Source organism: Nyctereutes procyonoides, unplaced genomic scaffold (assembly GCF_905146905.1).
Source record: "Nyctereutes procyonoides isolate TBG_1078 unplaced genomic scaffold, NYPRO_anot_genome, whole genome shotgun sequence".
NCBI classification, from domain to species: domain Eukaryota; kingdom Metazoa; phylum Chordata; class Mammalia; order Carnivora; family Canidae; genus Nyctereutes; species Nyctereutes procyonoides.
This window is the reverse complement of record NW_026575125.1, coordinates 13,149,262-13,437,619: the sequence shown is the minus strand read 5'-3', so window position 1 is coordinate 13,437,619 and position 288,358 is coordinate 13,149,262. Positions and strand designations below refer to the sequence as shown.

The 288,358-nt window shown below is 40.7% G+C and overlaps 1 protein-coding gene across 3 annotated transcripts; it reads right to left on the bottom strand.

Annotated features, from left to right (window-relative positions):
* Positions 1-45,776: 45,776 nt before the first annotated feature.
* On the bottom strand, positions 45,777-271,308 carry REPS2 (RALBP1 associated Eps domain containing 2). Of its 3 annotated transcripts, none has more exons than XM_055339075.1 (19): positions 208,953-209,057; positions 208,629-208,752; positions 192,617-192,765; positions 189,593-189,719; positions 181,765-181,862; positions 160,049-160,187; positions 153,268-153,331; positions 150,513-150,655; positions 144,230-144,324; positions 137,805-137,874; positions 136,288-136,362; positions 131,852-131,897; positions 128,584-128,720; positions 103,989-104,050; positions 102,100-102,192; positions 79,802-79,885; positions 78,557-78,702; positions 70,206-70,311; positions 45,777-51,817 (listed from the first exon to the last, which is right to left on the bottom strand). In XM_055339075.1, exons 3-19 carry the CDS (start codon positions 192,743-192,745, stop codon positions 51,749-51,751), a joined length of 1,683 nt encoding a protein of 560 aa, XP_055195050.1. In that variant the 5' UTR covers positions 192,746-192,765; positions 208,629-208,752; positions 208,953-209,057; the 3' UTR covers positions 45,777-51,748. The 3 variants fall into 3 exon arrangements, with proteins under 3 accessions (XP_055195050.1, XP_055195051.1, XP_055195048.1); XM_055339076.1 differs by having other exon boundaries at positions 137,805-137,871; XM_055339073.1 differs by lacking the exons at positions 102,100-102,192; positions 208,953-209,057 and adding an exon at positions 271,046-271,308.
* Positions 271,309-288,358: the final 17,050 nt, after the last annotated feature.

The following is a 288,358-nucleotide window of genomic DNA, read 5'->3' as shown; positions in this document are numbered from 1 at the left end:
TTCCTCCTTCATTCGGGAGGACCAGGCCTGTAGAACTATGACCAGTCAGTCCCTGACTGCAGAAACATTCACGACCAAGCTCTTGGGTAACTTCTCCCTCATTCCTGATATCCTTTCAGAGTCATATGAGCTATCGGTAGGACACTACTTGATTCCAGGATGCTCTCGACTCATTTCCCAAATTCATAGGCCTGGTGGCACAGGGAAAATGGTCCCCACCAAAGATGTTGTATCCGTTTGCTAGCGCTGTGAAGAAGACTGTTCTGGGCCTCTTCTCCTAGCTCCCTGTGGTTTGCCAGCCATCTCTGGTATTCCTTGGCCTATAGACACATCACCCTGATCTCTGCCTTCACGTTCGCATGAGACTCTCCATGTGTGTCTGCATGTCTCTGCCAAGATGTCCCCCTTTTGGAAGGACACAGTCATATCAGATTTGTGCCCACCCTGATGACATCATCTGTGGAGAACCTATTTCCAAATCAGATGAAATTCACAGGCACCGACGGTTAAGACTTCAAAACCTTTTGGGGAGACACAATTCAACCCATAACAGATGTCTACATACTGATCCCTGGAACCTGTGAATATCTTACCTTCTGTGGCAAAGGGGACTTTGCATATGTGGTTAAGGTTACTCAAAGGACTTTGAGAGGGAGAGATTATCCTGGATTATCCAAGTGAGCCCAACATAATCACGAGTCCTTAAAAGCAGAAAAGCTTCTCACACCAGAAAGAGGGGGGATCTGTGAGGATGAGAGCTGCAGCACTGAGGAGGGTGTCAGGGGGCTGCAAGCCAAGGAATGTGGTGCTCTCTGGAAGCTTAAAGGGGCAAGGAAATGGATTCTTTCCTAGAGCTTTCAGAAAAGAGTATAGCCCTGCCAACACCTTGATTTTAGCCCAGGGAGACCCGTGTCAGACTTCTACCCTACAAGACGCTAAGATACTAAGTTTGTACTGTCTAAGCCATTGAGTTTGTGGCAATTTTTCAAGCAGCAATAGAAAATGAACACAGCTGAGATTAAGCCTACTCAGATCTTAGGTCATGTTCCCTAGAAGCAGAGCCTGAGACAGAGATTTTGTGCAAGTGATTTCTTGGGGTGAGTGGGGGAGGGTAGGGGAGAAAAGCTAAGCAAAGATGTGGTCTTTACTGGAGACTAGCTTCCACTCGATCCCATGGGGGGCTCTGAAGCACAAACAGCACCACAACATTAATCAGATTTCTGCAAGGCTCTTCTTATATCCTCATGCTAGTCAGTGACTGATCAAGGCCTGCAGGGGTGGGAGGAAGGTGTAAGTGCGTAGGGGAGGAGCAGAGCTTGCAGGGGCAAGAACAGCTATGAGTTATCGGCCAGCACTCACAGTGGCTGGGAAATGGGGGGGTCCCACATATAACCTGGGGCAGAGCCGTCTAAATCTAATCTTATGGCATTTGGTAGCCTCGTGCACATTCAACAAGGCCAACATTTGTTCACAGTTTCAGGGTGCATTTTCCCTGTGCTTTCTCAAGGGCATGACTTTGCCACAGTCAGCCCAGGGCATCTATTTGCTGAGAGATGGTAGGGGGCAGCGAGGGGGGGAGGAGATTGAGATTTTGCTGCAGAGGGGGTGGAGACAAAAAGATCCTGCAGCAGGCAAGGGCCTTGCAAGCCAAGAGCTTGTCTTCAGGAAGTATTTCCAGAATCCTTTGTCTCTTCTGGTACCCAGTCAGGACACGGAAGACTCCACTCCCAGGTTGTAGCTGTAGTGAAAGAGAGGGGACCTCTGTCTACCATGAAGGCGTAGCTGGAGTCAAGAAAAAGGAAACACGACACAGAGGATTAAAAGAAGCCCATCCCTGTTATAGCCTAAGAACTTGTGGGGAGTAGGAGAGAGTGAGGTGAGGAAGCAGGCACAGGGTGTGTCCTGAGCATCCCTTTCTGGAATGTGCAGTAGCCACACTGAGAGACTAGAGGGCCTCGGACAAATCTGAAACAGTCACCTTAGAGCCAGCTGCATGGCACAGTGGGATCAGGTGCAGTGGGATCAAGCACCAGAACCCCTGATCTTCCCAGGCTGCCTTTGGTCCCAAAAGGGTGTAGTACCTAGGTTAAGAGCTAGAGGTCCCACCACAAGACCACGGGAGCAGGACAATGTCGCCCTGCCCGTGGGCCACACAGAGACCTCAACGGGTACCCAGCGGTCTGCAGTCAGCAGGAGCCTAGGGTGGGGAGGGCCTGGTCATCCTGGGAGGCCATAGGCCTTGGTCACACCAAGAGAATGGTCCGATCCCAAGCTGCACCAGCAAAAAAGACACCAGCTGAGCATCCAGAAGAGGCTACAGAGCCTAAGTCCCTTTCCTCATGGAGTAGGGAAAGTGCTGTCTCACCAAATGAGAGTTTGAACATCTCCTGATAGACCCACTTACATGATCACAGCTGACACTGAATTTCATCCCTCCAAGGAGCAGGTGGGGCCTCGGGAGACTCATTAAAGATCTATGGAGGGATCCCTGGGTGGCGCAGCGGTTTAGCGCCTGCCTTTGGCCCAGGGCGCGATCCTGGAGACCCGGGATCGAGTCCCACGTCGGGCTCCCGGTGCATGGAGCCTGCTTCTCCCTCTGCCTGTGTCTCTGCCTCTCTCTCTCTCTCTGTGTATGACTATCATAAATAAATAAAAATTAAAAAAAATAAAATAAATTTATAAAAAAAAAAAGATCTATGGAAATCGGTTTTTTGGCCCACTCACGTGCAGGGGGTTCATTCTGCCCCGTGTACAATTAAGGGCCTTGGCCAAAGGACCGGCCAAGTGCCTTCAACGTTAGAAGGCTGCGAGCTCAGGCCCGAGCCAGCAGCAGGCCGCGGGCCTGGGAACCACATGAGACAGCGGGGGTGGGGGGGGCGCTCCCGGTCGCCTCCACTCCCCTCCCAGCCCCCCGCACCCTGAGCAGCTTGGGCAGGGGGCAGGGGGCAGGGAGCAGATGGGCCTCTTCTGGCGGTGCTCGGGGAAGCCTGCTGGGTCACCAGCCCGGCCTCCTCCATCCTCCCGGGGCCTCTGCAGTCGCAGTCCCAGCTTAGGCCCTTGACCTCCCGCCCCCCTGGGCCTCTTGGGTCCTCCCACCTGGCTCACTCGTTCCGGAGACATTCACTAAGCACCCAGCCTCTGCCCCGACACCGAGTTCAACAGTAGGGGGTGGACAAATGTTAGAAACGTGCCCTGCCCTCAATGGGCCAGCCTACCGATGAGGACAGACACATGGACAAGTCATCGTAAAATAATGCAGCCTGGGGGGCCTGGGGGGCTCAGTGGTTGAGCACTTTGGCTCAGGGCGTGATCCCCGGGTCCTGGGATCAAGTCCCACATCGGGCTCCCCGCAGGGAGCCTGCTTCTCCCTCTGCCTCCGTCTCTGCCTCTCTCATGAATAGATAAATAAAATCTTTTCTAAAAATTAAAAAAATAAAACTCACTCTGAGTTTCTAATGGCCTGGCTCGACATGCCAAGCCACCATTGTCCTCTGCATTCACTTTGTGTGGTAGCGACCATGGCCCCGTACAGAGAGGAGATGTGGAAGGCCCACACCTTCAGCACAGCGTCCCTGGGCCATCCCTGGGATCCGTGGGGTCCAGACTCACTTTGAGCTTTTGGCTTTGAGACAGGGCTGCTGCAAAATGGAAAAGAAGCCTCCAACTGGGCACCAAGTGGGGTACCTTCAGTAATCCACCCAGACCCTCTGAGAGCCATCCCCATCATGGCACGTGAGGCCTGGTGGGCCTTCCTGCCCAACCACTAGCACCCGCATCTCGGTGGACCACCCTAGCCCACTGTATTGTTGAGCGTGGACAATGAGCTGCCCGGGGACGGCACACTGGGGACATGGTGGGTCCAGGGTATCCATGAACCCCACCCCTGGTGCAGACACAAACTCCAGAGCACCCCTGCGATGTTGAGTCAGTCATCTCTGTGGGGCCTGCTGGCTGCCTCCGCCGTGCTTTGTCTCCTTCCCTCCCGGGCCTGCTCCCCGCTCCCATCCTGGTCTTGAATACAGCACTGTCCCAAGAAGCCTCGGGCCAGAGTTTGCTTCCAGGGAATGCAGCCTCAGGACTGGGAGAGTCTGTGCTCCCCCCTGGCTTGATTTAGGTCAGGAGCAGGGCAGGGGTGAGCCTCGGGATCTTTGTTTACCACCTGGTGACAAGCACCCGGGCCACTCTAGCTCCTTCTCCACCCTACAAGCCACAGCGTGACAGGGCCTGTCTCACCTCAGCAACCACCCTGTTTCTCTGCGATCTGGGCGAGGCATCGTGAGCTCCCCAAACCTTCTGGACCAAGGCCTTCTCTACTAAAATGCTGAGAGGTCTCCTACAAGCCACTGAAAGTAGCTTCCTATAGAAACTTTGCTTGGGTTAGTCCTGGTGCCTCGAAAAGTGTCATGAAAAAGGCACCTGGGTCTGAGTCCTAACGGCTCATCCTGAGGTCACAATGAGGAAGGACTCTCACCTGGAGAGAGGAGGGGACAAAAGAATTCTCACTCGACATAGTCATGACTGAGCTTTTCCTCACCAGCTTGTTCTAAAGGAAATTCTGTTGTAACCGTCCTTGACCACAGAAGATCATGAATATACTAAGGGAACATTTTTAGGCTTAATGTAATGCCTCTAAATCATGTATCTTGGCAGCACCGATCCTGCTGCCTCAGGATGTCAGAATTGGCAGGTGTGAAAAATCCCCACCGTCCATCACTGTAGAACTCATCTTCTCCCTGGGGTCTGAAGCTAGCAGAGCTGAGGAAAAAGAAAACACATTGAGGAGGAGACACTGCAGGAAAAACAGCCGGGGTTTTCAGTCAGAGACGGTGACGTTCATCATCATGAGCCAAATGAAGAGTTAAGCCAAAGGTCACCAACCACCCATCACTGGCTCCCTCCTCTGAACAGCTGGCAGAAGGCAGGCCAGAGAGGTTTTGAGAGGTACAAGTGCCACTTGGGTGTGAGGTGGCCTTGTGAAGACCTTCAGCAAGGACATGGCCAGGTGTACCCTTGGCCCTCCTGCCCTGAGCTACGTCCTCTGGGCAGAAATTTGGTGGAAGGTGCTTGTCAATCAGGGGACAGCTGACATGGAGGACGAGGTGAGATTCTGGAGGGGCCACGGGTAGGGCCCAGAGGGAGAGGCTTCGGGAACAAAGAGACTTCAGGGCCCTCTACAGCTGTGGTCAGGGGGCGCCTGAGTGGCTCAGTGGTTGAGTGTCTGCCTTAGGGTCAGGTCATGATCCCGGGGTCCTGGGATGGAGCCCTGCATCACACTCCCCATGGGGAGCCTGTTTCTCCCTCTGCCCGTGTCTCTGCCTCTCTCTGTGTGTTTCTCTCATGAACAAGTAAATAAAAAATATTTCTGTGGCCAGGGTTGCTATATATTCACTAAAACCCACTTGTTGTCTTCAGCAGCACATGGCTTGATACATTTCTCAGCCTTCCTTGCGTTAGGCATTGACATGGGACTGAGTTCTGGCTCATGGAATGTGCACAGGAACGCGGTGTGCTGTCCTCACTTGGGGCCACAGAACTGCCTTCCTGCATTTGCCTTCCAGGGCCCAAGGATAGAGGAGGGGGGAGACAGGGAGGGAAGGAGGGAGGGGGGATAGAGAGAGAGAGAGAGAGACTGAGTCCCTAGGGGAGAGCAGAGCCACAGGTGGAAATCACCTGGGTGCCTATGGGATTGCGCGCAGCTAAACCCCCATCGCCACACAGTCAGATGGACTGTGTGGGCAAGAGGTAAATGTGTAGTAAGTCCCTGAGACTCAGGGGTTTGCCTGTTATAGCAGCTAATTCTACCTAAATTAATTCAGCAAGGAAGCAGAAGCATGACAGCAGCAACCTTCAATGTTTCACGACTGAGCCAAGAAGGGGCATAGCTGACAATAATCCTAATGAGAGACAAACCAACAAAAAAACAGTTGTCTAAAAAAAATAAAAAAATAAACCGGTTGCCTGGATCAAAAGTTTCCTTCCTCAGTTTGACAAGCAGTGGACAAAGAGCAAGTGCTGTGCAGCCTGACAGGCCTGGAAGCGAATTCTGGCCTTCTCCCTGCCAAGTTGTGGGACCTCGCAACGATGCATCTTGTCTAAGGCTCGACTGCCTCCTCACCTTTAAAATAGAGACAGCCACGTCTAATTCCTGTGCTTGTTACAACGCTCAGGTCCAACGAGATTGCGTATCTGGTGTCCACTCAGTGCCTGATGCATAGTAGACCCACGTTAAATATGAGCTTTCCATTTGCTTCCTTGTCTCTCGCCAGAAACTTCTCCGCACTACCATTTTTTGCCCCGTCATCACTGGGTAGTGTCTGACCGCAGGGAAACAGCAGACCCCTGTACATCCCACGATATATGAGGTGGGGGAGAAGGACAGGGCTCTGTGCGGCCTGCTCTGTCACGCTGGGCCAACCTGACCAAGGCTTTCATTCCACTGATCGATCACGTTCATTTTGAGCTGCATTCGGCTGCTCAGAAAAATTCGTCCCCAGCCCTCACAGTGAGCTGGAGGGCTGGCCTGGCCCCAAAGCTGGCTCAGCAGATCTGCTACCCGGCTCCAGCGGTGGGCAGCCAGGCGTCTGGTCCCCCGGCCCCGGTCATGCAGCTGTGACTGGCGGGCAGCGGGGAGCTGGAGCTCTGATGGGAGGACTCGCTTTGGCTTCTAGAAAAATAGCAACAGCAGCAGCAGGCTCCAGTGGAAAGCAGCCCTGCCAGCACGGCTGATGCCGACACCCCACTGCCCAGGGACCCACACCGGAGGGTAAAACAGCAGGTAATTGATGGCTTCCCAGGCTCACTTAGCAGACTGAGTCAACTCTAGAGTTTAAGACACAGGTTTGATTCCAGCCGGACCCTAGTGGGCCATTTCCTGACAGCTTGGGGCAGAGAGCAAGAACTGAATGTTGCTTCCTCAGCTGTACACAGAAAGGATCCCTTGCAAGTGTGGGCAGCTCTAGCCAGGGGGCTCGGAAGCTGGCCGCACACCGGAATCAGCTGGCAGCTGAAAAACTTCCAATGCCCAGGCTGTGACCCAGACCAATGCTGTCAGAGTGGCCGGGGCCGGGACCCAGGCACTGGAGGTCTGAAAGCTTCCCCAGGTGATTCCACCTGCAGCTAAGGGCAGGAATCCCTTGGGCTATAGCTTCCAACTACTCACCATGGTATCAGCTCCCTTGATGTAGGGCTTCTCTACAGAGAAGGCAATAAACCCAAACAGAAAAAATAATTCATTTAAAGTCCTACACTTGACAGGTGAAGGAGCTAGGATGTGGCCCCAGCCTCCTGGTGTTTAATTCAGTAGTCTTTCTCCTTAACCCCCCTGGCCTCATCTTCCTCTTCTGTAAAATGAGCATCCCATTAGCCTACCTCCCAGGGTGTTGTAAGGATGAAACAACTCGATCTTACCATTTCATTTCTTTTGCTTAATATCTACATGTGGCCTTCCAGTGTGCCCAGGGCTCGTCAAGCACTTTACCAATATTAACTCAGCTTAGTTCACTAAAATAGCCTCCTGTACCCTCCTACGCCACTGGGGGGAATTACTCTGGGGAATGATTTAGCAACACGAGCAATTGCCTTTAGAATGTGTGAACTTTTTGCCCCAGCAAAATCTTAAAAGTCATGAAAGGAAATAATTAAGGGTATATGAAAAAATTTAACCACAAGGGTGATCACTGCAGTTTTTATAATGACAAAAAAATGGAAACACTAATTTTCAAATATAAGGGATTCATTAAATAAATTATAGCACAGCAAAAAGCTGAACTAGCATGGCTCAGTTTTAAATGGTGTGTGGCACACCCTTCTGTGTTCTCCGACTCTGATTCTGGGGGAACTATTTTACAATTCTGCAGGCTATATAAATGATAGCAATGTAAAGTTTCTTTTGCTTAGAGACATCCAAATTCTATCCTGTCCTGTCCTGTCCTGGAGAAGTCCTCCCCCACAGTGGAAGAGGCTCGTTTTGCCTTCATTTGCACATTCATTTCAATATCCTTTATCTATAAACATGTCCATTCTTTGGATTTTCTTTTTTTTAAAAAAAAAGATTATTTATTTTAGAGAAGGAGAGGAAGAGAAAGAATCCCAAGCAGGCTCCATGCCTAGCTTGAGCCCAGCATGGGGCTCGATCTCACAACCCTGAGATCATGACCTGAGCCAAAATCAAGAGTCGGATGTTCAACCAACTGAGCCACCCAGGCACCACTTTGGATTTCCTTTTGCACTGGTTATACCATCTGCCTGGTTCCCTCATATTTTTAATGAGTGAAATAAAATCTTTAACAAGCGTAAAATGAAATGAAATAAATAAACGGTATGTGGCGAACAGGGCGGTCCCATGTTCACACCTGGCATCATCCCTTCCCCTTGAATGTGGGTGGAACCTGCAACTTGCTTCTAATGAACAGAATATGGCAAAGGTGATGAGACATCACTCCTGTGGTTACATTATGATGTAGACACAAATAGATATAGACAGACAGATACAGACATAGATACAATACTTATCTTGCTAGCACACCCTAGAGAGACTCTCTGACTGGCTTTGAATAAATACTGTGAACTGCCTCTGGAGAGAGCCACATGGCAAGGATTGCCGGTGGCCTCCAGGACCTAAGGGCAGCCTCTAGCCAACCACCAGGAAAAGACTGAGCCCTCAGACATGCCGCCTCAGGAGAATGAATTCCACCAACAACCTCAATGAGCTCAAATGTGGACTCTTCCCTAGTCGACCCTCCAGCTGAGAAAGCAGCCTGGCCGACATCATGTTTGTAGCCTCATGAGACCCTGAGCAGAGGCTCAAGCTAAGCCAGACCTGGACTCTTGACTGATGGAAGCTGCAAGATAATAACTGGTGTTGTTTTAAACTACTGGATATGTGGCAATTTGTTACAGTGAAATAGAAACTAATAGAGGTGTCATGAAGAATATTATTTTACGTGAAAGATATCTACAAAATACTATTCAATTACAAGCTCAGATTATAAAGCAATATGATCCAACTCTGTCTCTCACACACACAGACATAATGCACAGAATCTAGAAAGCCAGTAATATAGTAGAACTTGGAATGACTTGTATTTCTTCCTTTTGAATCTCCGTACCTTCTAAAATTAGTTGCATTTTTCAAAAAAAATTTTAAAGATTTTATTTATTCATTCATGAGAGAGAGAGAGAGAGGCAGAGACACAGGCAGAGGGAGAAGCAGGCTCCATGCAGGGAGCCCGACGTGGGACTCGATCCCAGGACTCCAGGATCACGCCCTGGGCCGAAGGCGGGCGCTAAAACACTGGGCCACCCAGGGATCCCCAATTAGTTGCATTTTAATATAATATTAGAAAACATTGAAAATAAAACTACTGAATAAAATACTCAAGTGTTAGCAGCCTGGGTGGCTCAGTGGTTTAGTGCCGCCTTCAGCCCAGGGCATGATCCTGGAGACCCGGGATCGAGTCCCACATCGGGCTCCCTGCATGTAGCCTGCTTCTCCCTCTGCCTGTGTCTCTGCCTTTCTCTCTGTGTCTCTCATGAATAAATAAATAAAATCTTTAAAAAATATATATTCAAGTGTTAACAGTGGTTCTGTCAGGGTGGTGAAATTATCATTGAATTTTATACTCCAAAATTCAAAAAGTTATTTTAATGTTTCCACTTTGAAGAGCTAACACCTACTGGTGTAATTAAACAGAGTAGATAACTCCCAATTATTTTTTTTTAATTACTGAAGAAAAATCCCACCATCATTGCTCTCAGATGTAATTAGGAAGGAAAAACCCATCCATGTGGGGTCTGTCTGCCACACATAGAGATCCAGGGCAACACAGAGTTAATAGCACAAACTCAAGTGCCATATGACCTGGATTCCAATGGTATTTTCTGGGCAAATTATTGAGTCTCATCTATAAAATGGGAGAATAATAAATATCTACCTTGTAAGGTAAGGATATCATGAGGATTCAGTCAGATGGTGTATATAATTTATTTTTAAATGACCCTGCTGTATAATAGGTGCTCAATAAATGTTATTATCAACCAACTTCCTGTTGCAGGAGTAGCCAATATTTCAGTCCTGATGTTATGCTTAGGTTCATTAAAACAAGTACAAAAGAAAAACATAAGAATTATAATTATGGCATATTAATTCAGATATTTAAAAGAATATCACATGCCTTGAAAGACCTAACATGGATGCTATGGGATGTTGAAGATACACTTTGCTCACTTCAATGCTAGAAAGAGGTTCTTTGGTATAATTAGCACTATGTGTCTGCTGGGGTGACATGGGGTGGTTGGAATGGGCTCTTTAAGAATTTAAGTCAAGGGCAGCCCCGGTGGTGCAGCGGTTTAGCACCGCCTGCAGCCCAGGGCATGATCCTGGAGACCCTGGATCAAGTCCCATGTCAGGCTCTCTGCATGGAGCCTGCTTCTCCCTCTGTCTGTGTCTCTGCCTCTCTCTCTCTGTTTCTCTCATGAATAAATAAATAAAATCTTTTAAAAAAAAGAATTAAAGTCAAGCTGGTTTGAGGTTTATTGCATGCTATAATAAACTGGTTCGTTATGGTATGAGGTGAGCCAGGTCTAGGTCAAAACTCTCTCAATATTCCAGGGGCCTCTGGGTACTGGGTGGGAGGTGGAAGCACTCCAAGGCCACCATGAAGCACAGCTGAAGAGTTACAGCTGCCCTTGGGATAGTGTAAAAATCTGTGCTTGGTTGAGGGAGGCCAGGCCAAGGAGACTTGACAAACAGGCTGGAGCAGGAGAAGGGCCAACATCAGGGGACCTGTAGGCTGGGTATCTGGTGACGTGGCCACAGGCAATAGGCAAGTGGCCAGCCAGACAGGCAGATGGAGTCAAGGATGTTCTACAAACTTTTCATAGCCTGGCCTTGGGAGTCTAGCAGAGAGTGGTTGGCAGAGGGTAGGCCAAGCCACTGATGGCACAAGGGAGCCAACCTACTGGTAACAGTGCCACAGCTATAAGATGCTAAGGATGGCTTGCTGTCCCAAGGAGCAATTCTAAGGGATGAGTCTTTCTTAGAAGCATGTGGCTCCAGACACTTCCAGAGACAGACATGGAATTGATCCCATGATGAACAGCGTAAAAATGAAATCCATCTCAATCTTCCCCAAGAAAACTCCAAAAGGAAATTCCTGTTTCCTTGGGAGGACCTGTCTCCACACTCACAAAGACCAAGTAGCGAAATAATCATATCCATTTTAAAAGTTTAGATTAGGAGCTCAGCAGTGCATGGCGAGGAAGGAGAAGGGATAGTGCCTCTTTGGTGAGTCAGGCTTTACTATGATCACAATTTTGATCATGATTATAATTATGATTATGAACCTTTAAAAGAACCTTCAAATGTGTTTATTTTAAAATAACTGGCCTTTTAAGATTCCAATCCTAAAATGTCAAAACCAGTTTCCTAATTCACAACTAAACAGGTTGAGAGCAATTTAGACATAAATATTTTCCTGCACATGTGGAACTGTCAATGATTTAACTAGTTTCCTCTCCTGGAAGGAAAAGATGTCTAACTTGAAAGGACAATCTACTTTGGTGCTTTCCTTTTTGCTCTCATGGCCACGGCCATATCCAAGTCATTGTCTTCTTAGGCACAGAACGCCTGGAGGGGCCTTTTTTACCCTACAATTGTCTGCTAAAGCCAGCATACCCAAATCGCTGCTTTGAGGTGTACAATACCCCACTCAAAAGCCTATGATGGTGTCCACATTAGTCAGGGTGAGTAATGTTGGATGCTGTAACAAATAACCTAAAAATTTCAATGACTTAATATGATAAATATTTCTTTCTTGCTCATCGAAATCCACTCTGCTGAATGGTTCTTCTCTAAGGTGAGACTCAGGAATCTAGTTTGTATCAATCTTGAGGTTCTATCATCCAGTATGTTCAAAGCTGACCTGGTACCATCCAGCTGCTATGTGGGGCAGAGGGAGAACATGGAGGATCCTATATTTACTACTTAGTCCGTGTCAGCCTGGAGGTTACATACACTCCTACCACTCACATCCCATCGGAGAGAATGAATCATGTGCAAGGAGAGCTGGGAAAACATAGTCTCTGGCTGGGCAGCCAGATCCCAGCAATAGCTCTATACTACAGAATGGGAAACCCCATATTTGGTGGTCAGCCAATCATCTATTCCAACAGAATCTCCTCACTCACTGAATTACTTCCAAACTTGTTAGGACGGTATTGCAAATCTACTCTAACTTAGCTCCAATTCAAATGATGAAGGCCATCTTTTAACCAACCAGGATAACCCAGTTTTCCCCCAGACATACCAGTTAGCTTTGGGTGCATAGCAGACCGTTCCAAAACTTAGTGACTTAAAACCACAATCATTTATTTAGCTCATAATTCTTCAGATTGGCAATTTGGGTTGAGCTCCACTGAGAGATTCTTCTGGTTCAGCTCTGCTCCCTCATGATCAGCTGCCAGATTGGCTAGGGGCTTTGGGTCTAGAGGGTGCCTCAGCTGGGACAGCTTGCCTTTGTTTCATGTAGTCTCTCATCCTCCAGTAGGCTACTCTTGGCTTGTAAACCTAGCAGCGGCAGGCTTCTCAGAATGAGAACAGAATTGTGTAGGGCCCCTTGAGGCCCAAGCTCAGAACTCTCTCACTTCTGTGGTATTTTAATAGACAAAGCCAGTCACAAGTCCAGTTCAGATCCAAGGGGTGTAGAATAGATTCCACCTCTAGATAGGAGGAGGCCCAACACTACCACACCAGATATATACTATGCTCTCCACGCCTTCTTCAGTGTGTCATCTACCCAAAACCTCTCCCTCCTCCTTGTTTTTGTCTGTGGACAACTCCAGTTCAAATGCCTCCTATTCCACAATGGCTTCTGCCTTAGTTTAGATTCTCCCCAAAACAGAGTCTGAGACAAGGACTTAGATGAAGCTATTGAGTGAAAAAGTAAAAAGAGTAAAGCAGGATAGCAGAAAAGCCAAAATCAGGGTGCTTTTCCTGAGATCACTGCTGGTGGCAATGAGAGGTTGATTCCTCATGGATCCCTAGGAAGCTATGGGATACCGCTCAGAAATGTCCCTTATGCAAAGAAGTGGGGCCTAGAGCCTTTCTCCACCAGCTCCCATTTTTTATTGGTTGAGGGTTACCCCAAAGGACAGTCTGTTCCCCCACAGTCTTGGGCTGCTCTCGCATGTGGACCAAGCCAGCCCCCCCAGCATCAGAGGAAAGCACTGAGGCAGAAAGACCCAAGTGCAGGCTTGAAGTGGGATGCTGTCAGCATGACCCGGAGCTCCCCTGGTACTATCCTCTATAGCTGGGTCTGAAATCAGTGACCAGAGAATGTTTTTTGAGGTACCAAAAATGTTAGCTATCATTTCCCTGATGTCTTGTTAGAGAGGGATTCTCCTTCCTCAGGGATCCTGTGCTCTGAAGTTTCCATTATTCCTATGGCACCTATTACATCGTGTTCTTAATCGGAGACATTCATATGTATATAAGCTCCCCTGCTGGATTTCAAGCTAGTAGAGGACAGTGGCCACATCGCATAGAACTTTGTAGACCACTAAATTGGTCCCTAGTGCGAAGCATTTTCACCTTTGTTGGCTGAATAGGCAAAGAAACTCCTACACCCCTGATACTGTAATCTTTCAAACAGTCCAGCAAGTAACTGCAGGTATCCATAATGTGCAGCACTGGAGGGGTTGTGAGAAACAAAGAAAAACAAGTAGAAGTTCGCAATCCCCAATCTCAACAATCTTAATATCTTGTCGGGCATATAAACCACATATGCACACCATAAAGTCTAATAGAGAACAAACTGAAGGTCACTAGAAGGGAGGTGGGTGGAGGGAGGGGTGAGATAGGTGATGGGGATGAAGGAGGGCACTTTTCTTGATGAGCATCAGGTGATGTATGGGAGTGTGCAATCACTATATTGGTACACCTGCAACTAAGAGAACAATGTCTGTTAACTACTGGAATTTAAATAAAAACTTTTTAAAAAAGTAAACAACTCTAAGGCAATGCCATGGAGTAATCTGGGGGGACAGTGGTTATGCCGGGAAGACCAAAGGAGATGTTGGGTTAGTCTGGCTGCCATAATGGAGACCTAGCTTAAGAAGGAGATAATGCAGTAAGAAGGAGGTGCCATTCTTCACCAAATGGATTAGTATTCTTACAATATCTTTCTATCCATAAATATGATACGTGTGCATTATAGAAGAGTTAGAAGATGCCAAAAAGAACAAAGAATGGAGTTCATAATCCTACCACCCAAATGTAACCACTGAAAACACTTCGGCATACAGTTCCTTCTTTCCTCCTTCATACACATTTATTTTACATGGTTGAACTCATGCCGGATATTGAATCCTAGTTTATATAGCATGAGAACTAGAAGTGACAGAGAAAATTGAGTCCAACTTCTTCATTATATAAATGAGAAATGGAAAACCCAAAGAAATCAAGGGATATATGGAGCCCCCAGAGCTGAGATCAGAATAGAGGTCTTCTGATCCCAATCCAGCACTCTTTCTAGCATATGATGCTGCCTCTATTTACCTCTTCTTCCTTCCCATGTGGGAATGAAGTATGAATACGGACAAGAAACATACGTTTGTGGCTTAAGGTTTCCCAAATCAGTATGTGCACTTATAATTGCATGCCTACCTATGCACATACTGTTGTGGAAAGAGGTATTGGTGACCGACAGAGCCACTCTGAGAGCTGGAGATAACACACATGGGCGAGTACCCACGCATGCAGCAAGCACTCCATAGGTGTGACTGGGGTGTTTGTGTGACTGGGGTGTTTGTGTGGCTGGGGCGCAGCAGAAATCTCCGCTCTGTTTTTGCCACGTGTCCTCAAGTACAAGCTCACAATGTTCTGCTGCCCATGCGGAAATAGAAAATAAACTTCTCAGCCAGGAAGATGGTTCTGGCAGGTTTCCTCTGTGTCTGGGTGGATTCGTTTTTCTATAAACTTTATGGTCCTCTGCAAAGAATGACTACAAGGGCTGCAGATGTTGCAGGCTCCTGTGAGCAGATGTTCATGACTGTAAAATCTCAGGGAAATTATACCTCAGCCCTTTTAAGTCAATGAGCTAAAACCCAACATAACATTCTGGGCTCATTTATTATTCCCCCCTCCCTCCTTACAGCAGGCTGTGGATTAGTAGCAACAAAACAAATACATTTCCTGGGCAGTAGCCTATGGTCACTGGAGTCACAGATAAGCCCAAATCTCTCTGTGTCTTGGGCACGATGATTATCTTTCTTCTGGGCTTAACTGGCAACACAAACCCTCTGGTATCAGAGGACAAATATATTCAGGGATTTTGTGGGTTGCAAAGAAAGCAACACCTCCCCCACACCACCACCACCACCACCACCACCCCCATCTCTGGGGCAACTTCCAACCCCTCCATCGCCGCTTTCACTCATGTCAGGGGTGAGAAATCGGAGCATGGAAAGAGAGCTTTGAGATGATTTAACTTCTGGAACCCAGTGAAGTCTTACAAAAAATTATGCGTGATAATCAGCAAGGATTAAAGGAATTCTTTATAAATAGAGCATTAGGGGATCCCTGGGTGGCTCCGCGGTTTAGCGCCTGCCTTTGGCCCAGGCCGCGATCCTGGAGTCCCGGGATCGAATCCCACGTCAGACTCCCGGCATGGAGCCTGCTTCTCCCTCCTCCTGTGTCTCTGCCTCTCTCTCTCTCTCTCTCTCTCTCTCTCTCTCTCTATCATAAATAAATAAATAAATCTTTAAAAATAAATAAATAAATAAAGCATTAGAAGAAGTCACAGCTTGCTTTCTGTCTTTCTTGTAGTAAATACAAGAACATCTCTTTTGTTCACATATACCTCAGGATCTAAACACCCTTTTGTGGAGAGGGATCAGGTTCCTTCTGTGAAGCTATGCATTATTTCTGTTCAAGAATAAGGACAGGGGGGAATCCCTGGGTGGCGCAGTGGTTTAGTGCCTGCCTTTGGCCCAGGGCGCAATCCTGGAGACCCGGGATCGAGTCCCACGTCGGGCTACCGGTGCATGGAGCCTGCTTCTCCCTCTGCCTGTGTCTCTGCCTCTCTCTCTCTGTGTGTGTGTGACTATCATAAATAAATAAAAAAATTAAAAAAAAGAATAAGGACAGGGCATAACATTCTCACCACCACGAACAAGCAAGTACACAGACTGTTCTTTTCTTCCTCTCCACCAACCTCTCCTCCCTTACCACCCCTTCCTCTCAACCGTGGAAGTCAATGAGTGATGAACAGCAATCTCCCAAGCATGATGTTTCAACATTAGGCCAGAGCATTGCAAGAAGCAGACTCCAGGCAATTTCAAAAGCAGAACCTGTTCAAAAACACACTCTGCTCCTCCTTCAGACAACTAAACGGGGTACAGACTGGTTGACAATTGGAATCCCCCAGATGGGAATATGGAGAAAGTGATAGCCCTTGAAACAGAATTCTGGGGGCAGGAATCACATGAAAATATTGCACTTACTTTAAATGCCCAAGGGGAGAACGAGATTCCCAGGTGCTGAGAACAATTTTTAACTAGCCAACAAATAGGCACTTCATTGCTGAGCCCATCCCAAGCAGTACAGCCAGGGTCTGATCTGGTTCGGCTGGTGGCAGTAGGCAAAAGTCCAAGTTCCCTTAGTTTATCCAAACTGGTTTGTCCATTTCTTGCTTTAATGTGCAGAGTTTGTTTTTGAAAGTCATTGCCAGCTGCTTCTCTCACGGTCTGACTCACCAAATCTGTATCTGGTGGAGTAAACCAGGGCTGTTGAGTCAGTTTGGTGGTCAGAAGCTATAGAAGTCCCCATCTGATCATTTCTATTTCATCTATGCAAATGATGACAAGTTTATTTCCTATCAATTGAGTGCAAGTGGTGTGTGAGTAAATTGGAGGGGGGGCGTTTGTGTTGGTAGAGAGCAGTGCTCAGGAAAATGTAGGAAGAAGAAGGGGGAAGGGAAGATGGGAGAAACAGAGCTAAGGGAATAGAGAATGATCACGTAACCTCAGCTAACTTGGACAATCTAACTCTGTGCCATTGTCTGATTTGTTTCCTGTGAGCCTGGTATACATTGCTTGAGTCTGAGAGCTAGGCTGATCCAGAGGTAGGGTTTTGTCAGATGAGGGCAAATAAAGGCTAAGGAAGGCCATGGAGTTAAGGATGCTTTTCAAGAATATGAAGAGCACCTGGAGGGAAGATGAGAGACACTATCCAGAGCTCTCCCGAGGCAAGATATAGCAGCTGTTCTCACTGACCAGCATGGAAAGCCTTGTAAGTCATGGGGCATCAGGTGGAGTAATCAGAAGTGTTTCGCCTCAATCACAGTAAATAACGAGCCCTAAACTAAACGCTGCCCTGATCCTACCTAGTAAGTCTCAGAAGCAAGACCCCCCCAAATCACCCTGCTTCTAAGTAATTTAACCACATCCAGAAAAAGAGAAAACTATTTAGAGGAGTGCAAGAATATCCAACACGCAACAAGGTAAACTTCACAGTGTCTGGAATCCAATAAAAAAAATACCAAGAAAGCAAAGAAGCCGGAAAATCAATCAATTGAAACTAATGTAGAATGACAGAAATGATTGGATTAGTAGGCAAAGTCATTAAAACTGTTATTATAACTATTCCATATGTTCTAGAAGCTAAAGGAAAGAGCACAAGTTAACTAGAGACAGAAATGGTAAAAATATGGTAGATTATAGCTCTTTAAAGCAGGTGTGAAGGTTGAAAGCAAAACACGGAATACCATGGATGGGGTTCTCAATATATGTTGATGTAAGACAACTATAGCATGAAGAGGGGAAGGTAAAGAGATCTATATGGCAGTAAGTTTTCTACATTTTCATTGAAGTAGGAAAATATTGATTCTAAACAGACTGTGAAAAGAGAAGTATGCATTTTGCAATCCCTAAAGCAACTACTAAAAGATAATCAGCTGGTTAAAACGCATCACTTCTGTGGCTCAAAAGGGAATCCTACCTTTATTGCCATAAAAAAGAGTTAATAAATCATCAGATAAACCACCACCTCCACAGTTACTGCTCTAGGACAGGGGGGTCAAGAAACTATGGCCCATGGGCCAAATTTTTGTTAATGAAGTTTTATTGGGAAACAGCTAAGTTCATTCATTTACATATTGTATATGTCTGTTTTCATGCTACTGTGGAAGAGCTGAGTACTTGCGACACAGACTGCATGGCCCACAAAGCCAAAAATATGTACTATCTGGCTTTTTACAGCAAATTTGTTGACTCCTGCTCAAGTACATTACAGCTTCAGCCCAGGCCATATCAACGAAAATGAAAGCCCTATGATCTGCCTCTCAACACGCATTGTTAGAGCCTCATACAGGGACCACTGTAACTGCTGCTAGAGAAACAAAACTCTGCATGCGCTATGAGAAGCATGGCATCCACCTCATTTCTAATTTGCAAATCTCTCAGGAAGATATCCTCAGGGCAAAACCTGGGACACATATGGAATTCAAGCAGTAAGAGAAAATAGCAAATGAATTTAGCTTTCCAGCCCCCAGCATGCAGTAAGGCATGCTACAGAGGGCTGGAATGGAACTCAGTGGGCCAATTTGTACTATCTGCCAAACCATCCACCTTAACGGTCATTCCAAATAAGAAATCCATGGCCAAGCCAACAGGATGGAGACCAGGCAAAGATTTAAGGAGGAGAATAGAAGGCACTTTACTTTTATTATTTAATTTTTGAGATACAATTCACATATCATAAAATTCACCAAAGTGTATGATGTAGTGGTTTTTAGTATGTTCCAAAAGTTGTAACACCATCACTATTATCTAATTTCAGAACATTCACCACCCCAAAGAGAGCCCATACCCATTAGTTGTCACTCCCTATTTATCCCTCCTCCCAGCCCCTGGTGACAGCTGATCTGTTTTCTGTCTTCATAGATTTGTCTATTAAGTCCCTTTCATATAGATAGACTCATGTGGCATTTTGTGCTTGACTTCTTTTACTTAGCACAATGTTGAAAGAGTCATCCATGTTGTAACATGTGTCAATACTACATTCCTTTTTTTGGATATGTGTAGATATACCATATTTTGTTTTTCCATTCATCAGCTGATGGCTATATGAGATGGCTATTCATCACTTCTTGGCTATTATAAATAATGCTGCTATGAATATTTATGAACAAGTTTTTGTGCGGACATATATTTTCAATTCTCTTAGGTAAATGGGTAGTAGTAGAATCACTAGGTCACATAGTTACTCAATGTTTAACTTTTTCAGGAACCGCCAAATTGTTTTCCAAAGCAGCTACACCATTTTACAATCTTAACGGTATTGTAGAAGAGTTCCAATTTCTCCACATCATTGCCAAACTTATTTTCTGTTTCTTTAAATATTTTCATTCTAATGTATATGAGACAGTATCTTATGGTTTTTACTTGCATTTCCCTAATGACAATGGCGTCAGGTATTTTTTCATGCGCTTGTTGACCATTTGCATATCTTCTTTAGAGAAAATTCTATTCGAAGACTTCACCAATTTGAAAAATTGGGTTGATTTTTATTATTGAGTTATAAGGCTCTTTACATATTCTGGATACCAGTCAATTAACAAATATGTGATTTGTTAATATTTTGTCTAATTCTGTGAGTGGCCTTTTCATTTTCTTTTTTTAAAAAAATATTTTATTTACTTATTTACTTGAGAAAGAGAGAGAGTACAAGCAGGGGCAACAGTAGTGACAGAGGGTGAGGGAGAAGCAGGCTCTCCCTGCTCGACAGGGAGCCCAATGCAGGGCTCAATCCCAGGACCTCAGAATTATGACCTGAGCTGAAGGCAGACATTTAACCAACTGAGCCACCCAAGCACCCCTGTCTTTTCATTTTCTTGATAGTGTCCTTGAAAGCATCAACATTTTTAGTTCGAAGTCCAATTTATCTATTTTTTTCTTTCACCATTTGTATTTTTGCTGCCATAGTTAAGTAACTATTGCCTAGTTCAAGGATATAAAGATTTATGTGTATACTTTCTTCTAAGGGTTTTATAGTTTTAGCTTTGCATTTAGATCTTTGGTCCATTTTTTAAAAGATTTATTTACTTGAGAGAGACAGAGAATGGGGGTGGCAGGGAAGGGGAAAGGAGAGGGAGAGGGAGTCTTAAGCAGATGCCACACTGAGCATGGAGCCTGACATGGGACTCCAACTCATGACCCTGAGATTATGACCTGAGCTGAACCAAGAGTCAGGTGCTTAACCAACTATGCCACCCAGGCACCCCAGTCTTTGATCCATTTTTTTTTAAAGATTTTATTTATTTATTCATGAGAGACACAGAAGCAGAGACATAGGCAGAGAGAGAAGCAGGGTCCACGCAGGGAGCCCAATGTGGGACTTGATCCCGGGACTCCAGGATCATGCACTGGGCCAAAGGCAGACTCTCAACCACTGAATCATCCAGGCATCCCTCTTTGATCCATTTTTATGTTAATTTTTGCATATGATGTGAGGTAGTAGTCCAATCTCATTCTTTTGTATATGGATATCCAGTTGTTCCAGCACCATTTACTGGAAAGACTATATTCATGTCTTATTGAATTGTCTTGTATCCTCATAGAAAATCAATGGGCCATAAATGTAAGTAAGGCTTTGTTTTTGGAATCTCAGCTCTAGTCTATTGATCTATAGGTCTATTCTCATGCCTGTACCACATTGTCTTGATTACTATTGCTTTGTGGTGAGTTCGAAATTAGAAAATGTAAGTCTTCCAATTTTGTTTTTCTTTTTCAACATTGTTTTAGTTCTTCTAGTTTTTTGAGTCTCCATTTAAATTTTAGGAAAAGCTTATCCATTTATGCAAAAAAAAAAAAAGCAGGATTTTGATAGGGATTGCACCGAATCTGTAGATCAATGTGGGGAGCACTGTCAATGTAACAGTATTAAGTCTTTCAATCCATGGACATGAGGTACCTTTCCATTTATTTAGGTCTTCTTTAATTTCTTTCAATGATTGATGTCTTATAGTTTTCAGGGTATGTCTTGCACATCTCTTGTTCAATTTATTCCTAATCCTATTATGCTTTATGTTTCTTTTGTAAGTGGAATTCTTCTTTAATTTCATTTTCAGAGTCTTCATTGCTAATGTATAGAAATACAATTGATTTTTTAAAAAGATTTTATTTATTTGAGAGAGAGAGAGGGAGAGAGCACGCATGAGTTGGGGGTGGGGAAGCAGAGAGAAAGGGAGAAGCAGACTCCCCACTGAGCAGGGAGCCTGACTTGAGTCTCGATCGCAGGACTTTGAGATCATGACCTGAGCCAAATGCAGACACCTAGCTGACTAAGCCACCCAAATGCCCCTACAATTGATTTTTTTAAAGATTTTATTTATTTATTTGACAGAGAGAGAGAGAGAGAGAATGCACAAGCAGGTGGAACCACAGGCAGATTCAGAGGGAGAGGGAGAAGCAGGCTCTGAGCAGAGAGCCTGATGTGGGGTTCAACCCACAGACCCTGGGATCATGACCTGAGCCAAAGGCAGAAGCTTAACTGACTGAACCATCCAGGCACCTCTACAATTGATTTTTAAATATTGATCTTGTATCCTGCTACCTTGCTGAACCCGCTGGTTAGCATTTTCTCTCCCTCCCCCACTAATTTTCTAATTAGTTTTCTCTCCCTCCCCCACTCCTCTGTGTGTATGTGTTTGTGTATTCTTTAGGATTTTCTATATACAAGATCATGTCATCTGCAAATAGGGATCGTTTTTATTTCTTCCTTTCTAATCTGAATACATTTTATTTACTTGCCTGACTGCCCTGGCTAGAACATCCAGTTAAATGTTTAATAGAATTACCAAGAAGGGGACATCCTTGTCTTGTTCCTGTTCTTGGGGAGAAAGCTTTCAGGCCTAAGTATGATGTTAGCTGTGGGTTTTTCATAGATGCCCTTTATGAAATTAAGGAAGTTCCCTTCTATTCCTAGCTTGTTGAGTGTCTTCATCATGAAAAGAGGCTGGATTTTGTCAAATGCTCTTTGTTTATTGAGGGACAAAAATCATGGGATTTTTGTCTTTTATTAATATGATGTATTACATTGATTTCCACACATTGAAACAATGCTGCATACATTAAATAAACATCACTTGGTCATAGTGTATAATCCTGTTAATATGTGGATTTGGTTTGTCAGTGTTTGGGTGAGGATTTATGTATCTATAATCATAATGGATATTGGTCTATAGTTTTCTTTTGCCGTAACATCTTTGTCTGATTTTGGTATCAGGGTAATGCTGGCCACATGGAATGAGTTGAGAAATATTCCCTCCTCTCTATTTTTTGGAAGAGTTTCTAAAGCTTGGTGTTAATTCTTCCTTAAACATTTGGTAGAATTCACCAGTGAAGTCATCTGGTCCTGAGATTTACCCTGTGAAAAGTTTTTTGATTACTGATTCAATCAATATCTTTTCTTACATTCAGTTTTTCTGTTCTGCTTGAGTCAGTTTCAATACTTGTGTCTTTCTAGGAATTTGTCCTTATCATTTAGGTTAACCAATTTGTTGACATAAAACTGTTCATATTATTCCCTTTTAATCACTGCAATTTCTGTAAGGTCAGTAGGAATGTCCCCATTCATTACTCACTTCATTAAAATGAGCCTTCTCCTTTTTCTTGCTCAATCTATTTATAGGTTGGTCAATTTTGTTGCTTTTTTCAGAGACCCAGCTATTGGTTTCACTGGTACTTTTCAGTTGTTTTTCTATTTCATTAATTTCCACTCTAATCATTTCATTTCCTTCCTTCTGCTTGCTTTGGGTTTAGTTCCCTCTTCTTTTTCTGGATTCTTAAGGTGGAATGTTCTTGATTTGAGATTTTTTCCTTCTTTTAATGCAGGCATTTACACCTGTAAGTTTCTTTGTAAGCCTGTTTGAGTTGCATTCTGTAAGTTTTGTCTATTTCTCCCTGCAATTCTGTCAGCTTTTGCTTCATGTATTTTGGGACTCTTTTGTTAGGTGCACACATGTTTATAATTGTCCTCTCTTACTGATTAATTGACTCTTTTATCATTATAAAGCATCCTTCTTTGTCTCTAGTAACAATTTTTTTCTTAAAGTCTATTTTATCTGACATTAGCATAGCCACTCTATCTCTTTTAGTTACATTTGCATGATATCTCTGTATCCTTTTGCTTTCAAGAGACTTGTATCTTTGAATCTAGGATGTCTCTTGTAGACAGCACATTATGGATCATTTAAAAAATATCCATTATGCCAATCTCTGCCTTTTGTCTGTTTAACCCACTTATATTTAATAATATAGGGTCTGCACCTACCATTTTGCTATTTGTTTTCTATATGAATTGTCTCTTTTATTCCTATATTCCTCCATTACTGCCTTTTGTGTTTACTGTAACATTTTAATTATTTTGATTTCTTATATTTTTTGAGTTATTTTCTTAGTGATTGCCCTGAGGATTATAATTAAAATGTTAACTTATAACAATCTAGCTTGGATTAATACCAACTGAACTTCAATAGTCTATAAAAAAACTTTGCTCCTATATAGTCCCCTGGATTGCTGTAAACTTTTGGCTGATTTCCAGAGTCTTGAAAAAAAATTATTTTGACCATTTTCGCTAGTATTCTTGTAGCTTTTATGGAAGAGAGTATTTGTGGAGGTCCTTGCTCCAACATCCCCAGTGACATTATTCCCAGGCAGTTCACTTCTAAAGGGTGCCTATAATCTTAGGAAGAAGTGACATGGAGTAGCAAAAGGTCTAAAAGTAAAGATGGCTGTTGTTGCTTTTCAGTAGTATATAGCTGTGGAGGATTACATTCTTGTTTCCAACTATCTACCCCCTCTCTCTCCATGCCCTCTGTCTGCCGTGTGACTTTGCAGTGGTTCCACCTGGAGGTGGACTATATTTCTCTGATCCACTGATGATGTTGTTTTGCTGTATAGCTTTCTTTGGCCAAGTGAGATGTGGACAAAAGTGAGGGTGCCAGTTCTGAGCTTAGATCATAAAGCAGTTGATGTTTCCACTCATCCTTTTTGTGCTGCTGCCATCACCATGAGAAGAACATGTGCAGCTAGTCAGCTGGTTTAAGAAAGAAAAGAGAACAGGAAGCCAACCTGGACTCAAGCTAGAGCTTGGGGCCAAGTTCAGCCAAGCTTGGTCTATAACATCCAAATGTCAGCCAACCCACAGGTGTGTGAGCAAGAACAAATGATTTAAGCCAATGATTTCCATTGGCTCGAGTTTCAAGCTGGCTTATTATTCAGCCCTGTTGTGGCAACAGCTGGCTGATACATGTTGTTTTGATCATACCCTGGTAAGACTTGGACCTCAAATATATCTACCAGTTATTTATGCCACTACCACTTTCCTTCTCTCTCTCTTATCAACTGGAAGAGTTTGCTCTACATTCTCTGGGCTAAGGAGCCATTTTACATTTTTGTCAGTTATGAAATGAATATCTGGTATGAAAGGCAACAACTACATTAGATCAAGTATACCCAAGGCAGCCTCTATCTCTCAAGGAAGCAGCCAGCAAATCACACCTCAGAGAGCAGAAACTCAAGGTCAAATAACCAGGTCTTTTTTTCAAAAGAGAAATGATCAATTCTTCCCACTCTGAGGGGAACAGTTTGCAGTATGGAAAGCACTAATGGAAACTCCAGTTTTCATTCCAAGGATTTTTCTTCCAGAAAACTGGTTATTTTCTTCAGAGCAGTTTGAGATCACACGCTCTGACTAGATCACATCATTTATGGAGGAAGAACATCTCCACCTCAGTATCTTTCTGGTGAAAGTTTAATGGCCTATAGGCTCTTGGTCCTGAAAAAGGATAGAGTGTGAGGAAGATATATGAGGAAATGGGTGTAAAGGTATTTGGTAACCTTTACAGGTGTTCTTAAAAAGTGGTTGGAAAGCTTCTGTCAGCTACTATATACCTTGCTCAGTTAAATCTTTAGTCTTTATTTTTTTTATTTAAAAGATTTTATTTATTTATTCATGACAGACACACAGAGAGTCAGAAACCACTGAGCCACCGGGCTGCCCAATCTTTAGTCTTTATTTATTTTATTTTTTTCTTTTTTTATATAAATTAATTTTTATTGGTGTTCAATTTACCAACATACAGAATAACACCCAGTGCTCATCCCGTCAAGTGTCCCCCTCAGTGCCCGTCACCCATTCACCCCCACCCCCCGCCCTCCTCCCCCTCCACCACCCCTAGTTCATTTCCCAGAGTTAGAAGTTTTTATGTTTTGTCTCCCTTTCTGATATTTCTCACACATTTCTTCTCCCTTCCCTTATATTCCCTTTCACTATTATTCATATTCCCCAAATGAATGAGAACATACACTGTTTGTCCTTCTCCGGTTACTGTGGCCAAGTTCAAAAAGGGTGTTGCCTGAGTTCTCCTCTGGGATTTTGATGGAATCTTGTCTCACATTTAGATCTTTCATCTATTTTGAGTTTATCTTTGTGTATGGTGCAAGAGAGTGGTCCAGTTTCATTCTTCTGCATGTGGATGTCCAATTTTCCCAGCACCATTTATTGAAGAGACTGTCTTTCTTCCAGTGGATCGTCTTTCCTCCTTTATCGTATATTAGTTGACCATAAAGTTCAGGGTCCACTTCTGGGTTCTCTATTCTGTTCCATTGATCTATGTGTCTGTTTTTGTGCCAGTACCACACTGTCTTGATGGACACAGCTTTGTAGTACAACCTGAAATCTGGCATTGTGATGCCCCCAGATATGGTTTTCTTTTTTAAAATTCCCCTGGCTGTTCGGGGTCTTTTCTGATTCCACACAAATCTTAAAATAACTTGTTCTAAGTCTCTGAAGAAAGTCCATGGTATTTTGATAGGGATTGCATTATACGTGTAAATTGCCCTGGGTAAAATTGACATTTTCATAATATTAATTCTGCCAATCCATGAGCATGGAATATTTTTCCATCTCTTTGTGTCTTCCTTAATTTCTTTCAGAAGTGTTCTATAGTTTTTAGGATATATTTTGAGAACCATTTGAATGGTAAATGGTTCTCCAACCTTTTATTTTCAGGTTGTAGGTGTCTTTCTGTCTAAAATGAGTCTCTTGTAGACAGCAAATAGATGGATCCTGTTTTTTTATCCAGTCTGAAACCCTGCGCCTTTTGATGGGGTCATTAAGCCCATTCACGTTCAGAGTTACTATTGACAGATATGAGTTTAGTGTCATCATGATATCTATTTAGTCCTTGTTTTTGTGGATTGTTCCACTGAACTTCTTCTTAAAGGGGAATTTTAAGAGTCCCCCTTAAAATTTCTTGCAGAGCTGGTTTGGAGGTCACATATTCTTTCAGTTCCTGCCTGTCTTGGAAGCTCTTTATCTCCCCTTCCATTTTGAATGAGAGCCTTGCTGGATAAAGTATTCTTGGTTGCATGTTCTTCTCATTTAGGACCCTGAATATATCCTGCCAGCCCTTTCTGGCCTGCCACGTCTCTGTGGAGAGGTCTGCTGTTACCCTAATATTCCTCCCCATGAAAGTCAGGGACTTCTTGTCTCTTGCTGCTTTAAGGATCTTCTCTTTATCTTTGGAATTTGCAAGCTTCACTATTAGATGTCGAGGTGTTGAACGGTTTTTATTGATTTTAGGGGGGATCTCTCTATTTCCTGGATCTGAATGCCTGTTTCCTTTCCCAGATTGGGAAAGTTTTCAGCTAGGATTTGTTCAAATACATATTCTGGCCCTCTGTCCCTTTCGGCGCCCTCGGGAACCCCAATTAAACGTAGGTTTTTCTTCCTTAGAGTGTCATTTATTTCCCTTAATCTGACTTCATGGTTCTTTAATTGTTTATCTCTTTTTTCCTCAGTTTCCCTCTTTGCCATTAACTTGTCTTCTATGTCACTCACTCGTTCTTCCACCTCGTTAACCCTCGTCGTTAGGACTTCTAGTTTGGATTGCATCTCATTCAATTGATTTTTAATTTCTGCCTGATTGGATCTAAATTCTGCAGTCATGAAGTCTCGTGAGGCCTTAATGCTTTTTTCTAGAGCCACCAGTAGCTGTATAATGGTGCTTCTGAATTGGCTTTCTGACATTGAAGTGTAATCCGGATTTTGTAACTCTGTGGGAGAGAGGGCTGTTTCTGATTCTTTCTTTTGAGGTGAGGTTTTCCTTCTAGTCATTTTGCTCAGTGCAGAGTGGCCAAAAACAAGTTGTATTGGAACACGGGGGAGTATCACTGGTCCGTCTAGCTGGTCTTCTGGGGGAGGGGCCTGTTGCGCTGATTTTCAGGTGTTAGCACTTGGGGGAGCTGCTCTGCCCCTGCCTGCTGCAGGGCTCAGCGGGGGTTGTTTACCCCGTCGGGCCCCAGGAGGAACAGTCGCAGTTGCTATGGCAACTCTGGAAGCCTGGATTCAGCCTCCGCAGGAACTACGGGGCTCGGGGCTCTCGGCTCTCCGTCCGCAGGGCCTGGAGGCTCCGGGGCGGGGCCGCTGATCTGCTCAGCTCGGGGCAGGAGCGTCCTTGCTGTCCTGGGCCCTCCCGGCCTCTGCCTGTCCCGGGGGAGGCCGGATCCTGGGCTGTGTCCCGGCGCCCTGTGCTCCGGGGCCTGCGCTGGTGGATTCGCGCTCCCGCCCCGCAGCTCCCTCCCTGGAGCCGCTCCCGAGCCCCTCCGAGCTGCTCCGGTCGGTCCCTCCGTGCGCGCTGCAGCCCTTAGGGAGCTCGGAGCACTCTCCTGCGCTCGCAGGTGTCTGTTAGTGTCCCCGGGAGCCCGAGGGCATCCCCGCCCTCCTGGGTCCTGCTCCAACTCCCTGCGAGCCCCTTTCCGCCCGCCCGGAAGGTTGGTGCAGCTCCTGCTCCTCCGGGACGGGGCTCTCCTGTCCTGGGGACACTCGCCCCGGCCTCAGCCCGGCTCCTCGCGGGGCCCCTCCCCCTCGGAGGCCTTTTGTTTCTTTATGTCTTTTTCCCCGTCTTCCTACCTGGATAGAAGCGCGGACTCTTCTCACTGTAGCATTCCAGCTGGTCTCTCTTTACATCTCAGGCCGAATTTGTAGATTTTCAGGATGGTTTGAAGGTTATCTAGGTAATTTGGTGGGGACAGGTGATTTGGGGACCCTGCTCTTCCGCCATCTTGCCCCTCCTCCAATCTTTAGTCTTTAAAAGGTAAACTCTAGCTTACTGATAATGTTAATCATGGATGATGATCATTTCTTGATCATTAGAATAACATTAAAGAATGAAGTAAGTAGGGCAGCCCAGGTGGCTCAGCGGTTTAGCACCACCTTTAGCCCAGGGCGTGATCCTGGAGACCCTGGATCGAGTCTCATGTCAAGCTCCCTGCATGGAGTCTGCTTCTCCCTCTGCTTGTGTCTGTGCCTCTCTCTCTCTCCGTGTCTCTCTGAATAAATAAATAAATAAAATCTTTAAAAAAAAAAGAATGAAGTAAGTATAAAAGACTTGGTTAATTCTATTTTGGCTATAGGAAAGAATGTGTTCTATAAGTTGGTAAGTGAATGTACATGTATGAAAGTTTAAGCCTAGCAGTTCAATGATGTTTCTGCCCTCAATCTTAAGACATGTTTTATTTATGTAACCCCCTTCAAGTGGAGCTCATGTATATCAAGGAGGTGTTAGGTTTATAATGAAAGAGAAACACATTTCCTTGAGAATCAGAGTGAACCAAGTACAACTGTTTGCTTAGGGACTGGCAATCTATACCAGATTTACAATTTTCATGAGCCTATGACAGCCACTGTTGTTTGCCTATCCCAACTCTCATTGTAGTCTTCTTTTTAGTAATACGACCCCAATTTTATTTAATATAACCATGGTCTTGCTTAAAGATTAGATTTCCCCAGCCTCTTTTGCAATTAGATATAGCCAAGTGACTAAGTACTGGCCAATGAAATGTAAAAGAATATGTGTATGGCTTATAGGAAATCTCTTTAAAAGAATGGCAATTCCCTTAATTACCTTTTTCTTATTCCTACTGCCTGAATATGGATGTAATGACTGGAGATCCATATTGAACCATAAAGTGACCTAAAAAAAAAGGAAGCCACATGCTAAGGATTATAAAACGGCATGATATTCACCAGGCTTCCTGTGACAACATAAAGCTGCCATACTAGCCCTGGCCTATTACCTCCTGGCCTATTACCTTCTTTTACCTGAGAGAAAAATAAAATTTATTTCCTTAAAGCCAGGTTTATTGTATAATATATAGTAAAATTCACTCTTTTTAGGTGTACAGTTCAATGAGTTTTGACAAATTTATACATTCATGTTACCACCACCATATTCAAGATGTAAGCCATTTCCATTGGCTCGTGTTTCTTTGCATTTAATCCCTCCCCCCACCTTCAGCCACTAGAGATCACTGATTTCTGTCCAAATAGTTTACCTTATCCAGAATGTCACATAATTGGAACCATACAGTATGTAGCCTCTTGTATTTGGCTTTTTTCACTTAGCATAATGCTTCTTAGATTCATCCATGCCATTGCATATATCAGTAGTTCATGCCTTTTTGTGGCTCCGGTACAACAATTTATTTATTCATTCACCACCTGATGGGTATTTGGATTGTCTCCAGTGTTGGTCATTATAAATATGGCTACTAGAACTATTTGTGTACAAATCCTTGTATGGATGTGGCTCATTTCTCCTGAGTGATACTGATGGGTGGTATGATAAGTTTATGCTTAATATTATAAGAATCTGCTAAGCCCATTTTTAACCAGCAGCAATGTATAAGAGTTCCAAATGCTTTACATCCTTGTCAGCATTAGTGTCAGAAATTTTCATTTTACCCATTCTAATAGCTGTGCAGTAATATCTCATTGCGTTTTAATTTGCATTTCTCTAATGACTAATAACATTGAGCATCTTTTCCTGTGTTTACATGTCATCTGTATCTCTTTTGTGAAGTGTATGTTCAAATCTTTTGCCCATATTTTTAGTTGTCTTCTTAGTATTGAGCTGTATTTAAGATATAAGTCCTTTATGAGACATGTGCTTTGTAAAGATTTTCTCCTAAAGTACAATTCGTCACTTCCTCAACATTTCCTATTTCTTAAAAAAACAGAAGTGTTTAATTTTGATGAAGTTCAGTTTAGGGAATTTTTCTTTTATGGTTTGTGCATTTTTGTGTCCTATTTAAGGATACATTGCCTACCCCAAAGATTTTCTCTTTTAGAATTTTTATAGTTTTAATGCTTATATTTGGATTTATGATAGGTTTCAAATTTATTTTTATATATGGTGCAAGGTAAAAGTTGAAGTTCACTTTTTTTTGGCAGATGGTTATCCAGTTGTTCTAGCACCATTTATTGAAAGACTATCCTCCTTCCATGTGGAATTACTTTGGCACCACTGTTAAAAATTAATTGACCATATATACAAGGGACTATTTCTGGACTCTATAGTTTGTTCTGCCGATCTATATATCTATCTTTATGCCAATGCCATGCTGTCTTGGTTACTGTATTTTACAGTAAGTCTTTTATTTATTTATTTTTAAAAGATTTTATTTATTTATGAGAGAGTGAGAGAGAGAGAGAGAGAGAGAGAGAGAGAGAGAGAGAGAGAGAGAAAAGCAGGCTCTGTGCAGGGAGCCCAATGTGGGATTTGATCCCAGGACTCCAGGATCACCCTGGGCCGAAGGCAGGCGCTAAACCGCTGAGCCATCCAGGGATCCCCTACAGTAAGTCTTTTTTAAAAAATATTTTATTTATTCAGGATAGACAGAGAGAGAGAGAGAGGCAGAGACATGCGCAGAGGGAGAAGCAGGCTCTTTGAGGGGAGCCTAATGTGGGACCCAATCACGAGACTCCAGGACCACGCCCTGAGCCAAAGATAGATGCCCAACCACTGAGCCACCCAGGCGTCCCTACAGTAAGTCTTCTAATCAGATAGTGAGAGTCCCAACTTTGACATTTTGTTTTCAAAACTGTCTTGGCTACTTTAATTTCCTTAATTTTCCATGTAGATTTTAGAGTTAGCCTATCAGTTTCTACAAATAAGAATTAGAGGATTTTGACCGGGATTGCTTTGAATCTATAGATAATTTAAGAAGCATTGACAATCTAACAATTTTGAGCCTCCGATCCATGAGCATGGCATATCAAGAGAAAAATAAAATTCAATCTAATTTAAGACACTGTTACTTAGAGTTTGTTTTTACAGTCAGCCAAGCCTAATGCTAATCAATACAGAGGCATTCACAACTTGTCATGATTGTATCAGATGCTCAACTAAAAGAAATAGAGGTCCTTAAAAAAGAAAAAAAGATGTCAAAAAGACGAGTCAACCTGAAAGAGCTTCAAATTGCCAAAAATGAAACAATTTGAACAACGAAATAAATACTGATTGTACTGAATTGTGACCCAAAGAATAAAATAAATATTCATGAGTTCATATTGATATAAATACATTATTGAATAATGGGGAAGAAGAAACAAATACTCTTTATATTAGAATTTCAACTAACAGAGGATCCCTGGGTGGCTCAGTGGTTTAGCACCTGCCTTTGGCCCAGGGCATGATCCTGGAATCCCGGGATCAAGTCCCGCATCAGACTCCCTGCATGGAGCCTGCCTCTCCCTATGCCTGTGTCTCTGCCACTCTCTCTCTGTGTCTCTCATGAATAAATAAATAAAATCTTAAAAAAAAGAATTTCAATGTACATAGAATGAAAAAAGCAGAAAATCACCCTTAGAACACTACAACAATAACTGCTGCAGGTAAGTCATTTACACCTTATGTATGTGCAGTTTGTTGTATGTCAATTTTACTTTAATAATATTGGAAAATTAATCTCACCGTATTTTATTTTCCAATGAAAAGTTAACATTTCGGTGCTTCATTCAAGTACAGGAGGTGAACTTTCTGTGGGCAGAGCTGTTCTAATACCTATAGCTCAGGTATCAGGATATACCCGAGGAAAGAAGGGCAAGTTCGATTGCTAATCTGTCCTGAAGTTTACTTTGCCTGCCCATCTGTCAGGCCACAAGTGCCAGGGAATTCACGCCCCCAGAGGAATTGCCCTTAAACAGTGACTTCTGGGAATTGATTGGTGTATAAATATCCCAGCTCTCTCACCTCCTGGCTATAGTAACTCTGAACGCATGTTCTACACGGTTTCCCAGAGGTCCACAACAAGACTGTGCTCTCCTACTGCCTACAGAGCTAACTGATTTGATAATGTATCCTGTCTTCCCATGCCTGCCTCACTTCCCCACTTCTCTACAGGCATTTCCTTTACTTGCAAATAAACTACTTGCTCTTGAATCCTTGTCTCAGGGCTGGCTTCTGGGGGAACCCAAACTAAGACAAATATGTAGTGGGCATCTTTAGTGAATACATGAGCATCTGTAGGAAAAATTGCTAAAAAACATATTCCCCTTGAATAGAAAGACTACCAAGAATTTCAGGAACCTAAAGCTTTATTTTTCAGCCTGTGAATACTTGAGAATAAAACGATCTATAAAACCAGTGCAATTAAAAAAAAGCAATACTCTCTCCCTCTGCCCCTCCTCCTCAATAAATAAATAAATAAATAAATAAAAATATAATTTATATTAAAAAATAGAAGTGTCTGGGTAGCTCAGTCAGTTAAGCTTCTGACTCTTGATTTCAGCTTAGGTCATGATCTCAGGGTTGTGAGATCAAGCCCTGCATTGGGCTCTGGGCTGGGCATGGAACCTGCTTAGGATTCTTTCTCTCCCCCTCTGCCCCTCCCTCCCATCTCTCTCTCTTTAAGAACAAACAAACAAGGAAATAAACCAAAAAAGCAATAATATATGCAACTAGCTTAGTGTTGATTTGCTTCTCCTCATTTCTTTTTTTTTAAAGATTTATTTATTTATTCAGAGAGAGAGAGAGAGAGGCAGAGACACGGGCAGAGGAAGAAGCAGGCTCCATGCAGAAAGCCCGACATGGGACTCGATCCCATGTCTCCAGGATCACACCCTGGGCTGCAGGCGGCGCTAAACCACTGTGCACCAGGGCTGCCCTTCTCCTCATTTCTGATGGATAACTTTAATCTTGACCATCACCCAGTTTATTCTCAGTCTAACAGTATATATTTGTCTATTTGTCAAATGTTCAGCAACTCTTCATCACTGGGGTTCTTGTTTTTCCTATGTTTGTTTTCATAAGATGTCTGAGAAGAGGAGGGCAAGCTCATTACACAAAGCTTCAGCTTTACAAAGCAATTACTTATCCTAATGAGAGGGGGTGCTGAGCTCAAGGCTTGAATACAATGGATTAACAATGCATAATTTGCATCATGTATGAACATGGCAATTAAAAGCCATGAGAAATCTAGATATTGGAAATGAAATGGTTCTGGAAATAGCCGCAGCTGACATAGTTACCTGTCACCTTTGAGGAGTGTTGGTAATTGTGATAGATTGCAAAAATTGCCCCAATTCTTTACTTTTCCATGTACCTACACCCCCTCTGCCATGTAACTTTGCAGTGTTCTTCTGTGCAAGGGGGTTCAGTTATGTGGCTTCCTTTTGGACAATGAGATTTGGAATATGACACAGCAGAGGTTTGCAAAGAGTTTCCATGATTGAACTGTCTCACTCTTGCCTTCTCTCATCACCATAAGAATATGCTCAAGATGGTGTGCTGGGGGACAAGAGATATAGAGCAGACCCAAGTCACCTCACTCATTTTAGCCAAGATCGTCTTGGACCAGCTGATAGCTAATTGCCAGAAATGCAAGTAAACCCGGGCAAGACCAGATATACTCCCCAGTTGAGTCATCACCAACCCAGAGAAACATTAAATTTATACATTATATTTTGAGCCACTGAGTTTTGCAGTGGCTTATTACATAGAAATCTGATGGAGATAAATAATACAGCAAGGTTGGAGATGGAGGAGTGTAACCTTCCTCAGGGCAATAGGGCCCAAAACTCACATAAAAATGTATAAATTCAGCAAGTCACCTGAATACTCATAAATATCTAGGTAAGTGATGGATTCTAAAACACCCATATCAGAGACTGCAAACTGGTGACCCACCATCCATATCTGGAGATGTGTTCTTACGGAATGGCGAAAGCAGAACTCCTTGTCTTCTTTTCACTCAGAAGTAAATGAATCCTATATATCAGAGACCTTACCTCTCTTGGCTTAAATTTCTTTCTCTACTACCAATTGGATGTAGAATCTAAAGATAAACCCTGGGGTCAATAAAACATGACTCTGTATCAGATAGGGATCAGTCAGAGAAACAGAACCATGAGGAATGATGTAGAGTAAGAATTTGTCATAGCAATTTAAGCAATTATGGGAACTGGCAAAATGGTCTCAGTTTGGTTGTTTCTTCTGTGTCTGGTGAAGAGCCTGCAGTCCAGTGGGCACTAGGGAAGCAGGTGGAACCAGTGAAGAGCAAGCTGGAACTTGCTCTGGTCTCTCCCCATCTCCAAGCCTCCAACCCTTGCTGTCTTAGGTGACCTGTAAGAGAAGTTGGTGCTCTTGCCACGAAGCCACACTGATACCTGGCCTAGGATTTGGAGAAGCTGAAGGAAAAGATCCTACAATAATTAAACCTGCAAGCCTGGCTGCTGCTGCAGAAACAAGGTGCGCCAGCAGAACCATGACACTGCCTCACCTACACTGACCTCCCGAGGGCAACCATGGCCACTGCTTCACTTCCACCTTCCAAATATCCTGCAGATTTGTCCTGGGCTAACTCTAACTAGAAACGTACAGGGAGGGGAACTCCAGGAACTGACAGGCTGGTACATGACAAAGCCACAACCGCTTGGTACTTATTTGAACAAGTTAAAATTTAAATGGAAATCAAAAAGTCAGTTATTATCCTAAGTTTTAAATTCTAGATTGTGTCCCTGGGTGGCTCAGCGGTTTAGCGCCTGCCTTCAGCCGAGGGCATGAACCTGGAGTCCTGGGATCGAGTCCCACATCAGGCTCCCTGCATGGAGCCTGCTTCTCCCTCTGCCTATGTCTCTGCCTCTCTGTGTCTCTCATGAATAAATAAATAAAATCTTTTTAAAAAAATAAATTAATTTCTGGATGAAAACTAGAGAGAGAAGAGCCATGCAGTTCATGCTGTGTGTCCCAGGAAGCTTCTGACTCTAAGTGAGTCAGACAGGTTTAAATGTAGAGAGATTTCTTGCCTTATACAGTAAGTTCAAAGGCAGTATGGTTCCAAAACAGGCTAATTAATGGCTTCATGACTCCATCTAAGATCCACATTCTTTCCATCTTTTTGCTCACCCTCTATAGCATGTTGGGTTTGTTCTCAGGTTTGTCTCTTCCTGGTCACAAGGTGGCTGAAGCAGTTCCGATCATCAAATCATCACATGCTAACATCCAAAAGTGTCTATTTTTTTTAAGATTTTATTTATTTATTCATGAGAGATACACACAGAGAGAGGGGCAGAGACACAGGCAGAGGGAGAAGCAGGCTCCATGCAGGGAGCCCGACGTGGGACTCCATCCCAGGTCTCCAGGATCAGGCCCTGGGCTGAAGGCGGCGCTAAACCGCTGAACCACCTGGGCTGCCCAAAAGTGTCTATTTTTTATGTGTGAAGAAACTTTTCCCATTAGTCTCCTAAGCAGAACTTTCTTTACATCCCACTGGCCCGAATTGGTCAGATGTCTACCCTAAACCAATCAATGGCAAAGGAAGTAGGATTACAAAAATTTCTCTTCCTAGGCTATGATTATGTCCACACAACTCTTTCTCTGATTTAATTATCTGCTTATGGGATATGTGCCAAAGTACAATTATGAAGTCAAAAGGCATAATAATACTTTATTTTTTTAAATGTAAAGCTAAAGCAACCCTGTTACTGACGTCAGTTTTTCCTCACTGAGTTCACCAGAGTGAATATACTGAGCAAACAGTGTCTGGATAGTTTAGCCTCTTGTGAATCACATGACCACCCATTATCTAAATCAAATTGAATTTCTATTAGCAAAGAATAATAGGAGAGATGAGTGGGCAGTGGCTTTGTGTCTATTCATTCACTCAGCATTTATTTTATACCTGTAACCACATTAAGAGCACCAGTTATGAAAGCTCCACAAGTAACATGTAGGAAAAGAGAATTTCTCCATGGCCCAGAGAAGTAAAGTATAACCATCTTGTGAGTTCTAGAAGGAAACTTAAAAATAGACATATAAGGGGTACCTGGGTAGCTCGGTTAAGTGTCTGTCTTTGACTCAGGTCATGATCCCAGTGTCTTGGGATTGGGCTCCCTGCTCAGTGCAGAATCTGCTTCCCCCTCTCCCTCTGCCCCTGCTCTCTTTCTCTCTCTAATCAATCAATCAATCAATCTTTAAAAAATAGGCACATGAAATGGCCAACAAGCACATAAAAAGCTGCTCTACATAATTACCCATTAGGGAAATGCAAATCAAAACCACAATGAGACACCACTTCACTCCACTAGGACTTTCTAAAAACAGGGAAAGAAGTGCTGGTGAGGATGTATAGAAACTGAAATCCTCATACACTGCTGGTGGGAATCTAAAATGATAGGCTGCTATAGAAAACTGTGTGGCAGGTCCTCAAAATGCTAAACAGAATAATCGTGACCCAGCAATTCTACTTCTAGTATCCACTCCCCCCTCATACAAACATTTGCCTACATGGAGACTTGCACATGAATATTCACATCAGCACTATTGGTAACAGTAAAAAACTGGAAAGCCAAGTGTCCATGAATGAATAAATGTATAAACAAATTATGGCCTATCCCTACAAGAGAATAGCATTCAGCTATAAAAAGGAATGAAATACTGATACAAGCTACCATGTAGATGAATCTTGAAAACATTATGCTGAAAGAAACCAGACATATATTGTATAATTCCATTTACATGAAATGTCCAGAATAGGCAAATCCATAGACACAGAGGGAAGATTACTGGTTGCCTGGAACTAGGGGAGAGGGAATAGGAAATTCTTGCTCAATTAAACCCCAGTTAATGTATGGAGTTTCCTTTTGGGGGGATGAAGATATTCTGTAACTAGATTGAAGTGGTGATTATACAATATTACAAATGCACTGCCATGGAGCCGTTCCCTTTAAAATGGTTAATATCATGATATGTAAATTCTATTTCATTTTTTAAAAATCTTGTAAAGAAAGACACAAGAGAAAACAGCTTTTCCTACTTTATTAGGAATAAAGTTAGAACTGCCAAAGCCACCCTGTGCTCAAAAAGAGACAAGTCTGAGAAATAAAAATCTTCCAAAGATGGCAGAGCAAAAAGATGGAAGGAACCCAGGTTTGGATGGGTTGTCAAGCTGTTTAAGTGATCTGTCACAAAACCACTTTTCCTTAAGACTTTTTATTTTGTGAGATAATTAATTCCCCTATTAAGAAGTCTTAGGAATGGGACATTTGCCAAATGCTTTTTTCTTTTATTTATATTTGCTGTCTAGAAGCTGGCAGGCTTCTGAAAATTTCCCTTAATGATTCTAGATATTCCCATAATTCTTTTCAGACACCACAGCTTTTGAAAACACTCCTCTTACCTGTAGAAACCAGACATGCACCATTCCTGCTGTTATAAAAGCCAAGTGCTGTGAACCTAACCACTTACAGAACCTAACCATTCCAGACTTCCCAGAAACAGAAATTGGAACAGGACAGAACACAGGTACATTCTCTCCAGATATTATGTGCAATCCATGGACACTTAATGAAATTCCATAGTCAGAAGGAGCCTGACCTTCAACAGAATGGATTCCTTTTTAGTCTCAGTCTCACCTCAATTAATTTTAGTATTTCTGTATATGCTAATGGGGCCTCTTACTCCCATTGATGCGTACATACACACACACACACTTCACAGAACATTCCTGCAGAAATATTTTTACTTTAAAAATTACTCAGAAATGGGGGCACTTGAGTGGCTCAGTCAGCTGGGCAACCAGCTCTTAATTTCAGCTCTGATCGTGATCTGGGCATCATGAGATCGAGCCCTGCATCAGGCTCTGCGCTTAGTACAGTGTCTGCTTGTCCCTCTCCCTCTGCTCCTTGCCTTGCCCATGCACACTAATAGGTGAATAAATAGAGTCTTTAAAAAATTACTCAGCAATCACAATGCCACAGATCCTTCAATGTAGTTCTATCTCGCCCTACCCCAGCCCATGTCCCAAGAAAACTGCCTTAGGTGGAAGCAAGAGAAGGTAGGAAGGCAGCTTGCTTCCCTGCACTGGAGCCATGAAGGAGGTGGAAATTGTCAGGGATACTTGAGCTGTGGTTGTGGGGGGTCCCATGTTGCCAGCCATATCATTCAGCAGGAGCCAAAGCAGGGTTTCTTTTGTATTATTTAAGATACTTCACATGAAGAACTCAAATGATATCTGTTGATTTAAACTTTGTGTCAGGTATAACTTATCCCAGCTATGACTCACATGATGCTACAGAGCTACAGAATGCTTCCACATACATCATGATATTTAATTGGAGCCACAGTTCCTCAAAATGGGTCTTCTCATCTCTATTTTACGATAGAAAGTCAAGAAGTTAGGAGCCATGAACTTCACATAGACACAGCCAGAACGTGGCAGCCCAGCCCCTAGCCCAGGCCTTCTGACCCCAGGTCTCATGGTCTTTTTTTTCTCTGTATTCTGGGGCCCAGCTGCCAGTACATGGCCCTCATGGTCCTCCTTGGAAGGACTTAGGAGTCTCTGGGGACTCACCCTATAGCCCCCCCCCCCACTTTGCTAACCTTACTGCTACAGCACCTACCTGGAACTGAGCTAAGAAAACCTGCTTTCATGACCAGACTCATGACCTGGGGAGTAAATCATAACCCTGTACAACTGATGTAGATAAGAGCAGAATTTCCTTTTAAAACTTGCTAGAAACACCCCCTCATACCTGTATGATTTTTTTTTCATTTTTCAAAAGTTTTTCATAAAAAATACATAAATGCTCACAGAGGGAAGAAAGAGCCTTATATCTTTTAGTCTTTCCCCCATCCCTACTTAATCTATCCCCAGGAAATTCCTGGTAGACACCATAATGTTGGGAGTCTAATAAGAACTTTGTGTTAGTTTCTTATTGCTACCATAACAAATAACTACAAAGTCAGTGGTTTGAAACAACATAACTTTATCATCTTACACTTCTGAAGGTCAAGAAGTCTGGGTACAGCATGGTTCCATGGAGTCCTCTGCTTAGAGTTTCTCTAAAATAAAATCAAGGTATTGGCAGAGCTGTATTCCTCTCCAGAGGCTCTGGGGATGAATCTGCTTCCATACACAGTCAAGTTGTGGGCACAATTCAGTTCTGTTGGATGAAAGCACTGAAGTCCTTGTTTCCTTGTTGGTTGTCATCTAGAAGGCTCTCTGCTCTTTACGGCCAGTTGCATTCCTCTTCACATTGCCCCATCCACCTGCAAGTCCTTCCCATGCCTTACAGCTCTGCCTTCCTCTTCTGCTTTTAAGGACTTATGTGATTGCAATAGGCCTATTAGATAATCCAGAATAATCTTCCTGTTTTAAAGTCAGCCAATTAGCAACTGTAATCACATCTCCAAATACCCTTTGCATGTAACACAACATGACCACAGGAATAACAGCAGAATACCAGAGGGTGAAAATGGAGGGAGCGCCAAATTCTGCTTATGACAATCCACCCTCTGGTGACCCCATCATCCCCACCCATTGCACATGGCCTCCACGTTCAGTTTTCTACCAAGTTTCTTTACGGTATTTAAGCTTTCTCTATGGTGATTAGGATTTCTCTAGAAGGGTCTTTAATCTTTCTGAGCCCTGATCAATAGTATTTAATACTCACATTTCTACTAAGAGTCTACTTATGACAATCTAGGCTTCTATCATGCTGCTACACTCTCGATAAGTTACTTCACTTCTCAGGATTAAAAATTTCTTCACTTATTGGGGCACCGGGGTGGCTCAGGGTGTGATCCTGGAGTCACGGGATCAAGTCCCACATCGGGCTCCCTGCATGGAGCCTGCCTCTCCCTCTGCCTCTGTCTCTCATGAATAAATAAATAAAATCTTTAAAAAAAATTTTCGGGCAGCCTGGGTGTCTCAGCGGTTTAGTGCCGCCTTCAGCCCAGGGCGTGATCCTGGAGACCCGGGATCAAGTCCCACGTCAGGCTCCCTGCATGGAGCCTGCTTCTCCCTCTGCCTCGTGTCTCTGCCCCTCTCTCTCCTGGTGTGTGTGTCTCTCATGAATAAATAAAATCTTAAAAAAAAAACCTTAACTTTTTTTTTAAAAATTTTCTTCACTTGCATGAACAATACTAGTTTCAAATTTTAGAGAATACTCCATAGAATGATCTTAATCATCTAAGTGGCTTTGGATTTCAGCCATTACCCGGCTCCACAAGAAGAATGTCATCAAAATTGGGGCGTCTGGGTGGCTCAGTTAAGTGTCTGCCTTGATTTTGGCTCAGATTGTGATCTCAGGGTCATGAGATTGAGCCCCATGTTGGGCTCTGTGATGGGCATGGACCCTGCTTGAGATTCTCTCTCTCCCTCTCCTTCTGCCCCTCCCCTCTCTAAAAAAAAAAGAAGAATATCATCAAACCATCTGTGGTCCCTTTTTCACCAGCTCAAGAAAAGGGGAGGGGGGTGTGGTCAAGTTGTTTGCCTGTCTTGAAATCAGGTGTGGGCTGGTGGTCTCTGGGATGATCTCTGAGATGATCCTGAGACAAAGGCACTCATCTTCTATTTCCCAATGCTGGACACAATGCCAAGGCCTGACAAAATGTTAAAAGTTTAAGTTTGTCTGTGTCTCTATGTCTTCTACCTCATGGTAGCTTAAAGCTGACTCCTGGAAATGCTGAGAAATTCTAGTCAGAGAGCAGAGTGAAAAGAGGAGCAGCTATGGTCTTCAGAGAGCAGGCTGAAGGCACAGTGGGAGCCAATTTAAAGAAACGTGATTAAATTATGTTTTAAGCTATTTTAATTACTGTGTCTATCAAAGAGAGGAAAGTAGTATTTAAAACCTAAAATCACTATAACCAGCCATGCTGCCATCTAAGAGAAAAATCTCCATTATTAAGTAATAAATGTCTACACTGTTTCTTCCCCTTACAGAAGCTGGCAAGAAAAGAACAAGAAAAATATAGAAATGGTAAAGCTTCTATCATTCTTCTATGCTGTGAAAGGTGAGGTTGCAAACTGGCAATGCGTAGGCCCAAGCTGGCTCACAGACATGTTTTGTTTGGCCTGCATAATGTTAGCCTGCACAGTGGTTTTTCCCCCTCAGTGTTTTAAATTGAAAATAGTTGCCAACATATTTAAAAAAAAAAGGCAAGAACCCTTTGACAGATGTATTGCAAGTAAGTTCTACTGTGCCACCGCCTGCCAAAATCCTCTTGGTTGTGAATTTTGATAAACAGAAGTTTAATTTTAATGAAATCCAATTTATCAATCTTTTCCTTTATGGTTAGTTCTTTGTATGCCCTGTTTTTAAAAGGCCCTTTATGAAATTCATGAAGATATTACCCTGTGCTTCATTCTAGAAGCCTTATTGTTTTACCTTTCACATTTGGATCTATGGCCCATACTGAATTAATTTTTATACATGGTAGGGATCCAGGTTCACTTTTTTCCACATTGATTTCTAATTGTTCCATCTTTTCCCCCCACTGAACTGTGGTAACATCTTTATTGTAAATCAAGGGATTACATATGTGTGAATGTGTTTCTGGAATCTCTACTCTGTACTATTGATCTGTTCATCTAATACCTGCAACAGTATCATGCTCTTAATTACGGCGGCTTTATAACCAGTGTTGAAATCCAATAACGTAAGTCCTCTGACTTACCTAAGTCTGTTCTTCTTCAAGATTATCTTGACTATTCACTGTGATGAACACTTAAAAATTGGTACACGTACATTATATCTCAATTAAAAAGTAAATAACACAAAACAGCCCTTCTAGGGGGTAAAGGAGAGGAGATATTGAGCTTCTCTCAAGGTTTCAGAAATTGAGCAACACAGGAGCCCGTAGGGCAATAATCCACATCTGCCCACTTGGCCAGGGTATGCAAGCTCCAATTTGTCACAATCCCCATCTATTGTTCCCTACCACTGTGACGGATGGGCTGGTACCACTTCTCATCTTGCTCCCAACTCACTTCACTAATTTACACTGCTGCTCGGACCCTGGAGGTATTTAAATTAATGGACTAACTTAGCAGAACCAGTTGCTGTAGCTGTGATCATGTGAAAGGGTGTCCATGGCAATGACAGGGAGAAGGCTACCTAGCTCTGAATAACTGAGGGAAGTGAAGGAAGCCTGGAGGGCTCCTCTAGAGCAGGTTTCATACACGGTCACTATTAACATTTGGGGTCGGATCACTCTCTGGGGGGAGTTACGCTATGCACTGTAGGATGTTCAGCAGCACCCTGTCTTCTACCCACCAGATGCCTTCCCAAGTTGTGACCACCAAAAATGTTTCTGGATATTGCCAAATAGTCCCCTGGGGGGCAAAGGCAGGACTGCACATGGTTGGGATGAAGTGGCCCAGACCTAGAGTAGAAACAGGGAGGGGAGAAACGAGATCTGTAGTGGGGGGTCTGGGTATTGAAACAGAAATACTGGCAGGACCACCACAGTTCCCACCTGTCACCTTCCCTCTGCCAGCAGAAGCAGAAAGACACATCTACAAAGAGGGACGGGAATACGCTGCGCAGCTCAGAGCCGTGAATGGGTCAGCCACAGCACACACCACAAGGGGGCATCTCTCACACAGAACACGATGTGAACGACGTCCCCTGGAGTTGGGAGAAGGGGGGCCCTGGATATAAACTATGTTCTAGAAATTCTGCCTCTTTCCCACTCCACCCCATCTCCCATACACAGACACGCAAATGCCTCATGTAAATGATGTTCTGCAGGGAAATAGATGGTCCATCTATCAAACTAATTCCTAGGAAACGTATCAGAGCCAGAAGGGACGAGGATAAAAACATCAGTTTATCTACCATTACCTCTGTCTCTCACAACCTCCAGAGAGGCGGAGATGCAGTCCCTCACCACACATGGGTTGAGGTTCAAGCCAATTTCATTTGCATTTCAAAGGTCCTACATCACAATTCTCTGTATCTGTATTTAATTTTCTTTGCTTTCCTTTATTTCATTCTCCAAGCATTATCTTCCTTCCTCTTGGCTTTTCTTCAACCTTGTAGCTTTGAGTAAGTCTAATCCAGGGGTGGAGGCCTGCACTCTGTGCCACAGTGATGTACCTAATGCAGGAGTGCTCCACCTCAGGTCCAAGAAACTGGGGGGCATTCTCAGTAAAAAGTTAAAAAAAAAACAATAACAAAACTGACTACAAGTCAGTCTTTTATTTTCACCATGTGCCAGTGGTTCTAAAATTGTTTAGACACTGGCCAATGATAAAATGCAACCCCCCCCCCATATTCTGTTGGCCTACATTCAAAACAATTACTGTGGTTACTATTGTTTTAAATATTTATCTATTTATACATATATATTTACTCTGATTGAAACCCAAATGCAATGAAGAGAAAATCACTTAGACCTGCCAACACCAATGTCTGCACTTCCAAAATACCTATTGGAAAAACAATATGGCAGTACTCTTTGAAGTTGGGAGTTTGCCATAAAGATGCTATACTTGGGAGTATTCCTCCCCAGGCTCAGGGATTTTCGGAATTATTAAATAAATTCATGGAACTTGTGTTCCAAACAAATTGGCATTTCAGCTTTATTTCTAAACTCTTCATTTCTGCACTTTGTTAAGCCTTCTTGCCAAAAAAAGAAGGAAGGAAAGAAGAAAGGAAGAAAAGAGGAAAAGAAAAGAAAAAGAGAAGAAAGAAAAAGGAATAAAAGAGTCCCGGATCTTTTGGTCATCTCAGTGCCCATTATCTCCCCCAAAATGACCGAACTGATTATGGAAAAAGTTTCACGTCATCTGACAGAGCTCCTGCCTAGCAGGGTTTAGTCCCTTGTGTTCTGGGCTTTGGTCCTGTGTCCAAACACATGCCAGAAGATATGTAACAAATCAAACTAACAGGTTTGGTTCATGTCAGAAACACTAGTTTACAGTCTTCCAGTGAAGCATTTCCTTTCTAGGGGGTAGAAAAAAAATTAAGAGAACACAAATCACTCCTTGAATATTAGTGAAGTGACTTCATGCATTTGTGCTTAAATCTTGAAAGAGGCTGTAATTTCAGGATGTTTTATGGCTTCTCATGACATGCCTTCCCACCCAGCCCCCATGCCCGACGCCTGCCACTTCCTCCCCTCCACACTCCACTGGCTTCTCCATCCAAAGGACTATCTTTTGCAGTTACCAGAATACACTATGTTCTTATACTGCCTTGCCTTAACACATGCAGCTTCCTCTGCCTAGAACACCCTTTTTCTTAGTGAGTGCCTATCCCTCTTTTAAGACTATTCTGTGAAGTCCTTCTGGATCCCCCACAGTCTGAATTAGATGTCCCTCCCCCACATGGTATGTCTCAGAGCAAACTGGCCTTGTGCCGTCTGGTGGACAATGTGCTCACTGCAACTTTTTCCTCCTGAACTGACAGCCAGACCACATTTCACATCTCCATTGCAATTAACTGTTGCCATCTGAGTTCTGGGAAATTAAGTATGCATGGAAGGGTTGTGTAGCACTTCTGCTAAGAGAAACTTCCTATAGTATCATTTTTTTCTCCACATACAGGCTAAAAGGACAAAACTCTCTAGCCTTACAGGAAAATGAAAGCACACATGAAAAGAGTATGGGTTCCTGCCTATCCACAAAGAAAATGGGGCAACTAAGAACATGCAGTCTGCACTATAAGGTGAGAAATACACTTTCACTGGATCAAGCCACTCTACTCTTGGGAGTTCTCTGTTACAGTAGTCAGCCTACCCTGATACATCTTAGTAAGTGTCCCCCATTGCACTACAATTTCTGTGTAGGAATCTGTGAGCTCCTTGAAGGAAGGGCTTCTGTATTGTAGACCTCACCTCCAGTCCCAACATAGTGCTTGATATACAGCAAGAGCACAGCCAGTATCAGGAGAGGGAACAAACTCATGACTGGGTCCCATAGCACAGGAGAAAGTCTGCCCTGGGAACATTCTGATCCTTTGCTGTGACTGAAATCCAGATGAGTTCATTTGCCTTTCTGCACCATAGTTTCTTTGGCTTTAAAATGTAGTTAGCAAAAAATAAAAATAAAAATAAAATAAAATGTAGTTAGCAAGAACAGTAGTTCAGTTTTCATGGGCATCACATCAGTATCACATGGAGGGCTGGTTATCACAAAGGCTGCTGGGCCCACTCCCAGAGTCCCTGATTCAAGTGCTCTCCAATGACAGGTTCCCCAATGATGTTGATACTGCTGGTTTGGAGACCACATTTTGGGAACCACTTGCCTAGATGATCTCAAATTTCTTTTATCTCTAAAGTGGGGGACACAGTGATCCTTACTGGTGTTTGTGAAAGGTCAGGGCCAGGTGATTTCCAGGGTGCAAGCTTATGCGCCAGATCACAGATGATTTTTTTCAGAGTTCATTTGGTATTCAGAAGTACTAGACGATGGGGGATCCCTGGGTGGCTTAGCAGTTTAGTGCCTGCCTTCATCCCAGGGCCTGATCCTGGAGACCCAGGATTGAGTCCCACGTCGGGCTCCCTTGAGGGAGCCTGCTTCTCCCTCTGCCTGTGTCTCTGCCTCTCTTTCTTTCTCTCTCTCTCTCTCATGAATAAATAAATAAAATCTTTATAAAAATAAAAGAAGTACTAGACGAGAAATATCACATGTCTAGCCCACCATATGCATTTATTATACAGAATAAAACCCCCATGTGACATAAGACTGGTTAGACTCCTCAAAATATTCAAATTTTTAAAGTGAGAGCCTGCAACTGGGGTGACAGGTTACTTGGCTGGGCTCTCAAGCCCGCTCTTCCTGGTCTCTCCCCTTTCATCCCTACTCCAACTAAGGATATGATGGTGGGTACAGTTTTCAACAAAAAGAATACTGACACAATGAAGCAAATTACCTGGACCCACATCAGGCCAAGTTTTCAATTCAGTGGATCTTTAAAATGCACTGAATTAGGCATGATATCCCATGACCAACCAGGGTTTACTGTGTATAGGTGTTTAAGGGCCTAGCTCAGATCACCAGGAGGTAAAAATAATTAAATCTCAGACTTTGATTTAATTAATTGGGAAGATCTCCAAATCTTTTCTACAGTTCTTCCATTAAATGAAAAAGACTAAAAATGCAGGCCACAACATATCGACACCAAGACTCCATAAAAGCCACACTTAGTTATCATACATTTATTTTTAACATAGCACCCCAGTTTCACATCATGTACATTTTCCAAAGTTGGAGATTTTTAACCTACTATGTTCTTCACAGACTTTCCAACAAGTGTGAAAAAGAGGCAGTAAGGTTAGAGTCTACAAGTCACAATCCAAATATAGGTTACCCTATATTTATTTATGTTTAAGATCAATATACATAATGTTCCCAAGGCCTAGCAAGTGAATAAGACTCTGGCTAAGTAAAATATTAATAGAACTTGTTCGCACATTATCATGAAAAGACAAAAGGCATTAAATATATACTTTGCGGTTACTTATTTTACTATTCAATGTACTTGTAGTGAAAAAATATACACTTTTACCCTCAAGGTTAAAATAGACCATCAGCTCATTATCCCTCCTGGCCCACTGTAACAAAGACTAAAATGGCTCTTCCCGCCTCTGGCTTTCTTGAACATCATACTTGCACTGAAGACAAAAGGAGTGGTAGTGCTAAAGAAAGGGGTACACCCAGTTCCCAAGATGGGTACAGCCAAAGTCCTCATACAAATTGCCTTAAAACAAAACAAAAACAACAAAACTAGCTGATCCAATCTCCATATAATGGGGTTCTTGTGTCAACTGCACCATTCTGAGGGCAGAACTCCATAAAGGACCTTTACGATCCAGTCCTGTTGTCCAAAAGACTACTTTAATAGGACGGAACTAGTCCCTGAATCTCCCTAGTGTAGCCCTCTTAAAAGTCCCATGTCCTCTGGTCTCCAGAGCCTTAAGCCCATTTTCTCCAACTTCCTACACCCATGAACTTAGCTTAGAGCAAGAACACACACAAAAAAATAAACATTTTCCAATTGTTAAGAACAGAGCAGGCTTCTATAACTAGAACAAGCCCTCTCAGTTGAAACCCTGCAATGCCTTTTAGAAAAGCTTCCTTTGTGATCATGTAGGTTAGCAAATGTAGACAATAACTACCTGAGCCTAAAAGCAACTGTGTATCTGGGATCTCTTGCTCACATCAACAGACTGGCTGTTTCAGAGGCACTTGTAAGGTAAACTCTGAATGCCTATTTTTGAGGAGGGGAGCAGCTCTTAGTTTGTGCTACTTTTCAAGTCTGGTCCTCCATGTCTGTTCTTATGGTTGCTCTTGGGAGGGTCACAGAACTAGGCGCATTTCTCATTGCAAACAAGCAAAGTGGGGTGGCTCACAGAGTAAGACTCACATGCAAATTGCCATCAATGACTGACCTGTTGGCATTGGTGGGCAGTAGCCTTTTGCTTGTGCCAAAAGAGGAGATGCCACCTCAGACTTCCAAAAACCCAAATCCCCACTTCTACTAGGAACTTGAACCACACTGAGTCATGATGGAAAAAAGGAATGTAACAAAACACCTATCACTAACGTGTAAATTCAAGAGAGCTTTGAAATCAGTTTTAAAAGAGTACACTTGCAACAGAATAAGCCAGTTGGAAAGAGAAACCAAAGTTGCCATGAAAACAAATAGTGTTCTATTTAACTAGAGGAGAAAAAGACCTACCTTTTTCTAACTGATATTACATTTTGTTCATAATGTTCAAACCACAACCTATAAGTCCTACTTGTCAATAATATGGGAAGATCTGGCTGCTGTAATATTTGGAATTCATATATATATATATACATGAATATATGTATGTGCGTGTGTATATATATATATATATATATATACACACACACACACACACACACACACTTTCAAAATTACATTCCTTTGGCAATGTCTAGTCATGAGGTCTGATTGTAGTTTGTGTTGAACAAATGTTTTTAGCTGTAAGGTGTTATACTATAACTGAGATCTTTCCAACTACTGCTTAGAAGAAGGCATTTGCAAATGCCTGTCTTAATTGCAAGAGAAACATCCATTCCAGATGATTTTGTTATTGATCTTCTGAGTACACATCTATTATTACCACGGTTGTGAGATTATTTAAGAAATAGACAAATTATCATTTATAAAGATACTATAGAATCAAGTCACATATGAAGAAAAGAATGCTTTATGATAGTTCAGACACTGGTAGGAAATCAAAGGAAAACTCATGTTTTTGATTACTCCCCCTAAAATATGCTGAAATCGAACATTTGCAACCCACATAACTAAAGATATATTGAAGAAAACTATAACTTACTACATATTGAGTTCATTTCCATCGCAGTAGTCTATTTTAAAAACAAACTCCCATAAGGAATACAGGAATGGAATCCATTCAAAGCAACAGCTGTCAAAAGTTCTGCCAAGAAACTCAGAGTAATTTATTGCATCATGAAAGGTGAGGTGTTCAGAAGAACAAATAGTTCAATCTTATTCTTCCCTTCAGATTTAATTTTTGCTTCAATCCAAGAGAAATATCTAGATCTAAAACTCACTGAAACATGTTTTCATACTCGAAGACTTACTAAGTAAATAAAATTCAACAACATAGAAGAAAACCTTCTCATCTATTTTTAGTATTGCTAGAGGCTAGAGGACTTGACTTAGAATCCATAAGATCAGCTGGCATCTCAACTCTGCCACTACTTATCTTTCTATAGATCCTTAGGCTAGAAGATGTAGTTTCTGATGGCCTTAGTTCCCCCACAAGCAAACTGCAGGAGACAGGTACAAGTCCTCTCAGCTGTGACATCCTACTCTCCAAGGAGAGTAAAATGGGCATAGCTTCCAGTTGAGATGTCTCCCTTCCCCATCAGGCCCAAAGCACTTCTCTAATATTTATAAAGCAGTTAGATCTTCCCAACTAAAGCAAGTGCAATTATCTGCCTTGATTACACCACGGACCTTCTTTCTAGATATCTACCTTTTGGTTTTGCTTCATGTCTGCTGGACAGGGAGGTGCAAGAGCAGTACACTGCATACAAGAGACACTGAGGTGCCCCATAAATCTGCTATCAATTCCTACTGAGCTTTCATCCTTGGGACTACAGGACCCCTCTGGAGGAAACCACTTAACAACAAGCTTATTAAAGCCCCATGGATGGGGGCAACCTCGACCTTCTGTCTGTTGAATTCTGCCCAATAAGCAGTCTAATTTTGGAGTAGTTTTATAGAAGAGGTATAATGGTGATTTCAATAACCCAGCCTTCCTAGAAATCACATTAAAGGCTCATAGAAATATTAATAGGAGCTATAATCTTAAAAGTGCACATTCTGGGAAAAGAGAGACATAGAAGAAGAACACTAGTCAGGTAATAATAATAGTGTGTATTTGGTTTTTTTAATCCACTTCTAAGCAATTAATACACTTAATGGTCACCATTAAGTGCAGTCACAAAAGCTGGATACAGAAACTGATGTGTGCTTTAATGCAATGCTCATCTTAAAATAGTAGTGAGACTACACAATTCATGAAACTTTAACTGTCCAGTGTGTGTTTGTTCCTTTAGTGAAAACCAAGCCAACTAAACAAAACCCCAACCTCCAATTTGTCTTACTCTGGCTGGCACTGACTTGATGAGGGAAAAATATATCAATATTTTTAAACATATAATAAAAACTAAAATTTCTTAGTTTCATATGCCTCCTCACTGGACATGCAGTGCTATCTCGGGTGACTGTGTATGTACTGGAAGATGAGGAGATGGAGCACACAAGCCGGTCTTTCCCGGGTAGAATGCAACAAAAACTAAGCATGCTGTGGAATGTCTGCAACAAGGACACTGTTGATAAAATCTGTGGTAGCCCCCAGATCTCAGAACATGGGAGAAGAGGTTACCTCAAAAATCTGCACCACCTATTCATAATCTTAGGAAGGGTTTAAAATGACTCCAAAACCCTCCCAGAGTGACAGAAAAGGCAACCTAATGGAAGGAAAGGGGAAATAGAGAAACAGTTCAAGTTCTAAGATTCTCAAAATCAAATCAATTCAAAATCCTTTAATATGTACAGAATAGAATCAACAATTTGTTTTTCTTTGGGAAAATATCATCTGCTTGAGTCTTTCCCTTCTGCCATTAAGCTATTGATAAAGCTGGCAAATAAGATAAGGAAGCACTAAATAAATACCTACTTATTCTAAAAGCTGTCAACTCTACTGAAACCAAAGGCTTAGTCCCACACCGCAAACCAATCCTAAATCACTTCAAAAAGGACCCCAGGCACACCCCACCCCTCTACTCTAAGAATGGCTAAATTATCAAAATGCACAAGAGATAGCATTTCTTGTAATCAGTCTCTCAAAGTCATGTTAAAGCAGGTGTGCCCTGATCCCTGTGAAAATCAGTCAATTCCCACTTTCAACCTGACCTTCACAGGAGGAGCGGGTGATCAAAATTTCTATAGGATACTGGCTTCTGCAATTTGAGCGCGGGGTTTTACATCACATACACTGGAGTCAGTGGGCTCTGGACTGTATATAAACCAATCACTTCCCAAGGGTACATTTCACAGGGAACAAACAGTTGTATATCCAGAGTGAAGATCAGTTATCTTGCATTATTCCTTCATACTCAATACAATCACAATCCAGGTTAAAATAACAAAGACAAAAATAACTACCAGAGTTGTTGGATTGCTGGTAACAACCATTCCCCTTCTGCAGGGTGAATACCTGGGCTCAAGTAACAAATATTTATCAGTCCAAAGAGTCTCTTCAGCTTTTCACATCTGATGTATAGCTTCCAAATACATGCACTTATAGATATGTTATCCCATGCAGGATAAAAGTAGAGATCTGGCAACTATTTATTTAATTTGATCAGGTGAGGTGGTTAAAGCAGATTGTTCTTGCCAAAAAATTTACATGAAAGGACTGAGTTCTGTGAGCTGATGGCCTAGCTGGGCCAAGTTAAATAGATCATTGACAAAACTTCCACTTTATAGAGGTGCAAAGACCCAATAAATCTCTGCCATTCAACAGAAAACAATAGTTATGTATTATTTATAGCTAGATATAATGTCAAAATGGCACTAGAGAAGCAATTTTTGGCATATGGTGGCAGAGGGCACAGCGCCAGTCTAAATCTGATGCTCTTATTTTAGTTTTTGCTTTTATTATCATCATGCCAAAGACTATCCAGTTGGAATCCCAATTATTCAGGAAACCAACCTACTGTATTTGATATACATACAAAAATAAAACAAGCATCCTGAAAGTACTAGGTTATAAGGTTTTATACAAATCATAAATTCCTTAAATAAATAATGCTCTAATTTGTTTTTATTTGCTAGAAGATTGGTTTTTGGTAAGGAGCAACATCTAACAACTTGAGGAAGTACTTAAGAATGGGAGATAAATTCCACTGATAATTATAATTTCAAGTGTGATAATCAGTTGCACTTTTTCCACCAGAATAAAATGTACAGGAGAAAAGGAAATATGGATTATATTCTGCTGCTCGCAGCTTTTCACACAGTCTTGGACATCTATGACAAGTAGTTGGGTTGAAACATTCAAAGGAAAGATCTTGGCAGAAAGAGTCACCCACTGTTACTTGAGTCTTACAACACAGTGACTGGACGAAGTTGTTCCAATTGGTTTTCCAACGCAATCCGTTCTTGATGAACCTCCTGATTTGTACAAAACAGAGAGAAGAAAACAAAAAAGCAAAGGGGTCATTTCTTGGGTTCATCCTCACTTCATCAAATATTAAAAAGAAACTTATAAGCGGACCTACAAACACTGAAGTGCCACATGACTCTAGGACAAGCAGGCTAGAGAGCATCGTATTTACAGCTGGTGACTAGATAGAGGCGGCTTCACAATCTGTCATCTTGCAGCTCCTTTCTGAAGATGAAGATATGAAACTGACACCACCCTGCCTCACTCTCATTGGCAGTTTTAACAGGATCAGTGGCTGGCAGAAGTCGATGCTAAAAATCAAAAGACAGACTGGGAGAAAGCAGAAAAGCAAAAGCAAACTGCTAATGCTGAAAGGTGAGCCAGGAGGACTCAATTTCTAGCTGCAATCTCTCATTTCTAGTCCAGCACCACACCCTGGAAGGTCTGGGGGATGAGCAAATGCGCTGGCCACCCCCCGTCAAAATCTCATCTTGGCTCCTGCACAAAATACAGCTTAAGGTGTGACTGCATGGCTAAAGGCAGGGAGAAATAAAAAGAGGATCAGCCATCTGCTATTTGGCAATTCAAACTTTCATCCCTAAAACAGAATTACTGGCAGGAGGAGAGGGGGACACATAAAGACACTCGTAAGGAGAGTCAGTCAAGATGGGAAAGAACTCTGTATGAAGGCTCAATTCTGAGATGCCCCAGAAGAATCAACATGCTAACAGTCCAAACAGAACTCAAGGAGCATTTGTTCACCCTCTCCTCCTACCCGGCCACCCAAGAGTCTTTGACTATCTGTCTACTACAGGCCAGATTCTGCTCTAGGTGTGATGGCACCAGCAAAGAACAAGACGGATCAGACCAATGCCTTCATATGCTTTATACTCAAATGGCTAGAGAAAGACAATAAAGAACAAGATACTTTCAAAAGGAAAGAAATAAGATGAGGTAATAGAGGAATCTGGAAGACAGGTGGAGCAGGTGGTCAGGGAAGTCTTCTCAGAGGTGATGCTATCTGAGCAGAGACTCAAATGAACTAAGGGGTGAGCCATAGGAAGACATGGGGGAAGGATATTCAGGGAGACAAAATGGCAACTACCAAGGCTCCAAGGGAGGGAATAAGCTTGGTGTGTTTGATAACAAAAAGGCCTATGTGACCAGAGAGGAAATCAGAAAGACACTAGTAGGAGCTGAAGTCTAAGTGTTAGGCACAGACCTTATGGACAGAGTTAGGAGTGTGAACACCATTCACAGTACAGGGGTATAGCACCATGGGTTTTGGATCAGGGAATGTATGTGGCTTAACTTAGAATTCAAAATGTTCACTCTGGCTACTGTATAGACAGTGGATTGTAAAGCAGAGCAAAAGTGCAGGCAGGGAGGGTTGCAAGGTGACTTCATGGACCCAAGTGAGAAATGAAAATGGCTCTGATCAGGGTAGCAGCCATAAAGATGGAGAGAACTAGATTATTTCTGGATATATTTTTTACCTAGAACTGACAGGACTTGCTGATAAAGCTGATATAGAAAAGAAGGAAGATTTGGGATCAAGCAAGTGGGTGGTTAGTAAGCAGTACTGAGAACAAGATTAGATGAGAAGTAGGCATTTCTTTTTTTTTTTTTTTGAGAAGTAGGCATTTCAAAGGAAAGGTTGGAGGGGCAGCCCGGGTGGCTCAGCGGTTTAGTGCCGCCTTCCACCCAGAGCATGATCCTGGAGACCCAGGATCGAGTCCCGCATCGGGCTCCCTGCATGGGGCCTGCTTCTCCCTCTGCCTATGTCTTTGCCTCTCTCTGTCTCGAATGAATGAATGAATGAATGAATCAATCAATCAATCAATCAAAGGAAAGGTTGGGAATGAAGCATCTGAGGTATGTATTATATATATTAAGAGAAAATGTTGAGTAAGCAGTTGTAATTCTATGTCCAAAGATCAAGAGGTAAGAGAAATAGGGTTTTAGACATAAGTTTAGGATCACTAGGTTACGGGTGATCTTCAAAGCCTTGAGACTGTATATTATCTAGCAAAAGGATACAAACAGAGATTGCAGGTAAAAGATGGAACTGAACATACACAGCATACTCATTCTCTGCTAGAATTCCACTAAAACGATAAACAAGTTTTTTAAGTCACAGACACACAAGAACAAGAAAGACAAAAGGGAAGGAATGTTACCAATAACATTTATAAGCAGGAAGGTAAACTGATGAATGGTAAATGACTTAGCAGATGAAGAAAAATAAATGTGGGCATTCTACCAGTTGTTGCGTTGCTGCATGGTGGGGGTCCATCTATAAAGTGACCCAAATACCCCTTTATTCAAGGGTCCTGCATCTGTGAACTGACTTAGTATGGGAATTGATTGAGAGGCTGCGACTGAAGCTCTATTTTAATGATTCTTCAGACTTCTTTTCACTCAAGCCTGAACATGTTCACTCATATCGATCAAGTGTAGAAAACTGAAACATAAGCTAAGCATAGGGACAAAACAAGAACCAACCTTATTTTACATAGAAGAGTCCCCGAAAGACTCAAACTGGCAGCGCGAGATACCTACATAACTGAAAGTGGAGGAGGAGAGGAGGATGGCTAGAATGAGTGTTGGTAAAAGTCTGTTTCAGAAGGAATTAGCTCCCCAGCTCCTTCCTGCTACCAGAGCAGAACTCTGAAGATTTATTCCTTGAAAAGGTAAAACATAGGGCCTCTTGGTTAGCATACAGAGACACAGTTGAGGACAGACATTGAACTGGAACTAAGGAGATGAAATGAGTATCCTGGATATTGATACCCACAGCCCTCTCTCTCCCCTGAACTAGGTCCTTCCCTTCATGTAGGACTCGCCAAACACACAAATCTCCTCTGGAAATTCCAATCAGATTAAAAAGAAAGCACCAATGGTACTGCCTTGGGAGGTTCCCCAACTATACAGCCCAACCAGAATGTTGAAGACTGAAACTCAAAGTTGACAAGCCCTACAACATGCTATGTACTTTCAGTGAGCATTTTCATCCTCCTCCCTAATATAAGCAAAGGACCATCAGATATTGAAGGAAAGCATCTAATAAATACATAACAGTAAAACAGAAAAGTATTTAGGAAGAAGAAAAATACTACTATTCATAGAAGATACTACAACAACAAAATGAGACTAGGATACCTTTAAAAAGAAACAAAAATGAACTCTTGGTTATTAAACAACAGTTTGACAATTTTAAATTAAGTAACTCTCCAGAAGTGGACAAAAAGACAAAAATAAGGAAGAGGAGGACAAAACAGAAGAGAACATATGAAAAAATTAGAGAACCAACAAGCTAAGAGTTCCAATGTCTGAAAACTATCAGCAAGTGAGAACAGAGAAAATGGGCAGGAGAGTGGGGGGAAGAAACATGGAGAAAATACAACAATAACAAAAATAAAGAAAACCCTCAGAACTAAAGAATATGGGTTTCCAAGTTCAAAGAGCTTACCGAGAAGGGAGAACAAGTATATGAAAAGGACCTACACCAAAGCAAAGTCAGAGGGGAGAAAAACAACAAATAGAACACAAAACAAAAGCAACATTTAGGGCAGCCCCAGTGGCCCAGCAGGTTAGCGCTGCCTTCAGCCTGGAGTGTGATCCTGGAGACCCGAGATCGAGTCCCATGTCAGGCTCCCGCTTCTCCCTCTGCCTGTGTCTCTGCCTCTCTCTGTGTGTGTGTCTGTCATGAATAAATAAATAAAATCTTAAAAAAACAAGATTTTTTTAAAAACAAGATTTGTAAAATAAAATGAAGTTTGACATTTTAAAAAATTATCTTATTTTTATTATATAGTAAAAGTGACTTTTTTCTTTTAATGTACAATTCTATAAATTTCAACACATGTACATATTTATGTAACTGCCACCACAAAGAGGATACATTACAGTTCCAACAACCAAAATGTCCCTGGTACTACTCAGTGATTTACAAACTTTCACCTTCGTACACAACCCCTGGCAACTACCAGACTGTTTCCCAGCACTATGGTTTTATCTTTTCAAGAATGCCAGATAAAAGGTATCAAACGGTATATAACATTTTCACCCTCACTCAGCATAATATCTCTGAGTTTCATCCAAGGTGTTGTGTGTATCAATACTTCTACTGTTGAGGACTATTCATTGTGTGAATGTACCACATGTGACATATTCATCCTTTGAAGTACATCTGGGCTGTTTCTAGGTCTTGGCCATCACATAAAACTGTTATGAACATTCATGTTCAGATTTTTAAGGGAACACAAGCTTTCATTTCCCTGATGGATATCCAGGAGTCGGACTGCTGGGTCACATGATCAGTGTATATATAACTTCCTAAGAAACTGCCAAATGCTTTTTCAGAGTGGGGTAGCATTTTTCATTCCTAGCAGTGCATGAAAGTCCCAGTTACCAGCACTTGGTGGTGTCATTATTTTCTGTCTTGGCAATTCTAATATGTGTGTAGTGGTATACAATCAGTTTTAATTTGCATTTCTCTATGGCTAATGATGCTGAATATCTTCTCACACGTTTATTTGTCATCCTTTTATCCTCTTTGGTGAAATATCTGTTCAAGTCCTTTGCCCATTTTTAAGTTGATTTTTTGGCGTTTGGAGAGTTCTTGAGTTTGGAGAGTTCTTTATATAGTCTGGATACAAGCCCTTGTCAAATATGCAGGTTGCAAATATTTTCTTCCAGTCTGTAGCTTGTCTCTTAATTCTCCTGACAGTATTTTAGGCAGAGCAAAGGTTTTTAATTTTGATGAAGTACAATTTTATTTTTCTATTCTAGAATATGCTTTTGGCATCATTTCTAACACTAGGTCATAGAGATTTTTTTCCTGTGTTTTCTTCCAAAAGTTTTATACCTTTATGTTTTATGCTTGCATCTATGACCCATTTCAAGTTAATCTTTGTATAAGGACTGAGGTTTCAATTGAGATCCATTTTTTTTCCATATATGGAGGACCCATTGTTAGAAAATAATTGTTGAAAAGACTATCCCCTTTCTCAATGAATTGATGTTGCACCTTTGTCAAAGATGGAATGACTATATTCATGTAGTCTACTTTACAACCCTCTATCCTGCTCCCATCGATCTATGAAACAGTCCCTCCCCCAAGGCCACACTTTCTTGATTACTGAAGCCTGATACCAAAGTGATTCCTACAACTTTGTTCTTTTCCAAATTTGTTTTTGCTATTTAAGTTCTTTGGCCCTTAAATAAAAATTATCAGACTAGCTGATCTATACCTACAAAACATCTTGCTAGAACTGTGATTGGCATTGTAGTGAATCTATAGATCACTTTGGAGAAAAATGACATCACTATTATGTTAGGTCTTCCAATCCACAAAAAGCAGATGTTTCCATTTATTTAGGTCTTGGATTTCTTTTAGCAGCACTTTATAGTTTTCAGTATTCACAACTTATGTTTTAATGAATTTATACCTAAGTATTTCTTTTGAAGGAGGGTGACAAGATATTGTGAATGGCAGGCACTGTTTTTCATATTTCTGTTATCAATTGTTCACTGCTTACATTTAGGAATATGATTGGGTTTTGTGTGTTGATCCTGTATTCTGCAACCTTCACAAACTCAATTAGACAATGAATATTTAAAAACCAATTCAATCTGCATTAGTGTCACAATAATTAGGAATAAATTTAACAAAACACATGTAATACGTGTACACTCAGAACTGCTAAGAGAAATTTCACAAGATACAAATAATTAGAAAGATGTACTCTACGAACAGATTGGCAGACTCAAGACTGTTTAGATTTTGATCCTCCTTAAACTGATCTATATACTCAAACAAATCAAATCATAATCCAAGCAGGCTATTTTGTAGCAAATGACACATTGATTCTAAAAATTATGTGAGGGATGCCTGGGTGGCTCAGTGGTTGAGCGCCTGCCTTTGGCCCAGGGCGTGATCCTGGGTGCAGGGATCAAGTCCCACATCAGGCTCCCTGCATGGAGCCTGCTTCTGCCTCTGCCTGTGTCTCTGCCTCTCTGTGTCTTTCATGAATATATAAATAAAATCTTTCAAAATAAAATTTATATGAAACAGGCTGATCCTTTTTTTAAAAGATTTTTTTAATTTATTTATTCATAAGAGACACAGAGGGAGAGAGAGGCAGACACAGGCAGAGGGAGAAGCAGGCTCTACGCAAGGAGCCTGATGTGGGACTCGATCCCGGGACTCCAGGATTACTCCTTGGGCTGAGGGTAGGTGCTAAACCGTTGAGCTACCCAGGGATCCCCTTATTCCTAATCTTGAAGGAAACACTGATGCTTCAGTTTTTCACCATTGAATATGATGTTAGCTATGGGTTTTTCTAGATGGCCTTCATTATGTTGAGGTGTATTACCTATCTCTCTCAAAAAAAAGAATAAGAACCCAAAAATAAAACTACATTTATATGGCCATTAGACTTTTGACAAGGGGACCAAAGTAATTTAAGGAGGAAAAAAATAAAAAAAAATAAAAAAATAAAAAAAAGGAGGAAAAAAATTATTTTCCACAAATGATGTTAGATTAGATATTGATATAGGGAAAAAATAAACCTTCACTCTAATCTCAAAACATACAAAAAACTTAATTTGAGGTGGATCATAGACATTGGCGTAGCCACTATGGAAAACACTATGAAAGTTCATCAAAAAATGACAAAACTACCAGGAGTGACATCAGTATCACGGCTGTATAAGACATCCCTTGTCCATGTTCCCCTGCCAACAACAATACCAAAAAAAAAAAAAAAACTGGCTTTCATTCATGGGCAAAGTACCTTTGTGGGAACTCTGGGATCCAGCATCATACATATGCCAAAAGATCCAAGAGGAGTCTCACTCAGCCATGCACTGGGTAATAGGCAAACAGACCTCGGACCGAGATCTGGACCCTGCACTGGCCTGTGAACCAGCTCTAGCTCTCTTAGCCACCATCTGGGAGTCTATGGAAAACACTGTTTTAGACAATCCCCTATAGATTACAGAGCCTTTGTGGAAGTCTAAATTTCCAGCAGAGAAGTTCTAGCACAATGCTGGAGGGAAAAAAAGTCTTTGGGATGCACTAGGGAAGATAAGAGGGAACTGTTAGATTTTACTTACATCACACTTTTCTACAAGGTAGCACACCTTAGGGCAAAGAGAGATTCTCTTGGCCCATCATGTCTCCCATGGGGGAAATAAGAGTATGTGAGTACACATCCCGCTTCCCCAGCTGTGTGGGACACTGCCAAAGAGGCTCAGTTTTCTCTTGCCCCATACAGAGTATTGAATTACAAACTGCATGACCGAGAGATAGAAGGTAACTGGGAGTACAGAGGACAAGACCCTCAAAAGGTATTAAAGGAAACACAGATCCTACTAAATGTGTTGCAAGACTCATCAAGAAGCCCACCCATGAACTTCTGGGGATTCTCCAACTGCCCACAGGGTACTTCCCAGCACACCTCTCACCTAACTCACACACACACACACACACACACACACACACACACACACACCCCTCTCCTATGGCCAGATACCTGTTCATATGCCCTAGGCAGCAAACTTTGGCAGGTGGCTAGTGAGCACATGCAGAAAGGTTGTGCAGGCCCAAATCTGTGGGTCATGGAGAGACCACAAAATTGAGCTTTAGCGCCACCTTTGGGAAAACAAAAGACAGGCTTCTAGCACTTGGCCTGGTGTTTTGCAGGATCAGGAGGTGGCATATAGCTAAATAATTCTGCCACAAGAGGGAGCAAGAAATGTCAAGCAGGTACATTCATAAAAGGTCTGAGAAAGCCTCAGAATCCCTAGCAGGACTGATGAAATGTACTTGTCTCCTGAAGGTAGTTAATAAAGATTGGAGGTAGTGACTGCTACTTCAAATATGAAGATAGCAAAGCAAAATTTCAAGGAACATAAAAAATTAAGGAAGTCTGACACCACTAAAATATTGTAGTAATGTCCAATAACCAATCCCAAAGACATGGAAATCTTTGATTTACCTATTAAAGAATTTATTTTTTTCCTATTAAAGAATTTAAAATAGCTGTTTGAAGAAAACTCACTGAGGTACAAAAGAACACAAAAAGACAGTATCAGGAAAACCACATTACACAAACAAAATCAGAAGTCTAACAAAGAGACAGAGATCACGAAGAAGAACCAAATAGAAATTCTGGAGCTGAAGAATGAATGAAATGAAAATTACAATAGAAAGCAAAATCATCAAAATGGATCAAACAAAGAAAGAATCTAGGAGACAGAAGTCAGAACTTTAAAATTATATAGTCAGAAGAGAACAAAAAAAGAATCAAAAAGAGTGAAGAAGGGCTACATCATTTATAGGGTACCATCAAAAGAAATAATTTGTGATTTGTTGGACCTCTAGAAGTTGAAAAGAGACATGGGCAGAAAGCTTATTTAAATAAATAATGGCTGAGAACTTCCCCGAACTGGGGAGAGATATGGGTCCAAGTTCATAAAGCTCACTAAATTCAATTTAAAGAGATTCTCTTCAAGATTCATTAAAATAAAACTCAAAAATCAAAGAGAGACCATCTGAAAAGCAGCAAAAGAAGTCTGTAACTTACAAGTGAACCACCAAAAGACTCAGCAGATTTCTCAGCAAGCACCTTACAGACAGGTCAGGAAAGAGTGGGATAATACATTCAAAGTACTCAAAGAAAAAAACTGCAAACCAAGAATACTCTATTTGGCAAAGTAATCCTTCAGAAATGAAGGAGGGGCATACCAGGTGGCTCAGCCGTTTAGCGCCACCTTCAGTCCAGGGTGTGATCCTGGAGTTCCAGGATCGAGTCCCATGTCAGGCTTCCTGCGTGGAGCCTGTTTCTCCCTCTGCCTGTGTCTCTGTCTCTCATGAATAAATAAATAAAATCTTTAAAAAAGGAAATGAAGAAGGATTAAACACTTTCCCTGAAAAACAAAAGCTGAGTGAGTTCATCAACATTAGACCAACCTTGCCAAGAAAGGCAAAAAGGAGTTCTTCAAGCTGAAATGAAAGGATAGTAATCAGCAACATGAAAACAAAAAAATATAACATACTGGTAAATCTAAGTATATAGTAAGATTCAGAATACTCTAATACTGTAATATGATGGAGTGTTAACCACTTAACTCTATTAAAAGGTAAAAGGAAAAGAGAATTAAAAATACCTATAGCTATTCACAAATAATCAATGTGATACATCACGCATTAACAATTGGAAGGATAGAAATTGTATGATTATCTTAAGAGATGCAAAAAAGACGTCCAACAAAGTACAACATCCATTCATGATAAAGACTCTCAACAAAGTGGGTTTAAAGGTAATACACCTCAACATAATGAAGGCCATCTAGAAAAACCCATAGCTAACATCATATTCAATGGTGAAAAACTGAAAGCATCAGTGTTTCCTTCAAGATCAGGAATAAGGGGATCCCTGGGTAGCTCAGCGATTTAGCACCTGCCTTCAGCCCAGGGGGTAATCCTGGAGTCCTGGGATCGAGTCCCACATCAGGCTCCTTGCGTGGAGCCTGCTTCTCCCTCTGCCTATGTCTCTGCCTCTCTCTCTCTCTCTCTCTCTCTGTCTCTCATGAATAAATAAATTTAAAAAATCTTTAAAAAAACGGATCAGGAATAAGATGAGGATGTCTACTCTACTCTCACCACTTTTATTCAACATAGTACAAGAAACCCTAGCTGCAGCAATCAGACAAGAAAAAGAAATAAAAGGCATCTAAACTTGTAAAAATGGGGCAGCCTGGGTGGCTCAGCGGTTTAGCGCTGCCTTCAGCCCAAGGTGTGGTCCTGGAGACCCGAGATCAAGTCCCACATCAGGCTCCCTGCATGGAATGGAGCCTGTGTCTCCATCTGCCTCTGTGTGTGTATGTGTCTCTCTCATGAATAAATAAATATTTATTATTTATTCTTTTTAAAAATTAAAAATAAATAAATAAATAAACTCGTAAAAATGAAGTAGAATTGCCACTATTTGCAGATGAGGATATTACACATAGAAGACCCTAAAGACAGCACCAAAAAAATATTAGAATAAATGAATTCAGTGAAGTAACAGAATATAAAATTAATATATAGAAGTCTCCTGCATTTCTAAATACTAATAATGAAGTAGCAGAAAGAAAAATTAAGAAAACAATCTCATTGATATTTGCATCAGAAAGAATAAAATACCTAAGAATGAAATTAACCAAGGAGGTGGAAGACCTATAGACTGAAAACTATAAGACTGATAAAAGAAATTAAAGATGACAAAAACAAATGGAAAGATATTCCATGGTCATGGATTGGGGGGAACAAATATTGTTAAAATGTCCATACTACTCAAAGCAATCTACAGATTTGATGCAATCCCTATCAAAATACCAACAGCATTTTTCACAGAACTAAAAACAAATAATCCTAAATTTTGCATGGAACAAAAGCCCTCGAATAGCCAAAGCAAACTTGAGAAAGAAGAACAAAGCTGGAGGTATCACAACCCCAGATTTCAAGATATACTACAAAACTACAGTAACCAAAACAGTATGGTACTGGCACAAAAACAGACACAGATCAACAGAACAGAAGAGAGAACCCAGAAATAAACCCACACTTATAGGCTCAATTAATTTATGACAAAGGAGGCAAGAATATCCAATGGGAAAAAGACAGTCTCTTCAATAAATAGTGTTGGGGAAACTGGACAGCTATATGCAAAAGAATGAAATTGGACCACTTTCTTACACTATACACAAAAATAAATTCAAAGTGAATTACAACTAAATGTGAGACCTGAAACCATAAAACTCCTAAAAGAAAACACAGGCAGTGATCTCTTGGATATCAACCTTAGCAACATTTATGGATAATGTTGCCTGTCTCCTCAGGCAAAGGAAACAAAAACAAAAATAGACCAATAGAACTATACCAAAACAAAAAGCTTTTGCACAGCAAAGAAAACTATCAACAAAAAGGCAACTGAACAAGATACTTGCAAGTGATTTATCTAATGAAGAATTAATATTCAAAATATATAAAGAACTTATACAACTCAACACCAAAACAAAACAAAACCCAATCCAATTTAAAAAAATGGGTAGAGGACCTAAACACACATTTTTCCACAGAAGACATTCAAATGACAACCAGACGCATAAAAAAGATGTTCAATATCACTAGTTACTGAAGAAAGGCAAGTCAAAATCACAATGTGATATCATCTTACAACCTGTCAAAATGGCTAGAATAAGAAAGATAAGAAATAACAAGTGTTGGTGAGGATATGAAGAAAAAGGAACTCTCATTCACTGTTAGTGGGAATGTAAATTGGTGCAGCCACTGAGGAAAACAGTATGATGGTTCCTCAAAAAATGTAAAAAAAAAAAAATGGGGCGCCTGGGTGGCTCAGTTGGTTGAGCATTTATCTGCCTTCAACTCAGGTAATGATCCCAGGGTCCTGGGATCAAGCTCCACATTGGGATTCCTGCTCAGTGGGGAGCCTGCTCCTCCCTCTTCTTGCTCCCACTGCTTATATACTCTCTGTCAAATAAATAAATAACATTCTTTAAAAATGTGAAAAATAGAACTACCATACAATCCAGTAATTCCAATATTCAGTATTTATCCAGAGAAAATAAAAAACATTAATTTGAAAAGATATATGCACCCCTATGTTTACTGCAGCATTATTTACAATAGCCAAGATAGAGAAGCAACCCAAGTGTCCATCAATAGACAAATGGATTTTTAAAATGTGATACACATGCCCCCCCCACACACACACACTGAATTATTACTCAGCCATAGAAAAAGAATGACATTCTGCCATTTGCAACAACATGGATGGATCTAGAGGGTACAATGCTAAGTGAAATACATCAGACAGAGAATGATAGATACCATATGATTCCACTTATACATGGAATCTAAAAAATAAAACAAATGAAGAACAAAAAAAAATAGACTCTTAAATACATAGAACAAACTAGTGGATGCCAGAGAGGAGGTGAGTGGAAGGATGGGTAAAATAGGTGAAACAGATCAAGAAGTATGAAATTCCACTTATAAAATAAGTCATGGAGATGAAAAGTACAGCATAGGGAATATAGTCAATAATATTATAATAACACTGTTTGGTGACTACGCTTGTGGTAGTGAATGCTGAGTAATATACAAAATTGTAGAAGCACTATGTAATACACCTGAAACCAATGTAGTATTGTACGTCAACTATACTTCAATAATAAAAAAAAATAAAAAGCAAATCAGTATCATATGGGGAATCAGAGTGCCAAAGTGCTGTATACTTGGTATTACTACTCCTCTGCTCTCTGCTCTGTAGCTAAAGGACCATGGGCCAGTCACAACAAATTTCAAGGGCCTTGCTATGCCCATCTGTCAGAGGGTTTCCTGGCTCCCTTAAAGCTCTGAAATTTTATGATTTAGAATCGTAAAAATCACTAACATAAAACATTAATAGGCACAACACTAGAGCGACTAGCATCCAATTAATACCTTGAGGAAATAAAGTGAGATAGTAACTTTTAACAGGAATTAATATAATTAAGGCAATAAATATTATTTTAACAAAAAATGCTACAGCTACAATAATTTGCTAATGGATATACAATATAAAAAGAGGTAAACTGTGACAGCAAAAACAAAAATGGGGGGGGACTAAAAGGTTAGAGTTTTTATATGCAATCAAAGTTAAGTTGTTATTAGCATAAAACAGACTGTTATAGCTATGTTTTATACGAGCCTCACAGTAACCGCAAAGCAAAAACTTACAGTAAATTCACAAAAGAAAGGGAAGACAATCAGAGCATACTACTGAGCAAGGGTCCAAACCTCCAGAAAATCATCAATGCACAAAGGAAAGCAATAAGTGAGGGAGAAAGAAACAAAGGAACTACAAAATAGTGAGAAAACAAATTAAGATGGCATTAGTAAGTCCTTACCTATCAATAATTACTTTAAATGTAAATGAATTAAGTTCTCCAACCAAAAGGCATAAAGTAGCTAAAAACAAGACCCAACTACAGGTTGTCTACAAGAGGCTCACTTCAGCTTTACAGTCACACACAAGGCTCAAAATGAAGGGATGAAAAAAGTAATTCATGCAAATGAAAACCAAGAGAGCAGGAGAGCTATATTTAAATCAGAAAAAAATAGACTTTCAGCCAAAAACTGTAACAAGAGACAAATAAGGTCATTATATAATGTTAAAATGGTTAATTCATCAAGAAAATATAATAGTTGTAAATATGTATGTACCTAACATCAGAGCAGCTACATATATATTAATAACAGATATGAAGGGAGAAATCAATGCATATATCATCTAGACAGAAAATCAGTAAGGCAATGTTGAACCTAAGCTATACTTTGGACCAAATGGACCTAAGAGACATCAAGAACATTCCAACCAGGGCTGCAGAATACATATTCTCAAGTGCACATAGAACACTCTCCAGGATATATATCACAATAGGTCACAAAACAAATCCTAGAAAACTTAAAAAGACTGACATTATACCAAGTATCTTCTCTGACCACAGTGCTAATGAAAGTAGAACTCAACTAATAGGAAGAAAGCTGAAAAATTCACAAATATATAGAAACTAACACACTCCTGAATAACCAACAAGTCAAAGAAGGAATCAAAAACTATCTTGAAACAAATGAAAATGGAAACACAACATACCAAAACAAATGACCAACAGGCAGGTAAAAAGATGCCCAACATCAGTAATCACCAAGGACATATAATCAAAACCATAATGAGAGGTATCTGGCTGGCTCATTTGATAGAGCAGATAACTCTTGATCTCAGGGTTGTGAGTTCAAGCCCCACATTGGGTGGAAGGTTACTTAAAAAATAAAAAAACTGCAATGAGGTATCACCTCACACCTGTTAGAATGGCTATTATCAAAAAAGTAAGAAATAAGTGTTGCCAAAAATGTGGAGATAAGGGAATCCTTGTATACTGCTAGTAGGAATGTAAGTTGGTGCAGCCACCATGGAAAACAGTATGGAGGCTTCTCAATATTTAAAAAAAAACAAAACTATCATATGATCTAGCAATCCCACTTCTGGGTATTCAAAGAAAATAAAAATCAGAGTCTCAAAGGAATATCTGTACTCTCATGTTCACTGCAGCATTATTTACAATAGCCAAGATATGAAAACATTAGTATCTGTCTACAGATGAATGGATAAGGATGTAGTACATACATAGAACGGAGTACTATTCGGCCATAAGAAAGAAGAAATTCTATCATTTGTGACATGGATGGACCTTGCAGGCACTATGCCAAGGGAAATAAGTCAGACAGAGAAACGCAAATACTGCATGATACCACCTGTGTGTGGAATGTAAAAAAAGCCAAATTCATAGAAACAGAAAGTAGAACGGCAGTTGCCAGGGGCTGGGGGGAAACAGAGAGATGTTAACCAAGGGTCCAAACCTCCAGTTCTAAGATGAGTAATTTCTAGGGATCTAATGTACAACATGATGCCTATAGTAAACAATACGTATTACATAATTGAAAGTTGCCAAGACAGTCAATCTTAAATGTTCTAACCACATAAAAGAATTGGTAGTTTTGTGAGGTGATAAAGGTATTAATTAACAATACTATGACAATCTTATTGCAATATGTAAATGTATCAAATGTGTTGTATACCTATACATACTGTTATATGTCAATTATATCTCAATAAAGCTGAAAAAAATAGAACTACCTAATACAACCCAGCTTCTGGGTATATATATCCAAAGGAATTAAAATCAGTATCTCAAAGAGATTTCTGTACTTTCATGTTCACTGCAGCATTATTCACAATATCCAAGACATGGAAGGAACCTTTAATGCCTACCAATGGACAAATGGATAAAGAAAATGTATATACATACCGTGGAATATTATTCAGCCTTAATTTTTTTAAGAAAAAATAAAGAAATTCAGCCATTTGCAACAACATAGATAAAACTTGGAGGATATTATGCTAAGGGAAATAAGCCAGACACAGAAAGACAAATACTAAGTGATACCACTCATGAGGAATCTACAAGAGTGAAACTCATAGAAGGAGAGTATAGAATGGTAGTTGTTCAGGGCTGGGGGAAATGGGGAAGTACTATTCAAAGGGTACAAAGTTTTAGTTATCCAGAATGAGTAAGGCCTAGAGATCTACTATACAGCATAGTGCCTACAATTAATTATAGTGTGGTGTATAATTAACAATTTGTTAAGTGGGTAGATCTTAAGTGTTCTTGTCACATATACAAAATAATAATGATGATAATAAATAAAGAGGGGGAAGGAAACTTGTAGAGGTGATGAATAGTTTTATGGAATAAATTGTGGTGATGGGTCCATGGATATATAATTACCTCCAAACTGTAATATATCACATTGCATATATTAAATATGCATAGTTTTTTGTGTATCAGTCACACCTCAATAAAGTGGTTTTAAAAAGCATCTTTAGACCTAAATGCAAAAGCTAAAATAATAAAGCCTTTAAGAGAAAACGGTAGGAGACTATCTTCATAACTTAGATGTAGGCAGTTTCTTTATATAGGAAGAAAATAAGAACCATAGAGGGGAAAAATGATAAATCAGACTTTATAAAAATTAAAAATGTTCATGAAAAGATACAGTTAAGAAAATGAAAGAATGAAAGAAAACATTTATAAAATAGGTATCTGACAAAGGCCTAGTAACCAAGATAATATAAAAAGCATCTAACTTAAAATGCCACAAAAAAAGACTAAAAACGATGTTTAAAATGGCCAAATATTTTGAACAGACACTTCATAAAATATATGGAAGGTAAAGAATTGCAATAAAAAATGCTCAGCAAAATTAAGCATCAAGGAGATACAAAATAAAAACTAAATCACCACAGGATCAACTAAAATTAAAAGACCGCCACCAAATGTCAGCAAAGATGTGGAACAACAGGAATTCTCGTGCTCTGGTGGGAGGAGCACAAAATGCCTACAACCGCTTTGGGAAAAGCACTAGCAGTTTCTAATAAAACTAATCACATACATTTGCCACTAACCCAAATCTTAGGTATTTCCCCAAGAGAAATGAGAACATATCTCCACACAAAGACTTATTCAAGAATGTGGCTTTCTTCAAAATAGCCAAAAACTGACAACAGCTGAGGTGTCCATTAAAAGAACTGATAAAAAAAAAAAAGAAGAACTGATAAAATTGTGGCATAATCACTCAATGGAATACTATCTAGCAGTAAAAAGGAATGGATTACTGACACATGCAGTATCAATGAATGTCAAACATGTAACACTAAGCTTTACACAAAAGTACATATTAGAGAACACCATTTACATAAAGTTACAGAATAAACAACACTATGGCATAACAAAGTAAGAACAGTAGTTGCCTCTGTGTGCGTGGGGCAGGAATTGACAAGGAAGGAGCATGAGGGAGCCTCCTAGGGTGATGGTAATGTTCTATGTCACGATAGGGCTTTGGCTTCCATAAGTATATGCATTTGTAAAAACTCAGCAAATGGCACATTTAAGATTTGTGCATTCATTGTATATAAAACTTATATCATCAGAAAAACCTGTAAAAATATTCAACTCTCGTTAATGATCTGCATGTTGTAATGTTTAGGGGATGCATATAAATGTCTGCAATTTACTTAAAAATGTTAAAAGAGGTAGCTATAAAAGTATTTACCATAGGATTCTTTCACCTTTCTTGTATACTTGAAAATGTTGGTAATAAAATATTAGGACAAAATAAAATATCAGGGAGTAATAAAAGAAAAATCAAAGAAGGAAGAAATAGCAGAGAATGCTAAAGAAGAAGCACCAGGGAGGGAGGGAAGGAGGGAGAAGGAACATGAAAATAGTATAATAGCCCAAAAGCCAGTGAGAAAGGCAACTTCAGAGGAGGCAACGGTCAATTGTATAGAATTCTTCTGAAAATTCAAATAAATTGAAAGAGGCCCTTTGGATTTGGTTATAGGAGGGATGTGAATGGAGGAGAGTGATGCCACACTGAAGTGGAGAGAAAAAAAGCTATTGGTGAGGATGGAGAGTAAATGAAAAGCAACTGCTAGGACACCTAGCTGGGAAGGAGAGCAGAGACAGGGGGCTGCAGCTGAACAAGGATGGGAGGTCATAACTCTGGAAAACGAACTAGGGGTGGTGGAAGGGGAGGAGGGCGGGGGGTGGGGGTGAATGGGTGACGGGCACTGAGGGGGGCACTTGACGGGATGAGCACTGGGTGTTATTCTGTATGTTGGCAAATTGAACACCAATAAAAAATAAATTTATTATTAAAAAAAAAAAGGATGGGAGGTCAAGGTAATGGACAATACTGGAGCATGTTTATGTGTTTAGGAGTGATGCAGTAGACAATCAGGGGATGCAGTGGGTAGAACTGTATCCCCCAAAATGATATGCTTAAGCCCTAACCCCCAGTACCTGTAAATGTTACCTCATACAGAAATAGGATCTTTGGAGATGTAATTAAAATGAGGTTCTGCTAAATTAGGGCAGGCCTTAATTCAATAACTGGTGTCCCCATAAGAAGAGGACATAATAAGAAGAGGAATTTGGATACAGACAGAGATCCAGAGAAAACATCATGTGACAGTGAGACAGATACTGGAACGATACGTCTGGAAGCCAAGGAATGCCCAGGATTGCCAGCAACTACCAGAAGCTGGGAAGAAAGACGGAAGGATTCTCCCCAAAAGCCTTCAGAGAGAGGGGATGGCTCTGCTGACACTCTGATTTCAGACTTCTAGCCTCCAGAGTCGTGAGAAGTGATTTCTGTTACTTCAAGCCACCAAGATTGTGGCTTGTTAATGGACTGTTTGTTTTTTTGTTGTTGTTGTTGTTAATGGACTGTTAATGGCAGTCCTCGAAAACTAATCCGAGGGAGATTAACAGTGAAGAGAAAAAGGCAGGGGTGATGTTCTTGAGAAGGTGATAGGGAACCATTTGTCCACAGGAGAGGTTGGGCCTTTGATTGTGTCAGGGCTACCCTCTTCCATCTAAATAAGTATAGCATCATTCAGGGAGGATCTACACAATCGAGAGTTTAATTCAGAAGCTTATGACAATGAAGAATGCTTCTGACAGCCTTTGTAAGAGGTTCTCTGTCCTACTAACTAATACACAATGTGTAGCCTGCATAGTCAAGTTACTAGTCTTCCTGTAAACATATAAGAACCAACCCATGAAACCTAAGTGCAGCAATTCTGTCTTCCAAAAGACCTTTGAGAACAAAGATGCAAGTCTTACCAACTGGAATGGAACCAGGTGCTCCGCCAATGGTCAAAACAAAAGCACCAGATGAAAAGCCTAGTAATCCGATTTCAGGAAGCTCCTTACCTTGAGCTGCTGCTGGAGTTCACTGTTCAGCCGGGCCAGCACTGCATTTGCCTCTTTATTTTTGCGGATAGCAGTTTGAATAGCCTTCTTCTGTTTGGAAGACTGTCTAAAAAAAGTACAAACAGTTCAGGGAAACAGAACTCAGAGGTCCAGATCCTTGTGGGTCAGAACACTCTAATTCATGAGAAGTGCTCAACTAACAAGGGGCTAATGTCACAAGGCTCCAAAAATAAAATCATCGATTCGCAGGCAGGCAAGCAGGCACACACCAAACAAAACAAATTTGTCAGGATGAATTATTTACACCTGAAGTAATTCCCATTTTATAACTTGAAGAAAAGCTGTGAATTGGACCTTTTCAAACTTTGCATTCCATTTATTCCAAGACATTTTAATAAGCATTTCTTCCTGACAAACGATGTTAACTAGAATGCCCTTTTTGTGAGAGCATTAATGGCATTTAAAAGACCTGCAGGTGGCCTCTGTGGACAAGTCTGAAGGAAATGAATAGAAGAACATTCTCTTTAAGAAAAATCCTACATTAACTTAGCCAGCCTATATAACTCTCCTTCATCTCTTTTTTTTTTCATCTCTTTATTATTAGGTATGAATGCTTGAGTCTGTGTATGTGTGTGAGTATGCTCACGCAAGTGCATATACCAGCATACATCTGTGGCACTTGAGAAAATGTTTTAATACCACTATTCCTAAATTAAGTCAGTATTAAATTCACAGAACAGGTATAACTAGAGTGACCATATGTTTCACTTTGCCCATTACATCCTCTGCTTATACTGCTTGTCTGGCCCTAATTATCTTAGAACCCTCTTTTTCCCTCGAAGCTGTCTACAGTTGGGATAATAAATCAACATGATTGTATAACCTACAACCTTATATCCCACAGCAAAAAATACCAAATTCTCAGAGCGAAAGGCCAATTTAAGTTCCCCTTGGAAAACAGACATATTTACAATCTGTGAGAGGTAGTTTCTACGCCAGAGCAACTTAACCAGAATGCATAGTGACCATTGTGGAGATCTGATTAATATTCACTGAGTATATACACTATGCTACCCACTCTGCTAATCTGCAGAAGGCATACTCCCTTCTCCAACAAATTGAAAAATTAATTTTTTCATCCATAAATAGGCAAGAAAGAGGCTTTAAAATATACTTTTAGAAAGATAAGGATTGGATTTCCAGTTTCAGGACAATGTGAAGTAGACATACTTCTCTCTACCCCACCAAATACAGCTAAAGTCCTAGATATAATATATAAAACAAACATAAGATTACTCCAAAAAGTGAAGAAGCAAATTAGTCAAGGAACTCAGTACCCAGGGAAACACACAACAGTGAATTCCCCAAGTTTTCTTTCTTGCTTCATATATCCCAGACTACATAGTGGAGAAATCAGCAATCCATAAATGCCAATAAAGGCAGACAGTAAAAAGTCTTTCCCCATCCAAATCCTGCTCTCTCCAACCAAATAACTTGGAAATGGGCAGCCTAGCAAGACCTAAATTATACACAACACCTCTCCTGGAGATACATGGAATTTCTTTAACAAAATATTAGCAAATAGAATTTAGCAGTGTATTAAAAACTATACATACACCATGACCAAGAGAGCTTTATTCCAGAGATGCAAGGCTGATTCAATATTCAAAAGTCAATAAATATAATCCACCAACCTAACAGGTGAAAGAATAAAATCACATGACTGTATCAACTGATAAAGAAAAATCACCTGATAAAACTCAATACCCATTCATGATAAAAACTTTCAGAAAACTATGAATAGAGGTCAACTGGTTCAAGCTGATGAAGAATGTCTACAAAAAAAACTACAGCTGACATCATACATACATACATAATAAAAACTAAATGCTTTCCCCCTGAGATGAGGAACAAAGCAAGGATTTCTACTTTCATTACTATTTTCAATACGGTACTAGAAGTCCTAGCCACCACAATAATGCAAGAAAAGGAAATTAAAGGCACACAAATTAGAAAGAATGAAATTGTCCCTATCTGCAGATGACATAATAACCCATATAGAAAGTTCCAAGGAATCTATAAAAAAATTCTCAGAACTAATAAATGACTTCAACTAGAATAGAAGTGAGTGTGGAGGAGAGAAGATTAATGTACAAAAATCAATAGAATGGGGGTGCCTGAATGGCTCAATCAGTTAAATGTCTGACTCTTGATTTCGGCTCAGGTCATGATCTCCGAGTTGTGGCATTGAGCCCCACGTTGGGCTCCACACTCAGCGTAGAGTCTGCTTGTCCCTCTCCCTCTGCTCTGCTCTTCTCTTTCTCTCTCTCTCCCAATTCTCAAAAAAACAATAGATAATTTTTAAATCAATAAAAGTTTGATATACTAACATTGAATACTTAGGGAAAAATTAAAATACAATATTTACAAAGCTTCAAACCAAAATTCTTAGATATATCAAAACAACTACAAGACTTACATGCTGAAAACTATACAACACTAATGAAAAAATAGGATCAAAATAAATAGAGAAATATTCATCATGTTCATGGATTGGATGACTCAACATAATAAAAAAAAAAGTCCATTCTCCTCAGATAACACAATTCCTTTTTTTCTAATTTTTTAAAGATTTATTTATTTATTTATTTAAGAAAGCATGAGCAGGGTCAGGGGTGAGGGGGAAGTAGACATTTAACCAACTGAGCCACCCAGGTACCCCAAAGGTTTAACAAAATTTGTATCGAAATCTCAGCAAGATTTTTTTTGTAGATCAAGACAAAATTATTCCAAAATTTATGTGGAAAGAAGAATTAGAATATTTAAATAATTTTGTTTTTTATAAAGATTTTATTTATTTATTCATGAGAGACACACAGAGAGAGGCAGAGACACAGGCAAAGGGAGAAAAGAAACAGGCTCCATGCAGGAGCCCGATGCAGGACTCGATCCCAGGACTCCAGGATCACGCCCTGAGCCGAAGGCAGATGCTCAACCACTGAGCTACCCAGGCATCACCATGTTCACCTCTCTTTTGACACCGAAATGGATGCTGGCCCATGCTGAGCTGACCAGATTCTCCCTCCGAATGATTTGAGTTATGGCTAATAATTCAGTTCAGCCTGGGCGCAGCACAGTAATCCCTACAGTTGAAGGTGCTTGAGAAGTCTTCATAGACAAAAATGTCAAAAACATCCTAAGAAAACTGAGAGGCATCAGAATGAGCCCCAGAAGGTTTGCAATCCTTTCTTCCAATCCACTCCTGCCCCTGATTTCCCCGAGTCACCTCTATATCCTTATAATACAGAGTATAGTTTTGGGGCACCTGGGTGGCTCTGCCTTCAGCCCAGGTCATGTTCCCAGAGTCCTGGCTCCCTGCTCAGTGGGGAGTCTGCTTGCTTCTCCCTTTCCCTCTGCCCCTCCCCCTGTTGTATTCTCCTGCTCTGTCAAATAAATACATACAATCTTAAAAAAATAATAAAGAGTATGGTTTTGCTACCTCAAGTTGCCTTTTATCATTTGCTACCAAAGGAGCCTTAAATAACACAAAGATAGGATCAAGCCCAGAATACCTCTGAAGGGGTCACCAAAGCATTTAACCCATGCTCTTAAGCCTCACCCTCTTAAGAGTTGCTTCTGGAGTCTGTCTCTTCAGGTTCTCCTAATATTTGTACTCACTGTTTCAGGCTGTACTCTAACCAGCCTGGCTTCCAGGGAGGAAACTGAAGGAGTAACACTTATGTAGACATTTGTTTTGTCTGGCTCTGTTGTGTGTCACGCTATCTATCAATTTAGAACAGCAGCACCATGAGGCACTGTCCACTCAAGGTTGTGTGGCAGACTGTCCTCCAAAACCTATTCTTGTGCCTTCTTGTTTACAGTAGCCTAGCATTCTCAGTTTGAGTGAGGTACATGGCCCTCTAACTAGAAATTCCATTTCCCTGTCTTTCTTGCAGGTAGGTAAGGCCATATGACTTAAGTTTGGGCCAAAGCAATCAGAGATGCCACTTCTGAGTCATCCCCTTAAAAATAGCCTGTTTTCTCTCCATTTGTTCCATCCCCACTCCGGGGTCTAGAATGTGAACATGTTAGTGAGCCATCTTCAACCATAAAGATAAAGGCAACCCCCACAGGGATCCAGAATAAGAATACAGGAAACTACCCGGGTTCATGCACAGAGCTAATCTACGCTTTGGAACCCTCACCAACTTAGACTTCTACACAAGAAAGAAGTGAATTTCTATGTTTATCTGAGTGACTGTTAATTGGGTTTCATTCAAGCAGCTGAACCAATATTTGAAAGAATGTAAACTGGGGTCTCTAGATAAGAAAAATCTTCTTAGCCTTTAACCTGAGCCCCAATTTCTCCCACGGAATTATGAGTACAGCGTCTAAAAAATGAACTTATATAACCTTTTCTCTACTTGGAAATAGTAGGTTTTTATTAGGAATGTCACTCATTGACCCTACAGACAATCTGGTACCATTAAGCATGCAGCAGGAAGGAAAACAGAATCCAAGCACACTAAGAACATCATGCAGGCAAGCAGACACTGTCACACTGGCTGCTGGGCATGCTCTGGGGTGGTCCAGGACACTTCCAGAGTTTACAGAAAAGAGCAAAAACCATGGAAGCTGGCACAGCTTCAGTCATAGTACTGTTATACAACACCCTCTCTCTCCAAACTGTTCAAACCATTCTATTTTCCCAAGGTCCATCTATACAAGATGTACAAGACATGAGGGAAAAAAAACAAGTAAGTCACATTATTTCTTTTAAAAAACCACTTTTGGGACACCTAGGCGGCTCAGTGGTTGAGTGTCTGCTTTTGGCTCAGGGTGTGATCCCAGGATCCAGAATCGAGTCCCCTATCAGCCTCCTCCCAGGGAGCCTGTTTCTCCCTCTGCCTATGTCTCTGCCTCTCTCTCTGGATCTCTCATGAATAAATAAATAAAATCTTTTTTAAAAAACCACTTTTGTCCTCACAAGCAGCTCAGTAATTATGACACAATCCAAGAGTTGTTTATTAGTTATAATCTGGACTCAGCAGCTCACTTAGAAAAGATTATTTTATTTTTCCTTTGCCCTAAATGGAATAGACAATGATGATATATGAAGAAGAATTTGTTTCTTACAATAGGTCAGTTTTGATGTTCATTTCCCGAAAACCTGATGACCATTTTCCAACTAGTTTTTTTTTTAGCCTTTCTTAACCAGTGTTATATTAGTTAAGAAAATTACTTGTCACACTTTTGTCAATTTCCCCCAAAACAATACAGTAAATACCACTCTAGATGCATAGGAGAGAGGTTAAGTTCCTACAGACAATGGATGTCTAAGGGCATCAGAGTTTCATTCTTTCCCAGAACCCTGGTTGAGAAAGAACTATACAGACTAACCATCATGTGTCTGGCTGTCTCTCTCTCCAGGGCTTAAGAAAATGATAAATTCTAAGTTGTTCCTTATCACTCCAAAATAAACTAGTCTGGGAATGATAACAAGCTGTATGAAATTCCCTAACCCAAAGCTTACATCCCTGCCATTTACAGCACTACTTGTGTTCCTGGTGATCACTAGCGTCTCTCAGACACCACGTGGTCACCTAACTAGTGAGAGAATATCACAATGAGGGACAGTCACTAAACTGGCAAATAAAAGAAAATATCTCCTTCAATAAACGATGTGGGGACAACTGGATATCTATATGCAAAAGAATGAAGTGGGGTCCTTTCTTTACCCTATACACAAACATGAACTCAAAATTAACCACATGTTTCGATGTAAGAGCTAAAATTATAAAACCTATAGACGCAAACACAGGAAAAAATCTTCATGAACTTGAGTTAGGCAGTGGTTTCCAAGCCATGACACTAAAGACACAAGTAACAAAAGAAAACAAAATAAACTGGACTTCATCAATATTAAAGCTTTAGAGCTGCAAATGACACCATCAAGAAAGTGAAATGACCATCTACAGAATGGGAGAAAACACTTGCAAATCATTTATCTGGCAAGGGATGTGTAATCAGAACAGGTCAAGAATTCCTAACTCAACATAAAAAGATAAATAATCCAAGCAGAAAAGGGCAAAGGATCAAGTAAACATTTCTCCAAAGATAAACAAATGGCCAATAAGCACATGAAAAGATGCTCAACATCATTAGCCATTAGGGAAATGTAAATCAAAAAGACAATGAGATACTCCTTCATACCCACTAGGATGGCTGTAATAATTTTAAAAAATAAATAAATAGCAGCAAGTGTTGACCAAAAATACCAGGAGGAACCAGAACTCTCATATGTTCCTGGTAGGACTGTAAAATGCTGCACCTACCATGGAAAACAGTTTGGTAAGTCCTCAAAATATTAAATATAGAGTGACCATATGACCTAGCAATTCCACTGCTAGGTACATACTCAAGACAAATGAAAATGTAAGCCCACACTAAAACGTGTACACACATAGTATGCCAGCATTATTCTTTACAGCTTTAAAGTGAAAACAACTGAAATGTCCATCAAGTAATGAATGAATAAATGTGGTATATCCATACAATGGGACATTATTTAACAATAAAAAAGAATCAAGTACTGACTCAGGCTACAGCATGGATAAACCTTGAACACATTATGCTAACTAAAAAATAAAAAAAAAAAAAGCCAGCCACAGAAGACCGTGTGCTGCATGATTACATTCACATGAAATGGCCACAACAGGTGAATCTAGAGAGACACAGAGTAGATGACTAGCTGCCTGGGACATGGGACAGGAATGGAAAGTGATTGCTAACCCACAGAATTTCGTTTGGGGGCAATGAAAATGTTCTAAAATTAGTTTGTGACAACAGTTGCACAACTTTGTGGAAATACTAAAAACCACTGAATTGCACATGTAAAAGGTGAATTATATTGCTATGTGAATTACATCTGAAGAAAGCTAAAAGGGCACCTGGGTGGCTCAGTGGTTGAGCATCTACCTTCAGCACAGGTCATGATCCCGGGGTTCTGGGATCAAATCTTGTATTGGGCTCCCCAATCTTGTATTGCCTCTCCCCTCTGCCTATGTCTCTGCCTCTTTCTATGTCGCTCATGAATAAATAAATAAAATCTACAAAAAAATGAAAGCTATTTTAAAAACACACACACAGATAAAGGAAAGGAACAGAAAAAGACCTCTGCATGAGCTCTGCCAGCTGCCCTCCATCCAGCACGGAGGGTGCTGTAGCCATCCCTGACTAACAGTGATGTGAAGCAGAGACCACCATGGAAAGCCAAGATGGCACACAGAAGCAAGTTTAGCCATCCTTGTCCCTGACATGGATTCATCCCCTAGGCTTGACAGTGGCTGAAAGACAGTCAAAGCTCTCAGTGGCCATTAAGGACAAAATATATTTCCTTTATGCATTGATACTGCTAGGGAACTATTTGGAAAAACTGACACAAAAAACATTATCTGAAGAGTGTTGTATGGATTCATGATGGAGTTTTGGCTTCAGAGGCAAGTCACGCCCACAGAATCCATTGCTTCTTTCTCTATAACAGTATAAGCAGGAGAAAACCACAGCAGCCCCTGGGATCTACAAGGCCACTAGAGCAGTGTCAGGGCATATGTTGAGCATTTATGTTAGTGACCAGGCAAGTTCATTTATGAAGTTATGCACAGCAGCAGGTTTCTGCTCTCAACACTGCTTAATTTCACTACAGAAAAACTGAGGCAAGGGATAGGTTTTCTTAAAACAAAACCCTCTGTAGAAAACTGGTTTGTCAGGAACATTGTTCTCTCAGTTCCTAGCCTTGTCCACGGGTGCCCCCCTCACATAGCTGTTACAGCCAGTCACATAGCTATTTTGGAGGCTCCACATGTGACCATATGTGCTGAGATGATCGACAATAAAAATTTTCGTGGGGAATAAAAAGAAATCACAAGCCACATGTACTTAAAATTGGGTCTGAGGGTCACAAAGCTAGCCATTTGCCCTGGGGGAGCACCAGAAGGCAAAGAGGAAAAAGGGCCATTTGTATCACGGTCTTCTTCCTAGGAAAACACGCACCAGCACAAGGAAGCAGGGCAGGAAGAGGAGGAGGAGGAGAAAGGAAGAGAGGGAAATCAAAGCAAACTGCAACAGCACATCTTTGTACTTGCTTGGCCCTTGGCTCAGGTTAGGTTCTAGAGCATAGGTCTCTTCCTGGGTGCCCGGGAAGAGTACCACCACAGAGACAAGAAGGCAAAACTACAACCATAAAATCACACCGTTCTATGGCCATGAGTATAAATGCTAACAGATTTCCAGGTACACACATACAAAAACTGGAAAGCTGGTGTTTGAGTCCCGTGATCTGCCGTACATACTTTTGGACTGCTGCGTGGGGCTTCCCGCTCGCTGCCGACACTGGCCCACCAACAGTGCTAGGAGGCTCTTGGCTTTCTGTAGCTGAGTTTTCAGGTCGGAACTTCCTTCGGATGGGCTTTGATGGAGGCTGAGAATGTGGTATGTCCTGCAGATTAAATACAAAACAATAAAACCCCGAGGTTCACAACAGAAATGCTCCCTTCATCATGCCAATGTCCTCATGTTCCTTCTATGCCCATCCTCAGGTCACGTGTGTGCTCTGTTCAAAGTCCACACCTGAGGATGTAAGATTGAGTCATGACTTCACAAGGGGGGTGGGGGAGGATGACACAGGAGGGACACGGGCATCAGATTCCAGGAGCCTTTCTTTTTTTGTTGTTCTTTCCATGCTTGCAGCATATTATTGCTTTTTGCACCTGAAAGGACACAGGTATCAGATTCCAATGGGAACTCCCTTCCTTTTTTAAATGCTATGTGCATTTCACACCATAAGGCTTTTTCTGACTGGAGACAAAGCTCACTCTTGCCTCACTTTGGGGCCTGTGGGAACATGTTGTAAGCTTTGAAGTTTGTGATAGTCTCAGTCACCTCCTCATTCTTCCACTCCCAATTCATACATGAAGTCAAGCTTAAGGGCCACAATGTCTTCTGGAAGGAGACAGCCAGCTGGCTTCCTAGGAGTCCCCTCCTCACCTGTGCTCCCAGGCCCAGGGCCCATGCTCTGATCAGAGGAGGGCCTTAGAAAAACAGGGTGCAGCCAGAAGAGGGTAAGAAGGTAAACAGAGAGCAAAAGTGAGTGGTGCCTTCTGAGTAAGTAATCTGGGACTCAGTGACACCAGTGAGCTAAGGTGAAGATGCTGGGATGCAAGAGGGGACCATGGCACACAGACAAAGGAAGGCAGACTTCCCGGCCCCCACCAGAGGTGCTCCTAGACACTCAGCAACCTGCAGGGTTGTGACAAAGGCCCTCCCCACCACACCTCCTGAACTTGCCAAAAGCAAAGCCACCATATTTAGCTCGAAGGCTGAAGACGGAAGTGCAAACGGTCAGTGACATCAAGGTCAGGCCCAAGAATCATCAGCACCCTAATCTTCACAAAGAGCCCAAATTATAGGAAAGCTGGATCATTACCATTCAGGTCAGGACACAGACACCAAAGCAAAACAGATTTGCAAATAGAGACAAGAAGCCCAGGGGAGGGGCTCACAGTGCCATCACAGGGGCACCTTCCTGCAGGCCTTACCTTCTTCGTTGGACTACTCTCAGCAACCTGGGAGGGAGCTCTGTTCAGCTGGGGGTGTATTTCAGCCTCAGACACTTGTTCAGACTGTAGCAAAATATCATACAGAAGATAAAAATGCAAAAACATAACCACCTAAATATATAATGAAGAACACTTAGAAAATGTCACTAAGTGTAAGTGATTTAGACCAACATGCAGCCAACTGTGGTCAAGTCTGTAGACCCCTGAGAAAACCTTCCGTAGACCCTGCCATTCCCTCCCATGCCCCCTTCCAGTACTGCTCAATATTAGGAAAAGGAGTCACAGTAATGTCCATAACTAGATACAGGTGTTACTAAAAACTAATGTTTTACAAGCTCAAACTAAAAAAATAAGGCTTATCAAAAAAAAAAGGCTGGGAAATTTGTTAAAATTTTAACCCAAGCACTAACAAAAATAGTAACCATAATAATAAAAAAATTGAAATTTTCAAAAATATTAAATTCCTAAGAAAAACACTCTAAGAGACATGACTCTTTACCTTAAAAAACACAGGAGTGGGGGAGTATAATGGAAGGAGTAAACAGAAGGTTGAGGCTACCAAGTAGTATGGAATCGATGGACAAATGCACAAAGAATGGTGAGGACTGCCTCCAAAGCCCTTTGAGACTGAGAAGATGCCAAAGAGTGAAGCAGAAGAGTACAGGGAGACTAGATGCCATGTGCTGTTTCCGGTCTCCAAGAGGCTTGCTACACTCAGCTGCTATTAGCCAATAATACAAAGTGTTAACATGCTGAGAAAAAATACTCCATATGAACTAATGTGACTTCTTCATTATAGTGACATCAGTCCTCTACCCACAGATTAATATGCATTTCAGAAACACACACTGCAGCACAACAATCATCCTTAGCATGTCCATCCTGTTCCTAACCCGGCCTTTTCTAACTCCTTCCAGAGCCTGGCTTCTTTCTTCTTCCACCTCTTCTGTAACAGACAAGGGCATTAAATGTTCCCCTATTTATCGGATTCTTGCTGCCTCTTCTAGTTTTTTTCCCAGGCCTCTGCCCAGCACAGCACCCCTGACTATCTTTTTAAAACTCCTGTCCCTGGCATCTGATGAAGCACAATCTCCTACTGGTAATTATTATCTCTCTTTCCTGTTTTGACCCCTCTTATCCCTCAGATGTAGGATTTCTCAAGATTCTGTCTTTGGTTCTCCCACCCTATTCCTCCCATCACCATTCATTCTTTTCCACAGCAAGCCCATCTGCTCCTACATTTGCACTGCCCTAGCTAGAAACCTCAGTTCCCTATCACCAGTCTACCTCTTCCAAAGCCATTTTGCAAGCACTCCATATGCCTTATTTCTCATTCCAAGTTTTGCTTATAGCCTTCTCCTTTCCATTAAGGATAACTGTATTGCTACTGTTGTCGATAGTTATCTGAAACACCAAACACAGTGTCACACATTTCTCCAGGTTCTGCATAGATGAAAGCATTTCATCATCAGAGCCCTAGGAAGGAATTATTACCCTCATCTAATTGGTGAAGAAACTGAGGATCAAGAAGTTGAAGAACTCACCCAAGATCACACAAACAGCAGAGTCTGAACCCAGGCCTCAGGTTCCAATGTGGGGCTTGTGACCACTATGCTATATAGCCTCAGGTACTCTTGGGACCGAGTGGTACTCATTCAAGAAATATTTATTGACCAGCTACTGCAGGCAGGCCCTGTGCTAGATCTGTTATTCAAGATAAATGATACTTAGACCTTTCTTATAAGAAGCTTGAAGCCTAGCAGAAAAGGCAGAGAAATGATGGGACAAGCATGCTTCAGTGGAATTCAGACTTTGGTGAGGAAGTATTGAGGGCCCAGGCTGGGTGGGTGAGCAAAGACTTGAATGAAGGTGATATCACAGCTAAGACCTGAGTGATAAGTAGGGTGCAGCCCAGTGCACAGGGATAGTGAGAAAGGAAGCTCCAGTACCCAGAACACCAATTTAGGATACCATGACAGTAAGAGATCTGTCACCAAGACAGGAACCATGAGAGAAGCAAATGTAAGGGGAGCTCACTTTCAGGCACACTGAGTTTGAAACACTCAGGAAACACCTGTGCAAAGCTATCCAGGAGCCATTCCTTATTAGGAGTATGAGGAATGTAAGTAAGACTTTACCCACCTTCCCTCAGGGTTCTGACAAATAATGTCATACTTTAAGATCTGCAGGCCCAGGGGCACCTGGGTGGCTCAGGCGGTTAAGTGCCCACTCTTGATTTCGGCTCAGCTCATGACCTCAGGGTCCTAAGATCAAGCCCCACAACTGGCTCTTCACTAGGTGTGGAGTCTGCCTGGGATTCTCTCCCTCTGCTCTTACACTCAGTCACTCTTTCATACTCTCTTTCTATAAAGAAAAGAAAAGGGATCCCTGGGTGGCGCAGCGGTTTGGCGCCTGCCTTTGGCCCAGGGCTCAATCCTGGGGACCCGGGATCGAATCCCACGTCGGGCTCCCGGTGCATGGAGCCTGCTTCTCCCTCTGCCTATGTCTCTGCTTCTCTCTCTCTCTCTGTGTGTGTGTGTGACTATCATAAATAAAAAAAAAAAGAAAAGAAAAGAAAAGAAAAAAAGATCCACAGGTCCAATGTCAGCTTTATTAACAGCCCAATAACTTCCTGAATGCAGGATTTCCCCTGACCTGTGTGGAAGAACACAACTTGGACTTGATGCCCCTTCCTACCTTCCATCCCCAAATCTATTGCTTGGAACACAAATGTTCTGGCCTCAAGTCTATGCATGCAGCTCTCTGCAGGACCACAGGTATGCATTGACATATCCTGCCAGCTAGTCACAGAGAAAAGGAGTGACTGATTAGTCTCCCCGCCTTTCACCTGCTCAACAATCTCCTCCATCATCAGGCAGAGAGAAGCATTTGCCCTAATGCTTCCTTTCCTGGGGAAATGAGCAGTCTCCCTCTTGTGGAAAATACGGGGGAAATAATAAATCAGACTCTCCAACAAAAATAAGGATTCTAAGCACAGCAAAAGTAGTAGACTATCATTATCATTGCCTCTGCTTTCTTCCCTTAAACATCTCTAAAAATCCAAACAACACTGGAGTGGGAGTTGATAAGGATGAAAAAGCAAGTTGTGAAAAGGGTCTGACAATTTTTTTCCACTTATATGTTTACCTTCCTGAAACTGTATCCAAAGGCCTTGCTTTTCTAGCTCCACCACCGAAAATAAACAGCTCCTCAGTGCTATGTCAGGTGGAATCTAACCACCAACCTCCTTGGGAGGAACATCAAGACCTCCCCTCCCCACCCCATGACTGATTCTAAATGACTCCATCTATTGAACATTCAGAGGAGTGGAATCTTGTGAGGGGCCTGAAGCATGGGAATCACGAAGGTCCTAGAAAGGTAGAGCTTCACTGGAGCCAGACATTATCCCAGGAAAAGAGATGAGCAAAGAAAATGAGCTTTGTGGTAAAAACAAAACTAAACAAAAAACTAAAGATGAGATTTAGAGGTACAAAAGCCCCTCTTTGCAAGAAACTATTTCACTTTACTTCAGGAAAATAGTGTAAGGCTTAGCAGCTGGAAAGCCAAAAAAGCCTGGGAGATTTCTTTGCTATTTCTACAGACTTTTCTAAGGTAACTAACAACTTGGAGAGAACGATAACCCATGAAACAGGGGGGCCTCAGCAGCTCCCTTTTTCCTCCATATATTAAAATACGAAACAACTCTATCAAGATGGACGATATGCCCTTGCCTGGATTAGAAGCAACCCATAGTGGGCAAAGGCAATCCACTTAAAACATTGAAAATGAAAACAAGACAAAAAATGATGGTCACTTAAATCAGTCTGGTGGAAGTGGGGAATAGGCATATTTGAGAGCTATGTAAGCTTGACACTAGCTACATCCTTGGTGATTGATGGTATGTGATAAGTGAAAGGAAAGAACAATGACACATGGAAGCCAGATTTTGATCTTCAACAATGGATAAATGGTTGAGAGGAAAGAGTTTAAAGCAAGAGGAAAAGAAATATGGCAGCATAAAAGTTGAATAAAATTAAGCAGATTCATCACAAGCAGTACTAGAACAACCCACCTCTATCTTCTTATAGCAGTATCTCTCAAATATGAGTTCCAGGGAATATCAGTTCTATGAATTGCCTAGCCAAGGGTAGGAAAACTTTCTCTGTAAAGAGCCAGATAAATATTTTCAGTTTTACAGGCCATTTGGTCTGTGTGTCTCCAATGCAAACGTGCTACACTGCTACTGAGTGCTAAAGCTGCCAAAGAAGACAACACAATGGAACATCGGGGTGGCTCAGCTGGTTAAGCATCTGCCTTTGGCTCAGGTCATGATCCCAGGGTCCTGGGATGGAGCCCTGCATTGGGCTTCCTACTCCATAGGGAGCCTGCTTCTCCTTCTCCCTCTGCCTGCCGCTCCCCCTGCTTGTTCATTGTCTGTCTCTCTCTCAAATAAAAATCTTAAAAAAAAAGACAACACAATAATGGGTGTGACTGTGTTCCAATAAACTTTATCTACAAAAACACGATGATGGGACAGATTTGGCCTGTGGGCCATAGTTTGTCACACCTGGCCTAGAGAAAACAGATAAGCTTAGGGAACATGGCATAGCCTATATCCCTTCTAGAAATTCACAGAACACATAGCATATCACACACACTCTGAAATCCTGTGAAGTAAAGGAAGCCATTGCTTTCACTTAACCCAGCAGTTCCCAAAATGATTTGGCTTCAACTTCTTATTTTCATGTAACTCCTATTAATATCTAGCAGAACTATGTTCTGTGGAACACACTTTGGGAAACAATGACCTACCGACTGGGTTTAGAGGAACAAAGGAAAAATATTCCATTTGACTCAAATGCCAAATGCCACATTCCACACCTAATCCTTTGAGAGGAGCATTCTACAGATTGTTTGGCAGATCCAGCTCAGGGGAGCCTCTGCTAGACCCCCTTCCCCAAGCATGTGGAGGCAGGGTAAGGATGGGGTTGCTGCCTGGCAAGAAAGGCCTCCCTTTGTTTCTCATTCCCTCCCTCCTTCCTTGCAACAGCAGCTGTCGCTGCTGCCAACTACTTCTCTACATGAATTTATTTACTGGGCTTCCTTTAAAATCTCCTGGACATGAACACAATAAATTCATTCATTATAATAGTTAAAGTAGATGAACAACACAATACTGATAAATTATGGATTTTTTTAAAGTAGCTTAAAACAACATGCCCCAGATTCCAGTGCCACCCAGGCAGGCTAGCTCTGCAAAGGTCCCATAGCTCCCATCTCAGTCCATGTGCTCATTATTAAACCTCCTACCTGGGGCACTGCAAAAACTGCAGTGGGTCTTTTTCTAGCCTTCAGTTATTTTCCCAGTCTGATCCACCCTGCACACACTAAGGAAATAATTTTGTAAAAGCACCTTCTCTCATCAAAACACTTTCCTCAAAGTCCTTCAATTGGTCCCTAAGGCCTATGGCATAGCACCACAGGCCTTAGGGACACTCAGCCAGTTAAAGATCTTCTATCATCTGGCTCCAATTTGCCTCTGCATCATAACTGCATTAGTTTCCCCATATGGATCCCGCTCCAGGCACGTAAGTATTACCTGAATCTTCAAACAGACCAGAAATTCCTTCCCAACTCAATTCTGTTTGTTCTAGACCTTCTAAGCCCAGTGGTTCCCAAATATAGCTGCACAGGAGAATTATCCAGGGAATTTTTATAAATTACAGACTTTTAGATACTACCCCAGACCTCCCTAATTAGAATCTCCTAGGGGTGGAGAACTAGAAACTTCTATTTTAACAAGCTCCCTGGGTAATTTTTATGTAGCCAGTCCAGACCAACTGTGGACCATAGTTGGCCTGAACTCATTTAAGAGATGAAAAAACCAAGTCTCCAAGGTCCTGCTCTGAAAAAGGCCACAGGTGCTGCACCAAAAACTAACTAGGCTTCTTAACTGTTTTCTTGTCCATTTACCATGGAGGAATAGGGGTGTCTGCCATAGGGTTTCATAAAATAAATTAATATTTGAAGCTGGGCAAAATCTTCAGCAGTAAGACTTTTGTTTAAAAGTCAAATTTGCAGGGTGCCTGGCTGGCTCAGTTGGTGGAACATCCAACTCTTGATCTTAGGGTTTTAAGTTTGAGCCCCACCTTGGGTGTAGAGTTACTTTAAAAAAATAAAATCTTAAAAAATAAAACCTTAAAAGCAAGGAAGTAAGTGTCAAATTTGCAACAAAAAAAAGCAGAGGGGAGGGGAAATTAGAGAAAGGTGACCAAGAGGTACAAACTTCCAGTTATAAGATAAATTAGTAGAAATGTAATGCACAGCATGGTGACCATAGCTAACACTGCTGTACAATATATAAGAAAGTTATTAAGAGAGTAAAACCCCAAGAGTTCTCATGACAAGAAGGACACTTTTTCTTTTCTTTTCTTTTCTTTTTATTGGTGAGGGGGAGAGGGAGAGAGAGAATCCCAAGCAGTCTCCATGCCTAGCCCAGAGCCTGATGTGGGGCTCGATCTCACAACCCTGAGATCATGACCTGAGCTGAAATCAAGAGTCAGATGCTCAATGGACTGAGCCACCCAGGGGCCCCTTCTTTTCATTTTATCTATATGAGAATATGGATGTTAGCTGAACCTATTGTGGTAATCTTTCACAATATATATAAATCAAACCATCGTGCTGTACGTCTGAAATTTACACAGAGATGTATATTATCTTTCAATAAATTGGGAAAAAAAGGTCAAATATCTTTTTAAAAATTAAGTAGTTTAGGAGTGCCTGGGTGGCTCAGTCGGTTAAGCATCCAACTTACCCCTTTTCCTCTCTTTCTGCCTCTGCCCCTCTCCTCGCTCATGCACACTCCCTCTCCCTCTCAAATAAATAAATAAACCTTTTTTTTTTCAAAAAGTAAGTAGTCTAATTGCAGAACTAATTGCTAAAGGTATGGATAATTGATTAATTTATTTTATAAACTCTGTAATACTCATGCTGACAGATTAGAAAAAGGAACTCAAGTTTCATTTATTACCCAAGAATTCAGGCAGATGCCAACACTGGGAAACACAAAGGCAGCAGTTAAACTGTAGGCAGATGGGCAGACAATCATGCTTTGGCCTCTAGGGAATCTCCAGCATCCCACTGATATTCTAAAGGTCATTTGGTGCCAACCTTTCACCTGACCTCCATCTCTACTAGGTAAGGGCACATTAGAAAAAGCCATGTGGTCACATCCAGCCATAGAAGATGCAGAACCAATGGCCAGCAGCACACTGGCCACAGCAAAGCCCATCATGGCATGCCACAATCAGTTTCAGAGAGAAGTTCCAAAAAAGCTGAATTTCTCTGCAAGAACGATGACCAAAATCCATGACCCAAGTCACCTCTGAGAGACAGAAATGGAGCTGATGTGTAAGCACTTGGAGGGCTCAATGTGTTTTGCTTCACTGTCCTTTCCCATGCCTAAGCTGAATGGAAGCACACAGAAAGTACCCAAATCCATGTGGGGAATGAGCTAGTAAGAATCCAACAGTGTTTTGTGTTTTACTGGACAAGTCAAGAATTCATCCTACAGTAACTGGAGCCCCAGAGCACATCAGTTACAGTGCAGAGGCTCTGGAATCAGTCCAGGATTTGTGCTTGCTTGGTATATAACCAGAGCATGTGCTTAACCTCTCTGAGCCACAGTTTCTTCATCTGCACAAGGGGATAATTCACCTAACTCCTAGCATTTGTAAAAATTAAGCAAAACAGCTGTCTAGAGTGCTAAGCACAGTAACATAGTAGCCACTCAATAATGGCAGCTACCATAATAATTAAGCGTAAATATACAAAAAAAAAAGAGTAAATATACAGAGGCACCTGGGTGGCTCAGTGTCCGACTCTTGGTTTCGGCTCAGGTCATAATCTCAGGATCATAAGATCGAGCCCCAAGTTGGGGTCCACATTCTATGGGGAGTCTGCTTGAGATTCTCTTTCCCTCTCCCTCTGCCCCTCCCCCTGCTAATGCTCTGTCTCTAAAATAAATAAACAAATTTTTAAAGAAAAGCGAGTAAATATACAATTGGTTTCCCAGGCATAGATTCTGCAACTGCAAAGAGTAGCCAATTCAACATAAAGGACTCTTCCTCTCTTGCCAAAAGATGAAAACCTAGACTGCGAAAGTGCTGACTCCAATTTAGATTATACACAGATCCTATAAAGCAGGATATCCAAGGTCCAAATTTGTGCCACTGGACATTGCTATCAATATTGGAGGGAAGAAGCTTTTAAAGATAAAAGCTCTTTCAGATTTTAGGGCTGTTTCAGCACAGGTGTCTCAGGCAGCTTATACTAAACATCTCTGGTGGTCCCCTACAGCTGGCCAATCCAACATTAGCAACACCCAGGGGAACGCTGACAGAGGAGCTCAGGGACAACTGCAATAGAAGTGGATAATCAGTGACTATAATGGGCAACTAGTCCCTGGACACAGCAGTCAAATAGCATAATCTCTTGGGGATTTCTGGAATCCACTGGATTATGGACAATAATCCATGAAACAGATTTACTGTGACAAAGAACCATGAGTGCTTTATTTTGGTCTAAAAGACAAATATTTTGGCAATGATGACTGGGATTTTGTTCTTCTATTTCCAATTTCTCCTAATAGAACAGAACTCTGAGTCAAGTCTGAGCCCCACCTTCTATTTAACACATACCTAAAGCCATACGATAATGCTCTCTGCAGAGTCAACAACATAGACTTCATAGGTAAGGGGATCTGTAACAGGATTCTCTTGAGATTCATATTCCCCACTGAATAAAGGTAGAAAAAAAGATGCCATGTGTATGTTTCTTACCATACCAAATAGATGCTTACTAAACAGGCAGCCACCACCATCACAATTCAAAGATATCTGGATATGAGGCCTTTAGAAATCCCTTTTGCTGGTCCCCCAACCCTGACATATATAGGCCTGGCAACAAGAGCAAAAGTATATAAAAATTTCTAAGTGCCTCAAAGCCCTAGCTCTAGCCTAACTTGATATTTTACCACACTTAAAATTTTGAATTCCATTCCCAGTTCTGTTGCTCTGTATTAATGTAGTATTTGAAAAACATCTTTTCTAACTAGTGAAAGCTGATAATTAGACTGTGATTAATGTCCCCTTTTGGGTTGACACAGCCTTTCCTGCGAGCAATGTCCATCAGAAGAAGGTGGCTTTTAAAACTTTCAATTAGAAATAGCTGGCTAGAGAGGAAACTATAAAAATTAGTTAAGAGTTAAGAGCCAGTCACAAAATAAATCCAGTACTGATGAGGATGTAAGAAGTGGAACAGGAACATTGTTGATGGAGTATAAATCAGTACAAACACTTCATAAAACTGTTTGGCAGTACCTATAGGTACCTATAGGATAGGCTGGACATATGCCTATCCTATGACCCAGCAATTCTACTATAGGCAGAAACCTAAGAGAAATGAAAGTATCCACCTACTCAAAAACTTGTACATGAATACGCACAGCAGCATGATCCATAATTGCCAAAATCTGAAAACTAACCAAATGTCCACCAACAGTGGACAACAGTGATATTTTTGCATATACAATGGAATACTATACAGCAATGACCTATAATTATACACAAGAATATGGATGAATCACACAACATTGTGTAAGCAAGAGAAGCCAGACACAAGAGTATCTACTGTGTGGTTCCACTTACGTAAGGCAGATAACAGGTAAAACTGATCTATGCTGTTACAAGTCAGAAGATTGGTAACCCTAAGGGACACTAACTGGAAAACAGCCTAAGATGGGCTTTCTGGGGTGCTGGTAATATTTTGTTTCTTGACTTAAGTGCTGATTATACACATGTGTTCAGCTTCTGAAAATTCATTCAGTTGCATACTCAATGCACACTATTCAATATGTATGTTCTACTTCGATAAAAAGTTAAAAAATAAATCCAGTGGAGCCAATTTCCTGTAATGTCCTTAAAGTGCCACCTAGTGGCACAAGTTAAATGTAAACAAGAGGGAAGTTTTCATTTCTAGCGACTTCAAAAATATGGTCCCATTTCTAGCAGCACTTTCTGGGACTGGGCTGAAACAGTGCCCTAGACTAAAAACGAACAAACAAACAAAACACTCCTGTGTGGCACACAGAGTTCCTGACACAAGGGTCCAGCAGCAAGTGAAGCTGTCTACTACCCAACACACTAGCAGCAACGAGCTGAGGACACACATCACCTCCCAGCCACACCTGCCATCAGCCACGGTGTGAGATTTACAACACAGACATCAGGAAAGGCTACAGAGTGGGGCTGTTCCTTTTTCCAGAGGGAACATTTACCAACACACCAGGAAGTGATACCTACAGAACTTGCTGAACAGAAGAGAGTATTCAGGAGGAGTTGGGAACAAAGAAATCCTTTATCCTGTTTCTCCTGGACAGGCTTCTTTCCCTCTTTCTCACCTTAAAGGCAAGGCCTTAGTCTGGTTTCCTCTATTATGCCTGAGAAACAAAGTTAAGAAGGCCTGCCCACAGCAACTCTTTGAAGATACTGGTTGAATCAAGAGTATTTGCTCAAGGCTTTATTAGTAAACTGTAACACAGAGAGCATCTTGGTTAGATAAAGGTCCTCAAGGCAAAGCTGCAAACTAAATACAGGCATCATAATTCTTGAGTTAGGAGATGGTAGGTTAAAAGGCCTTATTAGGAGGTCTATCTGTCTTTCCATCAATTCTCCTCCTTCATGTTTCCATTATTTACAGGAAAAGGTGATGATCTGGATTTGGAGCTAAAGACTGTAGTTTGCTGACCCATGACATAGGCAGAGGGCCAGCCAATGAAAGGTCACAAAAGCAGGAAAGAATACCATTCTACTACAAGTGGTTTAGTAAGCCAGTCCAGCACTCATTCTGGGCTTAGGACCGGCCACTAATTTTTGGTTATCCTAAGTCTGCTCCTTCATATTTGCCAATTAGAACCAGCTTCTGTTTTGCTGGGCCTGGAGCGGTAATAATTATAATAGCTACTTGCCACTGAGGCCTGACTATATGCCAGACACCATTCTAAGTGTTTTACGGATACTAACCCATTTAATCATTTTAACAACCCTATGAAAGTAGACACTATCATCATCCCCACTTTATACATGATGAACCTGAGAGACAGACTAAATAACTTGCCCAAAGATACACAGCCAGCAAGAGGCAGAGATAAAATTTGAACCCCGAGCCCATGTTCTTAACTATTCTGTCAAGGTGCCTCCCTGGGTCCGACTCCTAGCTGTCCTCCATTGTCCTTTCCCATTAACACCACAGCACATTTGGACACCCTTCCATCCTGCCCCACTTCCATACTTGCTCCTTCCCTGACACACAGGAGTACTTATTGGTTTTTATCACCATATGATGAGGGGGACAGAGAAGAGAAATAAATATTCCATTGTTTAGGAATCTAGAAAACAACCATAACTGACCTCCAGGGGAAAGACTGGGGTAGCTTGCTAGTTATGGGAAATACGGCATCCAGCTACTGCCTATAATCCTTGACAATACAACATGAGAAAATGAACTTAAATGAGATACATATACACACTAGGAGAAACTATAAAATGGATGGCATTAGGCAGGAGCATAGGGCAATCTCTGTGCCGTCACAGTTCTTGGCAAAGTATGGGCCTGTTGTAAGCATATTCCATCAGTGGGATGACCTTACAGCATCTTCCAGAGAAATGATGCTAGCAAAGTCAGCTTTACATGATAATACCATGAGCACAATACAGTAAGGGGGGCATCCAAGAAAGAAGACAAGTTACTAGTGGTGGGGTAAAGCTAATTCATTAAGAGGTTTCACAATATAAAGTGTATCCGTGATAAAGATAATTGTCAACAAATGAGTTAACAATTCAATTGTCAACTCAGTTGTTAAGAGATGGGTTAAGGGGCACCTTGCTGGCTCAGTCAGAAGAGTGTGCAACTCTTAATATCAGGGTTGTGATTTCGAGCTCCATGCTGTGTGTCAAAATTACCAAAAGAAAATAATTCTGAGACATGGTTGGATAGCACAGCATAATAGGAGTAACTGGCACTCTAAGGCAAGATAACCAGGACTGGAATCGTCATATTAATTCTTACTTGCTGTGGGTGACCTTGAGGAAATTCCTGAAGTTCTCTGTGCCTTGGTTTACTCATCTGTAAAATGAGAATAGCAACAGAACCTATCGTGCATGGTTGTTATGAAGATTAAGCACATATTTGTCAAGCACTTAAAAGAGCATCTAGCATATAAGCACTATATATAATTATTTATTATGCAAAAGTTCTGCCTTTTTGTTTCCTTTTAAAAAGCAGAATAGGGCTAACAACACTTGGCCTTTTGCCACACCAAATATCGTCCACTGACCAAAGTGTGAAAGCTATTCTGGCCAAGATAAATATTAAGTCAAGTCTGCACTGAGAAAAGCACTTTTGCATTTTGCCTAATGTATGGAAATACTTCATATTTAGAAAATTATTGGTGGGCACAGAAACTGGAAATTCTTGTGACCTTTTGCTTAGCAAGTCTTTGGGCTATGCAATGAGTGATTCCTCTGTCTCCTTCTCCCTCTCTCTCAATGTTTGTTATCATTACATTTCTAGCACCTCCTCAGAAATCTTTCCCAGCTCTCCTCTTTACAAGAGCTTAGCTAGCTCTGTCACTCACTAGGTGAGAGGCTCCAAGGAACTCACTTTCTGAAACTTAACTTCCTCTGCTGTAAAATAATGTGCAAGGACAGATATGAGAGAGCATAAGCACAAAAAGTGTTAAAATTTAAAAAGACTTAGACATACTCAGAAGCCAGCTCAACACCCCTATAGGGCCAAATCACAAAGTAGCTAGCCAGGCTGAGGGTTCAGAAGCAGGCAGAGGCAGCTGAGAGCTCATACAGAGCAGAGTAACAGGTATTTCAATGCCCCAGAGGAGGCAGAGGGCCTCCTCCATGCTCATTTCCTGAAGCCACAGGCTAAGGTGGTGCTTTACTACCTGTGAAGCTGCAAAATCAGGATGAAGCCTGGGAAGGTACTTGGGACTGCCTCCCTAAGAAAGGGAACAGAAGCAGATAGAGCACACAGCCTGCACCCCCCTGCAGAGAGGGACACCTCGGTGGCTCAGTGGTGGAGCATCCGCCTTCGACTCAGGGCATGATCCTGGAGTCTGGGATCCAGTCCCACGTCGGGCTCCCTGCATGGAGCCTGCTTCTCCCTCTGCCTATGTCTCTGTCTCTGTGTGTGTGTGTATGTGTGTCTCTCGTGAATAAATAAATAAAATCTTTTTTAAAAAACCTGCAGAGATATGACTAAGATTGTTTCAAATTAGGGTGCCTGGGTGGCTCAGTTGGTTGAGCATCTGCCTTGAGCTCAGGGTCCGGGGATCAAGTCCTGTGTGCAGCTCCCTGCTCAGCAGGAAATCTGCTTCTCTTCTTCCCTCTGCCTGCTGCTTCCTCTGCTCATGTGCTGTCAAATGCAGAAAATCTTACGAAAAAAGGAACCAAAAAGAGAATTCTTAACAACAAGAAACACCAGAAGAAAAGGAGGGAATACATTCACAATGCTGAAGGAAAATAACGTTCAACCTGCAATTCTGTACAATGCAAAATTACCATTTCAGAGAAAGGACAGTAAGAGTTCACTATCCAGAGAACATGGACGTAAAAAACTAGTAGATGGGGAAAAAAAAGAAAGAAAAAAACTACTACGTGATAGATTTCAGTAAACAGTATATTTGAACCTCCCAATTCCTGGAGTTATCCTAACTACATGATTATGTATATGATGACAGGTCTTATAAATTCTGAGAGCATGGTGCCTAAAAGTAGCTTCCCAAGTGTCAGTTTATTCTGATGAAGCTTTAAGTGAGTTTTTAAAATTCTAACTGTCCTATCAGAGAGCACTTTTTCCCTTTTTCATAAACATTAATTGAAAGAGAAACTCTTTAAGAGAAAAACTACATAATTTTCCCACCAAAAAGAGCTATCTAAACTACTACCAATTACTTAGCAGTTTACCTCCAAATGCTTGACAGTAGAGACTTGACATTTTGAACTGAAATGTCCAGAGACCTTCACGGACACTGCAATTTACATACATACCACTCATATAGTCTCCCCAAAATAGAGACTGTACTTATATAAACAAGGTACAAGATGAGATAGGTAAGTTATAAATGAATTATTTAAGTGACCCCTTTAGACCTCTGAAAAGAAGTCCATGGAAATTCATTAGGGAGTTAAAACCTCAAAAGCCTACAAGGGAACACTAGCCAGTAACGCTGAGAAAGGAATTCAAAATCTGATCATGGAAAAGGGGCCAATCACTGTGTTCCAGAGACCTTGCAGATCACCCAAGGAGGCAGAACACCTTACTGTCAAAGGTTTACTAAGCACTTTTATGTGGTACAATCAGGAAACATTTCTGTACCCAGCTGTTATCTCCCTTTTCCACTATTTTCCATTTAATCACTTTAAGAGATGTCTAATACCCTATTAGGCAGATAAACAATACCCTTAACCAGAGTAATACCAACACCCTTAACCTTCTTGGACATTTGTCTGTATTGGTGTTTTTTAAAAGATCTTATGTATTTATTCATGAGAGACACAAGGAGAGAGGCAGAGACACAAGCAGAGGGAGAAGCAGGTTCCATGTGGGGCAGCCGATGTGGGACTCGATCCCAGGACCCCAGGATCATGACTGGAGCTGAAGGCAGATGCCCAACCACTGAGCCACCCAGGTGCCCCTGTATTGTTTTTTATTTTTATTAATAATACTAAAATAAATGTCATCATAAAACTTTTCAACAGTTTTTGGGATAAATTCTAATAGTATTTGTTGAGAGCTGGCAAAGCTATGCATGCTCTTTTAAACAGCAGGGGTTTATCCTTAATCCACCCTCCACTACTACAATCCCAGTATTTCCACGTAACTGGGAGGCTCAGTCAGTTGAGTATCTACCTTCGGCTCAGGTCATGATCTCAGGGTTCTGGGATCAAGTTCTGTGTTGGATTCCCTACACAGTGGGGTATCTGTTTCTCCCTCTACTTCGGCCCCTCCCCACCTCCTCATGCTCGCTCACTCTCTTTGTCTCAAATAAATAAATAAAATCTTAAAAATGCCAGTATTTCCTCACTATATCTCTGTCTTCTCTCTATTTATCACTATGGCAGTTTCTTCTGCCTTTTTAATTTCTCATCCAATGCCAACTGTTTGAGTACAGCTTTCAAATTCCTTTAATAAATCCTTATGAGAGGACTTGTAGAACTCTCAAGATTCAATCAACAGAAGCTGGTCTAAACCACAGTTGTGTCTTCATGTTACACCAACTAAGAGCTATGACGAGCAATTTGAGTCACCTATGAACCAATCCTACAACTAGGGAACATACAGTAAAATGCACTGCCAAAATTAGTATGGGAAAAAAAAAGATCTTACACAATCAGAATCATTCTACTGGAATAATCAACCTTGATAAATTCAAAACAAGATTATCTGCAGTGAGAGATAAATTTATCAGAATCTGATTTTGATTTAAAATAAAGCCTTTTAACTAGAGGACGCAAAAATCAATTTTTAGTTTCAATGATTTTGCTATTGTTTTCCTACTCTCCTTGTCATTTATCTCCACTCTACCTCATTTCCTTCCTTCTGCAACATTTGGGTTTAGCTTGCTCTTCTTTTTCTCAATTCTTATGGTGTAAAGTTAGCTTATTGATTTTGGATCCCTTTTTCTTTTTAATATAAGTGCTTATAGTTTAAATTCCACCAGAGTACTGTTATTCCGACATCTCATAGGTTTTGATATGTTTTCCCTTTCAGTCATCTCAAGGTATTTTCTAGGTATTTCACTTATAATTTCTTCTTTGACCCACTGGTTTTTTAAGAGTATGCTGCCTAATTTCCACATTTTAGTGAGTCTTCTGATACTTCTGTTACTGATTTCTAGTTTCATTTCACTGTGGTCACTTTGTATGATTTCAGTATTTTCAAATTTATTGAGACTTGTTTTGTAGCCTAACATCTGGTCTATCCTGGGGAATGTTCCATGTGCACTAGAGAAGAACCTGTCTTGGGCTGTTGTTGGGTGGAGTGTTCTATAGATGTCGCTCAGGTCTAGGGGATTTATACCGCTGTTCACGTCCTCTATTTCCTTACCAGTTTTCTGTCGAGTTGCTCTATCCATTACTAAAAGTGAGATTTTGTAGAACTGCTACTCCCTTCAATTCTATTGGTTTCTGCTTCATACATTTTGGGGCTCTGTTGTTTGGTGTGCATATTTCTATAAAAATTTTTTTTACCATCTTAATGGAGTGAACCTTGAGTTAATATATAATGTCCTTCTATGTCTTCTAACAATCTTTGTCTTTAAGTCTATTTAGTCTGATGTGACTATAGCCACCCAGGCTCTCTTTTGGTTATTATTTGCATGAGGTATGTTTTTCCACTCTTTTATTTTCAACCTGTTTTTATCATTGGATCAAAAGTGAGACTCTTATAAACAGTATATAGTTGGAATTATTTTTTAAATCCATCTGTTTCTACCTTTTAATTGGAGACATGTATCCATTTAAAGTAACTAAAAATAAGGAAAGATTTACCCCTGCCATTTGCTGCTTGTTTTCTATGTCTTGTACCTATTTGGTTCCTCAGTCCACCCATCACTTCTCTTTTTATGATTAACTGATTGTTTTTCTAGTATACTGTTTTTGTTACCTTCTCATTTTTGTATTTTTTATATTTTTTAGTTTTTTTCCTTAATAGTTACCCTAAGGATTGGTTAACATCTTAACTTTACAACAATCAAATTTGAATTAATACCAACTTAGTGTCAATAGTATACAAAGACTCTCCTCCTTTATAGCCCTGCTGCCCCTTATATTATCATTGTCACAAATTATATCTTTATATGTATGTGCCCATCAACATAGATTCGTAATTATTATTTTAAGCATTTTTCTTTTAAAACCTATAGAAAATAGAAGAGTTACAAATCAACCCTACTGGCTTTGAGATTTACCAATGTAGCTGCCTTCACCATTCTTCATTTCTTGTTATGGCTTCGAACTACTGTCTAGCGTTCTTTCATTTCAGTCTGGAGGACTCCCTTTAGCATTCATTACTGGGCAGGTCTACTAGTGACAAACTCCTTGAGTGTCTGCTTATTGGGAAATGTCTGTCTCCAGTGACACTATCTGTGGGGGTATAAAGTACCTTCCAAGGCCACCTGTTGCCATCAGATCAGGGTTAGGAGACCCCCTTGGTCTCTGCTAAAACCGTGTTTGCCAGCTAGGAAAGTATTACCCTACGTTGTCTGCTGCCACCAAGTGAGGGACAAGAGGCTAACTCCCAGATTGGTCTTTGATGACCCCAGAGGGAGGCACATCCATGATGTTTAGCTGGTGTAGGGCATGTGTTGTCAAAAAGGTTTCTATCTAGTTTGTCTACCCTTTTCGCAGTCCTTTGGCCAGAGAGGAGACTTTTCTCAAGGTTTTTTTATTTTTTTGAGAGGGGGCGTCTACATTTGTTGGTAGGTCCAGGTTGCAAGCTTCTCCAGTATGCAGTCCAGGATATATGGGAGTTGGTTTTTTGTAGGTTTTTTATTGTTGTTTTTTTTTTTTTTCCTTACAATTCAGGGAACTCATTGCCATGCCATTACTCAAGTCCTAAGGCCCTAGCCAGGCCACTTTCCTGTTTACATCTTTCAAAGTCCTCTTTCTGTTTATTATGTCCAGGGCTCTTAAGTTGTACTCAGCAGTGGGGGGAAGCAGGGAGAAATTAATCTAAGTCATCTTGTCCTCAATTGTGTTTTATGATGCTTCAACTATATTTGCAACAAAATTTTTCTTGGACAGAGGACTATAACACAGATTCAGAGACCTTAAGCACTAGAAGGATCTATCTACTCTAATCTTTACATTTTATAAAACAGGCAGTAGGTCTTGTGAGACTAATCTGCTTACTTCCCACAAAGTTACAGAGTAGTAGAGCTAAGCAAGACCACGGAAACATTTATATAGCGTTCTACAGCTTTTAGTATGTTTTTTCCTCATCACAGATGAAGATAAATCCTGGGCCTAGACTTTCTTAATTACAGAAATACTCATTTACATACTGTGATTTTCAGCTCATCTACAGTGTGCACTGTAATACAGAACAGGGTAGCACACTGGAAGAAAGGGAAGGTGCCATCTTAGGTGACAGGTTTGTAAATTCTCTTTAGAATAATTACAAAGTTTCTAATAAATGAATACATAGAAAAAATACTTCTTGACATGTACTAAAATTACACATTGACAAGTGAAAATTAGGATGCTGTATATATCTTTGAAAGCTCATTAATATGCTTTATATAAAGCCAACATGCTCTTAAGGTGATTCAATGACTAGTGTACATTACATGAGATCATCTACATATATTATAGCAAAAGATCTCATATTTGATGTATGCCCACTGAATTTTAATTTGATAGAGAGAAAAGCCATGAAATGCTAGAAGCGGTAACATTTCTATATTGTTTATACTTAAAGAATGTTTCCTGCTGTTTTCTTATTAGATATTTAAAGTTCCCAATGAGATAGTACTCCATTTTACTCTGTTAAAAATGGATTTAGCAATGTTGTACTATATGTTGGTTAATAAATTTAAATAAAAAATAAAAATGGATTTAGTATATGCTTAATAGAGATTCAGTATGCATGTTAAGCGTTAATCAAATTTACATGTTAAAAATCTATTAAATAACTCTGTGAGAAACTTACATGATCACCAGTAATGCCCCTCACCCCCCCAAAAGACTGAGAAAAAAAGAACAAGTGTGGGTGAGCTCTAAAACTATTTCTTACAGGAGAATTTACTATTTTGTATCACCAACTCTACATTAACTCACAGAAAGAATACTTGAAATGACAGGATACTAATTTATAAGGACATTTTCTAGAAAAGCATAGTGTCAAATATTTCAGAAATAGTTCAGGGCCTACAAACTGCCATTTGAGTTTAAGTGAGCCCGTCTTTCCTTCCAAATAAAAGAGGGTAGGATCTTATCTAAAAAGTTGTGTCTAAGAAATTTGGCTTTGAAAGGGAACAGCATGCCCAGCATATTCCTACTGGGTTCAGTATTGTCTTAGAGACCTGATTCTAGCCAGATGACAAAGTTAGATGAAGGACTTGCTGCATGGACTATGGTTTCCTCTCATGGCCATCCAGGTGCATGGCTAGTCCTTCACAGTAGCACACACAGGACCTGAGGTGCACAGTGGCTAGTCCGTCCAGCAAGACCATTCCATCAAGCCCTCTAACTCTACTGGAGTCAGCCATCTCAAGAAGGCAGAAACTCCCAAGGCCATTCATCAGGATCTGGGTTCTTGTCACCACAGGGTATGGGTACATCCCCTAACCTGACCTTATGCCTCCCACCCTCCCCAACTCAAGAATGCCTTCCACTGTGCCCTTTAAGAACTGGGCATACCATCAACAAATTCCCTACATTCTCAAGTTGGTCTTTGAACATTCCTTCTCTTGCCTTAATTCAGTGTTTCTCAATCCTGGCTATACTTTAGAATCATGTGGGGAGCTTCTTAAAACTCCCAATGCCTGGGCCACCCACCACACCAAAATCTCTTGGGGTAGGACCCAGACCTCAGTAGGTTCAAAGCTCTCCCCCAGATGATTCCAGTGTGTACGAGTACCACTGGGCTAACTGATGCCCTGTGCTATCCCCTCAAGGGCTGTTCCCCCAACAGAACTCTCTTGTCAGGGTACCTTTCCTCTCCCAAAGCTCTGGCATTACTGGGACTCAAGTGGGCAGGTCACTGGCTCTTCACTGCCATGTTCAAACACTAAATCTCTCTCCCCTAAAATCTAGCTTTCTAAATTTCAGGCAGTTCCTTAAACACATGGGGATCTCTTGCATGCCTGAACCATGAATTTGCTTTTTCTTTACAGTAATGCTCTGAACTCCTTGGCCATGTGAAAAGAAAAGTTTTCTTGTTTAAAGCTCACTTCATGGATCACCTTAGCCCTTCCATGAAGCCCTCTTGGTCTAAAGCTTAAAAGTATTGATCAAATGTTTCCTCCACAGTGTTTTCATCCTACAGTGCTATTTTAGTACTCCTGCACTGCCAGTGAGAAGCACTTGCTGTTATGAGGTAAGAAATTAGCTTAAAATCCTGAGTACATTAGTCTACAGGGAGCCCCAATACATCAAATGTGGTGTTAATATAAAACTGAAAAGATTATCCTTTGTACCAAAAAACCTCTTTTCTTTTATAAAAATTATTTCCAGAAGAAATGTGGCATGAGATCAATACTATTAAAGAGATTTAATTATTGGAGTACCAAATAGGCCCTTAGCAAAGAACTGGCCCACAGGACAAGCACCTGTAGATGGCATTTTACTCAGTTTATATGCAGACAGTGAGCTACTAAGTTAAACTCTCATGTTAACACTGCTCTATATGAAACAGTTAACTCTGCTTTTTAGTCATTTATGTTATGAATCAGTCTTTTCAAAAAAATTTATAAATAAATGTGTCACCTCTTTTGATCTGAGCCAAAATACCATGCCCTTGGTCTCTAGCCTGTCCCCAGGAAAATATGGAACACAAACCATTTGATTCTTTATATATTCAGTTGGTCTCTCTTGATCTTACCTATAGTATGAAAAATAAAAAGATCTGTTTCTTTGAATTTATTCCTTTTCCTAACTCTAGGGCCCCATCTGTATAATTTCCTCCAGATGTCCATATCATACTGAGGCTTAGTGTAAGTAGGGGCCAGCTAAACTGCATTTTATGCTGAAAACCTATACCTCATCTCTCTCACTTGATATAAGTAGAGATATACTTTTAGTGTATGTAGAAACAATCTATATATACCTTTGTGCACACATCTACAAATGTACAAATGCTTTTCTCTTACATACTTACAATCTCAAAGGACATCACTGACTGGCCACATAGTTTTTTAAACAGTTGTTCCTTTTTAGGGAACAGAATGTTTTCTTGTTTATTATAATCTAGCATTACCCACTTATCAGGTCAAATAATATGAAAATTTTAAATCCAGGAGTGCCTGAGAGGCTCAGTCAGTTAAGGATCTGCCTTCAGCTCAGGTTGTGATCCCCGGGTCCTAGAATCAAGCCCCGGGTCGGGCTCCTTGCTCAGTGGGGAGTCTGCTTCTCTGTCTGCCCCATTCCTTGCTTGTTTTCTCTATCTCTCTCTCTCAAATAAATAAAATCTTTATTTAAAAGTTTTAAATCCAAAATCTCTTTATATTAATCTCTTGTCAGAGCTATTAATAAATTTAAGATTTAAATTATACCAAGTTTCCTTGTTTCTCTCCCCTCAGTACTACAGTTTAAGTCTCGTAAAAAAAGTCTCTGAGGTTTTTTTTTTCTAAGTCAGTTCAATTGTCCATATATAACAAGGAATACTCAAAAAAATTTTTTTAACAGAGCAAAGGAGGAATTCAAAATGCTTTGGTTTGCTGTAATAAAGCTTGCTGTGAAGTAGTAAAAATGACCTCATGAGAGAATAAGCCAGAAAGAAAAATAAAGCAAATAAGAAAACAAAACAAACTGAAAACATGACAACTAGAAATCCGAAGCTAACATGTGGTAAACTTTCTTTTTTTGGTTTCAACTCTTCTAAGAAAAACTACTGGCCTCAGATATGATAATTTAACTTTAATCACATAATATAGAGAAGAGGTGACAGATGAAAGTAGTTTGGAAATGTTCTTACCAATATCTTAAGGCTGGTGTAGAATAATGTTTCCTACTCACCAAGCCCTTAGAGTATTGGTTAAGTATTGTATAAATAAAGAGGTGAATGGTCACGCACACGACAGAATTGCGAGCTTTACCAAAATTGACCAGGTTTCTTTACTGTAGGACTTCAAATCCTTTAGTGAGCCCATATGCACTGTGACTCTCCACAAGCGGGCACTGAGGCAGGAGCCTGCAAACATGTCTTAACCACAGAGCCCTATTAACATCTCCCAGAAGACTGCTTTATCATAAGCAGTTTGGGAAAGACTAGAATATACAGGTGCCCCCATCCAAGTGCTTAGGTGAGACTCTCCCAGGACCATTAGGTATTTGACACTGCACAAGGACTAAATACAGTCACGTGTTCAGTACCCAGGATTTCCTTGGTTGAATGTGTGTGTCCCACTCACAGTGGAAGAAAAGGGGAGAATAGGGGGAGGGAAGTGGTGAAGGGATTTTCTGCCTGCATTTCTTACACACCTGTTTCTGCAGTCTGAAATCTCCATAGTTAGGCAGCTGAGTTGGAGGCTTGGGATGAGCACTGCGCTCACTGTTTACATTGTGATGGGAAATCTGGTAGACAAAGAAGCAGTCTCATTCATTAACAGTGACTTGAGAATTCCCAGCCCCCCATCAGATCCTTGGTCACTAAGCCCCCAAGCAGGCAGGAAGCCCATCTCAAGCAGGTCAGATGAGGACTGCTAATAGCAGCAACACATTTCACAAGCAGGAAGTAATCACTGTTATTTGCGCAGTAGAAGATAAGGAGGTTGATCACAAAAGTTCTTTCAGACAGGTCTTCCACGCATTCATACAAGTGGCTCCCGAGCCCCAGTTTAAAACCAGTAGCTGGTAGATAAGTGCCTCCAGAATGCCCACATTTTGTTGTGACAAAGCCCAGGTTTCCTGTTGGTACCAATCAGGAGTTTGGTCTCATCTAGGTCCTCCACAGTGGGAATGTGGTGAAAGCCTCATCCTGCCAGAGCAACAGATCACTATCTTACTGTATGCATAGACACTTCAGCTCCATTGATGGGCAGGGCAGGGGCCTTTAGGAGATGGACCTCGGTTTGGGAGCTGGCTCTACCTATTTAATAGCTATGTAACCTTGGCTGACTTGCTTAACCCCTGTATGCTTCAACTTCCTCATCTGTAAAACAATACTCCTTCATAGAATTTTCGTGAAAATTAAATAATGCATTGAAAGCACTTATCACAATATCTGTCTACTGCAGATGCTCAAGAAACAGAGCTAATAATTTCAATGAACAGAAATTATAACCAGGGAAAAGCTTAGGACAGAACTAAAGCTTGCCATTAGACATACAGCGGGGACTCAATACTTGTTGACTAATCAACATCTCTTAAAGCCAATCCTAGAGTATTAGAAAGGGGGTTCTCACCCATTTATGTGTCAGGAAGAACAGGGGTTTTTTTATTACCCTTCAAACTGAGGAAGGAAAGCAGTACTCATTGTATTTGCACCTCAAGGTTGAGTGGATGCTAAAAATGATCTAATTCTCTAAAAGAAGGACAAGCAAATGTTAAAAGTGGTTTCAATGACTCAGCAAGTCCTAAGATGTGCCACATGGAAAGGTATATTCTAAACCATCTAGAGTAATAAGGTAGAAACTGAGATTGTTTAGAGAGAAATTTTCCAACATTTTCTGCTTAAAGTTAGAAGGCCTTTAAAGTCTCTTTAACAGCAATTAATGAAAAGAAAGATCTGTAGCACCCTTTACCACACTCTGCAGATTTGCTGCTTGCTTCTCATTTCTAACTCTACAAGGAGTGTTGATGAATAAGGCCATAGTAGCACATATAAATGAGGCAGAATTAATTCACAAGTGAAACAGATTTTGGTGACACCCTCTCCCAACTCCTGCTGTTTCAGCTTATTGTTCCAAAGGAAAATATCATCCTACAGAAAGCAATATAGGCTCCAAACACAGCACTAACACCATGGTGATGACCATTAATTATGGAGAATTAATACAACTCCTAAAATACTGATGAAAATATACACACCTAAATTATACATAAAAACAAATCATGCCCCCCGCAACTGGAGAAATGCCCATTCTTCTACTCCTTTCTCTATCTGAAAACAATATGCAACCCTCTAGGGCCAAAGGTGAACTACTATGCATTTGTTTGGTTGCTTATTGAGGAAACTTTCCCTTTTCCACGTGAGGTTGGGGGACTGGCTGGATAAGAAATGAAACCACACTCTGCTTTGTCCAGATGTCATCGTGGAAATGTGACCAGCCAGTTAGTTCTGTAGCTATCAACCCTTGCAAAGGAAGTACAGTGGTAGGAAAACTTCCCTTCTATCAAACAGTGCACAGAAATCAACTTCTGTGTCCTACCTGTGACGGACAAGGTCTTGGAGGGAGTGCAGGTGGTGGAGGTAACAATCCTGACTTAGTAGCTGAAAAGAAAAACACATACTGTTAAGAATTACCAAAAACAAAATAAAATACCCTTCCACTTTTTAACTACGAATAGCAATTGCAGTTAACATGTTTAAGTTATTAAAATCCATCTGAATGCTTAATTTAAAAAAGGAGTATATGCTATTTCTAATCTCTCTTTCATTTTCATCCTACCTAGCCCAAATCCAATTATTTATATAGGCTGTTTTGATTAAGATAGTATAAAACAATAAAGAAAAGACACCCTTTGATCAAAGGACTAGAACCCAGCATGGGAAAGGCAGTCAATCCCTCATTATTCTGATGTTAATTATTTAGTTTCAAATAATCTAGGCCTTTTGGTTTCTCTAATATTTTTCCCTATCTCTTGGCCATTACACTATTCATTAGCTCAGCAAGTAGGCTACAGAAATGAAGGGAGCCAGAGTCCCCATGAGGCAGCTCTGCTGCTCTGTAAGCTAGTGGGTCTGACAGCAGCAGGGGAGGCTCAAAGAGATAGGACTAAATGATGTTGAGGGACCCTTCAAAGATCTCAATTTCCTTTTCTCTCCCTGATCCTTATTAGCAGCAATAATAAAATCTGTTTCTACAATAATGGCCCCATTTAAAGGATGTTTTGAACAAAAATTTGTCTAATTTTTTTTAATTTTGTGAGATACAGAGAAAATGTGAGTTAAGCCAAGAACGTCTGAATTTTAACTAAATAAAAATAAACATCTGCTAGTGAATTACAAATCTCATAATTATGCACAAGAAATAAGCTTATTATCACACATTGGCAAGTTAAACCATATTCTTTACAAACTCCTTTAAAAAGCACACTGTGCTCTATATAACCATACCTAGTTTATTGGCAAATATAATATGTGTGCTAATATTTGAACAATTTTCTGTGACTTAAAAATAAATCATAGCAATGTGCCAAGAACATGAAAGTTTTTGCAAATCACTTTTGATCTGACCTAGCTAGATCATACGAGCCAGAAGATGGAGTTTGGGGCTTTCCACAAAGGTAACTTAAGAGTAATTTCATAGAGATTTGCATTCTGAGCCAGTGCAAGATCTGGTACAACCATGTGGGCCCATCAGTGGTTTCTCTCAATCTGTCTTTCATTAAAATTTATGAAACACATCAGTGGGTCAAAACTCCAGCGGTGGTGAGACCTTGAACAGCCTTTGGTAACAAAGCATGTAGCAGCAAAAAAACAAAAGCCTCAGGAATTATCCATTTTAGGGCACCTCCCTACCTTACTTAAAGGTCCTCAGGATTAAGCCTTTAAATGACCCGTTTCTTTAAAAAAACTTCTTTTTAAACCTACACATGCTTTTAAAGGAAAGGCCTTGCACCGGAACAAAGTGCATGTTAAAATAACTCTATTAACAGAAGAGGACTAAGAATTGATAAGCATTTAATTAAACTTCTGCTTCCAGCAAGAGGGAATAACAGAGACCAGATTTACCCTCCCATTTGAAACAGCCAAAAACAAACACATGTTTTTTATATGAAACAACAGTTTTAAGATACTGGAGCAAAATGTATAAAACAACAGTTTTCAAGACACTAGGAAATCTGGCAACAAAAGACAGTGATCCCTGAAAGACAGAAAACCAACCAGGGGAGTTGTAGGTTTCGCTGCCTCTACTTAGTGTACTCAGATTCAGGACCTACATCCAGATGCATGTCTGATTCATTTCATTTTTACTATTTTTTTAATTAAAAAAAACAAATGCCTTATTTTTGTAAAATAAGAGATGAGGGTGTTTCTGAATATACTTTTAAATAAAATCATATCACCTACAAATACTAACAGCAATTTGGTTTCCTCTTTTCAACCTTTATGTATTTTTTGTTTTTTATTTTACTTACCTGGCTAGAATACCTACTATAAAGTTGACTTACAATAGTCATATGTGCATTCTTATCTTCTCTTGATCTCAAAGGTAAGGCTTTCACTATTCCAACATTAAGTATGGTATTTGCTGTAGGTTTGTGTAGAAACCTTTTAATGGATCATGAAAATTCCCACCATCATTTTAAGTTTTTTTTTATAATTTGTTTAATTTTAACCAAAACTGCATGTCCACCCACTAAGAGGATAGTATGATTTTTCCCCTTATAATTAGTTAATATGATAAGTTACACTATAAATGTTTAAATATTAGAACACCCTTGATGACCTAGGATAATCCCAACTTGGTCAGGTTTTTATATCTGTTAGGTTTAGTTGGCTAATATACTGTCTAGGATTTTTGCCAATTATAAGTGAGACTGATAAGTGGGTTTCCTTTCTCATGTGGTTACTGGTTATGCTTCATTCAGCTGGAGAGTATTCCCAATCTATACTCTGGAACAGGCTGAGATTGTTGAATGTCAGGTAAAACTTGACAGCAGAAGCATCTGGGCCTAGAGTTTTGTTTGAAACAAGAATTTTTTTTGATGAGTATATAATTTATTCTGGACCATAAAAGATCCTTCTATTCCAGTAATGAACAGAACTGGCCTATCACTGTTAGGGCACTGTTATCACGGATAATTTTATTGCTAAAAAACAATGCATTTGGTATGTCACTTCTTCCTGTTTCCACAGAAAATACACCTTGATCCCATTGTATAGTTCACCTGTGCCCTTGAAACAAGATTTTTAATGATTTCACATTTTAATTGTTACAGAATTATTTAGAATTTCCAATTCTTAATCAGTTTTGATAAATGATATTTTTCTAGACATTCATTGTCTAAATGTTCATATTTATTGCCAGAAAGGCATTCCTATAACCTCCTCTACTCATCTTAATTTCTGTGCACATAACTTTTGTTTTCCTAATACTGTATCATCGCTCTAGTTTCCTTCATTGAGCTCACCTGACATTTGTCCATTTTATTACTCTTCAAAAACCCAACTTTCCTGAGCCTCTGTATTGTCTGCTTGCTTTCTGTTTCATTGATGTTTGTTCATCTGCTTGCATTTTCTTTCTTTGGGCTTATCCTATTGTTCTTTTTCTAGCTTGAATTATTTGCTTAGCTGATTAATTTCCAGTGTTTCTTCTTTTATAATGTAAGTGTTTAGTGTTACAAATGTTCTCCCAACTGTCACAGGTTTTGATATGTTCTCATTCGGTTTTAAAATTTTCCTAATTTCCATTACAATTTCTTTTATGATATTAGCTTCTGTCTGAAGTTTATCCTTTAGAATTTCCTTCATGGATAATCTGTTATTAGCAAGTTTATTCAGTTTCTGTGACTGAAAAGTCTTTACCCTCATTCTTGAAAGATTATTTCACTGGGTAGAGATTCTAGACGGACAGCTATATTCTCATAGCACATTAAAACTAACATTCTGCTGTCTTCTGGCTTCCAGTACCGCTGTCAAGGAGTCAGGTGGCTACAGAATCGTTGTTTTGGTAATTTCTCTTCTCTCTGGTTGCTTTTTAAATATCTTTGTGGTGCTCTGCAGTACCAAACTTGACACCAAGTCAGCCTATTTCTTCACCCTCTTTTTCTTTCATAACCTGCTGAGGGTCACTGGACTTTCTGAACCATGTGGTATCCTGTTCACTCTGGGAAATTCTGATTCTGCCATTTTCTCTTATCTCTCCTTTTGGAGTTCTTTGTCTCAACTGTGCTATGGTTGGGATAATTTTCTTTTTTAAAAAAAAGATAAAAGATTTTATTTAGTTATTCATGAGACACAGGCAGAAGGAGAAGCAGGCTCCATGCAGGGAGCCCGACGTGGAACTCGATCCTGGGACTTCAGGATCACGCCCTGAACCGAAGGCAGATGCTCAACCGCTGAGCCACCCAGGCATCCCTGTTTTTGATAATTTTCTAAGATCTACCATTCCATCAATCAATTCCCTCTTCAACTGTCCTGTTAACCCAGGCTTAAATTTATTTCAATGACTAAGTGTTTCATTTCTAGTTCTATTTGATCTTTTTCCAAATGGTTTTTTCATTTTTATAATTTTGTGGCTATATACCCATTTTCTCCATTTCCTTTTCTTTCAATTTATTAAACGTATTTATATAACAGTCTGTGTCTGATAATCCCACAATCTGAGGGCTTTGTATTTACTACTCTTTTGTTGCTCCTGCTAGCTCCCTCTCACTGTGTTCCATTTCCTAGAGTGCTTGGCAACCTTTGACTATGAATGCATATCCCTTGGAACTTTACCTGTAGGAATACTCTGGGCCCTGTGTGAAAAGTGGGTTCCTCCTCTACTATATCTGCCAGAAACCAAAAGGTACTTATCAACCTGGGATCACTTGAAATTAAAAGCTTGGCTTGATACTGTATAGGATTCCTAGTGTCTGCTGTCCTCAAATTTCATTAAATGTCCTACAGTAAGACTTTTGAGCCTAGATGGTAGCTTGAATATTTGCAACTAATCTCACTCCTACCTCATTGACAAATAGTGAAAAAAATGTTTCAATTTTCTTGTTTAAATTTTGAACTGGGAAAAAAGATGAGTGGCTGATAGCTAAATGAGCAATAGAGAAAGCAGACAGTAACCAAGGTATACCACAGAAGCCCCAGTTCTCAAGAACTGATGAAATCAAACTCCTCTAGAAGTAGGAAGTAGGAGTAAAATGAAGAAAGCAAGAAGTAAAGAAAATTAACTAATAGTGAATCCTGTTACCTATCCTTTAGAATGGCATAACTTGACATTGAAGGTCAGGTTCCAGCTACACCTCAAGCAGTTTTTGGCTTCAGGATCCCTGCTCCTGTGGTCCCCTCTGTGTACAGTGTCCATGCCCTACCCCTACTTCACCTGCAGAACTCAGAATATAGTAAGTATTCAACAAGTATCTGTTTGAACTAACATAAGAAAGAACTACAGAACCACGATCCATTCCCATATTAAAAGAAAAAAAAAGACTAATTGAAGCCCTTTAGGAGCAGTTAGATCCTGAGATTTTTCTCCCACATTCTGTACATTTTCACCATGTTTCCCACTCCAGCAAAAGGCTAAAAGTATCCTTCTTCTCCAGGGAGGACACTAGGTCCAGATGAAGGTATGGGGCCATACGGAAAACAGGAGGAGCTAGTAAATATATACATTCTGGATGTTGAGACTTGCAGTCCTCTCCCTCTCTGCTCCCAGACTTTTGTATCCAGAGATTAAAAGAAGTAGTCCAGGGAATTGGACCGGCCAAGAATGAAGAACTAGATACCAATATCAAGATATCTCCAACAAGATAATAAAATCAGATCACTCATGAAACCCAAGATGCCAAGTCCTATCCATTTATCTATATATTTCAATCAGTTTTTTACCCCCCTTTTTAAATAGAAACAGATGATAAAGTATTACCAGATATCTGCAGAAAAATTTCTAAGAGCAATAAAAAAAGGTTAATCTCAAAGAGACAGATTAGATCTATAATAGATCATTTTTAACATATATTATTATCATCATAATGACTGTTCAGTTTATTCCAGAAATATTTAAACATCTACTATGTATCAGGCATTGTTTGAGGTGCTAGGAAAATAGCAGTGAAAAAAAAAACAGGAAAAAAAGCTCTACCCTCATGAAGCTTTATTTTACTAAGACAGCTAATGGGGTGGGAGTAAGGAATAAAATTTCTCAAAGGAGAAAAGACTTTCTCAGGGAAGTCCTCAGCAAGAGATAAGAGATATTACTTGCAAAGATGAAATACTGAAATGCTACTGAAAAACAGAACAAATAATTAAAAAGAGCACCAAGAAATTAAAAACATGATAGCAGAAAGGGAAAGCTTAATACAAAGGTTCAAAGATAATCTAAGGAGATTTTTTTAATATTTATTTATTTATCTAAGACAGCACAGCACACTTGCAAGCACAGAGGGGAGGGGCAGAGGGAGAAGAAGAGAGAGTCCCAAGCAGACTCAGCACTGAGTGTGGAGCCCAACACAGGGCTTAATCCCATGATCCTGAGATCATGACCTGAGCCAAAACCAAGAGTGGAACACTTAACTGACTGTGCCACCCAGGCACCCCAATCTAAGGGGATCTTAAAGAAAGTAGAATAATATCCTAATAATCCAATATCCAAATAAAAGTTCCACAAAAAGAGAGAAAATATCAGGAAAAAAAATCACACACTCCAAGAAAACTACCAAGAAATAAAGAATAGGACTTTCTAAATTAAGAGAGCCCACTGAGTATCCAAGACAATGGAAGAAAACAGATCCATGGCAAGGCACATGAATACGAAATTTCAAAATACTGGAGTTAAAAGATTCTACAAGTTTCCAGCAGGGGGTGGAAGAGGAGGGCAAGGCCACATCCAAAGGATCAAAGTCCAAATGGTTTTAGACTTTTAATATACTACTGAAAGCTAGAATTCATTGGATCAGTTTAATGAAAATCCTAAAGAAAATTGATTTCCGGGGAACCTGGGTGGCTCAGTGGTTGAGTGCCTGCCTTTGGCTCATCAAGTTGTGATCACCGGGGTCCTGGGATCAAGTCCCACATCAGGCTCCCTGTCCTGGAGCCTGCTTCTCCCTCTGCCTGTCTCTGCCTCTGTGTGTGTGTCTCGAATGAATGAAGAAAGAAAGAAAGAAAGAAAGAAAGAAAGAAAGAAAGAAAGAAAGAAAGAAAGAAAGAAAGAAACTTTAAAAAAGAAAGAAAAGAAAACTGATTCCCAACTGATGGTTTAACACCCAGATGAGCAGCCTGCATGATGGTTCAATTAAAGGTATTATTAGACATTCAGAGGCTCATATTGAGCTCTACACACTCTTTCCAAAAAAGCTACTCAAGGGTGTGTTCTACCAAAGCAAGAGAGTAAACCAAGAAAGAGCAAGGCATGGGATGGATACAGGATAAAGGAACTCCAATATGAGAGAAAGAAGAGAATCCTTGGATGACAGAGAAGGGAGATGCTATGATGAATACTATGTACCCGCAAAGAAGACTATCACTCTACATTTCTTCAAACAGATAAAACTAATACCTGAGTCAGAATTTTATAAGAGGACCTTTAGAAAATTGAGGAAGTCTACAGTTGCTTCAGGGGCAAGTACACTGAAAAGAAACAAGTTGATTATGTACTCCAAGGCCAACAAAAACCTGCATAAGTAAGAAAAGTAAATAATATACTATATGGCTTACATGGCCATAAGAATAATATAAACACTAAATACTGACCTAACCAAAATTCTACTTTAATTGTACTGAGAGGGTGAAAGAGAAAAAAAGGTGCTAGAAGGGAAAGACAGTAGATGATAACTAAAACTGAAAAGTCAACAAGAGGCTATTACAAATATGCTATTTTGAAATATGAATGCCAAAAGGATATAAACAATTCTCTAACAGAGTGTATTCTCTCAAGTCTTCAGGTACATCAATGGCCTTGGAGATACTTCCCAAACTTCAGTTTGTTCCCTCAGTTCAGCATGGAGCCCTGGGCCTTCCCCTCCGCCATATCAGGGCATCAGCTGTGATTATTCATTCTGCCAGCTTTTTCCCTCTCTTTCCAGAAGTCATGTCCACTGACCCTCAGTCAAGAAAAGGTAAAACTAAGAGTATGCATTCATTTCGCTTCACACCAGATTTGGAGTTTCAGGAAGAAATTTCAAGACTTGTCTACTCACACACACGGCTTTTAGAAGGAGGCAGGCAGAGTCTAGCCTTGGGTTTTCCCTTAGCGTGGTAACTTAGAGTGGTAACTTAGAGTGGTAACTTAGAGTGGTAACTCTTTGGAAAAAAAAAATGGTATTAGCTCATGCATCTATCCTTATTTGGCTCCTGTTGAAAAATCTCTTCTATGTGTTTATGACTCCATGTTCATTTCCTTTAACAGTAGATGATATTAATCTAGCTTCATTCTACAAGCTTATGTCTGATTCATCTTTTTATCTCCCATTGCACCTAAACACACTGCCTTGTGTGTAGTATATTCACATAGTGGGTGAATAACTAGAACTGAATTTAGTAAATATCTCCTCTTATAGTAGTTACAGTCCATTCATGATCTTAGATTCAAATATTTTATCCAGAATGCTCTAATCAGTTTTATAAAGAGAAAGTATATCTTCATGCAAAGTGAAATTGAAAAAAATACTTTGACTGAATAATCTAGCGCACACATGCAAAAGATGACAACATACCTGTTAACAGTAATACCTGCTTTCCTGGAAGGGAAGGAAAGAAGAGGGGAGAAGGACACTTTTGATGTATACATTAATAGCTACCATACTTGTGAAGCAATTGCAGGTTTATTCCTGAAGTCTCAAATAATGTGGAATACCAGGTATGAGCAAGGTTTTGTCAAATCAAAAATGTTTATACGTGTAATGAGGGAAAAAAATAATAGATACCCAAATCCTGAAAACTAGATTTAAAGGTTCATGAAAGAAATTGCCATTTAATCCTAAACTCGGGAAACACAGTAACAATTACTAGTGTTTATTAAATTTATTGAAAGATGTGCATTTTCTAGCACTGATCTGCTGAATGTCAGGTCTTCGTATCTTCACCCAACATTCTAACCTCCAATTTTTTATCCTTTTATTTTATTATGTTTAGGAATTTCCAGTCAAAATTTTATCCATATATATTACTGTCTATTTACTAATTTCCTTCAGATTTTTACAGAGCCCCAAATCAATAATTTAATGAAAACATGTTCCAAATAAATAAGTGAAAATAAAGCAGCAGATGTGGCAGCTGAAAGCTGCAAAGAACAGAAAGCCGATTCTTCAGGGGAGTGAAACTTAGAATAACTTCAGCTGTGAAAAGGCCTCCCATCCCCCCCAAACTAGGAATATTTTATGAAGAAAATAAAGCATTCAAACGCCAAAGAGGGGAAAAAAACACTTAAAGGATGGAAAATGTTGAAAGAAGCCTGCCAGTGGGACCTGCACTTTTAAGTATCAATCAAGTAGAGAGTCAGCCATATGCAAAGCTTCAAGGATTTCATCAGTGAAGACCATTCTTCTTCTTGGCAAGTTCATTAAAACGGCTATTTCTTTATAATAGAAAAATGTACTTTCTTTCCTTACTAATCACAAAAGCATTTGTGAGCCTATGTCTATCTCCTAATCACCCAGTTACACACAGTGATGGGTTCATATGTTATCTGCACCTATGAATCTGATAAAATGTTTGCCAGGAGTACTTTTCCAACAGGGGCTGCTTCAATTCCCTGAGAATGCCCCATTTCCCTCCAAACATACAAGGTCGTTCAATTCTCTGTTAAACACAACAATTAGTTTTCACCAGTTAAAAGAAAGGAACTTACACATGACCTGGAATTGTTCGCCAGGGAAAATATTAATGACTGAGTTTGGAAAAGTAATGAGATCAAATTCAATTCTTCTACTTTGCAGATGAGAAAATTAAGGCTTAGAGAAGTAAAATGACATCACCAAGGCCACTATGATGCAGCAATCAGTATCACGTTTTGAACCTACAGTATAGGTAGTGGTAAAGAGCAGAAAAGGACACTGAGATGGGGATAAACAGCTGGATAGGTGTTACTGTATGTCCAGGAAATAAGCATGTCAGAAGGCTGAAAGTAAGAAAAGTATTGCAACTTCCAGGAACTACAATGATGCTTCTGAATAGGCTACATGCCACATACTCTGAAGAATAAGATGCTAGGCACTACCTTAAAATGTGCCACTGTAGCAAATATTTAGTCTAAGTCATGTGATTACCTCTTCACAAGACTACATATAACTCCCTTGCTTTAAAAAATATTCAATGTAGTACTGCCATCAGGATATATAGATCAACAAACAGAATAGCGAGTCCAGAAACAAACCCTTCAATTTACACTCAAGTGATTTTCAACAAAGGTGCCAAGGCCACTCAATAGGGAAAAGAGAGTATTTTTTTCAACAAGTAGCACTAAAACAATTGCATGTCCACATACAAAGAAATGAATTTAGGCCCTTAGCTCACACTACATACAAAAATTAAATCAAAATGGATTACAGATACAAATAGAAGAGTTAACACTAATATTTTTAGAAGTGAAAAGAAAAGCTTCAAGACATTTGATTAGGCAAAGATTCCTTAGATAGGACACCAAAAGCACAATCTAAACAGGAAAGAATTGATAAACTATACTGCATCAAAATGCAAAACTCTTTTTTTTAATTTTTTTAAAAATTTTTATTTATTTATGATAGTCACAGAGAGAGAGAGAGGCAGAGACACAGGCAGAGGGAGAAGCAGGCTCCATGCACCGGAAGCCCGATGTGGGATTCGATCCCGGGTCTCCAGGACCATGCCCTGGGCCAAAGGCAGGCGCCAAACCACTGCGCCACCCAGGGATCCCAAAACTCTTTTGCTTCACAATATACCATCAAGAAAATGGAAAGACAAGTCACAGAATGCAAAAAAAAATATTTGCAAATTACACATCTGATAAAGGACTTGTATCCAGAATAAACGAAGAACTCTGGAATATGTAACTCAACAATAAGAAGACAAACACCTCCCCTCCCCCCAAAAAAGAAAACAAACACCCAATTTAAAATTGGGCAAATGATTTCTGTAGACATTTCACCAAAAAAAGATATAGGAATCATTCATAAGCACATGAAAAGATGCTCAACATCATCAGCCATCAGGGAAACAAAACCACAATGAAATACCACTTCACACCCAGTGGGATAGCTATAATTTAAAAAAAATAGTAAGCGTTGGTGAAAATGGAAAGAAACAGCAACCCTTGCACATTCTTGGTGGAAATGTAAAATAGTATGGACACTTTAGAAAACAGTTCGGCAGTTTCTTAAATTTACCATATACCCAGTAATGCCACTCCTTGGTCCTGTGCCAAGAGAAATGAAAACATACGTCCCACAAAGACTCACATGCAAGTGTTCATAGTAACATTATTTCTAACAGGCAAAAAGTATAAAAAATTCAGATGTTCATCAAACTGAAAAATGGAGAGGCAAAATGTGGTATGTCCATACAAGGGAACACTATTCCACAATAAAAAAAAATGAAATACCGATATATGCTACAACTTAGATGAACCTTGAAAACATCATACAAGTATAGAAAGCCAGACACAAAAGACCTCATATTGTATGATTTCATTTATATGAAATGTCCAGAAAAGGCAAATCTATAGAAACAGGAGGTAGATTACTGGCTGTCTGGGGCTGGGCATGGAGATTGACCGTAAACAGGCATGAGGCATACTATTGGAGTGCTGAAAAGGTTCTGAAACTAGATTATAGTGACAGCATAATTTGATAAATTTACTGAAAACCACTGAGTTGTACACTTAAAATAGATGAACTTTATGGTCTGGAAATTATACCTCAATATTTTTTTTCAAGCTAAGGGTAGAGGATAAAGTATAATTAATCATATGGGAGAGAGAACATAGATGAAACAAATTAGGCCATAAAGAGTTAGTTGATTATTGTTGAGGCCAGGGATTCAGTATCCTAATCCTTTTCTTATTTAACATAACAATTTGATAATAACAATTTTTGATCATCAAAAAAAGAAATAAATTCCTACGATCTCCAAGTACTTATGAAGGCAAAACCTTCTTTCCTGTCTCACTAAAAAAAACTACAGAGAAATTGGCCCAACATTGAAAATAACCTAAAAGAAAGCAGAGGAAAATAATATTAGTTTCTTGCATATTGGGCACCATATCTATTTTTTAATATATCTTTTTTAAAAAGATTTTATTTATTTGAGAAAGAGAGAATAAGCAGGGAGGAGTGGCAGAAGGAGAGGGAGAAGCAGACTCCACGCTCAGCAGGAAGTCCAACACAGGGCTCAATCCCAGGACCCAAGGATCATGACCTGAGCCGAAGGCAAATCCTTAACTGACTGAACCACCCAGGTGCCCCTTTAATATAACTTTTAACTTTACATGTATTATTACCTATAGAAGAATAGTGGGATCCCTGGGTGGCTCAGCGGTTGAGCGCCTACCTTCAGCCCAGGGCGTGATCCTGGAGACTCGGGATCGAGTCCCACATCGGGCTCCCTGCATGGAGCCTGCTTCTCCCTCTGCCTGTGTCTCTGTCTACCTCTCTCTCTCTCTCTCTCTCTCTCTCTCTCTCTCTCTCTCTCTCTCTGACTATCATAAATAAATAAAAATTTAAAAAAAAAAAAAGAACACAGTTTGCGAACTCTGTCCCTTTTAGTCTCCATTCTTTTTGATCAGTAAACAAACTTCAGGCTTCCGGTTTCTACTTATTCCTGAAATACACACCTCTCTGAGCATTCCAGGCCATGGTGATTGTCCCTTACTGAATTCATGTGTTCTCATGGCTTTGGGTCTAGCTGTTAAGACAAAGAAATTTGGTGTTTACATAAAAGACCTGAAAAGTTTTAAGTAGGAAGGTGACATCATAGTTGAACTTAAGAAAATTAATCCTGCTGCTCTATGAAGGAAAGAATGAAACAAGCAAACCAAACTGGAGATTACTATAGTAGTCCCCAAGGCAACCGGTAATAAGTAAACCAAGGCAGATATCAAAGAAAAATCAACAGAATTGGCTCCAAAAATTATATCCATCCCTCAAAGGTTAGCTCAACAGCCTGTACCACCACGCCAATATATATCTACCTACAGATCAGCCTAGTTAGAAACCACCCAGCCTTATTATCTTTCTCACATGTAACTTTAATACTGATAGGCAGAATGTGGGGCCATATCCATATTCCTCTTAGAATTCTCCACAGTACCTAGTACACAGTAGTATTCAATAAATATTGATTAAACAATAAGGTATTTCTGCTTGTCACCATTACTGAAGTCTATTTCAGTTTTCACATAACTTTCTAAACTCAAATGCATATACTGAGAATTTTATTTGTTGTTGTTTTTTAGAGAGCATGTGTGCATGCCTGGAGTGGTGGGGGGAGAGGGAGAGACAGAATCTTAAGTAGGCTCCACGCCTAGCACAGAACCCAACACAGGGCTCAATCTCACCTGAGCTGAAATCAGGAGTCAGAAGCATAACCAACTGAGCCACCCAGGCACCCCAAGAATTGTATTGTTTTATGACATTCTTTAGCTCACATGTTTTTTAACAGTCATATGCAAAATGGCTAACAATAGGTAAATGGTTAAATAAACTAAGGCCCAAATTAATAAACGTTAAAAAAATAAAAGTATCACCATTTTGCAACTACCAACGAAATCATGGATCTACGCAGTAATTTGCTGGAAACAACTCATATCATGATTGTAAGAACCAAGTGCATACATCTGTTCCAACCCCACATTTAGTGACACATCAGTAAGAATTAAGTTGGCTGTGGTAGGGATGTTTATACCATAAAAATTGGCAAATAGCCAGTTAAACATTTACCAACACCCACTGGATATAGGCAATGAGGATCAATACCTGATAAAATGATTACCTGAAAGGCTGTTGGGATCTCTATCATAATGCATGAATCAGGCTAATACTTCATGAACCCACTGATAAATCAAAAAACAGAGGCATTAGACATCGGACTTCCTAATGCGATGCAGTAGAAAATACACGGCATCACTAGGAACTACCTTCCCAAAATAGAATGTGAAAAATCAAGCCTACATCTACCTACCAGTTTGTAAGAAATACAAAAGATGGAAGGACAACCAGCCAAATACAGAATGTGCAATGTCTATAAGGGTGGATGATTTTTATATGAATGAGTGAATATCAACCAGCAGGGAGGAAGAAGAGATTGAAGGACTCTATCAATTAAAAGAGATTTAGCAGATGTCAAAACAAACACAATGTGCACTGTAGCCCTTGTTTGGATCCTAATTTGAGCAAGTCACTACAAAAAGACATACTTCAGACAATTCAGAAAATCTGAACACCAGCGAGACACTAAGTATTAAGGGATTATTGTTAATTTTGTTACATGATAAAGGTTTCGTTAAGTTTTTTTTAAAGGCCTTACCTATTAGAGATACATATAAAATATGTATGAAATTATACAATATCTGGTATTTGATCTGGGGATGGGGATTTTCTACTTTTACATAAATTTGAAGTATTCCATAATACAGTTTTTAACAAAATAGCCAGTATATAGAATGCATATAAAAGAATGACAAAATTATCAGTACTGACATGGATATATTACCAAAAAATAAAAAATTGTGAAAAAGCACAGGGAAAATATGTACAGTATGATGCCAATTATTTTAAAGACAAAAAAACCCATGAAATTGATGTTATAAATGGACTAGAAAATGTCAAAGGGATACCTTTCTTGGAGAGGATCCTGGGTTTGGTGGAAATGAAGTTAAGGACAGATCTGTAATGTTAGAATTTTACACAGAAGAAACTATTTGTCTATTACTCAAATAAGGTGTTTTTTTTTATTTGGGAGAGCAAGAGAGAGAGAGAGAGAGAGCATGAATTGGGGCAGGGAGAGAGGCAGAGGGAGGATAAAAGAAACTCAAATAGACTCCAAGCTAAGCATGGAGCCCAATGCTGGGCTCTGTCTCATGACCCTGAGATACTGACCTGAACCAAAACCAAGAGTCCGACGCTTAACCAACTGTGCTACCTAGGTGCCCCTATTCAACTTAGTTTTTTTTTTAATTTTTATTTATTTATGATAGTCATAGAGAAGGAAAGAGAGAGAGGGAGAGACACAGGCGGAGGGAGAAGCAGACTCCATGCACCAGGAGCCCGATGTGGGATTCGATCCCGGGTCTCCAGGATCGCGCCCTGGGCCAAAGGCAGGCGCCAAACCACTGCGCCACCCAGGGATCCCCAAATTAGTTTTATAAGCATTTTTTAAAAAGGTTATACCAACATTTCCCACTGCATCCTCCCAAGATTCTAGTCCTGTTCTTTCCCACAGTCCCTTGTTCAAGCACTTAGCCAGCCCAGGGAAAGCTATAAAGCCAGAGAGCAGACAGAAAAGAGAATGCACTCTGCCTAACAGCAAGACTAGCTACACTCTCACCTTGGCAAGCCTTTGTAAACCTTCTACTGGCACAAATCACAGCACTATGCTAGCAGAGAAACTTTCAAATAACTATTGGAAAAGAAAAAATCCTATAAAGAAAGAAAGGAACAGGAAATGCCAAAAAGAAGCCAAGGACAGACAGCACACTGTAACCACACCTTCCAGAGATGGAGACTAGCATCTGCTAGTGGCCTAGATGAACACACTGAGTATCTGGCCCAGACAAGCTTGGAAACACCAGCACTGTATTTTTACCTCTGAAACTTTCATCTAGCCTAACAGCTCAACTATACTTCTCCATGTTTAAATGATCTTCTAGATTTCAAATCTCATGACCAGGTGACACTATATTGCAGGCAACATCTTTTATCCATCAACTCTTGAGAAGCTCAAAAGGAAATCTTAATGCTCTGTCACTACAAATTCTGAATGTGTTACTTCTCATTATAGACCTCTACCACAAATAAGATCAGGCCTGAAAGCAAGGATTCAGATCTAGAAAGCCAATGAATTCCTTGGCCCTTCAAAGATAAATGGCTGCTGTGGCAACCAACTGCCCAGGTGTGGAGAGGAGTCTCAGTCCTCAGCTGGCTGGTGAAGGAGGATGAGGGCTGTAACCAACAGGAATAATAATAGCACTGTGCCTTCTGCCCCTCTTAAGAATTCAATATCCAGGGGCACCTGAGTGACTCAGTCGGTTAAGGTTCCAACTCTTGAGCTCAGCTCAGGTCTTGATTTTAGGGTTGTGAGTTCAAGCCCCTCATTACGCTCTATGTTAGATGTGGAGCCAACTTAAGAAAAAAAATTCAACATCCAATACAGGCAGCTGAACAGAGATATGACTACCAAAAATCTGGCCAAATGCATAAGTCGGGAGACACAAGTGGGGTAGAGAGAAGTATTTGCCCCTTCTTAAGGCAGTGGAGGAATGTAGGCCCTAGCAATGGGCTACATGTACTTAAAACCCAGCACCACCATCTATTAGCTCCACAACCTTAGCCAAATTAACTTCTGCACCTCAGTTTCTGTATCTCAAAGTGGGGATTCAACAGCACCTACCTCATTAGGGTTACCGTAAGTAAAAAGATAATGCATAGAAAGTGCTTTAAATGTGTCCTCTGTAAAAAGTAAGCCTCAAATTCAAATAAGCCATCATCACCACTGTATCTAGTGCTAGGCATTAATAAAGAACCTAAAAACAACTCTAACAAATAGGGAAACTTGGCTTGGGACTGGCATACTGATAGGTAAAGAATATACTACTTGATAAAGAAACTAGATGAACTGGTTTCACATATAAGAGGAAAAGTACAGCTGGATGCAAGCAGTCAGGAATGGTTCTTTAAATGTTTTCCAAACACTAAAAGGGATTCCCTCCATGATTTGTGGTAGCTGTATGATTAGTTAAGCAGTTAAAAGTCCAATAATGAGTATGCTGCCAAACTCATTATCTAAGTTAAAGATAAGAAGTGTCCACACATGGGACAGCCCGGGTGGCTCGGCGGTTTAGCACCGCCTTCAGCCCAGGGCCTGATCCTGGGGACCTGGGATGGAGTCCCGCATCGGGCTCCCTGCATGGAGCCTGCTTCTCCTTCTGCTTGTGTCTCTGCCTGCCCCACCCCTCTCTCTCCCTCTCTCTCATGAATAAATAAATAAAATCTTAAAAAAAAAAAGAAGTGTCCACACAGTGACGCCTGGATGGCTTAGCGGTTGAGCATCTGCCTTCAACTCAGGGTGTGATCCCAGGACCTGGAATTGAGTCCAACATCGGGCTCCCTGCATGGAGCCTACTTCTGTTCCCTCTGCCTATGTCTCTGCCTCTCTCTGTGTGTGTCTTTCATGAATAAATAAATAAATCTTTTAAAAAAAAGAAGTGAAAAAAAAGAAGTGTCCACACAACTGACAAATTCAACAAGGTTACAAGATAGATCAATACATAAAAACCAATTGTATTTCTAAACGCCAGCAATGAAGACTGCAAAAATGAAATTAAGAAAATAATTCCCTTTAGACTAACATCAAAAAAAACAAAACACTTAAGAATAAATTTTTACAAATGTAAAACTTATATGTGAAAACTATAAAATAGGGATCCCTGGGTGGCGCAGCGGTTTAGCGCCTGCCTTTGGCCCAGGGCACAATCCTAGAGACCCAGGATCAAATCCCACATCGGGCTCCCGGTGCATGGAGCCTGCTTCTCCCTCTGCCTATGTCTCTGCCTCTCTCTCTCTCTCTCTCTGTGTGACTATCATAAATAAATAAAAATTTAAAAAAAGAAAGAAAACTATAAAATATTGTTGAAAGAAACTAAAGACTTAAATGGAAATACATCCTATGTTCATGGATTGGAAGACTTAATATTGTTAAGATGGAAAACATGTTGTACACCATAAATATGCACAATTTTTATTTGTCCATTAGCGTTATCATTAAGTTTGGGAAAAAATACTGTTGAATAGTAATACTAACCAAACTGATCTACACAGTCCATGTAATCCCTACCAAACTCCCAGCTGCCTTTTTTTTTTTTAAATAGAAATTGACAACCTGATCCTAAATTTCATTTGGAAATGCAAGGGATCCAGAATACCAAAACAATCTTGAAAAAGAAGAGAGGCACCTGGGTGGCTCGGTTGGTTAAATATCTGATGCTTGATTTCAGCTCAGGTCATGATCTCAGGGTCTTGAGATCAAGCCTGCACTGGGCTCCATGCTCAGCAGGGAGTCTGCTTGAGATTCTCTCGCTCTGTCTCCCCCTGCCCCTCCTCACCCCATGCACTTGCTGCTCACTTCTACTCATGCTCTCTATCTCAAATAAATAAATAAATAAATAAATAAATAAATAAATAAATAAATAAATAAATAAGTCTTTTTTAAAAAGAAAGAAAAGAAGAAGAAAATGAAAGTGGGCAGACTCACATCCCAACTGCAAAATGTATTATAATTCTGCAGCAATCACGACAGTATGGTACTAGCACAAGGATAGATATATTAGGGCAGCCCGGATGGCTCAGCGGTTTAGCACTGCCTTCAGCCCGGGGTGTGATACTGGAGACCCGGGATCGAGTCCCATGTCGGGCTCCCTGCATGGAGCCTGCTTCTCCCTCTGCCTGTGTCTCTGCCTCTTTCTCTCTGTGTCTCTCTCATGAATGAATAAATAAAATCTTTTTTTTTAAAAAAGGATAGATATATTAATGAATGGAATAGAATTAAGAATCCAGAAACAATCCTTTATGTTTATGGTCAGTCGATTTTTAACAAGTGGATACGTGGGCCAGGAAAATAAAAGGTAAGTAATACTTTTCTCAACAAATGGTACTGGGACAACTAGATAGCCACATGCAAAAAACAAATTTTTTTGAACCCCTACTCTCACATCACATACAAAAAACTCAACTCAAAATGGATCACAGACCTAAATATAAGAGTTAAAAACATAAAAATCTTAGAAGAAAAGAGGAGTATGTGTTTATGACCTTGAGTTAGGCAATAAATTCTTAGATATGACACCAAAAGCACAAATGATAAAAAAAATAGATAAACTGGGCTTCATCAAAATTAAAAGCTTCTGCACTTCAAAGGATACCATTAAAAAGGTTGAAAGGACAACCCACAAAATGAGAGAAAATATTTTTAAATCATGGATCTGAAAAGGGGCTTGCATCCAAAATATATAAAGAACCCTTACAACTCAACAGGAAGAGACAAATATAATGCAATTTAAAAATGGGTAAAGGGCAGCCCGGGTGGTTCAGTGGTTTGGCACCTGTCTTCGGTCCAGGGCATGACCCTGGAGACCCGGGATTGAATCCCACGTTGGGCTCCCTGCATGGAGTCTGCTTCTCCCTCTGCCTGTGTCTCTGCCCCTCCCCCCTCCCCCCCCTCACTCTTGGTCTCTCATGAATAAAAAAAAATTTCTTTTTTTTTTTAATTTTTATTTATTTATTTATGATAGTCACAGAGAGAAAGAGGCAGAGACACAGGCAGAGGGAGAAGCAGGCTCCATGCATCGGGAGCCTGATGTGGGATTCAATCCCGGGTCTCCAGGTTCGCGCCCTGCGCCAAAGGCAGGCGCCAAACCACTGCGCCACCCAGGGATCCCTTTTAAAAATTTCTTTTTTTTTTTAAATTTTTATTTATTTATTTATGATAGTCTGGTCTCTCATGAATAAATAAATAAAATCTTAAAAAAAAAACAGGTAAAGATTGTGAACAGATATTTCTCCAAAAATGACATAAAATGGGCAATAAGCATATGAAAAGATGTTTAACACCATTTGTCATTAGAAAATGCAAATCAAGGGGCACCTGGCTGGCTCAGTCAGGAGAGCATCCAACTCTTGATCTTGGGGTTGTGGGTTTGAGTCCCACATTGGGTATTGAGATTATTTTAAAATAACAATAATTTTTAAAAAGAAAATGCAAATCAAAACCATGATAAGATACCATTTCATACCTACTAGGATGACTAAAATAAAAAGGACAGGCAATAAGTATTTCAAGAGTGAAAAAGTACAGTCCTCACATACTGCTAGTGAGATGAGGTAAATTGGTACAGCCACTTTGGTAGTTCCTCAAGATGTCCAACTTAGAGTTGCCATAAGACCCAGAAATTCCACTCCCATGTATATCCATGAACTGAGAAATGGATAAAATGTGTCATATTCCTACAATGTAATATTATTCATCCATAGAAAGAATGAAGTACTCCTACATGCTACAACATGGATATACCTTGCAAATATCATAATAAGGGAAAGAAGCCAGTTACAAAAGACCATATATTGTATGATGCCATTAATATGGAATGTCCTGAACAGGCAAATTCATAGAAACAGACAGTGGGCTAGAGGTTGCCAACAGCTGGGGGGAGTGGAAACGGTAATGAAGAAGGACTACTAATGAATATGAGGTTTCTTTTTGGGTGAGGAAAATGTTCTAAAATTGGATAATGCTAGTGGCTGCACAACAGTATGAATATAGTACAAGCCACTGAACTATATATTTTTAAAGGGCGAATTTTACAGTGTGCAGATTTTACCTCAATAAAGCTTTAATTTTAAAAAAAAAAACTGTCCAGACTGCCAAAATGAACCCTTAACCAGCTGTGTACTGCAGACCCAAAAGTTTGGGGGTGGAACAGGAATCCCATAATCCTACTAGATTTTAAAAGGGAATAAGCACTCATACAAATGATACAGTAAGAAAATCTATAAAGCTGAGGCCATTTATGTGAGCAAATTCATCCTTTAGAGAACTTGAAGGTTTTATTTGATAAGAGATGTTGTGTCTCTTATTCCCAAAGGGTTTACATATTTCTCAAGTTGCAGAAAGAAATACCAATTTGTAGAAAAACCCAGACAGACTCTTCTCAGCTGGCCAACTAAATAATACAACCCCCTTCCAAGTTGAGACAGAGCCTTATCACACTTTGCCCATCTGTACATCTCACAATGGAGGCTATGGGAAGTCCTTCAAAAACTATTCCTCAATGTTGGAAGGGCACTTTAGAGGAATCTGAAGAACATGTCAGAGCCCTATAGAATGTTCTAGAATGCTTCTGTCCTTTTAGCTACATTCTAAGAAGTGGCAGTAGACTGGCCACAAAGATACCCTGGACATAGTATGGTAGGCAAGCTTGAAACAGGTAAACTCAGTCAGAAAGGGCATTTCTGGTACTCTCAGGTACCACTGTAGTTGCTGCAGCTATAGAGCAAAAAGAAAAATTTTAATATCTGTACATGAGGCAAAATTAAAAAGATACAAGTGGGTATTCAATGAAAAGTAAGTTTCTCTCTCACTCCTGTCCCCAGTCATCTTATTCTCTTCCCCAGAGGCAACCACAGTTGCCTACATATTCTGCATCATGACTCTTTCACTTAATTTATCACAGATGGCTCTCCACTTAATACACATCCCTTGGGGGATCCCTGGGTGGCGCAGCGGTTTGGCGCCTGCCTTTGGCCCAGGGCGCAATCCTGGAGACCCGGGATCGAATCCCACGTCGGGCTCCCAGTGCATGGAGCCTGCTTCTCCCTCTGCCTGTGTCTCTGCCTCTCTCTCTCTCCCTCTGTGACTATCATAAATAAATAAAAATTAAAAAAAAATACACATCCCTTATTCTTTTTAACTGCTTCATAAGTTTCCATAATACAGATGTACTATAATTTCGTAACCCTGGAATTAATTATTATTTACAGTACATCTAAAGCAGAAATAAAACATTAGCTATCCAAGGGTAGATACTACCCATGGATGTGTTTTTGTTCAGCCACCACCATGGTTTTAACACGTTTATCTGAATATATTTGGCCATATGGGATGTGGTGGAAAGAACTGTCTACCAACATCCACTCCTCTTTTATAGGAGGGATGTCAATGAGAAATAGCTACCCTGACAGGAACTACATTTCCTAGCTGCCTAGCAGCTAGCTAGATCCATGCAACTAAGTTTCCTCAGCTAGAATTGAGCGGAAGTGATGAAGGTTTCTGGTCTTCAACTTTAAAAAGATGGCTGTTTTCTCCACACAAGCACTGACCCTTCTGCCAGGTGGATGCTCAACGCCTGGAACAGGGCTATTTATGGTAGAGGCGGCAATGAAGGGGTAGACCACCACCGTGGCAACCTGCAGCTGCAAGCCTTAGGTATGGTTCTGGAAGGGGCAGGTCACTGCTAAGAGTGGAAGGAGGGGAGTTCCCACCCACACAGTAGAACAAGAAACCCCTGTTATGAGAAAATTTGCTTTATGAAAACAACTGTTTCAATGAGGAAAAGGAAGTCAAGATCCAAAAAGCACTGTCTTCAAAGTGCGATTTTTCTTACAGGAATTTCAGTAATAAAATATATTCTCTAAAACAAAATAATAATAAAATAAAATATGTGTTATGGCTCTAAATACAGAGCTATAAAATCTAAACAGCACTGAACAAGTTCCAAGTCTGACTGCATCTAGATTTTGTATACTTGCATCATCACTGATTCAGTCTTTCTTGCACATTTCTGTTTTCTATCAAACACAGCAGCTGTTTGGGCCTGGACAGGATGGCTCCATGACCTGGATCAGCTATTACAAAAGGTGATCTCCGTTTTACACACAACAATCATGTCATACCAGCTTATCCCTATGAAAACATACATTTTAGATGTCATACCAGCACCCACCCATCTAGAGCCCTAGGATAACCTAGACTCCTGGAAATTTAGGTTCATACTGTTTTTACAGATATCAAAGATAAAGTCAATTGTCCCATCCTGCTCAAGTGGCTTGTTCATTTTTATAGATACACATTCTAAATCTAAATGTAATTCTCCTCCATATCATGTAACTGATCTTCCTAAATTTGAAGGCATTAATGTCACCCTCTTCTAAGCTCTTTTTAAGTCCAAATTCTTCACCAAGTCTGTGGGAAGGATTCTCTGTAGGCTCTCCTCCCCTTGGTCACTACAGTCTTCTATTTCCTTCTCCTCCCTTCATAAAGGTTTATTTTTTTATTTTATTTATTTATGATAGTCACAAAGAGAGAGAGAGAGAGAGAAAGAGAGAGAGAGAGAGAGAGAGAGAGAGAGAGAGAGAGAGAGAGACAGGCAGGCAGAAGGAGAAGCAGGCTCCATGCACTGGGAGCCTGATGTGGGATTCGATCCTGGGTCTCCAGGATCGCGCCCTGGGCCAAAGGCAGGCGCCAAACCGCTGCGCCACCCAGGGATCCCTCTCCTCCCTTTATAGAAACATCATCACTCCTATATAACAACCACCTCATTGTTTTCTTCACTTTCTTCTTTCATTCTTGCTTCTTTGCATCTTGTCTCTATCCTATTTCTTCTCCACACAATCAGTCCACCATAGGCCACTCTGACTCAGCTCAACAACCTAGCCTCACTTACTTTGTTTTTTACAATCCTTTGCTTCTAATAGAGCAAGCAAGTGGGGCTCAGTTCCTCTGTGAGGCCACCAAGCAACTGTAGGGAACAGGTCACAGTCCTGCCCCACTGGATATCAAGAGGGTCAGGGGACTTTGTCCTCACTCTGCTTTCCTCAGTGATTTCTGTGCAAATGAGTGCCTATGGGCCAAACATGTTGCTATTAGGATTATGTTTATTATCTTACCAAAACCCTACAGCTCCGTGGACTGTTGCCCCTATTTTAGAGATTAAAAATCTGAAATGCAGAAAGATTAAGCCACTTGCTGAAAATCAAAACAGTTAATAAGCAGCTAAGCTGGACTCCAAATCCAATCTTGTCTTTTCCACCATATGATGCAATGTCGTAAAAGCCACAGCACATCCATTCCCCAGCACAGCTGGCACTCCTTGTGGGCTTGCACAGCCAGAAAGATGCTTGCACGTTTCCAGCCTCTCCTTGCAAGGAAAATGTATTAAGATAGCTGCCCAGATTGTTTTAATCTTCTTGCATGCACAGAAAAATCTTCTGGGTCATAATCCGCCAGCCATGTGAAATTTTTATAGCATCATCATCTGTGGCTATTCCCACCTCAAATACCAGTTACTATGAAATTATGCCAGAATTTGGATCAAAGTATGGGAGAAAATGCAAGGCAAATTTTTATCTGATGAACTCATGGCAGAGAATCAAATTTCATAGAGAGTTCCAGACTCTAGTATATTAAAAAACAATCTGCAACTTTACTGTGAGGAGAGTACTTTATTAGAACAACTAAAACATGCTGAGCTCTGCTGGGACACAGAGGTCATGCTAATGTGTGAGCCAAGGAGAGTCTTTTCTTGCTTTAGTAGAAAAGATAATAATCTGCAAATCACTAGCATCTGAGGCTGGCTTGATTTAAAATGCACACAAATATAGAAAAAGTTCCAGGAAATCACTGTATTTATAGCTTGCCTACATTAGTCAGTGGAAAGGCCCTTGCTGCTCCCAAAATAACACTTGGGAAGGCGCTGCATCCTAGCACCTTCACTAAGCAAAGGCATGCATAGTTCTCATCTGCTGTTCTGTAGGTTCCCTAGGAGGACATCTCCCACTTCCCAGGGAGCCAGGGAAGCAGACAGGACCCTCCAACCTCTACCACCCCTCCAACCCAGCTGTATAGCAGCTGGCTCAAGGAAGCCCCACCCCCAGAAGCCCCTCAGGAGGCCACCTGGAGGAGCCCTTGCCCAGTTCCCTCCACCAACCACCTAACCATCAGTCAGATTTAGAAAGCGGGGCCCCCTTGGCATTAAACCCTCCAATACACAGGATCTTCACAAAGATAAGATACAGAAGATTCTGGCCAGGTGTCAATCGCCAAGATCTTTCATACATAAGTATCTCAGGAAATAACAGACAGCAAATTACCACAATGCAGAAAACAAGACCCCAGCCATGCACTCAGTGGGATGTCTGGGGTTAAAGGATTTTCATCTTCTTGGTACAGAATTTCATAATTCTTGGCCCATATGAGTGTGGGCAAGGCTCCAGACACATGGGATATTTATTTGCCTAGAAGTGCTTCCCCCCCACCCCCAGAATACCATAGCAACTCAAAGACCTTCCTGGGATGGGAAATGGCCAGATCTGTTCATTCTGTGGACTCACAAAGGCCTCTGTGGCAGACATACATCCAGTGACTCCCAACAGGAAAGGGAAAGACTGGGGTGCAGAGGGGCACTTCACCTGGCACACTGGGCTGGAAGACTTTATTCAGATCCAAGGAGGAGGCTCTGGAATGGGTTTTTTGTGGTCGCGGTGGTGGGGTGGGAGGGTCCTCGCCCCTTTTCATGGCCTCTTCTATGGAGGTGCTAGAGTAAGATCTGCAGCAAAATAAGGGAAGGTCAGAAGGGAGATAGCAAAGCTTTAGTCTCTGAAGCAGGACTGAAATGAAAATGCCCAAAAAACTCAAAATCACTATAAAGGACTGACAAGTGCCCATCTCAAAGCAATCAAGAGTTCGACTGTCCCTTGAGTGCCATTATCTGTCCAAACCCAAACCATGAACCAGAACCTTTTTTAACCTCTTTGTTCATATTATATCTTAGACCTAAATTTACCCAAAGGAAAAGCTTTCCGTAAATTCAAAACAGTTTTTATTGGTACTGTCGATGAAAATCACATGTAAACCTTCAGCTTAGGCATTTCCATATTGTAACAGAAGGGGTTGGTGGTCTTAACGGGCTGCAGCACTTTTCTCCTGTTTACATGTGACCTTGATGACAGGCATGTGTGGAAGCGGGGCAGATAACCCGAGAGTAAGCATCAGATGCTCAAGGGAATATGCCACAAATAAAATTTAGGAAAGGGAAACATGTCAATCAGATGGAGGGTCTAGGCTGTTTTACCATGAGAAATACCAGTATGGGGAAATTTTCAAAGCAAAAGCTTCCTCTTAACTTTCTCCCTCAATCTGTAACAAGGCAGTAACTAACTAGACAACTTCTGAAATTATAACTCCAATAATTACATTCAAAGAAACAGGAGATAAATAACCTGCCAAAGGTCACACAGCTAGGTAGTTACACCGGTTCAATTCAAACTACAATCTATTTCTAAATCCCATTTTAAAAATATTCTGATACTGTCTATGAGCCAGGAAAGAAATCTTTTGGAAGTAGCGGCTACACTATTTATTACAGATTTAATTATTTTCTAAATTAATTCAACTCAATACATTTATCTATTGCTTAGAAACAGGTTTGTGGAGGAGTTCTCAATATGATTTTCTAAGAAGTGGATGTGTACATCCATTCTATTCAGCTTCTCGTCTAAGTTGTCAAAGAACAAAATGACCTTTGAGTCAGAGATATGTTCTAGGGACAAATTAACCTCAGAAAACTATTATTAATATTTAGCTATAAAAGTGCCATTTATGAAATCTGAATCTATTGATAATTATGACACAACCTCAGTTCTTGGTAAAGCTCATTTTGACATAACAAGTTTGCACTTTCCTGAATCATTCCCTCCTCAAGGTTCCTTTGTGGTAGTTGAAGAGTTGTTTGTCATGCAAGGTTGCAATCTTTCATAAAACCACCACAATGGCATGTAACATGCTCTGGAGTGGTCCCCGTAAAATAACTGGCAAGACAGGCAAGGCAAAGGCATATAGAACTGGCAGGAAGAATGCTCTAATACTTCAATCAGAGTAAAAGGAAACCAATAGAAAAGGACAACAAAGTTTTCAAATGGGAACTCTTGATTTAAAAAGGAAATCAGAGACTCTAGCTAGAAATTAAAAAAGAAAAAACTTCTCTGCCAGAAAGAGCTTTAGTGACATTCTTCAGTCAAGAAAGAAAATATGATGTGTGTTTGTGTGTATATCAAAACACATACATAGAGTAAGGCACACCATCCGACACTACATATCTCATTCCATTCTACTTCCATATATATATAACCTGTGTACCAGTATTTTCATATGGAAAGTTAACTGAATATTAAATAAGTAAAAGTATGACTACAACCAATTTAAATACAAACATGCAGGAATCAACAAAATAATGAATATAAGTGGTGTTAGAATGGTGATCTTCCCTCTTTCCCTCAGAGTTCTACAGAGTTTTATTATTCTAAAAAGGAAGATAAAAATAATTTGATCCTCTCGGTCTCAGTGAAGACCCAGTTGGGAGCAATGAAAATAAAAACATCTAAATTCTATCAAGAGACCAATCCCTAAAAGAATAATATATACAAGTTGGCCAGAGATATTAATAACAGAACATGTGACTATGAAATTTTGTACTTTCATTTGCTTTGAGAAACAGAGGAAGTCAAGAAAAGAAAACTGTGAGGTTTAATCCACAGTTAACATAGCACACATAAACAGATTTCTGTAATTCAAAAGTTTTTTATGAGGACAGATAAATATTACTATTCCTACATTCTAAAGCCAATACTGTAAGCCAGTACAGTAAAAGATCTGTTGATCCTTTAAAAAAAAAAAGATGAGGAAATGTGTTAGCCACAGAAACAGTAACCAAAAGAATTACTGTATCTATTGTTCCAAAAAAATATTTAGATATCTGTATCTTCTCTAAATAAGGAAACAAAACCCTCAATTTAGAAAATCCAGACATAAAAGATAAACAAACTAAGGGGTAACTCTTAGATTTACAAAAAGATGAGGTTTCCTTAAACATCAATACTTCAAGCATATGAAATAAGATCAGATTTAAATTCACTTCTTCAGGAATGTGTCTAAGTAGCCAAAGGAAAAAAAAAGTTACCAAGAGTCAAAGCAAAACTTGGAAAACACATATGTACTGTCCTGTCTTACACTGCTGTCTACCACTGAAGAGTGATCCCAATACCATTACCCCTCTCTGGTGTTCTCTTAATGTTTCTGTATTTCTCCTTGATCCTCCATTCTGATGTCTGATGTCAACTGCAGCTCTGTCTTACTTGCACTCCCTCTTCTACTAGCTTCTACCGATCTAAAAACTGTGAAGCCAAAAAGAGGCTCTAAGGATAAAAGAGACCATAAGCACTGCTTACCTAAAGCCTAAAGCCTCATTAAAATCACTGTGAGCATTTTCTTTTCCTACTCTAGGCTTTATCCCTCAGGCATCTTACTTTTTGGGGTCCACCTTGTCATGATGGTAAATTTCAGTGTAACCTTTTAACCACATTTCCTTCTCTCCAAAGCTACTGCCCTCTATTCCTTATCATCCTGCAACAAGTGGGCCATATCCACACAAACCAGTTCTTGTCAGGCGGCCAGCCAAGCAGCAGCCACCATCTTCCAGCACTAATAAACACAGAAACTAAGAGTCTCCCAGCAGCACTGCATGCTCCAAACAGGCCCTTCATGACATGTGAACTCACATCTATTCTAAGCTTCAAATCTGAAGGAAAAGGAAATTGTGGGTTGGACTTCGGGTGTAGGATTTTATTTCTAGTCAGGGACAGGATACAAAGGGCATTAAAACAGAAATTAAACAAACACTACCTGGATCTTGGTCTTGCTTTGAGACTGTTGGAATCCTTAGAAGTGGCTGAAACAAAGATTAGTTGTTGTTTACTTGGCTTTCATTTCTGCAGTTGAACACGTTTATAAGCAATACTTGGGCTAGTACAGAACAAATACATCAACAGGTAAATGTGAGGTACAGGTGTCCCTGTGGAGAACTTAACCGTCTCCACGTTTTCATTATTTTGTAATTTTATTTCTAAAGCTAAAGGCACAATTCAAAGGACCGAGAAATCAACATTTTTTTCCTCTTGTCAGAGCACTAAGAAGCTATTCTCAAATCTATGTTGATGAATAAAGAAATTCCAGTCTAAAAAGACAACCCTCTCACGGGGTTATCTACTTAAATAATAGTGGGTTCAGACGTATGGTTTTCTTAGTCTATCATGATAGCCTAGTAATTGATTTTGAACCAGCTTCCCCTAAAGGCTAAAAAGAAATCTATCAGGTCATACATTTTAAGATTTTTCTTAAAGTACACACTACCAGAGCAGCATTACCACAGGTCCCACAAGTTAAGTGGAAATGAGCTACACAGATTTTCCTATAAGAAAATATTCGTGTGTCCTCTGTCTCTGTGACCAAATCATACGGAGGATATTACGGAGTGAAATCATCAAAATATTTCATCAATCATATGACTTTTCCTTATTGAATTTAAATTATAAACTAACTTGCTCAGTATCAACACCCATGGAGCCTACTTTCCCATCACAAGTTGTTGGGAGTAATTAGAAACATTTACAAAAACATTAATCCTTTTTTATGTTTTCAATACCCTTTGGAAGACAACTTTAGAAACCATTAGTTATGCTAAGGTTTTGCAAACACTGCAAATTTTTCAACAAAAAATGTCATAAAAATCCATAGAAAAAGTGCTACTAACTAGGAACAAAGAGAATATAGTTTGTATATTGTTTCCACAAATTCTTCCAGAGAGAAAACGTCTCAATGAATTATCCCATCCTTTTTTACATTGCTCTAAAGATAAAAACCCTCCTTGGGATGAAGCAGCCTGAATTGACGATGGCCATTAAAATCCATGGGTTAGATAAGCAGGAGAGAAAGGGGAGCTAAAAATGCTAACAAGGCACAAAGCAAATTAGCAATATATATTCCCTTAGATATAGTCAGTTGTAGAAAAGATACATTTCTCCCCAAAATAAGCATTTTAGCTTGCTGTAGTGAGAACACGGGCATCTTTTGACTTCAATCCATCAAAATGCTGCCAGAGCCCTGAAAAGCATGGGAGGCCTGAGGAGTTTGAGCCCTGTTCTGTCCATTATCATGCACCTACACCTGCATGTGCATATAGTTTCCCCTACCCCACCTCCCACAAACACAAACCCCAGGCAGTCAGAGAAAGCAGCTAAAGGGGAGCCAGTCCTGCAGTCAAGCAGGCAGCCGTGAGGCTAAGTGGACAGTGTGACCAGACTCACCACAAAGCTGGGGGCTGCCCCCTGGGCAGGCTGCCCACAGCTGTCTCAGAATTCCTCTTCTCTCTCAGACCACACTGCTTTCCAGAAATATATGGGTCGGGAAAGCCTCAGTCACATTAAAATAAAGTCTGGTTCCCCAAACCAGATCATGGGGGTGACCGTTAATTCTTTTGTCAACTACCATTATCTTTGTCTTTTTGTTGGGTTGAGAATGGGTGTGGAAGGAGGGGTGAACCCTGCCAGTGAGAGATAGACAGACAGATGGGGTGTGGGGTATGGATAAGCAGTGAAGACCTGGACAGGAATCCTGAGGTCTATGTGTCCCTCCTGGCCACAACCCTAGCTATTATGTTTCTGAGCCTTAGTTTCCTAGTCTACAGAATGAAGATAATAAAAATGTGGCCCTTTTCTCAAAGGAGAGAGAAGGTAAAGGTACTTTGAAAACTAAATGTATTTTAGAATTGCAAAATATTATGGTTGTAGAATGCTCCTAATTCTTCAAGCTTAGACAGCAAAGGAAGTGCAAGTGGGAGCAGGTAACTTAAGACCATGGGGTGACAGCTGGCAGTGGGGCAGCTGCTAGAGTCACCAATGGTGTTTGAAGACTACAGTGTGAGGGCAAAGAGGTCTCAGCATGACCTACAGACATCAAGAAAAAGATTACCATTGTGCAGTGTGCCCTGTTGAATTAGGCTGAAATATGACGTTAGCTAAGGAATGTATTAGACTCAACTAATATATCCACTTTCAGCAATTAAAAGGGTAAAAGCATATTTAAAAATATGTGACAAGGAAATCCCTCCATTCCCTGATAATGGTCCCACCACAATATCATCCTCTTCACCATTACTATTATCATTATTATCATCCATTGTGGAAGAGCAGGACAGGGGGATACTTCTCCTGCCACCTGAGAAAATATATCCGAGGCAGATCTTGGTAAGTCCCCACAGGTTTCAGATCACAAAAAGCTAGAGAACACTATTCCAATTAAGTCTTCCATCAGCCTCCAAGTCCCTGAAAGTCAGACTCAGCATTTGGGACATGTGAATAACTGCAAAAATGGCCAGGGCATGATGTATTGGAATCCAGGCAGAAGCCAGCGGGTAGATCGCAGCTTTTCATTTAGCTGGGAAGAGGGAAGAAGAATGACAACTTCCTAGAACACCCCAGGCATGTCATCTTTGCAGCAAACTGAAATAGGATAAAAAAGCAAGCCTAAAGTTTAATTCTCAAAAAGGCAGCAATTCAACTGAGGTGAAATGTCTGTATGGCATGGACAGACATTCAGAATTAAAAACCACCACCTTGAAACTATAGTGTCTCACACTAGAAATCCAAACATGCCCCCAGGAAAGAGGTTATTAAATATGTTTTCAGATGAGGGATTCCCTCATATCCACTCCAGAAAGGTGCTGCAATGGTAAAAATGAATCAGAAACCACATAGCGTGTTCCCAGGCAGAATGTGAAACAAATTCAGATGTACTTCATGCACTGTGGCACACGCTGATAGCATTTGTCTGGTGACACCATGCCCTATTCAATGAAGGGATCTTAAAAATGACGTCTAAAGTTCATGCTCCAGAGAACACATAATGTTCATGGAAAAAACAGGAAGTTATTAACCTCAAAGGCTGTTGGAAAAGCACCAATCTAACTCTCCAAATTCAATCTTTTATTAATACTGTTAACATGAAGTTTACAAAAACTGAGGCGCATCCACTTTAGCTCCAGAAATTAGAGATGGAAAGAACCTACCGTGGGCATTTGTCCTGAATCGGGGTAAGAGGGTAAGCCTAAAGTCCAATTCTCTAACAAGCCAGCAATCCATTTGCCTTTACATAAACTGAGCATTTCTCCCTATGATGAAGGAACCCAAATCATTTTCAAAAGCCCAAACCAGGCTTGAGAATTCTTATCACTTTTGGAGTCATGGTTGATCTACAATCTCAATTTTCTATTTCTTAACATCATTTCCTAGAGGCAGAGGTTCCCAAAATAGGCTACACATCAGAATCGCCTGGGGGGCTGCCGAAAAACACAGATTCTTAAACCTCATCACTGAACTCAATCATATATTCTCATTCATATTCATGCTCTCTCTTCCCCCACCCCTCTCTTTTAAACCTTGAAAGAACTTAGTGTTTGGGAAATACTGTACTATAGTAGCATAAGCCTCAATGTTACATTGATTCCTTTGTTCCAACTTTAAACAAATAAGCCAGGGATGATAGCTAGTTAACAAAAACAAACATGATTTACTTAATTAAATATTATGAGAGATAACAATGAGAGAATGCAGCAACTTCTTTCACAAACTTATACCTGGAGCTCCAAATAGTAACACCCTCCCTAGCCAGTTTGTTTTTAACTAGGTTCAGCCTGGTTCGGTGATGGTTCCCATTCAAGTGAGCTGAGGACACAGGTCTGGTCATCTCCACAGGTCACAGACATAGTTCCAACTCTCCAAAATATGGGCAAACACAACTTTTTTTTCTCCTTGGAATCCACTCCATGTATAAGCACACTTACTTGCCTTCTTGGTGGTGGTGAAGTTTAATGAAAATATCTGAGATTTTTGCTTTGGAAATGGAAAAGTTCAACTGTGGGCCTCCAGTTGATCTACCCCATCAGCTCCTTACTCTACACAGAAACTACAATGGCTTACTGAAATCTCAACTCCGAACCTTCCCAATTTTATAGTAAAAGTAACAGTGAGACTCTAACTTCAAACTGAGTGATCCTATCAGTGAAACCTAAACTCAGAACTTAAAAAAAAAAAAAACACCCTCTTCTCATACCTGAAAAGAGGGAAGGAGTAAAAAGCAACCAAAAGGTTTTCTTAGAATAAAACACAAGGCAAATATTTAGAGAGAAATCTACATTACTACTAATTTTCTACTCATAGAAACTACTGGGTTTTTTAAACTAATAAATAATTACATAAAAATATAGTATAATGGTTTTCTCCTACCTGGATCCTCGGACATATCCTTTGGTAAGGCTTCATCTGCAGTACTTTTCAAAGCTAGACGTGTTTTGTTTTGTTCTTAAAGAACACAAGAAAGAACGGAGAAAAGAAAAAAACTGTAAATTTTATGTCTGAGGCACAGTATATTAAAACAAAGAATCCCTAGTCATCACTTATGGAAATGGTGTTATGAACCATTTGCAGGTTGCTATAGCACTCTGTAAAACAATAAAGATCCCCTTAAAGTATGGAAACAGGTTCTCATCCCACAAAGAACAAAGCAGTATTTCCAACTTTCAACAGAGAGCACCTTTAGTGGCTACAAGGAGTATTATGAGAAAGTATCAGAAATTTCCCCATTTCATTCCTGGCACCCAGACCAATGACATCAGAATCTCTCTAGGAGTGAGAAGGAGCCTTCAGTATTTTTAGACCTCATCCAGTTATTCCAATGTGCAGTCAAGGCTAAGACCCACTAGTAAAGACACTGATCAGAGCATGCACTGCTGCAAAAAAAAAATGACTAGTTCGGCCTACCTCTCTTGAGCAAATATTTAAATAGAGAGCAAGCAATTATTATTTCCTAATAGGAAACTTATTTTTCATGTTTAACTTCCATACAAAGCTACAACGATGGCAGGTCTCGACAATAACCCCTACAATAGTTTCACTGATTTTTAGTCCCTTCAGATAAGCCTGTCATTCACAGGTAGTAAATCAGTATCGAATAATAGAAAGATACTGGCTGGAGACTTAGAAAATGTTTGTTCTTATCTCCACTCTTTTTATTATTAAACTAATGATTCATACTGCCTGTACTTCGGTTTACTCATCTCTGTATTTTAGGTGATAAAACACACTAGCCTCCATTGAGTTTTGTGAAAACTGAGTAAGACAATGAATGAGGAAGGACCTGGTAGATTATGAAGCATTATACGGAGTAGTGCTGTGGGGAGGGGTTAGATGTCCTCCTGTTCTTCTAGATATTCCCAGGCCAACTCATCTCTGTGCTTCACGGTAGCTCTGACATGGAAAACTGTGCTATACTGCTTCTCACCCGCCAGGTAAGACAGACAAATGGTTGCTGGCTCCATGACACAAAGTCAGAAGATAAATCCCAGGGACAGAAGATAACTTCCTCAAGGATTAGACCTGTGCACAAATACACATTTATACTGATGTTCTGGGCTCACATCTGCCAACCCAAGATGTTAAGCTCTCAATTCTTCCAGCTTCCAGTCATTTTCTAATTAGTGCAACCCAATTTCAATGTAAAGTATAGTTTGAGGGTCAGCAGTGAGTAAGGGGCCAATGAGTTGGGGGGCTTTGGAAGCTCCCGTTACCACTTAAGAAACTACAGTTTTCTGAAAACAATTTGAACTACTTAAACCATCCAAATGTGTTCACATGGGGACTACTGTCCTCATATGCTCCAGAAGCCAGCCATTCATTCCAAGAGAAGTAGATGAAGAAACACAGGTAGAATGTTCCTAAAGGAAGAAAACTCATTCTTTTCATACCTTGTTTGTCATCACTAGTCACATCTTGGGTTGGGACAGGAAAGTCAGCTGTGTCTTTAATAGATAGCTTCTTGGGGGAAAAAAGTAAATAAATTATACAGGTTGAAATGGAAATTAAGTTGCACATACATATGAAAATGCTTTAAAAGCAGCATAGCTTGCCAATATTTCTGTCTTCAGTAAACCCTGACATTTAATACTACTTTATTTTTTTAGACTCCCAGTGAGGTATAAGTTAATTTGTGTTGAAAATGTACAAGGCAGCCCGGGTGGCCCAGCGGTTTAGTGCCGCCTTCAGCCCAGGGCGTGATCCTGGAGACCTGGGATCAGGTCCCACGTCGGGCTCCCTGCATGGAGCCTGCTTCTCCCTCTGCCTGTGTTTCTGCCGATCTCTCTCTCTCTCTCTCTCTCTCTCTCTCTCTCTCTCTCTCTCTCTGTGTGTGTGTGTGTGTTTGTGTCTCTCATGAATAAATACATAAAATCTAAAAAAAAAAGAAAATGTACATGTTGGGCACCTGGCTAGCTCACTCGATAGAGTATGTGACTCTTGATCTCAGGATCCTGAATTTGAGTCTCACATTGGGTATAGAGATTACTTTAAAAATTTTTAAATTAAAAAAAAGAAAATTTACACATGCAGAGAAAAAAATGACAATTCAGATTTAGATATATGTATAAGACTGCACATTAAATATGAATCCAGTGTGGGATTCAGCTGGAGAATTGTGTGACATTTGCCCATTCTGTCAAAAACAAACCTGCACTTTATGTACTTTTTCACAAGCAGAGAGAGGTTCTGACAAGTGGCCCCTAATGTATGTATTTGCCAAAATGTGTTATGCAGAGAGTGTTCAACCCTGATTCAAACAGCCTCCTTGTCAAGGAATAAGAAAAATGAACAGAACAAAATTTTCTCCTAACTCAATCAGGGGAAAGTCTTCACTAATACTAATAAGAAAGAATACCCAAATTAATCACGTATTGATCTGTTTAAAATCTGCTTATTATAAATTTCTTTTAAAGTTTCAATTAGGGCAGCCCGAGTGGCTCAGCAGTTTAGCGCCGCCTTCCACCTGGGGTGTGATCCTGGCGACGTGGGACTCGAGTCCCATGTCAGACTCCCTACATGGAGCCTGCTTCTCCCTCTGCCTGTATCTCTGCCTCTCTCTCTGTTTCTCATGAATAAATAAATAAAATCTTTTTTTAAAGTTTCAATTAATATGCATTCTAAGACCTTTGATAAAAGAATAATATGTATTAATAATTACTATATATATAAACAAATTCTAGAAAGATACATAAACATTAAAGGGAGACTGGGTAGATGGGGAAAAGGATGGGAGGAGGACCTGTCACTATATGCCCTTTGACATTTTTTAAATTTTAAACATACTCAGAAAATTAAATAAACCTTAAAGGAAGTGGGTTAAATCCTGGAGCTATTTGGTGCTACAGAAGGTTTAACTGGTTTGCCTCTCAGAATCTGAACAATCCTACTGAGATAAGCAATACTTCTGTTTTTCAACTGTTTTGAAGAATGGAGTTCAGTACTGCTTGGTGGTAACCTGATCTAGGATTTAACAATCCTCAAGCAGGTCATTCTTGGCATTACCATGAAGCTTCCAGATATAATTTCCCAAAGTCTACTATCTCCAATAGAACACAGAATGTATCTTAACAGTGCCTTTCTTTCATTTGCTTCTCCCAGTCAATTATAAACTAGATCCCTAATAGAAGAAAATTATTTAGGAGTATAAAATATAGATTAAAAAGTCATTCCCCCCCCCAAAAAAAAACACCTTTGAAAGAAATTTTTAAACCAAAATAGATGGAAAGGCATCCCATGCTCATGGGTAAGAAGATTCAATATTGTTAAGATGGAGTACTCCCCAAATTCATCTACAGATTCAGTGCAATCCTTCTTTGCTTTTTTGCAGAATTTGAACAGCTTGTCCTAAAATTCATAAAGAAATGCAAGGAAGCCAGAATAATGAAAAGATTCTTTAAAAAGAAAAAAAACAAAAGACCAAAGTTGAAGGACTCAAACTTCCTTTCAAAATTTACCACAAAGTTATATTCATTAAGACAGGGTGGTACTAGCATTATGACAGACATCTAGATCAATGGAATACAATTGAGAATCTATAAATAAACCCTTAAATTTACAGTCAACTGATTTTCAACAAGGGTGTAAAACAATTCAATGGGGGAAAATTGTCTTTTCAATAAATGATTCTGAGATAACTGGATATCCATATACAAAAGAATGAAGGTTGGGGCACCTGGGTGGCACAGTCTGTTAAGCGCCCAACTCTTGGTTTTGGCTTATGATCTCAAGGTTGTGAGATTGAGCTCTACATTGGGCTCCATGCTCAGTGCAGAATCTGCTTAAGATTCTCCTTCTCCCTCTGACCCTCCTCCCCTGTTCTCTCTCTTTTTCTCTCTTCTCTCTCTAAAGTAAATAGATAAATCTTTGAAATAAAAAAAAGAATGAAGGTGGACCTCTTCTTCACGGCATACAGAATAATTCACTCAAACTGGATCACAGACCTAAATGTAAGACCTAAAACTATACAATTCTTAGAAGACCACATAGGAGTAAATCTTCATGATCTTCTGTTAGGCAATGGTTTCTCAGATATGACAACAAAAGGACAAGAAACAAAAGAAAGAAATAGACAAACTGGACCTCATTAAAGTAAGAAAACATTCGTGTTCCAGAGGACACTATCAAGAAAGGAAAAAGAAAAACCAAAGAAAAAAAATACTTACAAATTATGTATCTAATAAGGGACTTATATTCAGAATAGGTAAACAACACTTATAACTCAATAATAACCCAATGTATAAATGGACAAATGATTTGAATAGACATTTCACCAAAGAAGATACACAAATAGCAAATAATCACAAGAAAAGGTGCTCAACATCAGTAGTCACTAGGAAATTTAAATCAAAACCACAATAAGATACCAACCACTTAACTCCCACTAGGATGGCTGAAATAAAAAACACAGACAATAACACGTGTTAACAAGGATGTGGAATGATTGGACCCCTCCTACATTGCTGGTAGAGAAATGTAAGATGCTTCAGGTGCTTGGAAAAACAGTTTGGTAGTACCTCAAAAAGTTACACACAAATTACAATATGATGCACAATTCCACTCCTAGGTAAACAGCCAAAAGAACTTAAACATTAAATCCACACAAAACTTGATACATGAATGTTCATAGCAGCATTTTTCCCTCACAACCCCAAAGTGGGAACAAGCCTAATGTCCATCCACTAAAGAACATACAAACAAAATGTGGCAGATCCACACAACAGAACCCTACTCGGCAATAAAAAGGAAAGAAGCACTGACATATGCTATAACAATGAACTTAATGAAAGAAGGCTATCACCAAAAAAAAAAAAAAACCCACCATATATTGTGTGGTTCTATATTTAATGTTCACAATAGGCAAATTCAGAAACAGAAAATAGATTACTGATCACCAGAGGTTGGAGGGGAGAGGGTACAGTCAGTGACTGCTAATGAGCACAGGCTTTCCCTTTTCTGGGGTGATGAAAAAAGTTCTAAAATAAGACTATATTGGGCAGCCCAGGTGGCTCAGCAGTTTAGCACCGCCTTCAGCCCAGGACCTGATCCTGGAGACCCTGCATGGAGCCTGCTTCTCCCTCTGCCTGTGTCTCTGCCTCTCTCTCTCTCTCTCTCTCTCTCTCTCTCTCTCTGTCTCTCATGAATGAATGAATGAATGAATGAATGACTAAATAAATAAATAATAAAATAAATTAAGACTATATTGATGGTTGCACAGCTCTCTTAATATACTAAAAACCACTGGATTATAAACTTTAGAGGAGTATAATATGTGAATTACATTTTAGCAAAGCTAATTTACAAAAGAAAGACATCCAGTAATGTAAGAAGCACTGCTAAAGAGGACTTTACCTGAAATTATAATCTTTAATTCTTGAAGGAAACAAATACACGGTTACTGCTCTACTGTCTAGAGATCTGATCTGTACTGCTGAAAAAAAGTTCTCATGACCTAAATCAGCTTCATTCAGAGCACAAACACCTATATGGAATCATCCCTCACAGGACTAGTACCAAGATCTACTTAAATCCTATGCAAGCATTCATGAGAGATTAAAAGATTGGTAGAAAGAACAATGAATAAAATAGAAAAAAATGAAATATTTAATCATCAGCTACTAAAATTTGACCTATACTTCTTGAATGGCCAAAGCATCAATTAGCCTCATTACTTTGTCCTTGAATTCTGTATATTATTACATGATTATGTAAAAGTACCCACCCTAGAATATAACAATTTTGTTGGGAATGAGGAGTTGTTATTGTTTTGCTTTCTTGTTTGGACAGGGCAAAAGCAAAGACTTTAAACCACCACCCACCACCACCCCCCAAAGAGCCAATTTAAAGTATACAAAAGTATATAACATAAAACTAGCTGCACATCACGTCCATAAAGGTGAATATTCATAATGTCATCAAGGACATCAGAGTGTGCGTGCGTTTTTAAAAGTATCTCCATTTACAACTATATATTTGCTCCTTTTCTTTTATTTTTTTTTATTTTTATTTATTTATGATAGTCACAGAGAGAGAGAGAGGCAGAGACACAGGCAGAGGGAGAAGCAGGCTCCATGCACCGGGAGCCCGACGTGGGATTCGATCCTGGGTCTCCAGGATCGCGCCCTGGGCCAAAGGCAGGCACCAAACCGCTGCGCCACCCAGGGATCCCGCTCCTTTTCTTTTAGACAGATGATAGATGACTACATGGGAGAAAGCAGCACAAGCCAGTAACTAATGTCTGTAAAACACAGCATTATTTGTTTCTGTTGGAAGGGCAAAGACCACCTGATACCGTGGCAAGTTGAAATGTAACATTTATCTAGAAAGAATAGGAATTTATGACATTTTTTTAATCACCTAACAACCTCATAACATTATACAAGTAGGGGGACCCATAGCAAACAAAGAAACAAACAAAAACAGGGCAACTGCATAAGTCTCCAGACACTGCCAGCAACCCCAGAGTATAAAGAGGACTATGAAAAGTGGCTGATTATTTTATCTGCTTCTCCATCATACTCATATTTCAAAAAAATTAAACACCTAAAACTCCTCAAATGCACATCTATCACTCCTCCTGATGTTACTGTATACTTATTTCCCATGAGTAGAAATCTATTGAGGAAAATAACAGAAGCTATGACTCAAAGAAAGAGTAGCACAGAGGTGAAAAGAGGTGTGATCAGAGGGAGCACTGCAGAAGCAGGCTGATTCCATCACAGAAGAACAGAGGTCATTGCAACACAGACTGTATGCTTGAGAGTACTGTGGAAAAAAAATAATCACATACATTTGCAAGAAATTAAAGAAATGGCCCTGTATCCTGCCTCTGACTTCCATCATCTTGCAACAGTTTTCAGCAGGGTCAGAGGACTGTAACAACAGCCTATGAATAAACCTCCATTTATTACACATTTCCAGACTTTTTTTTAGGATGGGAATAGCAAATATCATAAGTTGTAATCACAGCAACAGCAATCATAATAGTGATGATGATGATGAAGATTGTAATGATATTAATAATAACCATTATGGGCAGCCCCAGTGGCCCAGTGGTTTAGCACCACCTTTGGCCCGGGTTGTGATCCTGGAGACCTCGAGTCCCGCGTCGGGTTCCCTGCATGGGGCCTGCTTCTCCCTCTGCCTGTGTCTCTGCACACCCCCCGCTGTGTGTGTATGTGTGTGTCTGTCATGAATAAATTAAAAAAAAACAATAACCATAATGACTCCTATTTATTGACGCATACCTATGGACCACTAAGCACGTGGCTAGGCCCTTACATCAGTGGCTCAACACTGAAGGAATTCTACAGATTTCTCTGGGGGATAATCCAAATTAGTCTTCATTTGGTCCAAACACTAAAAGCCCTAAGGGAGAAGGCAGCTTTGAATGTGATTTGGGATCCTCTTACATAGTTCTCAAACTTCCTCTTAAAACTGTTCTGGTCCATTAGACTTTGTTCCTACTCAGCTACTAAAAATACTTTACTATTTTTACTCTAAAATTAAAGCTTGGTTAAAATAAACAACTTGGCTAGCATTTTTTCTGGCTTCTTTTGTCTATACTTACATTTCACCCCTAGAAGGTCAAGACACTACTATGCTTATTTCACTAAATCTAGTTCTAGGAAGAAAAGGGAAAAAAAAGTAACTATAGCTATATCTGGTGTCTAGATTTGAAAGGCTGAGCCTCAACATAAGTACTCAACATGAAAAGAAAATGTTATGAAAGTGGATTTTCCAGCCTGTAAAGAACACAGGCTAACGGATTTTAATTCCACACACATTTATGATTCATTAATATATGAAAATCTTTTACCTCCATTCTATTCAAATCACGGGGCTGCTGGTTCGCAGGCATTGACTCTGAATAAGAATCAAATAGCGTGCACTCCCGCTTGGGCTTAGGAAAGGCTGAGAAAAAAAAGAATACATAAGAATATATACCATATTCACAGCAGGCATGGTTTTCTATCAGCTTTTCTGTGCTTATGAAATAATAACAACAAAATCAGCTAGCACTGATAGCTGATGACAGTAATCACGTGGAGGTAATGTCTTGAGTTCTTTACATATACAACTTATTTTATCATCCTCATTTTACATGTGATGAAACTGAGGAGCAGGGAAGTTAAGCAACTTACACAAGGTCCTACAGCTGGTAAATGAAAGACCAGGGACTTGAACCATCAGCATTTAAGTTGTAACACAGTAGTAATAACCTTCACTATCATGAACTACTATTATGCTACTAGCATAATTTTTAAGTGGCAGTAACTGGTGATAGTTTTAACGCTATAAGCATTAACCTAAGGAAATACTTCATTTCAGCTATTGTTGTTGGAAACAGACAAGATATTATCATGAAAGGTACCCAAGAAGACTTTATAAAATACTCTTTTCTTTTGGTTAGCAGAAATAACAAAAATAAGAGCACAAGTTCTTGCTGATTTACAACAAGGGAATCACATTATGGGTGTCTTCTAACAACAGTGACAGAGGCTGTTATGTTAGCTGGGTAGCTGAGTGGATTATGCTACTTGGTAAACTAATATTCAACACACCATTTCTGAGAAGCAGGTTCTGTTTCACTATTTTACCTCAAAGTAATTAAGAAATGTCTCAACAACCAGAAAATTGGTCAACACCCCAAGGACGAAAAAGCAGATCACGGCAGACAACTAAAAGCTACAAATTTGTCAAGACCAGCTATTAAGAAATCAAAACTTCAATGCCATATTTAAACAGTTTTTTTAATCAAATGTTAAAAATGGATTGGCATTATTTTTAACCGTTTCTCACCATCCCACTCCCACCAGAATTTGAAATGCCAACTTCTCCGTGCAGCACAGTACTGGTCTCTGACTAGCAGCTACCACATGCAGTTGAATACAAGCACTTTCTCTGGTGGCCTGCTTCCCGCGTTCTCAATTCCCTGATACTGGGAAGGGCAACCGCGAGCCCTGGCGATTTTTCCAACTATACCAGGTAGTCTCATTTCCTTGGTAAAAACTCAGCAAAACACCTTTCCAAATACCATTCCACAATCCAACCACATAAGCAGGTTGAACCAAGATAAGATTTGTTTTTAGTTTACCAGTGATTTGACTAGGATTACATGACTTAAGCCTGATCAACAGAGAGCCTTGCTACACAGAAAGCTAACACTTTCCAAATTGACAAGTGCTGTCATTAACTCCTAAATCTCTCTCTCGACTGGCCCCATCTCTCCAACTCCACTGTCCTCTCTCTAGAGCCAGCCTCCTGTGGTTCTGACTGGACTGCTGCCATTACCTGGTCTTCCAGTTTGCACCCTTGCTCCTCAAAACCTGCTCTCCAATCAGCAACCAGCATAATTATTTCCAACAGCAAATCTGACTGTGGCACTTCCCTGCTTAAAACTAATCAATGGCATGGCCCATGATTTGTTCCCTACCTTCCTCTTCAGCTTCATCCCCAGCCCCTCCAGCTCTAGTCTCTAATACTCTAGCCACTGTGGCCTGCACTTTCCATGCCTCCCATACTCCAAGTCCCCTCCTAGGGCCTCTGCAGCATACCTGCTGCCCTCTCTGCCCAGAGCCTACTCTTCCTCCTTCTTCACCTACATAGCCCTTAGCTTATCCTTCATATTTCAGCTCAAATACTTAAGAAGGCCTTCCCCAAGGTCATGCACACACTTGCTGCAGTTGTGCTTCTCCTCCACGGCACCTATCACCACCTCCAATTACAAGTACAAGAGTTGGGATCCCTGGGTGGCGCAGCGGTTTGGCGCCTGCCTTTGGCCCAGGGCGTGATCCTGGAGACCCGGGATCGAATCCCACGTCAGGCTCCCGGTGCATGGAGCCTGCTTCTCCCTCCGCCTGTGTCTCTGCCTCTCTCTCTCTCTCTCTCTCTCTCTGTGACTATCATAAGTAAAAAAAAAAAAAAAAGTACATGAGTTTATTTAACATCCATCCTCTAACTGCCAGCAAGTTCCATGATGGTAGGAATGCTCTTCTATACAGCATTCTGACCACAGAGAATAACACAGTGCTCACAAATTATTTTTAACAAATTCTACAGTAAAAATCTATACCAGAATCTACTCAGTCACCTAGGCAAGAAAATATCAGAGGCCCATGATTAAGCTACCAAATAATCCAACTTTTCCTCCCAACTATATCCTCTTATTTTCACTGTTAGGGGGAAAATCAGATACAACCATCTGTTTTGTTATTTTATTGAAAACAAGCTTGTATAATTGCAAATGCATAATAATATCAACTGAATTTATACTCTTCACCAATCTCATTGAAAACTGGATTAGATTTTTTTTAAACACTGAATGTAAATCAGAAAAAAAGTTGCAACAAGAAGCTAAGCTTTTAAGAAAATCAAGTGGGATACCATAAAAATGAACCCCCAAAATGAACAGAATCACTCATATTTTGCAAAGTCTAAAAGTCACAGAGAAAACCTAGACAGTTCTGGCCATTTTCTTTTTTTTTTATAAATTTATTTTTTATTGGTGTTCAATTTGCCAACATATAGAATAACACCCAGTGCTCATCCCGTCAAGTGCCCACCTCAGTGCCCGTCACCCAGTCACCCCCACCCCCCGCCCCCACCTCCCTTTCCCCCACCCCTAGTTCGTTTCCCAGAGTTAGGAGTCTTTCATGTTCTGTCTCCCTTTCTGATATTTCCACTCATTTTTTTCTCCTTTCCCCTTTATTCCCTTTCACTATTTTTTATATTCCCCAAATGAATGAGACCATATAATGTTTGTCCTTCTCCGATTGACTTATTTCACTCAGCATAATACCCTCCAGTTCCATCCACGTCGAAGCAAATGGTGGGTATTTGTCGTTTCTAATTCTAGCCATTTTCTTGAGCTATATACAAAAATAAACATGCATGGGCAGCCCGGTGGCTCAGTGGTTTAACGCCACTTTCAGTCCAGGGCATGATCCTAGAGACCCGGGATCGAGTCCCACGTCAGGCTCCCTGCATGGAGCCTGCTTCTCCCTCTGCCTGTGTCTCTGCTTCTCTGTGTGTCTCTCGTGAATAAATAAATAAAAATTTCTTTTAAAAAATAAACATGTGTGATAAAGCATTAAAAAGTTAACTGTTGGGATCCCTGGGTGGTGCAGCGGTTTGGTGCCTGCCTTTGGCCCGGGGCGCGATCCTGGAGACCCGGGATCGAATCCCACATCGGGCTCCCGGTGCATGGAGCCTGCTTCTCCCTCTGCCTGTGTCTCTGCCTCTCTCTCTCTCACTGTGTGCCTGTCATAAATAAAGTAAAAAAAAAAAAAGTTAACTGTTCAACCTCCAGGGTTTGCCTAAAATATGCCATCACTGAGTTTGATGGGGTTTTATGAGATTTCTCATTTTTCATTAGAACTATATAATTATTATTTAAGATTAATCCCACAAGCTCTGGAAATGATGTACAGTTTCTGTTTAATTAAAGGGTATATGAGGGCAGCCCAGGTGGCTCAGCGGTTTAGTGCTGCCTTCAGCCCAGGGCATGATCCTGGAGACCCAGGATTGAGTCCCACGTCAGGCTCACTGCATGGAGCCTGCTTCTCCCTCTGCCTGTGTCTCTGCCTCTCTCTCTCTCTCTCTGTGTCTCTCATGAATAAATAAATAAAATATTTAAAAAATAAATAAAGGGTATATGATGGATTCTTCAGTTGTTTTGGTATAAATACATGCTAACAGCCTCCACAAAAGATCAGGAACAAACAAGGGACTTCTTCCAAAGGAAAGAAAGATGCCTCTTAACTGGCACTCTGTTTTACAGACTTGCCCTTACTGCATTATCAAGGCAAAAGCAGCCATTTGTAGCAGTAAAGGAATCAAAAGAGGCTACTTGTCTTCTGTTTACACACTTCTTTTTTTAAATTTTTATTTATTTATGATAGTCACACAGAATGAGAGAGAGAGGCAGAGACACAGGCAGAGGGAGAAGCAGGCTCCATGCACCGGGAGCCCGACGTGGGATTCGATCCTGCGTCTCCAGGATCACGCCCTGGGCCAAAGGCAGGCGCTAAACCGCTGCGCCACCCAGGGATCCCTGTTTACACACTTCTTACACAAGGCTTTCAGATTTTTAAAAATTTTACCAGTGGCTTTTCAAACAATCCATGAAATACCTGGATACCTACAAAGTGACTTCTCAAACAAGGTGTCATGACATCCAGCATAGGTTCCATGGCCATAGGGCATCAGAACAATGTAACACCATTAATCAAGACTGAAAAACAGAAAACTAAGTGTGGGCATGGGAGATAAGCTGACCCAGGACTCGCCCCAGGGCTCACAAAAGCAAACAGTGATAATATTAAATATAACTAAATAGCCCTGGACCAGACCTTGGTCCTCTGGTCAGCTGTTCATCCCCATTAGAGAGAGACAAAGCCCCCATGTGGCCCTGCTTCCAGGAGAATGGGCTCCTGGATGATCTGATACTGGCTTAGTTATGAAAGCTCTGCCCTTGTCAAGAAAGCCCCAAGAATGTTAGCACTTCTTTGCCTCAATCCAGGAGAAACAGGAAAAAAGAGAAAAAAAGATGGAGAGGGGATGCCTGGGTGGCTCAGAGGTTTAGCGCCTGCCTTCGGCCCAGGGAGTGATCCTGGAGTCCTGGGATCGAGTCCCACATTGGGCTCCCTGCATGGAGCCTGCTTCTCCCTCTGCCTGTGTCTTTGCCTCTCTCTCTGTGTCTCTCATGAATAAATAAATAAAATCTTTTTTAAAAATGGAGAGATAGAGATGAAAGTGGAAATAGAGCACTTTGTCATGCTGCCCAACTGCAAACTGGTGCCTGGGGACCTATGAGGGTCCCCCAGCCTGGAAGGAAGGGTATAGCAGGCTGAAGTTACATCCTGCTGCAGTCAGAAAGCAGCTGCTATTAGCAAAGTCTAAGCTCTGAAATAAGGAGGAGCCTCTACTCTCTGAACACCCCCCACCCCCTTCATACTTTCTATGGAGGCATTTGGGGAAGATCTCAGAATGGGTCACTCTTCCCCCAACATGTTTACCTACCACTGGCCCCGGCCACATACTTGGTCTCTTCCCTTTGGTTGAGCTTTGGCCTGCTGACTACCAAATACAGAAAATTATAGACTTTTTATTTAAGAGTCAGAGACCCCAAGACTGACCTAGATAAGTCACTGGCCACTTTGAATCTAATGTTGTTATGAGGGGATAAGGTAAGATAAACTAGGGCCCTTTCCGGATCTAACCACAAAATTCGTACTCTGTTAACAACTATTCAGTTTCTTTAGACATTGCTCCTTCTTGCCAATAATCATCCATGACTAGTTCTCATGCTTTTAAGAGACCTTCCCTAAAAAGTTAGGAAGGTTGACAGCACTAGCTGTCAATGGAAGTTATACTTCTCTAAGTAATAGAAATCGTATCAGTGCCCACTGCCTATGAAAAGGGCAAGAAGAAAAAAGAAAAGGGGAAGAGATTTCCAGTCTTCCAAAAGAACTGATACAAATGTTAGATACCATGACTCTTTCTTATTGAAAGGGTTTGGGGGTAATAGCTTTATTACAAGGAGAAAGACAAAGAGTTCTATTCCAACCTTGTGGTGTGCCAGAATGTTCTATATCATTATCTGATTACAGTTACGTAGATGTATACGGATGTAAAAATTTATCAAGGGTACATTAAGATCACAGCACATTTCATGACATGTAATTATTTTAACTTCCTCATTAGGTATAAGAGTTCCATTCTATTCCATTGCCCCAGGCCATCTGGGGACACTAGGATGTACTAAAGACACCAAGTCAGCACTGGCTCCACAGGAGATCTTCCTCTTCATTCTATATCAGCTAGGAGGTTCAGTACTTGCCTACTCCACAATTTTTAGGAAAGGGTAAGTGACTGTTTCAAATCCATCCAGAGAACAACAGAATGGAAATAACAGATGACTCATACTTACCCACATCACTCCTATTATTCATATTATAAGATGTGAGTCTAATATCAGTTAAAATACTTTAAATACAAAGGACTCCACAAAGTACGTGGATACCACCTCAGTGCACAAAAAGTTCTTATAAGGCCTGAATGGAAAATGTCAAAGGTTTAGGACTTTGATGAGGCCTTACCTGCTTGCAGGTACTCTGGCTGCAGAGTCGGAGGCAGGCCTTCAGGCAGTGGGTAGCCGTTTTTCCGAGCCACAATGAGATGAAACGCAGCACAGAATTCAGGCAGGGTCAGGGCTCCATCGCAGTCAGCATCACTAAGTTCCCTAAATATAACATGTCACAAGCACCTAACATGGGGCTTGGAAAAGTTACTCAGCCTCAAATATGCAAACACGGGGGCACCTGAGTGGCACAGTCCATTAAGCATCCCACTCTTGGTTTCAGCTCAGGTAGTGATCTCAAGGTCGTGAGATAGGGACCCATGTCAGGTTCCATGCTTAGCATGGAGTCTGCTTAAGATTCTTTCTCTTCCTCTCCCTCTCCCCTCTCCCACCTTGCTCCTGTGCATGTGCCTCTCTCTCTCACCTCACCCCTCAAATAAATAAATATTTTTTTAAAAAAAATATGCAAATACAACTCCCAGGCTCTCTGGTGGTGGCCCTGCAAAGTCTCCAAATGCCTATGAAATCTCAGGGGGGCACTTAAGAGGACAAATGTTGATCAACAGTGCTAGTACCAGTAGCACTTTGTAAACAAAACTTTACATTCTTCAGGTTCTCTGGCAGGTCTGTTTCATAACACTGAGTACACAAGACAAGAAACTATAGCACAAAAAGGAAAATAAGGTTCAGAATTCCAGTTAGTTGACAGTCATTCGGTAAATGGGTGGTATAGAAAGCTCCAGAAATGGTGCTCACAATAGTCAGAGGAAGGGCGGGTCTCATTCTTTTTACACTTGTCCCAGGCATAATAGTTATCCAAACTCAGAAATTAGTACTTCATTTTTCAGCTTTAAGGAAGAATCTTGAACTTTTTAAGTCACATAAATGTTCTATCAAAAATTTCCTTGAGAATTCCCTCCTGGGAAAATACAAGTAAGTTCAATAAATACTGGCTGAATTATGTTTTCGGATAAAACTAGCAACTTGGGAAGGCTGGAACCAGATAAGACAGAAAGGAAGAAAGGAAGAGTCTTGAAAAGGCCTATCTTTGCTTCAGTCAATGTTTCCCACTGAAAGGCACAGACCTATTTACTCAGCACAAAAGAAACCTATTTGCCAAAGTAACTAAGACACCATAAGCTCAAGCAGTCTCTTAGGTGTATAGAGACAATATACTTGTGCTGGGACAAATAAAGACATAGGACATAAAATTGTGCTAGAAAGGTATCACTATTTCAAAGAAGAAATATAGAAGGTAAGCTCCCTAACTTTCCTTTGGACCATTCACATTTCTTCCCATCAAATATTTATTTTTTAATAATAAATTTATTTTTTATTGGTGTTCAATTTGCCAACATACAGAGTAACACCCAGTGCTCATCCCGTCAAGTGCCCCCCTCAGTGCCCGCCACCCAGTCACCATTCACATTTCTTCCCATCAAATATTTAAAATGCACCAGCCCTGTAGGAGCAACTAGCTCCCCAGGGTGAGGAGTCAGGGAACTGTTTCAAACGCTGGGTGAAGAGAGTATCATTCAGCTTTCATGGATATGTCTCAACGTAAAGATAGGAAGCCTCGTGCCAATAATGTTAAGACTGAGAATTCTGCCCAGAGTGTATTCTTCTCAAAATAATAGTTTCTTTTTTTCCCTAGGTTTAAAATCTAATACAAAGCTTGTTGTAGAAAAAAAAAACTATCCTAGAATATATTGCTGAAGAACCTAAACCCAGCTCAGAATCCTAGATACACTGGCATGCACAAGTGTTACTGGAATAGTTTTCCAATAAAATGCACAAAACATGACAAGCAATGTTAAATCCTACCACAATTTTTGTAAATCCTCATGAAAAAAGTCTTAAATAAATATTCCAATATTTTAATTATATATTTACAGCAGCGTGGTCTCCCACCCAAGACTTGGGGAGGAGAGCCCACACACAGTCAGGAGTTTACAGAGGCACCAAGTGTTCTCATAACTGTATATCAGCCACCTGGACCATCCTGGTACAGCCCTTCTGGAGCCTGGGCTGCAGCTGGCACAATAGCAAGACGTGGTACGCACCACAGCTGCAAGTTTCAACTAAGGCCCAGCTCATAAACACCAGCCAAATTTAGGAAGCTCAGAGGCAGCTAAAATAGTCAAATTTGACTTAATTCCAAAACATTTGTGGACCTTCTATTCACCTGGCCTCATAAAATATTTAAAGAGCTTTTCAAGATTCTCTGGTTACCTGCATTATATCAAGTAGAAATATCTGAAAATAAAATTCACAAGATGGAAATGCTCATATGCCCCCACAATTGTTTAGACAGGAAAGGGATCTAGAGGAGGATAATAATTGGGAAATTAATTTTTAAATAACAGCTAACAGTTACAGTGCATAGTATGCACCAGACACTGAGCACTGTGCTTTTCATGTAATAACTTATTTAATCTTCAGAGCAACGAAAATGTTAAGTTCTAGTCACTCTCTTAGTCTGTTAAAAAAAAATTTCAAGGCATGTCTGAGTGACTCAGTCAGTTAAGTGTCCAACTCTTGATTTTAGCTCAGGTCATGATCTCAGGATTGTGGGATCGAGCCCTGCCTGGGAATCTGTGCTCAGCAGAGAGCCTGCTTGAGATATTTCCCTCTCCCTCTGCCCCTTCCCCCATTCATGCTCTCTAAAATAAATACATATTTTTTAATTTCAAAAGATAAGACTTTCAAAATGTAAGTCTAAGGGATGGGTATGTAATGACAATATGATACTATATGGCATTAATTATACTTACCATATGTAGGAGAGTTCTGGAATGGAAAGCTTTGATTTGGTGAAAAAATTCTTGGCTACAGAACCTGCCAAGAGAGCCATTGTTTAAATAAATCATTAACTACTTATCTACAGCAGCTTTTATATATATAAGTGAATTGTCATTTTTTCATTCAGAATCCCTACCATATAACAACAAACATAACATTTATTCATCAAAGCAACTATAAATCATATGGTTAAAATCAACATATGAATAGTTCTTACAAGAATATATAAATTACAACAGGGCAAAAGAAGTAATGACATAACACTTATGATATATGAATCATATAAATTAATTCCTTCATTTTTCCAAAAATCTGCAAAAGTTTACTAAAAGACAAATTTCAAAATTATTAAAGTAAAAATCTGCCAAGCACTTTTTTTTTAAAGATTTTGTTTATTTGACATAGAGAAACCACAAGCAGGGGAAGCAGCAGGCAGAGGGAGAGGGAGAAGTAGGCTCCCTGCTAAGTAAGGGGCCCAATGCAAGGCTCTCAGGACCCTAAGATCATGACCTGAGCCAAAGGCAGACACTTAACCGACTGAGCCACCCAGGTGCCCCTTGTCAAGCACTTTTAATGAGAGGGTGAGAAAGTAAAATATAGTCATGGTAGAAAAACAGAGCAAAAACAAGAAAATTAATACTATTAATCTTATCACACAGAGACAAAACAGATATCTTTGTAAAGAGTTTGGTGAAATTTAAGATCTCTTGGTGGCTCTTTAAGAAATTTATCCAGGAACCTCTTGCTACTTTCTTTATTCACCACAAATTTACCAATATCAATCGAAATCAGGTAATCATTCCATTTTACACGTTATATACTCGAAGTCCCAACTGTACTTAAAATGTTAGACTGATCCTTATTCAGACTTAAATATTTATGGCTTCAGCTCTCAGGCCAGTTTCAAACTTCAAAGGCCTCAATTCTAACACAAAGAACGGTCAAATCAAAGCCTCAAGCTCTGGGATCCCTGGGTGGCGCAGCGGTTTAGCCCCTGCCTTTGGCCCAGGGAGCGATGCTGGAGACCCAGGATCGAGTCCCACGTCGGGCTCCCAGTGCATGGAGCCTGCTTCTCCCTCTGCCTGTGTCTCTGCCTCTCTCTCTCTCTCTCTCTCTCTCTCTCTCTCTCGTGTGTGACTATCATAAATAAATAAAAATTTAAAAAAAAGCCTCAAGCTCTAAACTGATAAAGTCAAAAGTCTTTCCTTGGCAATCACAAGTATTCTAACTGGCCTTAAGACAAGGAATTATAGTGGACCCTAAAGCAGATGTATTTTCCTTTGATAGATTATTAAGGATCAAAGGCAAAGTGCCCTATTAACCAATGAGCTTTCTCCCCAAAAGCGTCCTGGAAATATTGCTGTCATAGGACTGTTGGCCATCGGGGCAGACACCTTGTCAAACATTTATCAGAAATGTCTTAAAAGCCTATTTACCAACTATTTTATAGATATAAAGACATTCTCCCCTCAACTCATTCTTCTTTTCCCCCTTGATATCCTTTCTTCAAATCACACTAGGCCCAAACCCAAGCCAGAGACTCGGACTGGCCTTCAGACAGTAGAGAGATTGTTTTGCCATGGTGTCCATAGGAGATTAGGTAGGGCCCATCCGGAAGCCAACAACTAACAAGTTCAGTCATGCCCTGGCTGCCGCCTTCCAGAGAAAGAAGCTGATGAGAAAGCCCTCCCTCCTTTGGTGCTGACAAGTCATTTAACCAGTGAGCTAGCTGGAACCCTCAACCCAGCCCTAATCTCAGCCAACCTAGAGATCCCAAGCCAGTTTCCTTTCCTTGCTCTCTTCAGCTTTTCAGACCTGCTGGGAAGCTTCACATGTGGCAAATGAGGGAAAGGTGAGGCTTTAAAAAGCTGTCAGGGGATCCCTGGGTGGCGCAGCGGTTTGGCGCCTGCCTTTGGCCCAGGGCGCGATCCTGGAGACCCGGGATCGAATCCCACGTCAGGCTCCCGGTGCATGGAGCCTGCTTCTCCCTCTGCCTGTGTCTCTGCCTCTCTCTCTCTCTCTGTGTGACTATCATAAATAAAAAAAAAAAAAAAAAAAATTAAAAAGCTGTCAGCAATCAAACATCAAAATGTGGATTCAGACTTTTTATTACAAGGAGTCTCTCAGCCCAATAAAAAACAGCTATACGTAAGCATTGATATATTAGTGATAAATGTTAACACATTGAATAGATATAGATCTTTTAAAAATAAAGACTGGTGGGATCCCTGGGTGGCGCAGCGGTTTGGCGCCTGCCTTTGGCCCAGGGTGCAATCCTGGAGACCCTGGATCGAATCCCACGTCGGGCTCCCGGTGCATGGAGCCTGCTTCTCCCTCTGCCTGTGTCTCTGCCTTTCTCTCTCTCTGTATGACTATCGTAAATAAATAAAAAAAATAAAATAAAAATAAAATAAATAAAAATAAAGACTGGTAACACCATATAAAAATGGGTAGAAGGTCAGCCCAGGTGGCTCAGCAGTTTAGCACCGCCCTCGGCCCAGGCTGTGATCCTGGAGACCCAGGATCGAATCCCATGTCTGGCTCCCTGCATCGAGCCTGCTTCTGCCTGTGTCTGTGCCTCTCTCTATGTGTGTGTGTGTGTGTGTGTGTGTGTCTCATAAATAAATAAATAAAATCTTTTAAAAATAAAATAAAAAAGGGCAGCCCCGGTGGCCCGGCGGTTTAGCGCCGCCTTCAACCCGGGATGTGATCCTGGAGACTCCGGATCGAGTCCCACGTCAGGCTCCCTGCACAAAGCCTGCTTCTCCCTCTGCCCCTCTCTCTCTCCCCCTCTCTCTCTCTCTGTCTCTCTCTCTCTCATGAATAAATAAAATCTTTTTTAAAAATTAATTTAAAAAATAATAAATGTAAATAAATAAAAATGGGTAGAGTTGTGACAGTTCACAGAAATAGATGAAATTGCCCCCCCTTTTTTTTAAAATAAACTCTACCCCAAACGTGGGACTCCAACTCACAACCCCAAGATCAGTGGTGCTGGGACAACTGGATATTCACATGCGAAAGAATTTGAACACCTACTGATATCGTACACAAAAATTAACTCAAAATGGATCAAAGACCTAAATATAAGAGATAAAACTGTAATATAGATACCTTCTTAGAGGAAAATACTGACACAAATTTTCATGACCTTGGATTCGGCAATGATCTCTTATAGCACCAAAAAGCGCAATCAAAACTAAAAACTTATGTACTCCAAAGACACCGTTAGGAAAATAAAAAAACAAGCCACCAATTGGGAAAAAATATTTCCAAATCAAGTATGTGCTAAGGGACATGTATCTAGAATACAGGCATACCTCGTTTTATTATACTTCACTTTACTGCAGTTGGCAAATATTGCATTTTTTACAAATTGAAGGTTTGTGGCATCTCTGTGTTGAGCAAGTTTATTAGTACCATTTTTCCAAAAGCATTTGCTCACTTTGTGTCTCTGTATCACATTTTGATAATTCTTGCAATATTTCAAACTTTTTCATTTTTATTGTATTTGTTATGGTAATCTATGATCAGTGATTACAACTTACTGAAAGCTCACATGAAAATTAGTATATTTTAGTAATAAATTATTTTTAATTAAAATATGTACAGCATTTTAAGATATAATACTATTGCACGCTTAACAGATACAGGATAGTGTAAATATAACTTATACTGGGAAATAAAAAAATTCATTTGACTTGCTTTATTGCAATATCCACTTTATTGCAGTCATCTGAACCAAACCTTCAATATCTCCAAGGTATGCCTGTATATAAGGAACTCTTACCATTCAGTATTTATTTAAAATAGCAAAAGATCTGAATAGACATTTCTCCAAAGAAGATATACAAATGGTCAATAAGAACATGAAAAGATGTTGAATTTCATTTTTCATCTGGAAAATGCTAATCATAACCACAAAGAGATACTACTTCACACCCACTAGTGAAGTAGGAAGGGAGACTCAGGAGACAAGCTGACCAAAGTAAAACCATTCCGGTTTTAGACTGACCTTTAACCTAAAAGTCAGTAGGTAATAGAAAGAGTCACAAGACGACTCATGGAAGACCACAAGACCCCACTCCCTCTGGCAGTAAAAGCCACAAAGGCCAGACATTCTTAAAATTGCTCCCTGTGGGTAATTTCACAATCCTAAAACAATGGAAAAACTAACCACCCAATGTAAACGATAAACTCAAAGTTAAGGAGTAAGCCTCTCCCTAAGGTTAGCTAATTTTTAAGACTTATAAAACCCTTTCTTAGAGGCTAAGAAGGGTCCTCTTCCTCACCTGGGAGAAGACCACTATTTTGTCTGTGAAGTAGCTCCTTTCTCACTGCTATACATACTAAATTTTTGTCCCTTTCTTTAAACGGCTGGCTCTTGAATTCTTTCTCACACAAAGCCAAGAACGCTCAAAGCAAGGGGCCTGAGGGCCTTCCTCTCGGGACCCTGGCCCATCTGGCATCACTAGGACAGCTATAAGCAAAAGACAGATAATAAGCGTTGGCAAGGATGTGGAGTAACTGGAACCCTCATATGTTGTTGGTAGCAATGAAAAATAATGCAGCCACCGTGCAAAAACAGTCTGTTTCAAATGACTGAACAGAGTTACCATATGATTCAGCAATTCCTCTCCTAGGTATATATTTAAGAGAAATAAAAACATACATCCATACAAAAATGTGCTCACAAATGTTCATAGCAGCATTATTCTTAATAGCCAAAAAGTAGAAACAACCCAAATCAAGTGCCCATCAATTGATGAATAAATAAAACATAGCATATCCATACAATGGAAATTATTCAACCATAAAAAGCAATGAGCATCTAGTGCACAGTACAACCTGGATAAACTTTAAAAATATTATGCTAAGTGAAAGAAGTCAGACACAAAAAAGACCACATGTTATATGATTTCACTTGTAAGAAAAGCCCAAAATAGGTGAACTTTTAGAGAGAAAAAGTGGTTTAGTCATTATGTAGGGCTGGGAGACAGAAAGAGCAGAAACAGGGAATAATTGCTAATAATAGGTGGTTTTTTAAAGGGTACTGAAAGTGTTCTAAATTCAGATTGTAAATATACTCTGTAAATACACTAAAACCACTGAACTGTATACTTTACAGAGGTGTATTTTATGGTATATTAATATTCCAAAAAAAGATGTTTTTTAAAGAGATATCACCTAATTGCAAATATATGAACCCCTCTTGACGTTAAGCCGACTGAACTGTTTTTAATAGGCATTTGTGAGACAATCAGGGAAATCTCAACAACAAAGAATTGATGATATTAAGGAAACATGTTTTGTATTGCTTTCACGTGTGCCAATGAATTGTGGTTATGTTTTTAAAAGAGGTTTTTCTTATCAATCAAGATACAACCTGAAATATTTTCCAATGAAATATCTGATTAACTGCTTCAAAATCATCTGGGCTGAGAGAGGTTACAAACAAAAATAAAATCACAGGTGCTGTGTAATAGGTGCACAGGGTTCATTATACTAGGCACTGTAGTTGTATCTAGAAATTCTGTAAAATAAAAAAGTTAAAATAAAGCCACTCCTAACAGCTACCCATTTGTATTTGTCTAATTATACGCATATACTGTGAAGAAACTCACTTAAGGGGCACCTGGGTGACTCAAGTCAGTTAAGTGCCTGCCTTTGGCTCTGGTCATGATCCCAGGGTCCTGGGAGCTGAGCAGGGAGCCTGCTTCTCCCTCTCCCTCTGCCTCCCCACACTCATGTTCTCTCTCATGTGCTCTCTCTCAAATAAATAAAATCCTTTTTAAACAAAATAAAAAAGGAAACTCATTTAAGCAGTGGGTAAGGTTAGCAAATGGTCATTCTGGGTTTCTGCTTTTTTTTTTAAGTCCTGTTGTCAACATTAATTTGTTGTATCTACAATATTCTGCTTTCAATAAAGCTATTACCACCAATTAGAAAATGATGTCTGAATTTATACAAGTATATTTCAATTACACACCATATTTCTCCAGAGAAAATTAGTCCACATTCAATATGTCAGGTTACAATTATTGAGGGCATATTGTTATTCTTCAAAATTGAAATACAAAAAGAAAGTTTTATGAATTTTTCTTCCAGACTCTACAATTTACTGTTTAGTCTTCAGCCCAGGAAAATGTAGGCACACAGGAATTAAATCAATTTGTCTCAGTTTGAATTTTACATGAGAACTCAATAGGAATACATATTTTTGAAGACAACCCGAAGAACAGACATGTGGATATAAAACTGCTGGCCAATTTTCCTCCCATATTTTAATTTCTCTCAGAAAATCCAGAGGAGAAAGACTTGAGCCAAAGAAAACAAGCATGAATTTGGACTTGGAAAGCATACATAATATAAAGAGACTTGTGACGCTAAATCTTTAGAAGGTTACACTACATCTTTGCTCTAATATGAATAAGCAATTAAAGAGATCATCTTCCTGCCATAGTCTACCATTTCAAGAACTGTTCCAGCTAAAAAAAGCACAGATCTAGACCAGGTTCCCCCAAATTCCCATTTTAAACCTTTAAAACTGAAACATAATTTTCTAAATGTCATTGCCAAGCATTTTTCTGCATGGTATATAGTTGATAAGAACTTCAATCTCAGAGGAAAACAAATCAAAATCACAGAATGTTGTCATATTCATTTTGCGTGAACTATTTCTTAAGATATGTACTGTTATCTGTGTGAGACAATGATCTGGGACCCATGTCTTCATCCATCAGACTTAGTTACCTGAAATGAAGGAACTTGGGTCAGGTTGAAGGGATCGGAACTGATTGACATAGTACTCGCGCTGTTCTTCTGTTATCCTCCAGGGTTCATCTGGGTAATTACTGCTGTTGTCATGCGGTTCTCTCTCCACGGAAAAGGACTTTCAAAATAAAAAAAGCAAAGGCTCAGAAGTAGAAATATTAAACATCAGTAAAAGCTATCATACATTATACTTATTTTTTTCCTCAAGAGAATATATTTAAACACCTTGTAACTAGAACATCATTAGAACATAAACTTCTTGCAGGGCAGACATCATGCTTTATAATTTTTTTGTATACCTCAAAGTTGTTAATAGGACTGAGCATGAAGAGTAAAAAGGATGATCATTCTTTTTAAACATTTTATTTTTGAGAGAGAGAGAGAGTATAAGTGAGGGGAGGGGCACAGAGGGAGAGGGAGCAAGAAAACCTTAAGCAGGCTCCACACCCAGTGCAGAGCCTGACTCAGGACTCGATCTCACAAGCCTGAGATCATGACCTGAGAATTGAACGCAACCGACTGAGCCACCCAGGCACCCCAAAAGGACAATCATTCTTTCCTTCAAATATTCACATTTTTATCCTTCAGGTTAGCTGAGTAGATAGCAAAATAATCTAGATTTCTTTCTATTTTTTAAAATCTACAACAGCTATAGCCACATCATCTTTTTCTGAGGCATTCATTCTCACTGTATAAATCTGGGAATTGAAAGTTCCAATTCCACCTGCCCAGGTCCTACTCGAATGGCAAGTCAGGATCACAGAACCTCTCATTCCGCATTTGTGGATAATACCTGGTAATAGAACTGGGTGGAAAGAACAACTGCTCATGGTACCACAACAAACAGGGTAACAAAACGAGGGGTGCATCAGACCTGCCACTAGGGGGCATGCAAGGCAAATGTGAGGATTTAAGGATACAGAGAACCAGAAAAGTAGTTGAGGAGAAAACAAGACTGTACAAGGCAGTGAGGAAAGAAGCAAAACTGGTGATTCTGCAAGGAGAAGCCTAGAGCTTTGTTCTATCCCTCCCATCTACCCTAAGGCTAAGGTGCTACTTGCCAAGGGAACCTAGAGGTGAATAGAAGGAGCGTGAGCCTTTAGGACAAAAGGGGGCTAGGAAAGAAAGAGAGAAATATTACTGCTAATAAGCCGTCAAGTTGCCTGCTTCTGCACATACTATCAAGAAATTCATCATTAGGAGAACATTCTACTCACTATCGCTAGAAAAGACAACTGACCATCTCTGCACCCTTCCTCCACCCCAACACACACCCCATTCCAGGAGGTAATTCTTCTCAGGAACACCCAGCTCTCCTCTCCTCTGTGAACTTTCAGAGATGAAATAAGACTATAAAATATTGAACTGTGATATAGCCTTGAGATGTTATCTCTAAAGTTTTCATACTAGGTGAGTTTCCACTAAATGTAGATCAAACCATTCTTAAATGCCCCAGAAGCTACTAATCATTAGTTAATATCTTAAATTCATAGAGTGCTTTCAAATTTATAAAACACTACACACACCTATTTCATCTTGAGCGTCTCAAAACCTTTGAAAAGTAGACATAGCAGGTAGTAGTATCCTTTTCACAGATGAAGAAGTAAAGGCTCATAGAACTTAAGAGATGAGTTCACATCCTTCATTATAATACACAATCAGCATTATTGCAGTTAGCAAGTAATTACCCCCTCTGTCTTATGTTGCTCAAAGTCAGCCTACTCCATATCAGGCCTTTGTAAATTGAATTACATCTGGGACCTTGAAAACATGATGCTAAGTGAAAAAAGTCTGACATAGAAAGACAAATACCAAATGATATCATTTAGATGTGGAACCAAGAAAGTCAAACTCACAGATACGGAGAACAGATTGGTGGCTGTCAGAGGCTGTGGGTGAGCAAAATGGGTAAGGGTGGTCAAAAGGTACAAACTTCTGGTTATAAGATAAATAAGTCCTAGGGATGTAATGTACAGCATGGTGACTATAGTTAACAGTACTATGTTATATGTGTTTAAAAGTTGCTAAGAGAGTAAATCTGAAAAGTTGTCATCGCAAGAAAAGTCTGTAACTCTGTATGATGATGGATAGTAACTAGACTTAGTAATCATTTTGCATTACATACATCTAATCAAATAATTATGTTGTACACCTAAAATATATTATGTCAATTTATCTCAATTTTTAAAAATACATTAATTTTAAAAATTGAGTTGTATCTGAGTTGTTTTATGGAACTCCTATCATTCTGATAATAAACAATATAAAAAAGCAAGGCCACAAGTCAGTCTAAGCACCTGATGGATCACACAACTTTCCAAAACACTCTCACCAAATTCCAGAGCCAAATTTAAATGCTTCACACTAGCACTTTCTGAACAAGCCCAGATGTCTGACCAGGTTGCAGAGGCAAAACCCAGGGTAGAAGGCATCAGTATGCGATGGAATAGATTCCTGGCCAAACTATGTGTAGAGCTCCCAGGAACACTGTCCTTCCGGTTAGCACTGAAAGGAACAGCTGGAGTAAAGGTATCTAAAAAGCTTGGCATGGGCAGGACAAGAACAGATGTTTATGACTGAAAAATCAAGCGGACAGAGATGGTTCACAAACCCAGCAAGACAGTGGTGAAAAGATCTGTCCCACCACCACCCTGCGAATGAAAGCACAAAAATCTCTGTGCTGAGTGTTGGCTACTGCATTCCCGGTTCTGACACAGAAGCTACTATTCCCCTAGAATACACTCCTTTCTGCCTGGAACTGAAGCTGCCATATTCAGTTGCTGTTATTATGTCAGCCCATGTTTGTTCTTTCTCCAATCCCAGGACCACCTGCTCATTATTTCCTCTCCCACGTTATCTCACTCCCAACTGGTGTCAGCAGCCTCCCAGTAGGTCTCAAGTCTATTCTGACAGCAGAGCTTAAAAGCCTATAGATGACCTGTCACCTAATAAAAACATCTACTTCCTCCACATGACCGTTAGGGCCCTTATAATCCAACCTCCTCTTTGCTCACTCTTAGCAGGCTTCTGGTTGCCCACATGCTCGCTCTTCATGGATCACATCTGTGTCTTCTTTCCAGACCGTCTCTCCTCTGATCCCAGCTGGCTCAAATCCTATTACTTGAGTCCCACTGCCCCCAAGGGCTCTCCAATGTACCTGCTAGGCCCACAGCCACTGCAGAGGGCAATGCCCATCCCCCCAACTCCAATACCAAGGTGAGCTTGAAAGCCACATGTGTACCACAAGACCTACCTCACACCTGGTCTCACCCAACTGAGTCCAAGTAAGGAAGGGAGGGCACACAGTTTCTGGCCTCTGCAGTGCTCTTGCATAGAAAGCTCTACCCTAGCAAGGAAAACATCAGCTAGATGCTCAACACCGGGGGTGTGGATAAGAAATGTAAGGATCATCAAGCCCAGAAATCAGACCCTGCACAGATGCAGTGTGGCTATGATATAAAGTGAGGGCTCAGTGACACCTGAAGTCACAAGGAAGCCAGAAGCAGCAGAAGCAGAACCTGTGAGGTAGACAAGTACTAAAAAGAAAAGGGGGTAAGGATGGCTGTGGCAGCCAGAAGATAAGCAGATACTGAAGCAAACTCAAGGCAACTAGGCAAACATGAACAACCAAGAATTCCCACTCCTCAGGACCACTGGGCCACTCCTTGTCTCTCGTTTCTTAGATTCCCAGAACTGCAACCCCATCTCCTTTTCAAGACTTAAGCTGGCAAATAGAGTTCCTGCTCCCCAAAACCAAAAAGGCCTTGCAACAAAGAGTGAGAGGGCATATGAATATTGTATATAACCTGTGCATAATACAGTGTGGCCCTTCTACTGGCTTGCACTAAATGTGTTAACCTACCCCAGTCTCTTTCCCCTGGCTTCTCACTGCATGCTTTTAATTGATTTAATAAACCAAGTAATTAAGCATCTTAAAAAATATTAATTCTTCTGATAAGTATCACACAGTTTGAACATTTCAAGTGCTCTTGACTATCATCAACTCAGGTTTCAACCTAGAGGACCAGAACCATATCATGCATTCCTTTATTCAGCATACAATCCCTAGCTACTACATCACACATACTAAAACAGTAGTGTGAGACCCACTTATTGATGGGCTCTGATAAGTTCAGGTGTATGTCTTATTACTAAAAAGAGGTGCAGAAACACTACTCTGTGTTGTGTTAAATGAAAGAAAACCTATGAATCTATTTCACATTTAAAGTTTCAGATCTATCAAAAGAAGTCCATGCCTATCTTCCTGTAGTTCATCCATGGTCTCTGATCTCTTTGGGGAGTTCTCCAGTTCCATATCCATTATTAAGTGAGTATTTCAGGGTCAGGTGAGGGCATACGGAAGAGGTAGATCACATTCCATATATCCTTAGGCTGAAATAGTCTAAAAGAAAGCTGATCTACAAGAAGCAAAATGATTTGAACTTTGCTGCATGAACAATGATCCATTCATTCATTCATTCATTCATTCAACAGACACTTACTCAACACCAAGAATATCCCCAAAACTAGTGACTCGGGATACATAATGGGCAAACAGATTCTTTTTCCCAGAAATCCTAGGGTCTCATGAGGGAGAAAGACAAACAGGCAACCCCAAAACAGTGAAGTAGTGCTATGGTAGGACAGGATACTCTAGAGCTTTGCTACTCAAAGTACAGTCCCCAGACCACCCACATCAGCATCACCTGGAGACTTACTAGAAACACAGAACCGCACACTCTACCCTTTGGTAAATCATAGTCTGGGAGTGGGACCTAGATCTGTGGCTTAACAATAACAAGTCTTCTAGACAATTTGAAGCACACTCAAGTTTGAGAAGCAATGCCATTTATTTTTTTAAGATTTTATTTATCTATTCACAGAGACAGAGAGAGAGAGGCAGAGACACAGACAGAGGGAGAAGCAGGCTCCATGCAGAGAGCCCGACGTGGGACTCAATCCAGGGTCTCCAGGATCACACCCTGGGCTGCAGGCGGTGCTAAACCGCTGCGCCACTGGGGCTACCCAGCAATGCCATTTAGAACATGCAGAGCAAGACAAACAAAAGGAACAGCATTTATAAAAACTCCAAAAAAATGAGAGAAAATGGCCATCTTCTGAAAGTAGCTCACTTGGACTACATATATATAGAATAGGCTGCTGGTACAACATGGATGTTAGTGGAGCTGCCTGAAGATGGTCCAGACAGCAAGCAGGGCCCAGATCATGATGGCCCAGGTACCAGGTTAAAAGATACAGATTGTATCTAGAAGACATGAGGGAGCCACAGAGAAGTATTAAACACAACAATGAAATAATCAGATATCAGTTATAGAAAGATCACTTCAGTGAGGAGAATGGAAGGGGAAAGACCAAAGGTAGGAAGACAAGTTAAGGCCATATGAGAAACCCTGGCCCAGAGGTCAAGAAGGCTCAGAGTTAGGGAGGGGATGAGAGGAGTCCACAGAAAAAAGAAGCCCTATGGCCACAACCAGAGGAAGGCCTATTCCAGTAGTGCAATGGCAGCTAAGGACCTCTCTGTCAGTAGCTAGAGGGCCATCTTGCTGCAGGACCCAGATACAAGTAACATCATCTCCAAATGAACCCCAAAGTCAACTGAAACAACTAGCATCATTTTACAAAGATCTGAAAAGTCAGCCACCTGAGAGAGAACATCCAACTGCAAAGACTGAAGGCATTGAGAAATGTGGGTGGATGAACTAAGGAGCCTAAGGCTTCCAAGCAGAAGCCAGAACCAGGAAAAGCTCCACTTGTGCATGCACTCTAAAAAGCCTCTCCCGGTTCAACTCCAGCACCAGTGGTTTGTTTTGTCGGCTGGGTAAGGATATTTGCAGGTCGGTGCCAATTTTAAGTTCTGCCAGTGTTTTTAAGAAAAAATGAGAGAGAAACCTTCCACATCTGTCTGCTTGAGCCACATACATATGGTTCATTATGCAGTTTCTCTAGACACAGGAGAATTAGATTTGCTTATATTTAAAACATTCAAACCCTTAGTTTCGTTTCAAGTGAAATGCAAATATTTGGCACTACAAGTTATTATCTCAAGGGAAAACAGGCTGTTTATAATGAAAGAGATTTCAAAAGACTCATTAAAAAGTAATACTATTAATAAAATCCCAAAAGGTGACATTTACCCCTGAAGTATCTTAAAAATCAAGCACAGCTGAATAATATGAATTGCAAGGAAGCATTATCAGGGAGAATTTACAAAGGGTGTGTATACTGTTTCAACCACAGAACGTTTCTGTTTAGAATATAATCCCACCTTGGAGGTATCCTGTAAATGCTGCCCAAGAGTCCAGCCATTTCACCTGAGGATGCAATGATCTTATACCAGGGTCCTTCTGGTGCCTTAGTAAACAAACCATCTAGAGTAGCAAAAGCTCATACAAAGCCCACAGTGAATATATGAGAACACCTCACCCGCCAACAAATTTTGGAAATAAGATGGCCATAGTGCAACCACGGATCAAAATATAATTTCATGAGCAAAGATGTGAGAAGACTCAATCACCCCTAATGAGAAAGAATGGCTAACAGAGTGGTGAGACTAAACTAGAGCCCAAGTGAATATTAATCTGCCTCAGGAAAGATCATGGTCGCTGATCAGCCACGGGGCTGAGGAAAAAGAAGTCATAGAGGCAAATGACAACCATGCTGATGTGGGGGATTACAGTAGCTGTCCTCCAATCATTTATACCGCCCAAGACCAGGTATAGAAGTATCACTGAGAAGCTGTGGCTGCCCACCCAACAATGACATGTTCCCCCATACCCCCTGCAGTTGGTTGCAGCCATGTGACTGAGTTTTAGCCAATGCAATGGGAACACAGGCGACCTGCACCACTTCCATGTAAGGCTAGCACCCTGTGGCACTCTATGCTCGTCCCCACAGGCCACTGAATGGGGGAATGGCACAACCACAGGACTAAAGAGCACTGGTGCCTGAATCACCATGTGGAGGAAGGCTGCCTACCAACCTGTTAGATGACTGAGAAATATACCGATGTTGTTATGTCATTAAAACATGGGGCATATTTGTCACAGCAACTGTTAATCTAACTCTCCTTCAGGCAAGGCCCAAAGGAAAAGCAGGCCTTCCCAGGCGCAACAGCACAGACATTTCTGCACCAAAGATGGAAGCATTAGGCTTCGTTTTGTAATTGGACCACCTGATGATCTGAGACAGTTCTGAGCCCACATAACTTAATTTGTCCACGTTGACGAACTATAGGGACACCAAGCATGTGGACGCATCTTTACAGCCATCTTTCTATGTACGGTTAATAGGAGTTTATCTTTCATGGGTTTGAAGGAGACTCACAGGGAAGATGTACAGAGTAAAAAGAAGAGAGGACCAGGGTAAAACTGGGAAAACTATTACATAAGGAATGAAGAAAACAAAATGGAGCTCAGCAATTTTGCTTTGAACTTTCAACTGGTTACCGTGTGATACTTTACAAACTTGTGTATTTATATTGTCTCACATTTCACTCTCACTATAATAAAAGGTCCATGAGGGCAGGAAAATGGGTCTAGTCCGATCACTGCCGTATCCCCAGCACCTGGAGAAGTGCCTATGCCCAATACATGCTTTTTTCAGTGACGGAACAAATAATTGGACAAATGGTCAATTCCAATCCAGAGACAGAAAGGCTAATCTGAGCTCTCCTATGATGACTAGAGCTGAATTTTATATGCATTTATCAAACAAGTCACCTAACTGTAAAAGCTGGGCCCTTTCCCTTATCTAGGAAATTAGAGGGAAAACATCTTTTTCTTTTTATTTTGAAATAGTAATAGATTCATAGGAAGTTGCAAAAAATAACTTCTGTTTTGGCCTATAGAGAAGTTAGTTCAAATTAAATCCTAACAGAGCAATTTAACCATATCAGTTTCTTCATGGAAATATACCCATAAAGATGTCAAACTTGCTCAGGGATCAATTTCAACAGTTTAGAAAGGTTGATTGCAAAGTGTAGGAATCTGAATCTAATGAGAAACACAGAGTTGCTGCTTATTAAGATAAAGTAAATTTTAAAAGCAATCACCACAGACATAGGAGAATGTCAGAGAACATGTATTTATTACTTTGCTAAGTGCCAGGCACTGTAAGTACCCAATACACATGACCTATTTTCATCTTTACAACAACCCTGTGAAGTAGGTCCCATTATTTCCAATTTGCAGAACAGGAAACTGAGGATTAAGGAAGGGAAGTGACTTACCAAGATCACATGCCTACTAAAATGGTAGAGCCAGAACACGAGCTAATAAGTCCAGAGTATGTACTCTTTTTTAGTCAGCAAGCCCTAAGGCTCTCCCTCCCTCTCTTATCCATCCATCCTATAACAAAATACCATTTCCTTTTAAGAAACATTCTCACTACTCTGAAAACTATGTAATACTGATAAAAGAAATTCAAGATGACACAAAGAAATGGAAAAACATTCCATGCTCATGGACTTGAAGAATAAATACTGTTAAAATGTCTATATGACCCAAAGCAATCTACAAACTCAATGCAATCCCTATCAAAATACCAACAGCATTTTTCACAGAGCTAGAACAATCTTAAAATTTATATTGAACCACAAAAGACCTCGAATAGCCAAAGCAATCTTGAAAAAGACAACCAAAACTGCAGGCATCACAATTCCAGACTTCAAATTATATTATAAACCGGTAATAATTAAAACAGTATGATACTGGCATAAAAACAGATTCACAGAACAATGGAATAGAATTGAAAATCCAGAAATAAACCCACAATTAGATGGTCAATTAATCTTTGACAAAGGAGGAATGAATATGCAATGGGAAAAAGACAGTCTCTTCAACTGGTGTTGGGAAAACTGGACAGCTACATGCAAAAGAATGAAACTTGACCATTTTCTTTCACCATACACAAAAATAGACTCAAAATCGATTAAAGACCTAAATGAGACCTGAAACCACAAAAATCCTATAAGAAAGCACAGGCAGTAATTCCTCTGGTGTTGGCCCTAGCAACATTTTTCAAGGTATGTCTCCTGAGGCAAGGGAAACAAAAACAAAAATAAACTATAGGGACTACATCAAAATAAAAAGCTTCTGCACAACAAAGTTAATAATCAACAAAACTAAATGGCAAACTATAGAATAAGAGAAGATATCTGCAAGTGATATATCCAATAAAGAATTCGTATCCTGGGATACCTGGGTGGCTCAGCAGTTAAGCGTCTGCCTTTGGCTCAGGGCATGATCCTGGAGTCCCCGGATGGAGTCCCACATCAGGCTCCCTGCATGGAGCCTGCTTCTCCCTCTGCCTGTGTCTCTGCCTTTCTCTCTCTGATGAATAAATAAATAAAATCTTTAAAAAAAAGAGTTGGTATCCAAAATATATTTTTAAAAAACTTATACAACTCTAAACTCAAAAAACAAATAACCCAATTAAAAAATGGGCAGAAGACATGAACAGACATTTCTCCAAAGAAGACGTCCAGATGGCTGGCCAACAGACACATGAAATGATCCTCAACATCACTCATCATCAGGGAAATGCCGAATCATCTCTCAGAATGGCTAAAATCAAGAAGGCAAGAAACAACAAGTGTTGGCAAGGATGTGGAGAAAAAGGAACCCTCACACACTATTGGTGGGAATGCTAACTGGTGTAGCCACTGTGGAATACAGTATGGAGGTTCCTCAAAAAATTAAAAATAGAACTATTCTAGGACCCAGCAATCGCACTGCTGGGTATTTACCTAAAAAAATATAAAAACACCAATTCAAAGGGATTGGTTTATTGGAGCATTATTTACAATAGCCAAATTGTGGAAGCAACCAACCCCAAGTGCCCACAGATAGATGAATGGATAAAGATGGGGGTGTAAGCGAGTATGTGTGTATGTATACACACACACACACACACATACACACACAATTATTCAGCCACAAAAAGGAATGAAATTCTGCCATGGGCAACAAGATGGATAGAGGCAGAGTATAATGATGAGTGAAATAAGTCAGTCAGAGAAAGACAAATATCATATGATCTCACTCATAGTGGAATTTAAGAAACAAAACAAGCAAAGGGGAAGAAAAGAGAGACAGAGACACAAACGAAGACAGACTCTTAACTCTAGAGAACAAAATGATTGTTACCAGGGGGGAGTTGGAAGGTAAGTGAAATAGATGATGGGGATTAAAGAGTAGACTCACCATGATGAAAAAAATTAAATTAAAATTTAAAAAAGGAGGGCAGCCTGGGTGGCTCCGCAGTTTAGCGTCGCCTTCAGCCCAGGGCGTGATCCTGGAGACCCAGGATCGAGTCCCACATCAGGCTCCCTGTGTAGGGCCTGCTTCTCCCTCTGCCTGTGTCTCTGCCTCTCTCTGTGTGTGTCTCTCATTAATAAATAAATAAAATCTTTTAAAAAATTAAAAAAAGGAACACCCTCACTGCAATGCCAAAATCAATGCACCAATTTCGCAGACTGCAGATATTCATATGGGATATGAATAGCCTATACTTACTTCTACATCCCTCCCATTATCTAGTTTAGTTGTAGATTTGGGCCACTAAGCTACTAAATTATAGACAGAGCACCATCTTATTTCTCACACACCTATGAGCATCTGGCATGTTTTCACATCAGGAAAGAATCCTGTAGACAGCCATACAGGTATTCAATCATTTCACTGTTATTTTGGTATATGGCACTAGCACTATTTTGTTTCACGTAAGAAATGCTTATGAATAATCACTATCTCCAATTCTCCCATCAGGAGTCAAGATCTGCTGCTCCAGAAGGGCATTTTTCCTTGGAATTTTGCTCTTTGCTTGGAGAAGGCCAGGAGAAAGTGAGAAGTCAGCAGTAAGAGGAGATTTTGATGAGGCTGCAGACTTCCAGTACCACTGCACTAACATGCCCACCCCAATCCTTGCCAGTTAGGTCAAGGGGACCTGTCTCCTCTACCAGACCCTCAGTCAAGGCAGCCTGAGATCAGATGAGAAACAGATGTTCCAACATCTGGGGCTGAATTCAAGGAATGCTTTAGATAACGAGGCTACAGATTAGAAATGCAAAAAGAGTGTAGATTATGGAGGCAGACAGACCTGGGCTCAAATCTGGGATGGTCACTTGGGCCACTTCATTTCTGAACAATCAGCTCTCCACCTAAAAGGCAGTGCCATGGCCCACAGGGCTCTGCCTACCTCTCCAGCTTCTTCTCCAGGCTCTGGCAACACTGGCCTTCTTTCAGGTCTTAGACTATGTCTCCTATTGTGTGCTGTATACGTGGTGTACTGGATCACTCAATTCCCACTCCATCTCCTCTTAGCATAATTGCACTGCAAATGCTGGCTATGTAAAAGTACATTATCCAAATACTTTTGCTGCTAGAGTGCCAGAAGGAACTTAGGTTCTCACTAAAGACACCCATGGAAGGCTGATTCAAAACAAGTCACATGGTAAAAGAGGAAGGGAACAAAGCATTTGCTTGGCGGGCCTGGGTCACACACAGTGTAGAGCTGCAGCTCAGAGCTATGGCAGCAGTTTCCCAGCTCTGTAGCTTACTGACTGTGGCAAAGGCAAAGCTCCCTCAGCCATCCATCCATTCAGTCCTACTGTGTGGTTTGGGGAATTGTTCCTTCAAACTCAGAAGTCAGTCAGAATCTTCTGCCCTTCCAAAGATCTATCTAGTAGAGCTTCCACCCTCTTATTAGAAATCCCTATTTGGGCAGCCCCAGTGGTGCAGCGGTTTAGTGCCGCCTGCAGCCTGGGGTGTGGTCCTGGAGACCTGGGATCGAGTCCCATGTCAGGCTTCCTGCATGGAGCCTGCTTCTCCCTCTGTCTGTGTCTCTGCCTCTCTCTCTCTCTCTCTCTCTCTCTCTCTCTTCCTGTGTCTCTATGAGTAAATAAACAAAATCTTTAAAAAAAAGAAATCCCTATTTGCTTAAGCTAGCCAGAGTACATTCTGTTGTTCACAATAAAACCCTGACCAGTGCACACCCTTAGTCTAGACTCTTCCCACTCAGCCAGCCACCCCTCTCCTCACCTCCCAGGGAGAATACCAATGGACCCAGGAGCTAAAATGGTGCTGTTGTAAAGGAGTCTTCCATATTTGTACCCAAGTATATACCAACTAACTGAGACCAAGAGGTCTTGGGGAATATGCTAGAAACAACCACCACTCTCTTTTCCAGCTTTAAATAGCACTATCTGGGACCAGTTGTTCAATTGGGTATTTACATCTGAGAGAGTAAACCAGAGGTGCTCCTATCTACCAAACCAAAGTGGGCCCTAGCTACTACCAAGAAAGTTCTGGATACCATAAGGCCCACACCTGTGGGGAAAGCAATGCTGACCCCACAAAGAAAATGTGCTCATTTGCTTTCATCAGTAGTCTAACCGACCTGTTAAGCACTATATGGAAGCTAGAATTCTCATGTGTACCAGATCCTCCATTTTTACCCTCAGTCCACCCTACTATCTCCAAGCATGGATTCTGTAAAGCCTTAAGGCAGCACCCCCATTGAATCCTAGTATTTACTGAATTTTTTTCCCATAAAAATCCTTCTGTTTCAATGCCAGGTACCCTGTTCTTATATCCTAGAATCACCTCTCTTTCAATGATCTAGTATCTTTTTACTATTCTCATCTTGTAACACAAAACAGTTTTCATGTAGAAGTGCTTCCTAACAAAGAAACTAAGCAACTACCATCACTTTAATTGTTAAGAAGCAAAGGCAGATAGAGTAGATGGTAAGCACCTGAAGAATATAACAAAAGACGGCTAAAAAAAAAGTAAATTTCAGTATCAATTGAAATAAAGTGTTTCAAAAATAAGGGAAAGAGAATTAGAAGTAGGTGAAGGAAATAAGTAGGAAGGAGACTTGACACAATGAAAAACAGGACCTCTTTGTGGTAATAGTGACTAATTGGGAATCTGTTGAGTCCTAGGTAGTAGACTAAGTGAAGTAGAACACATCAACCTTTTTACCTCTCAAGGAGATGGTAAAACTCCAGCTAAGGTTTGAAATCAAATATGGAAGGAATCTGGTAAAACAAGATGTCCAGAACAAGGCACATACATTCCTATAAAATTTATCAAACCTGTTCTTCCTGTTACACACAAAGACAAACACACATATATGCCTTCCCGCCCTCTTCCTGCTCCTCCTCCCCCTCCCTCTCCCTCACCCACTTCTATTTCAGTCAGAGGAAGGGAATTTAGCAATGCTAAGAGGTCAACACACACAGGATGTATTAACATTCACCATCCCTAACAAGAGAAGATTTTCCTAGCCCCAATCTCCACCCATAAACTAAGTAATTCAACTTTCTGCCCTAAAGGCATAAATAAGAAATTCCTGTTGCCGGAGGGCCTTAGGGTGCTCCAGAACCAGGAAAGGCTAGGTTCCTAACCTCCTACAAGGGCCTTGGGTGCCCAGGACATCCTCTCAACCACACAAGGAGCAGTTTTCCATATACACTGCAACCTCTCACTCATCCAAAGGAAGAGAGACACCAGCTTCTGGTTTCAGACTGGCAGGAATGACAAACCAGTAAGAAAACACTGATAACTCAAACAAGGGGCATAGGATATGAAGTGATTTACTGAAAAGGAAACACAAATGTCTCATAAATGTAATGTATTCCACTTCACTAATAAAGAGAAATGTTAATTAAAACTACACCTAGATTTTTTTAAAAAAACTACACTGAGATACCATTTTTCACCTATCAGATTTGGCAAAGATGTGTAAGGTTTTTAGGACATTGTGTTAGCACAAGTATGGGAAAACAAACACTTTCATATATTGTTGGTAAATGTGTGAATTGATAGTTTCCAATTTGAAAATCTCGATCAAAAATAAAAGTGTGTAGACATTTCACCCAATTGTTCCATTTCTAAGAACTGGTGTGTGCTTGCTTGTGCGCGCGCTCTCTATAGATAGATAGATACATACATACATACATAGATCTATATATGCATATATACATATGCAAACAATGCTCTGATTGCAAGTTCCATACGCTGATCAGAAGGAGCTGATCCATAAATGATTTATAGAAGATATACACAATAAAATACCATTATCTCAAAAAAAAAACAAAAGATGAGAACCATTATAGAATATTAAAGTTTACTGCTAAGTAAAATATGCAAGTATATAACAGATGTATATAGTATGCTATCATATATATATATAAAAAGGTAGAACTCTATGTTTTACACCTATTACGTGTAGTTACATATAAGAATGCCTCTGCTAACTTGTATATGCGTAAAATAGTCCTAAAGCAATACAAAAGAAATGTGTCCTATTATCTGCCTCTTGGGTAGGGAACTGGATGCTCAGTGAAGGGGATGGGAGGGATACTTTTCATTCTTCACCCTTTTGTATTTTTTAATTTTTGATGATTTAAGTTTTGAATTGCCTTAAGAACAAGGGTATTTGAAAGCTCACAACCCATGATCCAAAAAAACAAAAACAAAAAACACCAGTATGGTGTTTAATGTAGAATCTGAAACTAGCAAGCAGTACCTTAGCCTGCTTTCACTGTGACCAAGTAAAGAGGGCAAGCATCAGTAGGTGGTTGCTTAGCTCTAGTCCCTCATAACATCTGCGTGGGTTTCTTCAGTGGCTCATGAGCCCACTAGTTTGACTACAAGATGCGAAGTACAAAAAAGGGCAAGAACTAAATGTGGAGTGGTGTTATGCCGAAGTGTGCCCGGGGACACTTCGCAGGGGGGCAATATCACAGCTCTCAGACAAGGAGAGGGGAGAGATTCCAAAATAAGGAAGGAAAAAAAAATGCCTGTGGTTTCACTAAACACAACACAACAAAAACAATGCCCACCCAGGCCAAATGACCATGAAAGAGCCCCCCACCCCCCATGGGCCCGACCTGTCACACAGGCCATTCCTCTGGGCTGAGGACCAGGTAAGAGAAGCAGAGTGTATCAGACAGTACTGAAGAGGCCCCTTGTTGACCTGCTTCTTTCTTCTCCACACTCAAAGAGCAACTTGCTCATGACTTGCCTCTAAGCCACCTCATTCAATCCCATCCCAATCTTCCAGCCACAGCCTCCACACCCTGCTCTCCTCACCCCACATCATGCTAGTCCCATCCATCCATAAAATGCCTTTCACCATAAAAGCCTTCCCAGTGCAGCAATAGCCTCCCAGAAAATCTAATTCTTCCTGTTCTCATCAAAACGACTGCAATGAACAATTTATAGTAGATAGCCATTCTCTTCGGACTTATGCCACCAGCATTCCAACAGAACCTCAGGGTATTCTTTCTTTCACCATCCTTTACATACTTCTTTTCTATTTAGAACCATTCCAAATGGAGGCAAGGAACAGAGAGAATGTGCTTCTGGCCATAAGTATATACAGTTAAGTTCAAGGTGGGATGGGGGGCATGATAAGAAATTGAAGGAGACAACTAATTTAAATAAATTTTTTCAAATCACAGACTTTTAGATTAATACGATAGCTGGCTACCAATGTCTAACAATGTCTGCCTATTCATTACAAAACTTCCATCACAAATATAGCCAAAACCCCCAAGTAAAATGGCAGAGTGATGAAGTTCCCTAAATTCTGTTTATTAGTTTTTTGTCTTTGAAGTAATAAAGACAAGTGAGTATTGAAAATTTACCCCAGAAGACTATTACAAGTTCACTCTTCCAGCAAAAGAAGAAAATATCATAGCATGTTTATTTAAGGTGCAAAAAGTGAGTATGTTTTGATAAATTTTTTCTAGGGGGATCTGCCTGGAAGGATATTTCATTTGCCAAACCTAACTCTGTAAAGTCAGTTAAAAATATATTACATGTATTTTTATATGTGTGTATATACATATATATGAATACCTATATTTGTTTATATGTGCATAAAATACTCCTGGAATGGTACAAAAGAAACAGACAATACCAGTTGCCTCTGGAATGTGTAACCAATAAAGACTGAATGCCCAACCTCTAGCTGAGCTTACAGATAAATGAGATGAGTAATGAACCATTTTGAAGAATGAAAAAGCAGAAACTTCACATATACAAGAAATATTAGAAAATTCTCAAACTTAATGTTATCAATGGGAAAAGAGCATACATTAATTGAAACAAAGGAGAAAACAAAGAAGACAAAAGCCAGGATGGAGAGTAAGGTTCCACATAGAGAACACTATCAGGAAACAACAGTAGTTCTGTGTGGCTGGAGTATGGAGGGAGAGAAGTGAGCTACTGTGGCTAAAAGGGTATTAAGCAGGGGCGAACACCAGGGCCCTGAGAGCCATGTTCAGGAATATGGGTGATATGAAGAGAGGAGTAGGCAGAGAGTGACAGGTCTCAATCAAGGGAGTACGGTGATAGATATGTATTTTTAAGATTTGAAGAGGCCAAAAAGGGAAGCAAAGAAAAAGAGAGGCTAATACAATAGATTCAGTGACAGAGGAAGATGGCCTGAACCAAAGAAATGCAGAGTAATGGACAGGTAAGAGAGGCACTGAGAAAGTGAAATGGCCAGGACCTGGTAACTAAGTGGGTAGAAGAGCCAAGACATGAGTCAAATACAGAGACCAGCATTCTGGTCTATGCTGATAGATGGACAGAGCCAGGAATGGAAGAGTGAAAGCTGACTTTGTGGGAAAGACATGTTAGTTTAAACTTACAGTGGGACATCTGAGTGAGGATATCTGCTGGATGTGGTCATAAGCATCTGTATAGCTAAAGAAGAAGAGAGTGAGAAGGACCCAGGCATCACCAACATGTGAGGCGCTGGTGGAAGGAGGAGAATGGAAAAAGAAGATTAGGAAGAGGTAGTCAGGGGAACCCTGGGTGGCGCAGCGGTTTGGCGCCTGCCTTTGGCCCAGGGCACGATCCTGGAGACCGGGGATCGAATCCCACATCGGGCTCCCGGTGCATGGAGCCTGCTTCTCCCTCTGCCTGTGTCTCTCTGCCTCTCTCTCTGTGTGTGACTATCATAAATAAATAAAAATTTAAAAAAAAAAAAGGAAGAGGTAGTCATAGAAGCAGTAAGAAAACTAGGAGAGAATGGCATCATGGATGCCAAACAATGAGAGCATGTCAAGAAGGTGGTCAGTGTCAAAGCTGCTATGGGGTCAATGAAACAAGGACTTAATCCAAGGTAGGTTCCAGCAACCATGGCAAAGCAGAGGCAGTGGAGTATAGTGGGAGCAAAAGGGACAAATCTAAATCCCACACCAGCAAATTACAAATATAGATGGTATAATTTGTGAAAAGTAAACCACAAAATGACGTATAAACGCATGATAAACAGATGAATCGGGAAAGAAGACTTAGTATTTCTTTACAAATCACTGTCAACCATTCACCAATATAGGATATGCTCAGGATCTGAAATTTTAAGAGAAAAAACATCCAACCTTGAACAACAACAACAACAACAAAGTAAGAAGGAAGGAAGGAAGGCAGGCAGGCCAGCCTAAAATATTAGGCAAAAAAAAATTATTCGTTCCAATATTTGGGTGCTTAATTTGGCACAAGCATCTCTCTCTAAAATGGCAAGCTCGGGCAGCCCGGGTGGCTCAGCGGTTTAGTGCCTGCCTTCAGCCCATGGCATGATCCTAGAGTCCCAGGATCGAGTCCCACGTCGGGCTCCCTGCATGGAGCCTGCTTCTCCTTCTGCCTGTGTCTCTGTCTCTGTCTCTCTCTCTCTCTTCTCTGTGTCTATCATGAATATATAAATAAAATCTTTTTTAAATTTTTTAAAAATAAAATAAAATAAATAAATAAAATTAAATTAAATTAAAACAAAATAAAATAAAATAAAATGGCAAGCTCATGAGCTACAACAGCATTGGCCCAGGGTCCCGAATAACCTCCCCAAGTACCCAAGGCCACCCTTCTTCTAATCATAAGGAAGGACTAGAATACAAAGCCACAGAGGAAGCTAGAAGAAAGCAAGGTTGCCAAAAGCACATTAAGGCGGCCATTTGAAGGGAATGAGTTATCCCAGCCTAGTGTACCACCAGGCCCAATCCATATTAATCCCCTATCACCAAAAATCTTCTCTTTAGATCCCCTCATCTACATGACTAATTCAGGTTGACATTTTCCTTTCTGGGAACTGGAATTCAGCCAAACCAAGTTGATAGGCATAAGAAAGAAACCTAAAAACAAAAGCAAGAAAAACACATCAGCCATGAAAACCACAAACTGCTGCCCTGAGGAAGGCCCCTTGTTCTCATCTTAGAAAGCAAGGCTCCAAATCGGATGAGGAGGGGACAGGGCTTCCACTGATGCCAAACAAACATTAAGAGAGTCAGACTATTTCAGATTATTACAATGGACTATTAAATCCATTCCAAGTCATTCATGTTACAGAAAAGAGAAGAAACTTGTCCAAGGTCACATAATTTGGCCAGACCTGGACAAGAACCCATCTGATTACTTCTGCATTATACCATAACTCCTTTTAATGGCCAACCACTGGCAAATACTGATGTCCAGCCCTGGCTCACCCCAAAGCTCCAGAGCCCTATTTCCTACCATCTCTTTGACACCTCCTCTCGGCTATCCCAAATGCTCAAATTCCAACATCCAACACTGAACTCATGATCTTTCCCTAATACTCTCAATGCCAGTTTTTCATCCAGGGCTTCTTAGCTTACTAGATGATATCACCATCTATATGGTTCCTGAGCCAGACTAAAAAAACATGTCCTATGTTTGAACTCCAGCCCTATCACTTCCTAGCTGTGACTTTGGGCAGATTAAATAAGGTCTCTAAACCTCAGGTTTTGTCATCTAATAAATGGGATAACATTTAGACACCCTGGACTCCAAGATGGCTTCATTCGTACCAGTGAAGGAAAAGCAGCTAGGTGGCAAACTAGGAGAGCTAGGAGAGCTGCCAAGCTGGATACTGATATGAGATTTCACCCCTAAAGGCATTGCTGGAGCATTTCAAAGAGGTTACTACCAGTATTACAAACAAGTAAGTCAATGGGAAGAAAAGGGGACATCACTGGGATTTCTATGGTGCTGGCAGCTTATGTGCTTTTCAACTACTGTCATTGTTACAAGGACCACTGAAGAGGGCCCAGTGTGCAGGCACATTCTACATTCCTGACTATGACCTTCACCTGGCACCCTTGAATCCTTTCATATCCTATTTGAGAATTCACATCCAATAAAAGATGCTGGTACATGGGAGAAAATGAGGTAACAGGAACTACCTCCTCAGACAGCTGTGAGCACTAAAGGAGACAACATGTATAAAATGTTAGGCACCAGAAAACAAACTATTTTCTAGTCTTTTACGCACAGGTCCCTCTATCTTCTTGCCTACTCCCCCCATTCCCATCCCCTGACCTGGCTAACATTTATGAATCCTTCTCATTTCAACTCAAATTTGCCTCCCCACTAAAAGCCTTCCGTGATGGCCCCCTACCTGCTAAGGGTTGATCATAACTGTACCCCTACACACTGTTTTTCATCCTCAAAGCACAGTGTAATTTCCATTCACAGCAGTGTAATGACATATTTACTTTGCAATGGTTTGATTATTGGCCACCTCGTTCAATTGCCTATACGCTCTAGGAGGGCAGGGACTGGGAATGTTAAATCTTGTTTTTTTGTATCCTCAACACAGTACCCAGAACTTAATAGGTGTTTAGTAAACATCAGTTGAATAAAATACCCATGAAGCATATCTATCAGCAGGAAACATGGACCCAGAGATTAGAAGTCACAAGACACCAATCCATGTAAAAAACCCATGGCATCCCATCTAGGGGACTGGGCAGAAAGGGTCTGGTGAGCCCTTTCTGACCACTGCAAAGTTCATGATTTACTGCCTGTTTGACCACCATTCTAACAATTCAGGATTAGGTCTCTACAGCACTAGGATACACTCTGCACAGACATGCACAGCCACATCCTGGAGAATTTTGTGGATGAATCCCAGTCCTTCCAATTCCTCTCCTAATGTAACCATCATTCCACAGTAAGTGTGATTCTTGTGTTTAAAGACATATTTTTATACCACAGGACCTCTAAACATAGCCAACTACTACATCTGGGGCTCAACTAAAGAAACAGCTCTTTGTTCCAACTTAGGGGTGAAAGTGAGCTCTACTGGACCTAGGAGAGAATGGCATCTTGGCTCTCCAATACGGTTCCAGTAAGGGATCTTCCAGAATATTTTTTTACTACACCCAGTGCTTGTTTATGTAGCAAGTCCAAAACCTAGCCTCCCTATAATATGGAACTCTAACGAATAGCAAAATATTTTAAAGTGCAGATTTTGACACTAGGCAGACCCAGCTTCAAATTCAGATTCTGCCACTTACCAGTTATGAATAAAACTTTAGACCCATTACCTGACCTCTCTCGGCCACAGTTAAGTCATCTACACTAATAGATAGAACAGTACCTAGATCTTACAGTTGTAGGAAGCATTAAATATAAATATACAGGATATGGCTAAGTTATTATCCTTAAGAAAGTTCTTTGTACACAGATAAAATTCTGTCTATAACACAGTTCTGGGCCTAACAGATTGCCCCATTCACAGAGCATAGTCAGTTAAGTACCACAATCATCCTTAGCCTTTGTCTATTCTGTTTGAGACTTAGCACCTCAATTCCTTATGGGAATATCTGACACCACTCTTCTATTCTGAGTAGAACTGCCTGTGAATAAGTGATCCTTCTTCCTAAGTTGGATAACGAAATGTCATACAAATCACCCAACTTCCTCTTGTCTTTAGGGTCAGTGAACCCAGTTTTTTCATAATTCCTCTCAGGCAGACACACACACACCAGCATGCACACACCCTTTTTTGAGAATATGACTTCCCCAGCACAGGACTCAGAGATACTACATAAGATAACAGTTGTAGACACAAAAATGATAAGCATTCTTTATCCAAAAGAAAACATTGGATAAAGGAAACATAAAATTTTCTAAGCCACGAAAAACGGAGACATCACTTGTGATTCTGTCATAATATTCCTTTTATATCTACTATATGTAAGAAATAGTAGTCACTGCCATATGTAAAATAACTGTTCTCCAAACTGCACGCACTAGGCACTGAAAGAGAATATGGAAGAACTACCTCTGCCTTCCAAAAGCTTGCAGTGTAACTGGAGGCACAAAACAAAGGGCAACAGCTAAATTTGCATTGAATGAATGAATGAATGAATGAATGAATAATAATAATAATAATAATAATAACAATAATAGTAATAAAAGAATAAGGCAGAAATAAGATAGGCTATTTGGGAAAAAAAATAAAGCACTCCTGAAAGAGATGCCTAATGATGTAGGTAGAAGGGCATTATAGACATACAAAAGACCAAGAACCAGCTTGGATTAGTCTAGAGACACTGAGAAAAGGGTAGAAACACACATTACAAAAAAAGATTTAGGAGAACAGGGGAGCTGTTCTGGCTGGCTCAGTCAGTAGTCTTATGAGACTTTTGATCTTGGGGTCATGAGTTCAAGCTCCACACTGAGGGTAGAATTCACTCTTAAAAAGATTTAGAAAAATATATAAGCAACAGAATAAGAAGTGCAATATTTGCATAAGGGGGCAGTTTTATATCTTCCTTGAAAAAAACATAGAGGATCCATCAAAAAGTCATGTCCCCATAGTCTCCCACATATGTGGCATAAAACATCACTTACCCGAATAAGGGAAGCCTTATGCCGAGGGGGCTTGGCTCCTGGGGCCCCTGACGAGGGTCCTTCAGGCTGGACAAGGGGCTGTCTAGCTTCATAAGGAGCTGAAAAAGCAGGAGGAAAAGTCAGCATAGTATAAAAAGATACTACTCAAAAATGATGATTTCACACTCAAACTGAGACTGTTCTTCAGGGAAGAATTAGCAAAGGAGTCAGAGTTTATCTACATTGGGCCACGTTGAACAAACCTTGATGCCCCTGGGTACAATTTAGGGAAGCAATCTAAAGACATTCAACTGATTCATGAAAAGACAGGAAAATATTTACATCAAGTTGAGATTAGGAAGAAATTAGAAAAGTGGAAAGGTAGGAACCTAAATTGGAACAGAAAGCAATAACAACAGTCAGAAAAGTGCCATGTTATAAATGCTCAAATTCTAAATATCAGGTAACTTCTATATGTACCTGCTGGTTTAAAAGTCTTGCATTCATCATCCACCTTCTCAAGAAGCAAGAAAATAAATATGCATTTTCAACACTAAGAATCATTATTATTAATTTTTCAAAAATAAATGGCACAATCTTCTTTCCCTTATTGGAAAGAATGTAAAACCAGGTAGAGAAAAATACAAAAAGGAATAAATGTATTTTATCTTTATTATTTTATCTTTCAAAAACCAAATGAAAAATACTTTTGCTGACTTTGAGAAAAGTTCTTACGCCACAAAAACAAATGCATTTTTTTAGTCCCTTTTATTTCCAGAACACTTCATAATGATCTTGCCAATATGGTAGGAAAATAGTTAAATATAATCAGGTAGTATTCAGCTCTAACACAAAGGAGAAATTATCACCCAAGATGAAACCATTTTTTTTATTTTGTTTATTTATTAGAGACAGAGAGAGAGAGAGAGAGAGAGAGAGAGAGAGAGAAGCAGAGACACAGGCTCCATGCAGGGAGCCCTATGTGGGACTCAATCCCACGTCTCCAGGATCACCCTGGGCTGAAGGCGACGCTAAACCACTAAGCCACCGGGGCTGCCCGATAAAACCATTTTTGATGAACATTCCGGTTAACAATTCAAGATTTTGTTTTTTTTTATGATAGTCATAGAGAGAGAGAGAGAGAGAGAGAGAGAGAGAGAGAGAGAGAGAGGCAGAGACACAGGCAGAGGGAGAAGCAGGCTCCATGCACCAGGAGCCCGACGTGGGATTCGATCCCGGGTCTGCAGGATCGTGCCCTGGGCCAAAGGCAGGCACCAAACCGCTGCACCACCCAGGGATCCCCCAATTCAAGATTTTGGAAGTATATCAAGAAGTAAAAAACTGAGGCACCTGGGGGGCTCAGTCGGTGAAGCGTCTGACTCCAGCTCGGGTCATGCTCCCAGGGTCCAGGTATCCCCCTGCTCAGGGGGAGTCTGCTTGTCCCTCTCCCTCTCTCTGCTGCCCCTCTCCCTGGCTTTTGCTCTCCGTCTCTCTCTCAAATAAATAAATAAAATATTTTTTAAAAAAAGTAAAATGCTTTCTTCCTAAAGCTTCCTTATAAGTAAAATTAGGTAGAGAGAGCAGAGCAGAGCAGCTTGTTATGGCATTACCCTTAGCATACTTTGATCAGTTGAAAATAAAGGAGGTGTAAAAATACCATATCAAGAACAGCAAACCACTCTTGGGCTCACATCTGCTTTTTGTATTTCCTCCAAGGGACTGGAATACAACATTATAACACATTTAAAATACATTAGAACATCAAAAATCACCACCTGGAAAAGCATTAAGTAGATTTTCAGACCCTGCTAAGAATAAATAAAAACATATAAACTGCAAAAGACACCAACCCAAGAACATATAATCCAAATCTTAGGTAGGTTTCAGCTGGTAGGCAGGTGTTCCTTTGAAGAAGGATTTTTTAATTAAATTATTTTTTTATTTTTATTTAAATTCAATTAATTAACATCTAGTGTATTATTAGTTTCAGAGGTAGAGTTCAGTCAAAGAAGGATTTTTAAGATCATTCCATTTTGATAAAATACCCAATGCCAGAATTAAACTCTTAGTGCCGGAAGTTTTGAACCATAGTAATCTGTATCATGGTTGGGATACTAGTGAACATGAGCTTTTCCTGGGTAGCTATCCCTATGTTTCTGGTTCCCTTCAGAGGGAAGGAGCATCTACTGCACAGGAGGAACACATATACAAGGAAGCCACCTGCTTCATGGCTCCAGTCCCTTACTTACAAAGGGTCTTCCCTTGGAAAAGATAGACATATTTTGTCTTCCCTTGGAAGAGATAGACATAACTCATCAGTAAGGCCTTGAACAAAGACTCAGTTTCATGGGTGATCATTTTTTAAAAGGCCTGGCCTCAATGGACTGGCCTTTCTTCCTACTCCTGTGGGAAGCCTGGATTGGCCTCACCTGCCTATGACTGAGAAAGTGAGTGTATGAAGCCCATCTGGTCACAAATCTAAAACATGCACTCCGATCAGCTTTGTCAGTACCAGAGCTGATAATCAGACCATCATCAGTCTGACTCGTCTCATTCCTCAGTCGGATCTCAACTCAGAAGGTAAAAAGGTGCTACTTACTGCCTCTGCTCTCCTTTCTCCCGAATAAAACCTGGAACATTTAATTCAATGCAAAAGAAATAATTCTTAGGTCCCCTTATGAGAGGTTTGATGAGGAACTAGAAATATCATCTTTCTCCAAAGGGAAGAATAAAAGATGAACCCTAAAGATTTCATCACTCTGAGATTGTCAAGCTAGAACAGAACCACTAGTAACTGCACAATAAAGACTCTATGTCTGCAGTCAACCCAATGAATGATATTCAGAAGGTAACTTTCAAGAATACTTAAGAGCTTCAAAAATTAAACAGGTACCAGATTCTAAAAACACAAAAGAAAACACTAGGCAACATTTGAGCACCTACAATGTGCCAGGAACTGTGCTCAGCACAGAGGTTTATATAACATTCCTTATTTGATCCACAGGACAAACCTCCTAGGCAGATGTTATTCCATTTCACAGATAAAGGAAATTAAAACTCAGAGAAGTGACACACCCAGAGTCCCACAGGCCAGAAATGAAGGCTCACCAAGTCTACGTTTAGGCCCAGGACACTGACATCACAGCCCATGCTCTTAAGAGAGTACATTCCTAGGATTCATATGTCAGAATAAGATGTGTAAGAAAAAACAGAACAGGTATCTTGATTTGGAGATAAGGCATTAGATATCAGAAGAAACAGATAAGATTTGAAAGCAGTTACCTCTGGAGATCAGAAATAGGTTGAGTGGGAAGAAGAACAGTTGTTTTCACTACAGACATTTAAGTATTATTTAACTATACAGATTACTGTGATTTAAACATTTTTTTAAATATGGGTAGCAGTATCTGCCTCTGAGGGTTGTGCTAAGCAGCAAATAATGCACATGAAGATCTCTGCATGATGCCTGGCACACAAGTCTTAGCCACTGACTATTAGCTACATCTAGCAAGTTAGACTAGCAGGAGCGAGGAGAGAAGTTGAAGAGGGGCTCTGAAGCCAACTGGTCTGGAGATCCTCAGTCTGATTTAAAACATACTCACATGCATTCCCCACTAGCCAGGAATCATGGCAGAATTTTGGACAGGAAAATGACCCCAGAAAAATGTACTCCTATAAAACTATTCCAGCAGCGAGACTCCTTTCTGAAAAGGAATAAATTAAGAATAACTCTAGGGGTGCCTGAGTGGCTCAGTTGGTTAAGCAGCTGCCTTCAGCTCAAGTCATGATCTCAGAGTCCTGAAATTGAGTCCCACATCAGGCTCCCTGCTCAGTGGGGAGTCTGCTTTGCCCTCTCCCTCTGTCCCTCCTCCCCCTTACTCATGCTTGCTTGTGCTCTGTCACAAATTTAAAAAAAAAAAAAAAGAGGGACACCTGGGTGGCTCAGAGGTTGAGGTCAGCTCAGATTGTGATCCCAGGATCCGGAATTAAGTCCCACATAAGGCTCCTTGCAGGGAGCCTGCTTCTCCCTCTGCCTATGTCTCTGCCTCTCTCTGCGTGTGTCTCTCATGAATAAATAAATAAAATCTTTTTAAAGAACAAAATCAAAGGGCAGCCCAGGTGGCTCAGTGGTTTAGTGCCGCCTTCAGCCCAGGGCGTGATCCTGGAGACCCGGGATCGAGTCCCACATCAGCCTCCCTCCATGGAGGGAGCTTCTCCCTCTGCCTGTGTCTCTGCCTCTCTGTCTCTCATGAATAAATAAATAAAATCGTTAAAAAAATACACTTAAAAAAACAAAATAAAAAATAAAAATAAAGAGTAACTCTAGAATATTTACTACTACAGTCACTAAGATTTAATAGGTTTTAGATAAGCTTTTCTGTAGATCAAAGAGAAGATGGAGTACAGAAACAGGAAAGAGAATCCTCAGTTTGTCATATGGGTTGATGGCATGGTGAAGGCAATAGAGAGTTATGAAACAGATGGAAAAGAGCATGGAAGCCTTAAGAAAAACTGAGTTCTGAAAATGTGGGGAGAGAGAGAATGAAGACATGTGGGATTCTCTTAATTCTTGACCTAAGGATAAATGACAGAAAGGGAAGCAGACAGGCAAAGAAAATCCTCTAGGGGAGAATCTATAGACATTATAAAAACAAGAGTGAACAAGCTTTGAAGTGAGTATTATAAATTAGAAGTAAAAAATCACAAGACTGAACCAAGTTGCAGATAGACAAACTCTCCCCTCCTTTGACTTACAGAAGACTGAATGGCACCTGTCAACATTTTACTTCTGAATGACCTTTTTTCCAGCTACAGGGACCTAACAGACTTCTAATCAATGGCTAGACCCAAAAACTCAAATTCTTTGAGATACAGGCAACTGACTGTTCACTCAGACTCCTCTTTATGGGTATGCTAGGCAAAGAAGAACCCTCTGAAATAGTAGCTCATCAACTTCAAGGTTCATGATATTGGAGAAAAACCAGGAAGGATAACTTAGAAAAGTACATTTCAAGAATAAAAGAGTGACCACAAGGAAATGTCTTCACATCTAATAGAATGACTACAATTAAAAGCACTGAAGAAAAGGGAACTACAGAGAGAACCAAATGCTGGCAAGGAACACGGAACTCTCATACATTGCCAGTGGGAAAATACAGCCACTTGGTAAAACTCTGGCAGTTTCTTATACACCTTTCCTAAGGTACAGCAATGCTACTCGTAGGTTCCAGGGAAATGACAATATATGTCACAAAAAGACTCACAAACAAATGTTCATTATAGCCTTACTCATAACAGCCAAATACTGGAAACAACCCAAATGTCCATCAACAGGAGAATAGATCATGAAATTGTGGTACGTTCACACAATGAAACACTACTGAGTACTAAAGAGAAACAAACTGAGATCCAGAACACAGATGAATCTCAAGCACTAAGCCGAAGGAAAGATGGCAGACACATAAGAGTCCAGCCATTCAGGGCAGCCTGAGTGGCTCAGTGGTTTGGCACCTGCCTTCAGCCCAGGGTATGATCCTGGAGACCCGGGATTGAATCCCAGGTCTGGCTCCCTGCATGGAGCCTGCTTCTCCCTCTGCCTGTGTGTCTCTGCCTCTGTGTGTGTGTGTGTGTGTGTGTGTCTCATGAATAAATGAATAAAATCTTAAAAAAAAAGAGTCCAGCCATTCAATAGGATTCCATGTATATGAAGTTCTGAAAGACAAAACTCATCTAAGGTGATAAAAAGTCAGGACAGTCCTCACTCTGGGAGCCAGGGAGGGACTGGAAAGGGGTATCTCTGTGGTGACTGAAATGTTCTATTCTTGATCAAAGTGGTGGCTACACAGATGTTAAAACTCAAACAGGATGGGACACCTGGGTGGCTCAGTGGTTGAGCATCTGCCTTTGGCTCAGGGTGTGATCCTGGGTCCGGGGATCAAGTCCCGCATCATGCTTCCTTGCATGGAGCCTGCTTCTCCCTCTGCATCTCTCATGAATAAATAAATAATTTTTTAAAAAAATCAAACTGGAGATTTTTTTTTTTAAATTTTCATTTATTTATGATAGTCACACAGAGAGAGAGCTAGTAAGAGAGGGAGAGACATAGGCAGACGGAGAAGTAGGCTCCATGCACCGGGAGCCCGACGTGGGATTCGATCCCGGGTCTCCAGGATCACGCCCCGGGTCAAAGGCAGGCGCCAAACCGCTGCGCCACCCAGGGATCCCCAAACTGGAGATTTTTAAATGTGTGCATTTTATCACTTAGAAAACAGAATAAAACACAATGAAGGAACAGACAACTCTGATACAGGCCACTAAAAGTCCAGAAAGATGGAGAGAAGCTGGTTGTCTCCCTGCCAATGGGGGAATGGAAGTCCAATGTGAATGGAATGAAGAAAGAACAGGGCAACAAGCAGAGCAAATGCGGACAAGTTTTTAAAGGACTAACAAACAAAAAAAGTCAGGGTAGAACTTGGTAATAGGCTGATTTAGTAGAACAAAAAATGACTCACCCGTGAATTAAAAACCAAATCACAGGCACCATGCTGGGCATAAACCTCCAATGTCCAACCCCAGATAACATTAGGAATCAAAAAGAACTCCATTTCTAGAACTAGAGAAGTCAGGCAGGAGAGACTTTAAGAGGAAAATGAGAATTCTCAACCCTACTTAGTTTCAGACCCTACTGGGACATTCAAGTTTCAGAAGAGTCATTTTTGTTACCATCCTTTAATAACATCATCTTACATTTGCATAGGACTGAGTTTCTAATCAGTCTTTATACCCCTGTTCTCACTAATCCTCACAACACCCCTCCAGAATACCATTACCCCATTTTAAAAGAGGAAAGAAAATCATGGTTCAGAGCAGTTCAATGGCTTGCCCAAGGTCACACAGCTAGTCACATTAAACCCACGACTTCGGATTCCAATCAAAAGACTTTTCCATTATGCCACACCTGCTCCTCTCTCTACAAGATTACAGCCTCTCTCTAACCTAGCACACATTTTTATCTGTATTCCTTCCAGAACTCACCACTATTTTCAATGCAGCAAAAACCTGCAGAAACTGGGTCATTTTCAAACACAGCCCACAAAATACAAAAGGAGGATTATGGATAACCAATTCTAGAATACCTTTAATTAGTCCTATCTTAAACTATGAGCCTGAGCCCCAGGACAAGATGCTGCAGTGAATTTATGGGGCTTTAGGCACTGCAGGCTAGGCGGCCAACTTTGCAAGTCATCCTCAGAACCAACTAACGTATTTTACCACTAACATGGCCAACACAGCATAAATGTGAGCAAGCAGGCAACCCCACAACTAGACACTTCACACACTTCTCAGCAAAATGTTTCCCCTACCATTTACTTCCCTTATTCATATTCCCAAACACAAGAGCTAAATATTTTCATTTATGTGATCAGTCTTGAAAGGTTGAATCAACTCTTTTGCTTTTGCAGTTATATTTTCTTAAGTAGTTTCATAAAAGCAGTTGTTATATAAATATGTTTGGAATGTTTGCTGAAAGGAACAATTCCAATACCCATCTTTTTCACATGCTATGTTCCTGTGTAATGAAATCTGTATATGAAGGATTAAATCGTCTAAATCATTTACAAGTCCAAAGATAAACTAGTTTGTAGGAGAGGAGACAAGGCATTACTAAGATATATTTCATTTTCTTCTTTAAAAAAACCTTGCTTGAGAGTATAAAATTAAATCGAGCCATGTTTCCAAGGACAGAGGTAATTAAGTCAGGAGATTCAGCAGCTGGTGGCGTTGCTGCCTGATAGATTAAGGAGTCTCTAAGACACTGCTGGGACAGCTGGACAAGATCGCCTCTTACCTGGATGCATCTGCTCCGTGCTGCTCCGCAGTTTGCTGTAGCCATGGCTCAAGGGCACCCTCTGGTAATGAGGCGGGGAAGAAGGAGGGGAGGCGAGGGGTGACATCGTGGGAGACTGTGTTTCCTGCTTCAAAGAACCAGAGCAGAGTTCAGAGGCAATCACTCGAGAAGCCTGGCGCTCTGAGCTGCAGTTATGAAGTATAATGCAACCCTATTGCTGGTGAGATGGCTGATTTAACAAATGGAGGGAATGTTTTCTCAAAAACACAGTTTGGTTAAAATGCAGTGTCTGAGGATTCACATCTCCCAGAGAATCAAGTCTTGCCAGCACTTAGTTACCTAAATTACTAAAACAAGCCTGAAATGCTTTCAGTTATTCCACTAAAATTTTCCTTTGGAAAATGGAAGACAATGATCACATGAAATAGCATTCATTCTCCCCAAATCTGATCTCCTCGTGGATAAATTCCATTTTTATTCATTTAATAAAGGCTATTTCCTGGATTTACACTTATCAAGTCTTCTAGCAAATGTGGATATTAAAAATATACATTTAAAATGCTTAATGCTAAATGTTCCTGGAGCTTACTATGCCAAAGTAAAATGCCAGCTTTTTCCACACTGGGGGAATTATAAAACAATTCATTATGGGAAAACCACTCCTAACCACTAGAATGGAGGCTTACTTAACAAGCTACAGTTCAAATTTCAGTTGAAATGTGAATTTTATGTAGGACTCTAGCAAGGTAAACAACCTTGCTCTGCTACTGGGTTTCCTCCTCTTTTTTTTTAATGCTATCAATAAACTGGAGTACCCAAGTAACAAGGAAATAGTACTTTTAATCAATATGCAGACTATATAGGTGCTCTCAGTCTAAAAATAAAAAAGCAATCTGAGATACTGATCAAATACTCTTCTTCAAGAAAAAAATAGAATATTTCTTTTGAAGTGTAAGTTCACAACAGATTGGATGGGCCTAGCATAAACCCAACCTGAAGTGAAAGGATGTGTCCTCAATCATGCAGCCAGGGGATGGGCCTAGAAAGTCCCTAGGGTATCAAACATCCTGGGATAGTGGACTCTCATTCCTCTTCAAACACTGGTAGGAAAACATGCCAGAGTACTGACTGAAGGTTCCTACACTCCTTATTTGTGTGTGTATGTATGTGTATATATAAATGTGTATATATATAATAAAACCTGTATATAAATATATACACACCCCTGAAGAACCTGTTTAAAATGTATCAGAATTACAAAAGCAACAGTACACTCAGCCATTTAACAGGACGTGCTATACATCACTTGACTGTAAATATAAAAATTCTGCAGCAACCTCATTGTATATACAGCATTATCATGATGAGCCATGTAAATTAGTTCTCAACTTAATCCTTTAAACACTCAGCACATTTAAAAAACATTTTGAGGGAGCCTGGGTGGTTCAGCGGTTTAGCGCTGCCTTCCGCCCAGGGCCTGATCCTGGAGACCCAGGATCAAGTCCCCCATGTCAGGCTCCCTGCATGGAGCCTGCTTCTCCCTCTGCCTGTGTCTCTGCCTCTCTCTGTGTGTCTCTCATCAATAAATAAATAAAATCTTTAAAAACATAAAATAAAATAATTAAATTAAATTAAAAAATAATAAAATAATAAAAATAAAAAATATTTTGATTCGTCTTCCTAAAATATGACAAATTTGTCTTACAGAAGACACTATATTGAATATCATTTGACTTTTCTATATGATTCAGTATCTTTATTAGAAGTATGAGCTGTACCTTGATGCCCTTAGAGTTTACTAATTTGTGAGACTATTTACCTCTTTCTTTCTTCTGAGATTTTATACTTCTATCTCTATCAATCACCACCTGACTATTGCAATTAGTGCTCCAATTTTTTTAAAGATTTTTATTTATTCATGAGAGACACAGCAAGAGAGAGAGAGAGAGAGAGAGAGAGAGAGAGAGGCAGAAACACAGGCTGAGGGAGAAGCAGGCTCCCTGCAAGGAGCCTGATGTGGGACTTCATCCCGGATCCTGGGATCACGCCCTGGGCCAAAGGCAGACACTCAACCGCTGAGCCACCCAGGCATCCCTAGTGCTCCAATTTTAAAAGCTCATCCTCCCTTTTCTTGTCCCTTGGCTGCTAAGTGTATAATGGCAGCATTTCCCAAGATGGAATTCCAAACATGCTCCACAGGAAAGGATTCCCTGGTGAAAGAAGTTTACTAAATACAAATCTCCAAGTCTCTTTGCAGCAGGACTTCTCAGGACCTTGAATGTGCTAAAGTGCACTATGACTCTCCAAGACGGAGGATGTAGTCTTTCCCCCCAAGAAAAGGATATAAAGCAGCATTCTCCAAACATATTTAACCACAGAAACCTTTCTCCAAACTTTTTGTGAGGAGAATATCTATTAAAAACGCTTAGGTAAGCCTGACTGGTTCAGTCAGTAGAGCATGTGACTCTTGATCACAGGGTCCTGAGTTAAAGCCCCACACTGGATGCAGAGTTTACTTAAAAACACAAAATTCCTAGGGCAGCCCCAGTGGCTCAGCAGTTTAGCACCGCCTTCAGCCCAGGGTGTGATCCTGGAGACCCAGGATCAAGTTCCACATCCGGCTCCCTGCATAGAGCCTGCTTCTCCCTCTGCCTGTGTCTCTGTCTCTCTCTCTATGTCTCTCATGAATAAATAAATAAAATCTTTAAAAAAAAAACTCCTAGAAATTACATTTCAAAGAACCCATTGGGAAATGTCAATTAGAGAAATCAGTAAATGTGTTAAATCAGTAGCCTTACTTTGGACATAGTTCTACATTCAAGTAGGTTCTAAAGGGCTCATGGGTGGCTGGCTATACATCAGCTTCTTTTTCTTGCTACAAGGAAACTTTACTGGCTCATTTCCAAGTCTATAATTGTATCCCAGATGGTGAAATTTGCTAGAAGCTTGACAGCAGATATGAGGCACTGCTATGTGAGGTCTCATGGTCAGAATCAAACAGACATGCCTGATAAGGCTGTTTACCTGTTTATCCTCATCGTCCATTCTTTTGAAGGTATTTTTTTCTGTGATTAAATATGGAATCTGAACCTTAGTTCCATGCAGTTCAGCCGGGTTCCCAAATCGTATCTCAGCATCAGTCTTTGACATCATAAAGCGAGGCAGTGGCAGTTCTTTAGGATCAGAATCAGAGAAGCTTAAGTGAGACTTTATTTTAAAACTGTGAAAAGCAGAACTCAATGGCCAAAAGATGAATCACTTTTGAGGAAAAATTCCAGAGCACTAAATATAGATTAAATTTTTATTTTGACATAATGAAGACTCCTATAATAAAGTCATGATAGAAAAATGCTTCAGTTTTACCAAGGCATTCTGGCTTCACATTTTTAAATGCTGTCAAATCACTGCAGAGAATATTCAGGTTTTGGAATGATCTCCCACCTCAGCCTTTAGTCTAGCACCAGCAAAAAGGATGTGATATTGTATAAACACAGTTAGTGGCTAAAGAAACAGGCAAAACCTATACAACACGTATTATATGCGAGGCACGATATCAAGACCTGCAAACGCTGTCATTTAATCCTCACAACAACTCAATACGGTAAGACTATCATTAATCTTCTTTTTTTAAAAAAAGATTTTATTATTAAAAAAAAGATTTTATTTACTTATTCATGAGAGACACAGAGAGAGAGGCAGAGACATAGGCAAAGGGAGAAGCAAGCTCCATGCAAGGAGCCTGATATGGGACTTGATTCCGGTACCACAGGATCACGCCCTGAGCTGAAGGCAGAAGCTCAACCACTGAGCCACCCAGGTGTCCTTATCATTAACCTTCTTTTACAGATGTAGAAACAGACACAGAGGAGCTAAGTAACACCCCAAGACCGCACAGCTCATTATCTGTGGCAGAGCTGGTTCTTCCCAGTGCCCAGAGCTGCTGCCCTACAGAAAGGTCCCTCATTCCTAGGGCAAACTTACTGGGTAAAACAGTTTTTCCACCCTATGTCATTCCTTAAGGAATTTTCACACTCCATCTCCAATTGTCTTTTCATAATGGAATAAGAAAAATGGTATCAAGTTAAAGCAATGAGTCCAACGTTCAGCCAGATTCTGTCAAAACCATTAGCCACCCTCACAATTCTACAAAGAGCTGAAACACAACAGTCTAGAATATTTCCTTATCTTTCAAATATCTGATAAAACTATTCTGAAACAGAAACGATGCTTTGGCACACTTCTAGTTCTCGGCACAGCATACCGCACACAATCACACAACACAAAGAACTCTAAAAATGGGGATAATATTATGGATTATGCATAATGATTTGCATCTGTATCCATTGTTCAGGATAATACTCATCACCATGCCTCTGCACTCCCATCAGCTTTCTATTCCAAACACAGCTGCACTTCCACTGATTGATGCTGTGCTAAAGCCAGAAAACATCTTAGCAACAACAACCAAGGATCCCAGCTCCCCAGGAAAAGAAGGCCCCTGGTTCTCTAATATCCACATCATGTTTATTTTTAGTTGCTATGTCCACATTTGATTCAAAGAAGTAGGCAATATGACGAATCCCTGCATGATCAATCAGCCAAAGGCCCAAAAGACATAAATAGAATAAGCAATCTGGAAAATTAAACCAGGACTCTCCTCTAAAAAGAGGATGGCCACCATTTGCAACATTTTAACATTTCTCAACCTCGGCAGTTCGCCAGTACTCAAGGCAGGAATGGACTCCAAAAGAAAAAAGGCAGAAGAAAAGAAAATCTAGATTCTTAGTAAGTCAAATAGAAGCTAATCCTATGGTTATCTTCTCAAAAGGGTATTTGTTTCAATTCAGTCTGCAAAAGGGATCTAAAAAGATGAACAAGATTACATAAAATAATCTGCACCCTGATTGTCCATGAGAGGATGACTCTACTCCCAAACACTACTTGAGGGAGTAGAGAATTAAATGCTCACATTTGTAAACTCCCTGATCAGTGTTTTACTGGGTATTCAACAGACAATTCTGGAAATGATAGAATACAAACACAAGAAGATGAATATCAACCATTATTATACTAGGCCTCCCCAATATCCTTTAGAACACTGTCACTTTACACATTCTCCTTCCCCAGCTACAGCATTTCTCTGGATCTAGTCACCTGGCAACGAACCTCTCTCCTCCAGATGGCTACCAAACAGCAAAACACATAATATAGCTGAATTTCTCTAGTACTTTCTTTGCTTATGTGGTTTTAAACAACTCTCACTTAACAGAATTGTAACCATACATAATAATCATCGTTATCACTGCAAACTTTCATGAAGATGGCATCTCCCTTAAACTGCTCCTCCAAGCTTTCAAAAAGTAAAACTCTTAGTTTGTAAATATTCCGTCTAAATGCTTTTTTGTACTTGGGATACCTGGGTGGTTCAGCGGTTGAGCGTCTGCCTTTGGCTCAGGGCACGATCCCGGTCTGGGGATCGAGTTCTGCATGGGGCTCCCTGCGAGGAGCCTGTTTCTCCCTCTGTCTATGTCTCTGCCTCTCTCTGTGTCTCTCATGAATAAACAAATAAAATCTTTTAAAAAAATAAAATAAAATAAATCAATAAAGTATCTGCTATCCAGTGATGTATGTCAAGTAATCACAAGAGCCGTTTGTAGTAGTTGGTTAGAATTTTTTCTCCCAAAGTGAATTAAATTAACACAAGAAAATAAATAGTTCAAATTAAAGGTTTATGAGGGCCAAGGAGACAATGAGTGCAGCCATCCAAGGCAATAATTTGTTTCATAATGTTATCTTAGGTTGTTGTCTTTGAACATAGAAACACTTTGTATATTAAATATAAATGACAAATATATATATATATATATATATATATATAAATGACTATTTTTCCCTTCCACAAAGAAAACTATGCTTCTAAGCATCTGACCCTCTAAAAAATAAGGGAAAAATACTTTCATTTTCCATGTTTGATGGAGATATGAATATAAGAAATACTTCCATTTCCTCAATTAGAAAAAACATAAACGTAAAACAGAAATGCAATAGCAAACGGTAAATGACAATGTGGAGAGGTGAGGCTGAGCAGAGAACCCATGTCCCATCTAAAATGGCAGCTGCAGGGATCCCTGGGTGGCTCAGCGGTTGAGTGCCTGCCTTGGGCCCAGGGCATGATCCTGGAGACCCGGGATCGAGTCCCACGTCAGGCTCCCTGCATGGAGCCTGCTTCTCTCTCTGCCTCTCTCTCTCTCTCTCTCTCTCTCTCTCTCTCTCTCTCTCTCTCTTTCTCTGTGTGTGTGTGTGTGTGTGTCTCATGAATAAATAAATAAAATCTTAAATTAAAAAAAACTGTCTAAAAAAATAATAAAATAAAATGGCAGCTGCTACTCACTGTCCTTCAATACCAATCCACTAGAAAGCAAAGGTGAGCTGCATACATAATTGTAAATTGTGTACTAACTACAATTTTTTTTAATTTTTATTTATTTATGATAGTCACAGAGAGAGAGAGGCAGAGACACAGGCAGAGGGAGAAGCAGGCTCCATGCACCGGGAGCCCAACGTGAGACTCGATCCCGGGTCTCCAGGATCGCGCCCTGGGCCAAAGGCAGGCGCCAAACCGCTGCGCCACCCAGGGATCCCTAACTACAATTTTTTAAGTGAAGAAACCAGTCACAAATAAGACAAACACTGTATGATTTCATTTATATAAGGGATCAATAGTGAAATGTATAGGGATAGAAAGTAGAATGGTGCCTGCCTATGACTAGAGTGAGGGGGAATGCAAAGCTCTTTAATGGGTATAGAGTTTCATATACCTAAAATGAAAAGATTTCTGAAGATAGATGGTGGAGATGGTTGCACAATATCAATGTACAAAACGGTACAATTAAAAAAATGGTTTAAGGTGGGGCACCTGGCTGGCTCAGTAGGTAGAACACGCAACGTTGAACTCAGGGTCATGGGTTCGAACCCCACATTGGGTGTGGAGATTTTTTTTTTTTTTAGATTTTGTTTATTTACTCATGAGAGACACAAACAGGCAGAGACACAGGCAGAGGGAGAAGCAGGCTCCACACAGGGAGTTCAACACGGGACTTGACCTCAGGTCTCCAGGATCACACCCTGGGCAGAGGGCAGGCACTAAAACTGCTGGGCCACCCGGGCTACCCAAGTGTGCAGATTATTTAACAAAAAAAATGGCTAAGGTATTTTACAGTAAGTTGTATGTTACATATATTTTATCAGAATTTTTCAAGACTTTTTCTTTTTTTTTTATTTATTTATGATAGTCACACAGAGAGAGAGAGAGAGGCAGAGACACAGGCAGAGGGAGAAGCAGGCTCCATGCACTGGGAGCCCGACGTGGGATTCGATCCCGGGTCTCCACGATCGCGCCCTGGGCCAAAGGCAGGCGCCAAACCGCTGCGCCACCCAGGGATCCCTCAAGACTTTTTCAAATAAAAAAAGGAAACAGGTGAAATCAATTTTAATCATTATTTGAACCCAATATTATAAGATATAATCAAGATAAAAATTATTTTTAAGGTTTTTTTTTTAAAGATTTTCTTTATTTATTCATGAGAGACACAGAGAGAGGCAGAGACACAGGCAGAGGGAGAAGCAGGCTCCATGCAGGGAGCCCGATGCAGGACCTGATCTGGGAATTCCAGGATCACGCCCTGAGCCAAAGGCAGATGCTCAACCGCTGAGCCAGCTAGGCGTCCCAAGATAAAAATTATTAATGAAATAGTTTATGTTCTTTTTTTCAGACTGTTTTTTTTCCAGACTTCCAAGTGTATATTGTACCTGCACTACACACCTTGATTCAGACATACATTTCAAGTGCTCAGGGGCCATGTTAGTATGGCTACTGTCTACCCTACTACAACAGCACAATTCTAGTTGATGGTTAACACAAGGGACTGTAGGGATCCCTGGGTGGCGCAGCGGTTTGGCGCCTGCCTTTGGCCCAGGGCGCGATCCTGGAGACCCGGGATCGAATCCCACGTCGGGCTCCCGGTGCATGGAGCCTGCTTCTCCCTCTGCCTATGTCTCTGCCTCTCTCTCTTTCTCTGTGACTATCATAAATAAATAAAAATTTAAAAAAAATCAAAAAAAAAACACAAGGGACTGTAGACCACTGTGGCCAGAAATCAGGATTTCACTAAGAAATATTATAATGTTAAATGTTAACAACTAATTGATTTCTTTTTAAATTATGTAAGGAATATTTTGTATGGAGGGACAATTTACATGAATCTTGAGTGTACCACCTAAAGAATTTTAACAAATGTATGTATATAAGTACATACACCCAAATTAAGATAGGACATTTCCACCCTATAGAATTTTCCTTCACATTCATTTCTAGTTAATGCCCTCTCCTTGTCCTATTCCGCAACCCCTATTCTAATCTCTAAATCCACAGACTATATTTGCCATTATAGAACTTCAGATAATGGAATCATTCAATATTTATCCTTGAAACTAGTTTCCTTCACAACATTTTGTAGGAATCATCCAGTGTACTGTATGTAGGCAGTTTATTTTTTTTTCATTGCTATGGAATAATCCAGTTTTATGAATATATTGAAATTTTGTTTTTTTTAAATCCACTCTCCTAATTACAGACCAATATCCCTGATGAACATGGATGCAAAAATTCTCAACAAGATACTAGCCAATAGGATCCAACAACACATTAAGAAAATTATTCACCATGACCAAGTAGGATTTATCCCCGGGACGCAAGGCTGGTTCAACACTCGTAAAACAATCAATGTGATTCATCATATCAGCAAGAGAAAAACCAAGAACCATATGATCCTCTCATTAGATGCAGAGAAAGCATTTGACAAAATACAGCATCCATTCCTGATTAAAACTCTTCAGAGTGTAGGGATAGAGGGAACTTTCCTCGATATCTTAAAAGCCATCTACGAAAAGCCCACAGCAAATATCATTCTCAATGGGGAAGCACTGGGAGCCTTTCCCCTAAGATCAGGAACCAGACAGGGATGTCCACTCTCACCACTGCTATTCAACATAGTATTGGAAGTCCTAGCCTCAGCAATCAGACAACAAAAAGACATTAAAGGCATTCAAATTGGCAAAGAAGAAGTCAAACTCTCCCTCTTCGCCGATGACATGATACTCTACATAGAAAACCCAAAAGCCTCCACCCCAAGATTGCTAGAACTCATACAGCAATTTGGTAGCGTGGCAGGATACAAAATCAATGCCCAGAAATCAATGGCATTCCTATACACTAACAATGAGACTGAAGAAAGAGAAATTAAGGAGTCAATCCCATTTACAATTGCACCCAAAAGCATAAGATACCTAGGAATAAACCTAACCAAAGAGGTAAAGGATCTATACCCTAAAAACTATAGAACACTTCTGAAAGAAATTGAGGAAGACACAAAGAGATGGAAAAATATTCCATGCTCATGGATTGGCAGAATTAATATTGTGAAAATGTCAATGCTACCCAGGGCAATTTACACGTTCAATGCAATCCCTATCAAAATACCATGGACTTTTTTCAGAGACTTAGAACAAATTATTTTAAGATTTGTGTGGAATCAGAAAAGACCCCGAATAGCCAGGGGAATTTTAAAAAAGAAAACCATAGCTGGGGGCATCACAATGCCAGATTTCAGGTTGTACTACAAAGCTGTGGTCATCAAGACAGTGTGGTACTGGCACAAAAACAGACACATAGACCAATGGAACAGAATAGAGAATCCAGAAATGGACCCTGAACTTTATGGTCAACTAATATTCGACAAAGGAGGAAAGACGATCCACTGGAAGAAAGACAGTCTCTTCAATAAATGGTGCTGGGAAAATTGGTCATCCACATGCAGAAGAATGAAACTAGACCACTCTCTTGCACCATACACAAAGATAAACTCAAAATGGATGAAAGATTTAAATGTGAGACAAGACTCCATCAAAATCCTAGAGGAGAACACAGGCAACACCCTTTTTGAACTTGGCCACAGTAACTTCTTGCAAGATACATCCACGAAAACAAAAGAAACAAAAGCAAAAATGAACTATTGGGACTTCATCAAGATAAGAAGCTTTTGCACAGCAAAGGATACAGTCAACAAAACTCAAAGACAACCTACAGAATGGGAGAAGATATTTGCAAATAACATATCAGATAAAGGGCTAGTTTCCAAAATCTATAAAGAACTTATTAAACTCAACACCAAAGAAACAAACAATCCAATCATGAAATGGGCAAAAGACATGAAGAGAAATCTCACAGAGGAAGACATAGACATGGCCAACATGCACATGAGAAAATGCTCTGCATCACTTGCCATCAGGGAAATACAAATCAAAACCACAATGAGATACCACCTCACACCAGTGAGAATGGGGCAAATTAACAAGGCAGGAAACAACAAATGTTGGAGAGGATGCGGAGAAAAGGGAACCCTCTTACACTGTTGGTGGGAATGTGAACTGGTGCAGCCACTCTGGAAAACTGTGTGGAGGTTCCTCAAAGAATTAAAAATAGACCTGCCCTACGACCCAGCAATTGCACTGTTAGGGATTTACCCCGAAGATTCAGATGCAATGAAACGCCGGGGCACCTGCACCCCGATGTTTCTAGCAGCCATGTCCACAATAGCCAAACTGTGGAAGGAGCCTCGGTGCCCATCGAAAGATGAATGGATAAAGAAGATGTGGTTTATGTATACAATGGAATATTACTCAGCCATTAGAAACAACAAATACCCACCATTTGCTTCAACGTGGATGGAACTGGAGGGTATTATGCTGAGTGAAGTAAGTCAATCGGAGAAGGACAAACAGTGTATGTTCTCACTTATTTGGGGAATATGAATAATAGTGAAGGGGAATATAAGGGAAGGGAGAATAAATGTGTGGGAGATATCAGAAAGGGACACAGAACATAAAGACTTCTAACTCTGGGAAATGAACTAGGGGTGGTGGAAGGGGAGGAGGGCGGGGGGTGGGGGTGAATGGGTGACGGGCACGGAGGGGGACACTTGACGGGATGAGCACTGGGTGTTATTCTGTATGTTGGTAAATTGAACACCAATAAAAATTAATTTATAAAAAAAAAAATAAAAAATAAAATTAAAAAAAAAAAAAATAAATCCACTCTCCTATGATGAACATCTGGGCTGTTTCCAGTTTGGGGCCATTATGAATATAGCTATCAGAAATATTTTATAAATGATTTTGGATGGACATGAATTCATTTATCTTGGGCATAAAAACCTATGAACTAATAAATCCAACCCGCTGCCTATTTCTGTATACCCCGTGAGTTAAGAATGGGTATTACAAAAAAAAAAAAAGAAGAAGAATGGGTATTACATTTTTGAACATCTGAAAAACATGAAAAGAAAAATAGTTGTGATGTGAAAATTGTATGAAATTCAAATTTCAGTGTCCATAAGATTTTTTTTGGAACACAGCCACTCTCCTTTGTTTACATATCATTCATATCCACTTTCATAGTTCAAGGGCAAAGTTAGGTAGCTGCAGCAAAGCCATATGGTTCACAATGCCTAAAATATCCACCACCTAGCCCTTTACAGGCAAAGTTTGCTGATCCCAGTTTTACACAATTCAATGGTTAAAGTAAAACGTTGTCTTACTAAAACAACAAAGGTACATTTAATGGAAAAATACTTTACACTGCATGGATATTTTTATTTAGATTTTAATAAATTTACATTAAATTAAAAATTCAATTCCTCCATCAACACTAACCAGATTTCGAGTCCTTAAGAGCCAGCCATATGTGGCTAGTAAGTACTATATTAGATGGCACAGTATACATGCTTTTCCAAATTTTTTTGAACTAGCTGATTTTATGCTCACAGCAACCCTGCAAGACAGGTAGACAGGTACTATTGGTATACCCCTTCTCCAAGTGAGCCGCCAGTTAAGGCTCAAAAAGGCTAGGAAATTTGTCTGAAAGCACACAAATAGAAACTGATGATGCCAACATTCAAAATCAGGCAGCCCATTGCTAGGGCCCACATTCAGCCACTAGACTATCTTGTCATCCTGAAAATTATAATATTCTTTCTATTGCAGGTTTGAACACTCAGCAGGAAACTGTGGCATTTCACAGCTGGAAAATAACCCCGAAAAAACCTGCTTGGACTATCCACATCTTACAGGTGAAGGACTAAGCCCAGGAAGGGGAAAGTGGGCCTTGTCTTAGTCATGCAGCAATATGGTGACAGAACCATGACCACAACACTCCTGCCTTCGAGGGATCCCACCTCTTGTAATTTTTTGGAGGGATAATGGTGAATAAATTACATTTACTCATTATCAATTTCATAAAAGGGGATTTAATTTTAAAAACCATCTTAGAAATGAATGTATTTCATTTTATAAACAACTCACTCTTTTGTCCTAATTCTTCCTCCTTTCATTATAGACTATGCCAGACTGCCACTAGATCAATAACCAGTTTGGGGGACACAGTCCTAGAGGCTATGTGAACCATGTTATTGCACTATCAGCATTCAGAGGCTACAAGAGGGGATGTGGAAAGAAATCGCAGGGTCAATCATCTTGGTCAAGAAAAAAATTACATCTCTATTCTCCCTATGCTAACTGATAGTATTTCTTTCAATATGAATGCAGGCAACAAAGTACCGTAGTATTATTAGCAGTGCCCATAACTTTGTCACCCACCAAAATCAGATACTTATATATCACATTACACTTGTTGTAGACATCTTGAAGTACTGTTTATGCTCATCACCACTTTGAAAGTACAGCAGTTATTTAGGTCACTGTTAGGTCTCTTATTTAATGCATTAATGAAGAAGTTACGTATATTGCCATATAACAATTTTTAATATATCTTGATTTTAATTTCAATATAATTGGTTTCCTTTAGACCATGTCTTTGTATACGTTTAAAACATTATGCCAAGAAGGAGTATCAGACTGACAAAGGAGTCCATGACACAAAATACATTATAAAACCTACTCTAAACCTTACCTATACCTTCCCTCAGTCCTCACACTCCCTTATGGCCAGTCTTCAGAAAGGAAGGGACAACAGCTCCCACGACAAATTTCCACCATGTACCTTCCTTATCAGAAATTCTCCACTGGTCCTCATTTTCACCCCTGCCTTCTGTCCTCCTAAATCATCATAAGGCTTCGCCCGTTTTAAGGTTTCATCCATTTTAACCAGCGAAATAGGGTGTGGCTAGACAGATGTCTAGTGCCAAGATTTAAGGAGGTGCTCACTCTCAAGATCCTGATTCTGTAAATGCAAATTAGCACTTATACGGCCCTGATAGGGAGCTCCCCCTTAAAGTTATGTACACTGGGCACCTCTGGCCTCACCCCAGTTTAGGCCCTGGTATAACCAAGTATGTACTCATAGTTTAAGCAAAGCTCTTGAAAATGCTTCACTCAGCTTTCAAAGAAGTGGGTAGGAAATATCAGAAAGGGAGATAGAACATAAAGACTCCTAACTCTGGGAAACGAACTAGGGGTGGTGGAAGGGGAGGAGGGCGGGGGGTGGGGGTGAATGGGTGACGGGCACTGAGGGGGGCACTTTACGGGATGAGCACTGGGTGTTATTCTGTATGTTGGCAAATTGAACACCAATAAAAAATAAATTATTAAAAAAAATGAACTCACTCTCAACCCCGGCTCCACATAAGAATCACCTGGACAGCTCTTAAAAATCCCCACTTTCAGGCTGCACCCCAGGCTAATTAAATAAGAATTTCTGCAGGTGGCCTCTGATACCTCTGTTTTTTATTTTGCATTTAAAGCTTTCCAGCAGGGGCAGCCCAGGTGGCTCAGCGGTTTAGCGCCACCTTCAGCCCAGGGCCTGATCCTGGAGACCCAGGATCAAGTCCCACGTCTGGCTCCCTGCATGGAGCCTGCTTCGCCCTCTGCCTGTGTCTCTGCCTCTCTCTCTCTCTCTTTCTCTCTCTCTCTGTGCCTCTCATGAATAAATAAGCAAAATCTTTAAAAAATAAAAAAATTAAAAATCAAGCTCTCCAGCAGATTCTCAAGTGCAAACAAGGCTAGGAACCAGGGCCTGAGAAGGAGCCTGCTTCTCCCTCTGCCTGTGTCTTTGCCTCTCTCTGTATCTCTCATGAATAAATAAATAAAATCTTTTAAAAAATAAAATTTCTGGGCAGCCCGGGTTGCTCAGCGGTTTAGAGCTGCCTTCAGCCCAGGGCGGGATCCTGGAGACCCAGGATTGAGTCCCACGTCGGGCTCCTTGCATGGAGCCTGCTTCTCCCTCTGCCTGTGTCTCTGCCTCTCTCTGTGTGTGTGTCTCTGAATAAATTAATAAAATCTTTGAAAAAGAAAAAAAAGGAAACCCCTTAGGAGTTTCAGGTGAACCTAAAATCCCACTGTTTGAACTTAAAAAGTGACAGATGATTAAGACTCAGTCCCCATGCAGAAGCACTCATCTCTTCATTCACTCAGCAAACATGCCATGAGTGTTCACAATGCTCCACAGCACAGATCCTCCTCCCTTCCCTTCAGGTAAGCTTGCAGACTAGTGGGGAAGACAGAAATTAGTCAAACCTGTAAAGGAGCTTTTACAAACTGATAAAAATGCTATAAAGGAGCAGATGGTGAGAGAAAGTAGGGAAGGGATTGTCACACAGAATCATTATCTAACAGGATTAACTCATCCAAGGATTATCTAATTCCTAGGGATATACTTTTGTTTTGATTTACTACTTATTCTTCATTAGGCATTTTACTACTTTACTGGTAGAAAACTGTTAGCTAACTAATCTTATCTAATAGCAATGCAAGTGAATTTCATCTTAGAAAAAAGTATAACCACCAAGTTACAGTTTTACTATTTACAGGACATTCGTCAATTTTATATGTAATTTAGCAATCTTGCTCCAGCATTCTTTCTTTCCGTGACTATAAATACTTCTAACTCTCCTACACTTTCTTGAACCAGCTTTACTCTATGCTGGTTCCTTCGTTAATGAATTAATTTGACAGAACCTACTTTAGACAAGATAGTGGGGACAGTCCACAAATCCTGAAGGATAAGAAGGAAGAGGCAGCTATTGAAAAAAAAAGGGGGGGCACAGACTGCCAGGAACCCAAGACCTCAAGATAACATGGGTTTTCCTGCAGCAGGAAAGAGATGGCCCAGAAATGGCTAGAAGGCCATTGAGGCCGGGGTACAGATTGTGAGCACAAGGGGGGGGGCACGTTTAAGATGAAGATAGAGAAGCAAAGACTAGATTACTTAGGGCCTTACAGATCAGTGTAGTGACTTCGATTTTAGTATTATGTACAACAAGCCAACCAGTGGAGGATCTCGAGGAGGAGGATGAAAAAATCATTCCTACTACCTTGAAGGAAAAGAAACTAGAAGAGAGAAGAGAGGAGGCCATGAAATCAAAGACAAAACCACTGTGATATCCAGGTGAGTGGCCGAAGGTGGCCCAGTCTAATAGAGAGATGGAGGGAGCAGGCAATGAGACAGGAGCCGCACTGCCAGGACTGTCGAGAGATTACACTGTGGAGTAAGGAAAAGGGTAGAATCAAGGATGATTTCTAGGTTCCTGGCTTGAGCAACTGTAGATGGTGGTGGCATTGACCGAGATGGGCAAGGCTAGGGGTTTGAGATTAACACACACATAGACACAGACACATGTAATTCATGAAGAATGGACTGACAACTCCATGACTGTGATAAGGCTACTACAGCCTTTCAGATTAAGTTCTCACAGAGCATTCTCTTTGGCCTTCAAGGTTTGTGTCACCAAACATTAAACTAATGGATTTCAAGCCATAAATTGGAAAATTCTAAGTGGAAGCTCAAAGTCTGGCCCAATCTTGCCCTTATCCTTACTTAACATAAGCTGAGTACAAATAACTTTTATTTAATAAATCTTTAAATGAAGGAAGAAAAATCAAAATTAACTGACTATATTGAAAGTCTCAGAGGTGGGATCCCTGGGTGGCGCAGCGGTTTGGCGCCTGCCTTTGGCCCAGGGCGCGATCCTGGAGACCCCGGATCGAATCCCACGTCGGGCTCCCGGTGCATGGAGCCTGCTTCTCCCTCTGCCCTCTGCCTCTGTGTGTGTGTGTGTGTGTGTGTGTGTGTGTGACTATCATAAATAAAAAAAATTAAAAATTAAAAAAAATGTCTCAGAGGTAAAAGGCAGCATCAAAATTTATAAAATACAACTGAGAAAGCCTTACACTTGTGAAAAAGTGTTAATCCTTTACACATATGATAATTTAGACACACACACACACTTACCTCTCCCCCTCTCTACTCCCAGGAAATTAAGCTGTAGATGTGGGCACAAATCAGATTAAAGACCAGTCTAACTTAAACAACAAAAGTGTCAGAAATGTATTCTTGTATACAACAAAGCAGCTTTAACTTCTCCAGAAGATAAAGTTGGAAGATATAACAATAAAGCTTAATGATCATTTACAATGGAATAGAAACTGGAAACTTTCAGTGTCTACCCCAAGTCCAAATACAATGTGATGTGACTTGAAACTACTTGTAGCAGTGACCACTCTGTCTCGTAGTGATAGACATCAAACTTGCCACTGAAATAATGCTCTAACAGAAAAAAAACTATTTTAAGGAAACTAATTATGTAATACCAAGGGATGCCTTTTGGGTCAGATTTTTTTTCCCATTCAGAAAATATTCCATGATTCCAGATTATAATCAGCACCTTACTAAACAGAATAATCAAGAAGAGGCCACTATGCATGAAGAGCAAAGGAACTGAAGGCTGAGTTTCTGGTTCCAAACTCTACTAACCTTAAGTCTTTACACAAATTACTCAATGTCCCTAAACTTCAATTTCCACATCTGTAAGATAAGGATAACAACAGTACCACAGTGGAGACTTCCAGTGTTCATCCATAGCAGTTCTCTCCTTGCAGGCACAGGAGAGAATTACACCTCCCCCAGCCTGCTCTGCAGTTCAGTGGATCCATGTGACAAGTTCTGGCCAATGCACTGTGTGCAACAGTAATGTGAGTCACAATCCAGGACAAAGCATTTAACTGCTAGGGTGAGAAACTATTTCTCTGTTACAGCAATTATAGGAACAGGTGCTTGCCGGGGGAGGGGGGATGCCACAAAACAAAGCAGCCAGGATCACAAAGCCACCACATGGAGGGCAGCTGCCCTAAAGAGTCACCATGACCCAATGCATAGCAGGAAGCAAACTGGCATTTTGTTAAGGCACTGGGATTTTGGTGGAATTTGTTTCACAGTTTATCGTAGGCAATGCAAACTAACACAAACACCTAATTTAGCAGGATGTCAGGAGGACTAAATGAGATGGTACCTGGCACACACTAAGCCTTTAATAAACATTAGCAGGATGATTGTGACTCCCTGATGGTTAGGGCAAAAGGACTTTGTTTCCCATAGTCAGCCTATCAGAATCTTCTCAGCTAGAGTTGTCCTACAAGGTTCCTGAACCCACTTTGAGGTTTACTAAGAACTTTACAGGAGAGGTGTAGACAGTTGAGTGGTTTCTATCTCAAAATGAGGAAAAGGAAAAAGTTCCTGCATGGCTGTGTGAACTTATGAAAATAATGTAGATCATAGTAAACTAACAGAGAACCTCAACACATTCCTGGAATAACCATCTTCTTCATAGAGATTTATAAACCCAGTACTGAGGCAGTATAAATGACGCTAAGAGTTTGGGGCTTTGCTGTTTAAGTTATGGAAAGTACTCAAACATTCACTGGGTTGGAGGCAGGAATGGGAAGATAAGAAAATGTTAAATCAAAACTGAGAAGCTAAATTCATTCTGCCAAAATTTTGGTAGCTCCATGGTACTTAGTAATCATTAAAAGAATTGGCGGACTAAAGGACAGTAATCAGGAACTGGAGAGCTAAAGGACAATCATATATGATATGACTGGTAGGGACAGGAGAGGAAATAGGGATGGTTCCACTCCAATTCTCCCAGGTAATTGTCCCTTTGTCCCTAACAAAACTTCATTTTTTAAAGATTTTATTTATTTATTCATGAAAGACACAGAAAGAGAGACGCAAAGACACAGGCAGAGGGAGAAGCAGGATCCATGCAGGGAGCCTGACGTGGGACTCGATCCCGGGACTCGATCCTGGGACTCCAGGATCACGACCTAGGCCGAAGGCGGGCACTAAACCGCTGAGCCACCCAGGGATTCCCCCAACAGAATTTCAAATGGCATTATGGATATTCCTCAAGAGGAAAATTAAACTAAATGTTTTTATTTTGCCACAGACTCTAGAAATCCAGTCCTGATCTTCTGCTAAAGAGCAAAATCTATTTTAACTTCAAGTCCGTTAAAAGGCATGAATCTTAGGTCACTCTCTGAATTTTTTTCCCATTTCAAGAAGAAAAAAAAAAAGAAAAAGAGGGACACCTGGGTGGCTCAGCAGTTGGGCGCCTGCCTTCAGCTCAGGTTGTGATCCAGGGACCCGGGATCAGATCAAGTCCCACATCAGATCAAGTCCCGCATCCGGCTCCATACCGGGAGCCTGCTTCTCCCTTTGCCTATGTCTCTGCCCTTCTCTCTCATTCTCTCTCTCTCTCTCTCTCTCTCTCTCTCTCTCTCTCTCTCTCTTTCTCTGTCTCTCATGAATAAATAAATAAATATTTTTTAAAAAAAGAAAAAGATGGGGATCCCTGGGTAGCTCAGCGGTTTGGCGCCTGCCTTCAGCCCAGGACATGATCCTGGAGTCCCGGGATCAAGTCCCGCATCAGGCTCCCTGCATGAAGCCTGCTTCTCCCTCTACCTGTGTCTCTGCCTCTCTGTCTGTGCCTCTCATGAATAAATAAATAAAATCTTTAAAAAAAGAAAAAGTAAGATGCCTACTACATTTTCTTTATTTTACAAAAGAGTGGAAGAAGCAAGGAGAAATTCCACACATGCTTATAGAACAGGCCTTAAGCCCATGAAAAATGGTTCTCATAAACAAGACAGCCATCACAGACAATCAGATGTATAAATGGGAGATACTTACCACATTTAATACTCTCTATCCGTACAGGAAGGCCAGACTGTGCAGCAGCAATCAGCTTTAAGGCAATGTAAAACTGTGTTGGACCAAAATAACCAACCCGCTTTGCACCACACAGTTCTGTGATCTGAAAACAGAGAAGAAAAACCAGCCTGAAAACCCCATTTCATAACAGGAAAATGAGACAAGATATATTATGAAATCTCAAGGATTTCACAGCATAGCTAACCAAAAACTCCCTAGAGAACCTATGTGTACACACCGGTTGGGGTTTTTTCCCTCCAGTTTACAGAAGATCTTCAATTCAGATAATTAAATCCTACCTACCCATGATGTTTCAGGACTGAGTGATTATTCCTCCTCTTCCAAAGATAAAAATAAATGTGACAAAGGATGGCTGCTACTGTTCTTACAAAAGAGAGTGACTCGTTCAGGGGGTGGATACTAATGTACAAAGTCTAGAAGATCACTGAGGTGAAAAGAACAGGTTAGTCATTACCACTACTTGTGGATTATCTCAGCTGATCAAAACTAAAAGTCAATTAATTATTTTTAAAGTTTTCAGGCAACAGGATTTCCCAAGCATTCAAATTACATCACAAGTGCTCACTTCAGAGGAAAAGTAAGGGGAAGGGGCTACAAATACAAATGTCTTTAAAATCTTGCAATGTTTAATTTGCAAACCTTTAACACATATCCTATTGGTAGTTTTTCTTTTTAAGATTTTTATTTATTTACTCATGAGAGACACTGAAAGAGAGATACAGAGACATGGGCAGAGAGAGAAGCAGGCTCCATGCAGGGAGCGCGGATGCAGGACTCCATCCTGGGACTCCAGGATCACACCCTGGGCCAAAGGGAGGCAACGGCTGAGCCACCCAGGCACCCCCCTATTGGTAATTTAAAACTAACAAACATTCAATGACTTTTTAAAGTTATTTCAGGGGATCCCAGGGTGGCTCAGCGGTTTAGCGCCTGCCTTCAGTCCAGGACATGATCCTGGAGTTCCGGGATCGAGTCCCCTATCGGGCTCCCTGCATGGAGCCTGCTTCTCCCTCTGCCTGTGTCTCTGCCATTCTCTCTGTGTCTCTCATGAATAAATAAAATCTTTAAAAAATAAAAATAAAATAAAATAAATAAAGTTATTTCAAAGTAATACCTAAAAGTTCAAATAATAGTAAGAGGGGTGAAGCTCTAAAAAGCACTCCCCACTTCCTTTGGCCTAGAGGAAAACATTATATTCTTTTAGGAATGTTCTGTGCATATATATAGCACACACCTGTGTTTTTCCTCTTGTTTATTCAACACTTTATACAAACAGAATACCACATACTATTCTGCAACTTGTTTTCATTTATCATTATCCCTTAAAGAAAAATCTTCTCTATCAGCACAGTTAAAATTACATCTTTCTTTTAACAACTACATAATATTCTGCTATAAAGATACACGTGGTTTCTGTTTTTTAGTTGGTCCTTATGGATGGGCTTTTAGATTTCCAAACTATAAACAGCCACTAATTAACCTAAAGAAAATTCCTATAAAAATTCAACTAGGAAAAAAAAAATTCAACTAGGATGTTACAGCAAAAAATGGGGGAATAAGGGCCTCCCAAAAACTTGCAATAAGAAAACCAACTAAGAAAATGGGCAGAACTCTGGAAATTAACCAAAGTCTTGCAGCAATCCAGGGAGCGTTTATTCAAGAAAAGCTGCTGAATCTCAGGAAGAACTTTGTAGTAAAGAGCTTTGTAGTATGTAACTGGCCTTACACCCATGCCCCCAGCCGAACTGCAGACATTTTCACCGAGGTTGCAAGCTGGGGATGCCTGCAACCAGACAAACAGCCTAGCAGCCACAGGAGAGGGCAGGACAGGGATGGGCTTCTTGAATGTATAGATTAGTGTTTTTCTTTCTCTCATTCTCTCTCTCCCTTCCTTCTGATACTTCTAGTATTTCTCATAGCATGTGGTCTCCCTCTCCTAACCCTAGACTAGGAGCTGGGGTTGAGACGAGAGAGAGTCCTGTCTTCTTTGCTGGACCCACCAGGAATGGAGCTTTCTTCATATGGAATTGGTAGGGGAGACATGGGTAACAGGTCGTGGCTCAAATACTGCAGATTTGCTGCTCACCACAATTTAGGAGATTTTCTTGAATGCTTCTCCACTTGCAGTATGTCCTCAGGTCAATTTCCAATGACTTTAAATGATTGTTTTTTATAATGTTTTTGTTATCATTTAAATGGTTGTTTCATTGGAGAGGGTCAGCTGAGTTTCTCATGTTGCTGTCAATCCTCCCTAGATTCATTCTTGGCCAGAGAAGCAATAGGGTGTTATGATAAAGAGAACAGCCCTTACAGTAAAGAACTTGGTTGTAAATCCTGGCCTGGGCACTAATTAGTTGTCTGCATAGCCTAAGGCAAACTACTTAACTCTTGTGCCTCAGTCTCCCCATAACTGTAAAGAGAGATAATGGTAATTACCTCATGAGAGCTAATTAACAGTGTTGACAATAGTATCCATTCAATAAATGCACCACTGTCTGATTTATTGACCCACTTATCTTATTTTGTTCCCGGTCTAGCTGCATATTAGAATAAACTGGGATGCCTGGGGTGACTCAGCGGTTGAGTGTCTGCCTTTGGCTCAGGGTGTGATCCTGGAGTCCCGGGACCAAGTCCTACATTGGGCTTCCTGCAAGGAGCCTGCTCCTCCTTCTGCCTATATCTCTGCCCCTCTCTCTCTCTCTCTCTCTGTGTGTCTTTCATAAATAAATAAAATCTTTAAAAAAAAAGAATAACCTGAGAAGCTTTTGAAAAATACAGTTACCTAGGCCCTACCCCCCAAAGATTCTGCTTTAGCTGGTAAATTATGTGGCCCAGGCATGAGTATTTTTGCAAAGCTCTCTAGATAATTCTAATGTGTAGCCAAGGCTGAGAATCACTGCACTTTCAGTGATCTCATTCTCTCTCCAGGCTTCAATTACCTTACAAATGATCACCAAATCACTCTCTCCAAACGTAACATCTCAGACACTTGATGCACTTTTTCAAAACCCTAATGTGGGACCCAGGAAATTTAACAAAAATCCCCTGCCCCTGGACAAGCAGAGCAGGACTAACTCCATTTTGTGCTACACCCGCCATCTCCTGTATGACCCCCACATGACCTGCTTATCGCTTAAGACGTTCCCCCACCCTAGTCAAGCCACTGAGCACACCCTTATCGGAAATCGGCTCATAAAAATGTAACCCCGCCTTGTGCCCGCCAAACCTGCGCGCCAATTCTGACCAGAGTGATAGGCCAGATCAAATGGTCACTAGAGGGCAAATTGTGATTCAATTGGCCACCTGCATGCGGACCGACATGACTGTGCAACTTTCTATATGTGTTACAATCCCATTGGCCACTGGCCCCTATAAAGCTGCTACGCCTCTTAGCCTTGGGGTCCAAATCCCTGCTCCGCTGTGTCCAGTATACTTGGACCCAAGCTCAAGCTTGCAAATAAACCCTCTTGCGCTTGCATGGGTGTCGGCTCCTTGGTGGTTTCTCAGATTTGCAATCTTGGGCACAACACTAATATGGATACCCAATGCCATCTCAGACATAACATAAATAAATCTCATTCAATTGCCCTCCCTACACATCCTGGCACCTGTCAATTAATCTTGCTGATGTCAACTATCCATACCCTAAATCAGAAACTTCTCTTCAATGGTGACCATATCCAGTTGATCCTACCACCAACCCACGTCCCAAACTAAGGCTATCTTCTCCTCTGTCATAGCCTTAACCCTTCCTAGGATCTCACCTGGCTATCATGACAGATTTTTTTAAGTAGAATTAACACACATAACCATACAGGGACAGATTTAACTTTTTCTAACCTTATTCCATTATTTGGTATTCTTTTCACAACAAAATAAGCAGGTACTAATATTGAGAAAGGAGAAGAACCCCTGAGTGTGACTTTCAGATAATAGTGAATGTTCCTCAAGTAAACAAGTAGACATCAATAGTAATTATCAGGGGCACCTGAGAGGCTCGGTGTTTAGGCATCCAACAGTTCATCTCAAGTGAGGATCTCAAGGTCCTGAAATTGAGCCCTCCATTGGATTCCATGCTCAGCACGAAGTCTGCTTCTCCCTCTCCCTCTGCTCCTTCCTCCATTCTCTCTCAAATAAATAAAATCTTTAATATTTATATATTTAAAAATACTAATTATCAGAATTTGTTTCTAGAAGAAATATAATAGTCATATGGAAAAGTATAATATACATACAGAGAAGCATACAAATCCTAAGTATATAGTATATGGGAGATGAGTTTTCATAAATGGAACACAACTACATAACCAGCAGCCAAGATCAAGAAATAAAACATTACAAGCCTTCTAGAAGCCCCCCACCCCCAGTGCAGCTCCTTTCAATCACTACCCATATGCCATTTTCCTAACTTCTAATACCACAGATTAGTCTTGCCTTTTTGGGAACTTTATATAGTCAGAATATGTACCCACATGTCTGGCTTCTTTGTTCAATATTGCTTGTGACATTCTTCCAAGTTGGTGAGTGAAATTACAGTTCAGTCATTTTTGTTGTTATTCAAATACTTGTGTGGATAGATCACAAATTACTTATCCTTCTGCCACTGGACATTTGGATGGTTTCCACTTTGAGTCTATTCTGAATCATGCTTCTCTAATATTCTTGTTCATGTCTTGTCAAGACATGTAGAGTGGAATACATTGGCCTGACATCTATTTCTCTTTAGGTTTTTAAGAGTGGTAACTGCTTGCTTACCAGATATGTATATGTTTAGTGTTAGTAGATACGGCCACGCTGCCACCAATAGTGTTTGAGAATTCAGTTTGCTTCATATCCTTGCCAATACTGGCTATTTTTAGGCTTTTTCATTTTCACCATTCTAATGGCAGTGTGGTAGCATCTCACTGTAGTTTTATTTTGCATTTTTCTGAGAACCAGGAAGCTTACCACCTTTTCAGAGGATCATAGGTATTATGGCTCCGATACCAATCCTAAAATGTTAAGGCGGAGGTGTCCCACACAGCACCAAGTAATTCTCTAGAGGACACCTGAGTGTCCTACAATTCAACTCAACTCTGACAGGATTACCCAGAGACAGCATCAGATTGCACAGGTTAAGGGCTCAGCCCTCCAAGATGGGCCCCCTTGGTGCCTTGCCCCACTTCAGACATCAGGTTGTTATCAACTGGCTATAAATTAGAGGTGCCCATGACCTCCTCCTCAGGTTTAATTTGCTAAAACAGCTCACAGAACTCAAAGAAACATTTTACTTGGTAGATTAACAGTTTATTACAAAAAGGATATAACCCAGAAACAGGCAAATGAAGGAAACGAAATGGGGCAAAGTATGGGGGAGTGTGCAGAGTTTCTATGGTCTCTTGGAGCACCACTCCACTCTCCCCAAATATCTTGTGCTCACCAACCCCGAAGCGCTCTCAACCCCGTCCTTTTTGGGTTTTTATGGATGCTTCATTAAAGAGGCAAGATTGATTAAAAACCACTGACAATTGGTGATTAATTCAACCTCTAGCCCCCTCACACCTGGAGGTTTGTGGGAACCAGGTATCAAAAGTTCCAAACCTCTAATCACAAGGTTGGTTCCCTTGGCAACCAACCGCCATCCTGGTTACCTGAGGGCTTACCCTAAATCACCTTATTAACGTAACAAAAGAACATTTACTGCTCTGATCAAAGGAAATTCCCTGGGTTTTAGGAGCTCTGTGCCAGGAACTGGGTAGAAGATCAAATATATATTTCTTATTATAAATCACAACATTACAACAGGCCATTTGCATGTGACTGATTCTCTACTAATCTCCATGAAAGGGCACCTGGGGCAACGGGGAGTCTGCTTCTCCCTCGGCTTCTGTCCCTCCTCCCCTGTGCTCTATCTCAAGTGAATAAATAAATCTTTAAGAAAAAAATTTCCATGAAACAGGGAGATGTGTTTGTTGTTGTCAGTTCATTCTCGGGGTCATATTGCCTACACTTAATAAATAGTACTTGAATAAATACTTTTTCTGACCCATACTCACCTCAGCTCATCTTCCAATTCCAGTTTGTCCTCCACACTGTCTGCATATTCTTCCTTTTGAAAGCTCACAATACTGTTCTCATGCCTTCAGACATCTCATCCTGGAACTCCACCATCCTCAGGACAATATTCTATCTCCTTAGAATGGCATTCAAGTCCCTTCACAACTGGCCTGGAGCAGCTTCTCTAGTTTCATCTCTGAACACTGATGAACATACATACATGCATACATATTCTATAGCTGCATTCTGCTTTTCCCACTTTTAGACACATCTTGTACTTTCACATATCTGTATCTATGTACATGGTGCAGAAGATGGGAAACTAAATAGCCTTAAAGTTAAGGCTGGTTTGCGACATGGAAAACTGATTAGTTTTATAACTTTGGGCAAGTTTGTTTAAATCTGCCTGAAACAAAAAATAATAAATAAATAAATAAATAAATAAATAAATAAATCTGCCTGAAACCTAATTTCCTCATACTTAAAATAGAGATAGTGCCTCCCTCATAGGACTATTATGAAAAAAAAATGTACTAGTGTACTAAATGAATGTAATACAATGCTCAGAGATATTCAGTAACTGTTGAGTTATATCCCACCCCAACTTACTCCCTCCATTCTTGAATGCTACTTCTCTGTAGCTCCTTCCTTCCCAAGTGCCCAGGTATAGTTTATTTTCCCTGTGTATTCTCTGACTCTTCAAATATCTATAAATGCCCATCACATGGTATACTGTCTTGGATATGCTTCCAAATAAAATGGGGGAGGGAAGTAAGTGGAGCAGAGCATATGGGTGCAACACTATTGAAGCTGGGTGATGCATTCATGGGGGTTCATTTGCCTACTACGTACTTACATCAAGTGTTTGACATTCTCCACATTCAAGTTTTTTCGTATCTATTTCAGCACTTATCACATTATAATTATCTGTTTATCTCTATTAAAATGTTTTCTCTCCAAAGGCAAGGAGTAACTTCCATTCACCTCCTAGCACAAGGATAGGCATCCAGGATTTGGTCAAAAAAATTCTCAATCAAGTGAATAAACCAGCCCTCACAAATAAAAAGTAACTGTTGTATAATATATCCCTTACTGTGAACATAGAAATTACACATCTTCAGGTACAGGCTTGCCTATACATGGGAAGAAAACACCAACATCATCAATGTGGTTCCAGCATCAATATAGTTGTCTTGCAAAATAATCCCTAAGAAATTATAATCCTTGACGTGAACAATTTAAAAACTACTATTTCAGTGTTAATTTAGTATCAAGTTAACCTTCAGTTATCTTTGCCATAAGTAATATATAGAACCGAAAAGCTCCCAACTAAGTGTAAATGAAATTGCTGCTAAAACCTCCATATGGGGATCCCTGGGTGGCTCAGCGGTTTAGTGCCTGCCTTTGGCCCAGGATGTGATTCTGGAGTCCCGGGATCAAGTCCCACATCGGGCTCCCTGCATGGAGCCTGCTTCTCCCTCTGCCTATGTCTCTGCCTCTCGCTCTTTCTGTGTCTCTCATGAATAAATAAATAAAATCTTTAAAATAAATAAAAATAAATAAAAATAAATAAAAAACCTCCATATGGTACGTTGAGACCAACTGCTTTATTTACCTTGGAAAGTGTCCTTTGGTCCCATACACCACTAGGATCACTGCTTTTTATAGCAAACATGGAATATACACACATAAGTGAGGTAAACCCATAGGTCACTTTTCTTGCTCTTTGTACACTAACCCTCCAAGAGACATGCCAAGAACTTTCTGAAATATTCAAGCCATAAGGAAGATAAAGTAATTATAAGCCTTTGGAACTTACCTGTGGACCCCTGTAAGCCTGAGATGTCTCAATTCAAAAAGGAGGTTAATTTTCTAATTTTGTTTCTCAAGGTTCAAGATGTTCTAAGTCAAATTCTCCGTGGAAAAGCTCTAAATTGTGGGTAGAAACGTTTTAACACAAACTAAAGATAATAAGGTGGTGCTTATCCCAGATACTCAATTAGCAGGAAATATTTTATATAATTGCTCCTTCAAACAGTCCAAGTTACCAACCATTTCTCAAAATAAAAGAAAAAATACAAACATTTCACTCCTCTTTTTCTAAACTCCAAACCTGTAACACTCTCAGCTGGATCCATCTCAGATTACATGTGCAAATTTCTGACACAGAACAAGAACCTATGGACTCATATTTGTTTTCTCAGGTGGAAGGCCAGAGATGGAAAAAAAGGAATAGATGAAATCAACTTCCTTACAGCTTACAGATGTACACTAAACTGTGGGGGTGCTGGATACAAATCAGAAAAATTCACCGACCATTTGGGAGAAACCTGGACAAAGTTCTGGAGGAAGATTGAAGGCCACTAAAATAGCTTCCCTCCTACCTAATTCTGAAAGATTAAGTGACTGTGCTGAGTAATCAGTCCACACATGTTCCAGTGTGCCTGAAATAATACTTTCTTTCCTAGCTAAAATGTAATAAATTTTCAGAACTGTTCAAAGGTTGGAATAAGCTTCTCTCTTTCAAGTATTTTTTAAAGACTTCCTTAGAAAGATTTAAAATTGTAAAAGGTCTTGTTGGGAGGGGTTGAAAGAATTCCACAAGAGCACCAGTGGACCCTTCCTTATTTTCTATTTTTTCTCTGCTGCAGCTGCCAAGTTCAGATTCTTAGCTCACACACGGACTACTTCAAGTCCTGCCCCTAGACTCATGCAATTTCACCACACCACCCTCCACATTCCCTCCATGATATCTTATTGAAACAAGATCACACACACACACACACACACACACACACACACACACACACCCCAACTCAAAGGGACTTCCAGGGCTCCTCATTCCCTTTCCTGTAAAACCCAGATTCCTGAGCATGGTTTTGAGGCCTGCCCATCTGGCCTAAACTACGTTTCCCACAACCTCAGGTCTGTCTCCTCCCCACCCTGCATCTAAGGCTTCAGTCACTCCAGATGCCAACCAGTCCCTCAACACATAAGAGCCATTCAAGCCTCTGGACACCTTGCAACACGTGTCCCCTGCCTGGGAGCTCGAGGTCTCCCCACTTCATTACTGGCAAGGCTCATTCTTCAGATCACTTCAAGACAAATTTTATGTTTGCAACCTTAACTCCAGATGGCATGTTTTCTGCATTCCCATAACCCTTCTCACTAGCATTCTATCACATCACTAGCCTTGTAGCACAGCCAAGTCCGTATTTGGTCACCGTCTCCACTGTATGCCCATCACGTTCCCTTCCCTCCAAGTGTCCAGCCCAAGGCAAGAGAATATCTTTATCATTTGTACCTCCAGACTCTTTTTTACAATGCTTGCTAATTTTCAGTTGCTCAATTAATGTTTGCTGAATTAATTTATTTTCACAGCCTGTAGTAACAGAATCACTCTTCTTTCTCTCATCTTGTAATTACTTTTACAAGTGGCTGCTAAATTGGCTTTAGTCATCTCACACCATATAGTCATAAGAGTTCCTGCAGGAATATGAGAATATTAACTTGTCTATTCCATCCCTGCTCACCTAGGAAGGACCGGTTAGACCAAAGCATGAGGAAAGGCCTCATCATGCTTTATCCCAGCCCTCTGCTTCAGAACCCAGAACACTTCAGTGATGCTCCAGCTGCTCGGTGCTCCAGAGATGCACACTGCAGGCTTCCTCCAACCAAGCCTCCTTCTACTCAGCATACCCCCATCAGATGTCAGCCCCCAAGTATGCACCTTCAACAACAGAAATATAGAGGAATATCTGAAGGACATGCTTATAAGTTGTATCAGCTGAAGAACCAGGTCAACTATCCTGAGTTCTTCCTTCCTGTTCATTTACACATTCTAAAAATCAAGAGTGATTTTCAGTCCAGAGGGACCTAGGTGAGCTGCCCAAGAAAATATGAATATCCAATTACTCAACATCAGGTACCAGAGTATATGCCTAAGCCAAACTACCACACTAGTAAAGAGAGGACAGACATTTAGTGTTTAGGCATAATTTCAGACAGAGAAGTCCACTAATAGCTGAAAGTACTTAATGCTTTAAAATGTATTAGGCACCTCTCCATTAAAAGCATTGTGTTCAGTGCCATGCTAGGAAGTGAGCAGCACTGAACAAAGTAACTTACTTTTCTCTCTCATACGCTCATTCTCTTCCTCCCTCACCCCTAAACACTTTATTATTCACCTCCCCAAAACAGATACTCTCTTACACCATTCCACCATCATCACCACACCTCAGGAAATCAACATTAATATCATCATACAGCATGTGGTCCATACTCAGAGTCCCTCAATTGTCCTATAAATGACCTATAGAACTTTTTCTTTTTCATACCCAAGATTTTTTTTAAAAGATTTTAGTGGGCAGCCCAGTGGCTCAGCGGTTTAGCACCGCCTTCAGCCCAGGGCCTGATCCTGGAAACTCGGGATAGAGTCTCACGTCAGGCTCCCTGATGTAGCCTGCTTCTCCTTCTGCCTGTCTCTGCCTCTCTCTCTCTGTGTCTCTCATGAATAAATAAATAAAATCTTTTATTAAGATTTATTTATTCGAAAGAGAGAGAGAGAGAGAGAGGCAGAGACACAGGCAGAGGGAGAAGCAGGCTCAAGGCAGGGAGCCCAATGCAGGAATCAATCCCAGGACCCCAGGATCATGCCCTGGGCCCAAGGCAGGTGCAGAACTGCTGAGCCACCCAAGGATCCCATATCCAAGATTTAATTAATGTTCATGCATTACATTTTTATCTTATCTTTCCTTAATCTTCCCCTAATCTAGCCCCATCAACCCTTGGTTATTCATGACACTGAATCCTTTCAAGAGTTCACAATGTTCCTGTAGAACATTCCACGTTTTAGATGTGTCTGTTTCCTTATGATAACATTAACATTCACATCAAACATTTCTGGCAAGAACACCACAAAGATGATACTGTGATATAGTAAGAGGTACACATCAGTGAGGGGCACATAATATCAGAACATCCCACCACTGACTGCCAAGGTTGACCATTTGTTTAAGGTGGTGACAGCCAAGATCTCTCCAATGCAAAAACATGTTTTCATATAGTACTTTGAGACCATGTTACTATTCTATACCCTGACCAATCGGCTTTTCAATCTGTTAAATACTAATTCTAAGTAAGTCTAGCTAAATTACATCAACATCTACAGAACTGGAATCCTAATTCAAAATCACAACAAAGATTGGGGGGATATTTATTCCATGTGGTATGTGTCATTACCTCCAGTTTATGCACAAATAAACACCACAATTTAGTTAAGTAAGATGTTCAAGGTCGCAAGTTCAGAGGCAATACTCAAACCTATACATGCCTGCATCCAAAGCTCATGGTCTTCCCATTACATCAGGGGCTGGAAAACTAATATTCAGAGGCCAAATCTGGATCATTGCCTGGTTTTGTATGGCCCATGAGCTGAGAATGGTTTTTACAGATGAACATTTGCAATCAATTTGACGATCGGGGAACGCTAACTTTGAATCCCATTAGGTAAAATATTATTCCCAAAACAAGAATCTCATGTTTCTTACTAGTAGACTTATATTACAAAAAAAAATTGTACTGGACTATTATGTTTTGAATTTGTCAATAAAAAGTTTGTGGAAGTTTGTTTTGTCTCTTGTTATATCAAGTCCTCACTTTTGCCTCTTGGCCTACAAAGCCTAAAATATTTACCACCAGGCCCTTTACAGAAAGGGTCACCAACCCCTGCACAACAGTACACTGCCTCCCTGAGCTATACTCTTTTTTTTTTTTGAGCTATACTTTATATCCTTGCAGACACCCTGAATAGCCATGCAGAAAGGATATTTTCTTGAAATAATCAGCTATACTAAGTAAATGCCAGTTTAAAGAGTGAACACAGGGCCTGGGTGGCTCAGTCTGTTCAGTGACTGCCTTCAGTTCAGGTCATAATCCCAGGGTCCTAGATGGAGCTCCATGTTCAGCAGGGAATCTGCTTCTCCCTCTGCCTCTGTCCCTCCCCCTGCTCATGTGCTCACTCACAGGCTCTTTCTCTCTCTCTCTCCCCCTCTCAAATAAATAAAATCTTTTAGGGATCCCTGGGTGGCGCAGCGGTTTGGCACCTGCCTTTGGCCCAGGGCGCGATCCTGGAGACCCAGGATCGAATCCCACATCGGGCTCCCAGTGCATGGAGCCTGCTTCTCCCTCTGCCTATGTCTCTGCGCCTCTCTCTCTCTCTCTATCATAAATAAATAAAAATTAAAAATAAAAATAAAATCTTTAAAAAAAAAAAGAACACACATGTATTACCCCCTATCTTCTGCCCATTTATATTCATTTGTTTAAAATTTTCAGAAGCTTTTGAACAAGGGCTTCCTACATTACTATGTATTTTCACAGCAACCATTTGGAGCAACTAGACACCAGACTTCAGTTATAAGCAAAATTTATGCAATAATTAACACCCTAAAAAGTAAAACTCTGCCCTTTTGTCCGCTTTGAAGTATAACAAATAAAACTGTCATATATTTAAAGTGTCCATTGTGGGCAGCCAGGGGGCTCAGAGGTTTAGCGCCGCCTTCAGCCCAGGGTGTGATCCTGGAGACCCGGGATCGAGTCCCATGTCCGGCTCCCTGCGTGGAGCCTGCTTCTCCCTCTGCCTGTGTCTCTGCCTCTCTCTGTGTCTATCATGAATAAATAAAATCCTTTAAAAAAGTTTTAAAAAAATAAAGTGTCCATTGTGATTATTCTATATACATACACATTGTGAAAGGATTCCCCTCGAGTTAATTAACACATTTGTCACCTCACACTTTTACTTTCATGTATGTGTAAGAACGCTTAAATTCTACTCTCTTAGCAAATTTCAATTATACCATACAGTGTTATGAACTACAGTCACCATGTTTAACATTAGATCCTCAGGCCTCGTTCATGTTATAACTGAAAATTTGTATCCTTTGACCATTCTCTCCCCCTTTCCTCCACCCCTACCTACCCCAGCCCCTGACAACCACCATCTATTCTGTTTCCATGAGTTCAACTTTTTTTTCTCCCAAGATTCCACATTGAAATGGTATCATGCAGTATTTGTCTGGTTTATTTCACTTATTTGTTTTTTATTTTTAAAGGGCAAAAGGTATTATAAATCTTCATAACCATTCTTTGAAAATGTCCTTATGCATTTGTGAAAACATAATGATCCAAGTCTTCTCAATGTGTAAGCTCCTCCCAAGCTGGAAATCAATTTTGGAAGCTACATTATCTTTCGGATCCCCCAATATGCCATTTAAGGCCAGAGAATCTAATAAAATTATAGGCCAAATCCTGCCCAGATGCTAAAAACAGGCTGTATTGGCAGGGGTTACAGCCCAGATCTGGTTTGCCAGCATTCTTGGCTCAAGGCCCAAAATTCACCCCACTACTGGGGAAGACCCAGCCGGCCACTCTGGCTCTGATGAAATCTGAACAGCAAAAAGACTCTGGGTAAAAACTCAGGAACTTGTACACTGCTAGTGGAAACGCAGACTGGTATAACATCCAGAGACCTTTTGGCAATATCCATAAGAATTACAATCAATCTGGAAGCCTGGGTGGCTCAGTGGTTGAGCATCTGCCTTCGGCTCAGGGCGTGGTCCTGGAGTCCCAGGATCAAATCCCACAGCGGGCTCCCTGCATGGAGCCTGCTTCTCCCTCTGCCTATGTCTCTGCCTCTCTCTCTCTCTCTCATGAATAAATAAATAAAATCTTTTAAAAAAAAGAATTACAATTAACCTTCTGATCTAGGAATTCTACCTCTATGAATTTATATTCCTTTTTACACAAGCAAAATGACATATGTACAAGGTCATGCAATATGTATTGTGTAAGATACAGATTGCAAAACACCTAGAGGTCCCTTATCTAAAATATTAATCAACTGTGGTTCATCCACACAACAGATTTCTAGGCAGCTCTAGTAGACATGTGTCATATCTGAGATTACCCATTATCTTTTGAAAGCTTTTCTCTATTTGAAGAAATTTCTCATAAGTTTCACCTCCCAACTTGAAAGCTGAGAATCAAATTCCTAGGCTTCTTTGCAGCTAAACTGCAAACATGTGACCAAGGCTCCACTGATCAGACATATGCACACATGAATTCACTTTGGTACTGAGAAATAGAAGAGAAGCTGCTCAGAGCATCTACTTTTACAGGTGAGAAGCTGCAGTAGCTGCAAAGCTGCCTTCCTGGCTCAGGATGACAACGGAAGCATTTGCAGTCAAGGCAAATAAATCCCTGCGATCTGCTGCTCAATGCGGGCAGAAGCACAGGTGGCTTCCACTTAATACCAGTGCTATGTGGGGCTTGGGAAGTTAGATGGCAGCCTGTTTCTCCAGCCTCCAACAATTCTATCAGTTACCTAAAGTCCTAATCCCTCTTTGGCTTAACTATTTAGAGTGGATTCAGCTGTCTGCCACCAAAAGGAAAAAGGGGGAAAAAAAACCCACGAACTAAAAAAGAGTGAGGAAGCTCCTTGTGTAAGGACATGGAAAGATCATCAGGTTAAACCACTGAAACAGAAAAGGCATGGTGCACAATAGTGGGTATAGTAGGTTATTTTTTTTAGGGGGTTGACTATAGATACATTTACTTATATATTTGTATGCAATCTCTTGAAGTTGAAGCTAACAAACTTGGCTGCCAGCTGTCCTCCAAGGAAGAGAAGGGAACCCCTTGGCCAAGGCACAGGGGTAGGGAAGAGTTTGCTGTATTTCTTATTATACCTCTTGAATTTTGAATCATGTACATGTACTATCTACTTAAAATGAATTCAGAAAAGCTGAGGAGTAAGAGACAAGGCCTAATCCCATGTCAGCAGAAAATATAGACATACCACAAAACCATTCCCCTCCCACCTGCTCTAAGTGCAATTTCAAAACAAAATGCCCAGCTGAACAAAGCTGCAAGGATCCTTACTCACTGAGCCCAGACTTAACACACAAACACAGCAGTCTTTCCTCTAAGTTGCCAACACAAACCAAGGCAGCACCTTGCTTTATAAAAACAAGTTATCTCTGTCAAAGGTAGCTCTAACTGGGTGACCAAGAGGAAGGCACCTGACCTCTTTTGGTCTCAAGTCTCATCTATTGGAACAAAGCACTGTGACTAGATAGAACACAAGGCTTTTTTGAGATCCAAACATTCTATAAAACAAATTCTATGAGTAAAAGCTAAAACTATAGTTTGAACTGGCATTTACCACTTCTACTTTGCATTATGGTTCTCCATTTATCTGCTACATCTCCCTACAAGGCCACAAGTCTCTTGAAGGCAAGTCCAGAATTTGCAAAGTCATCCCTGCATTCCCCATCCACCCAACCCATTGATTTCCCACTAAGAAAGCTTATGGAATACATTAAATATGCCCAGCTGAGTCTTAACTCTTCACTGCACTGAAAGAACCCCTATGAATGTTGTTTTGTACCACTGAATTGTGCCTTATGTGAATATATCAACCTATTCAATTTTTTTTCAGATTTAAAGGATCAGAGACACCACCTGATCCCAGGATAGCAAGTACCTCATGTGAGTTCAGGTAAGTCATTTTGTAATCACCTGACTCGAAGCAAACAAAGCCAAAGAGAAATACAACATATCCTCCCAGAACTTTGAATTTACTCAGTTTTCTTGTTTTTGCAGGAGGAGGATCACTTTTGAATTAAGACAAAGAAATATGTTAAGGAGTCAAACACGAAACTAATATGATTCCTAAAGACAAGAATTCAAATAAATTCTACACTAGCTAGCTGTTTTGGTTTTTGCACAATGGATTAGCATATTCAGACAGAGAGTCTATAGACTCACCTATACTGTTATTTGGAATGAGGAAAGATTATAGGTAGGGGTGACATTTGATGACAATGATTTATTATGACTTTTGTAAACTAGGCCTTCTTTGGCAAGCCAATGCCACAGCTTTTCAAGCTGTCCAGTTGGCTGCACATGTTCAGGCATACATCTCAGAGTCACCTGCCTAACACTTCAAGGTGAGCTGAGGGGAAGAGTATAAAAAGAGTGAACCACCCAAGTACAAAGGAAGCATCCCACCTACCCCCAGAAGACAGTCACTGTGATGTAGAACAGTATAGGGAAAAAGAACAATAGAATCAACTAAGAACATTTACTGAGGGCTGACCAAGTGCCAGGCACTGATTTAAATGCCAGGAACAGATGAGAGGAAGGAATGCACGCACACACACATGCGCGTGCAAGCACATACACACACAGTCTTGACACTACAACTGAATTAAAATTCAACAGTGGCTCAGATTACAAAAGAAAATTCATTTTAGGATGTTGGCCCAGTTTCTAGGCTCTGCACATCACAGACTTTTGTAGAGCTGGAGGCAGCAAAATCTCAGGTGAACACACATGCACTGCCAAGATTATATAAAGCTTTTACTTTAGGTAAAGGTTCTAGCAACTCACACAGCGCCAAAGGACTCACTTCCCAGACAATTTGTTTATTGATATTTTCAATGCTTTTTCAAAAACAAAATTACAGGTAGGGGTTATTTGATATTTTTGTAAGTTTGTTTCAGTACAGTCTATGTATCTTTTATTTCATACACTCACACAAGCACAGGCACACATGCACTCACTCATACACCCATTCTCTTTTCAAACCAGTGCCTTAGTGAGAGAAACAGAGCAAGCCAAGGCACCTCATGTTAGTGGAGCACCCGCGTATTACATACAAATCCTTGAAATGCTTTGGAAGGAATGAACAAATGGAAGTTAAGTCTCAGATCACATTAGAGTTCTCACTCTCCAACTTAAACCCAGACAGAGGGATCCCTGGGTGGCGCAGCGGTTTGGCGCCTGCCTTTGGCCAGGGGCGCGATCCTGGAGACCTGGGATCGAGTCCCACGTCGGGCTCCCGGTGCATGGAGCCTGCTTCTCCCTCTGCCTGTGTCTCTGCCTCTCTCTCTCTCTGTGTGTGTGACTATCATAAATAAATAAAAAATTAAAAAAAAACCCAGACAGATCAGAACCTTCCAGCACATGGGGATCCCTGGGTGGCTCAGCGGTTTAGTGCCTGCCTTCGGCACGGATTAGGGTGTAATCCTGAAGACCCAGGATCGAGTCCCACATAGGGCTCCCTGCATGGAGCCTGCTTCTCCCTCTACCTGTGTCTCTGCCTCTCTCTCTGTGTGTGTGTGTGTCTCTCTCTCCCTCCAGCACAGTTATAAACTCATACCAGAAAGAGCACTTTTTGATAGGGTAGGCAATCTGACTTCATTAATTGGGTTTCCATGTTGAATTCCTAGTGAAGACCCTTTCAACTGTTAAAACAACAAATGCTCCTCTCTCCTCCCTGACGTGCGGGCAGCCTCCCTCTGAGAAAGCCGACTCCCTCAAAGCAGGCTGTACTACAGGGCACTGAAACGGGAAACGGGCCCCTCCCTGTTCATGACTGTTCTCCCCATAGCAGGGCCTCATGGCAACCAGCACACAAAGTTCCCCAGCATCATCACAGCAAATGCAAATGGATTTTTGGCCCAATTAGCCAGAACCCAGCCCCAAGTCCACTCTGCTATTGGTCCTATTGAGATCTAATGGCCACATTATATTAACAAGACTAACTTCTTTCCATGACCAAATCCCCTTTCTATGCCCCAGAAAGAAACATCCATCCTCTTCCCACTCTAGCTTAACAGACACCCATCATTTAAGGCCTGGCCTTGCTCTCAACTGTCTGTCCTTGTCTGGTGCCTCACCCCCAGGTACCCGCTGACACTTCCTGATACCTAAACCTCCCAACTTTCCCTGCTCTTAGGTCTGTCACTGAGTTGTGCTTGCCAAAAGGGACATCCCTAGGACCCAGGTGGATCTCCTGTGTTGTACCTTGAAATCACCTCTAGTCACTATTCCAATGGCCCGGATAGACTTTGCATTGCCTGATCTGAGACAATCCACTCATCCCTCCTTAACTGGCACCCCCACCACGTGGATGAGCTAAGGTCTAGGTCCTGATTTCTCCCAAGACAATCTACCCCAAGTACAGTCCACTCTCACAAGCCATGCCTAGAGATTTGACAACTTAGACATATTTGACACAGAAAGAACAGTCTCTACCCTCAAGGAGTTTATAATCTGTTATGGACTAAATGTTTGTGCCACACACACACACACAAATTCATATGTTAAAGCCCTACCCCTCAATGTGATGGTATTAGGAGATGGAGCCTTTGGGAGCTGATTAAGATCAGATGAGATCATGAGGGTGGAGACCCCATGAATGGGATCTATACCCTTAGAAGAGTCACAAGTCTGCTTCACTCTCTCTGCCAGGTCAGGACACAGCAAGAAGCTGGCTGTCTGCAACCCAGAAGAGGGCCCTCACCAGAACCTGACCATGCTGGCACCCTGACCTTGAACCTCCAGCCTTTAGAGCTGTCAGAAATAAATTTCTATTGTTTGTAAGCCACTTGGTTTATGGTATTTTGTTATAGCAGCCTGAGCTAAGAACACAATCTGATCAAGGTATGTATATTCAAGAAGTTTGAGAAAAAGGATCAACATTTCTCAAGCACCTACTACATACTCTCCAAGCATTATGCTTTCCTTCTTATGTGTTATTTCTAATATTTAAACTAACCCTAGATAAATGGTTTTGAAGATAGGCACTTTGGGATTCAGAATAGTTATTAAAGAAATTCTGGAAAATGAGAAATGACCTGAATTTCAAGATCTTGCCACCCAGCAATTCATATTATAAATGTCACATGAACCAAATTCACTGTACAAATAGGCAACCCCTTATGTTCACTAAGATGCCATTCATTCATTCATTCATTCATTCATTCTCTTAGGTGGCATACTGTGGCAATGAATGAAGTCTCTTTGGGCCTAGCAACTGAAAGACACATACTGTTTGTACCTTGGCAACCAGAGATACATGCAAATTAGGAACCTCTTATTTTTTTGGCCTTCCAAATGGCCATGGGCACACATCTGTGAGAAAGGGAGAGATTGTAAAGGGTACAGGCTCAGACTGAATATTTTCTTTCCGTAGAACCAAGGAACAAACCTCAAATCCAGTTTCATCATAACTGTGCTAAAACTGAGTCAACCAGAGTACAAAACAGAAACTAATGAACATTTTCTGATTTTTCTTTTGGCTGCCCAGCAACACAACACCTTGCCAGTGTTTATGAAATTTTCTACCTGCCTTCAGCTAAATAAGTTAAAAATGTCAGATACTCACTTTCCTGATTTTGGTAAGGGCACAGGCCCTCAGCTTGGTCAGACACACTACAGGGCATTTGAATCAGTAATGAGTATGCAAAGTAGCAGGAATAGTAGATCACTGTTCTCTGAAAACAGCAGCAATGTCAGTTCCTAGGGGCAACAGGGGTGTCGAGTCCCACATCTGAGGTCCAGTGCAGGCAAAGAGAGGTATACCTAGAGGTATACAAATATTCAGTGGCTCCAGTTCCAGCATCTTCACCAGACCAAATCTGTGGCATGATATGGCTGTAGTTCTAGCAATGCTGCCTCTTGTGCACTTTTCAAGCCTTTCCCCCAGCTTTCTTAAGAAAAGACTGAGCTACCCAATGAACTCATTTTTTGCTTAAATTACCCACAGGTATGTCTGTTACTAACATGATTGTGCTATGACTCCTGGGTGTTATAGAAAAGAGGTCAAAAATAAGTTTTGACTGGCCCATCCAAGCTCAGCTCTATCAATTATCTATTGCTACATAACCAACCACCCCAAAACATTAGTTCTTAAAACATTTATTTAGTTAATAATTTGGGGGTCAGCAATCTGGGCTGAGCTCAGCTAGGCAATTTTACTGATGTGGACCAGACTCTGCTGATGTCAGGTGGGACTCACTTAGGCTTCCACAGTCAGCTATTGGGTTGACTGGGGGCCTCCACCAGGCTCCATGTGGCCTCTTATCCTCCAGCAGGTGAGCCTGGGCTTTTCCACTTGGTAGCAAAGCTCTCAAAGCAGCAAGAACTGAAGGTGAAATCCTTCTTTGGACCAAGGCTCAAAACTTGCACAGTCACTTCTACTGTATTCTATGATTAAAGCAAGTCATGAGACCAGCCAAATCTTTAAGGATGGAGACACAATTTCACATCTTGATTTAAAAAACAGAAAGAAGATGCAGGGTGCCTGGGTGGCTCAGTCGATTAGGCATCTGGCTCTTGGTTTTGGCTCTGTTCATGATCTCAGGGTCCTGAGATGGAGCCCCACGTTGAGCTCTACACTCAGTGTGGAGTCTGCTTGAGAGTCTATCCCCCTCCTGTACCCTCCCCCAGTTCACACTCCTTCTCTCTCTCTAAAATAAATCAATAAAATCTTTTTTAAAAGGAGCAGCACAGGGACACCTGGGTGGTTCAGCAGTTGGGCATCTGCCTTCGGCTCAGGGCGTGATTCTGGAGTTCCGGGATCAAGTCCCATATCGAGCTCCCTGCATGGAGCCTGCTTCTCCCTCTGGCTAAGTCTCTCCCTCTCTCCTGTCTCTCTCATGAATAAATAAATAAAACCTTTAAAAAAAAGTAGCAGTACAGTATTGGGGGAATTTTACAATCTACCATAGCTATTTGATAAACAGCACAATGGGGAAGCTGTCACAATAGTGATAACCCTAGGGATTCCCAATTATTACAACTGCTTATATCCAGAATCTCTCTCACCATCAATTCCATTAACCCACCACCAATGCCAGCCACCAATCCAACAACAGCTAACGAAAAGCAATAAACACACAGTACTGAGTCTGCCAACTCCACAGCCTGTAAACAGTTTATGCAGAGGGCAGTCCTCTTGGATCTCCCATACTGCAGGGCACGCTAAAGATCATGAAATCGTGTGGCATCGGACACCAGCTCTCTGGCTATGGGCCTTTCTACAAACCTCAGCTTTCCTCCCCCACAGCTCACAATCAGCATTTTCTGCATATGAACAAATGGGCAGTTTGCACACTTCAAGCAGAGGACTAGTTAATATCCCTAAATAACAGAAAAACTTACTATAACTCCAAAAGAATCTAAAAAAGCTTTGCTCTGAATTTGTTTATTAAGATCTTGAAGAGGTTTAACCATATCCTCTTAAATTGGCAAGAGCCACTTAAACTGGCAGACCCCACAAATTGAAACTTGATGTTTCCCTGACAACTGTTGAACTGAGACAGGGAAGGCTCCTGTGAGAAGTCTCCATGGAAACCACCCAGTCCTTGCATCTACCATTTACCTTATTCTTTGGCTGGCATTCAAGCACATCAAATTAGCAATAAAAATGTAAGGAAGTTGGAAGGGCTTTGGAGCAATGAAGACTATGTTTGGTACAGTGAGATTTTCCAGGAAAAAGAAAGCCTACTCAGTCCAAATGTCTCAAGACTCAGATTAAGAAGCCTCTGCATGCCCAACCCATTTTTTAAAATAATCTAAGAAGTTTTAAAACATAATGTACTGGTTCCCCTAGGGCTGCTGTGACAAAGCACCACAAGCTGGATAGCTTAAAACAACAGAAATTCATTGCCTCACATTTCTGGAGGCTGGAAGTCCAAAATCAAGGTATCCACAGAGTTGATTCCTTCTGAGAGCTCTAAGCGAAAATCTGTTCCGTGCCTCTCTCCTTGGAATTCCCCAAGAGTTCCTCAGCTTGTAAATGCATCGCTCCAATTTTCCTCTTCATGTGGCACTGTCTTTGTGTGGATTAGGAGCCCGCTCTACTCCAGTATGATCCCATCTTAACTTCATTATATCTGCAAAGACATATTTCCAAATAAGGCCACCCTCCAAGGTACTGGGGGTTAGGACCTCAACAAATCTTCTTGCAGGGACACAATCCAACCCACAATCTACAGCTTTTATATAAAGTATTTGATTTTACCTATTCACTGTTTGTTAAAGCAAATTGATAGTTCCATTTAATTTATGGCTTAATCAAAATAGAAGATTCATACTTGTTCACACTGCTATACTTAGCTACTGAAATCTGAGCAAATGCAACCTTTATTCTGAATTGTCATGTGCCCAGCCCAAAACTGGAGTTTCTACTGCAAAAGAGAAGAAGGAAATGAACATCAGCGAACAACCAGAAATCTCTATTATATAGGCAAAGAGAAAAACATCACTCAGAAAAACAAGTCTAGTGTCCAGATACTCAGGCCCTTAGGTAAGAACACACTGCAAAACTGAGATCATAAAAGTTAACGGTGCTTGGAAATGACCTTGAAACTGAAATGAAGAAACTAGAATGTGTCTAACAAAACCAGAGACAAAAGGCACAGAAAAGGCATACAGAAAATAGCTTCCTAAATCAGAAGCACTTGAGTAAAAAAGTCAATCATACACTTACATACAGGGACTCACATGGACCCATTTCAGACCAAAACTGGGCCAGAACCTTAGGACACCACCAAATACAAAAGTGCTGCATTATTTATTATTTCTGATTCTTCTGATTCTGATCTTTGTAGGTCCCGTTTTTTTTTTCTTAAATGCTTTTTTCAAAAATTAAACTTTTGAGATAATTGTAGATTCACATGCAGTTGTAAGAAACGACATGGGAAAGATTATTCAGGGGAAATTGGGTAAAGGATGCACAGAATAACACCTTGTAAAAACTACGATACAAGAACACAACCAGGATACTGACATTGATAGAGTCAAAAGAGAGAACAGAAAATTTCCTTCACCATAAAGATCTCTTATGCTGTCCTTTTATAGCCAATCACTTTACTCCTGCTCCTGACCCCTCAACCCCTGAGAACCACTAATCTGTTCTCCATTTCTATAATTTTGTCCTTTAAAAAACATTATATAAATATAACTACATAGTATGTGACCATTTGGGATTGGCTTTTTTTCACCCAGCAGAGTTCTCTAGGGATCCATCCAGGTTGTTATATCTATAGTTCATTCTCTTCAATTGCTGAGTAGTATTCCATGATATGGGGTATACCAGTGTGTTTAACCATTTACCCATTGAAGGACATCTGTGTCATTTCCAGTTATGGGCTATTAAGAATAAAGCTGCTATAACTATTTGTGCACAGGTTTTTGGGTAAACATAAATCTTCCTTTCTCTGGGATATATGCCCAGGAATGCAATTGCTGGGTCATATGGTATATTTAGTGTTTTTAAAGAAACTGCCAAATTGTTTTTCCAGAGGGGCTACATCACTGTACCTTTTCAAAAGCAACCAAGTTTTTTAGCAGCCTCATCAGCATTTGGTCACGTCACTATTTTTTATTTTAGCCATTCTGCTAGGTATGTAGTGATCTCTCATTGTGACATTAATTTGCATTACCCTAATGGCTAATGATGTTGAACATCTTTTAATTTTTTTAAAGATTTTATTTATTTATTCATGAGAGACAGAGAGAGACAGAGTGAGTGAGAGAGAGAGAGAGAGAGAGAGAGAGAGAGAGAGAGAAAGAGAGAGAGAGGCAAAGACATAGGCAGAGGGAGAAGCAGGCTCCTCATAGGGAGCCTGACGCAGGACTCAATCCCTGGACCTCGGGATCACGCCCTGAGCCAAAGGCAGACGCTCAACTGCTTAGCCACTCAGGCGTCCCTTGTTGATCTTTTCATGTGGTTATTTGTCATCTGTCTATATATTTTCACTGAAATGTCTCTTCATGTCTTTTGCTTATTTTCTAACTGGATTTTTTGTTTCCTTACTGTTGAGTTTTGACAGTTCTTTATATATTATAGATAGTCTGTTGTCAGGTATGTGATGTGCAAATATTTTCTCCACTCTGTAGCTTGTCTCTTACAGTCTTTCTCAGAGTAAAAATTGTTAATTTTTTTTAAATTGTTAATTTTGATGAAATCCGATTTATCATTTTTCCTTTTATGGATCACACCTCTGGTGTCAAGTCGAAAAAGTCTTTGCCTAGCCCTAGGTCCTAATGACTTTGATGTTTTTTTTCACTTATAGTTTTATGTTTTATATTTGTTTGTGATCTTTGTTATTTTATATAAATATATATATTTAGTGTTACATAAACACGTGTATAAAATATACATATATATGTATACACACACACACAAATAACATAAATTGAAAGAAGGCATAAGTGGAGTTGTCTTTCCATTGTCCAAGATAAAGATAAAGATAAAACTTAACAGTAATAATTTCTTACCAAAGCATCCCCTAAATCTTAGGTTCAGAAGGTGGAAAAACCTCCATCTCCCCTCATTTCATTGCTTTTCAATCAAATCACAGTAAAATCATTCACCCACTAGCATCACTGTGTGGCAAGATGGTACATGTGCATAATAAATCCCTCCTTAAAATATCTATACGAGGCAGCCCAAGTGCCTCAGCAGTTTAGCGCCACCTTTAGCCCAGGGCCTGATCCTGGAGACCCGGGATCAAGTCCCAGGTCAGGCTCCCAGGAGCCTGCTTCTCCTTCTGCCTGTGTCTGCCTCTCTCTCTGTGTGTCCCTCATGAATAAATAAATAAAATCTTTTAAAAAATATATCTATGAGTACTCACCATTTCCAAACCATCCATCTCCATGTTCTTCACTGCCAGGATGACCAACATCCTGGTTTGCCTAGGACTGAGGTAGTTCCCAGGATGTAGGTCTTCCAGGGCTAAAACTGAGAAAGTCCAAGTTGGTCACCCTACTTCCAGCTCCAATGGCCCATACTCATGAAATGGATTAAGCAGGATATCAGTAGCTCCTCTCTTTTCCACTCTCTTCTAGTGAGCAGATCACCAAGCGGAACTCATTAAAGTCAAGCACACAGGCTCACCTACAAATGCCACCTTTTAAATGTTCCCCAAGGGATCCCTGGGTGGCGCAGCGGTTTGGCGCCTGCCTTTGGCCCAGGGCGCGATCCTGGAGACCCGGGATCGAGTCCCACGTCGGGTTCCCGGTGCATGGAACCTGCTTCTTCCTCTGCCTGTGTCTCTGCCTTTCTCTCTCTCTCCCTCTCTGTGACTATCATAAATAAATAAAAAAAAAAAATTAAATGTTCCCCAAATGATGTTTTTGAAAGCACATAAACTCCTTGGCTCCTCAAAGGTACAGTGTATCAACAAGTTAACTAAAACAGAACCCCCCCCAAAAAAAAATAAAACAGAACCCATCGGGATCCCTGGGTGGCGCAGCGGTTTAGCGCCTGCCTTTGGCCCAGGGCGCGATCCTGTAGACCCAGGATCGAATCCCACGTCGGGCTCCCTGCATGGAGCCTGCTTCTCCCTCTACCTGTGTCTCTGCCTCTCTCTCTCTCTCTCTCTCTCTCTCTCTCTCTCTCTCGAATAAATAAATAAAATATTAAAAAAAAGAACCCATGGATATTTTACCAGGCTCTGTTTTCTCACTTTCTAGATCCCAGTGTCCTACTAAAGAATACCAGTATGCAGCAGAGAAACAAAATCTATTTTAATCTAAGAGAATTGGGAAACCTCCAAAGAGCGCTGACCTGAAAAATCTTGATGCAGCAGAGGAAATCGATTTTCTACCAAAGCCATGCAGAGGATTAGACTCAGATTTAGGCCAGAAAAAGATTTACATTCCATCCAAGTCCCAATATAACATGATGCACAGATGAAAACATGCTCATGAGCAGACATAGCTGACACACATTACAAAGTGCAAAGTAGAAGTTAGCTCTTTTTTAATATTTTATTTATTTATTCATGAGAGAGAGGCAGAGACACAAGCAGAGAGAGAAGCAGGCTCCATGAAAGGAAGCCCAATGTGAAACTTGATCCCCAGACCCAGGATCATGCCCTGAGCCAAAGGCAGAGGCTCAACCGCTGAGCCACCCAGGCATCCCCAGAAGTCAGCTCTTAAGAACATGTGTCCCAAAGGTAAAAACACACAATTTATAAGTTGTAAAAAATATTCTGATGAATCATAATCAGTCTTTCAAATGTATTTTTTTTATTTATTTATGATAGTCACAGAGAGAGAGAGAGAGAGAGAGAGAGAGGCAGAGACACAGGCAGAGGGAGAAGCAGGCTCCATGCACCGGGAGCCCAACGTGGGATTCGATCCCGGGTCTCCAGGATCGCGCCCTGGGCCAAAGCCAGGCGCCAAACCACTGCGCCACCCAGGGATCTCTCAAATGTATTTTTATAATTAGTTTTTATTCTCATCTTGGTCCCTTTTCAAAATGCCCACCAATCTTCAGGATCAGAAAATAACATCAGTCATGCATTTATAATAATCAAGAAATTATTTTTTAAGATATTATTTATTTATTTGACAGAGAGGGAGTGCATGAGTACAATCAGGGAGAATGGCAGAGGGAAAAGGAGAAGCAGACTCCCCAGTGAGCGGGGAGCCCAACATGAGACGATCCCAGGACTCTGGGATCATGACCTGAGCCAAAAGCAGATGCTTCACCAACTGAGCCACCCAGGCACCTCTAATGATCAAGAAATTCTTTTTTTTTAGATTTTATTTATTTATTCAAAAGAGACACACACACAGAGAGAGAGGCAGAGACACAAGCAGAGGGAGAAGCAGGCGCCATGCAGGGACCTGATGTGGGACTTGATCCCAGGACTCCGGGATCACATCCTGAGCTAAAAGCAGACACTTAACTGCTGAGGCACCCAGGCATCCCAAGAAATTCTTAAAATTGGTAATAGGTATCTTAAAATTACAAAAACCTCCAGCTTCCCACCTTTCAAATGTAGACAACTATTCCACCCACATGTAACACACCTACAATTTGACACTATATCACATTTTTATTATAACCTCTATTAATAACTGTAAGATCCCCTATACACAGCTACAGCTACACTTAGAACCAAAAGTAGTACTAATGACCAGTTTGACCTTGACTGACCTGGACACCTATACTGGGCAGTGTACAATGAGAAAGCAGTTCTGCCCATCAGGTGGCCACCTATTCTGGCTACAGTGAAAATTAAAATTAAAGCTACCTTTCACAGTGCTCTTCACTTTTGCAAATTTTCTTCAAATTCTTAATTTTTTTCAATCTTCCTATGTCTAAGAAAGAAAATATGATGCATAGGATGTTAAGTCAATAGAGTCAAGGAAAGCTATCACTGTGTAAATGAAGCATGACATTGGGACAGTAGGAGTCAAGATCGAAAGTGAGCCAGCCTTCATGTAGAATTGGTCACATCCAACTGAACACAATTTTGAAAAGAAAAGGAAAATACTTAAAGGAAGCAAAAAGCTCTAAGCCAATGCAATCAACAGTGGTTAAAAGTGATGGGCTGATTCCTTAGGTGGAAACATTTTTGATTTCATGCTTGCACGATTAGACACAGTAAATCCATATACCTCTGTTCCCAGTCAAAGCCTATCTTCTATTCCCCAAAGCTGGAACCAAGTGAAAAAAACAAAAGGAGAGTTAAACTGCTTCAGGAAGAAGACCCATTAAGATCCTCAAGTTTCAGAAAAACCTAACTCAACCTCAGAGATACACAGAAAAACTCAGTTCTGAATTTGGTTCAACAAATCCCCTTTCCATCAGCTACTAGATTGATGGGCACCACACATTAACTGGAAGGGGCACGTCCCAGAAATAGATGAATGAAGAAAGGAGAGGCTTCTGCAAGAAGTCTCCATGGAAACCACCCAGTCCTTGCATCTACCATTTATCTTCTATTTTGGCTGTCATTCAAGCACACCAAATCAGCAATAAAAACATAAGGAAGTTGGAAAGGCTTTGGAATTGAAGGATTCAGTGTTTGGTACAGGGAGATTTTCCAGGAAAAAAAGAGACCAGAGCAGTCTGAACTTCTCAGGACTCAAGAGGCCTCTGCTAGTTCAGCCCATTAAAAAAAACAAGTCCCATGGGATGCCTGGGTAGCTAAGCGGTTAAGCTTCTGCCTTCAGCCCAGCACATGATCCTGGAGTCCTGGGATCAAGTCCCACATCAGGTTCCCTGCATGGAGCCTGCCTCCCTCTCTCTCTCTCATGAATAAATAAATAAAATCTTTTAACAAATAATAAATAATAAATAATAAAAAACAAATCCCCCAAAGGAATATGCTTATCATGATGAGCACTAGGTGATGTATGGAATTGTTGAATCACTATATTGTATACCTGAAACTAATATTACACTGTATGTTAACTGGAATTTCAGTAAAAACTTAAATTCCTCAAATGAAGTGTTTGCAACACAGTTTTATTTTTTTTAAGATTTTTAATTTATTCATAGAGACAGAGAGAGAGAGAGGCAGAGACACAGGCAGAGGGAGAAGCAGAGCCCGATGTGGGATTCGATCCAGGGTCTCCAGGATCATGCCCTGGGCTGCAGGCGGCACTAAACCGCTGCGCCACTGGGGCTGCCCCAACACAGTTTTTATAATATGTATTTGATCTTGCCCATTCACTAAACATATATACAAGTAAATTTATACTTCCATTTATGTTGGGAATGATTGGGCATTTTAAAGTTTGAAATTCTGTTTTGGAATTTTAAAATATGAAAAGGAAATACAACTTACAATTTTGCAACTATGGGAAATAAGGATCCTACACATGTAGTAACCAGTCTCCCAGATGGCCCCCCCATGATGTCCATGCCCTAGTATTCACCATGCCCTTATATAGCCCTTTCCCACATTGTTTCAGGGCTGTCTGTGTGACCAATTGAATGTGACAGAAATGATGATATGTGACCTCTGAGGTGAGGACATAAAAGATACTGTGGCTTCTTAAAAGGGGGGAGGGGGCACCTGGCTGGCTCAGTCAGCAGAGCATGCAATTCCCAATCTACGGTGTGTGTTCAAGCCCCAGGTTGGGCATAGAGATTACTTTAAAAAAAAAAAAAGGTACTGTGATTTCTGTCTTGCTGTCTCTCTCAGATCCCTCACTCTGCGGGAGGCCATCTACTATGTCCAAAGACATTCGAGCAGCGCTAAGGAGAGTCACATGTGGTGAGAAACTGAGGCCTCCTGCCAACAGTCATGTAAGTGAGCCATCAAAGAAGCAGGCCTTCCATCTCCAATTGGGCCTTCAGATGGCTGAGGCCTGGATGACAACTTGACTGCAACCCCAGGAGAGACCATGACAACCCCAGTTGTCATCCAAAACCACCAGCTTAACTTCTGGATTCCTGTGTCTCAGAAACTGCATGAAATAATAAATGTTTGTTGTTTTAAAGTGCTAAATTTAGAGGTAATTTGTCATGCAGCAATAGAAAGCTAATACAACACAAACTGTTATCATTCAGGCGTTGCCTGCCTGCCTTTCTTAAGGTTGAAATGAATGCTAAAGAGGTAGTATAGGATTGTGTAAAGGACAGGACTCTGCAGGCAAATGTATCTGGGTCAAATCCCAGGGATTTAACAGTGATCTACTGAATGCAGCCTATCATAGACCGGAAAACCTTTTCTTCTTAAACTTTTGTCATGGTAATATCTTATCCTCTGAAGGCAAATTCTCAAATGAAAGTCAAAGTTGCCTGAAAACTACTTTGCAGGGCCCACACAGGAGCCAACAGAAAATAATACCCTTTTGACCTTTAACTTTTTTTTTTTAAGATTTTCAATGAAAGGCACTTAACTAGGAAACTGCTTTCTTAAATTGTGGTCAGAATATTATGATATGATAACTCTTACACTGCACTCTATTAGGAAAGAGGTTCTTCATTTTTTACTCCATGGCTGGTGAATCCGTTTTAGAAATCTTTTTAAATGCAAAAAATAAGCATAGGACTAAAGGGGAAGCCAATTATTAAAAGTTATTAAAATATTGTACTAACTTGTGATATGGTAATATATATACTATTTTATTATGACATTAAGCATCAAGAGTGGAAACTAATAACAGCCAAAATTTTGTAGTGATTAGCATAAATAGTGCAAGATATCTGAAACAGCTGTGATGCTTTATGAAGCTGATTGACAACACAGTCGCAGGTGGGGCTAATAGCACTGTAATTTGTTGCCCACGTTAATTGGTGAATATGCTAAATATCTATTATTAGTCAAAATATAGATGTACTTTTTTTTTCATTCAAGGTCAAGGTCCCCTTGAATTCTATCCACAGATCCTTCGAAGATCTAAGAATCCAGGAAAAGAATCCGTGTTTAAAAATGAGTAATAGGGATCCCTGGGTGGCGCAGCGGTTTGGCGCCTGCCTTTGGCCCAGGGCGCGATCCTGGAGACCCGGGATCGAATCCCACATCGGGCTCCCGGTGCATGAAGCCTGCTTCTCCCTCTGCCTGTGTCTCTGCCTCTCTCTGTGTGTGACTATCATAAATAAATAAAAATTTTAAAAAAATGAGTAATAACCTAAGATGTGACTCCTTCCCAGAGGGATGCAAATTTTAAGATGTATGCTGACATCATTTAGAATGTTTTCATTATAAACAACACAGATAAAAGGCTTGTGATTTTTCTGATTGTTTTACACCAATGCCTTGTACCCAGCACATAAAAAAGTGTTAATAAATAAATAACATCTACACCTGGAATAAAAGAAGTAACCCATGTTCACTTTTATTCTGGACACTCTCTTGACAGAAATCCTGTTGTTAGACTTGGCTGACTGCCTAGAATTTTATTTGGACTAGCCCTTCACCATGGGAGAGAAAGCAAATTTTATACTACCCTCAGAATTTATCCTCTGCCTACCTCCTACACTTCTTGAGATTGTTCTCAGATTTCTTAATCAATATTGAAGAAAATAAAATCTCCTGTGGCTATGAATTTTGGCACGCTTAATGGTATCCATGGAAACGTCCTAATTGAAAACATTCAGTTCCCATTGGATCATCTTATCCCATGAAGCATTTAAGAGAATTTGTTTAAATCCTCCCACATATTTGACACCCCATAAAGAGTCTTACAGTGCTAGGTAATACATTTATGGTATGGGGGGAGGATTTATAATCTGAGCATTCAAAATAATTCTAGGGACTTGCTTATGGGCATTCAAAACTCTGACTAGGATATGTTTGTATTATTAAATTTAGCGTTTTGTCTGTAATATAAATAGCACTCTTAAGTTAGGCAAAGCTTACCAGAAATTTCCTTTTTTAGGAGTGCCTGGGTGGCTCAGTTGGTTAAGTGTCTGACTCTTGATTTCAGCTCATCTCATGATCTCAAGGTTGTAAGATCGAGCCCCACATCAGGCTCTGCACTGGGCATGGAGCCTGCTTAAGATTCTCTCTCTCCTTCTCCCGTTGCCCCTCACCCCCTCTCTCCCTGAAACAATAAATAAATAAATAGATAGATAGATAGATAGATAAATAAATAAATACCTTTTTTATTGCTTTAAAAGTTGACCACTTAGGGGCACCTGGGTGGCACAGTCAGTAGAGTATCCAACTCTTATCTTGGGGTGGTGAGTTTAATCCCCACGTTGGTAGTAGAGATTACTTTTTAAAAATTGACCTTTTATTAACTTAGGCAATAGAAGATAAGGTGGTAGAAGCTGGAAGGCACTTGGTTTCTCACCTTTCCTTGTAATTCTGCCTCGCATGTTATTAAATGGCCCACAATTTCTAGTTAGAATCAACATCGCTTTTCCTATTTTAAGGATCCAATGCGGGCAGCCCGGGTGCCTCAACGGTTTAACACTGCCTTCAGCCCAGGGCCTGATCCTGGAGGCCCAGGATCAAGTCCCACATCAGGCTCCCTGCATGGAGCCTGCTTCTCCCTCTGCCTGTGTCTCTGCCCCTCTCTGTCTCTCATAAATAAATAAAATCTTTTAAAAAAATAAAGATCCAATGCTACAAATAATGAGTACAGGATCATAAAAAGATCCAGCTTTTCTCTTGCCCAAGGCACATCTGTTTTGTGTTATCAATCGGTACTAGGGTCAAGTGGATAGAGAATCAGATGCTGCAATTAAGAAAAGCTATTTTACCTTTTTATACCTCTTATATGTAAAAAGGGAGGTGAGGGTGTCATGCCCCTCTTGCTCCAAAAAGTTAGGATTGTTGCAATTGAACCCAATCCTTACCTTCATCAATTTTACATCCCAGTAACTGCTCCTCCTTTTAATGCTCTAGTGCTCACTCAGCATGAGTGGCCCAAGAAAAAAAAGAAAACACAAGGGCACTGAGAGAGCATGGATAACAGCCAAGGCTGACAGAGTTTCAATAACCTGGGATTAGAAAAGCTGTACAAATATATTTATTATCAAGATGTTTCAACTTGTTATTATTATCAGCTTACTTCTATGGAGTAAAAGGTCTTCTGTGCTCACACCAGATGGCCAGGAAAGCATTAGGAAATCATTTCTAAAGGATGTGCTCAGTAATCCAAAACAAGCCAAAAGTTGAACCTCCTGTTTTGAACAACCCAACATCCAAAGAGCAGAGGAAATAAAGTATTCCTTCTTTCCTTCAACTTTCTACCCTGATTAGGTGATCAATATGACAAAATAAAATAGTAAATATCACAATCCCTATACCGAATATGTTTGTCAAAATGTAATTGAATTTAAAACAGAGGCTTTCATTCCATCACCGCCCTGGGAGAAGTACAGCTACCCAGGGCCCACCATGAAGTGAAAAGCCTAAACCAGGATGACATACTACATGGAGAGATACGGGCCACAGACACTGAGGAGCCTTTCCTAAGAGTGAAGAGGCAATCTTGGAAGTACCAACCACCCCATCAATGCTATCTAGAGCCCAGTTGAGACCTTCTGAAATCCCTGACCAACAAAACTCTGAGAATGGTTACTGTAAGCCATCAAGTTCTGGAGTGGGTTTTCAGGCAGTAATATAGAACCAAAACAGTCATCACCTCTTGGAATGAGCTTTGTACCACCAGAGAAGAAACAGGGAATTGACCCAATCATTCTTCAGACAGGAGTAGAAAATGAACAAGGGTCCTTTCAGCTGGCTCAGACCTCAAAGGCACTCATCCTTAATCCTCATGCAGAAGGTACCTACAGCAGGAAAGGGACTGCCTGACTTCTACTCGACTCATCCCAATAGGAATCAGTAAGGCCATAAGAACTTTTTTTTTTCGTAAGAACTTTAATGGTGAGGGGCTACCTCATTCAATTTCAGATCTTCCATGAATAGGAAGCTGAGGCAGGACCCTAAAGACTATTGATTCTTCAGAGAAATGACTTCTTGCCTCTAGGAATCCTCAAGTGTAGGAACCACACAGAAAGCCTGTAAACTGTTTGCAGGCACCTAATAATGGGTTATGCCATCTATCAATACACTAATCTCTCAAGAGAAAGACACAGGCTAGTCCTGGAGTCTCTCTTACATCTACAGCCCACAGGAACCAAAGAATCTGCTAACAGGCTCAAGGCCTTGTCAAATTTTTGAGGAAATGAGGGACGCCTGAGTGGCTCAGCAGCTGGGTGCCTGCCTTCGGCTCCAGTCGTGATCCCGGGATCTGGAATCAAGTCCTGCATCAGGCACCTGAGAGGAGCCTGCTTCTCCCTCTGCCTGTGTCTCTGCCTCTCTCTCTGTCTATGTCTCTCATGACATATTTAAAAATAAATATTTTTTAAAAATTTTCTGAGGAAATGAAACAGACACCCAACACCATACATCAAAGGAATGGGTGGGTCATTGAGCAATATTATTTTATGAGAATTTAAAAATCTATAGCTGTTTCTTCAGTTCCAGCAAACTAGGACACGTGGCCATGCTAGCTACATTGTATGGTGCTATTAAAATTAGTTCTAATAAATATTCCCAACACAAAAGAATGATTGTGAGTGAACCCTCGAAGAACAATGAGAACTGTTACTAGGAATAAGGAGCCCCTTTTACTCTGCAAAATGTTTTATAGTGGGGCACCTGGGTGGTTCAGTCGCTTAATCATCTGCCTTCAGCTCAAGTCATGATCCCAGGGTCCTGGGATCAAGCCCATCGGGCAAAGCAGGGAGCCTGCTTCTCCCTCTCCCCCTCCTTGTGCACTGTCAAATAAACAAACTCTTTTTTTAAAATGTCAATAAATAAATAAATAAATAAATAAATAAATAAATAAATAAATAAATAAATAGTCTTAGAGTTTTGTCCCAAAGCAGCCTTTGCAGAGAAGGTGGTTTTCTTATGTTCACTTTACAGACAAGGTAATAAGGACACACAAAGACTGCAGTGAGAAAAAAGGCCTTTATGAACCCTAGGCCTCTAACACTGCGGGAATTTATCCTAATTTCTATGTATTTATACCTATCAAACCATGTACAAAAGCATGGATGATCTGAATGCCTATACCCAACTGGTAGATGGCCAAGATGGAAAACACAAAAGGCAATTTAAACTCTGATCTGCAGGCAGCCCAGGTGGCTCAGTGGTTTAATGCCACCATCAGCCCAGGGCCTGATCCTGGAGACCCAGGATCGAGTCTCATGTCGGGCTCCCTGCATGGAGCCTGCTTCTCCCTCTGCCTGTGTCTCTGTATGTGTCTCTCATGAATAAATAAATAAAATAAATAAACTCTGATCTGCTTCCCTACAGGAATAATTTCACCTCTCCTTGCCCTATCCCATCCAAAATACCCCAACCCTGGAGGTAAAAATTACCAAACCAACAATTATTCCTGTCAACTTTCAGAATAAAACTACTCCCTGTACCAGGATTTGGAGTTACTAGATATTAATTTATGCCAAAACGCAGAAATTGCTCTGTATTACATGGCAAATAATATTTTTATCATAGTCTTCATATAAGAGCAAAAATTGAAAGACCTTATCACAGATATAAGAGAAAGCTACTGTTTATAGTAAAATATTGTGATGACATTTAAAATAAGGTTACCAGGAGCTAGGGGAGAGGGGAAATGGATAATTATTGTTTAGTAGGTACAGGGTTTCTGTTTGGGACGATGAAAAAGTTCTGGAAATGGATAGTGGTAATGGTTGTACAACATTGCAAATGTACTTAATGCCAATGAATTGTACACTTAAAAGTGGTTACAATGGTGTTATGTATTTTACTACAATAAAAAAAATTTCTAAGATGTTGTTTATTTGTCAGAGAGAGAGATAGAGCACAAACAGGGAGAGTGGCAGGCAGAGGGAGAAGCAGACTCCCCACATAGCAAGGAGCCCAACACAGGACTCAATCTCAGGACCCTGGGATCATGACCTATGCCCAACCGATTGAGCCACCCAGATGCCCCAATAAAAAAAAATTTAAAGGAAAAAATTTCCCCCATGAGGAAATAAAAAGTCATGAATGGGTAAATCCTGCATTAACATTTCAATGGTAGAAGATAACTCAAGAAAAAAGAAGTTAAAACTTGGTTTCATGTTAGGTATATGTCAAGCTGAATGCTTTTGAAAGTTTTTTCAATTATAATTTTTCAATCTAAACACTGTTGTAAGAGACTTCCTGGTATTGATCACTCTGATATTTCATACCTAAATACACTTCAGATATAGGCAATGCTTTAACCAAATGATAAAAATTTAAATCACCAATGAGAGACAAGCAGATATGTGCCTTCTAATGCATGCATTATCTGAGAAGGACCTCACTGCTCATGCATTATCCAGATAAAAATGCATAATCTTAATCTAAACATGAGTTGGTTGGTAGCTACCAATCAAACCCAAATTTGGTACATTCTACAAAATAGTGTCATGAAATGTCATTGTTCAAAATGTCAATGTCACAAAAGACAAAGAAAGGCTTGCAGGAATGATCCCAGATCAAAGGAGACTAGAGAAATGACAAATTCAGTATGTGTCCCTGGGTGAGATCCCATATCAGGAAAAAACAAAGATTCCCACGAAAAAAATTTTGGGGACAACTGAGGAAATTGGAATATAGGCTGCAGACTAAAGTACTGTACTGATATAAACTTCCTGAATTTGAAGGGCGCCTGGGTGGCTCAGTAGGTTAAGCATCTGCCTTGAGCTCAGGTCATGGTCCCAGGGTCCTGGGACTGGGCCCCACATTGGGCTCCCTGTTCAGCAGGAAGTCTGCTCCTCCAGCTCCTCCCCCAGGTCATGCCCTTTCTTTCACTTGCCATCTAACAAATAAATAAAATCTTTTTTAAAAAACTTCCTGAATTTGCATAACTCTATGTGCTTGTGTACAGTCTTCAGATTTAATACTTTAGTAGAAAACTTAAAAACAGTATCATGGGGGGCAGCCCTGGTGGCTCAGCAGTTCAGTGCCGCTTTCAGCCCAGGATGTGACCCTGGAGACTCGGGATCAAGTCCCACATCAGGTTCCCTGCGTGGAGCCTGCTTCTCCCTCTGTCTGTGTCTCTGCCTCTCTCTTTCTGTTTCTCATGAAAAAATAAGTAAAATCTTAAAAAAAATTATATTAAAAAAAACAGTATTATGACTAGATACTGTAAGTCTAAAGAGAACTGTTTATAAATGCTATAATATACTTAGTGTTTTTCACAGGGGTATGAGGTAGCAATTCTCCAACTACTTTATATGTATACTAAAATAAATATTTAAATTTAAACTATTAAGGCATATAAGAGCATGATGTTTGCAACTTAATGTCAAATAGTCTAGTACAGGTAGATGACAAATAAATGGATGGATGAATAGATATAAAATACATATACATACATGGAAAGAGAGAAAGAAAATAAGGCAAATGCGGCAAATGTTAAGTAAATCTAGGTAAAGGATACATAAGATTTCTTGGTACTATTCTCACAATTTTTCTGTCAGTTTGAAATTACTTCAAAATAAAAAGTTTAACCTGGGTCCTTGAATTATTATATGAAAAACAACCTACATAACCGAAAATACCCACACTGGGAAGGAAAGCTTCTGTTGGGTTAATAAGCCTCTGAAAGTTAGAATACACAGTTACACTAACCAATATGACAGGACTTTAATGTAATTGATCTTGGCTGCCAGGAGGGTAGAGCTCTATTTTACTTAATCAAATATTTATCACAAATACTCTAGGAAATGATATGAAATGAAATGTATATGGATCCACCAATGAACACTAAAAATTAACAGGCAAAAATCTGAAGAGAAATAGGATATTCACATAGTCATAAAGCATCTCCTCCTAAGATACTTTTTAACTAAGGGGGATATTCTACAGGCACCAACTTAAGGGATCGAGGTAAATAACACCATTAATAAAACTGTCATCATTATGAACTCCATGACAGAGTACAATGGAGAGTATACATCGTTGTATCCTAGTAATCTTGCCAAAAATGTACAACTTTATTCAAATCATAAGAAAATATGAAACAAACTCAAAGGACCATTCTACAAAATAACTGATCAATACTCTCCAAAACTGTCAATAAAGACAAGATTAAAAACTGTTATAGACTAGACTAAGGAGAAATAACTAAATGCAATATGGGATCCTGAATAGTATCCTAGAACAGAAACAGACCACCAGTAGAAAAATGATGAAATGAAAATAAGGCCTGTAGGTTAGTTAATAAGATTGTAGAAATGTTAATTTCCTGTTCTTGATCACTGTACTGATTATGAAAGATGCTAAAATTAAGTAGCAAGGTAGGAAATATAAGAGTACTCTGCTATTCTTGCAACTTATCTAAAAGTCATTTTCTGTAAGCTCATCTCTTGAGTGATTGAATGAATATTCCTACTGGATTGAACATACACATTAATCTCCACTACTACTCAAAATTCCACTAGAACAATAATATGGAGTTGCTGTTTTGTTAAGTCTTAAACCTACAAGAACAAGAGAAAGGGAAAAAAATTATGGTGCCTAGAAAACAGATGGACATATAATGAAGGGCAGGAAGTAGAAACCAAGAAGGTCAATTCATACAACAGACTCTGGGACAGGACCCAACTCCCTCTGAGATGTAAATAGAGCTAGAGGCAGGAAGGTAACAGCATTTCAAACCTAAGACACCATTATTTAGGTAGCACTGAGAAAACAGCCAAATAAGATATGACACAATAGTATTACCACTTAGTGTTTATCTTAGACTTATTAAAAGGAGCTCTTTTATACTTATATTTTTCATTTATCACTCATATATACATAGAAAGGAAAATAAGCAAAATTAGTTGCTCAAGGTTTTCCTAAAACTTCACATTCAGAATTGAGCTTCTGTCAATCTTTTTGACTAAGATGCCCACGTTTTTCCATAGTATTGTCCTCTGCGCCATCAACACCATTTGGCAATGCAGTATTTCTTTTTAAAAAATCCATAAAAGGGATCCCTGGGTGGCGCAGCGGTTTGGCGCCTGCCTTTGGCCCAGGGCGCGATCCTGGAGACCCCGGATCGAGTCCCACGTCGGGCTCCCGGTGTATGGAGCCTGCTTCTCCCTCTGCCTGTGTCTCTGCCTCTCTCTCTCTCACTGTGTGCCTATCATAAATAAATAAAACAAAAAATTAAAAAAAAAATCCATAAAAATGGATGCCTGGGTGGCTCAGCGGTTGAGCGTCTGCCTTTGGCCCAGGGTGTGACCTTGGAGTCTCAGGATCAAGTCCCACGTCGGGCTCCCTGCATGGAGCCTGCTTCTCCCTCTGCTTGTGTCTCTGCCTCTCTGTCTCTCATGAATAAATAAAATCTTAAGAAAAATAAAAAATAAAAAAATCCATAAAAAGAAACTGGAACCATTAGTAGTACTCAGCTTTGAAACTTAGTAAACCTATACTACTTTTGACTATTGCTTTGAGTTTGCTACTAAACACTGAGGGAGCATCCAACTTACCTCTCTCACTACCCCCACCTCTCAACCATCTGGATCCTAAGAGTTAACAGTGCTCTACTCTAGACTGCAGTATTCTTTCCCAAGCCACGTCCAGTAGGCCAGCTTTAATGCAGTGGAAGATACCATTAATTGTCCTAATTAGATGTCCTAATTTTCAGTGAGGGAGAAGGGAATATGTGCCTAAAAATAGATAAAACAAATCAAGACAGTGTTGTAGTAGCATAACGATAGAAACAGAGCAATGGAATAGAATGAGTTGGGACGCCTGGGTGGCGTCTGCCTTTGGCTCAGGGCATACGTGATTCTGGAGTCCCAGGATCAAGTCCCACATCGGGCTCCCTGAATGGAGCCTGCTTCTCCCTCTGCCTGTGTCTCTGCCTCTCTCTCTGGGTCTCTCATAAATAAATAAATAAATAAATAAATAAATAAATAAATAATAAATAAATAAATAATAAATAAATAAATCCTTTAAAAAAAGAGGAATAGAAAGAGTTGTCCAACTCATATTTATGATCCAACCCTTTGGACAAGGGTTCCAAAACCATTCAATGGGGAAAAAAATGATGCTAGGACAACTTTGCAACAAATGATATGAAGACAACTGGATATCCATATACACAAAGATGTAGTTGAAACTCCTATCTCACACCACATACAAAAATTAACTCCAAACAGATCAAAGACCTAAATGTAAGAGCTAAACCTATACAACTCTTAGAAGAAAACATAGGAGTAGATTTTTGTGATCTTGGATTAGACAATGGTTTCTTAAATATGACACCAAAAACACAATGACAAAAGTAAAAAGTAAATAGATTCCCTCATCAAAATAAAAAATTGGGGCACCTGGGTGGCTCAGGGGATGAGCATCTGCCTTTGGCTCAAGTCATGATCCCGGGATCCTGGGATCAAGTCCCACATCAGGCTCCCTGCAGGGAGCCTCCTTCTCCCTCTGCCTATGTCTCTACCTGTCTGTGTCTCTCATGAATAAATAAATAAAATCTTTTTAAAAAAATAAAAAATAAAAATAATTTAAAAACTGTATGCTTCAGGAGCTCCTAGGTGGCTCAGTTGGTTAACCATCTGCCTTTGGCTCAGGTCATGATCCCACGGCCCCGGGATTGAGCCCCAAGTCGTTGGGCTCTCTGTTCAGGAGGGAGTCGGCTTCTCCCTCTCCTTCTGTCCCTTCCCCAGCCCCTCATGCTCTCCCTCTCTCTCTCAAATAAGCAAATAAAATCTTTTAAAATATTGTATGCTTCAAAGAACACTATCAAGATAGTGAAAAGACAACCCACAGAATGAAAGAAAAATTTTGCAAGCCATTTATCTGATAGAGGACTTCTATTTAGAATACAGAAAAAACTACGACTCAATTTTTTAAATTTATTTTTTATTGGTGTTCAATTTGCCAACATATAGAATAACACCCAGTGCTCATCCCATCAAGTGCCCCCCTCAGTGCCCATCACCCAGTCACCCCCCCACCCACCTCCCTTTCTACCACCCCTTGTTCGTTTCCCAGAGTTAGGATGACTCAATATTTTATAAAGACAAACAACCTAATTTTAAAATGAGCAAAGGGTCTAAATAGACAGTTCCATAAAGAAGATATATAAATGGCAAATAAGCACATGATATCATCAACATCATTAGTCACTAGAAGAATACAAACTAAAACCACAATAAGATACCATTTCTTGGGATGCCTGGGTGGCTCAGCGGTTAAGCATCTGCCTTTGGCTCAGGGCATGATCCTGCAGTCCTGGGATCGAGTCCCACATCGGGCTCCCTGCATGGAGCCTGCTTCTCCCTCTGCCTCTGCCTCTGTCTCTGCCTGTGTGTGTGTGTTTCTTATAAATAAATACAAAAATAAAATAAAATCTTTAAAAAAAATACCATTTCTTACCCAGTAGGATGGCTATAATAGAAAAGATAGACAATAACCAATGTCGGTGAGGAAGTAGAGAAATTGGAATCTTCATATATTGCTAGTGGGAAATGTAAAATGATGCAGCACCTTTGGAAGTCTGGCAGTTCCTCAAAAAATTGAAAACAGAGGGGAGCCTGGGTGGCTCAGGTGGTTGAGTCTGGCTCTTGATTTTGGCCAGGTCATGATCTCAGGGGTCCTGGTTAAGATTAAGCACACTCTCCCCCCACACTCTAACAAAAATAAATAAATCTTTTTTAAAAATTGAACTCAAAGTTACCATATGTAACCTACCAATTCCACTCCTAGGTTATTAACCAAGAGAAATGAAAACATACATCAACATAAAAATTTATACACAAATGTTCATAGCAGCACTATTCGTAACAGCCAAAATGTAGAAATAATCCATGTCTACCAACTTATGAATGGATAAATAAAATATGATATATACATATAATCAAATATTATTGGGCCATAAAAAGTAGTGATACTGCTACAACATGGATGAACACTGAAAACGTTATACTAAAAAAAAAAAAAAAAAGCTAGGGCAGCCCAGGTGGCTCAGCAGTTTAGCGCCACCTTCAGCCCAGGGCCTGATCCTGAGGACCCAAGATTGAGTCCCACGTCAGGCTCTCTGCATGGAGCCTGCTTCTCCTTCTGCCTGTGTCTCTGCCTCTCTCTGTATCTCATGAATAAATAAATAAAATCTTTTAAAAAATAAAATAAAAAAATTTTAAAAATCTAGTTACAAATGACCACATATCATACAATTCCATTTATAAGAAATGTTCAAAATAGGCAAATCCATATAGATAGAAAACAGAGTTGTGGTTACCTAGGGATAGTAGGACTGGGAATGCCTACTATTGGGTATCCTGCATATGGTTTCTTTTTGTGGTGATGAAAATATTCTGGAAATATATAGTGAATACACTAAAAACTGAATTGTATGCTTTAAATGAGTAAGTTGTATGTGAATTATATCTCAATAAAGCTGTTAATTTAAAAAGTGAGGAAACAAGGTGCACCTGGGTGGGTCAGTTAGTTGAGCATCTGCCTTCAACTCAAGTCAGGGTCCTGGGATTGAGCCCCACATTGGGCTCCCTGCTCAGTGGAGAGCCTGCTTCTCCCTCTCCCTCTGCTACTCCTCCTGCTCATGTGCTCGTAGGCTCGCTCTCTCTGTTTCTCTCTGTGTGTCAAATAAATAAAATATTTTAAAAACTAAAAAAAAATAAAAAGTGATAAAAATAAGACAAAAAGAAAACTAAAAAAAACTGCATGAATGTTCCAAAGCTGATTATGTTAAGTATATTAAACCCAACAGGATGACTGTAGAAAATATAATCTTTATCTAATATAGGATTTATTAAATTAAAATAGCATAATCAGTTCAGGTGGCTTAGTTAGGATTATTGAAGTATCAATGTTTATATGGTGGCTGAAAAGCCCAAAAGCAGAAAGCAATATAGTTGGAAATAAATAGAACTGGGGGGATTATAATTACTGATCTAGCAAAGAAAACACATTAGCTAGTAAAGTGATAAAATTCATTATCCTCATTTGGGAAGGGTTAGGAGTTATTTGTTATGATAAAAAAGCAACATGGGTATAGAAAGAGTTGAAATCAAGTGTATTTGAGATATGCCATAGTATATGATACTACGCTTGTGAAAGCAGTAACATTTAGTGGAAGAGAGGAAAATATAATACCCAAAAAGAATCCAAATACATATGAACCTGTACACAAATCTAACCTTTTATTATTCAGTACAATCTCCCATTTTAGATGTAGAATAATACAGAGTAGGGGTTGGCAAACTTTGTAAATACTTTAGGTTCTGAGGTTCTGTGGACTATAATAAAGTCTCTTGTTACAGTTATTCACCTCAGCCACTCTCGTGCAAAAGCAGCTATAGATTATATAGAAACACATTAGTGTGGCTGTGTACCATTAAAACTGTTTATGGAAGCTGAAGTTTGAGTTTCATATAATTTTCACATGTCATGAAATATTCTTTTTATTTTCATTCCAACCATTTAAAAATGTAAAAACCATTCTTAGCTCATTGGCCATACAAAAAAAAAAAAAAGAAGAAGAAGAAGAAGAAGAAGAGGGATCCCTGGGTGGCGCAGCGGTTTGGCGCCTGCCTTTGGCCCAGGGCGCGATCCTGGAGACCCGGGATCGAATCCCACATCGGGCTCCCGGTGCATGGAGCCTGCTTCTCCCTCTGCCTGTGTCTCTGCCTCTCTCTCTCTCTCTCTCTCTGTATGACTATCGTAAATAAATAAAAAATTTTAAAAAATTTAAAAAAAAAGAAGAAGAAAAGAAATAGATGACAGGATGGATTTTGCCCACAGACTGTATTTTGCCATCCCCTGATAGAAGAATGCTTTTCAGTATTAGAAACACTACAGTATCCTAATAAACAAAAGGAGCAACCAAGTCTTACAATGCACACAACACTTACCAGAAATGAAAAGGCATGCTAATCAGTATGCCTCATCTGGAAAAGAGTGACAAAAACCATTAAGAATATTTATGAGTGGCTGAGTGGCTGAGTGGCTCAGTGGTTGAGCGTCTGCCTTTGGCTCAAGGCATGGTCTCAGAGTCCTGGGATTGAGGAGCCTGCTTCTCCCTCTGTCTATGTCTCTGCCTCTCTCTCTCTCTGTTTCTCATGAATAAATAAATAAAATTTTTTTAGAAAAAGAATATTTATGGGAATTATAGAGTGCCTGGGTGGCTCAGTCACTTTAGCATCTGACTTTGGCTCAGGTCATGAACTCACGGTCCTGGTATCAAGTCCCATGAGGGGTGCTGCAATCAGCGGGGAGTCTGCTTCTCTCTCTCCCTCTGCCCCTCCCCCAACTCATGTACATGTGCTCTCTCTCAAATAAATAAAATCCTTTTTTTTCAAATATTTTATTTATTTATTCATGAGACAGAGAGAGAGAGAGAGAGAGAGAGAGAGGCAGAGACACAGGCAGAGGGAGAAGCAGGCTCCATGCAGGGAGCCTGACATGGGACTCAATCCCGAGTCTCCAGGATCACACTCTGGGCTGAAGGCGGCGCTAAACCACTGGGCCACCCAGGCTGCCCTCAAATAAATAAAATCTTTTAAAAAAGGAATACTGGGATGCCTAAGTGGCTCATCAGTTGAGTGTCTGCCTTCAGCTCAGGGAGTGATCCCAGGATCTGGGATCGAGTCCCATGTCGGGCTCCCTCTGCCTGTCTCTCTGCCTCTCTCTGTGTCTCTCATGAATAAATAAATAAAATCTTAAAAAAAATACTTATGGGACTTGAGTTAATTACACACAAAAATTTCTAAGAATAGTACTGGATGCCCAGCAAGCACTCAAAAACTATTTCCAATATTATTAGCAAAAAGATATTCATACTGACTTGCAGAGAAAAGACAAAGGCAATGATTCCATTTCTGTAGTAGTAAAACACAAATCAGGATTAAGAGTGAATGCTTTTGTGGTAGCTAGGTGGCTCAGTTGGTTAAACATGTGACTCTTGATTTCAGCTCAGGACATGATCTCGGGGTCTGGGATCAAGACCCACATCAGGCTTCAAGCTGGGCAGGGAGCCTGCTTAAGATTCTACCTCTCCCTCTGCCCCTCCCCTTGCTTGCGTACTCTCTTAAAAAAAAAAAAAGAGTGATTACTTATATGTCTAAAATTGCCCACCATGGTATTTTCTCAGGAAAGTCTAAAATTCTCTAGAATAAATTTTATTTCAGCACCAGGAAGCTGTTATTTACATATAAGACAAGTTTCTACAAGAAAGGTGAGAGAACGACAAAATATTTGAGACTTACTACTCTAAAATATTACCCAAAGGATTTCTCAAGGAATAATTAAGATTAGGGTCAAGATTCCAACCTTGGCTACACATGTGAGGCCAATGCTAAACCAGCATGGTGAACTGATCTTTACCAAGGATCTGTTCCATTTAAAAACCCACAAGAAGTCAGTATTTGATAAACAGCTCAGAGCTCATCTATTCCATCTAACTACTTGCTACTTCTCAGTTTGTAAGTACAAGGCACTTAAGCAGAATCATTTGTTCAAGAACAGGAGAATTATACTACTTGGCCCCAGCCCAATCTTGTGTTGCACCCTATAGCACCCCATCCCACAGAAAGCCATTTACTTATCACCATGAGAGGTGCCTTCAACCACCATATTCACTTGACCTAGAAAGAGAGGCTTAAAAATCGCAATTAAACAGAGCTCCACTGCCTGCCTTTTCCAGATAAAACTGCATTTTGAGAGAGAAAACCAAATCAATACTCATTTTGATTTCACAACCTTAAACAATGGAATGCTGACAAAGCACCCTGCTATACATTCATCCAACCACCTGTCACCAACATCACCCTCAAACACAAAGGGCTATTTTTATGTAGTACACTACAGAGATAGATAATATCCCATTGCCATGGCAACAAGTTTTCCAGAAGATATGCTAGACCATGAAGAATGCAAAAGAGAGCAACGCTATTTCTTTGCACTTGCTTTTACTTTGCAATGTATGAGGAAGATTCTAAGTTTTTTTAAGTACTCAGTGTGTTCAATAGGGCCTCAGTAAGTTTGAGCAGTGTACAAAGAAATCCTGAGTGGACACATATATACAGATAGCTATTCCAGGGTGAGGAAGAATCCCTACAGGAATCTTATCTTTCAGGGAAAGAAAAATGCCAAACTAATGCAAGGTCATACCCTCAAATGTAATAATATATTTTCTACTCCCCTGAATCCATCTCTGATCACTAGGGCAACCTTTCCCACCATGTGCACTACTCTTGGCAGAATCTCCAAGAAGATTATTCTATTGCTGTATTTTTCCCAGTGCCCCAAACAATAACAAACACAGAAGCCCATGGAAATGTCCCACTCTGATCAAAAAGCACACATATCCCCACATCCCATATCCAAATGCAAACAGACAACCCCAGAGCCTTCAAGACTTCCCTAAAGAAGTGTGAAGCAGCAGCTCAGATGGACTGGTCACTCCTGTCCTGCCCTCTCTTGTCCCTCCTGGAAGTCTGCACACTCAAGCCCAGCTTGGCATAAATGGATTTCCCTCACCCCTTACACCAGCCATGCCCCATTCTCCCCAGGATCCAGAGCGGTGGTTCCCAGTTCAGCTTGTAGCCTGTGTTGGCTTTTCCTCCATCTGTTCCCCAGAACCACAACCCTTCTTCATCCACTCTTCCCAGGAAGCTGGTCTCTTTAACACCCAGGCTTTCCCTGGCTTCCAGCTGGCCACTGTAGCACATCAGACAGCAGGAGACAGTTGGTTATTGGTCCCTCAGCCCACCAGTCCCTCCCTGGCCACAATTCTGGCAATGGCTACATTCTTCTAGACTACTGTTCCTTTAGGGGAATCATACCTTTCACAGCTCCAGCAACAACAATCCCTTCCTTGGCCCCTTTAGATCTTGGGACAGCAACGGCTTCATGCTGCTGCTAATCTACCCATGCCTCCACACACTCCTGTTTTCAGTAAAACCCTCTGAATGTGCCATTTTCTTTAGGGCCCCAAACAGTACATGGCCTTACCCCCAATTTCTTTTAATGGTTCACAATCAATTTAATATTTGTTTTTATTTTTAAATTTTTTTATTTATTTGACAGAGTGTGCAAACGCAAGCAAGAGGAACAGCAGAGGGAGAGGGAGAAGCAGGCCCCCCCCCGAGGAGGGAGCCTGATGTGGCTGGATCCCAGGACCCCGGGATCATGACCTGAGCCAAAGGCAGATGCTTAACTGACTGAGCCACCCAGGTACCCGTTAATAGCAAATTTTAAACAATAATCACACCCAAGTTAAAGTCTTATCCCTTTATAAAAAATAATAAATTCTATGAAACAAACAACCTAAAATTTCAAACACAGAATGTGTCAAATGTGAAATTTTAAATCAGCTGATATGACAGATTAATATTTTAAAGTTAGCTAACAAGTTGTAAATATGTTTGTAAATTTTGTATGATAGAAAACTGATATATACAGATATTTTTTTAAAAAAATAAGATGGGGGATCCCTGGGTGGCGCAGCGGTTTGGCGCCTGCCTTTGGCCCAGGGCGCGATCCTGGAGACCCGGGATCGAATCCCACGTCGGGCTCCCGGTGCATGGAGCCTGCTTCTCCCTCTGCCTGTGTCTCTGCGCCTCTCTCTCTCTCTCTCTCTCTCTCTCTCTATCATAAATAAATAAAAATTAAAAAAAAAAAGATGGGAGGGCACCTGGGTGGCTCAGTTAAGTGTCCACCTTCAGCTCAGGTCATGATCCCATACTCCTGGCATCAACCCTCACCAGGCTCCCTGCTTAGGAGGGAGTCTGCTTCTTCCTCTTCCTCTGCTTGTGTTCTCTCTCTTGCTTACTGGCTCTCTCTCAAATAAATAAAATCTTTTAAAAAATAAAAATAAGACGGAAATTTATTTCTTTTTCATGTAAATGAAGTTTAAACTTGGACTGTCTAAGACTAATAAGTCAGCTTTATAAAGATATGGGACCCAGGCTCTTTCCCTATATACATAAACTGCTTTCTGCCACACTTTATGCTTTTCCTCCAAAACCATCATGTAAGCACCAGCCTTCATATTCCAGTACAGTTAACATACAGTGTTATATTAGTCTCAGGTGTACAATATAGTGATTCAACAATTCTATACATTACTCAGTGCTCATTATAAGTGTACTCTTAATCTCCTTCAGCTGTTTCACCCATCCCCCCCACCTCCCCTGACAACCATCAGTTTGTTCTCTATAGTTAAGAGTCTGGTTTTTTCTCTTTTTTTCCTTTGTTTTGTTTCTTAAAATCCACGTGAGTGAAATCATATCGTATTTGTCCTTCTCTGACTGACTTATTTCACTCAGCATTATATCCTTTAGAACTACCCATATTGTTGCAAATGGCAAGATTTCATTCATTCCTTTTTTTCTACTTGAATCATCAAATTATATTTGAGAGAATTGCCATAGAAATATTTAAAAACACAAGTTTATTTCCAGAACAAGATCATTGAGCCCACATTAACATAAGTATCTAGTATCAAAGTAAGATCTTGAAAATGCTTTCTAAAATTCAAACTGAGCAAAAATTCTACTAAACCTTGATTTTCCCACCAAGCCAATGTATTAATATTTCTTGTCATATAAACCTTGTCTTGACATTTTCCAAATTCCCAGCTTAAATTTTTTAAGCATTTTATTAAGTAATCTCTACACCGAACATGGGGCTCAAACTCACAACCCCAAGATCAAGAGTTACATGTTCTGGGATGCCTGGGTGGCTCAGCAGTTAAGCATCTGCCTTCGGCTCAGGTCGTGATCCTGGAGTCCTGGGATCGAGTCCCACATCCGCTCCTTGCATGGAGACTGATTCTCCCTCTGCCTGTGTCTCTGCCTCTCTCTCTCTCTGTCTTTCATGAATAAATAAATAAAACTTAAAAAAAAGTCACATGCTCCACCAACTGAGCCAGCCAGGTGGCCCTGAAGTGATAATATTTTAGATATATTAGGTAGAATATTAGGTAGAATAAAATAAATTATTAAGGGACACCTGAGCCTTATCCCAATTTCTGATGGCTTTCTTGGCTTTGAAGTTTAATCAACCTTAACCCTAGACTGTCTCATGTTCTGCTTTATCATACTGAAGCTCCTTAGAAGTAGATCCAAATCCCCTACTCAGACCCATAGATTCACTCCTTTAAGCAAGAATTCCAACATTTACACAGAAGTGCTATGAAAGCCATAGCCTCTCCACTGAGACATCATCAGGAAACCCTCCTTTTCTTTTTTAGTTTGTCTCTTCAACAAAGACTGAATTTCAACCCAAATTATTATGAAAACTATTACCAGAAGTAACTTATCTATGTGACCATGGGCAAATTACTGAATCTCTGTACCTCCACTTTGTCTTCTTCAAACTGGAGGCAATAATAACTACCTCATGATTTGCTTGTGAAAATTAAATAAGATGAGCATTCTACAAATTATAGGACAAGGCCAATTACATGGTAATCAGTAAATAAATGGTAGCAGCTACCATGATTGTTATCACGTATGTACAGCCAGAGTAGATTTTGCCCCAAAGGACAGTATCTAGAAACATTTTTGGTTGTAACAACTAGGGGACAGGCAGATACTGGCATCTACTAAATAGAGACCAGGGATGCTGCGAGACATTCTATAATGCACAGGACAGCCCCCACAGCAAAGAATGATCTGGCCCAAAGTGTCAATAGTGCAGAGGTAGAGAAACCTTGATACAGAACAAAGAATAAATTAAAAGACTCTAGGGGTGCCTGGGTAGCTCAGTTGGTTGTGTGTCTGACTCTTGATTTGGGCTCAGGTTGTGATCTCAGGGTTATGAGATCCAAGCCCCCTCTGAGGCTCTGGGTTGGGCGTGGAGCCTGCTTAAGATTCTCTCTCCTTCTGCCCCTCCCTGCTGCAGCTTGCACACTCTCATAGATAGATAGATAGATAGATAGATAGATAGATAGATAGATAGATAGATAGATGATAGATAGATAGATAGATAGATAGATAGATAGATAGATAGATAGATGAGAAACACCTGGGTGACTCAGCTGTTGAGTGCTTGCCTTCAGCCCAGGGCATGATCCTGGGGTCCTGAGATAGAGTCCCACATTGGGCTCCCAGCATGGAGCCCGCTTCCCCCTCTGCCTATGTCTCTGCCTCTCTCTGTGTGTGCCTCTCATGGATAAATAAATGAAAAAAGTCTTTAAAAAAAGAAAAAAATAATCTAAGACATCCACATGGTAAATTTCACAGACTTTGCTTCCAGTGCCATTTCTCAGTTAATAGGTCTTGAAGTTACCACAGTGTATGCAAAGGAAAGGAATTAAAACATTTTAGAACAATTTTAAAGCGACCCTAAAGGAAAAAGAAAAAAAACCTCAAAAAGCAAGCACACCAAACACCTCCAGGAGCAAAAACCTGTTCATATAAAATCATCTGTCTTTCACAAGAATGACCCTGAACTAAAGAATAAACAGAGATTATTGCATTAAATATGTTCTTTTGAAGGCACCAGGGCAAACATTACACATTTAAGAAAACCTGCTTTTTCAAAAAAGCAAAAACAATTCCTAATTGCTGGCATTTATGCAATTTACTTCAATTAGTCAGGAAATTAACACAGGTGAAACATTTAATTACCCCCAGGAGGCTGAACAAAACTATTTTTCTGTAAACCAATGGCAAAGTGTTACAAATGAATTAAGTCAAAGCAAATGTTTACTGCTAACCTAATATTAAATAGCCTCTCCTGGTCCTGAATTAAATTATGAGGCTAGCCAAGTTTCTCCAGTCTGTTAAAAATCACTTTTCCTTTCAGGTTCATGTTCTAGCCAGTCTCTGAAGTAGAGATAATAGTGGTAAATAAAACAGGCCCAAAAGCCAGCCGGCATGCACTCCACAGGGGTTCTCTGGAATGAAGTGGAGAGGGCCAGATAGAAAGGTCAGGAGCAGAGAAAGCTGAGCAGGGACTGCAGGGTGAATTCCTGGTGGAAGAAGCTGGGCATTCATTCTCTCTGAGCTTCCTTCCCCCTCACAGGGCTGACTGGAGGGAGAGGGACCACCGCAGCCTTATGGAATCTCATTCCTGACCCAGACCTGCCAGCGGTGCTGCTGCCATTCTGACTTTAGAACCAATGAACTCTGAAGAACTGAGGTTCCTAGTCCAGACACCTCGCAATTCTTCAGAGCAGGGCTTCTTAATTGTTTTTGTCCTATGCTCCCTGCCCTTTGGTAGTCTGCATGGACCTCTTCTCAATAATTTTGTTTGATTGATGGATGGATGGATTTGACAGAGAGAGAGAGCACAAGCAGGGGGAGCAGCAGGCAGAGGAAGGGGGGGGGTAAGCCGAATTCCTGCCGAGCAGCAAACCTGACATGGGGCTCCATCCCAGGACCCTGGGATCATGACCTGAGCTAAAGGTGGACACTTAACCAACTGAGCCACCCAGGCATCCCAGAATGATGTTTTTAAATGCATACCATTAAACACTTATAATAGGTAGGATTATAAAAGAAACATACTGAAATATAGCTATCAAATTATTAAAAAGCAAGTTTGTGGTAGTCATGCATGTGTTTGAATATGTATTACTACCTGTGATAATTGTAATATGATTTTTAAAAATCCTACTTCTACAGGTGATGAAATCACGGGTACTACTAATACTACTGTGGTTTGTGCCTATATGCACAATGGAAGGAAATGCTTCATTTCAGTTAGGAGTTGGTACAAATAAAAATGTATCTTTTTCCACATCCAAATCCACTGACCCCTAAAACAGAACCAGTGCCTGCTTTAGAGTATTCCAGGCAGGAGTGGGAATGCAGGGCATTCATATCTGCATTTCCACTTCTTTTCCTGCCTCCCACTAGTTAAGAGGAAAAACAAATTGCCTAAAGACTAAAATTGAAAATAATACATAAGAAGATAATATATTTGCCAGTTCTACTTGGCATAAGAAAATGAATTATGCATGAAAATGTTTTTTAAAAAGATAAAGAAATTTTAAATGAGTAGTTGAGCAAAAACATCTATATTCTCTGGCCCCAAAAAGCTAAACAGAGTAATTTTCTGCTTCAGAAAACTCTGGAAGGCAAGTGTGGCACAAAATTCCTAAGGTGACATATACCCCCAATAATTCTCCCTTCCTGGTGTCTATGCTTTTGAATAATCCTCTCCCCTTCACTGCAGACAAAACCTGTGACTTGCTTCTAACCAACAGGATATGCCAAAAGCAATGGAGGTGTCCACACTCCTCTAAGACAACTGGAGAGAGAAAATCTCCTTAAAGAAACCAACAGCCATAATTATGAACTGCCTATGGAAAGAGCCATGTGGCAGGAAACTGCAGGTGATCTCTAGTAGCTGAGATCTTCAGTCCTAAACTCACAAGGAACTGAATTCTACTAAAAATGACATGAGCTTCAAGAGGTCCCAGAGTTCCACAAAGGAATGCCACCCAGCCAATGCCTTGATTTTAGTCTTGTGAAACCCTGAGCTGAGGACAATTAAGCCATGTCAGGACTCCTGACCCAAAGGAACAGTAAGATAATAAATGTGTTGTTTTAAGCTACAATTTAAATGTATTCAAAGTCATTACAGAGCAACAAGATAATTAATGCAGTAACCAATAGAGGGGGCGACCAACCATCCCAATTTGCCCTCCAACTGTTCTGCTTTGAAACCTGAGTCTCATGCCCCAGGAAACCCCAGAGGCCTGAGCAACCCAGGATGGTTAGTTGCTGCTATGATCTGAATGTGTCTCCCATGGGGATCCCTGGGTGGCTCAGCGGTTTTGCGCCTGCCTTTTGCCCAGGGCACGATCCTGGAGTCCCGGGATCAGAGTCCCGCATCGGGCTCCCAGCATGGAGCCTGCTTCTCCCTCTGCCTGTGTCTCTGCCTGCCTGCCTGCCTCTCTCTCTCTCTCTCTCTCTCTCTCTCTCTCTCTCTCTCTCATAATAAATAAATAAATAAAATAAATCATTAAAAAAAATGAATGAGTCTCCCACAAAATACATATGTTGAAATTCTAATGCCCAATGTGATGGTATTAGGAGGTAGAGCCCTCATGAATGGGATTTAATGCCTTATAAAAAGGCTCCAGAGAGATCCCTAGCCCTTTCCACCTTATAAGGACACAACAAGAAGGTGCCAGCTATGAACCAGGAAAGGGGCCCCCCACTAGGAAGCAAATATGCTGATACCTTGATCTTGGACTACCAGCCTCCAGAACTGTGGACAATAAATTTCCAGTTTATAAGCCACCCAGGCTGTGGTATTTGTTATAGCAGCCCAAACAGATGCCCACCAAAAGACATGTACTAAAGTAGCAAATGATACAAATACAAAATCCTAGATACTTGCCTTTACGAACCAAAGTTTGGGGGAAAAACCTAGAAAGGAACCAAACCCGCTTTTATAGGATGTCTTTTTTTTTAATTTTTATTTATTTATGATAGTCACAGAGAGAGAAAGAGAGAGAGGCAGAGACACAGGCAGAGGGAGAAGCAGGCTCCATGCACCGGGAGCCCGATGTGGGACTCGATCCCGGGTCTCCAGGATTGCGCCCTGGGCCAAAGGCAGGCGCCAAACCGCTGCGCCACCCAGGGATCCCCCAAACCCGCTTTTAATAATTACTGATAATTAGTGAAACAACTCAAGATTTCCTCACAAACAATTTTCTATCCATCTTGCCTTTTTTTTTTAAGTAATCTCTAACCCAACTCAGGGCTTGAATTCACAACCTTAAGATCAAGAGTTGCATGCTACACCAACTGAACCAGTCAGGTACCTCACCTTGTATTAATTACTAGTCTTCACTTTTGTTACCTTTTCCAACTCCCTACTGGTTTACCCAATCATTCTAAATCAGTCTCAAACATCATTACCTTAAAGACTGCAAATAGCTCGGTCATGTAGAACCATCGTTCAGTCTTTACATTTGACTGAAGGCCACAGATACCTTTTCTGCCTATATTAAAACCCTCTATGTTCCCATCTCTGACCACTCTCAGGTTCCTTTTTTTAAATCCTATGAATCATATGATGTCTGAAATTTGCTTTAGGATAACAGAGGGCTAGGGTACAAAAGTGGGAACACAGATGGAACAGAACTGACCACATGTGCATTGATGGTTGTTGAGCATGGATGGCAAGCACAGAGGAGCTTAATGTAGTATTATTCTACTTGTTTGAGATTTTCCTAAAAAAAAAAAAGAGAGAGAGAGAGAGAGAGAGAGAAAGCAAGCCTTTGAAAGCCAAACCAAAAAATTAACTCTACAGTCCTCTAACACTTCAAGAATATAGCATGCATTCTGCTACCCTATAAAGGAGCTTTTAATAATTGTACACGTTTAGCATAGTCCTGCAGTCATGTGACATCCTATACAAATAAAAATGCCACCTAGTTTCCTTAGGCATAAAGGTCTTTACAGCACCATAATGAGTCACTGTAAGAGTAGGTAATGAAGATTTTTAAAAAGGAAACATAAATGAACTAGAGCTACGTGTGTCAACAAAGATGAATCTCAAAAACAATGCAAGGAAAAGCAAGTTACAGTTAAGAGTACAATACTCCTAATTTTAAGTTGAAAAGCCATACAAAACAATATATTTTAGTGACATACACACACACGCTATATACACACATGATATATATACATATAATAGAAGTATTAACATTTTTTCAATTCATTACACACCAAATTCAGGACAGTAATAACCTCTGGGGTTGGAAGGAAGGAGAATGGGACCAGAGAAGAAGGTCACAGGAAACCTTCGCAGTAAATGAACTGTTTCACTTATTTGTTGGGTAATCCTCTAAGTTTTACACACCTGAAATATTTTTTTCACCCGAAATATATTTGTTATAAAAGAGTCAACAAGCAACTATTATACAAATGTCCCTCTTTAAACCACACAATGGTTTGGCTCTGGAATTTCCTAGATCTATCTGCTGGCATTCTTTCTCTTTTACAAAAAAAAAAAAAAAAGAGTACTATCTCAAACAGGATACATTCTTACTTGCTGTTTTAATATTCTGACCTCTCTCCTTAAAGTGTATATTACAAAGGACTATGATATAAAGATGCAAAAATAGAAAACTGCTTTATTTGCATTTTTAAAAAACAGTTTTGGCTAATAATCTAACAATGATGAAAAGTTCACAAAAATTTTGTCTTGGACGCCTGGGGGGCTCAGTGGTTGAGCGTCTGCCTTTGGCTCAGGTAGTGATCCTGGGATCAAGTCCCGCATTGGGCTCCCCATGGGGAGCCTGCTTCTTCTGCCTATGTCTGCCCCTCTCTGTGTCTCTAATAAATAAAATCTTTATAAAAAAAGAATTCTGTCTTTTACCTATAGTTTTCTTTAATGATTAAACAGTTGCTTCAATGAATCACAAGAAAATCTTTAAAGAGGACTTCTTGGGACACCTGGGTGGCTCAGCAGTTGAGTGTCTGCCATTGGCTCAGGGCGTGATCCCGGGATCTGGGATGGAGTCCTGCATCGGGCTCCCTGCATGGAGCCTGCCTCTCCCTCTGCCTGTGTCTCTCCCTTTCTCTCTGTGTGTCTCTCATGAATAAATAAATAAATCTTTTTTAAAAAGATTTTAAAAAATAGATAGATAGATAGATAGATAGATAGATAGATAGATAGATAGGACTTCTTCCCAAAGATGAGTCCATGCACAGGGCACCTGGGTGGCTCAGTTTAACATCTGACTTTTTTTTTTTGAAAGAGAGAGAGAGAACGCACACAAGTAGGAGGGGCATAAAGAAAGGGAGGGAATCTCAAGTAGGCTCCGTGCTAAGTGGGAAGCCTGATGCAGGGCTCAATTTCACAACCCTGATATCACAACCTGAGCCAAATCCAAGAGTTGGACACTTAACTGACTGTACCACCCAGATGCCCTGAGCAACTCTTTTTTTTTTTTTTAAGATTTACTTACTTAGCACAGAGAGGGGTGGAAGAAAAGGGAGAGAGAAACCTCAGCAGACTCCTCGCTGAGTTCAAAGCCCCACTCAAGGCCCAATATCACGATCCCCAAGATCATGACCTGAGCCAAAACCAAGAGTGGGACACCCAACCAACTGCACCACCTAGGGCTCCTCCACCAGTGTCAAACTCTTGATTTCGACTACAGTGATCTCAGGCTCATGGGATTGGGCCTCCACATCCTCTGTGCTCAGTAGGGAGTCTGCTTCAGATTCTCTGCCCACCCCCAACTCCTCCCACCCTGCACACTCTTTAAAATAAATAAATCTTTTTTAAAAATCTGATTCCATGTACAGAAATTTTTATTTTTATTTTTTAAAAGATTTTATTTATTTATTTATGAGAATACACAGAGAGGAGAGAGAGAGAGGCAGAGACACAGGGAGAGGGAGAAACAGGCTCCATGCAGGGAGCCCGATGTGGGACTAGATCCTAGGTCTCCAGGATCATGCCCTGGGCCGTAGGCGGTGCTAAACCGCTGCTCCACTGGGGTTGCCCGCACAGGAATTTTTAAAACATCCCCTACTTCTAGCAATTTTATTACTTCTTTACCTCAAGCAAAGCTGCTTAAACAAGCAGACATTTGTCAGCTTTTTTCCAATTCAGTGATTTCCCTTGATATTACACAATCAGTAGTGTTTTAGAGCCATTCCCCTTAATGTCTAAGAGTTAACTATCAAGTCAGAGAAAGACAAATACCATATAATCTCACTTACATTTGGAATCTAAAAACAAAGAACGTGAACTCATAAATACAGAGGAACAGATAGGTGGGAGGGGGGACAGATGAAAGTGATCAAAAGTTACAAACTCCCAGTTATAAAATAAGTCATGAAGATTTAATGTATAGCATGGTGACTGTAGTTAACAATACGGTATTATATATTTGAAAGTTGCCGAGAGAGTATATCATAAAAGCTCTGATCACACAAAAAATTTATAACTATGTATGGTGATAGATGTAGACTTACTGTGGTGATCATTTCACAAAATATACAAATACTGAATCATTATGTTGTATACCTGAAACTAATATAATGTTACATGTTAATTAGATCCCAATTAAAAAATACACCATTTCAAAACAAAAAAAGAGTTGACATCATAAAAATTAAAACAAATTATGACTACTTCAAATATACACAGCATTCCCAGAGACTAACATACCATCCTAAAAGATGAATATTATCAATAAGTCTATATAGTTTAATTCATTACAGCAAATATAAAACTTGCTAGTTCAAGATAGACACTTTATTTCTAGAGGTTATATTCCTTCTTTATTTTTTAAGTAAGCTCTGCGCCCATCATGGGGCTTGAACTCACAACCCCTAGATCAAGAGTTGCGTGCTCTACCCAACTGAGCCAGCCAGATGCCCCTCTAAAGGCTATATTTGAAACTGAATAAATTCAAACTGAATAAAAAACATTTGCATTGGAATGTAAACTCCAAGAGGACAGGGATTTGTGTTTGATCCATTGATGTAATCTCAGTACCTAGAACTGTGCATTATGAGTAACAGAAACTCAAATACATGTCAAACCCAAACCTGATTCCCACCACACCATCCTATGCCATCTAGTAAAATGCTGGTCTTTGAATACCAATGAAATACTTCATAACCCGGGAAACCAATCGCTCTAACATTTGTAGATCTTTATCTTAAAAACTGTTTCTCAGACCTTCATATTAACTTTTTCTAATTTATTTTTTAAATATATTTTATTTATTTATTCATGAGAGAGAGAGAGAGGCAGAGACACAGGCAGAGGGAAAAGCAGGCTCCATGCAGGGAGCCTGATGTGGGACTCGATCCCGTGTCTCCTGGATCAGGCCCAGGGCCGAAAGCGGCACTAAACCACTGAGCAAACCAGGCTGCCCAACTTTTTGCAATTTAAAAGGATTTTGTCCTACCATTTTTCACCTAGTACTGAAATTTGGCTTTAAATAAATCAGCACATGAAGATAAATACTCCAAAAATAGGACCAAAGATCTTTTTAAAATAGGCTATTATGGGGATCCCTGGGTGGCTCAGCGGTTTAGCGCCTGCCTTTGGCCCAGGGTGCAGTCCTAGAGTCCTGGGATCGAGTCCTGAGTGGGGCTCCTGGCATGGAGCCTGCTTCTCCCTCTGTCTGTGTCTCTGCCTCTCTTTATGTCTATCATGAATAAATAAAAATCTTTTTAAAAATAAATAAATAAAATAGGCTATTATGATGCATTAAAATATAATTCATGAGGGCAAATACACCACCTTCGGCCCAGGGCGTGATCCTGGAGACCGGGGATTGAGTCCCACATGGGCTCCCTGCATGGAGCCTGCTTCTCCCTCTGCCTGTGTCTCTGCCTCTCTCTCTCTCTCTCTCTCTCTCTCTCTCTCTCTCATAAATAAATAAAATCTTAAAAAAAAAGATGGCAAATAAGCATATGACATGATGCTCAACATCATGTCATTAGGGAATTGCAAATCGAAACAACAATGAGATATCACTACATTCCTTTGGTCAAAATCAAAAACACTGGTATTGTTAAATACTGCTGAGAATATGTAGCAACATGAACTCTCATGCATGGCTGAGGGGATTGCAAAATGGCACAGCCACTTTGGAAGACAGTTTGGCAGTTTCCTATAAAACTAAAGATATTCTTACCATATGATCCAGCAATCACACTACTAGGTATTTACACAAAGGAGTTGAAAACTTAAGTCCACACAAAAACCTGCACACAGATATTTATGCCAACTTGAGCCATAACTGCCAAAACTTGAAAGCAACCAAGACGTCCTCTAGTTCATGAATAGATAAATTTTGGTCCATCCAGACAATGTAGTATTATTCAGCACTAAAAAGAAATAAGCCATTAAGCTAGGAAAAGACATGGAGGAATCTCAAGTGTGTATTATTAATGAAAGAGGCCAACTGAAAAGATTACATACTGTGTTTTTCTAACTATACGACATTCTTTAAAAGTGCAAAAATATAAAGACAGTAAAAAGATCAGTGGTTGCCTGGGGTTGGGGGTTGGGGGTAAGAGGAAGGGATGACTGTGCGGAGCAGAGAGCATTTTTAGGGGCAGTGAAACTATTCTGTATGATATTTTAATGGTAAATACATGTCATTATACATTTGTCCAAACTCATACAATGCTCAACACCAAGAGTGAACCCTAATGTAAACTATGGACTCTGGGTAATTATGATATGTCAATGCAGGTTTACCAATTGTAAAAAATGTACCACTCTGGAGGGAAGTTTTCTTAATGGGAGAAACTGTGTATGTGTGTGATCAGCAGGCATTATGGGAACACTATGCACCTCTCCTTCAATTTTGCTCTGAACCTAAAACTGCTCTAAAAAATTAAGTCTTAATAAATATATATATTTTAAAAAGACATAAGAACGTACAACACCAAGAGCAAGTCCTAATGCAAACTATAGACTTTGAGCAATAATGATATGTCAATGTCAACAAATGTACCAGTCTGGTGAGGGATGTTGATAATGATGGAGGCTGTACATGTGTGCTGGTAGGGTATGTATGGGAATTTTTGTACTTTCCCCATTACTTTGCTACAAATATAAAACTGCTCTGAAAAAAATAAAATTATATATAATATTTCAACAGAAAGAAATTCTTTTTTTAATTTATTTTTTATTGGTGTTCAATTTGTCAACATACAGAATAACACCCAGTGCTCATCCTGTCAAGTGCCCACCTCAGTGCCCACCACCCAGTCACCCCCACCCCCTGCCCACCTTCCCTTCCACCACCCCTAGTTCATTTCCCAGAGTTAGGAGTCAACAGAAAGAAATTCTTAACCTAACTTTCATGACAAAGTAACAGGTATATTTTTACTGCAAGGAGGAGACAAAATTAAGTATTTTTGTAAAACATTTACTCCAGGTAAGATTTTCACTCTGCCTGAAACATTATGGTAATCTTAATCATATGCTTATTAAGATAAAAAATCTGGCTGTTACCATAGAAATTACCAGGGATGGTTAGTGCCTCCATGATTTGAGCAGTTATACCTGTTGGGCCATTTAATTCTGAACTTACAGGTTCATGTTTAACAGGGAAAGGCTAAAAATGTCTACATTTGTTTTAAAGAATGGCTAATACACTCATAGGGAAATGCAAATTGAGGTAAATGGAGCATGCACATACACATCAAGATACAACACACCACACCACACCATACCACACATCACCAAAATGGTTGGTAAAACAGGTGGCTGCTGAGTACTACCTTTGCTTGAATCTCTTCTGATTACATTTCCCTGTCCAGGATGCCTCTGATGTTCATTTTTACCTGCATGAAGAATACTGGACTATTGCAATTATATTAGGTTAATCGGGAAGGATGTATTTTATTTTGCTGGACTGAATAAGAGAGCTTAAAGCTTTGAGAGATTAACTGCAAGCAATCTTCTAGGCATGTCCCCCTTTGCCAACATCTGAAGCAGTCTTCTGCAAGCAGGTTTCAACTGGACATCAAGAGTATAACATCATTCATGCAAATGCACTGTGCCTTGGGTTCTTTCTAAATCATATATACTTCAAGGGAGCGTGTATTTTTTCTAACATCAGGAAAGTCTCCTCCCCAATTCCTTAGGAGTGGTGAACCAACACATTCACATTTAGCATGCCTGCTTTCTCTTATCACAGTACATGTATTACTGACTACAAAATAGGTCTTGGCAGGTGCCCAGCTGTCATTTACTTGCTGTGTGGCCTCAGTCACTCATTCCTTTTTCAGTTGAAAAGTTGCAAGAGCATTTAATAAATTTATATGGGAATATTCTGAGGGCCTCAAGTAATGGCCATGGTTTGTGTTTTAATACACTCACTTTTTTTAAGATTTTATTTATTTATTCATGAGAGACGACAGACAGAAACACAGGCAGAGGGAGAAGCAGGCTCCCCAAAAGCAGCCGGATGCAGGACTCGATTCCAGATCCTGGGATCACGCTCTGAGCCAAAGGCAGACGCTCTACTGCTGAGCCACCCAGGCGTCCCAAGACACTGACTTTTTGTGTCTACCTAGTTCAGCTCAACCACAAACAGCAATTGCAGAACTTTCTACATAGAAAAGACTTCTTTAAAAAAAAAAAAAAAGGACTACTTAAGGGCTAAACAGCCATGCTAAGTTCTGCAAATACTAATTACATTTTCAGAAATCCTTTCTAAAAGGTGAAAGAGGGGATCCCTGGGTGGCTCAGCGGTTTAGTGCCTGCCTTTGGCTCAGGGCGAGATCCTGGAGTTCCAGGACCGAGTCCCACATCGGGCTCCCTGTATGGAGCCTGCTTCTCCCTCTGCCTGTGTCTCTGCCTCTCTTTCTGTGTGTCTCTCATGAATAAATAAATTAAATCTTTTAAAAAAATAAGATAAAAGGTGAAAGATTACAGAGTGGCTAAAGTTATGCTCACAGACATATAGGCATATGCATGCTCCAGCAGCATAAAGCAGTCTTAAATGGTAAGAAAAAAGACCTACAAACACAGTGACATTGCAACTGAGCCATAAAATCCTCACTAATCCTCTGAAACTAGATTTTAAAATACCACTTCCAACTCCAAATATTCAATTGATGTTAACTTTTATACTACTGCTTTCAAGAAAAGCTTCATTTCCATGCACCCCTATGTTTATATTTTATAGCAACATTCTTACAACAGCCATGATATGGAAGCAGCCGAAGTGTCCATGTCCATCAACTGATGAATGATAAAGATGTGTGTGTATATGTTTATATATGTATATGTTTATATATACACACACACAATGAAATATTTTTTTCACACAATGAAATATTATTCAGGCATCAAAAAGAATGAAATCTTGCCATATGCAATGACATGGATGGAACTAGAGTATAACAGCAAAATAAGTCAGAGAAAGACAAGTACTATATGATCTCACTCATATGTGGAATTTAAGAAACAAATGAGTAAGAGACAAATCAAGAAAGAGACTATTAACTATAGAGAACAATCTGATGGTTACCAGAGGGGAGGAGTTGGGGGGATGGGTGAAACAGGCGATGGGGATTAAAGAGTGCGCTTGTCCTGATGAGCACAGGATGATGTATGAAGTACTGAATTACTATATTGTACACCTAGAACTAATATGACACTGTATGTTAACTGGAATCAAAATTAAAACTTTAAAAATAATTGAAAAAAGCTTCATTTCATGTTTTGGGCCTGATTTTAAGAATCTTATCAACATGGGACGCCTGGGTAGGTCAGCAGTTGAGCACCTGCCTTCAGCCCAGGGCATGATCCTGGGGTCTCAGGGTCGAGTCCCGCATCGGGCTCACTGCATGGAGCCTGCTTCTCCCTCTGCCTGTGTCTCTGCCGCTGTCTCTGCGTCTCTCATGAGTAAATAAAATCTTAAAAAAAAAAAAGAATCTTATCAACATGAAAGCCTGGTGACATCGAAAGACGATGGTTATCAAATAGTCTTTCTCCAAGCTCCAAGGAAAGCACAAAACAAAAACAGCATGTGCTGTGGATCATCCCCTCCTCCTCTTCCAGGTATGGAGCAGCTAAAAGGAGGTAGCTGTGACACACATTACTTTCCAGTTCTGTTTCAAGTCCATGCAATAAGATGGGAAACTACAGCTGTCTCCTATGCTGGACGTCTGGGGTCTATCTCTGGCCCTAAACAGTAAGCTTGGCTTTGCCTTGACAGACATCCTCTTACAGCCCTTTGTCCCTGCTCTGCAACGTATTAAGGCTTTCCAGTTTAATATCAATATTCAGAAGTACATTAGTGAGCAAATACATATAGTAGATACATATATATTAATACGTACATGGGGCGGACAACACTGAGTTCTGGGCCCCGCTGTATACACATACACACTTACCTAAACACACACTTGAAGTTCAAGTTCCAGCAAGGCACCCTGAGCACCTACCCCCTTCCACCCACCCAAGGGAGGGAAAGGCAGGAGCAGCGAGCAGAGGTTAAACCAGACACCAGCCAAAACAAACAGCACTTCCAGAACAAGGCAAACTTTGGGTCTGGGCGGCTGCAGAGCCCCAGCAATGGCTGGGGGAGGGGAGGGAGCGTCAGTCTGTCTCAGGGGAGGAAGACGGGGAGCGCACCCTCCAGAGCTGCGGAGGAGGCTGGTGCTCCCTGGGGGACAAGGGCGTCGCCGCCATCCCCGACTTCGACCTGGCCGAGGCCTCCAGGTCCTCGGGCAGCCCTATCGGCTCACCTCGCCCCCTGATCTCCACAGAAATGGTCCCCACAGACAGGCGCCGGCTGAGGGCGCGGGGACATACCTGGTGCAACGTCTCGGCGGGCAGCTGCGACGCCCGGAACAGGTCGGCCACGGGGCCCGCGGCTGCGGTGACGGTGCCGGGGACGGTCCTGGCGGCCTCAGGGGGCCCGGACCCGGGGCCCCCGCCTGCGGCGCCGGCGCAGCGCGCGAACAGCTCGGAGTAGCACTGCTGCTCGCCCTCGCTCAGCAGCAGCGGCGGCCCGGAGCCGCAGCCCCCGCCCGCCGCTGCCTCCATGGGGCCGGGAAGGGGGTCCAGCGAAGCACCGCCAACGGGTAGGGAACAGCTGCCTCCGCCTCAGCCTCCGACGCCTGGGTCTCGGCCTCGGCCGCCGCCGCCACCGCCCCCACGCCCCGCAGCTGCCGCGCCGCCGCTTCCTCCCGGCGCGCGCCGGCCCCGCCCCCAGACTTGAATGTTGTGCCTCCGCCGCGCGGCACATGGAGACAGGCGCGGGGCGAACCAATCGCAGCCTGGGATCGCGCCCCGGCCCCGCCCCCGCCGTCCGCCCCGCCCCGCCTAGCCCCGCCCCGCGCCGGGCCAGGTAACTAACTCCGCGGGCCGCCCGCCCCCCCCACCCCGCGCTGCCCGGACCCGGAGGCCCGGGGCCGGCGCCTGGCGCACCCTCGGAGCCCCGCAGGGGCGCCTCCGGCTCTCCGCCCTGGCTGGGAAGGGAGACAACTAGACCCACCTGGAGCATGGCGCTTTTCAGGGGGCGGAGAAAGCTGTGGTGGTTTTTCCCTAGAACTGGAGCAGGTGCGGCGCCCTTCACAGAAGAGGGGGGAGACAGGAGAAATTAAGCTTCCCTTTTTGCATAGTGCGCTTCTGTCCTGAAAAGCTGGAGGACAGAGATCTCCAGAAGAACTGCTCGCAGTGACTCCGCTTAGCATTCATGGTGGAGATGAGGTTAGGCTACTTTCTCAGGTATGGCTCATACCTGGAGTTGTGCCTTAAAAAGGAATACCGTCAGTTAGTGTTAAATACTAGAGTGATAAGAGTGAAAAGGGGCCCTAGGAAGAAGAATTGTGTGTGTATATATATATATATATATAGCACTAATAAAAAATACATTTTCGAATTTAATAAGCAAACATATATAAACCTTTCACCCCGAAATAATTTTACTTTAACTAAAAACAAACACTATCTCAAGAAATAGCACTGATGATAACAAATATACTTTGGTATGTTGGTCAAACTAAAATAAGGAGGACGGACAAGACTGAGAAAAAAAATCAACAAATGGTGAAGGGGGAAGAAATACATAAGAAATACATAAGAAAAATGATAAGAGTGCCTGGCAGGTTGATTAGGTGGAGCATATGACTCTTGATCTTAAGATCATGAGTTCAAGCCCCACTTTGGAAATAAAGTTTACTTAAGTAAAACAGGGGGTTTTTTTAACAAAAAAAAAAAAGAAGAAAAATTATGTCAATCCATAAATGGTGACCAGAGTAAGATTTTCCTTTTGGAATCTAAGGACATGAAATAGAGAAGAGGATCCACTCTAAAAGCAGGAAGTTCTCATCTCTTCACTAAGATTTCCTTATACCACATTTTGCTTTACAGCTACCAGGAGAGAATTAAGCTTGTGGACAAGAGTACAGAGAGGATAGGTAAGTAAGGAACAGCAAAGACTATCTTAGCTGGGGAATTACCATTTTAAAATCTCACCACCTGCTGTATTTTCCAAACTGTGATAATTTCTAAGGAAAACTGGAAGCCAAGAGATCATGTTTACGCTCTTCCTACCTTTTTAGTTACACCCTTGGGATTCCCTGAGAATCACCCACTATTCTTTTTCTTTTATCACCCACTATTCTAACAGAGGTTAGAAAGGGACTCACCCTTTGTGATAAAAGCCAAAACCTACTTTCCCCTGTGACACCTGGAAAAAGAAATGTGAGGTATAATAATCCCGAATATTCATACAGTTCAAAGCTACATTATCTCATTTAAGACTCGCAGTAACTCTCTGAGGTAGATTGGGAAAACATTTTCTTCATTTTGCAGATGAGAAAATGGATGCAGAGATGGTGTGATTTACCCAACTGAATACTAGATTCGAAGCTGCTCTTCATTATTCAACTCAGTTTAATAAATTTGACAGATACTCATCAGCACTGCAGATCCTGCTGAAATGCACAGAAAGCCTTACATCTGTGCCTATCCATCAAGCAGCACTTATTGGTAGAACAGGAAGTATTAACTGTGTCCCTACGGGGGTACTGTGAGGGATTAAAAAAAAAAATACAAGACGTGTTCCTTCAAGGAGTCTGCAGCTTCACTGGAAAAGACAAAACCAACACAACAAAGAAAAACAAACAATAAAAGACAATGTATAATTAAGTGCTAAATCGTGTACCCCAGGCTAAGCACTGTGGGAGTTTAGAGAAGAGAGAAAATCCAGGAGCCAGAGCCCAGCCAGGAAGGCTTAATGAAGAAGGCACCCAGGTGGATTATTGACAAATCGGTGGGACTGGGGGAGGCAAAAGGAAGGACAAGAGAGGGAGGCTCACAGGAGAGGGAGGAGCCCCAGGGTTGAGGCGCCGAGACAGTAGTGAGTGTGAGACAGCAGACTGGGATGGGAGGGAGGGAGATGGCGGGTTGGGGTGGGGGGAGAGGGACAGCCTCTCTGGGGCTCTAGGATCCCAGAGGAAGGTGCTCAAATGGAAGACAAGAGACATAAGTGACCCAACAAGAGTAACATTTAAACCCAGGATGCAGGAGGGGGAAATGGCATTTTTTAAATGTTTTAATATCTAAGGAATGCCAAGTACTGTTCTTTATTTCAGCAGTTTTTTGAGTAAAAACAATAATGATCACACTTCAGAGTTAACACAGATAAGAATGTAAAAACTAGAAACACTCATATCCCTTAAGGCTGACAGTAAACAAGAATTTTTTTTAAGATTTTATTTATTTATTCATGAGAGACACAGAAAGAGAGGCAGAGACATAAGCAGAGGGAGAAACAGGCTCCCTACAGGGAGCCTGATATGGGAATTGATCCCAGGACCCTGGGATCACAACCTGAGCCAAAGGCAGATGCTCAACCACTGAGCCACCCAGGTGCCCCAAACAAGAACGTTTTAGAAGAGAATTTCTTTTTACTTTTTACAGTTCTAAATTTACACACTTGTTTGGGCTCCATCATAGCAAAAGGCCAGAATAATAATATGGTTGACCTTGAAACAAGGCAGGGATTAGGGGCACTGAACACTGTGCAGTTGAAAATACACGTATAACTTTTGACTCTCTAGGAACTTAACTAATAGCCTCCTGTTGACCAGAAGCGTTACCCGATAGCAAACACAGTTGATTAACATATATTTTGAGTATATATTACATACTATATTCATACAATAAACTAAGCTAGAGAAAAGTGTTTTTAAGAAAATCATAAGAAGGGCACCTGGGTGGCTCAGTATGTTAAGTGTCTGCCATTTGGCTCAGGTCATGATTCCAGAGTCCTGGGATCAAAACTGGCTTCTGGCTCTCTGCTCAGTGGGGAGTCTGCTTCTACCTCTCCTTCTGCAGCTCTCCCTGCTCCTGTGCACTCACTCTCAAATAAATAAATAATCTGTGATCTTTTCTTAAAAAGAAAAGAAAATCATAAGAGAAAATACATTTATAATACTGCACTGTATTAATGGAAAAAAATTCACAGATTAAGTGGACGGGCGCAGTTCAACCTGTGTGTTGTTCAAGGGTCAACTGTATATCAGGAATAGCCAAGAGACAGTCTTGAAGTTTTGCTTTTTCCTTTTAAATCCAGCATCAGTGCCCTGTATGAAGATGGCAACTAAACAAACTCAGAACAAAGTACTGTTTGCATGTAGGGAAGAGTTTCCTAAAGCAAGGGTTGCAAAACTAGGACCAGTTGCCTGGTTTTATTTTTATTTTATTTTAAGAGAGAGAGAGGGAGTGGAGAGAGAGGCAGGGGGAAAGAGAGAGATTCCTGAACAGGCTCCACACTCAGCACAGAGCCCCATGCAGAGCTTGAGCCCACAGCCCTGAGAGAATGACCTGAGCTGAAATCAAGAGTTGAATGCTTAACTGACTGAGCCACCCAGGCACCCCAATTGTCTGGTTTTGTATGGCTCATAAGCTAAGAATGGATTGTACTTTTTTTTTTAAGTAAACTCCACACCACACATGGGGCTTGAATTCATGACCCTGTGATCAAGAGTCTCGAATTAAAAAAAATAAAAATAAAAATAAAAATAAAAAAGTCTCGAATTCTATCAACAGAGCCAGCCACATGTCCCAGGTTGTACTTTCTTTCTTTCTTTCTTTCTTTCTTTCTTTCTTTCTTTCTTTCTTTCTTTTCTTTCTTTCTTTCTTTCTTTCTTTCTTTCTTTCTTTCTTTCTTTCTTTCTTTTTTTAAGTAGGCTCCACTTTTTTTTAAGTAGGCTCCCAACCCAGGGCTTGAACTCACTGACCCTGAGATCAAGACCTGACCTGCGATCAGGAGTCAGACACTTAAGGCGCCTGAATGGCTCAGCCAGTTCAACGACCCACTCTTGATTTCAGCTCAGGTCATGATCTCAGGGTCCTGGGATCAAGCCCCAGGTCAGGCTCTGCACTCAGCGGGAAGTCTACTTGAGATTCCCTCTGCCCCTCCTCACCTCTAAAATAAATAAATAAACCTTTAAAAAAAAAAAACAGAGAGAGAGGCTTAACAGCTGAGCCACTCAGGCGCCCCCTGGGTTATACATTTTTTAATGGTTGAAAAATAGTGCTTTCTGTACACTGAATAGTATTTCAGGACATGTGAAAATTGTATGAGGTTCCCATTTCAGTATTCGTAAGCAAAGTTTTACTGGAACACAGCCAGGCCCCTTCATTCATGTGTTGTCTGTGGCTGTTTTCACACTAAAATGGCAGAGTTGAGTCATTGCTTAACGTCTCTGGACATTTACAGGAAAAATTTACTGATTCCTGTTTTATAGTATGGAGACCTAATCTTTTCTTTTCTTTTCTCTTCTCTTCTTTTCTGAGACCTAATATTTTCTGATACCTACAGCCAATTGATAGGATACCTGGGCAGGAGAACTATACAGAATTCTATCCAGCTTCTCTGATTTTCATGAATGATATTGAGAGTCTTGAGACTGTATCTCAAAGAGAAGTGAACTTTAAGAATTACTTAGTGAGGGACTGACCATTGTAAATGCTAAATAATCACTTGTTTGACTGATTTTTTTTTTTCTGGAAGTGAAGAAAGATCTTTGACAGTGTGAGAGGGAATCTTATTCCCCTGGCCGCATTTTTTCTTGAGAAATTTCCTCTCTACTCCCCAGGAGGGAGTATGATGAAGTAACATTGGCACTTCTCCCAGCTCCTCTCATTTTTTCGTCTCTAAGGAAGTGATGGAAGAGTGAAGAAACTGATCATTCCTGATTCTTAACAATGTTGTCTCTACCCCTGTCTGTCTCTATCTTTTTGTCTCGCTCTATCTCTGTTTCTCTTTCTCTCTTCCCCAACACCCCCCCCTTCAACCTTTCTCTCTCTCTCCACCACCAACACCCTTGAATTCTGTTGCCCTCAGAGAGGACTCCATTCTACCCTATTTCACATAGAAAGCACCCCTAGTGTGGGGCCACTCTCCATTCCCACTTGTGGGACTTTATGGGTGTAAGACAGCAGTGTCCTTGCAGCTTGCCAGGTAAAAGTCTGTTTTGTAGACTCTCTCTCTGAGGTGGAGAAAGAAGAGGGTAGGGAAAGTAAGAAGACTGATTGTGGCCACAAACCAATCTGAGTCTCCAATTCAATTCCAGCGACAGTAAAGCTGATGTGAGCCACATGGACGCACCGAATTCATTCTGCAGAGAAAGAGAGCAGCTGGAGTACTTGGCCCCCAGTACACTCGGCAAACCACTAATGACAATGAATCTTACAAGTTATTGTCTCCCATAAACCAGTTTTGAACATTGATGAAATTGTATCCTATATCCACCCTAGTGTGTGTGCGTGTGTGTGTGTGGAGAGAGAGAGAGAGTGAGAGAGAGAGAGAGAGAATGTGCCCTCTTCCTTCCTGTAGCAATTCCATCCTCTGAAGCAAAAGCTTAACAAATTGAGAAGGTGGCTGTTCCCAAGCAACAAACAGCTTATTGTCAGTAGCCCTGCTGGCCTCTTAGGTCAGGTATCAGATGGTTCACCTCTCTCCATGGTGGCCCTGAGAATGGCTGAACAGAAACATTAAAAAGCTTTCTGTGCACTGGGCAAGTCCAATAGTTATGTCAGACAAGCTGTAGCCAACAGTTCTCACCACTTGTTGACAATAGCAAGCTGTCTAACCTTGAGAAGGCAACTTCCTGCTTGGTTTCCCTGAACAGGACTTTGGATAATAAATATCCTAGCCAGGGACCCCTGGGTGGCTCAGTGGTTGGGCATCTGCCTTTGGCTCGGGTCGTGATCCCGCAGTCCCCCAATCAAGTCCCACATCGGGCTCCCTGCATGGAGCCTGCTTCTCCCTCCTCCTGTGTCTCTGCCTCTCTCTCTCTGTGTCTATCATAAATAAATAAATCTTTAAAAAAATTCACCCATAATACTCAAACGTGCTGTCAGAGCTTTCTTCTATGTTTTGAAAGAATAAGAAGAAAATTCTTACTTTAGTTCTTCAGCACTTTGGTCACCACAGATTTGAGCAAGGATTATTATTGATGAGACTGATAGAATTTGGAAAATAAAATTTTCAGAAGCTATTCAGGTTACTGAAAAATAGAGCGTTCACTAAATGAGTCATGGTAGGCTAACTACTGAAACAAACAACTTGAAAAATCTCAGTGGATTAACCTAGTAATGATTTATTTCTTGCTCCAGTCATAGTCCAACAAATGTCTGTGCAAAGGAGTGGTTCTCTTTGTGTTCATGCAAGGACACTATCTAGTAGGTCCTCCATCCTGTGGGACCTCATAGTCTTCCACTAGATGCTCTGCATCTGGCAATTATAAAAAGAAAGAGAGAGCTCAACACAGCTGGAAACATAGAGAGAGCATGGAAGATTGCTTGCACTGGGGTTTATGGGCCGGGCCGAGGTGGCATGTATCATTTCTCCCTGCTTTCCATTGGTTAGAACTGAGTCATGTGGCTGCCACAAACTGCAAGGGAGTCTGGGAAATGTAGTCAACGTATATAGCCAGGAAGAAGAATGGGTTTGGGGGAACATCTATCTGGATTCTGACATAATGACCATATAAAAATTTCAAACCTATTGTAGACACTGTTGGTTCATGGCCAAGATTCCCGTCAGCAGGCAATGCACCCATCAGGGAGTGTTGTCTGCTAATGTCTCACAGCTGCTCCCTTCTTTGGAGACTTCCCCCTCAGCCAAACTGGAGCCACCTCAGGGAGGTGACACTTCTACACCCTACACCCCCACGGACCAGCCCATAGCCAATGGCTGACTGAAATGAAATATAAAAGGCCAGCCTTTTGCCTCAAGGTGAGACCACCTCTGTGCTACAAATCATGCCCCACAGTGCCTGTGGGATCAGAATGAAGCAAGTCTTCAGCTGAGACTGCTTCCTCGCTTACCTCCCTCTCCAGTCCCACCCTGCTTCCTTCACTCCCCTTCTCCTGAGAGTATTCCCACAATGAGGCATTTACACGAGAATCCCCATCTCAGTCTCTGCACCCAGAGATCCCAACCTGAGCCAGGATTTTACATCAGAGAGTAATATGACTCACATCTCACGGAAAAAGCATGTGCAGCACAAGTCGATCTGTAAATATTTAAGTGCTCTCAGTAGAGTATATGTATAGTCTTATATTCCATAAACAAAGACCACTTTTCCAGCACTGCAAACAGCATCCTTTTATGGTGAATATGGATTATAGCCTCATTCTTCATTTTTGTTTCCTACCCTCTCTACGTTGACTAAGTTAATGTGACTACTGGATCATCTAGGACCTGAGTCTCAGCCTTGCAAGGCCAGAAATGCATTTATCACTTTGTTGGAGGTATTGCAACCCTAGGAGACAGCAGGTACATAAATCACAATTCCAATTAACTGATTTACTACATCCACAGCAATATCTGTTCCGTGAAACATGACTCCCCTTCTCTCTAGAGATAAATTTTAAATAAAACTGTTTCTCAAATATAGAACCATAGAAACAGAGGAAGTAAATAAAGACAATGAGCCCCGAACAACCTTTTTCACAGTCAAAAATGCTCCCAGTAGCATTTTGAGGACAAGGAGCACATCTTAATTATCTGCTGCTCAATAAATAATTGATTTATTTTTAAATTTATTTTGGAGAGAAACAGCACAAGCAGGAAGGGCAGGAGAGGGAGAGAGAAAGAATCTCAAGCAGACTCCACACTGAGTGCAGAGTCCAACACAGAGCTCCATCCCAGGACTCTGAGATCATGACCTGAACCAAAACCAAGAGTCGGACTCAACTCACTGCACTACCCAGGCAGCCCTTGATTTTTTTTCTTTTTAAGATTTATTTAGTTGAGAGCACGAGGGAGAGGAGAAGCAAACGGAGAAGCAGATTCCCACTGAACTCGGAGCCTGATTCAGGGCTCGATCCCAGGACCGTGAGATCATGGCCTGAGCTGAAGTCAGATGCTTAACCAATGGAGCCATCCAGGCACCCCAGTAATTGATTTAAATCAAGGGAGAAATCAGAACTACCTGGAAAGTACTAGAAATACAATGGAAAAGTATCCTTCTAAGATGTCCTCTGAGAGGCTTATGTTTCCTTTGCTACTAAATCTCCTTCTAGTTTATTTATTTATTTTTAAGATTTTATTTATTTATTCATGAGCGACACAGAGAGAGAGAGAGACAGAGACACAGGCAGAGCGAGAAGCAGGCTCCATGCAGGGAGCCCAACGTGGGACTTGATCCCAGGTCTCCAGGATCACACCCCGGACTGCAGGCAGCACTAAACTGCTGCGCCACCCGGGCTACCCTCTCCTCCTAGTTTAAACCTACTTTCAGGGCAGCCCCAGTGGCTCAGTGGTTTAGCGCCGCCTTCGGCCCAGGGTGTGATCCTGGAGACCTGGAATCGGGTCCCACATCGGGCTCCCTGCCTGGAGCCTGCTTCTCCCCCTGCCTGTGTCTCTGCCCCTTTCTCTCTGTGTGTCTCTCATGAATAAATAAATAAAATCTTTTAAAAAAACCTACTTTCGTGACATGATTTTATTCTCAACTTCATGTCTTACTTATATCTTAACTCATTTCTTTAATTCTCTTCTCTAGGAGTTCCAGCCTGTCACTAAAAACTTACATTTTAGTTCAGCTGTTTCCTCATGACTTCTGAATCAGTACCATAATCTCAATAATAGTTTCTAAGATAACAATGCAGATTTGGTTATGTCCTGGAAATGTTCCTTTCTACATCTACTTTCATTTACAGATTATATCAGAATCTGGTGGAAAGGATCAGCTTTATATGTAAGCAGCTGTCCATGCAGCATGATTTCAAGGTGCTTAAGATATGAAATTGGAGGGGCGCCCCAGTGGCTCAGTTGGTTGAGCATCGGACTCCCAATTTCAGCTCAGGTAATAAGATCAAGCCCCATGTCAGGCTCCACACTCAGCAGGGAGTGTGCTTGGGATTCTCTCTCTCCCTCTCCCCACTTCCCTCCTGCCCTTTCTCTGTCAAATAAATAAATAAATAAATCTTTTTTAAAAAGATATGGAATTATACCAGTAATCCATTGCTGCATAACAGTAGCTTGACCAACAGACATTTATTACCTCATGGTTTCTGTGGGTCAGGAATGCAAGAGTGACTTAGCTGAGTGGTTCTGGCTCAGCCTCTCAGGAGATTGCAGTCAAGCTGTTGGCCAGGGCTGCAGTTATCTGAAGGCTGAAGTGGAGCTGGAGGACCCATTTCCAAGATGACACGCTCACGTGTTTGTTGACAGAAGGCCTCAGTTCCACCTGTGTGGGCGTCTCCACAAGGCTGCCTGAGTAGTTCAGGACATGGCGGCTGGCTTCTTCCAGAGCTAGGGGTCCAAGGCAGTGTACTTCTGCAAGCACAACATCTTTTATGACCTGGTCTTAGAAGTGATGCACCACTTCTACCGTTCCATTTATTAGAAGCAAGTCACTAAGTCCAAGTCACACTGAAAAAGAGGGGAATTGACCTCCAACTCTTGAAAGCGATGTCAAAGAACTAATGGACACATTTTAAACCACTACACAACTCTTCTCGGAACTAGGTTTAATCTACTCTCTTGTTCTTCATACAGTCTCAAATTTGCAAAGTACTTTTTAGTATGGTTTTAAGTTCAGATTGATAGCAACCTATTTAGAATTTTACAATGAGAACAGATAGGACTTTTTCTAATTCATCTGCATTATTTTAGTTTATTGACTTTTTTTGTGGTAATTTCAGATTCACAGAAAATTGCAAAAATGGTACAAAGAATTCCTGTGTATATCTCACTCAAATCCCTCAAATGTTTCTACAGTTGCTTTATCATTTCTTTCTCTCTATATATTTTTTCTTAATAATTTGAGAATTTGTTGCAGATATAATTTCCCTTTGCCCTTGTATAATTCAGCATACATTTCCTAAAAAAACAAAGCTATTCTCCTTTTTTTAAAAGATTTTATTTATTTATTCATGATAGTTACACACAGAGAGAGAGAGAGAGAGAGAGAGAGAGGCAGAGACACAGGCCGAGGGAGAAGCAGGCTCCATGCAAGGAGCCCGACATGGGATTCAATCCCGGGACTCCAGGATCGCGCCCTGGGCCAAAGGCAGGCACCAAACCGCTGCGCCACCCAGGGATCCCAAGCTATTCTCCTTGTAACCACTGTACAATCATCAAAATCAGAAAAGTAACTGTCATCTAGTCTACAAACTTTACTCAATTGTCACCAACTGTCCCTTTAGAGTAAAAGGGGAAAAAAACTATTTTTTCTAATCCAGGATCCAGCCCAGGATCACAAGTTTCATTTAATTGCCATGTCTCTTTGGTCTCCCTTCTTCTGGAGCAGTCCCTTAGTCTTTGTCTTTCATGACCTTGACATTCTTGAAGACTTCCACTTATTATCTCAGTTTGGGATCAGATAGTATTCAATTTCCTTACAAACCTGCATCTTCATTCCTATGTAAGCTTTGTAAATCTCTCTAAGAAGCACATAAAAATAAACACTGCCAAAAAAACTTTTTGTATATTTTTTAATTGCAGTTTGATTTGCCATCATATAGCATAACACCCAGTGCTCATCCCGTCCAGTGCCCCCCTCAGTGACCATCACCAAGTCACCCCAACACACACACCCCGCCCACCTCCCCTTCCACCACCCCTTGTTCGTTTCCCAGAGTTAGGAGTCTCTCATGTTTTGTCTCCCTCTCTGATATTTCCCACTCATTTTCTGTCCTTTCCCCTTTATTCCCTTTCACTATTTTTTAAACTTTTATTTATTTATTTATTTATTTATTTATTTATTTATTCATGAGAGACACAGAGAGAGAGGCAGAGACACAGGCAGAGGGAGAAGCAGGCTCCATGCAGGGAGCCCGATGTGGGGGACTCGATCTGGGTCTCCAGGATCACGCCCTGGGCCAAAGGCAGGCGCTAAACCGCTGAGCCACCCAGGGATCCCCCCCCTTTCACTATTTTTTATATTCCCCGAATACTGCCAAAAAGTTTTAGTCTATCAATGGCTTGTAAGTCACCTGATAATTTTGAGAATTCATAAATAAAGGGAGAGAATCAAATATTGATCTTGCCTGCCCTACTGAGGTGTACCACTAGGAAACCAAACAATGGATGGAGTTTTTTTTTTTTTAAGTTTTATTTATTTTTTTTAATTTATTTATGATAGTCACAGAAAGAGAGAGGAAGAGACACAGGCAGAGGGAGAAGCAGGCTCCATGCACCGGGAGCCCGACGTGGGATTCGATCCTGGGTCTCCAGTATCACGCCCTGGGCCAAAGGCAGGCGCCAAACCGCTGTGCCACCCAGGGATCCCTGGATGAAGTAGAGTTACAGAAGAAATGACACAATAGGGGATCCCTGGGTGGCCCAGCGGTTTAGCGCCGCCTTCAGCCCGGAGCGTGGTCCTAGAGACCCGGGATCCAGTCCCACGTCGGGCTCCCTGCGTGGAGCCTGCTTCTCCCTCTGCCTGTGTCTCTGCCTCTCTCTCTCTCTCTCTCTCTCTCTCTCTCTCTCGAATAAATAAATAAAATCTTTTTAAAAATGACAGAATTAAAATATCAGTGTTTTGTAGCCCCTAATTAACAAATTCAAACATTGATCATCAACAACTGCTAACAACACAAAGAGTCCGCCATTATGTGCTTCTGCCTAAACATATGCAATACCACCTAAGACATAAATTTGCCAAAAAAAAGCAAAACTGAATTTCATCAAGTCTCTAATTCAGCACTTTCCAATAGAAATATAATGCAAACCACTATGTATTTCAAATCTTCCAATTGCCACATTAAAAGCAACTAAAAAGAAATAAGTGAAATTAAGTTTACTAACATATTTATTTAACCCAATATAGCCAAAATATTATCATGTCAACATGAAATTAATATAAAAATTATTAAAGAGAGAGTTTACATTTCTTTTTTTGTACTAAGTCTTTGAAATCTGGCATGTAATTTACACTTACCACACATCCCAGTTTGGACTAGTGTTCAAGAAAATAATTACTCAGGCACTTGTAAAGATGGTAAGGCCCCTTACTCCAGAGGGGCTACCACAATGGGATTTTGCAGTAGGGGAGAGAGATTGGGCTCAGCTCCAAATGCAAGAAAGACAAATAGAGATTGAAAGCCAAGGACCAAAGTAGGAATCAGTGGATGGGAAATTATAAAGAGGAAATATCAAGGCTAGGGCGATTCTCATAAGACGGACTGAATAGGATACTTGCTTAAGGTGGGCCAGGGTGATAAGATTTTGAGGGTAGCGGATGAGGAATTTGATCAGATATCAAGAGTGGGTGGGAGATTTTTATGAAACTCACCCAACAAGATTCTTGCTAAATTGGATTAAGCAAGCCAAGGACAAAGCCCAAAGCTGGAACCCAGTCAGAAAGAGGACTCAGAGGAGTCTGACCCAAGTTTGGTCAAGCAGAGAGTTTTGGTCACTAGTCACAACTCAAGGTCTCAATAACCGCACATGGCCAGTACCTACTGTATTAAACAGTGCTGCTCTAGACAGAACTACCAACATGGAGGAAACTCAGAAACCAGAGGAACATGTTAGACACCACCATAGAGAAGCAAGCAGCCAGAGCCAGACAACAGGATTCTCTACAAGGCAGTTCAGTTTCTTCAGCAAACAAATTGCCAGAATGGGGAAGAGATGGAGGAGGAATCTCTACATGAAAAGAGATTTGAGGGATCCCTGGGTGGCGCAGCGGTTTGGCGCCTGCCTTTGGCTCAGGGCGCGATCCTGGAGACCCGGGATCGAATCCCATATCGGGCTCCCGGTGCATGGAGCCTGCTTCTCCCTCTGCCTGTGTCTCTGCCTCTCTCTCTTTCTCTGTGACTATCATAAATAAATAAAATTTAAAAAAAAAAAGAGATTTGAGATACATATACAGATCCTGATTCAAACAAACTAAAACAAATACAAAACACTCATAACACAAATGGAAATTTAACCACGGGCTGGATATTTTGTAAGAGTAAGTAATTACTGTTTAATTTTTTCAGATTATATAATAACCTTGTGATTATGTTTTTTTAAAGATTTTATTTATTTATTCATGAAAGACACAAAGAGAAGCGGAGATACAGGCAGAGGGAGAAGTAGGCTCCACGCAAGGAGCCCGATGCGGGACTTGATTCTAGATCTGGGGATCATGCCTTGAGCCAAAGACAGACGCTCAACCGCTGAGCCACCCAGGCGTCCCTTGTGATTATATTTTTTAAAAAGGAGTCCTGATCTTCTAAAGATACACACACACAAAAATAAATAAATAAATAAATAAATAAATAAATAAATAAATAAATAAATAAAATAAAGATACACACTAAACTATTTATGGATGAAATTATATGGTGTTTCAGATTCACTTCAAAATTATAAGGGGCATCCATTTATATGAAATATCCACGATAAACATATCCTTAGAGACTGCAAGGAGATTAGTGTTTCCCAGGAGTGGGGAGATGGGGGAATGAGGAGTGACTGCTTAATGGGTACAGGGTTTCCTTTGTGGGGGGATTAGATAGTGGTGAAGATTGCACAAGATTATTAATTACTGCATGCCACTTAACTGTATAGTTCAAAATGGTGGAAGTGGGGGCACCTGGGTGGCTCAGTTGGTTAGGCGTCTGCCTTCCATGATCCCAGGGTCCTGGGATGGAGCCCCTTGGGATGGCTCCCTGCTCAGGGGAGAGCCTGCTTCTCCCTTTCCCTCTCCTGCTCCACCTGCTGGTGCTGTCTCTCTGTCAAATAAATAAAAAAAAATTTTAAATGGTTGAAACGATCAATTTTATGTTAAATCAATGTTATCACTTAATAAAAGAAAGAAAATACTTAAAGAAAAATAAAACTGGGGGGGAGTATGTGGGATTATGAAACAATGAGTTAGAGTTGATAATTGTTGAAAGTGGGTGGTAGGTACATGGAGGTCATTTATTATTCTCTTTATGTTTGTATAAGTCTAAAATTTTCCATAATAAAAAAATTTTAGGGGATCCCTGGGTGGCTCGGTGGTTTAGCGCCTGCCTTTGGCCCAGGGCACAATCCTGGAGTCCTGGGATAGAGTCCTGCGTCTGGCTCCCAGCATGGAGCCTGCTTCTCCCTCTGCCTGTGTCTCTGCCTCTCTCTCTCCCTCTATGTCTATCATAAATAAATAAATAAATAAATAAATAAATAAATAAATAAATCTTTTTTAAAAATTTTAAAACAAAGTCTTTCAGATAAATAGGTAAAGAGGATGTGGTATATATATAAATGGAATATTACTCAGCCATCAGAAAGAATGAATACTTACCCTTTACATCAGCATAGATGGAACTGGAGGGTATTATGCTGAGTGAAATAAATCAATCAGAAAAAGACAATTATCATATGGTTTCACTGATATGTGGAATATAAGTAGTGAAAGGGACCATAAGGGAAAGGAGGGAAACTGAGTGGGGAAAAATTAGAGAGGATGACAAACCATGAGAGTCTCCTAACTCTGGGAAACAAAGGATTGCAGAAGGGAGGTGGATGGAGGGATGGGGTAACTGGGTGACAGGCATTAAGGAGGGCACTGGGTATTATATGTTGGCAAGTTGAATTTATTTTTTTTATTTATTTACGAGAGAGAGAGAGAGAGAGAGAGAGAGAGAGGCACCATACAGAGAGCCTGAGGTGGGAATCGATCCAGGGTCTCCAGGATCACGGTCTCCAGGATCACGCCCCGGGCTGCAGGCGGCGCTAAACCACTGTGCCACCGGGGCTGCCCGGCAAATTGAATTTAAATTAAAAAAGAAAAGAAAACAAATTGACGGTTGAAGGAGGAAGATAGGTGGGGGATAGGCTAAGTGGGTGGTGGGTACTAAGGAGGGCACTTGTTGGGATGAGCCCTGAGTGTTATACGTAAGTGATGAATCACTAAATTCTACACCAGAAACCAATTTTACTATATATATTAACTAACTAGAATTTAAATAAAACTTGAAATTTAAAAAAAAATAATAAAATGTTTAAAAAAAAAGTATTTTAACCAAAAGGGAAATTTGAATATGAACTGAGTATTTGATGATGTTAAAAGCCATTGCTTATTTTTTAAGTGTGATAACAATGTAATGGCATAGTGGTTATGAGGGAAAAAAAGCCTAACGTTTATGAATGCATTCTGTATTATCTACAGGTGAAATCTGAATCTGCACTAAAATCCTCAGACACAAAAGAAAAATGTATGGAGGGGTTAGTTTTTTTTTTTTCTTTTTCTTTTTCCGAGGAGTTAGTTTAAACAAGAATTGGTGGGGCACTGCCTTCGGCTCAGGTCATGATCTCAGAGTCCTGGGATCCAGCCCCACATCAGGCTTCCTGCTCATGGGGGAGCCTGCTTCTCCCTTTCCCTCTCCCTATGCCACTCACCCTGTTTGCGCTCTCTCACTCTCACTTAAATAAATAAATAAATAAATAAATAAATAAATAAATATTAAAAAAAAAAGAATTGGACCATGTTGACAGGTATTCAAGCTGAGCAATGGATATGGGGGAGGGGGTGATATCAATTTCTCTAATATTTTATGTTTGAAATTTTCCAAAATAAAATATTTTAAAAGTATGTCAACCTGAGGCACCTGGCTGGTTCTGTTGGTAGAGCATGTGACTGTTGATCTCGGGGTCATGAGTTCGAGCCCCACATTGGGTGTGGAGATCACCAAAAAAAATTTTAATAAAAAAATTGAAGATATAAAAATAAAACTTTTTAAAAAATAAATAAAATGAAAGTATGTCAGTCCTTTTAGTACCTTTTAGCAGTCCCATCTTTCATCCCAATATGTAAGCTCTCACCTGGATTCCTGTATCTAGGTGGTTTAGAATCTTAACATTAAACAGAAGTATTAAACAAAATGACAATATTACATCATGCTTTTCTCTTTGAAAATAGTGAAATGTCTGGCAACTCCTCAGATTTTTTTCTTATTTTAGAGTGGTTACTGCATGAGGAAGTTCAACATGTCTGGCCTATAATGCCTGCCTTCTTTCTGCCCTGGAACAAAGAAGGCTATGTTCATGTTGAAGAGGATGTTTATTTCGCAGGTGGTATATTATCTTCACAAGACTCCACCCCTTAACTCAAAGGGGAGCCAGGAACAGGAGCACCCACTAATAAGCTGGATTTTTTTTTTTAGCTTCGGAATCTCTTGGGGCAATACATATTTGCAAAGGGTTTCCATATTACTACTCATGCCAACTCAGTAACTATGAAAACAACAACAGTGGATTAAGAAAAAGAGCTTATCACCTCTGTAATGATTTCCATGTTGGAACCAGAGTACTGTACTTGCATTGATAGAAAAGGGCCTTAATGCACAATGAGGCTTTAATCCGTGGCCTTGTGCAACAGAAAAATTGGAAACGTTTTTGAGTTCATGAAATTCATTCTCAGTTTTGACCTAAGCCAGCTGTTTCATTTAATCCAACGAATATTTTTTAAAAACACAGAACTATTCTTTCAGGAGCCAGATCCCACCTACCAAAGCCTCAACAGACTTCTGATCCCCTAGGAAAGCACTATTAGAGAACTTTCACAAGCCTGTTACATCCTCAGGGATGGTTCTTAACAACTGGCTTAAAATATATATTGAGCCAAGTGTATGAGAGCGTATCTAATACATAGCATGGCCCACTAGGATTGCTAGCATCAA

What these genes read in the sequence shown, in the direction of transcription:
- REPS2 (XM_055339073.1), bottom strand. Translation starts at nt 271,279, where the DNA reads ATGGAGGCAGCGGCGGGCGGGGGCTGCGGCTCCGGGCCGCCGCTGCTG. An exon ending in CACGGAGCAGATGCATCCAG is followed by an intron (nt 181,863 to 189,592) that starts GTAAGAGGCGAT and finishes CTGCTTTTTCAG; the next exon opens with CTCCTTATGAAGCTAGACAG. An exon ending in ATAAGGCTTCCCTTATTCGG is followed by an intron (nt 160,188 to 181,764) that starts GTAAGTGATGTT and finishes TTATTTTGAAAG; the next exon opens with TCCTTTTCCGTGGAGAGAGA.